General features: G+C 46.4%; 2 long non-coding RNA genes and 1 pseudogene across 3 annotated transcripts in view; 1 reads left to right on the forward strand and 2 right to left on the reverse strand.

The window, feature by feature from the left end:
• The window catches only part of LOC135056623 (uncharacterized), a 9,053-nt gene extending 1,691 nt beyond the window's left edge, over positions 1-7,362 (forward strand). Inside the window, exons 2-4 of the long non-coding RNA XR_010244035.1 lie at positions 2,564-2,636; positions 6,220-6,469; positions 6,898-7,362. This is a non-coding gene — a long non-coding RNA (uncharacterized LOC135056623). The remainder of the gene's footprint in view (positions 1-2,563; positions 2,637-6,219; positions 6,470-6,897) is intronic.
• Positions 7,363-17,730: 10,368 nt separating this feature from the next.
• Positions 17,731-241,180, reverse strand: LOC135058182 (uncharacterized). Of its 2 annotated transcripts, none has more exons than XR_010244660.1 (3): positions 240,844-241,180; positions 18,378-18,513; positions 17,731-17,897 (listed from the first exon to the last, which is right to left on the reverse strand). It is a non-coding gene; the product is annotated as an uncharacterized LOC135058182 (long non-coding RNA). The 2 variants fall into 2 exon arrangements; XR_010244659.1 differs by lacking the exon at positions 240,844-241,180 and adding an exon at positions 70,945-71,078.
• Positions 134,688-134,806, reverse strand: LOC134897754 (5S ribosomal RNA; annotated as a pseudogene).
• Positions 241,181-288,358: the final 47,178 nt, after the last annotated feature.

The following is a 288,358-nucleotide window of genomic DNA, read 5'->3' on the forward strand; positions in this document are numbered from 1 at the left end:
AGTACATGTAGTTTCCAACACAAGCTGATACAGCACATCTACAAATAATATCATTTTCTATATATTTTACGTAGTCATTTACTAGTTAAGTGCAAACAGTATTCACTTATACTGCTAACTTTATCAGGAATGCTTTTATATCAGTGTGCCTAGATGTTAGGTATATTTTGTTTCAAACTCATATAGAAATAATGCAAACTAAATAGTTGATTTCAGAACACACACATATATAATTTATATATGTTTATAATTTTATTTTTAGAATTTTATTTATATTGTTTAATGAATAAAAATACATTAATATTGAAACTGGAGGTGAGAGATCCTTGCTTTGTAGAGTTTATAGTCGAAAAAAAAAGTGGGAGATTTAAATTTAAACACAAGGCACAAGTGCTTGCTTTACACTGGATTTAGCTATACCTATAACGAGAAGATGATGTTTAGTAATTGCTAGTCATCCACAGAAAGAGGATGTTGAGGAACAGCTGCTTGGTGGATGATATAACTAAGACAGGTTATTTTATGCTAGCCACGTGTGGTGCAGCTCAGCCATTTTGCAAACCTGATCGGCATCCATGTTGATCACAGAGGAAGGTTTAATTTGTCATCCTAACAAACTAATCAGAACAGACCCTGTGTATTACAGACAGTGACATTGTGGACTTGCTGACACCAACACTGGCTGACAAAAAAATCAATATGCACAAATAAAATTTTACATTTTTTTTTTTTAGTATAGCTACTGACACAGTTAAGGCCGAGTACACATCAGAGCGATGTGTATTCCAGCCGAGCCGACGCTCGATGGACGAATATATGTATATCCCACATTCACCTGCATTATGTCGGCAGCGTGGTCAGGCCATCTGATGGGAAGTGCGCTTTTAGCTGGGACGACCCCTCAGATGACGCACATGCACACGTGATTGAGGGTACACACTAGACGATATGGACAATATATAGTTCTGATCCACATTAGAACGATATACTGTACCATTAGATAAATTGCTTAATAAGTACCCCACCTAAGTCAGTTCACATGAATCTAAAACAACCAGATTGGCCAACCAAATTGGAATCCAAAGCAATAATCATGTTGTCATATGTTAACATATTTAAAGTTATTTTTAAGAAAAGAAAGAGACCATTTTGTGTTCATAGCCTGACATAATATAATTTAAGCAGTTAATACATTGGGAAGTCAAAGTGATATAAAGATCAAAACAGTAAAAAAAAATTGCATTAACCATACCTCCCAACATGACCCTCTCCAGGAGGGACACAATGCTCTGCTCCTGGACTTTTCTCTTAATTTATGATTACCGGCACCTGTGTTGAACAGGTTAATGGCTAAGAAAGGTGTTTTAGTACAGGTGATGGTAATCATAAATTAAGAGGGAAGTCCAGGAGCAGAGCATTCTGTCCTTCCTGGAGAGGGTCATGTTGGGAGGTATGCATTAACTAGTAAAGACTGTTCATAGTTTGTATACTACTATACCCGTGCTTGTAAGGCTTTAAATTTCCATAAATAGACATGTGAGGGGATATGAATTTCTTTGGCATACAACCTTCCAATCCATGGAATGGAGTTGGAAAATGTTAATGAGCTCTTCCCGCCAATATATGGATCCTGTAGCGTAGACTTTTACATTTTGATCAATTACAGACATCAAATATATACAATTTAATCAATAGTTTTATCCTTAAAAGTAGTAACAACATATATCATGTCTAGCAATACGAACATTTCCTTTATAAAGTAAGAGACTAGAGGTAAATTTACTAAAGGGCCACTTTAAATCGATCTAAATTGATGTTGTAGTTCAGGGGCTAAATTGCACGTTTACTAACATTGAAATATCTATATTAAAAAATTGTACATCCTGAAACAGAACATAGATTTAGATTAAAATCAACCTTTAGTAAATTTAAAGCTGGCCATACACTATACAATTATCTGGCAGATCATCTTACAGATATAGCTGGCTTGAATGAAAATCTGGTAATGCATAAGAGCAAATGACAATCAACCAGTTGCTCCCAATCACTGAAAAACGGACAAAAGCTGTCATTCTTACAAATTGGTCTAATCCATGAATGCCTCAATTTTTCCATTTTCCAGTGTTTGGAAGCAAATGGCCAGTTGTCATTGCTCTCATCCAGTACCAGATTTTTATTCCAACCAGCCAGATCTGGCAGATGATCTACCAAATAATTGTATAGTGTATGCCCAGTTTAACCCTAAGCGATTTATCAAATCTTATAAAAAGAACAAGTGAAGGTGTTGCCCTTGGCAGCCAATCAGATTTTAGCTATCATCTATTTTGTACATTCTATAAAATTATAGCTAGATCATGACTGGTTTCAGTGAGCAATACCTCCAATTACCCTCTTTAGAAGGCTTACTAAATCTTCTTGCTTTTCATGTTATTTAATGTTAAGCAGAGTAGTCATATAAACCTATTGAAACAACACATTCTATTTAATGATATCTATAATACTGAATAGTTCCCAATTGTAACAATTTTCACAGTACATTCATAATTTCATTTTATTTAAAAAGGTGTGGTCTGTCAGAAAGTAGCATGGATGGATTGGAGTTGAGGCATAATTTGAATTTCCAATTGAAAGTACTGGTAGGTATGCTGTATGATTATTTAGTCAATATGAGAGTTTCACGTACTTTTGTAAGGAAAAATAAAAGTAACTTATAATGGTAACCTCTGAGTACACCAAGTTTCCAAAGTTTCCACCATTACTGTGAAGGTTTTAAAGATACCCATGTTTAAGTCCAGATGGTTAACTAAAATTGACTCTCAATCTAATTAAGTTACCTGTGCTCAAACATGGATATCCTTAAAACCTGGACTGTAATGGAGGAGATTGGGAAACTCTGCCATAGTGGAAATCAAAGCAAGATTTCAAGGCTCCAAATACCCTCTGCCTGACAAACTATAAATAATTATTTAAAAAAATGTTTTAAAAATGAATGGAAAAATATAAACTTTATTTTCTTTTTTCTTTTTACCTTATCATATAGGTCTAACTTTTACTTTAGCAATTATTCTTCTCTAAAAAAAAAAAAATTTAAGACATCAGTATTCAGTGGATCCCATGGTAAAGATTAGATATTTATACAATTATTCAGTATAACAATTATAGGTACCTTTTTGGATTTTTTCTTTTAACAAAGTGAGGAAGATTCATATTACATATATTTAAATGCAGTACCCCATATCCACCAACAAGAGATTCCATATGAGATGTATTTCTTATATTCTCACACGTAGTGTTTGTCTTTAATATAGCATCCTTGATGCGTTATACTACAATGTAAGAACTTTTTAATGCAGCCAGTTGTTTAATATCAGTAAAAACCCTTTAACGAATATTATTTAGATAAATTAATTGACCTAACAAAAAACTTCTAGATTTCAAAACACAAAAAACACTGTATTTGCAGTATAACTTAGTGTAAAATATTTACCTCATCAATGCTTCATATGCAGTGTGTAATTGCTTACCAGTGATATTACCTGATATTTTAATTAGAGTGACTTAAAAATAACATTTTGCTTTAGCAAAACATTTGATGTGATAATTATCAGTCGAATCAAAATTGTGTATAATTTATATAACTAATATTTATGGCTAATCATATTTTTAAATGTATAGTCGTAGTGGTGGTACATTTTTGTACAGCATTTACATTTTTACTAAATTGTGTAACTGTCTATACAACTTTTCACCCTCAGTCTGAATGGCATACCACTTCTCACGGGTGTAGTATGGTATGCCGGCGGCCGGGATCCCGGTGGACAGCATACCGGTGTCGGGATCCCGACCACTGGCACACCGACTGCTGGGCAAGCGCAAATGAGCTCCTTGCGGGCTCGCTGCACGCACCACGCTCTTCATTCTCCCTCTAGGGGGGTCGTGGACCCCCAAGAGGGAGAATAGTTGTCGGTATGCCGGGTGTCGGGATTCCGGCGCTGGTATACTGAGCACCGGGATCCCAACAGCCGGCATACTGAATACCTCCCCTTCTCACTGTACTGTAAGGCAGTAGCAGTTTGTGTTTCAGCTACATGACTGATAGTACTGTTCAGATTTAAAGGGGTACATTGACATTTCTATAATGGGTGCAATGTGTGCGGTGCACACGGGCCCCTGGGTCCAGGGGGGCTCACCCTGCACACCCTGCACCCATATATTATACTAACCCCTCCGGAGTACTGCAGCGGAGGCATTGGAATTTCTATAATGGGTGCAATGTGTGCAGTGCACATGGGCCCCTGGCTCCAGGGGGGCCCACACCGCACCCATATTTTAGTACTCACCTCTCCGGAGTCCAGCGTAGGGCGCTGCAAACAAATCCCTTCTAAAATGGCCGCAGTGCATGCGCAGTTTGAATTTTGTCTTCAGAACATGGTGGGCGCCATGTTTCCGGAGACCTGCGCATGCGCAGTAGGCTCCGGTACAGTGTTGGAGCCTTTGCCGCAGTGGAGAGAAGGGGACCCACCCATAGTCTGCACACAGGCCCCCTCCTCGCTTAAGAAGCCCCTGAGCGGAGGCCCTGCAGTACGGGCACAAATCACTCGGAAATGGCAGCGGCGGCTACTCTCCAAGTGATTTGCGCATGCGCACTGGAGATGTCTCTGGGAAAACGTCGCGGGCATCATATTTCCAAAGACCTGCGCATGCGCAGAGTCTACTTGCTTCCGAAGAAGAGGGGGCCCGCAACGGAGACTGCACGCAGGTCCCCTCCTCTTTTAAAACGCCTCTGAAAGGGGTATATTTACTAAGTGCAGGTTTTTAGAAGTGGAGATGTTGCCCATAGCAACCAATCAGATTGTAGTTTATTGTCTAGAAGGTGCTAGATAAATAAGTAAAATCTGATTGGTTGCCATTAGCAACATCTCTACTTCTAAAAACCCGCATTTTAAATTGTCTGAGTCAGGCTATATACAGTAAGTGAATGGAGCAAACCATCTCCCCAAGTGAGACAAACCTGCTGTACAAGGCTCTTTTGGAAACACAGTGGTTCCCAATCATTAAAACATATAAAAAAAATGTGAAATTTTTTAAACACTTATTACTGAATGCATCCCTAAAAAAAAAAGCCTCCGAAAATTATTAAATAAAAATGAATTTAAAAAGAAATAAATTATTTATATATAGTGTCAATTTAAGAATAGAGACTAGTACTACATTGTCACTACTTCTGCAATTATATCTATTGTAAATTCCCAATATAGTAACAGACTTGTATATACTATCGTGGGAGTCAATACTGTGCACTGTTGGTTCCTTTGCATCGTAAATATTACCACCTTCATATCCACCCTTTATGGCTAGACAGTTTATTCTTACATGTTGGCAATGTGCTAGTTTCCAGAACTGTTTCGTGTGCACCAGTACATGTTTTACATTATTATTTTTTTAAAGAACAGATAAGGCTATCTTTTGGCAGTCTATCAGAATATGCACTCATTTTATGGACCTTTTATGGGCAAATAATAAAAAAAGGTACATTTTCCATGATTTTTCCCTTGTTTCTTTCACACAATAGATCAGGCATTCCCAACCTCGGTCCTCAAGGCAAACTAACAGTCCAGGTTTTAGTGATATCTATGCTTGAGCATAGGTGACTTAGGGGGACATGTACTAAGCAGTGATAAAAGTGAAGAAATGAGCCAGTGGAGAAGTTGCCCATGGCAACCAATCAGCTGCTCTGTATACTTTTATAGTATGCAAATTATAAATGTTATGTCAATGCTGATTGGTTGCCATGGGCAACTTCTCCACTGGCTCACTTCTCCACTTTTCTCACTGCTTAGTACATCTCCCTCTTAATTAGTACCTCAGTTATTTTGATGAAACCAACTGTGCTGAAGCCTGGATATCACCAAAACCTTGACTGTTAGTGTGCCTTGAGTTTGGGAATGCCTGCAATAGATGCTACCAAAATATTTACACTAACAATCAATCAGACTATGCTCTCAAATAAGGCAATCCTAAATAGATGTTAGTCTTCCAAGGTTTGATATTATAGTAACATAGTAACTGAGGTTGAAAAGAGGCAAAATGCCCATCGTGTTCAACCTGTATTCTGTATTAAGTTGATTTTACTGTACCTGCTGAAGAATGTTTTTATGACTAGTTAACAACTATAGTCATGTTACACCCAGATTAACAACGTCAATATATTAAATGCAGGGCCGGCGCCACCACTAGGCAGCTTTAGGCAGCTGCCTATGGGCGGCAGCGCTGGAAGGGCGGCACTGAGTGCAACTAAAAAATCCTCCTCACTCCCCCCTCCCTCCCGTCCCGATGACCGTGTAAGACCTGCTTTCTCCAACGGGTCCTGAAACCGCGCAAAGAGGCCACGGAGCTGCTGCAGCCAGAGGAGGAGGCCGGGGGCGGACCTTAATCGGGGACCAGGAGCGGATTTACGTTCATTGTGCAGGTTAGTTCTGTTGGGGGCACAGGTATAGCTGCGGTAGTGGCATGCAGCTAGGAAAGTCCCTCTTTTACGCACTTTACACATCTCCCGTATGTCTTAAAGTTACAGCCACTGTTGCATGAAGGGAAATGCTCCAAGTGCTGCCGCAGCACAGCCACTGAGAGCCAGGCTCAGGCACTGCAGGCAGTCTGGGGACAGGGGTAGGCTGTTGGAGCTGCTTATCGTGCTATGTTTACATACAGATGCTCGGTTGGATTGCCTGTTAAAGCTCTTTGAATAAAGGGGTGGGCGGGGCGAGTGCCGGATTATAGACAGGACAGACAGCCAGGGCACCCCACAAACTGACCCCTCCCCAACACTGCTGCAGACATTACCCTAACTGCCGGCTCCAGTAATCAGCACTGTTGGTGATGTTCTGTTCATTCATTCAGTCCCTGTACAGAGTGGAGTGGGCGTGACTGACAATCGTAGCCCCGCCCCCTCACGGACATAATGCCGTAAATTTGCGGGTGTATGTTGAAGGAGGCCTAATGCCATGAAGTGTCCATTCACCAAAAAGACCTGATGCTGGAACAGGTAGTACCCCCGCCCTTGCTCCAATTCTCTCACTCTTCTTGGCACTCTGTCTCTCTCTCTGACACCTTTAGCTCTCTGTCTCCTCTCCCTCTTTCTGTCCCTGACACCCTTTCTCTCTCTGACACCTTTTCGCTCTCTCTGACACCCTCTGTCTTTCTCGCTAACCCCCATCCCTAGCACTAACTCTCTGTCCCCCCTCTCTCCCTAGCACCTGCTTTCTGTCTCTCTGACTTTCTTTCTCTCTCTCCCCTCTCTCTCCAGTATGACACAAGTAAAACAGAATAGCTTGTTTGTACCGAATGTAGCGGACCCAGTCCCAGCTGAGTACTATATCTTATCTGTCCTGCTTGCAATTCACATGCAAGTATTATTTGTACAAAAACTGAATTTGTACAATTAGTCTATTTGGATTTATATTACACATTGTTATGTATTAAACCTACATATTTCATTAAACTTTATATGGTTACTGATAAACACTTGAGTGTGTGTGTGTGTGTGTGTGTGTGTGTGTGTGTGTGTGTGTGTGTGTGTTTGTGTGTGTTTATGTATGTATGTATATATACACATATATATATAGTACATATATATATATACATACACTCTCCTGGGAATGCGGCACTCCTTGCGACTTCAAAAAAACACTTCAAACTGGCATGCTGAAGCGGTTTTTAAAGTCGCCAGCAGTGCCGCATTCCCAGGAGAGTATGCGTTTATGTCTATGGAAGCACCCGGCGCGGTAGTGCTTTATTATTGGGAGAATATATATATTTATGATATCTTCTACATTTCAAAACTTTATTACTGCGTTTTCAATCACAACAAAGCAGCATGTGATGCTTGAATAGATGCCTTGCGCACGTTATCCAAACATTGCAGAGAGAGGAGTTTGGGGGTTGCCCAGCTGCTCAGGGAGCACTGGGCATGCCCCAAAATGACAAAAACAGGGGAACATGTCCTGAGGCCATGCCCTCCCACCTGAAGCCATACTCCCTTTTCGGAGGTGCTCTGGAGTCCTGGTATCGATTACTGAATAGTTTGGAGGTATGATATCAGTTTGTTAGGTGCAACCTTTTCCTGTTACCTTTGCTCAGGCGAATAGTACTGTACATATTTATTGGATAGCAGCAGTGGGGGGCTCTTTGATCTCTGGCAACTGTTTTGTTATTGCTTAACTAATTTTTTTGGGGATTTGAGTGAATATTCTAATCTTTCAGGTTTTTTTTTCTACAAAACAATAATTTTAATAATTTAGGCCAAATGGTTCTTATGTGCCATCAAATTCTATGTTTCTGGTTTTTGCAGATGTGTACGCCACACTACCATATAGTGCTATGGATTGTTTGAGGAAGGGGGGGCCCAAATCGGTGTCATGCTTGGGGCCCCATTAGGTCTAAATCCGCCTCTGCCGGGGACGGAGATATTTCACCAACCATTGGCGGATCCATTGCTTGAGCTGATTCCCACACCCCCATCCATGCGTGTCCCCGCCTCGGAGCTCAGCCCGGCAGAGAGAGCGGTGAGTAGCAGCGCAGGGACCTGCAGGCAGCGGGTTACACGCTGGTAGCACTGCACCATCGCTTCCTGGCAGAGTCCGGCGTCTGCTCTCCCTGCCCCTGTGCAGCCAGAAGTGAGCAAAATACTCCCACACAGTGACCGCCGTGTGGGACTGCCCCAATGTCAACACAGGATCACCCTACTCTGTGTTTTATATTTTTATATATATATATATATATATATATATATATATAATGTGTGTGTATATACACACACACACACACACACACACACACACACACACATATACATAAATGCCATATAGTCTGTGCGTCTCCATTATGAACAGGGGGCTTGGGGAACCAGTGTAGCATTGTAGGATGGGTCCAAATTACTATTTTGGGGGGAGAGGTTAGGCTGCAGGGGTGGGTGGGTTAGAGTTTGTCTGCAGGGGTGGGAGGGTTAGGCTGTGAATAGGGGGGGGGGGGGTTAGGCACCCCTGGGGAGGGTTAGGATTAGGCTGCGGCGGAGGAAGGGTTAGGGTTAGGCTGCGGTAAGGGGGGGTTAGGGTTAGGTACCACTGCGGAGGGTTAGGATTAGGTGAGGGGGGGTGGAAGATTAGGGATCAGGGTTAGTTTACATAATTAGCAAGTGTTGGGATTTTAATCTCCGGGATGCCACTGTCAGTATTTTGACAGCCAGCATCCCGAGCGGGGGGGGGGGGGGGGGGGGGGCTGGTGGTGGGGGGGGCTGCTGACTATTTGCCTAGGGTGCAGAGAAACCTTGCACCGGCCCTGATTAAATGTTGTAACCTTGGATATCCTTTTCAATCAGAAATTCATCCAATCCTTTTTCATATGCATTTAGAGTCCGCCATTACCACTTTCTCTGGCAAGGAATTCCAAATCCTAGTTGCCCTAACAGTAAAGAACTCTTTCCTCCGTTGTGTACAGAATTTTTGTTCCTCCAGCCTCAACAAGTGCCCACGTGTCCTAAACAGAATTCTTTTAATAAATAATTCCTCTGATAACTCTTTGTAGTGCCCCTTTACATATTTGAAGACATTAATAATGTCTCCTCTTAGACGCCTCTTTTCCAGTGTGTACATATTCAACCTAGTAAGCCGTTCCTCGTAATCCAGTCCCTGTAGCTCTTTAATCAATTTAGTAGCTCGCCTTTGAACCCTTTCGAGTTCCCCGATATCCTTTTTATACAGTGGTGCCCAAAACTGAACACAATATTCCAGGTGTTTTTAGTCCCGAAAATGCATAACCTTGCATTTTTCTATATTGAACCTCATTCCCCATTTAGACGTCCAGATTTCAAGTTTAGATAAGTCATTCTGCAGAGACTCCACATCTATTTCTGAATTAATTATCCTACACAGTTTAGTATCATCTGCAAAGATTGAAACTGTGCTTTCCAGGCCTATTCTTAGGTCATTGATAATTGATTATTATAGTGTCTAGAAATAAACGTTCCTGCACATGGCTTAATTTTTTTTCTCTTGCTAGGCTGCAATAGTACATGGGCACAGCATGCCCATATGCATTATTTATAAGTTTGAAAGAAAAGGGGATGGACCAGGGCTGGGATGAGAAATTTGGAGACCTGGGGTGAATTTCAGAATATTCATGAGTAGAGGGATCGCTGTGCCGGATGCATACCAAAGAACCTCCAGTGATATAATAATAATACAGTAGTAGTACAATACTAGTATCCTGCCTGTTAGACGACTCCTTAGACACACATGCCCATCTGCAGTCATTTATGCACGCCGCGTGTGCTTTTACCGGTCACGCACAGGTTGCTTAGTGAGTGTGCCTATTGTGACGTTCAGTAACATTACCACTAGTGTATGCCTGTTCTTATATGTCTAGTTGTTGTTATCTGAGTGTTTTTATTGTTTCTTGTGTGCTGACTTTTGATTTTTGGACTTTCACTGAATTTCTACAGCCTTGACCTTTGCTTTGTTTGAACTTGCCTCATCATTCTCATTATGTAATTCACTGCTGTTTTGTTTCCTGCACTCAGTTTTATATGTGACTCAGTATTCATTGCGTTTCCATTATTCTCAACTAGTTACCAGCCCGTCAAATTGACAGAGCTGATGGGAGCCGGGGCTCCGTTATGCTGAGGCGTGTAGGTGTAGGAGGTGTGTGTGCGCGCGCGCCCGAACAAAGCAACACTTGGGGGTATATTCAATTGACGTCGAAAGCTGCCGTCTGTCGAAAAGACGTCAGTTTTCGACTTTTTTTTAGGTCGGAAGGGGTTCCAACCTATTCAATATTTTCGACAAGTTGAGGTATTCGACTTGTCGAAAAGCACATGGATCGGCGGAATAGCTGCCGATCCCCGAACTTGTGTTGAAAACGGGACCAAAACCGACAGGTTTTGGCCCCCTTTTCAACCATCTCAGTCCGACATAAAAAAATGTCGGACTGAGATGTGGGACCCAGAGGAGGAGATGGGGGAGAGCCACAGGGAGACGGGGGACAGCGGCGGGCATATAGGGGAGATCAGCGCTACAGCGCAGCGCTGCAGCAGGATGTCACACAGCCACGCCGCTCACGGCAGCTTCCACCTGGCTCCAGCAAGTGAGGGCACGCTTGCTGGAGCCGGGTGGACACTGCCGTGAGGTCGGGCGGCTGAGTGACATCCTTCTGCAGCGTTACTGTAGCGCTGATCTCCTCTGTCTGCCGGCGGCTGTCCCCGCGGCTCTCCCCACCCTCTCCTCCTCTGGGTCCCTCATCTCAATTCTACTTGAGAAAGTCGAATTGAGATGAGATTTGAATAGGGGTTATCAGGTCCATTCCGACAAATACACGTCGGAATGGATCCAACGCTAATTGAATATACCCCTTGAATTGCTCCGTCGGGCGCCATCAAGGTGAGGAGCAGCAGTAGCCTTTTATTATATAGGATAGTCACCTGGTTGTTAGGGTTCCTACACCCCTAGTATGCTTTTTGTTTACACTGTAAACTCCAATGGGGCAGGGCCTGATATGAATGGCATATTCTCAGTGTAGCGCTACATAAATTGGTGGTGCTACAGTACTGTGTAAAAGTTTTAGGCAGGTGTGGAAAAAATGCTGCAAAATATGAATGCTTTTGAAAATAGAAATGTTGATAGTTTATGTTCATCAGTTAACAAAATGCAAAGTAAATGAACAGAAGAGAAATCTAAAACAAATCAATATTTGGTGTGACCACCCTTTGCCTTCAAAACAGCATCAATTCTTCTAGGTACACTTGCACGCAGTTTTTGAAGGGACTTGTCATGGAGGTTGTTCCAAACATCTTGGAGAACTAACCACCTATCTTCTGTGGATGTAGGCTCACTCAAATCCTTCTTTCTATATTTATGTAATCCCAGACAGTCTTGATCATGTTGAGATCAGGGCTCTGTGGGGGCCATATCATCACTTCCAGGACTCCTGGTTCTTCTTTACGCAAAAATAGTTCTTAATGACATATGCTGTATGTTTAGGGGAGAAGTTCTACTGCAGAATAAATTCGTAGCCAATCAGAAGCCTCCCTGATGGTATTGCATGATGGATAAGTACCTGCCTGCATTTCTCAGCATTGAAGCACAAAGAAACGGGCAACTTTGAGGACCATGGATGCAGTTGTTGGCCAAGGAAACATCTCATGCTTACTTCCTTTCGGTGATCTGGACTGATGAGTCAAAATTCTAAATATTTGGCTATAACACAAGGCAGTTTGTTCGCCGAAGGGCTGGGGAATGGTTCAATAATGAGTGTCTGCAGGCAACAGTGAAGCATTGGGGAGGTTCCTTGAAAGCTTGCATTTCAGCAGATGGAGTTGGGGATTTGGCCAGGATTAATGGTGTCCTCAATGCTGTGAAATACAGGCAGGTACTTATCCATCATGCAATACCATCAGGAAGGTGTCTGATTGGCTCCAAATTTATTCTGCAGTAGGACAACGGCTCCAAACAAACTGCCAATGCCATTAAGAACATTCTGCAGCATAAAGAAGAACAAGGAGTCCTGGACATGATGATATGGCCCCCACAGAGCCCTAATCTCAACATCATCAAGTCTGTCTGGGATTACATGAAGAGACAGAAGGATTTGAGCAAAAGCCTACATCCACAGAAGATCTGCGGTTAGTTCACCAAGATGTTTGGAACAACCTCTATGCTGAGTTCCTTCAAAAACTGTGTGCAAGTGTACCTAGCAGAATTGATGATGTTTTGAAGGCAAAGGGTGGTCACACCAAATATTGATTTGATTTAAATGTATCTTCTGTTAATTTACTTTATATTTTGTTAATTGATAAACATAAACTATTAACACTTCTATTTTCAAAAAGCATTCATATTTTGCAGCATTTTTTTCCACACCTGCCTAAAACTTTTGCACAGTACTGTATATAAATAGACAACAACATAATACTAGTACTACTACTAATAATAATAATAATAATAATAATGCTTTTACAGAGGCCCGCATGTCAGTTACACACGAGGCTAATATACTGAATGTTAACACATGCTTTACCCATCAAAAGGAAAAAAAAAGTAATGTAAGAGAAGAGAAAAAAAGCTACATTGACCACTCACGTAGAAATATCTTCCGAAGTACAGTACACATTTACTAACATAACATTTTAAGTGCAAATCAGTGTCTGTTGTTTCCTTTATACCTACATTAAGTACGTAGGCAAATGCCACAAATACAATTACTTGATCATTATATCTGCCATTGTCGGCATAGTACTCTAAAACTGACCATACATGGCAGCCAATAAGAGGAAAGCATCCCTAATTATATATGAAAATACATTCTTCAGATGATGATCGTAATTAGAGCAGTAATTGTTTCCAAAATGACCTTACTGGCTGACAGATTTGCAGTGTTATGGTTACTTTTCTTTTCCTAGTTCAGTACTGCATTATTCTTTGCAGTGGACAGAGCTGGAATTTAGAAGTGGCTGTATGTTAAATGTACCTGAACGGCCAGGATCTACAAAGATTCTGAAGTTTTAGTGGTTTTAATTTTAATAATAATAATAATTTTATATTTAAATCATAGTAATTGGACAGTGCATGGGAGAAAGTACAGGCAGCACTCACGGTTCTTTTATATTTGCAGATGGAAGACCATGTGATACGAAATAAATTTAAAGAGTATTAACAGACTACAGAAAGAGACTACAAATTACAGAAAGCATTTGGGAATTAAAAAAAAAAAAACTAAAAAAAAAACTAAGGGTATTTACGAAATGCTTGGGTAAACAGGTAAAGCTTCATACTGTTTCTAGAGCAAGGTGACTCAGACTTGTGAGGCAGCAAGTGTCCACCACCTCCCCCAGGTCTCAAACATACAAGGGACACACACATACGTAGAACAGACTTTATGCAGAAATCTGTCTTCTTTCATTAATGTACCTAACTGAAGCATATCAGAATGGCAGTTTAACCAGAATACAAATTCCAAATGGAATAACTTCCACCTTACAGTCTGCCTTTATTACGGAGTCACACAAGTGGTGGCCATTTTCCTGGAGACCAATATGTAGTGAGACCTGTGTTAATATCTCAGCCACTATGGCTTCAGTATTGGAGACAAATCTGATTCAGACAAAGTAAGGGACAAACTAACCACTTCTTTGAATACAACTTTTGAATCGTTGAGACTTTAACAAAAAAAAAAATCTTTTTTTTTTTTTTAATTGTATTTTAGTGGGGAAATTTAATTTGTTTATGCATGCAAATAATCAGAGAAACTGGCTGTTGAGGTGAACTCTTTCCAGGACAATAACTATTATGTAAGCTGAGTGTCACTTCACTACTGATCACTTGAGAGCCTTCATTCGCCGGTGCAATTAGCAAGACGTGATATAATCTGTATGTAAGTAACTGGTTAATAACATGGATACACCAAATGACTAACCTACTAAACCCACACTAATACATGTTCATCTTCCATACTGCCACCACTGGTATCATGCTTTATCATTTGTTATAATACTATCAAGCTAAAATTTACAATACTGACAGATGACAAAAATAATTTACATCAGTCGTCAAAATGCACTAATCATTTGTATTTGCTTCTTCAGAAAAGTCACAGAGAGATGGTTTATAGTAAAAGTCACAGAGAGAGATGGTTTATCTCAGGTCTGGCCAACCTGTGCCTTTCCTTCTGTTATGAAACTACAAGTCCCAGCATGTCCTGCCACAGTTTTGCTATTAACCTGCGGCCGTCCAGCTGCTGTGGAACTACAAATCCCAGCATGCACTTCCTCAGTTTTAGCATGCCTTAATAGCAAATCTATGGCAGGGCATGCTGGGATGTGTAGTTTCACAACAGCTGAAAAGCCACAGGTTGGTCAGGCCTGGTTTATATTAAAAACGTATTAGTTTACAGATGTGTCCACTTGCATTTGGGGGGGTCATTCTGACCTGATCGCTCGCTGCCGTTCATCGCAGCGCATCGATCAGGTCAGAAGTGCACATGCGCCGGCGTCGCAGTGCGCCGGCGCATGCGAGACAGCCGACGGCTGTCATTGCATAGCGATCGCCTCTGCCTGATTGACAGGCAGAGGTGGTCGCTGCGCGGAAGGCGGGTGGCACGCCGTTTTGTGGGCGCGGTCCGGCCAATGCAGGCGTGGCCGTACCGTACGGGAGGCAGGCCGCAGTGGCTGTGTGACGTCACACGCCGTCGCTGCGACCCGGACAGCGACGAGTAATTCCCGGCCAGCCATAGGAACTGCGCTGGCCGGGAGTTACTCTTCAAGTACAAAAGCATTGCCGCTGTTCGATGCTTTTGCACTTGTGCGGGGGGGGGGGGGGGGGGGCAGCACTGACATGCGGGGTGGACTAGCCCTGTGCTGGGCGTACCCCCGCATGTCAGTGTAAGTGATTGTAGCTGTGCTAAATTTAGCACAGCTACGATCAGGTCGGAGTGACCCCCTTAGACACCCTGCACATTAAACTGCCCTTAAGCAGCTAATGCCTCAGCTGCTAGAATTTATACAGATATGACTACGGGCTGCGTCTCAAATCCACCGCTTGCGTATAAAGGTACACCACCAAAGGACATCAGTCGCACATTGAATATTAGAGCAGCGCAATGGTTACTCAGAATGTCTGTCATTACATAGTCACCGGTGCCAGGAACGCCTACCGTGGCAGTACGGATGGTGTAATGGTTAGCTTTACTTTCTCACAGCACTTAGGTCATGGGTTCGATTCCCACCATGGCCCAACTGTGTGGAGTTTGTGTATTCTCTCTGTGCTTGCATGGGCTTCCTCCGAGTACTCTAGTTTCCTCCCACAATCCAAAAATATATATACTGGTAGGTTAGTTGGTTCCAACAAAATGAACCCTAGCGTGAATGTGTGTGCGTGTACATCAGGGACGTGCGGTGAGGTAAATGGCTAGTAATAGAGACAAATTTACACACAATATATGAGCCCAAGGGTTCATGTGGGCATTATACATAGGTGCAGCAGTATAAACTGCTAAATTGCTGGAAATTTGGTGAGTTTTGATCAGAGAAGTGCGGACAAGGTAGACAAAGACCATAACTGCTATTTCAAATCTGTTTTCAGCAATAAACGTTTCAGCAAATTCTGATGTTGTTTGACATGTTACACGACCCCCGTTCCATTTGAATAAACTGACTTACATTCAAGATGGTCGATTTCAAGATGGGGCCTATGTTCGGTAACCCTAAAAGATAGCCCACCTCACCCATACCTTACTGTGGTATTAAGTTTTCCCATTTCCTCCACAGTTTTTGAAACAAAAAGGTGTACTGCGACTTTTGAATCACCATGTCCTTTTCAGATACTAGTCAATACTCTCGTTTAAACATTAGTATGATGGTAAGGGCTCTGCCTCACCCCACTGCATGCCACTGGTGTACATATGGTAGGGAATATAGACTGTAAGCTCCACTGGGTCAGGGACTGATGTGAATGGTGAAATATTCTCTGTAAAGCACAATATAAATAACTGGTAATAAAATAATAATAAATAACTTCTCTCTGCGTCTAAATTAGGTCCTTTACCACTGTCACTAAACCATCAGAACGCAAGATCAGTGCAACTCAGATGCACGTGAAGACTAAAAACATTGTTTGCTTGCGTCCGCCTTCGGCACTGCATCCACCTCTTATAGTCAAAGCTACGAAGCTTAAGCAAAATGAGTTCCATATAAATGCACTATTACATTTTAGTATCTGGCCCGGAAATGTAATACACTGTTCCTCCGACAGTGCTGTTAATAATAAGTTCTGCTCTCCTAAAAGAATAAATTGAGCTTTGTATGTCTGCGCATTTTGGGGGTAATTCCAAGTTGATCGCAGCAGGAAATTTTTTAGCAGTTGGGCAAAACCATGTGCACTGCAGGGGAGGCAGATATAACATGTGCAGAGAGAGTTAGATTTGGGTGTGGTGTTTCAATCTGCAATCTAAATTGCAGTGTAAAAATAAAGCAGCCAGTATTTACCCTGCACAGAAACAAAGTAACCCACCCAAATCTAACTCTCTCTGCAAATGTTATTTCTGCCCCCCCTGCAGTGCACATGGTTTTGCCCAACTGCTAAAAAATGTCCTGCTGCGATCAACTTGGAATTACCCCCTTAGTGCTGTATTACCCGTACTCAGAAATAACATTTGCAGAGAGAGTTAGATTTGGGTGGGTTATTTTGTTTCTGTGCAGGGTAAATACTGGCTGCTTTATTTTTACACTGCAATTTAGATTGCAGATTGAACTCACCACACCCAAATCTAACTCTCTCTGCACATGTTATATCTGCCCCCCCTGCAGTACACATGGTTTTGCCCAACTGCTAACAAAGTTCCTGCTGCGATCAACTCAGAATTACCCCCTTTGTCCAGATTACAATGAATTCTTTACAAGACTGATGTTGGAGTCTTTCCTATGTAATTTTTATGGATGGAAATTGTGGGTGTAAATTCCCCTTTCTTATACATTTAAATTCCTCACATATATAGAACATACACATTCTAGAAATATATGTTTACGTTAATCAAAGAAGATGAACTTAGAAATTACAAAAATGAATTGGTAAATGAATTGCTAACAAAAATAATACTTTTACTATATGATAACTAATAAATAAGTATAAACAAATGACATGGTATAATAAATATGTAATATACGAGTTGTGACTATTGAATAACAAGACCAATGGTATAATTTATGTTTAATTCTATAAACTCTGTTTTGATTCTGTTCCCCTTCTATGTACTCCTTTTCTGCATCCACACACTGCTGCATTCTTATTTTCCATTGGTCAAAGCCGTGTTGTAGCTCAATATCTTGTCAGAATGGGTTCCCTTGAGTATAGATCTGACTGTAAGGAAAAGAAAGAAGTCACATGGTGCTAGCTCTGGTGAGTTTGGAGGCTGTTGTAGCATTGCAATCTGTTTCTCAGCCAAAAACTGCATCACATAGAGGGCCTAATTCTGAGTTGATCGCAGCAGGAACTTTGTTAGCAGTTGGGCAAAGCCATGTGCACTGCAGGGGGAGCAGATAGTTAGATTTGGGTGGGGTGAGTTCAATCTGCAATCTAAATGGCAGTGTAAAAATAAAGCAGCCAGTATTTACCTGCACAGAAACAAAATAACCCACCCAAATCTAACTCTCTCTGCAAATGTTATATCTGCCCCCCCCCCCCCCCCCCCACCCCCCCCCCACCCCCCCCCCCCCCCCCCCCCCCCCCCCCCCCCCCCCCCCCCTGCAGTGCACATGGTTTTCGCCCAACTGCTAAAAAATTTCCTGCTGCAATTAACTCAGAATTACCCCCAGAGAGCTGTGTCGGCTGGTGTATTACCCTGATGAAGGATGAAACAGTTCTTCCAAAACTCTGGCTCTTTCTTCTGATTCTTTCCGCAACGTTGCTGGAACATTTTGTAGTAATGTTGATTCACTGTTGCACCTTCTGGTACCCAGTCTTCCAAAATAATACCCTTAATATAAAAGAAAACAACATGAATTTGGATTTGCTTTGACGCGCTCTTTTCATGCTTGGTGATGATATGGTATTTTCCAATGCATGGATTGGCGTTTTTTATCTCAAGATCATACTGGAAGATCTATGTTTCATCACAGGTAATAACTTTATATAAAAAATGTGCATCTGCCTGAATTTGTTACAAAATGTCTGTACAAATTTGCTTTTTCTTTTTCTTCTGCTCGACAGTGAGAAGTCTTGGAACCATCTTACCACAAACGTTTGTCATGTTAAGATCTTGTTGCAAAGCTTACTTAACAGTTTCTCTGACAATGTTTACCATTCTACACTGATTCGAACAGCTTTCTAAATTTTTCACACATTTTCATTTGTTTTCATCTTTGACATCCTTAAGCCTATCACTAAGGGGTAAATTTACTAAAGCTTCTAAAACATAGAATTGGGGATGTTGCCCATAGCAACCAATCAGACAATGTCTATCATTTATTTTCTAAAAGGCAATAGAGAAATGATAGACTGCATCTGATTGGTTGCTATGGGCAACATCACCAATTCTCAGTTTTAGAAGCTTACACCTATATCTTTTGTGCTACTCAAACACACATGTAAGTGACGGACAATCTGTCCCGTAAGCCTCAGCATATGGAAAGATTTGGTGGCCGTTTTGTTTAAATAAACTGAAAAGTTTAAGTTGCTCTTAACGTTAATTTGTTGCTCTACTTTTTAAATAAGCCTTTTTAAGATGCCCTGGAAAAACACAACTTCTTCAAACGCTGTGTGACAGCAAACTATCTATGCGAGAGGTGTGGAACTTGCAAAACCATTTTGGGATAGTCCATGGTCAATGTTCGCCGACTCCCTTTTAACTCGCGCAGTATGGTTTATTTTTTACAAGCACAGTCTCGTTATTTAATAGCTACACCTCGTATAATATTAAAACACAGAAGCTATCTCTTTGCTATAAATCTCCATTCCATTTTTTAACAGTATATCATAAAAATAGTAGTTTTTATGGTATACTGAAGTGATGGCCATCAATGGCTTTACCATAGTTATGGATTTCGGGATTAGGAAACCCCTTTGTTTTTTCAATGCCGGGCAGCGTTGAGCGTCCTCAGGAGGTTCAGATGCTGCCCGGTTCCCCCTGCTCCTGGCTGTGCGCAGCGACGGACGGTGTCTGTGCAGCGTGACCTCTGACTTCACATCACACTGGCGCCGGCACCGACACGCAACGCTGCAGCAGCAGGTGGACCCACACCCCTTGCCCGGTCAGATGAGGGTGTGTTATGTGGACTGGGCTGGGCGGAGGATTGCGGGACAGTGGCGGCGGACATTGCAAGGGAACCAATACTGGGTATCCCGGGAATTTCGGTATTGATCATTTTTCAACCCCGATTACTGGGATTGAAAAATGGCCCGAGATTGGCCTCCCTACGCGCAGGCACAGACCATGGCCATCAAGGCAGCGCCACGGATGTTCCCTTGACATTGAGGGCAAAAAAATTAAAATTGTCACCGCCTACTGATCAATGATGGTTGCAAACCATCGATGGTCTAAGGCGCTAATTCAGACCTGATCGTAGCAGCAAAGTTGTTAGCAGATGGGCAAAACCATGTGCACTGCGGGGGGTAGATATAACATTTACAGAGAGAGTTAGATTTGGGTGGGTTATTTTGTTTCTGTGCAGTGTAAATACTGGCTGCTTTATTTTTACACTGCAATTTAGATTTCAGTTGGAACACACCACACCCAAATCTAACGCTCTCTGCACGTTATAGCTGCCCCCCCCCCCGCCCCTCCCCCCTGCAGTGCACATGGCTTTGCCCATCTGCTAACAAATTTGCTGCTACAATCAGGTCTGAATTAGGCCCAATGTCTGTCCGTAGTATACTGTGCATGAACATTAAATACTTTTAAGCTATGTAGCGTAATTGACATTCCTAAACGGAGACCCATCTATTGATAGTCTTACAGGATTGCCATCATCAAAATTATCTTCCACAATTATACTGATTTCATTAACATAATGTAAAAAAATATACCTTTTTCTTTAGGGGGAAAAAAGCAAACAATTCTCTGAAACATTGGAAAATTGCTAGACTAATCAATGTTAGCTGAGGGAAGCAGGAACTGCGGTGCTTAGATTTTCTATTTCCAAGGTGGCTGCTTCCTTTGCAGCCACCCGTTATACACAGTGTGAGCAGCGCTGGCTTTACCAGGTGGCTGCTCCTCTCTGGAGCTGCCGGTTGGGAGGTGCCGCTGTTTGTCTGATCACTGCTGGCCACAGAGAGGAGCAGCCGCCAGGTATCAACAGATCACTGCTGGCCAAAGTGATCGGAACACACTGGGGGGAGGATCCAAGGCTGCTGAGGGGCTGAAAGATCTCTCTGAGATTGGAGACTGCTGGAAGACACCTGATGCGACCACGCCAGTCAAATAGTTAATCAATATTTTATATTACCAGATTATAGAGAAATCAATATCTAAAACTATCTCATTAAATTCATTAAAAATATACCATTCCGTTGGTAGTAGTATTTATTATATGTGAGTAAACAAACAATCAGGATATTTATAGCTATATAATAAAATTGACCCTTACTTACTCATCACATGCCACCTCATGATAAAAACACAGACACTCCAATGTAACAAGTTCACAACATGATTTACAACCTAAAATGTATAATGGTATTGAAGAAAGAAAAAAAGGCATACAGGGATGCACAGGTCACATAGAGAAAGAAAGGCTCCCCTTCCCTTTCAGAATCCATTTCAAGCTTCTCACACTTGCTTACAAAGCCCTCACCCACTCCTCTCCCATCTACATCTCTGATCTTATCTCGCTTTACACTCCCACCCGTCCTCTTCGCTCTGCTAATGCTCGCCGACTCTCCTGCCTACGGATTACTTCCTCCCACTCCTACCTCCAAGATTTTTCACGCGCTGCACCACTTCTCTGGAATTCCCTACCTCTCCCCCTCAGACTCTCCACCTCTCTACAAAACTTCAAACGGGCTCTCAAGACCCACTTCTACACCAAACCCAGCCAAATCTCATCCTAAACCTCTGTTCCACGCTGTCTATGTACCCCATCTGTCTCACCCCTGTCTGTCTACCCCTCCCCGTTAGAATGTAAGCTCTCACGAGCAGGGCCCTCTTCCCTCACGTGCTTACCCTTTTCTTACTTTAATAATCTTCAACTGCACCAAATCCAGCAGTCTTCTGCCACCTGATACTTATTCCAGTGTCATCTGCTGATGTAGCTATGTTTATTTACCCTGTACTTGTCCTATACTGTCGTCAACTGTAAGTTGCTGTTTTCTTGTTTGATTATTTGTTTATGTACTCTGTAATTGGGCGCTGCGGAACCCTTGTGGCGCCATATAAATAAAGGATAATAATAATAATAATAAAGGAACACTTTGCAGAGAAGAAAAAGTGAGGACATCCCAAAAAGGGGTGTGGGTCATTAGGTCGACAAGATTTAGGTTGACAGTCATTAGGTCGACCACTATTGGTCAACATGCATTAGGTCGACATGGTCAAAAAGTCGACATGGTCGTTAGGTCGACATGAACAAGGTCGACATGAGTTTTTTTACTTTTTTTGTGTCGTTTTCTTTGTAAAGTGACGGGGAACCCCAATTAGTGCACCTTGTCCCCTCGCAGCTTCGAGCAAGGTGAACAGGTTTCCGTTCCCAATCATAGTCCACGTGGATCGTAAAGTATGAAAAAGAATTTTTGTAAAAAAAAATAACACTCATGTCGACCTTTTTCCATGTCGACCCAATGACAATGTCGACCTTTTCGCCATGTCGACCAATAGTAGTCGACCTAATGACTGTCGACCTAAGTCTTGTCGACCTAATGATGTAAGCTCCCAAAAAGTACAATAGAGAAGATTTATTTATTACCAGTTATTTATATAGCACACACATATTCTGCAGCGCTTTACAGATAATATTTGGCCATTCACATCGGTCCCTGCCCCAGTGGAGCTTACAATCTATATTCCCTACCACATGTACACACACACACACATTCACACTAGGGTTCATTTTGTTGGGAGCCAATTAACCTACCAGTATATATATTTTTGGATTGTGGGAGGAAACCGGAGTACCCGAAGGAAACCCACGCAAGTACGGGGAGAATATACAAACTCCACACAGTTAGGGACATGGTGGGAATCAAACTCATGACCTAAGTGCTGTGAGGCAGTAATGCTAACCATTTCACCATCCGTGCTGCCACGGTGGGCGTTCCTGTCACCGATGGCTATGTAATGACAGATACTCTCAGTAACCACAGCACTGCTCTAATATTCAATGTGTGACCGATGTCCGATTGATGGTGTATCTTTGTACACAAGCCATGGATTTTAGCCACGGTCAGTAGGTGTATCTGTACAAAATATAAAAAATAATCCTTAGGACCTAACATGCATGGTGCGTGCCTAAAGGGACCCATACACTTATCCGGCAGCCTCCTGAGGGCAGGATCGCCCAAGATACATCGGATGCTGTCCTTTTGCATCCGATGTATCCTGGGCGATCCCAGCCATGCCCCCAGGTCGGACCAGATTGAATGTGCAGCACAATCAGTCTGGAGGATCCGATCCGATGCTCACGGGAACGCGCATCGGATCGGACCGGAGACACCTCAAAAATGCCAGATTTCACCCAATATATTGGGCTGAAATCGGGCATAATCGCTCTAGTGTATGGGGCCCTTAACATCGATCCTTAAGGTCCATACACACTTAACGATAAAATGAGCGACGTCGCTCATTTTCCCCCTCCTTGAGCGACGTCGCTCATTTTATCGTTAAGTGTGTATGCCGCCAGCGACGACCGATGCGCGGCCCCGTGGGTCGGCAACGATTGTCGCTGTCGGTAGGGCATGCATGAAGGATGTTGACTGTCGTCCACGACCTTCATGCAGGGCTGGCGGGGGCGTGACGTCACTGAGCGATATGAGCGGTCATATCGCTCAGTGCGTACAGGCGGCCGCCGACCGGCCGGCCCGGGAGGGGGAAACGTTAGACGATGTCGCTCACAGAGCGACATCGTCTAATGTGTATGGTCCTTTAGTAAAAGAAAAATCTTGCACACACTCTGAGCCCACAGCAACCTGCCCCCACTCCCCAATGTAAACAGATACAAAATATTTACACTAGAACTCTGTGAAGTTTAAAAACACAATCCAGGCACACGTGCACATCCATTGCCTCCAGGAGTTACACCACTGTCATTACATACACTGTTAGTTACATTTTAGAGCACAAAACATTTGTCTATGATTCTAGAAATCAGCCTTCATGACAAAGAGGGATTATTACACCTGTTTTACAGTGTTAAATCTTCAAGACATAACTTGTTTTAATACTTGACATACAGATCTAGTAAACCCATCCATGCAAGGACATTTTTCTTAAATGTAATGGGAGTAAGAAGAGAGTACTACATATGTATATCACATTAATCAAATTAATTAAAAGGGCATTCCAACCACAAACAGAGCTGGATTAAAAGTGAGTGGCATGGAGGCTCCACTCAGGGCCCTCCCCAGACTAGGTATTCCCATCAGTACTGGAACCCCAGGTTGTGCAGTCTTCTCATACTGCTACTTCTCTCCGCTCTCTTGCTTGCCTATATTTACATGAGCTAGAAGGAGGTTGCGGAGACTGATCATTGAGTGGGGTCGGGACCTGGGGAATGAAGAGATCATTTACAATCCATTTGAAAATAATATTACCTATGCTGATGGACTGAATGTATACACTATTATACTTGAATTGTTGAATTATGTTTTTCTTGGGGATTAATCATGGATGTCATCCTTGCTGTAAGTATGTCCCCATAAGAGCACTAGTATTCTTATCAATAAATTATTTTGGAAATGCATTCAAAGCTCATCGGGGACTATACAAATGTTTGTTCTTTAGTGATAACTAAAGTGCGCCCGTTGTTGCTATTCGGTTGTTTTGGGCACCCTTTAATTATCGCGCTTATCGCGCAAAGTAAGACAGGGTTTAGCTGCGTAAAATGGCAAAACCCATCTAATCTAATGGGCACGACGGGGAAAAGTCCTGTTTGGTCGCCCAAACATCTGACTCTTCACACATTGCAACTCACAGCCTCTGGAGATGCAAGCTGAAATGTGACTGATGCGGCTAATGGTCATCTGATTGGAGCAACATATGAATAGCTCCTTTAGACGCCCATGGGGGCTAACAATCTCTCCAACATTTGAATAGCCCCCTAGTAGTGTAACCTTTAAAAAGAAAAAGAAATAAAACAATGCTTGATCTTCTCTGTATCGATGTCCTCAAATATGGATAATGTCACCAGGTTTCTATGATAGCAAAAAAATAAAAATGAAAAATATAGTGTGGTTAGTAATTACTTAAAAATTACTATACATGTAAATGTATAAAAATATTTAAAAAAAAATACATACAAAATCCCAACAGTCACTGCTGATTATGCTGTTCCTGCTAGAAGATGTAAAATAAAAAAAAAGCAAAACCACCACCTGTGCAAAGATGTAATCAATAAATGTGTGAGTCAATTAATACCATAAACATCTGTTAAATGTATCTAATATTAAACATCATTACATTAACACATATATAGTAATTTAGCTCTAAATACTTATGCACGCATCTGTAATTAATAGTTAAATGTCAGTTAACTTACTATTCCAAGATACTATCAAGGGTTGACTTTTTTTTATTTACAAGAATATATTGTTAGTAATTATCCCCTTTTTGTAAATGTCACTCTGGGGCATATTTATTAAGCCTGGTGAAGTGATAAAGTGGAAAGTGATAACGCACCAGCCAGTCAGCTCCTAACTGTCATTTTTCAAACCCAGCCTGTAACATGAAAGTTAGGAGCTGATTGGCTGGTACTTTATCACCTTCCACTTTATCACTTCACCAGGCTTAATAAATCTGCCACTCTGTCTCTTAATTATAGACAACATGCCCCCCCCTCCCTCCTTCGTATTAGGGTTAGACAACATGTCCCCCCCTTGTTATGGTGACCAGAGGTATAATAAGATTAGTGCTATCATATTGAATATGATAACCGTGTTTATTAATGTGTTCTAGGAGTGTGGAATTTAATATTTATAGGTAAAACAACTTGAATCCTCTAGGAAAACTGGTCAGCTTTAGATGAAACGGGGCACATATATGTATTAAAGAGTGCAATAGCCATATTATTATTATTATTATTATTATTATTATTGTTGTTGTTGTAATCTATTGACTGCAAACATGAAATCGTAGAGCTTAGTTCTAACTGAGAACACAGGTTACTATGTTAATTACACAAAATAATGGGATGTATAATCTGTTTCAGGTTTATAATATCATAAAGGATTAAGGGGTACATTTACTAAGCAGTGATAAGAACGGAGAAGTGAGCCAGTGGAGAAATTTCCCCATCAACCAATCAGCAGCTCTGTATCATTTTACAGTATGCAAATTATAGATGTTACTTCGGTGCTGATTGGTTGCCATGGGCACTTCTCCATTGGCTCACTTCTCCGCTCTTATCACTGCTTAGTAAATGTACCCCTAAGCTTTATGGGAGAAACATTTAACCATTTTGCTGTGGATGATGTTGAGTACTTGGGGCCTGGGTAAACAACCCAAAAATTACTTTGTGTCAGCCAGGAGAGTGCTTCCAGAAATGCTACCTACAAAAATGCTGACATCACTGTTTGCGTTCCCAGCCATGGTACCACCCTGGCACATAGATTGATGGGGGCACCCTCATTTGAAAGAGTCCCCTTTTTCAAACTTGGTACAGCATGAAAGCTGGTGATCAGTGTGATGATCATACATTAACTGTACACTGGAAAGAAATAATGGAGTCTACCAGACATGAGACCCTACACTGTCAAAAAATAATGGAGTCTGGGGATAGGGAAAGACTTCCCCCACCTGGCTTCCATAAATTCGGGGGAACCCACATTTGAGAGAGGGGAGTCTGCTCTTTGAAATTATGCAGTCCCCAAGTAGCTATTGTTTGGTAATCACCTGTGATCACCAGACAGTATTACCCTACACCACAGGTTCTCAAACTCAGTCCTCAGGACCCCACATGGTTCATGTTTTGCATGTCACCTGTACCTTTTTAAAATGTGACAGTTGGTGATACACAGTGCACCTGCTGGGTGACATGGAAAACGTGAACCGTTTGGGGTCCTGAGGACTGAGTTTGAGAACCACTGCCCTACACTTCATAAAACATACATTGTCTGGACATGGGCAATAGGGCGCTATGGGGGTAATTCATATGTGATTGGAGTAGCGTTACATGCAGCAAAGTACTGATTATCAGTACTTTGCACGTGTACAGGACACATTCTGTGATTGACAATCTGATGCTGCTTGGGAATGGGGAGGTGTGTCGCCATCATTGCAGAGGAAGGAAGAGGCCAGGGTCTCCGTCAGAGGACAGAGATTTTCTGGCCTCTAGTTACAGTAACAACTGTGGAAGCAGGCTTGCTTAACGCCATGGGTCACGCAGCTGTCCGACGGGGTCGGAGATGATCTGAACTGCGTCTTAGGATGCAGATCGGTTCAAGCGTGACACCGCCTGCTGCATTACCATATTATTGCTATCGCTGCTGCTTCTATCTAAGCAGCAATAGCAACTCCAACCATATCTGAGTTAGCCCTTAAATTCCATATCATCTGCCTGCTAGCACCTTGTATGCATGGGGGCACTGACATTTGAAAGAGGGAATCATGTGGCTTTGACTCAGAGGGGTAAATAAATGTAATAGGGTCCAAATTGCCAGAGGTGCAGGACTTCAGGCATGAATACACTGTATAACCAGGTTGGTTTTGCCTTGTAAATGATTGCCACCAGTGGCGGCTCCAGAGGTGAGGCTGCAGTCCAACAACTGCCAGTGAGTCAGTTTGAGATGACAGTTGGTGGTAGTAGGTGTGGCTCCCCTATTTGAACGTTGGACTGCGCTGCAGCCTCACCTCTGGAGCCGCCAATGTTTGCCATATGGGCATTCTCACCCGAAGTCCTGCACCTCCAGCAACTTGGAGACTATTACATTTACCCCAGTATTACAGTCACATCTCAAACCAGAGGCGGAATGTAATAGTGTCCGAGTTTGCCGGAGGTGCAGAAGCCTGGCAAAACTCAGACTTTTTTTTAAAGTGGCAGTCATTTACAAGGCATGGTTTTGCCTTTATCATTGGAACTCAGGGCTTGATTCAGAGGTGGACGGATACTGTGAATTTATGCTTCTGCCATAGCCGATGGGAAGTCCACTGAGAGATGCGGCTCTAATCTGCTGTGGAGCACAAAAAGTCACACATCGGTCAGACATCAGCCACACCATCAGACTTCTGGTTCACCGGTGTCAGTGGAACTGCATATTTTGGCACAGTACCTGACACCAGCACACCCAGCAACTCATCTGCCCATGCCAGCCACACCTCTATCACTGCCCAGGAATTGCATGGATCTCCTTGCAATTCCGATCTCCGTCCACCGATGGTAACTGCATGCGCAGATGTAGAATGTGCTGGATGTTCTACATCTATCCACCTCTGAATCAGGCCCTCAGAGCAGTAGATGGGGCTCTCACCAGTACTCAGTTGATCCTCCAAGACCTTCCTGTGCAGATTCGGTCAGACAATTCTATGACTGTATCATATTGAAATCATCGGGGGAGAACATAGATGCTCAGGCTACGTGCAAAACAGCTCACATTATGAAATGGGCAGCAATTTTAATTCCCAGCATAGAGAGCTGGGAGATCACTGACTGAGCAGAAAGGATGTTAACTCAGGGCAGTGGTCTCTCCACCCTTTTCTGTTTCAGGTGCTGGTGGATAAGTGGGGACTGCCTGACGTCTACTGTTTCAGAGCCTGGGATCTTTCTGGGATTTCTCTCTTACCTACCTGTTTACCCCTCTGGCAATGCTGATGAGAGTCTTAAAACGTATGAAGAGAGAAAAAGCTCAGGTTATTCTAGAGGCACCAGATTGGCCTCCATTCAGATGGCAAGGATTTTTTTCTGATTCTGTAGTTCATACAATACTAAAAATTACAAAACCTTCTTTCACTAAAAACTATCACCCAATTTGGAAAATGTGCATATTTTGGTGAGAGTTAAACTGCTTCCCTGGAAAAGCACTTCACCATGAGGGCTTGTCTCATTTCCTCAGGAGGGCCTGTAGGGTGGTCTCCATCTTGCATGTTTATAGGTCCAAGTGACAGCTTTTGTAGATTCTTTCAAAGAAAGCTTTTGAATCTGAGATGTCCAGACTTTTTTTTTTTTTTTGCAAGGGATGCTCTATGTTCAGCCCCGTATATTTACCTGTGGTTCCGTGAGACCTTACTCTTGTACTAAACTTTTTACAAGAAAAGCCATTTGAACCACTGCAACTGGTTGAAATTAAGTTTTTACCCTAGAATACCATTTTCATGCTCGCTATTGCTTCAGTATTGTAACTCAGCACTCTATTTTGTAGTTCTCCTTTCTTGATTTTCCACTTTTCTACTAGGGTAGGGTGGTATTGCAAACATAGGGGGTCATACCGACCTGATCGCATGCTTTTTTGCAGTGCAGTGCTCAGGTCACTATTGCACATGCGTATGCACCGCAATGCGCAGGTGCGTTGTACGGGTACAAAGCGGATCGTTGCTGTGCAATGGATTTAACGCAGAACCCATTCGCACAGCCGATCACAAGAAGATTGACAGGAAGAAGGCATTTAGGGGTGTCAACTGACCGTTCTCTGGGAGTGTTTGGGAAAAAAAGCATTTGCAGGGCGGGTGTCTGACGTCAATTCCAGACAAGAACAGGCTGAAGTGATCGCAGCGGCTGAGTAAGTTCTGAGCTACTCAGAAACTGCACAAAACTTTTTTGTCCGCTCGGCTTCACATGCGATCTCACGCTTGCAAAGCAAAAATACACTCCCCTATAAGCGGTGACTATCTGTTCGCAGCGCTGCAAAAAATAGCTAGCGAGCGATCAACTCGGAATGACCCCCATAGTCATGCGTCTAACCAAGGGCCTAATTCAGATCTGATTGCAGCAGCAGATGTGCAGAGAGAGTTAGATTTGGGTGGGTTATATTGTTTCTGTGCAGGGTAAATACTGGCTGCTTTATTTTTACACTGCAATTTAGATTCCAGTTTGAACACACCCCACCCAAATCTATCTCTCTCTGCACATATTATCTCTGCCTCCCCTGCACTGCACATGGGGGCTAATTCAGTACTGATCGCTGCTGTGCGTTTTCGCCCTGCAGCGATCACGTCTGAACTGCGCCGGCGCCACAGTGTGCCGGCACATGCCAGACAGCCAGCGGCTGTCATAGCCCTGCGATCGCCTCTACCCGATTGACAGGCAGAGGCAGTGGCTGGGCTGAGGGGGCGGGCCGGTAGCGTTTGGCCGCCGTTTAGGGGGCGCGGTCGGGGCAACGCAGGTGTGCCTGGACCATTGGGGTGGTGGGCCGTGGCGGCTGTGTGATGTCACAAGCAGCCGCTGTGACCCGTGCAGCGACGAGTAGCTCCCTGCCAATGTGCGATACTTTTGTACTTGTGCAGCGGGGTAGGCCCTGACATGCGGACTAGCCTTGTGCTGGGCGTCCCCCTCGCATGTCAGGGAAGCTGGTCGTAGATACAATCAGGTGTGAATCACCCCCATCAGCGGCAAACGCAGGATTTACTGAGGGGGATTCCCGTATTTTATAAATATATAGTGGCACTCATTATACCGGGTGTCGGGAACCCGGCACTCAGCATACCATTGCCGGATTCCCTACAGCCGGTTACCGACAACTATTCTCCCTCTTGGGTTGTCCACGACACCCCTGGAGGAAGAATAAATAGCGTGGCGTGCATAGTGTGCCACCTTGCCTGCAAGAGGCTCTCTTGCGCTCCCCCCCCCCCCCCTCGATGGCATTCCGGCGGTCGGGATCCTGGCACCAGTATGCTGGGCGCTGGCATCCCAACCGCCGGTCAAACGTAGTACACCCATATATATATCTATAGACCTAATAGAGAATGGAACTTTAAACTACATTAATAGCTTCTCTTAATGCCGCCAAATATCTCTGCCTATCTGCATGTGTATATATATATATATATATATATATATAGACAAACACATATATATATATACACACACACACACATATATATATATATATATATATATTTTAACAGGAGTCTTGCATGGATGGGAACCCGGTCCATCCACACTTCCCATCCACCCCCAGGACCCTGTGTGTAGCTTATAGTTGGCAAAGTGCCTCTTCTGCCACATACCCTTTCCCTCAGCTTTTCGTGGCTCAGCAAAGCGGCATGTGTCATTGGCAAGGTTTCACCTTCAATTATTTTGGGCAGACATATCTTTGGGACATAACTTGGGCCCATACACCTGGGTCCCAAGTTCCTCTCCCAAGTACACGTCCGAGGCCCTTTTAACTGGCCTTGGAATCTATTTCCATTAAAGGTTGGTGGCACCGACTCCACTGTGCCACCTACCCTTTCCCTCCACTTTGGCATAGTGGCCGTTTTAATGGACAACTTCCTGTTGCCCACTAAACTTCCCCTTCTCTTCACCTTTCCACCCTTAGGGATGTTTCCCTTATGGGGCTCGGATTTACTGGCTACTGAGGAAGTCGCTTCATTCTTTTCTGGGTGTTTGTGACACCTGACATTAACCAACTCTGGACTGGGGAAGGTTTTTAAGTTCACTCTGGGACTAGTAGTCACCCGAGCCCTCACTGGTCTTGGCCTATATGGACAATTCTACCTTTTATGGTCAAGCTCTTGTCATCGGTAACACCTAGTCTCTGCCCTGACTTTAATTGTTCTGAGGTCATGGTCCAACTTTGCCCCCGCCCTTTCCATCAGAGTGAAGCATTGGTCCCGAGTCTCAGAAAGTCATTTCATTTGTTGAACTTTTAGTGCTTCCTTCAGTCTTTCCAGCTTTGGTAACATTTTCTTTATTAACGTGACTGCTTCGTCCTCCGATCTCCCATCTTTGACCCTAGTCACTGTCTCCTGCTGTTCTTTGACCGGCACATAACCCATTTTGAGGCTCTTGTCTCTTATTCGACTCCGTAGTTTAGGAATCTCCTTCACAATTTCTTTTAGCTGGCTATTACTTAGAGCCAGCTTTTGGAACTCTCCCCTCAAGTTTTCCAGCTCTCGTGTCTCATATAGAGAACTCTCCCTGGGCAGAGCAACCTCAGAAATGGGACTCTGCACCGATTCCTCTGAGACAGGTTCTTGCTCCTTACTTAGTGTGTCCTTTATGAACTGTCCCAGTTCAGCAATTGGATCTTGAGCCTCTCGTGGTGGATCATGCCAGGGTGCAACAACCCCAAGATTGAAATCTTGCACCTTAACGTCCACATACATGAGTGGAATTCCTTCAGAAGCAGGTTCCGGATGACTTCGGAAGTAGACTCCTGTACTGCCACTAGCTTAGCCATGACTAGCTCACGTGGGTGAGACACCTCCAAAGGTACGGTCTTTGTCTGTGATTTGTGATAGAAAGTCTCACATGTGCACTGGATGTCCAGAACTAGGGGCTTCTGAACCTGTGATGTCCCATCAGGGATTGACTTCTGAACATACATTGCGTCACCAGGAGACGGATCCTGGGTTTCCAAGACCTTAACAGAAGCAACCTTCGGCTCAGATAAGACTTCCTGTTCTAGGATGGGCTCTTGAGTAGTCATCAAATTGCCATCCTATCCAGGTAGATTCCTAGGGTTCATCATTCTGCCACAGATCCAGCAGATTAGAGGATTCTTGTCTTGGAGGTGGATGATCACTTGACGTCAAGTCAACCTCTCCCAGCTCCATTACTGCTTCCTCCTCACTCCCTGTCAACTGAGGAGCAGCCGGGAATCCCACATCCTCATCTCATGTCTCCATAAACATCTTCTGTGAGCCCCTGTGGCTGCCATGCTCCATCTTGAACAGGTTCCGCTGAACTCAGGGCTTTGTTCCACTCTTCACCCAAGCTACTACAACGTTCTTTTTCCGGAGAATGAGGTGGTCCTGCTTCGGAGGAACTTCTCACTGCCGTCCTAGGGGTTAACAACAAAACACTGCCATCTGATGTGGCTCTCTCTTGCTGCTTGAAAAATTCCCGTGGATTTTCTGTGCGCTACGCAATAATGGCTGCAGCTTCCTCCATGCTCTGGAATGACAATACCACCTTAATGGACATTAGTGCCTGTAAATGCTCTACCTCTGAGGAAGGGCCCTCATTTCCACTTTCCAGGCAGATGGCCTTACTAGTGGTATAGCAGGGAGCCTTCCGGGCCTTAGGCACTGGCAGCTCTGGCTCAACTTTTCTGTTCCTTCTGGCTGGAACAGGGAATCTAGTATAGCCAGGTTCCAATGCAGTATGATACCATTCTTCCGCAGCCTGCACCACCATTGGTGTCAATTCCCCCGAAGATGGCATCTCCATTTCGGCTGATAATGACTCTGATCCAACATTCGGCATAATGTCTTCAGCAATTGGTATAGCTATACCTGTCTCTGAACTGAAACCAGGCACAGCCAATGATTCTAGCTGAGAAACCTCCTCCTGAAGCTCCACCCAGTCTTGCAACAGAGCCTTATTGGCCAGCACCAGACTTCTATCTCATGTCTGGTCACAGAAGATTTTCTCTAATAGTCCATGGCTATGTACTACAAAGTTTTCAGATCTGGGTTTAGCCATTGCCAAGGTTTTCTGCAACGCTGATACCTGGCCTGAGAGCTTGGCAATCTCTTCTCTACTCCTTCCCAATTTGGTCAGAGAGTCAGACAAAAGAGATTCCTTCTCTTCCAGCTTTTGCATTAAGGTGTTCACCTGCTCTTGAAGAAAATCAAATTTATCCTTAAGCTCTTCTAGCTCCTAGCCCTTTAATTGGACATTCCTTTCAAGGTCACTTATCATGTGACACCAAAAAAAAGGTTCCATGCTAAAATCTTCCCCAAGATCTGGATTACTCCCCAATAAGCTTTCCACTTCACTCTCCAACTGTGGGGCTTTAATAGGGTCACATAAGTTCCTGACCTGAGGTGTTAGAGCTGTCACCCCTTTTGTTTTTTTAGCATGAATTCTCTTTTTGTTACCCATTTGAAGAGACACTTCAGAATATGTTGTATATCTGAAAATCTCTATTCACCCTGTGACCTTTGAAAACTGTAAGTGAAAGGGAAAATAAAAATTAATTTTTTTCTATTTTAGCACAGATTAAGCTTTTAACAAAGCACTGAAATGTAGCATGTTCATAGTGGTCCCAAATACCTTACATTGGTAGTGCAAATAAACAACTTCTCCCTTCAGGCTCTTAAAACTAGAACTCAGGAATTGCTGGGACACATAGTGCCACAAAATGTCTCTATTTAAATAGAACCACATTTATAAAAGGTTTCAACTTTGCTTGATTGGTCTTATTGAGCTAATTAACAGGGACACCAGACTCCCATTACCAGATTTTGCAGGCACAGATAAAAATAAGCTTGGAAAAGAAATTCAGTCATAAATTATCAGCTGCTTGCAACCCCTAGAGCAAATCAGCACAGCTACTTTCAATGAATGGTGCAAAGCATATAAGACAGAACAGGCCATGCACCCTGTTTAACCTCTTTGCTGCCAATGCAAACCTTTGCACCAAAATCAAACACATTTAGTTTAAACAAAACATATCATTATTTTTACCCCATGGGGTCTGGTACTGATGCCCACAAGTTCAGCTTGGTCTGGAGTTCGCTGGTATGTGTGCCGCTACCTTGCGGCTGTTGGGTCCTCTGCAACATGTAACACGACTAGCAGAAGGGTCCCTGTTCAGGCGCCATTTGTAACAGGAGTCTTGCTAGAATGCACTCTGCTACAAAAATTCCACCAACGACTGACTCCATGCTTGTGCAAAAACAACAAATACTTTTTTATTCAGGTAGCTTAAAACAGCTCAAAACAGCTGTCTCCGTCTCAGAAAAAAAAAAGAATTTGGCTGGTCAGTGGGAGTTTCTGGGTACTCAGAAACCCCACCTGCGTGCGCCACTGCCCGTGGTTTTGCCCATTAGCTCACAAAATTGCTGCTACGATCAGATCTGAATTAGGCCCCAAAAAGAGTTACTAAATTCCAAACTTGATGACTGTATTCCCTCCCGTACTGTCTTGACTGTAGCAGTTAGGAAAGAGATAACGTTATGTTTAGCTGAACAAAATACTGTTCTATGGCAACTTTCATTAAAACCTAAGGGGACTGCATGGCCAGAATAGGCAGAAAATGGATATCTTATGGATTAAACATAAACATTGCTTTGTCCAGCTAAAATGCTAGAGAACAGCATTGATTACCCCTGTCTGTCTGCCACTCCCCTGTAAAATGTAAGCTCTCACAAGCAGGGATGTCTCTCCTCATGTGCTTTTCCTTCTACCATCATCTTCTCCATACTGTCTACAATGGCACCTAACCCTTGGGTTCTGCTGCCCTGATGTTTATTTGAGTATTACGGTATGGACGGTGTAATGGTTAGCATTACTGCCTCACAACACTGAGGTCATGAGTTTGATTCCCACCATTGCCCTAACTGTGTGGAGTTTGTATATTTTCCCCGTACTTGTAAGGGTTTCCTCCCACAATTCAAAAATATACTGGTAGGCTCCAAACAAAAAAATTAACCCTAACATGAATGTGTGTGCATGTGGTAGGGAATATAGATTGTAAGCTCCATTGGGGCAGGGACTGATTTGAATGGCCAGATATTCTCTCTCTAAAGCGCCGTGGAATGTGTGCACGCTATATAAAGCACTGGTAGTAAATATTACGACCGTTCATACTGCAGTGTTTATAAGCCATGTTCTGTAAGTTACTTTTTTCTTGTTTTGTTCATACTGTTTCTGTACTTTATAGGGCGCTGCAATCCCCAGCACCATGTAAATAAAGGATAATAATAATTGTGTTTACTAAATTGATCTCATAATGTGTTAACACATTATATTTTCTGCCCAAATATAGGGGGAATTCAATTCCAGACAAAGGGTGTGGATTTGTTGTTTCCATGATGTATAAATGGCAGCAATGACACCCCTTATCGCACCCTTTGCCTGGCTGGCCGAATGCCCTATATTATGGGACAGAAAACACTTTAGTGCGAGGTCCTGCTGCATTAAAGTGCGGTGGCTGCTGCTGTACCAATTCATCAACAATTGAATTCTCCCCATAATGTAAATCAGGATTTAATATACTGCCATTCACTAGACATTCACAAGGAAACAGACAGTGATTGTGGAGGTAGTATCACGTGATTGGCGCTTATCCACTGAACCAATAAAAGAGGGAAAGATATAAGATGGTAAAATGCAGATTTAATGAAAAAAAATTAAGAATAGACAAGATATATTGTAGACAATAATATAGACAATAATAGAGATGGCACTCTTTCATTAGCATAAAATCTATGCATAGGCTGGAGAAAAGTCAAAATTCCTTTCAAGGATGATGTAGTGGAGCCGCAGGTGTAAATGTACAGAGTAACCAGGTTCTCCCTGCAGGGGGTATGGGTCGTTGGGTCGACTCAACTTATGTCGACAGTCATTAGGTCGACCACTGAAGGTCGACATGGGCATTAAGTCAACATGCACTAGGTCACCATGGCAATTAGGTCGACATGTAGTAGGTCGACAGGTGAAAAGGTCGACATGAGTTTTTGGACCGTTTTTGGTGTCGTTTTCTTCGTAAAGTGACGGGGAACCCCAATTAGTGCACCGTGTCCCCTCGCATGGCTCACTTCGCTCGCCATGCTTCGGGCAAGGAAATCCAAAAAATTTGAAAAACTCATGTCAAACTTTTGACCTGTCGACCTAGTACATGTCAGCATAATGATCATGTCGACCTAATGCATGTCGACCTAAGCTGTGTCGACCTACAACCGTATACCCTCCAAAGCTTGAACCGAAAAGTTTCCCTGGATAGTCTGCGGTATTCTTCTTTGTAGTAATCACAGGTGAAACATGCCACCGCGTTTCGAGACACAGCAGGTCTCTTCTTCAAGGCTCCACAATCACTGTCTGTTTCCGTGGTTCCACTAGGGGAACTTAAGTGTCACTAAAGGCTCAGGTCATATCCACAGAAGCGCCAATGTACTTCCTCATGCTTTGTATTGCATTCACAAGGAAACAGTCTGTATTGAAAAACAGTTTGTTACATTAATAATAGTAAAATACTACCTTTTTCAGAAAATTGAATTTCCAGAAAGTAGTATTTGTTTGTTTATTTATCCTCACACAGCAAAGACAATCTACCCAAAAAGTTATTTTGTTATTGTAAAGTTCAAAGAAAGTGATCTCAAAGCAAATTATATATTTTTTCTAATCCACAAACAAGGAATCTGTTATGTCTCGTGCTTCGGCATTAATCCATCTTTCTGAATCATATCAAGTTGGATTCTCAGAGCTGGATACAAATGTTGTCGTTGCTGCATCTTTGTACACATTTGGTAACTCCAATACCACAGGAAGCATCTTGGTCACTGTCAGGCCACTCTTATCTGCTGCATTGTATCAATATTGCAACTAACCATGGCATCATAGAACATAAAAACTACACTGCTGACCCCGAGCTTCGGCATACACTGGCTTCGGCACACCCAGAATACTGCCCCCATTTTCTTCAGTGCTCCCTGTCGCTGCCTCAAAATGCCTGCAGCTTATGACCAACATCGCAGCTGTATCGAGGCACATAAACACTGCGTCTCTCCCAATTCACATCAGCAAGAAACTGCAATTGACGCCAAGATTTCCACAGTCTGTTGCTTCCCTTTTCAATTTTCTCTTCCTCACTGGCATAGTATTTCAGAGGTAAGATAAACAAGGTGGCACTTCATGGGTGGTATACTTTTTACCAGCATTTAAAATCAAAACACAATATGCATACTACATGAGATGAACTAATCTGCATTTATGTATCACATAGTCCAGTGCAGTGTCTAGGTGGATCTGAACACAACTATAAACAATAGCTCCAAGCCACCCCTAACATGTTTCATCACTATGGCTTCATCAGATGTCTGGTTTACCACTGACAGTACTGGGTTTAAATCACAGATAGAAGTGCTTTGTGACACTCCTCCAATAAGACCTGTCCCTTGAGTCACCAGTCACAGCAGAAACAATCACTGTACAGAGGGGTTTATTTGCAATAGCTTTGGTACCCTGGGGTGGTGAGGGCGTAGTGGGTGCATTGAGTACATCTTGGAAGTACATGGTTCTTGGTCAGATTTTTCAACGGACATACTCTCTTGCTGTACCACACCTGGCAGAGAGGTAAGGACATACCCACAACAGACACACAGAGTTATAATTTGGGTGGTAAGGATTTTTTAATGGTCTCTTGGTTTTCTCATTGTAAGTAAAAGAATTGTGGTATTTATTCTACAACCAGGATGTCTGTAAAACCAGTACAGTGCAATAAAGATACTTTTAACATACTTAGGGGGTAATTCAGAGTTGATCGCAGCAGCAGAGTTTGGCAAACCCATGTGCACTGCAGGTGGGGCAGATATAACATTTGCAGAGAGAGTTAGATTTGGGTGGGTTATTTAGTTTCTGTGTAGGGTAAATACTGGCTGCTTTATTTTTACACTGCAATTTAGATTTCAATTTGAACACACCCCACCCAAATCTAACTCTCTCTGCACATGTTACATCTGCCCCCCCCCCCCCCCCCCCCTGCAGTGCCATGGTTTTGCCCAACTGCTAACAAATTTGCTGCTGCAATCAACTCTGAATTAGGCCCTATATGTACAGTATAAACCTTGCAATTATGGGGATAATTCAGGTCGTATCACAGATGCGACCACAATATCCCTATAACCAGCACCATTGGGAGGCCAACCTCTTCAGTTCTCCCACACATGGCACCAACATAACTGACACCTGGGGCCAAATAGTGGTTTCTCACGGGTACGCTCTTTCCTTACTGAAGCATCCTCCCAGACAATACTTTCCTACCACTCCGTCAACAGACCCTCGCAAAGTGCAGGCACTGACAGGAGTCATTCACTCCTTACTACAGTCAGGGGTCATTATCCCTGTTCCATGATCTCAACAGGGACAGAGATTCTATTCTACACTCTTTTTGGTTCAGAGTCCAAATAGGTCATACTGTATCATTCTAAATCTGAAGTTGCTGAACAAGTATCTTAATGTCCCCAAGTTTCGTATGAAGATTGTCCTGGCTATGCGACCTGGGAATTATATGGGCTCCCTGGACATTCAGGATGTGTACCTACATGTACCTATAGCACCCTGTCATCAGCAATATCTCCAATTTTCCATCCTACGTCATCATTTCCTATTCTAGGCACTACCCTTCGGACTTTCCACAGCTCCCAGGGTGTTCACCAAGATCATGGCAGTGATGGCGGCCCATCTCCGACAGCAGGGAACTCGAATACTACCTTACTTGGACAACTTCTTTTTTTTTACGTAGTCTCCAGAGGTGCCGGAACGTCACCTACGTTTGACCATGTAATTTCTCCAGAGCCATGGATTTCAAATCAACTGGGCCAAATCCTCGCTCATCCCATCTCAGAGGATGCTCAACCTCAGAGCACTACTGGTCGCCGCTGTTCAACTCATCTTCCTTCATTAGGACAAGATTGCAGCATTGCAGCTGCACATCCGCAGCCTACTTCACAGTTCACGGGTCTCCGTCCATTCAGCAACGCAGGGCTCCATGATCTCAGTCTTCGACATGGTGGAATTTCACTACAGGCCTCTACAGCACCTGATACTCGCCAAATGGAATGGTCTACCAATGCAGATCAAATCACAGACTATGATACTGCCACAGGCTATTTGGACGTCCCTCTCATAGTGGCTTCATATGTCCAACCTGGACAAGGGGCGGCCATTCTGGATTCCACAGTGGACAATCCTCACTACGGACGCCAGCCTCCGATGGTGAGGAGCGATCATGGGCAGTCACTCCTTTCAGGGTCGCTGGTCTCTGGCAGAAAGAGATCTCCCGATCAATGTCCTGGAACGTCGGGCAGTGTACAGGGCACTTCAAATGGCTCAGGACCTCCAACAGGATTCTCTGGAACAGATACAGTGAGACAACGCCACATCAGTGGCTTATATAAATCGTCAGGGAGGCACTCGCAGAACTTCACCTTCCAGCCATCTCCGCAATATTCATTCTGGGAGACCTCAACTGGAAAGCAGCCTCTCTCAGTCAACAGTATATTCACACTGGAGAGTGGTCTCTACACCCAGATGTCTTTCAGATTTTGTTACACAAATGGGGCCTTCCAGACGTGGATCTCATGGCCTCCAGACACAACCACAAGGTTCCAGTGTACGAGGTCAGGACACAAGATCCAGAAGCCAGCTTTGTGGTTGCGCTCACTGTCCCATGGACCTTTCATATGGCCTATATCTTCCCTCCAGTGTCTCTCCTTCCCAGAGTACTATGCAAGTTCAAGGAGGACGGTGGCATGATTAAAATGGTGGCGCCAGCATGGCCCAGACGCTGTTGGTTCACAGATCTACAAGATCTCTCCATAGCCAAGCCCTTCCCTCTGCCTCTTTGTCCAGACCTGTTCTCTCAGCGGCCCTGAAGAAGAAAAGATTTATGGTAAAACTTACCTTCATTAAGTCTTTTTCTTCGGAGTCCATGGGATCCAAAGGGTGCCCACCCTGACACACCTAGCTTCAATGGGTTGCCTTTATGGTCACCAGTTCCCTTCCCTTCTGTATGATAGTGTGATTTCCTGTGTGTACCATTCTTCCTTCTCTCCTCTCTTCAGCTCCTACTTTGGGCTTGTTAACTAAAATGTAAGTTCCTGAGCATGAGGGGGGATATGAGGGATGAAGAGCCCAGTGCACCTTGGGAGGCTCACAAGCTTTGCTGTTTGGTGCCAGTCCTGGTCTCCACCAGCCATACCCAAGGTTAACCCTGAGGATCCCATGGACCTCGATGAAAAAGAGTTAACGAAGGTAAGTTTTGCCATAACTCTTTCTTTTACAAACACTGTAGCTCAGAATCATTATGTGGCCTCTCCTTACCTCTGCCATGAGAACATCAGGCCCAGGCCTATCACCCCTCTGGCTGAGAATATCAGGACCGCCCCCAGGTCTACCCCTCAAGGTGATCTGGGAACTGTGGGGGGAGAGCACCAGTTCCAGGCTCAGCAGAGATATTTCCATTGGACTTTAGTGTGATCCCCACATTCTCATATCCACCCATACTGCTCCTATGAGACCAGGACATTTACAATTGTATCAAAATTGTTATCCCAATTTCCCCCCCTTCCGCTATTTGCAGATGTGTTCATGCCATGTGCTTTTTTTCTTCTCCCTAACAGCATAGTTCTACCCCACTGTGTGCTATTCCTGTAATGTGTATCTCCACTGATTCCACACCCTGCCAGCTGCAACCTACACAGTGCACCCCAGATGGTTGCCTCGCATAGTTCCACCGCAGGCAGGATGTACTTCACTTGGATCTTTCCATATCATACAACTACACAAGTGTCAGTTTTCCCATATATGTATTGGGCCCTTGTATGTCTCACGTCCCACAGTATAACCTTCGTAGTGCGCCTAACATGGCTGCCCCATATGGCACGCTTGTGGGTGGGATGAAAAATACATGGACCTGACAGTTTTGTTGGGACCCTACTATGAGCATTAGGACTCTGCAACAACCCCATTTCGTGCCATCTCTTCTAGGGGTAGACTATTTCACCCAGGGTAATCCTACACAGTGCCCCCAAGACGGCTCCTGTTAGAATGGAATACCCAACCCTGTGGAAGTTATTACCCAAATTACCTACACCAATCCTGCATTATGCTTACTGTGCGTTTGAGGTTTTCTTTTATGTCCGTGTGGCTTGTCTATTGCTTTATTACTTAAATCTTCTGTCTTACTGTAAGTGCATTGTTTTTTGATATCTGTAAAGCGCCAAGGGGTATATTTACTATGGCCCTCATTCCGAGTTGTTCGCTCGGTATTTTTCATCGCATCGCAATGAAAATCCGCTTAGTACGCATGCGCAATGTTCGCACTGCGACTGCGCCAAGTAACTTTGCTATGTAGAAAGTAATTTTACTCACAGCTTTTTCATCGCTCCGGCGATCGTAATGTGATTGACAGGAAATGGGTGTTACTGGGCGGAAACACGGCGTTTCAGGGGCGTGTGGCTGAAAACGCTACCGTTTCCGGAAAAAACGCAGGAGTGGCCGGAGAAACGGAGGAGTGTCTGGGCGAACGCTGGGTGTGTTTGTGACGTCAACCAGGAACGACAAGCACTGAACTGATCGCACAGGCAGAGTAAGTCTGAAGCTACTCTGAAACTGCTAAGTAGTTAGTAATCGCAATATTGCGAATACATCGGTCGCAATTTTAAGAAGCTAAGATTCACTCCCAGTAGGCGGCGGCTTAGCGTGTGTAACTCTGCTAAATTCGCCTTGCGACCGATCAACTCGGAATGAGGGCCTATAAGTCGATTTTGATCAATGTTTGGTTGATATCTGGTTGATTTTTTATTTATTTCTTTGATCGATTTTGTGTTTCAGGGTCTAAAACACACATTTACTAACAGATGATTTTTGACATAATTTTAAAAAAATATATATAAAAAATCATTGGTTCGTAAATGTGGAATTTAGACCATGAAATACAAAATCATTCAAACAGCGATCAAACATTGACCAAAACTCAACCCAGATTGACTTTTATTAAATTCCTAAATCCCACATTTACTAACAGATGATTTTTGACATTTTTTTTTAAAAGGATATGAAAAAGCATCTGTTAGTAAATGTGGGATTTAGACCCTGAAACACCATCTCAATTAAAAAACATCAAAACATCGACCAAAAATCGATCAAAATTGACCCAAAATGACTTTTAGTAAATATACCCCCTTGAGTCCTGTTGGAGAAAGAGTGCTATATAATAATTATTATTATTGGCCCTCATTCCGAGTTGTTCGCTCGCAAGCTGCTTTTAGCAGCTTTGCACACGCTAAGCCGCCGCCTACTGGGAGTGAATCTTAGCATATTAAAATTGCGAACGAAAGATTAGCAGAATTGCGAATAGACACTTCTTAGCAGTTTCTGAGTAGCTCCACACTTACTCGGCATCTGCGATCAGTTCAGTCAGTTTCGTTCCTTGTTTGACGTCACAAACACACCCAGCGTTCGCCCAGACACTCCTCCGTTTCTCCAGCCACTCCCGCGTTTTTCCCAGAAACGGTAGCGTTTTTTCGCACACACCCATAAAACGGCCAGTTTCCGCCCAGAAACACCCACTTCCTGTCAATCACATTACGATCACCAGAACGAAGAAAAAACCTCGTAATGCCGTGAGTAAAATTCCTAACTGCATAGCAAATTTACTTGGCGCAGTCGCACTGCGGACATTGCGCATGCGCATTAGCGACTATTCGCTACGTTGCGACAAAAAAATAACGAGCGAACAACTCGGAATGTTATTAAATTGCAAATGTATGTCAAGAAAGATAAATTAAAACAATCCTACATTTCTTATGTGGTCATGCGACCAGTCACTGCCTGCTAAGCAGCCACAAAGGAAGTCTTAGCAACATTATCACGTGCATAGTGAACAACTGTCAGCTACAATGGAAGTTGTCACGTGTGGGACATTTGCACTAAGGCTCTCTCTCATTATGAAGTATATTTACATTATTATGGTAGCATACATACAGAGTACATGACATTATAAGATGTGTATGGTAACTCTTTTTTTACATCGTTAGGTATGGCGGGTGGGACAGAAAGTAGACATACCTTCTCACATAGTGAGCAATTGTATACAATCGCTGTAAATGTACAATTGTGAAGTAAAAACTTTGTGTATAATATGTTACAAAAAACTAGAGATGTGTGGTGGACACTTTTCGGGTTTGTGTTTTGGTTTTGGATCTGGATCCCCGCTCGTGTTTTGGATCTGGATTGGTTTTGCCAAAACCACCCTTTTGGGTTTTGGATCTGGATGATTTTTGATAAAAAAAACATAAAACAGCTAAAATCACAGAATTTGGGGGTAATTTTGATCCTACTGTATTATTAACCTCAATAACATTAATTTCCACTCATTTCCAGTCTATTCTGAACGCCTCACAATATTGTTTTTATGCCAAAAGGTTGCAATGAGGACGCTGGATGACTAAGCTAAGCGACACAAGTGGGCGGCACAAACACCTGGCACATGTAGGAGTGGCACTGCAGTGGCAGACAGGATGGCAGTTTTAAAAACTAGGCCCCAAAGAGCACATAATGCAAAGGAAAAAAAGAGGTGCACCAAGGTCGCTGGATGACTAAGCTAAGTGACACAAGTGGGTGGCACAAACACCTGGCCCATCTAGGAGTGACACTGAAGTGTCAGAAAGGATGGCAGTTTAAAAAACTAGGCCCCAAAGAGCACATAATGCACAGAAAAAAAAAGAGGTGCAAGATGGAATTGTTTTGGGACCTCCCACCCACCTTTATGTTGTTTAAACAGGACATGCACAGTTTAATAAACCCATCATTTCAGCGACAGGTGGTCCCCCTGGAAAAAGCTCGCCAAGTTCTCAGAATCATAGCTAGCTATAAACATACCACCTCCATATCTGATGACTTTTCACATTATGAGAAGAGGCAAGAGGAAGAGGACAGTGTCAAGAAGGTGATTACAAATTAGAGAGGCACATGCAATCAGGAACAACACCCAACTTTCACCTCCGCTCCTATATTGGTGTGGAACAGAAAGGACTTCAAACAAGCAAATATTTAATTATTAAGTACCACATTACTGGACAAACTGAAAAACTAGGGGCCAAAGCCTCCAAAATTGTACCCCCTTCTCCATTTTCAGGGATTAAGATAATTTTGGATTTAATGCTGGGATGCAAATAAACTGGTGTATACCACAGGATCAAGATTCAATATTTTCCCCTCCATGGAGTCTGGAGACTTACTTTGTGAAATCTTGTGGGTTTCTTTTTTTACATTTTTTTTTATTGCATTTTAATTTACATGTTTTGTGGCAGATGTCTTATTTTTGTTTTTTCACAGCTCCCAGTTACAAGCAGGTGAGCATACCTGTGTGTCTTGTTTATTTTATTCATATTTTATTTTTAAATAAAGCAGTCCCTTAGATGTTTTAGCAGCCCCTCCTGAGCCCCCACAGCAGCCCCAGATGGGGCAAGTTGAGTTCGGGTGGGTTTGGTAAAGTACTAAGCACGACTGTGCAGTAAATATTTTTGTTATTGAGCCCCTGCCCTACTGGAGCTTACCACTCTACAGTCCAAACTCGTTTCATACTATAAGTAGGACTGTGGGAGGAAGCAATGCTAACCTCCGTGCCCACAGCATGACTCAGCCTGGCAAGCCAGAGATCTTCCTAGCTGTAAGCCACCATGAGACTCCATACTGGGCCTTATTCCTTAACTGTTTGTTCCTCACAGGAGCTCCTGGCCCATCTAGGGCTGCAGTGCAATGGAAAGCTGATGCAATGCAAGATCACTGAAACTCTGTTCTTCTAACACAGCAAGGTCTTGCGATAACCCTACGCAGTCCTTAGGAAAAGAAGATCCCTTTACAACAAATGCGCATCTTCTAAATAAATAATCCCAAAATGTGGAACATCAACAATAAATCAAAATTAAGGTTGACTAATTGGAGCCATTCATTTGAGTGAGTCCCTAACATAAAATAATTGAGAAGAACCTCTCTCTAATGCTCCGGCAGAAAACATCACGTTTACCTCTCTGGCAGTTGCGCTGGATTATGATTCAGTCTCTTCTGAGTCACACTGACTTTGGCCACAAATGTGGTCTCTCCACACTTTATTTAAAAACACTTTGGCAATTTCCATTTCCACCTTTGCGGCTAGTTTTCAAAAATCTGTTTGTGATGTTGAAGCTTGTTTCATATCTGCTCTAGGCTTTAATTTAAACCTAGGATCAAGTACATCAGAACCCCTGGGCTTATACAGCACAGGAAGAACCCCATGAAAATTACACAGCAAAGCAGACAGGCAACAGCACCCCTGGACTTAAATGGCATTGGGGCAGCACCCATGGACTGATAGGGCAGAGGGGCAGCACCCCATATAGGGCAGCACCTCTGGAATAATGTGGCAAAGAAAAGGCGTGCAAGATGGAATTGTCCTTGGAACATCCCACCCACCCTTATGTTGTATAAACAGGACATGCACACTTTAACAAACCATTCATTTCAAGGACAGGGTCTGCCACATGACTGTGGCTGAAATGATTGGTTTGTTTGGGCCCCCATCAAAAAAAGAAGCAATTAATCTCTCCTTGCACAAACTGGCTCTACAGTGGCAAGATGTCGTCCCTCCTTCAGTGTTTACATCCTCACAGAGAAATAATATACAAACAAACAAACAAACCACATCATTTAGGTGTAAGTAGACTGCTTACGCTATTTACCCAAAGTTTCTGAACTTGATATTGACATGATGACTGTGCTGCAGGCGATGTATAAGGGATGATGTTCCTAGGTGGTTAACGTCCTTTCCCCTACTTATTATGGATTGACAAAGGCAACAGATGGCTTGACACCTGTTGTCTGGATTTGTGGAGAAATAATTCCACACCAAAGAGGTGGCTTTTTTTGGTATTTAGCCCAGGCATGACAATGAGCTTTTTCATCCCAAAGACAACAGCTGTCTCCACTGGTGCCTTATTCAAACAAACCACATCACCATCAGAATCCTCATCGTCAACTTCCTTCGCAGTGCCAGCTACACCCATATCCTCCTCATCCTGGTGTATTTCTACAGCAGGGATGGGGAACCTTCGGCCCTGCAGCTGTTGTTGAATTACACATCCCAGCATGCCTTGCAACAGTTTTAGCATGGCCAAATAGCAAAACTGTAGCAAGGCATGCTGGTATGTGTAGTTCAACAAGAGCTGAAGGGCCGAAGGTTCCCCATCCCTGTTCTACAGTGACATCCTCAATCTCAATATCAGCATCTGGACTGGTGGTGCTCCTCCTAGCAATTGCAGGGGGCATGCAAATGGTGGTAGGATCCTCTTCTTACCATACAGTGTTGTGAAGGTTATGCCTAGACATCACAACCGCGGACAGTGCCAGCACCCCTGTAATTTTACAGCATACAAGACAGGGCCAGTGTACATGGATTTTCACTGCACCCTAGAATTATTACAGCATATAAAACAGAGACAGTGTACATTGCTTTTCACTGCACCCTAGAATTATTACAGCATGCAAGACAGGGCAAGTGTACATTGATTTTCACTGCACCCCTTTTTTATAGCATACAGGGCCAGTGTAATGTTATTTGAACAGCTACACCCCTATATTTTTTACAGCATACAGCAGTGTGTTTTTAATTTTTAACAACTGCACCCCTGATTTTTTATAGCATACATGGCCAGTGTAATGTTATTTGAACAGTAATACCCCTATATTTTACAGCATACAGCAGTGTGCTTTTAATTTTTAACAACTGCACCCCTGAATTTTTATAGCATACAGGGCCAGAAGCACCCCTATATTTTACAGCATACAGCAGTGTGCTTTTAATTTTTAACAACTGCACCCCTGAATTTTAAGAGCATACAGGGCCAGTGTAATGTTATTTAAACAGCAGCACCCCTATATTTTACAGCATACAGCAGTGTGCTTTTAATTTTAAACAACTGTACCCCTGAATTTTTATAGCATACAGGGCCAGTGTAATGTTATTTAAACAGCGGCACCCCTATATTTTACAACATACAGCAGTGTGCTTTTAATTTTTAACAACTGCACCCCTGAATTTTTACAACATACAGGGCCAGAAGCACCCCTATATTTTACAGCATACAGGAGAACAGTGCCCTTGCACCCTGTAGAACACAGTGACAGCCAGGACAGTAACACCCATGTACAGCTGCAGCATCTGGCCATTACAGCACATGAAACACCAGTGACAGCCAGGACAGCACTCCTAACACAGCACAGGTACACCACAGTGACTGCAGCAGCATCCCTACAGAGCACACACTAACCCCACCCGACACCACCACCCACAGAGAGATACAGAGGTCTGTCTCCCTCACTCTCCAATTCCGGAGTGAAAATGGCAGCGATGAGCGGCTGTTTATATGGGATCAAAAACTTGCACGAAACAGCGGGATGATGACGTTTTGCCTCGTTATGGTTTCCGTGTCTGGCAGGAAGTCCCGAGCCGGACTCGTATTCGGACTCGGGACGGGATGTTCGGAGGCGTTCGGTTCTTAGGGAACCAAACCCGCTCATCTCTACAAAAAACAAGAAAAAAATTATTTGTTTTAGCCAAACATAGGAATTTAATACCTACCGGTAAATCCTTTTCTCCTAGTCCGTAGAGGATGCTGGGGACTCCAAAAGGACCATGGGGTATAGACGGGATCCGCAGGACACATGGGCACACTATAAGACTTTGAATGGGTGTGAACTGGCTCCTCCCTCTATGCCCCTCCTCCAGACCTCAGTTATAGGAACTGTGCCCAGGGGAGACGGACATTTCGAGGAAAAGGATTTTTGTTAAACTAAGGGTGAGATACATACCAGCTCACACCACAATACACCGTACAACTGGATTAGCAGGAATACCAGATAACAGTATGAACAAAAAAACAGCAACAAGCTGAACATAAACGATACACAACCGTCGTGTAACCGAAAACAACAACCAACAATACAACTGCAAGTAACAGTACGCACTGGGATGGGCGCCCAGCATCCTCTATACCAAAGCTCCAGACCGGGCGGGAGAGTGCGGACGACTCTGCAGCACCGATTGAGCAAACATGAAGTCCTCCTCAGCCAGGGTATCAAACTTGTAGAACTTAGCAAAAGTGTTTGTACCCAACCACGTAGCTGCTCAGCAAAGTTGAAGTGCCGAGACCCCTCGGGCAGCCACCCAAGATCAGCCCACCTTCCTGGTAGAATGGGCCTTTACAGACTTCGGCAACGGCAACCCAGCCGAAGAATGAGCGTGCTGAATCGTATTACAAATCCAACGTGCAATAGTCTGCTTGGAAGCAGGATTTCCAATCTTGTTGGAAGCATACAGGACAAACAGAGCCTCCGTTTTCCTAACAAGAGCCGTTCTGGCGACATACATTTTTAAGCTCTTACGACATCAAGAGATTCTGGCACTGCCACAGCATCCGTAGCCACAGGTACCACAATAGGTTGATTTATGTGAAACGAAGAAACCACCTTCGGCAGAAATTGTTGACGAGTCCTCAGTTCCGCTCTATCCACATGAAAAATCAAATATGGGCTCTTGTGAGACAAAGCCGCCAATTCTGACACTCGTCTGGCAGACGCCAAGGCCAAAAGCATGACCACTTTCCAAGTGAGAAACTTTAACTCAACCTTTCGCAAAGGTTCAAACCAGTGAGACATAAGAAATTGTAACACCACTTCAAGATCCCACGGTACCACAAACGGAGGATGGATATGCAGCACTCCCTTCACGAAAGTCTGACCCTCAGGAAGGGCGGCAAATTCTTTTTGAAAGAAAATAGATAAAGCCGAAATCTGCACTTTGATGGAAGCCAATTTCAGGCCTGCATCCACGCCTGCCTGCAAAAAATGGAGGAAACGACCCAAGTGAAACTCCTGTTTTGGCTTCACACCACAACACATATTTTCTCCAAATACTGTGATAATGCTTCGCCGTGACCTCCTTTCTAGCCTTAAGGAGAGTGGGGATGACTTCCCCGGGAATACCTTTACGAGCTAGGATTTGGCGTTCAACCTCCACGCCGTCAAACGCAGCCGCGGTAAGTCCGGAAATACACATGGCCCCTGCAGTAACAGGTCCTCTCTGAGAGGAAGCGGCCAAGGATCTTCTATGAGCAATTCCTGAAGATCCGGATACCAGGCCCTCCGTGGCCAATCTGGAATGAGTATTGCCAGAACCCTTGTTCATCTTATGGTCCTCAACACTCTTGTAATGAGAGGAAGTGGAGGGAACACATACACCGACTGAAACACCCACAGAGTTACCAGGGCGTCCACTGCACTGGCTTGGGGGTCCCTTGATCTGGCACAATACCTCGGAAGCTTCTTGTTGAGGCGAGACGCCATCATGTCTATTTGAGGAATTCCCCAACACCTTGTCACTTCCGCAAACACATCTTGATGAAGGGCCCACTCTCCTGGATGGAGATCGTGTCTGCTGAGGAAGTCTGCTTCCCAGTTGTCCACGCTCGGAAGGAAAACTGCTGACAGAGCGCTCACGTGCTGTTCCGCCCAGCGGAGAACTCTTGTGGCCTCCGCCATTGCCGCTCTGCTCTTTGTTCCGCCCTGGCGGTTTACGTACGCCACCGCTGTTATGTTGTCCGACTGAATCAGGACAGGTAGACCTTGAAGAAGGTTTTTCGCTTGCAGAAGGCCATTGTAAATGGCTCTTAACTCCAGAACATTTATGTGGAGACAAGATTCCTATCTTGACCATTTTCCCTGGAAACTTCTTCCTTGTGTGACTGCACCCCAGCCTCGGAGACTTGCATCTGTGGTCAGCAGGACCCAATCCTGGATTCCGAACCTGCGCCCCTCTAGAAGGTGAGAACTTTGCAGCCACCACAGGAGAGAAATTCTGGTCCTGGAAGATAGACCTATTTTCCGGTGCATGTGCAGGTGAGACCCGGACCATTTGTACAGCAGGTCCCACTGAAACACCCGGGCATGAAACCTGTCAAACGGAATGGCTTCGTAAGCCACAACCATCTTCCCTAGCACTCGAGTGCATTGATGAATCAACACTCTTGCCGGTTTCAGAATCTCCTTGACCATGGTCTGGATTTCCAGAGCTTTTTCCGCCGAAAGAAACACTCTGTAGTTCCGTGTCTAGGATCATGCCCAAGAAGGGCAGCCGAGTTGTCGGGAACAACTGAGACTTTGGCAAATTTAGAATCCAACCATGATGTCGCAGAACCGGCAGGGAGAGTTCCACATTTCTTAGCAACTGCTCTTTTGATCTCGCCTTTATCAGGAGATCGTCCAAGTACGGGATAATTGTGACACCCTGCTTGCGTAGGAGTACCATAATTTCCGCCATCACTTTGGTGAAGACCCTCGGGGCCGTGGAAAGCCCAAACGGCAACGTCTGAAGTTGGTAATGACAATCCTGCACCGCAAATCTCAGGAAGGCCTGATGAGGAGGATATATCGGGACGTGTAAGTAGGCATCTTTTATGTCGACTGATGCCATAAAATCCCCCCCCCTTCTAGGCTGGAGATCACAGCACGAAGAGATTCCATTTTGAACTTGAAAGTTTTCAAGTACAGATTGAGGGATTTTAGGTTCAGGATCGGACTGACCGAGCCGACCGGCTTTGGCACGACAAAGAGGCTCGAATAGAACCCTTCGGGACAATGACCCTCTGTTGACACAGCTTTTGTATCGCAGCATTTACTACTTCTCTTTCTGGAATAGAAACTGGCAAGGCTGATTTGAAAAATCGGCGGGGGGGGGGGGGGGGGCATCTCCTGAAACTCCAGTTTGTACCCCTGGGACACTATGTCTAAGACCCAAGGATCTAGGCCCGATTGAAACCAGACCTGACTGAAGATTCGGAAACGGCCCCCCACCGGCACGGACTCCCGTAGGGGAGCCCCAGCATCATGCAGTGGACTTGGCAGAGGCGGGGGAGGACTTTTGGTCCTGGGCGCCAGACACAGCAGGCGACCTTTTTCCCCTTCCTCTACCTTTTGAAGCGAGGAAGGACGAGCCCCTTCCTTTTATGTATTTATTAGGCCGAAAGGACTGCATCTGATAATGGGGTGCCTTTTTCTGTTGTGTGGGAACATAAGGAAGAAAAGATGACTTACCCGCAGTAGCGGTAGACACCAGGTCAGCAAGGCCGTCACCAAACAAGACACTACCTTTAAAAGGGAGAGCTTCCATAGCTTTCTTGGAGTCGGCATCAGCATTCCATTAATGAATCCACAGCGCCCTCCTGGCCGAGACCGCCATGGCATTGGCCCTTGATCCCAAGAGGCCAATATCCCTCGCCGCATCCTTTAGGTAAGCTGCAGCATCCCTGATATAACCAAGAGTCAAAAGAATGTTATCCTTATCAAGGGTATCCATGTCAGATGCCAAATTATCAGCCCACTTAGCAATAGCACTACTCACCCACACCGACGCCACGGCAGGCCTGAGGAGTGCACACGTAGTGACGTAAATGTCCTTCAATGTCGTTTCCTGCTTGCGATCCGCAGGATCCTTGAGGGCAGCCGTGTCAGGAGACGGAAGCGCCACCTCTTTGGACAGTCGGGACAGAGCCTTGTGCACATTGGGAGACGACTCCCATTTCTCCCTGTCGTCAGAGGGGAAAGGATATGCCATAAAAATTCTCTTGGGAATCTGCCACCTTTTGTCAGGTGACTCCCAAGCCTTTTCACACAGAGCGTTCAGTTCATGAGAGGGGGGAAACGTCACCTCAGGCTTTTTTCCCTTATACAAACAAACCCTCGTATCTGGAACAGCAGGCACTTCAGAAATATGTAAAACATCTTTAATAGCCACAATCATGTACTGAATACTCAACCAATTTCGGATGTAAACTGGCCTCACTGAAGTCGACACTGGAATCAGAGTCTGTGTCGGTATCCGTATCTGCCATCTGGGTAAATGAAAGTTTTTGTGACCCAGACGGGGCCTGTACCTGAGACAAAGCGTCCTCCGTGGATTTTCTCCACGTTTGTGTCTGAGAATCAGATTTATCCAGTCTCTTAGACAATAACGCCACATTTGCATTCAATGTACTCAACATATTTACCCAATCAGCAGTTGGCTGTGCCGACAGAGTCACTCCCAAACCTTTCTCCGCACTCCCCGTAACTTCCTCCGGGGAGGAACACTCAGCCTCAGACATGCCGACACACGGTACCGACACACCCACACTCACACTGGCCAAATGGGACAGACCCACAGGGAAGCCTGTAGAGAGAACACAGAGGGAGTATGCCAGCTCGCACCCCAGCGCCCGTATACTACTAAATAAATAATATATGATGTCTGCGCTGTAAATATATAGCACCAATTGCCTGTTACATATACAGTGCCCGGGCACCCCTAATATGTATTTTTGCCAGTGGAAAAAGGCTCCAGTAACCTGCTGCCCAGGGCGCTCCCCCCCAGCGCCCTGCACCCTGTGAGTGCCGTTGGTGTGTGGGAGCATGGAGCGCAGCGCGATCGCTGCGCTGTACCTCCGTTACTGAAGTCTTCTGCCGTCACTGAAGTCTTCTGTTCTTCTAATACTCACCAGGCTTCTTTCTTCTGGCTTCTGTGAGGGGGGTGACGGCGCGGCACCGGGAACAAGCAGCTAGGCGCACCAAGTGATCGAACCCTCTGGAGCTAATGGTGACCAGTAGCCTAAGAAGCAGAGCCCTTAACTCAGAAGAAGTAGGTCTGACTTCTCTCCCCATCGGTCCCACGAAGCAGGGAGCCTGTAGCCAGCAGGTCTCCCTGAAAATAAAAAAGCCTAACGTAAAGTCTTTCCAGAGAAACTCAGTAGAGCTCCCCTAGTGTGTCTCCAGTCTCTCCTGGGCACATAATGTAACTGAGATCTGGAGGAGGGGCATAGAAGGAGGAGCCAGTACACAGCCAGTAAAAGTCTTATAGTGTGCCCATGTCACCTGCAGATCCCGTCTATACCCCATGGTCCTTTTGGAGTCCCCAGCATCCTCTAGGACGTAAGAGAAATAATGATGTTTTATTTTGTCACGGGTGGGACACAGTTCAAAATAATTCTCAGTGACACCCATTTTATGTTTGTAAAACAAACACTGCACTTCTATTGCTATATAATAATTTTTGTCATTTAACATGTTAATCTTATTACAAATATTACTGTTTTGAGAACATTTTTGTTTTTGTTTTTAGATTCCACATTTAACCCTGTTCAAACACATCTACCATAGCAGGAAACTCATTAAAAAAAACCTGTCTCTCACTTTAAGAACTAGTGCAAGTAACACTGCAAGACTCTGATCAACATTTACAAAATTAATATACTTTTTTTTGTTTTGAACAGTTTTCCATGTTCCCCAACAACCTTCAAAAACATTACTATCACTGAACAGTCAGCTTCACAGGAGCTGTCAGCTTCACAGGAGCTATGTGCAATATATCTGTAGTGAGGAGTATTTCTGTAAGATGCTTCTGGAACTGCCACTTAATACTAACCAGGACTTAAAGTGGTCCTGGAGAGGTGGTGGAACTCATTTACCCCCCCCACACACACACACACACACACACACACACACACACACACACACACACACACACACACACACACACACACACACACACACACACACACACATTAAGCGGAGCCAGGGCCAGTGCTAACATTTTCGGCACCCCTGCAAACTATAAATTACAGTGTGGTCAGCCAATTGTACTCCCAATTTAAATTACACCACACAGTAGCACAATCTTATTCACATTACACCGCATGATTCATATAACATACCCTCCAACTGCACCTTTTTGGCAGGTACAGTACCTTTTTTTTATGGTCTGTACCGATTTTTGACTCTTCAAATTTCCATTGAAAGTATAGGAAAAGTTGCATGGCCGCACCCCCTTTACCCGTGACCACGTCGCCTTTCGTAATTTGTACCCATTTTTATGTGTAAAATGTTGGAGGGTATGATATTACACCACATAGTAATGCACAATGGTACTCTTTATTCATGTTCCACCTCGCCTCGCCCTCCCTCCCACACACACACACTTTAACCCACTGGCGTTTCTATAATGGGTGCAGTCCAAAGGGCGCCCCCACCGCACACGCTGCACCCATTTTTAAAATACTCACCCCTCCCAAATCCAGCGCTGTTAAAACACTGTGAAAATGGCTCAGTGGCCATTTTCACGAAGTTCTGCACATGCGCAGTAGAGAAATCTCAGGGAAAATGGCCACCGCGCCATTTTCCCGGAGATCTGCGCATGCGCAGTAGAGTCTGAGCCCTCTAGGGCTCAGACTCTACAGCGCTCCGGGTAGAGAGGAGAGGGCCCAAACGGAGGACGCTGAACACGGGCCTCCTCCTCTCTTAAAGCGCCCCTGCTTTAACCCCTGATACTAACAAAGCCCAATGACAGGGAATAGGAGAAAACCAGGTGTGAAGAAACCAGCCACTGATCAGTGGTAAGGGAAGGCGTCCAGTGTCCCCCATAGACTCAGAGGAAAGGATTTTACTGGTAAGATCAAAAATCCTATTTCCTCTTTCTTCCATGGGAGACCCTGGAAACCATAGGATGTCCTATAGCTGTCCCTTTTAAGGGAGGGAATTGGACCCCTCACCGAAACAAGTATTGTATAATATACACACATATATGAACCCGATTGTTCATTTGGGAATTATACAGAGGTGCAGCAGTATATACTTTGATTTATATATATATATATATATATATATATATATATACTGCTCAAAAAAATAAAGGGCACACTTAAACAACACATCCTAGATCTGAATGAATGAAATATTCTTATTAAATACTTTGTTCTTTACATAGCTGAATGTGCTGACAACAAAATCACACAAAAATTATCAATGGAAATCAAATTTATTAACCCATGGAGGTCTGGATTTGGAGTCACACTCAAAATTAAAGTGGAAAAACACACTACAGGCTGATCCAACTTTGATGTAATGTCCTTAAAACAAGTCAGAATGAGGCTCAGTAGTGTGTGTGGCCTCCACGTGCCTGTATGACCTCCCTACAACGCCTGGGCATGCTTCTGATTGTCACAACTGAGGGCCTGAGCTGACGGGAGGCAGCCTCAGTTGTAGGGGCTGAGATGTACCGGAACCTGGGAGGTTGTATCAGACCCCTGGACATGTAAGTAACATGAATAATAACTGCCCGAAGGCGTGACCACGACAACTTGGATAAAAGTCAATGATGTTTATTATGACAACTCCGCAACACAGCAGCAGTAAAAGAAAACGTAAAAGTCAGCAAATAATAAATACAGTTCCTGGGTACTACAGGATGGCAGGAGCCACAGGGCACTGGTAGTGTGAGATAGTTCTTATGATCTTCTAGATGGAAAGTCCTTACCAGGCCCGACTGTAGCAATGGAGATAACCCAGGATTGTGCCAGCTGGTGTTCCAGGAAAAGCTGGGTTGCTGAAGGTAAAACAGCTGCTGTGGATACTGGCTGGAACCAGACTGTTGTTAGCACGGAGTGGATACTGGCTGGAACCAGTTAAATAATAAATGAACTTGGGAGCGATGAAATATGAACTGAAATGTAGAACTTGAGAGCGGAGAAATAATAATACCGGTGGAGAGTGGTAAAGTGTAGAAAGGACACCGGCCCTTTAAGGGAAGCTGTACTCTGCTGGAAGCTGAGCTGGAAGCAGGTAATGTTGTAGCTGGAAACAGATGAATCCACAATGGATTGGAGAGTCAGGCTACACCGCAGGTGGAATGCTGGTGCGGGTCTCTATGGTGGAAGTCTTGAGACAGGAGCTGGAACCTGGAAGACAATCACAGGAGAGAGACAAACAGGAACTAGGTTTGACAACCAAAGCACTGACGCCTTCCTTGCTCAGGCACAGTGTATTTATACCTGCAGCAAGGAAGGGATTGGCTAGGCAATTATGCAGATTATCAATACTGAGAACAGATTGGTGGAAATGATCAGCTGACAGAATCCAAGATGGCTGCGCCCATGCAGACACTTGGAGGAAAGTTTGGTTTGTAATCCATGTGGTAATGAAAACAGTAATGGCGGCGCCGGCCACCGGAGACAGGAGGCGCCAGGCTGACAGATGCACATCCAACCACGCGGACACAGCGGAGGCCGCGGCTGACGTAATCGCCACTCAGACACTCTGCATGCAGAAGTTCAGGGACGGCGGCGGAGGCCGCGGGAGACGCCATGCCAGGTGTAATATGGCGTTTACTGTGACAGCGTCCCAGAGTGACAGGAGAGGATACAGGAATGTACACATCAGGATAACAGATGGGATCCGGTCCTGGAGCGCTGAGCCAGCCTTAGGAGGCATCTGATGGGTAAGAAATGGCGTCCAGATACCCGGATCGTGACAGCACCCCCCCCTTTAGGAGTGGCCCCAGGACACTTCTTTGGCTTTTGAGGAAACTTGGAATGGAATCTCCGGACCAAGGCAGGAGCATGGACATCAGAAGCATTGGTCCATGAACGTTCCTCAGGACCATAACCCTTCCAGTCAATAAGATATTGTAGTTGACCGTAACGGTGACGTGAGTCCAGGATCTTGGCCACTTCATACTCAACGCCTCGTTGAGTTTGGACTTTTGGAGTTGGAGGAAGTGAGGAATGAAACCGATTCAAGATCAGCGGTTTCAACAGGGAAACATGGAATGTCCTGGGTATTTTTAAGAAGGGAGGCAACTGGAGTCTGTAAGCAACAGGATTGATGACTTGTTCAATCTTGAAAGGACCGATATAGCGAGGTGCAAACTTCATACTGGGAACTCTTAACCTCAAATTCTTCGTGGATAACCATACCCGATCACCCACCTTGAGAGCAGGAACTGCTCGACGCTTCTTATCCGCAAACTTCTTGTACCTGAACGATGCCTTGAGCAGAGCTGATCGTACGCTCTTCCAGATATTGGCAAACTGATGCAAGGTGATATCCACTGCGGGAACAGAAGTTGCTGGAAGCGGTTGGAACTCAGGAACTTTAGGGTGGAATCCAAAGTTAGTGAAGAATGGTGTTGAAGCAGATGAAGAATGATACTGGTTGTTATGACAGAACTCGGCCCAGGGAAGTAATTGAACCCAGTCATCTTGAGAGGAGGACACATAGATGCGGAGGAAGGCCTCCAAGTCCTGATTCACCCTCTCGGTTTGACCATTGGTCTGAGGATGGTAAGCCGTGGAAAACTTTAGCTTGACTTGGAGGACTTGACATAAACTTCGCCAGAATTTGGCTGTGAATTGAACTCCTCGATCTGAGATAATTTCTTCAGGAAGACCGTGGAGTCGGAAGATCTCTTGTATGAATACTTGAGCCAACTTGGAAGCTGACGGAAGACCGGTGAGAGGAATGAAGTGTGCCATCTTGGTGAACCGGTCAACTACCACCCAGATGGTATTGAACTTGTTGCACATGGGTAAGTCTGTAATGAAATCCATCGACAAGTGGGTCCATGGTCGACGGGGAACGGATAGTGGAACCAGTTGCCCCGCAGGCGACTGGCGGGATACTTTATGTTGGGCACACTTTGGGCAAGATGCAATAAACTCCAAGACGTCCTTTTTCAGAGTTGGCCACCAATAGGACCTACAGATAAACTCCAGGGTTTTTTGGATACCTGTATGTCCGGCAAAACGGGAAGCATGGGCCCAATGCATGAGCTTCTTCCTTAGCATCGGCTTCACAAAACTTTTCCCTGATGGGGGCGTAGAGTCCATCCCTACCGTGGAGAATGCCAACGGATTTATAATAGGATGCTTGTCTGAAGACTCTGACTCATTTTCTTGCTCCCATGAGCGGGAAAGGGCATCGGCCTTGCGATTCTGAGAGCCCGGACAGAACTGGAGTTTAAAGTCGAACCTGGAAAAGAAAAGTGCCCATCTGGCCTGACGAGGGTTGAGACATTGTGCGCCCTTCAGGTATAAAAGGTTCTTGTGGTCTGTAAGTATGGTGATTAAATGAGAAGCTCCCTCCAACAGATACCTCCACTCTTCTAGAGCGAGCTTGATGGCTAGCAACTCCTGGTCGCCAATGGCATAGTTGCGCTCAGCTGGGGAGAACTTCCGGGAGAAGAAACTGCAAGGATGTAAATGGCCATCTTTAGCCCTCTGAGATAACACCGCTCCTACTCCAACGGAGGAGGCATCCACCTCTAGGATGAAAGGAGAGTCGATGTCAGGCTGTTTCAGGACAGGCGCAGAGATGAACCTCTGTTTTAAAAGATGAAAAGCTTGCATGGCTTCTTCAGACCACTTGGACGGGTTAGCACCCTTCTTGGTGAAAGCAGTAATAGGCGCCACAATGGTGGAAAAGTCTCGTATAAACTTTCGGTAATAATTGGCGAACCCTAAGAACCTCTGGACCCCTTTGAGGGTTAAGGGTACCGGCCAATTCTGAATTGCTTGTAGTTTCTCAGGATCCATCTCTAGTCCGGAACCGGACACAATGTACCCTAGAAACGGAATGGACTTGACTTCAAAGACGCATTTTTTTAATTTGCAATAGAGATGATTGACACGGAGACGGGACAGAACCTCTTTAACCCAAAAACGATGTTCCTCTAAATCGTTGGCAAAAATGAGGATATCGTCTAGATAGACCACGACATGACGGTATAGAATGTCTCTGAAAATCTCATTGACAAAATGCTGGAAGACAGCTGGAGCATTGCTCAATCCGAAGGGCATGACGAGGTACTCATAATGTCCGTCACGGGTGTTAAAGGCGGTCTTCCACTCGTCACCCTCACGGATCCGGATGAGATTGTATGCACCTCGCAAGTCCAGCTTTGTAAAGATGGTAGCTCCGCTAACTCTGTCAAAGAGCTCAGTAATCAGGGGTAAAGGATAACGGTTCTTGATGGTAATGTCGTTCAAACCTCTGTAGTCGATGCACGGCCGCAGACCACCATCTTTCTTTTTTACAAAAAAGAAGCCTGCGCCGGCTGGGGAAGAAGAAGGTCGAATGAACCCCTTTGCTAGGTTCTCTTTAATGTATTCCTCCATAGAATGCGTCTCAGGCAGAGACAACGGATAAGTTCGGCCTCGAGGTGGAACCTTCCCTGGAACGAGATCAATCGGGCAGTCCCATTCTCTATGAGGAGGAAGGATATCAGCAGAAGCTTTACTGAACACATCCGTGAAATCTGGATATGGAGGAGGTGGAACATCAGACGACCTGGGGGAGGAAGAACAAACAGGCAATACTTTAAACAAACATGTCTCTGCACAGGAGGAACCCCATGCCAGGATTTGCGTAGTCGTCCAATCAATTGTAGGATTGTGAAGACGGAGCCATGGAAGGCCCAGGACCACAGGATGTGTGGCTCTTGGAATCACTAAAAGTGAAATAAGTTCGGAATGAAGAACTCCCACTCTCAGACGAACTGGTAGAGTCCTTAGAGCAATAACAGTATCAAAAATTTTACTGCCATCCACGGCAGTTAAGGAAAAGGAGGAAGGAAGTCTCTCGGTGGGTAGGGACCACCGTTTAACATAGGCTTCAGTAATAAAGTTCCCAGCTGCTCCGGAATCAAGGAGAGCAATGACGTTCCGATAACGTTGAGCAACTTGAAGCGAGACTGGGAGATTACAATCATGAGGAGATGGAGAGGAGATCATTACTCCTAGCCGGCCCTCTCCTGGGCGAGCTAGGGTTTGGAGTTTTCCCGGACGTTCGGGACAGGCATTGATGGTGTGAGACGGAGCTGCACAGTAAAGACAAAGACTCAGAGAGACGTCTTCGGCGCTCAGCAGGAGTTAAACGGGAACGGCCAATTTGCATGGGCTCATCTTTAGATGGTGACAGTTGACGAGGAGGAGGAGCAGAAGATTTTGGAGCAGATGATCTTCCACGCTCAGTTGCTCTCTCTCTGAAACGTAAATCAACTTTCGTGCAGAGTGAGATTAGCTCATCTAACTTAGAAGGTAAGTCTCTGGTAGCTAACTCATCTTTAATAAGCTCAGATAAGCCATGCCAGAATGCAGCATACAGGGCCTCGTCGTTCCATGCCAGTTCGGATGCCAGGATCTGGAACTGTATCAGATATTGTCCTACAGTACGTGACCCCTGGCGTAAACGGAGAATCTCGGATGAAGCTGAGGTTACCCGGCCTGGCTCGTCGAAGATGCGCCTGAATGTTGACACGAATGCAGTGTAAGAAGATAGCAGGGTGTCGGACCTCTCCCATAACGGTGATGCCCAGTCAAGGGCGGAGCCACTGAGAAGAGAGATGATATAGGCAATTTTTGTACGGTCACTGGGAAAATTGCCAGGTTGTAGCTCAAACTGAATCTCACACTGGTTGAGAAATCCCCTGCAGAATCTTGGAGATCCGTCAAATTTTGCTGGCGTTGGAAGATGAAGACGTGGAGCAGAAATGGGTAAGGTGGGTGGGGTTATAGCTGGAGTCACTGTGGTTGACGCACCAGATGCGCCTGATCCACGGAGAGTTGTCTGAATCCCATCCAGCCGAGTAGAGAGATCCTGGAGACAGCGGATGATGTGGCCCTGTGCAGCCTCCTGATGTTCTAGTCGGGCTGCCAGTTCTTGCATCGGCCTGACCGCTTGATCCTGGTCTCCGGCTGGATTCATTAGGTCAGTGCTTACTGTCACAACTGAGGGCCTGAGCTGACGGGAGGCAGCCTCAGTTGTAGGGGCTGAGATGTACCGGAACCTGGGAGGTTGTATCAGACCCCTGGACATGTAAGTAACATGAATAATAACTGCCCGAAGGCGTGACCACGACAACTTGGATAAAAGTCAATGATGTTTATTATGACAACTCCGCAACACAGCAGCAGTAAAAGAAAACGTAAAAGTCAGCAAATAATAAATACAGTTCCTGGGTACTACAGGATGGCAGGAGCCACAGGGCACTGGTAGTGTGAGATAGTTCTTACGATCTTCTAGATGGAAAGTCCTTACCAGGCCCGACTGTAGCAATGGAGATAACCCAGGATTGTGCCAGCTGGTGTTCCAGGAAAAGCTGGGTTGCTGAAGGTAAAACAGCTGCTGTGGATACTGGCTGGAACCAGACTGTTGTTAGCACGGAGTGGATACTGGCTGGAACCAGTTAAATAATAAATGAACTTGGGAGCGATGAAATATGAACTGAAATGTAGAACTTGAGAGCGGAGAAATAATAATACCGGTGGAGAGTGGTAAAGTGTAGAAAGGACACCGGCCCTTTAAGGGAAGCTGTACTCTGCTGGAAGCTGAGCTGGAAGCAGGTAATGTTGTAGCTGGAAACAGATGAATCCACAATGGATTGGAGAGTCAGGCTACACCGCAGGTGGAATGCTGGTGCGGGTCTCTATGGTGGAAGTCTTGAGACAGGAGCTGGAACCTGGAAGACAATCACAGGAGAGAGACAAACAGGAACTAGGTTTGACAACCAAAGCACTGACGCCTTCCTTGCTCAGGCACAGTGTATTTATACCTGCAGCAAGGAAGGGATTGGCTAGGCAATTATGCAGATTATCAATACTGAGAACAGATTGGTGGAAATGATCAGCTGACAGAATCCAAGATGGCTGCGCCCATGCAGACACTTGGAGGAAAGTTTGGTTTGTAATCCATGTGGTAATGAAAACAGTAATGGCGGCGCCGGCCACCGGAGACAGGAGGCGCCAGGCTGACAGATGCACATCCAACCACGCGGACACAGCGGAGGCCGCGGCTGACGTAATCGCCACTCAGACACTCTGCATGCAGAAGTTCAGGGACGGCGGCGGAGGCCGCGGGAGACGCCATGCCAGGTGTAATATGGCGTTTACTGTGACAGCGTCCCAGAGTGACAGGAGAGGATACAGGAATGTACACATCAGGATAACAGATGGGATCCGGTCCTGGAGCGCTGAGCCAGCCTTAGGAGGCATCTGATGGGTAAGAAATGGCGTCCAGATACCCGGATCGTGACACTGATGAGGTGGCGGATGGTCTCCTGAGGGATATCCTCCCAGACCTGGACTAAAGCATCCGCCAACTCCTGGACAGTCTGTGGTGCAACATGGCATTGGTGGATGGAGCGAGACATGATGTCCCAGATGTGCTCTGTTGGATTCAGGACTGGGGAACGGGCGGGCCAGTCCATAGCATCAATGCCTTCGTCTTGCAGGAACTGCTGACACACTCCAGCCACATGAGATCTAGCATTGTCTTGCATTATCAGGAACCCAGGGTTAACCGCACCAGCATATGGCCTCACAAGGGGTCTGAGGATCTCATCTCGATACCTAATGGCAGTCAGGCTACCTCTGGCGAGCACATGGAGGGCTGTGTGGCCCCCCAAAGAAATGCCACCCCACACCATTACTGACCCACTGCCAAACCGGTCATGCTGGAGGATGTTGCAGGCAGCAGAACGTTCTCCTTGGTGTCTCCAGACTCTGTCATGTCTGTCACATGTGCTCAGTGAGAACCTGCTTTCATCTGTGAAGAGCACAGGGCGCCAGTGGCGAATTTGCCAATCTTGGTGTTCTCTGGCAAATGCCAAATGTCCTGCACGGTGTTGGGCTGTAAGCACAACCCCCACCTGTGGACGTCGGGCCCTCATACCACCCTCATGGAGTCTGTTTCTGATTGTTTGAGTAGACACATGCACATTTGTGGCTTGCTGGAGGTCATTTTGCAGGGCTCTGGCAGTGCTCCTCCTGTTCCTCCTTGCACAAAGGCGAAGGTAGCGGTCCTGCTGCTGGGTTGTTGCCTCCTACGGCCTCCTCCACGTCTCCTGATGTACTGGCCTGTCTCCTGGTAGCGCCTCCATGCTCTGGACACTACGCTGACAGACACAGCAAACCTTCTTGCCACAGCTCGCATTGATGTGCCATCCTGGATAAGATGCACTACCTGAGCCACTTCTGTGGGTTGTAGACTCCGTGTTATGCTACCACTAGAGTGAAAGCACCGCCAGCTTTCAAAAGTGACCAAAACATCAGCCAGAAAGCATAGGAGCTGAGAAGTGGACTGTGGTCACCACCTGTAGAACAACTCCTTTATTGGGGGTGTCTTGCTAATTGCCTATAATTTCCACCTGTTGTCTATTCCATTTGCACAACAGCATGTGAAATTGATTGTCAATCAGTGTTGCTTCCTAAGTGGACAGTTTGATTTCACAGAAGTGTGATTGACTTGGAGTTACATTGTGTTGTTTAAGTGTTCCCTTTATTTTTTTGAGCAGTGTGTATATGTATATATATATATATATATTTCTCTAACGTCCTAGTGGATGCTGGGGACTCCGAAAGGACCATGGGGAATAGCGGCTCCGCAGGAGACTGGGCACAAAGTAAAAGCTTTAGGACTAGCTGGTGTGCACTGGCTCCTCCCCCCATGACCCCCCTCCAAGCCTCAGTTAGATTTTGTGCCCGAACGAGAAGGGTGCAATCTAGGTGGCTCTCCTGAGCTGCTTAGAGTAAAAGTTTAAATAGGTTTTTTATTTTCAGTGAGACCTGCTGGCAACAGGCTCACTGCATCGAGGGACTTAGGGGAGAGAAACGAACTCACCTGCGTGCAGAGTGGATTGGGTTTCTTAGGCTACTGGACATTAGCTCCAGAGGGACGATCACAGGCCCAGCCATGGATGGGTCCCGGAGCCGCGCCGCCGGCCCCCTTACAGATGCTGAAGCAAGAAGAGGTCCATAAATCGGCGGCAGAAGACTTTCCTGTCTTCATAAGGTAGCGCACAGCACTGCAGCTGTGCGCCATTGCTCTCAGCACACTTCACACTCCGGTCACTGAGGGTGCAGGACGCTGGGGGGGGGGCGTCCTGGGAAGCAATGAATTTACCTTAGTTGGCGAAAAATACATCACATATAGCTCCTGGGCTATATGGATGTATTTAACCCCTGCCAGTTTTCCAGAAAAAAGCGGGAGAAGAGCCCGCCGTGATAAGGGCGGGGCCTATCTCCTCAGCACACAGCGCCATTTTTCCCACACAGCTCCGCTGGTAGGAAGGCTCCCAGAATCTCCCCTGCATCCTGCAACTACAGAAACAGGGTAAAAAAGAGAGGGGGGCACTTATTTGGCAAAATAACAGATATAAGCAGCTATAAGGGATAGACACTTATTGTAAGGTTGTCCCTATACATATATAGCGCTCTGGTGTGTGCTGGCAAACTCTCCCTCTGTCTCCCCAAAGGGCTAAGTGGGTCCTGTCCTCTATCAGAGCATTCCCTGTGTGTGTGCTGGGTGTCGGTACGTGTGTGTCGACATGTATGAGGAGGAAAATGATGTGGAGGCGGAGCAATTGCCTATAATGGTGATGTCACCCCCTAGGGAGTCGACACCTGAATGGATGGCCGTAATTAAGGAATTACGTGACAGTGTCGGCACGTTACAGAAAACTGTTGACGACATGAGACAGCCGGCAGCTCAGTTAGTGCCTGTCCAGGCGTCTCAAACACCGTCAGGGGCTATTAAACGCCCGTTACCTCAGTGGGTCGACACGGACCCAGACACAGACACTGACTCCAGTGTCGACGGTGAAGAAACAAACGTATTTTCCAGTAGGGCCACACGTTACATGATCACGGCAATGAAGGAGGTTTTGCACATCTCTGATACTGCAAGTACCACAAAAAGGGGTATTATGTGGGGTGTGAAAAAACTACCCGTAGTTTTTCCTGAATCAGATGAATTGAATGAAGTGTGTGATGAAGCGTGGGTTACCCCCGACAGAAAACTGCTAATTTCTAAAAAATTATTGGCACTATATCCCTTCCCACCAGAGGTTAGGGCTCGTTGGGAAACACCCCCTAGGGTGGATAAGGCGCTCACACGCTTATCAAAACAAGTGGCGTTACCGTCTCCAGAAACGGCCGCCCTTAAGGAGCCAGCAGATAGGAGGCTGGAAAATATCCTTGAAAGTATATACACACATACTGGTGTTATACTGCGACCAGCAATCGCCTCAGCCTGGATGTGCAGTGCTGGGGTGGCTTGGTCGGATTCCCTGACTGAAAATATTGATACCCTGGACAGGGACAATATATTATTGACTATAGAGCATTTAAAGGATGCATTCCTATATATGCGAGATGCACAGAGAGACATTTGCACTCTGGCATCAAGAGTAAGTGCGATGTCCATTTCTGCCAGAAGAGGATTATGGACGCGACAGTGGTCAGGGGATGCGGATTCCAAACGGCATATGGAAGTATTGCCGTATAAAGGGGAGGAGTTATTTGGGGGCGGTCTATCGGACCTGGTGGCCACGGCAACGGCTGGGAAATCCACCTTTTTACCCCAAGTCACCTCGCAGCAGAAAAAGATACCGCCTTTTCAGGCTCAGTCCTTTCGTCCCCATAAGGGCAAGCGGGCAAAAGGCCACTCATATCTGCCCCGGGGCAGAGGAAGGGGAAAAAGACTACAACAGACAGCTTCTTCCCACGACCAGAAGCCCTCCCCCGCTTCTGCCAAGTCCTCAGCATGACGCTGGGGCCTTACAAGCGGACTCAGGCACGGTGGGGGCCCGTCTCAAGAATTTCAGCGCGCAGTGGGCTCACTCGCAAGTGGACCCCTGGATCCTGCAGGTAGTATCTCAGGGGTACAAATTGGAATTCGAGACGTCTCCCCCTCGCCGGTTCTTGAAGTCTGCTTTACCAACGTCTACCCCCGACAGGGAGGCGGTATTGGAAGCCATTCACAAGCTGTATTCCCAGCAAGTGATAATCAAGGTACCCCTCCTACAACAGGGAAAGGGGTATTACTCCACGCTGTTTGTGGTACCGAAGCCGGACGGCTCGGTGAGACCCATTTTAAATCTGAAAACCTTGAACACTTACATAAAAAGGTTCAAGTTCAAGATGGAGTCACTCAGAGCAGTGATAGCGAACCTGGAAGAAGGGGACTACATGGTGTCTCTGAACATCAAGGATGCTTACCTCCATGTCCCAATTTGCCCTTCTCACCAAGGGTACCTCAGGTTTGTGGTACAGAACTGTCACTATCAGTTTCAGATGCTGCCGTTTGGATTGTCCACGGCACCCCGGGTCTTTACCAAGGTAATGGCCGAAATGTTGATTCTTCTTCGAAGAAAAGGCGTCTTAATTATCCCTTACTTGGACGATCTCCTGATAAGGGCACGGTCCAGAGAACAGTTAGAGGTCGGAGTAGCACTATCGCAAATAGTACTACGACAGCACGGATGGATTCTAAATATTCCAAAATCGCAGCTGATTCCGACGACACGTCTGCTGTTCCTAGGGATGATTCTGGACACAGTACAGAAAAAGGTGTTTCTCCCGGAAGAGAAAGCCAGGGAGTTATCCGACCTAGTCAGGAAACTCCTAAGACCAGGCCAGGTGTCAGTGCATCAGTGCACAAGGGTCCTGGGAAAGATGGTGGCTTCTTACGAAGCGATTCCATTCGGCAGATTCCACGCAAGAACTTTTCAGTTGGATCTGCTAGACAAATGGTCCGGATCGCATCTTCAAATGCATCAGCGGATAACCCTGTCTCCAAGGACAAGGGTGTCTCTCCTGTGGTGGTTACAGAGTGCTCATCTCCTAGAGGGCCGCAGATTCGGCATTCAGGATTGGGTCCTGGTGACCACGGATGCCAGCCTGAGAGGCTGGGGAGCAGTCACACAGGGAAAAATTTCCAGGGCTTGTGGTCAAGCATGGAAACGTCACTTCACATAAATATCCTGGAACTAAGGGCCATTTACAATGCCCTAAGTCAGGCAAGGCCTCTGCTTCAGGGTCAGCCAGTATTGATCCAGTCGGACAACATCACGGCAGTCGCCCACGTAAACAGACAGGGCGGCACAAGAAGCAGGAGGGCAATGACGGAAGTGGCAAGGATTCTTCGCTGGGCGGAAAATCATGTGATAGCACTGTCAGCAGTGTTCATTCCGGGAGTGGACAACTGGGAAGCAGACTTCCTCAGCAGACACGATCTTCACCCGGGGGAGTGGGGACTTCACCCGGAAGTCTTCCACATGATTGTAAACCGTTGGGAAAAACCAAAGGTGGACATGATGGCGTCTCGCCTCAACAAAAAACTGGACAGATATTGTTCCAGGTCAAGGGACCCTCAGGCAATAGCTGTGGACGCTCTGGTAACACCGTGGGTGTACCGGTCAGTGTATGTGTTCCCTCCTCTTCCTCTCATACCAAAAGTACTGAGAATCATAAGAAGGAGAGGAGTAAAGACTATACTCGTGGCTCCGGATTGGCCAAGAAGGACTTGGTACCCGGAAATTCAAGAGATGCTCACGGAAGACCCGTGGCCTCTACCTCTAAGACAGGACCTGCTCCAGCAGGGACCATGTCTGTTCCAAGACTTACCGCGGCTGCGTTTGACGGCATGGCGGTTGAACGCCGGATCCTGAAGGAGAAAGGCATTCCGGATGAAGTCATCCCTACCCTGATCAAAGCCAGGAAGGATGTAACCGTACAACATTATCACCGTATTTGGCATAAATATGTTGCGTGGTGCGAGGCCAGGAAGGCCCCTACGGAGGAATTTCAACTGGGTCGATTCCTGCATTTCCTGCAAACAGGACTGTCTATGGGCCTCAAATTAGGGTCCATTAAGGTTCAAATCTCGGCCCTGTCGATATTCTTCCAAAAAGAACTAGCTTCTGTACCTGAAGTTCAGACGTTTGTCAAGGGAGTACTGCATATACAGCCTCCTTTTGTGCCTCCAGTGGCACCTTGGGATCTCAATGTAGTGTTGGGATTCCTAAAATCACATTGGTTTGAACCACTCACCACTGTGGACTTGAAGTATCTCACTTGGAAAGTGGTAATGCTGTTAGCCCTGGCTTCAGCCAGGCGTGTATCAGAATTGGCGGCTTTATCCTATAAAAGCCCTTACCTAATTTTTCATACGGACAGGGCAGAATTGAGGACTCGTCCTCAATTTCTCCCTAAGGTGGTTTCAGCATTTCACTTAAACCAACCTATCGTGGTGCCTGCGGCTACTAGGGACTTGGAGGATTCCAAGTTGCTGGACGTAGTCAGGGCCCTGAAAATATATGTTTCCAGGACGGCTGGAGTCAGAAAATCTGACTCGCTGTTTATCCTGTATGCACCCAACAAGCTGGGTGCTCCTGCTTCTAAGCAGACGATTGCTCGTTGGATTTGTAGTACAATTCAGCTTGCACATTCTGTGGCAGGCCTGCCACAGCCAAAATCTATAAAAGCCCATTCCACACGGAAAGTGGGCTCATCTTGGGCGGCTGCCCGAGGGGTCTCGGCTTTACAACTTTGCCGAGCAGCTACTTGGTCAGGGGCAAACACGTTTGCTAAATTCTACAAATTTGATACCCTGGCTGAGGAGGACCTGGAGTTCTCTCATTCGGTGCTGCAGAGTCATCCGCACTCTCCCGCCCGTTTGGGAGCTTTGGTATAATCCCCATGGTCCTTTCGGAGTCCCCAGCATCCACTAGGACGTTAGAGAAAATAAGAATTTACTTACCGATAATTCTATTTCTCATAGTCCGTAGTGGATGCTGGGCGCCCATCCCAAGTGCGGATTGTCTGCATTACTTGTACATAGTTATTGTTACAAAAATCGGGTTATTGTTGTTGTGAGCCATCTTTTCAGAGGCTCCTTCTGTTATCATGCTGTTAACTGGGTTCAGATCACAAGTTGTACGGTGTGATTGGTGTGGCTGGTAATGAGTCTTACCCGGGATTCAAAATCCTTCCTTATTGTGTACGCTCGTCCGGGCACAGTATCCTAACTGAGGCTTGGAGGGGGGTCATGGGGGGAGGAGCCAGTGCACACCAGCTAGTCCTAAAGCTTTTACTTTGTGCCCAGTCTCCTGCGGAGCCGCTATTCCCCATGGTCCTTTCGGAGTCCCCAGCATCCACTACGGACTATGAGAAATAGAATTATCGGTAAGTAAATTCTTATTATATATATATATATATATATATATATACACACACATAATATATAGATATGAACTACAAAAAAGTGAGGGCGCACTCAGTGCAAAATAGTATCAAACATGTATTTACTAAAATGTAACAAGCTCACATACGTCATAGTTTAAAAGCACAGCTAGTGGACGGTTCACCAGTGCCTCCGGATAGCAGCAGCAGCATGCTCCACACAGCTTTGGCGGCGGTGTTTGTTCCTCAGCGTCTCAGCTCACGGTCACGGTGTTCAACATCTAGTTGTCAATCACGTCCTCCAAGGCCACTCCCAACGCATTTCATCGCTGTTGGACTTCGTCAGGGGGTAGACCAACTACAATAATGAAACTACATAAACTACGCCTCCCAGCAGCCCTTGCTGCAGTGAGCATCCTGGCTGCATGGTGCCAAACCCCGGTGCCAATTACAGTAGCTGCTGCTGCTTGCTATGGTCATTCCTGGGCGTCAGTGCGGGTGAGGAGCTACCGGTGGGGGGCGGGGGGGGGGGGGGGGGGGCGGCAGCTGCTGCCATTAAAATTGAATCTACCTACTGGCCGCGGGTGGCACCGCTGGGCGGCGCCCCTCCTCAGCTGGTGCCCCTCCTCAGCTGGCGCCCCTGGCGAGTGCCGTCCTGGCCAATAGGTAGATAAGTCCCTGCTGCGGCGATCCAGTTATTTTCCTGCAGTCCTCAGTGAAGCATAGAGTCAGCCAGCAGATCCCTTCTGCACATGCACCGGCAGCTGAGGTCAGAGGAGAGTGCAGGGGTTGCTAAAATATCGAGGAATCAAGGAGGCGGAGCAAGTGCTGGGTGCTTGGCAGCTCAATGCTTCCCTGTTCTTTTCGCATTGAAGTTCAGATTATGATATCCTAAAATGAAGAATCTGAACACACTGGGCTTTCCGCTCTTTAATGAATTGCATACTAAAGGAACTTCTCAGCAGAAACCCGCTCCGTGAGTAGCATTAAGAAAAGAAAAGCCCTGTTTTCCACAAATCTGTGCTTTATGAATAGACCCCTATATGTACTAAGCCTTGGAGAGAGACATACTTGCCTACTTTTGAAAAGTAGTTTCAGGGAGATCTGCGTCGCATTCTGCCAAAGGGGTGTGTCTGTCTCCATTCATGGGTGTATTTATTGTCACTCAGGGGTGTGTCCTGCAGTGGCAGATGAAACCCAACGTACAAAGCGCAATACTGACTACACACCAACATCACAGCTACATTACACGGCAGAGCTACACACCGACATCACAGCTACATTACACAGCAGGGCTACATAGTGCATACTGACATCGCATAGTATAGTGAGGTGATACGTGTGCGTAGATCAATAGATATAGATAGGAAGGAGGAACAGCCAGCTAGCACTGCAGCAGGATATAATGATGACTGAGTGAAAACCTCTCCACGTCTCTGCCTCACCCCTCCCCCATAGCAGTTTTTAGCAGCCCCCCCTTCATGTCTCTGCCTCACCCCTCCCTCTATTGCAGTGCTATCAGCCCCCTCTCCATGTCTCTGCCTCACCCCTCCCCCCATAACAGTTTTATTGGACCCCCCCTTCTCCATGCCTCTGCCTCCCCCCATAGTAATGTTATCAATCCCACCTCTCCATGCCTCTGCCTCCCCCATAGTAATGTTATAAGTCCCCCCTTCTCCATGTCTCTGCCTCACCCTTTTGCAGTGTTATCATCCCCCATATATCTCTGCCCCCCACTCCCCCCCCGCAGTGTTATCAGCCCCCCTCTCCATGCCTCTGCCTCCCTCCGCATCCAGCTCTTACCTCTTGTGTCCCTCCCATGCTGTTAGTCAGTGAGTGGTGGTGCTGAGTGAGCAGGTCCTTCCACTGCTTCTCCCTCCGAGCTCTCTCTCTATCTGGCAGCCGCAGTTCAGCTCAGCAGCCTCAGCAGGAAGTGAAAGTATGCACACTTCCTGTCTAGGCAGAGCACGGAGGTTAGAGGAGATGGTCGCTCTCATCTGCTTCTGCATGGCTGCAGGTCCCGACCGTCGTGCAGCGCAGCTTGGATAGCCAGTGGGGCAGTGAGGAATCCGGGGTCTGGGTTAAGGTTTGCGAGGCAGCAGGAGACTCCAGCGTGAATCGGGAGTCTCCCGAGGGATGCGGGAGGGTAGGCAACTATGGAGAGAGATAAAGTGGAGAGAGATAAAGTACCAGCCAACGAGGCTCCTAACTGTCGTATTTCAAACACAGCCTGTAACATGATAGTGCCTTACTGACTGGTACTTTATCTCTCTCCAATTTTTCTCTCTCCAAGGCTTAGTCACAGGTTTTTTTCCTGTGAGCCAGAGAATGATTTACTGTATGGCTACTGTGGAACTTCCGCATAATGGTTGCTAAGGAAACTGAAGACTTTCTCCACATACCAGTGAACGAATCTAGGCCTACCCAGCACCACAGCAATAAGAGATCACTTGTAACAGTGATAACAGAAAAAAAAAATACATTTTCATCTGGCAAATAAGGTATGAAATATGATCCACCATGAAGGGGTTAATTACAGCTGAAATAGAATAGCTATCTAAAAGATGGTTTTTTTTCGGTTAGCGCTGAATTGCTTGTTAATTGTGTGATTTCACATGACAATCAATTATGTTGGTTTCTATGACAACATTAGGCCTAATTCAGACCTGATCGTAGCAGCAAATTTGTTAGCAGATGTGCAAAACCATGGCCCTCATTCCGAGTTGTTCGCTCGGTATTTTTCATCGCATCGCAGTGAAAATCCGCTTAGTACGCATGCGCAATGTTCGCACTGCGACTGCGCCAAGTAACTTTACTATGAAGAAAGTAATTTTACTCACGGCTTTTTCTTCGCTCCGGCGATCGTAATGTGATTGACAGGAAATGGGTGTTACTGGGCGGAAACACGGCGTTTCAGGGGCGTGTGGCTGAAAACGCTACCGTTTCCGGAAAAAACGCAGGAGTGGCCGGGGAAACGGTGGGAGTGCCTGGGCGAACGCTGGGTGTGTTTGTGACGTCAACCAGGAACGACAAGCACTGAAATGATCGCACAGGCAGAGTAAGTCTGGAGCTACTCTGAAACTGCTAAGTAGTTAGTAATCGCAATATTGCGAATACATCGGTCGCAATTTTAAGAAGCTAAGATTCACTCCCAGTAGGCGGCGGCTTAGCGTGAGCAACTCTGCTAAATTCGCCTTGCGACCGATCAACTCGGAATGAGGGCCCATGTGCACTGCAGGGGAGGGGGGGCAGATATAACATTTGCAGAGAGAGTTAGATTTGGGTGGGTTACATTGTTTCTGTGCAGGGTAAATACTGTCTGCTTTATTTTTACACTGCAATTTAGATTTCAGTTTGAACACACCACACCCAAATCTAACTCTCTCTGCACATGTTATATCTGCCTCCCCTGCAGTGCACATGGTTTTGCCCAACTGCTAAAAAATGTCCTGCTGCGATCAACTTGGAATTACCGCCATGGTTTTACCCAACTGCTCTATAGAGGGCATTATCCGTGAATGAAACAGAAGCTCAATCAAATATTTTTTATAAATACTATAATTTGTCTGTTAGATTTAAAAAAAAAAAAATACTTCAGTTTGCTCCTGTGTTCCTGCTATTGACATTCACCATCACCAGTACTGCAAGTTTTGTGTCCAAACGGCGCGTTGCATCTACAAAACAGCAATGAATAGTACAGCCTTTCCCCTTTGTATAACATTAATCATAGACAGAACTGAAACAGCCTTGAAGAGCTATCTGGAGTTCAAAAGCTGGGTATACATTTGAAAGATGTGACAGTCTAGTGATGGCCCTATACAATATAATGATATATTGTACACACTACATGATCTTCCGTATGATGAGACAATATATTGTGTTCAGGGAATGTTACCATACTGCATCATACATCGTCCCATCTGTCATGCAGCATATTTACACCCTACCCCTAAACTTAATCCACCACTCCTACATTCTAACCTAACCGACCCCCCCTCTTGCAGCCTAACCCTAACTGACCCCCCACACACAGCCTAACCTGCCCTGCCCCCGCAGCCTAACCCTAACCATCTGTGCCCCTCTCTCTCTCTCTCTCTATATATATATTAAGCAAATGAAGAAAATGAAAATGAACAGTTAAAAAAACAGTTGAACAAACATTGAACAGCATCAAGAAAGAAATCTGGACCATCATGTGGCCTCTCCTCACCTCTGCCATGAGAACACCAGGACCAATGCCTACTACTTCTCTGTCCAAGAACATCATGACTGCCCTCGGGACTACCCCTCAAGCTGAGCAGGGAACTGAGGGACGTGCGCATCAGGACCAGACTTTGCTGGGTCAGTTCCATTGGACATTAGTGTGCACCCCACATTTTCACACCCACCCGCACTGCTCTCATGAGACCAGGACATTTATCTTTTTCACAAAATAATGTTAGTACAGTTTTCCTGCATATGTGTCTTTCTCTTCTCTTTCTTCTTACATGGTACTTCCAACCCACTGTGTGCTATTCCCGTAATGTGTACCTCCATTGGTTGCACACCCTGCCAGTAGTTACCTATGCAGTGCGCCCCACATAGCTGCCTCGGATGGTTCCTCCGTCGGCGGGGTGTGCTTCATTTGGATCTTTCCATGCAGGGTATAGCATACTCCTACACACGTGTCAGTTCTCCCATACATGCATTTGGCCCTTGTATGGCTCATCTCCCACTGTGTAACATTCGTAGTGCGCCCAACATGGCTGCCTTATCTGGTGCGCTTGTGGATGGGATGAAAAATGCGTGGACCTGATGTTTTTATTGGAACCCTACTCTGAACTTAAGGACTCTGCAATCTCCCCATTTTGTGTTCTCTTCTAGGGGTGGACTATTCCACCCTGGGTAATCCTACGCAGTGCGCCTAAGATGGCTGCCGCACCTGGTGCCTTGTGAGGGTGGAATACACAACCCCTGGAGGTTATTACCCAAAATGCCTACACCAATCATGTATTATTCTTTCTGTGTCTTTGTCTGTGTGGTTTATCTTTTGATGTAATACTTAAATCTTCTGTATTATGTGCATTGTGTGAGTTCTAGTTGGCGCCTCGGTGCTGCTCTGCCAAGCAGCCTTAGTTTTTAGTCTTAAATGTATAATATGTCTACTGTACAGTTGCATATGTGCAGTATGAACTCATATGTGTAATGTTTGTAATGTATGCTACGTTTTTCCTCCTTCATTTTGCTGCTTGGCGATGCATTGTACCACAAAGAATTCCTAGTGTACGTGAGTACACCTGGCCAATAAAGCTGATTCTGATTCTGATTCTGAAAAGGGCGCCTTCTAGTGTCTAAAAAATATAATGTTGACTGAGTGTTGATAAAAAGGACACTACTTATCTGATACAGTCTTTCTTCGGTCACATGACCAATGTGAGTATATAAAAAAGATAAGACAAATATAACATAGCGCGTACAGTTTTCATACCATTATTCCCCATGATGAAGTCTAATTACTGACGAAACGCATTGGGACTGCTGTACGTGAACCTCTTTATGGACAGATAAGCCTTTTAAAATTAATATTTTGAACGTTTGCATTTTTACCATTTCTTGGAAATCTATGGGAGACAGGATGTATCCGACTCTCTATATGGATAGATAAGCTTGAATTTCCTTTTATTTTGTACGCTTGCATTTTTACCATTTGTTTTTATCTGTTGTATTAAAATTGTGTGAAAAACCTTTACTATCCCTGATTGTGGATTTTAAATTATAGGATATGCTTGTCCTTAGAATTTTTTTTATATACAACTAATTTTATGGTGTATAATGGTATGAAAACTGTACGCGCTATGTTATATTTGTCTTATCTTTTTTATATACTCACATTGGTCAGATAAGTAGTGTCTTTTTATCAACACTCGGTCCACATTATATTTTTTAGACACTAGAAGGCGCCCCTTTTCTTCACTTGCTTAATTTTCACGTCCTATATGTGATTCCAAGCACATATTATATTATATTGTTTAAGGTTGCCGCCACCCATTATATGGAGGAGTGTCATTTTAAAATGTAAGTATTTACTCACTTATTTGTATATTTATTTAATATACAAATCACTTATCACGTGCACTTAGTGTGCCCCTTTTATCTGTGCGCCCTCGTATCTATTGTTTTTCATATATATATATATATATATATATATATATATATATGTATATATATATAGCAAATTAATCGGCACTCACTTCATAAATAATATAGTCCTCCGGTAAATTCCATACACATGTATATCCCAGCAAGCGGCGGCACTCAGAGGCTGATGTCAACAGGTAAGCAGATAAAGTGCATAAAACGTGTTTACTCCATCACTTTGTCCCAACATTTCGGGGCCGTGACACCCCTTTTTCAAGGTAATACAAACAACATGTGAAAAGAACATACCTTTAAGTGATCGAAGACCCGCGAACGGGACGAGCTCCAGGTGACGGAGGTGAGAATCACTTCCGACCCGGTCCTCACATACAGTGCAGTGACGTAACTTGGCCCCGAGGTCATAGCATCGTCTTCCTGGTAACCGGGACTGACGCCGCGGTCATAGCAACCAGCGCCTCCCAGCAACAGGAAGCCGAAGGAGCCAGATCCCGGGGCTGTGCAAAAGAAAAATAGCTTGTATTGTAATAAAAGAACATGCTTTAAAATATATACGTTATGGTAAGAACTTACCGTTGATAACGTGATTTCTCTTATGTCCACAGGTATCCACAGGATAACATTGGGATATTGTCGAGGGACAGCGAAAATGGCACCAACACGGTCACGAGCTTTCTGGCCTCCCAGGATGCATTGGGGACTTCACCATATAGTCCCGCCCAGCGATTTTAGGCAGGAACCTCAGGTAGAGACCTGTTTAGGCGATAAGAACACACATGCACACCATTCCATACAAGAAGGATAAGGTTTTAGTGATTGTCTAGATCCTCAAATCAGATGCGTCTGGGTGGGATCCCTGTGGATACCTGTGGACATAAGAGAAATCACGTTATCAACGGTAAGTTCTTACCATAACGTATGTTTCTCTGGCTGGGTCCACAGGATTATCCACGGGATAACATTGGGATTCCCAAAGCCATTTTAGTGGTGGGGACGCTCCTGATTGCACAGGAGGACCTTTCGCCCGAAGTCTGCGTCATGAGAGGCAAAAGTATCCAAGGCATAATGTCTAATTAATGTGTTTATGGAAGACCATGTGGCTGCCCTACATATCTGTTCTGCTGAAGCACCCTGTTGTGCTGCCCAAGAAGGACCTACCTTACGTGTAGAGTGTGCAGAGACATTAGCCGGAATAGGGAGATCTGCATGAGAATAAGCTTCTGATATTACCATTCGGAGCCATCTCGCCAGCGTCTGTTTACTAGCAGGCCATCCTCTTCTATGGAATCCGTAGAGGATGAAGAGAGAATCTGTTTTTCTGATGGCACTAGTACGATCTATGTAGATTCTTAAAGCCCGGACCACGTCCAGCAACGCTTCTCCCGCAGATAGTCCCGATACCTGAAAAGCTGGGACTACAATCTCTTCATTCAGGTGAAACTTTGATACCACCTTTGGAAGATAACTAGATCTCGTTCTGAGAACTGCTCTGTCTGGAAAAAAACTTAGGAAAGGAGACTTACACGATAATGCTCCTAAATCTGACACTCTTCTGGCTGACGCCATTGCCAGTAAAAAAAAACACTTTAGCTGTTAACCACTTAAGATCTGCTCTCTTAAGTGGTTCAAACAGAGGACCCTAAGAACTAAATTCAAATCCCAGGGAGCTGCAGGAGTAACAAATGGAGGTTGAATATGTACTACTCCTTGAAAAAACGTACGTACATCCTGTAAATAAGCAATCTTTCGCTGAAACCATACAGTTAACGCTGATACTTGAACCCTCAAGGAAGCAACTTTCAAACCTTTATCCATTCCTGCTTGAAGGAAATCCAAAATCCTGGACATTTTAAAAGATCTCGGATTGACATTTTTTCCAGTACACCAATGAATATAGGCTTGCCATATTCTATGATACACACGGGCCGAAGAAGGCTTTCTTGATCTAAGCATAGTTTGGATTACTTGATTCGAAAATCCTTTAGCCTCTAAGATAGAGGTTTCAACAGCCACGCCGTCAAAGACAGGCGATCCAGATGCCTGTGACAACAAGGACCCTGCAATAGCAGATCTGGACGTTGAGGGAGCAGTATCGGCGCTTCCACGGATATTCTCAACAGGTCTGTGTACCAATGCCTTCTTGGCCAAGCTGGAGCTATTAGAATCATTGCTCCTTTTGCCTGTTTTATCTTTCTCACTACTCTGGGTAACAGAGATATTGGAGGGAACAGATACGCCAGCTGAAACCTCCATTCTACTGACAGTGCGTCTACAAGGACCGCTCCTGGGTCCCTTGTTCTCGATCCGTACCTTGGAACTTTGTTGTTTAGACGAGACGCCATAAGGTCTATCTCTGGTAGCCCCCTTCTGTTCACCAGTGTCTGAGACACTTCTGGGTGTAGTGCCCATTCGGTTTCCTGAATGGTGTGTCGACTGAGAAAATCCGCTTCCCAGTTTAGTACACCCGAGACAAATACTGCTGACAATGCTGGGAGATGGAGTTCCGCCCATTTTAGAATGGGAGTTACTTCCTCCATCAGTCTCTTGCTGTGATTACCTCCTTGATGATTGAGGTATGCTACTGCCGTCGCATTGTCTGAGCGAATCTGGACTGGTCTTCCCTGCAGACTGTCCTTTGCCTGAACTAGAGCCAAGTAAATGGCCCTTATTTCTAACAGATTTATTGGCAGGCGACTTTTCCTTGCGGTCCATTTTCCCTGGAACCATAGGCATCCGAGTACCGCCCCCCAGCCCTGCAGGATGGCATCTGTTGTCAGGACTTGCCACTCTTTTATCCAAAAGGGTCTCCCCTTGTTTAAATGGTCTGTCTGTAGCCACCACGCTAGAGACCTTTTTACACTTACTGGAAACTTTATCATCTGCTTTTTTATTGTCTGATGATTTTCGTTCCATTTGGTCAGAATAAGGTGCTGCAATGGTCTGGAATGGAATTGCGCATATTCCACCATGTCGAAGGTTGATACCATCAGACCCAACAGTCGCATTGCTGCATGGACTGACATTTTCTGGGCGTGCAACGCTTCCTGAGCCATGACCTGCACCTTGACTATCTTTTTCTCTGGTAGGAGAACTTTCTGTAGGTCTGAATCCAATATGGCCCCCAAAATGAACCATCCGCTGTGACGGATTCAGGGACGACTTTTCCCAATTTATGAGCCACCCGTGTCTCTGTAAACAAACTATCGTCTGTTGAAGATGGCTCAACAGTAAATCTTGCGACTGTGCTAAGATTAACAAGTCATCTAGGTATCGGAATATTCTTATCCCCTGTTTGCGCAGACAAGCTGCCATAACCACCATGATCTTGGTAAACACCCTGGGTGCTGTAGCTAGCCCGAAGGGCAGAGCTTGGAACTGAAAATGTTCCTGGCGGAAAGCAAACCCGAGGTAACACTGATGCGACAGTGCTATAGGCACATGTAGGTAAGCATCCCGTACATCCAGCGATACCATGTAATCTCCCGGTTCCATAGCCAACATTATGGAGCGTAACGTCTCCACGTGGAACTTTGGGATCCAAATGTATTTGTTCAACATTATCAGATTGAGAATTGGTCGATATGATCCATTTGGTTTCTGGATTAGAAATAGATTGGAGTAAAACCCCTGTCCCCTTTGTGATGAAGGTACTGGGACAATCACACCTGACTGCAGTAATTTTTGGACTGCTTCTTGCAGGGCATTTGCCTTCGACTCTATACGAGACGGGCTGGTGCAAAAAAATCTTTGAGGAGGCTGCCTCCTGAATGGGAACCCATACCCCTGAGATACTACCTTCTGCACCCAAGCATCTGCTGTTGACTGTTGCCATATGTGTGCAAAATGAAGGAGTCGGCCCCCAACCCTGGAATCCTCCAAGCGGAGGCCCGTCTCTTCAGGCTGATGGTTTCTGTTCAGGTTTGGAAGCTGGCTTTTTGCTAGCCCACTGCTTCCTACCCCTGGATTGAAACTGGGGTTGCTTAGGCTCCTCTTTAGCTTTCGATTTGCTTTGCCAACAAAATGAGCAAAATTTTAAACCCTTGGACTTAGGGTTATAAGTAGACGGAAATCTGACCTTTTTCGATTCAGCCTCTGATTCTAGGATATCCGATAAAGGTTTTCCAAATAATATATTACCGACAAAAGGCAATGCTTCCAATTCTTTCTTGGATTCCGCATCTGCCTTCCAGGTACGTAGCCAAGTTGCTATGCGAGCGACTACTGTCAAGGCTGAAGCTTTAGAAGCAACTGTACCTACATCAATTGCTGCTTCTTCCAAATACTGGGCAGATTGTCTTAAACGGCAAAAAACGATCCTCTTGCTCCCTAGTAGGAGAAGGGATGTCATTCTCTAGTTCCTCTATCCATTCGCCCATTGCCTTTGCTACCCAGGCCGAAGCCATAGCAGGTCTTACCACTGCTCCTACTAGAGAAAATATATTTTTCAAAAGGCTCTCTACCCTTCTGTCTGTGACATCATTTAGTGAGGTAGATGACAGTGGTAAAGCAGATTTATGCACGAGTCGCAGAACATGTGCATCTACTTTAGGAGGAACTTCTCTTTTCGAACAATCCACAGCTGGAAATGGATAATAAGAATCCCATCTTTTAGGAATCTTATACTTTTTACTGGGCGCTGCCCAAGACTCATCCATCATTTCCGTCAGCTCATCTGATGCTGGGAATTCAACTTTCACTGATTTTGTTCGTTTAAATACAGGTGCTTTCGCTTTTAACACTGTCTTGGCTGGCTCTATTGGTGGTTGAACCAACTCCTGTTTTTTACTTCGCTGAAAAGCGAAACAGTTTGCACACAAACCCTCATAAGTGACCAATTGATTCATATCAATTACCCCTGACTTACAAGATAAGCATGTTAGGGATGTAGGAGTGCTTGATAAATTCTCCTCATCACTTTTGCCGCTCACAGACATGGTAATAATCTGTTATTGACTACACAATTTGTGACTGAAAATCACCCTATAATGTCAGTATATAGAGGTGAGATCAATCTGACCACAGTGCACCTGATTTGAGGGTCAGAACAGGACTGACATTACACAGAAAAGTCAGCACACATACTAGCAGTTAGTCACATGTTAAAGCATTAGACACTGCCATATGAGAATACAACCTCCATAACAACTTATACATAAGTAGGAAAATTGTACTTCTGTTTTTTAACTGGTTCTTTTTTCCAACATAACATGCAGAAAACACAGTAATATACAGGTCTCATATGAAATAGGAACTAAAAATTAACTATTCATACTAAGAAGTAAAGAGAATTTTTAGTACTGTATACCCTGCCTCCGGAGAGCGGGATACAGGGAGACTCACCACACTTCCATATCCAAGCAAATACGCTCGCAAGACGCTGAGTGGATTCAGACGCTACTGATGTACACTACCGCACTTGATAACTGATAACGGACACAGTCGCTCAGTGGCGGACACGGACGCTGAGCGGCTTCCACGTGTATGCAGGCGCTAAGGCCTGCAACTCGGTCTGGGCGGGATTTATAGTGTACACAACCGCAGCGTCTAACCTGTGACCGAGTACCCTCGTGGTAGCGTCTGAGCCGGAAGTGAGGTCATTCAGTTCATAAAACGAGAGACGCGCGGAAACTGGCCATGAACTCGGAGGAGGGGGGGCCAGGAGAGCGTCTGAATCCCCCTGTTGACTTAAACTCCCAGGATCGCGGCCTCTACCTAGTCCTGGCACCTATGATCCCCGGAGCGTAGCGCTGTTGCACTCGAGATGTTCGGCGCATCAACACACTGTTTGTAGTCTCCACCAAATCAGTGTAGCTGTGTCCTGACCCCTCTAGTAAGAGGAAGTCCATAGACTCACCATCTCCCCATGCTCCGGCCACAGCCTGGTTACGTCTGCTGGACCTGCTAGAACATCCGACACAGACGCCCGTCGAGACAGCACTAACACCCGAAGGTAAGCGTTGTTGCGACCCGGTGGGGAGTTGTTGTAACGACTCTTTCTAGTATGCGTTTAAGACGCTGTTAAGAGAAGTCGCTCAAAAAAACAATATAGTAAGTCTATAAAAATAAAATAACAAAAAGCTTGAGGCTGCTATATCAGCAGCCCTGCGACCATGCGGCTTCCTGCCGCACCAAGCAAAAAACTGATTTGACTGAGTCAGTGGGCGGGACTATATGGTGAAGGCCCCAATGCATCCCGGGAGGCCAGAAAGCTCGTGACCGTGTTGGTGCCATTTTCGCTGTCGCTCGACAATATCCCAATGTAATCCTGTGGATAATCCTGTGGACCCAGCCAGAGAAATATACAATAAACACAATCACAGTGTGTAATGGGTAAGCATTGTTATCAGGCACTATAAAAACATATTTGCTTTGCATTGATCATATCTTTGCTGTCTAAAACTGGTTTTTATTGAGTGCCGCCATCCGTATGTGTATTGGGTCCCAGCAACTGAGACACCTAGGAGGGCACCAGACCTGAGGACACATGTTAAGGAGTACTGCCCGGACGTTGTTTATATATATATATATATATATATATATAGAGGTAGTGTCCACACTCATGTGTTGCATATAAACTTGCTGGGGTGACATCCAGATAGAAGAGAAAAAAATCCCATTCTAACACAAATCCAAGAAAAAGCATGAGCACTCACCAGTCTTCAAGTAAATAAAGGGGTTTTTTTTTATTCAGACCATCAGTGTAAAGATGAAATAAACGTTTCGGTCTATATGTAGACCTTTGTCAAGATCATCTTGACAAAGGTCTACATATAGACCGAAACGTTGATTTCATCTTTACACTGATGGTCTGAATAAAAAAAAAAACCTTTATTTACTTGAAGACTGGTGAGTGCTCCTGCTTTTTCTTGGATTTATATATATATATATATATATATATATATATGAAACTACACCCTATTTGTTGCGCTTGGAACTAGTAGGCTGCAACCTAATAGAGATCCCCTGCTAGTAGGTATCAAAGGATAAAGATCACATTAATCTAAAAGACATCTAAAAGACCTGAGAATATACAGAGGCCTTTCACTTACGAGCTCACACCTGCAAGGGTGAAGTGTATGACATCTAGCCTTTGGAATGTTAAACAGGTCCTAACGATATTATATACAAATTGTATTTTTATGCAATGGCTTTATGTAATGTTTTTACATTTGTATGTACATTGGAATACATTTAAAAAAAAATAAGATCTATATCGACATTTTCTATATTGAGGATAGTTCTAGAATATATCCTTATATTATGTATTGGCGCACCTAAAGTACCTATTGTGATAATATAATCTCAAAGTCATCCTGTGGTGGGCACCTCCAGTTCTCTTCCTATAGTGGTCTTTTTGTCAGTGTGGACTAGGTCCTTAGGAAAGGTAGATGCACCACCAGGGACGTGCAGTCAGGGGAGGCAGGGGAGGCAGTGCCTCCCCTGTCATAATGCTTCAAATAATACAAAGAAGATACTTATAACACATATTCTGTGTTATATATATCTTCTTTGCATTTTCCTAATAATTGTTGCCCTGAAACTGCAGCAAAATCGGAGTGGAGGCAGCGAAGAGGGCTGCCTCCCACTGACAATAGTAAACTGCTGAAGCGGGGGGGCGGGGCCAAGCCACGGGCAGCAAAAAAGCCCATTGAAAAAAATGAAGAAGAGAGGCAGCTGTACATGTGCCTCATTGGTATGACTGTGCCTTCTGCTCACACTAAAGCACGCCCCCTGCCAGTCATTGGACAGCAGATCCATCACTGCTTCTGAGGAAACGGTCAGTGAGTAAAGAAACGCCAGCATACTGTGACTATTGCAGAAGCCACCACAGCACACTGACTGCTGCAGCCGGGCAGTGAAGGATTCCCGGCATATTTATGTTCTCAGCTGATCTGCATGACCCCTATCTGGAGCCTCGAGGCTGCTAACGTAACATCCCGGGACACAGCAGAGCTGTGTACACATGGACACCAAAGGTTAGCAGACAGGGGCCATTAATCATCTGTCACTCTGCACTTTTACACTGGAGACAGCAATACAGGGTGAGTTATCCTCAGCACTGTAACATACCCTCCAACATTTTACACTGAAAAATCGGTACAAACCCGAAAAAGGGGCGTGACCGCGGGTAAAGGGGGCGTGGCCACGCCCCTTTTCCTATACTTTCAATGGAAGTTTGAAGAGCCAAAAATCGGTACAGACCATGAAAAAAAGGTACTGTACCTATTAAAAAGGTACAGTTGGAGGGTATGCTGTAACTCTTTGATTACACACACAGGGTAGTGTTTCTCCCTTCTTACTGCACTATGGGGGTTATTCAGAGATGGATGCAGATCTTGCTTCCCTCAGCAAAATCTGCGTCCATCTACTCAAATGCTAGGGGCAGCCCAGCACAGGGCAAGGCCACCTGGCATGTGTGTGTGCCTGACTCTTGATGTGTCCGAATTGATTTGAGGTTGACCCCTGCCAGAGCCATTTTTCTTTTTGGAGCAGCTATGTCAGCGCCATAACTACGTGTGTGCCTGGCACACAGCGCAGTCGCCCTGGGGGCGCAACGACCAGCGGCTTGTAATGAGTCAAATTGACTCATTACAAGCCGCCTCTGCTGTGTGCGCCGCGCTGGAGAAGCCGGGGAGCAGAGCAGCAGCGCCGGAGGCAGGGGAGGAGGAGGAGGGAGGGGGACTGGAGCTGCAGCAGCGCTATGTCATCGGTAGTGGCGCCGCTGCAGCAGTCCCCTCTCCTTACGCATTGGCTGCCCGATGCTGCTGTGAATGCTGGGATGTGCTTCCCTCATCCCAGCATTCACAGCGGCGTCTGCCAGCTAATGCAGAAGGAGAGGGGACTGCTGCAGCGGCGCTTCTACCACTTACATAGTGCTGCTGTGGCTCCAGTCCCCCTCCCTCCTCCTTCTCCCCTGCCCGGGATCTGCCAGCACGAAGAGCCTGACTGCCAGCGGGGAGAGATGGTAAATATCTATCTATTTATCTCTCTCTCTCTCTCTCTCTCTATCTATTCTATCTGCTGCAATGTGTAAAAAGGGGACGCTGTCTGCGTAATGTGTAAAAAGGGGACGCTGCCTGCCATCATGTGTAAAAAGGCACGCTGTCTGCCGCAATGTGTAAAAGGGGCTCTACCTGGTGTAATGGCGCTACTGTGCAGCGTAATTTGAATAATGGAGACTACTGTGCACCGTAGTAGGAATTGGTATATTGTGGCCACGCTCCTTCCTCGTGAAGCCACGCCCCATATATATTTTTTGCGCGCCTGTGGTGCGCACTGCCCCTATCTTGCATAGGAGGGGGGGCACCTTGCCATTTCTTGCACACAGTGCTAAAATGCCCCTAGTTATGGCACTGAGCTATGTATGACGTCACACAGCTGCTCCAAAAATGCTCCTCACAAGCCTCCATTTTGCCCGCCATGCTCTCGCAACGTCATGTTGCCTCCCTCCCCAATGGCCACTGCTGTCAATCTCCTTGAGGCCGCATCCTGCTATAAGGTGTAGGGTCACGTAAGCACACTGCTGCCAGTGTGCATGCGCAGACCCTCTGAATGCAGCCTCTGCATAGATGCGCGGCTGCGTTCGGGTCTGAATAGACCCCAATATATTGTGTCTTTAAATCTGTTTTTATCATCCATCAAAAAGGTCTGCATCGGACCTGATTGTTCAACTGTGTCATTGTGCAGTAACGTTTCAACCATTAGAAAGCACTGGGATTTATACTTGAACGAATTCCTGCTTATATTAACTGCTTTACAGTTATGTATATTTCGAACAAGAAATCTGTGGCAACGTGTGAGGCCTGCGTTATATTGTGGGTTTAGTCACACAAGCAAAACTCTAAAGATGGCACCCCCTCTTTCACCCCCATGTGTGCCTCCCCAGCCACTGACCTCACCGCACGTCACTGTGCACCACCAAAACAGCTTTTGGATCATGCTGCTATCTTTCACCTGAATTGAGCATGGGATACTCTGATAAGTACAGACGGAGCCACGCTAGTCTCCGCTGGGGCGTCTCTGTGCACCTCCGACGTGACTAGACGCTAGTCGTGGCTCCATCTTGTCAGGTCCGGGTGTTTTTGTGAATCCGTTAACCCGGGACCAACCACAGGTGTAGGTGCTGGGGTATGAAGAAAGCAGGGAGGACAAAGAAAGTTCAGTTTCATATATTTATTAAAAATAACAATTCAGTAAAGAGTTAAATGACAAGTTGTTAATCATCATATTATACTGAAGTATTGCAGGAATGGCAGAAATAATATGCAGAATGAATCTCAAAGACAAATAAAAGAAATGTTCATGGAACTGTATATGAAACAAGCTGATGAATAAATGTTGAATTGTCCAAATATAAACAAGCTTTGATGCTGAACGGCAGAATGTGTTTAACTGGGTAATGCAGACATGAAGAAATAACTGTAAGGATTTGCAATGAAGTTTTGAGAGTTAACTGAGAGGTTGTGAAGAATTATCCTTGTTATGGTAACATAGAAAATAAAAGTACTTAATTGGGTTACTTGCGGGTTCCGGAGATCACTGTGAAAACTGTAGCAGATGACAAGGTGATGAACGGGTTAAATGCAGAGTAGAACAAACGAACAGCTGAGGGTAGTGGAATCCTCCAAACTTTGTACGGTTGAAGACAGGCAGACAAGGTAACCTCATGCAGGACTCTGGGAATCCAACTATTTCCAGTAGGTGTGCAATTAACTGATAGTACAGCGGAGAGCCGGTGGATCTTTAGCAGTGAAGGCTGCAGACGAACCTCTGGGAACGGAGGCGATATCTGGACCACGGGAATCACACAGGAATGCACGGAGAGAGCTCAGAGCTAGAGCACAGCGTTGATACAACAAAGCACTGGCCCAGAGTAACATAATCCCATCCTACTTAAAGGCAGCACAAGTATGGGATTGGCTTACACCTGCCCACAGGTGTTTTCACAAGTGCTCTGTATTACCTATTTGGTCTCCAACATGGCCACCTCCTATACAGCAGACACACCGCAGTGCCTTAGGCCATTTGGTCCCCGCACTCACAGTTCCCAGACTCTGCATTACCTGTGCCACTGATCACGCCGCGTCCCCACACGGGCGCACACAGCACCGCGAGCAACCGCACTGGCAACGGATGAACCCCAGAACCCGCAAAGGTGAGAGACCGGTTCGTGACAGTACCCCCTCTTCTACAGGTGGTCTCCGAACACCTTTGAACCTTGTCAGGATTTTTGGAGAAGTATTTCTGTACCAGTCTTGGAGCATGAACATCTTCAGAGAAAACCCAGGATCTCTCCTCCGGACCGTAACCCTTCCAGTCGACCAAAAACTGTAAACGTCCATATCGGGAACGTGAGTCCACAATCTCTTTAACTTCAAATTCCTCATTCTGCAAAGAGTGAACTTTAGGAGATTTGGACTGGGTAGTACGGAACTTATTGAGAATCAAAGGCTTCAGTAAAGATGTATGAAAGGCGTTAGGAATTCTCAAAGACGGTGGCAACTTGACTTTGTATGACACAGGGTTGAGTACCTTTATAATGGGAAATGGACCAATAAACTTGGGAGCAAATTTCTTAGAAGGAACTTTGAACCTGAGATTGTGCGTAGAAATCCAAACTTGGTCTCCCACTTTGTAATTCGGTACAGCTTTACATTTTCTATCTGCAAAAGATTTATAACGAGCGGAAGTTTTGACCAAGGACTTACGTACACAACTCCAGATTCTAGATAGACGTTGAAGCTCTTGATCTGCCGCTGGAACCTCTAGGGCTGGCAATGGATGGAACTCTGGCACACGAGGATGAAAGCCGAAGTTAATATAAAAGGGCGTAGATTCTGAAGATGAATGGAAGAGATTATTATGAGCAAATTCTGCCAATGGAAGGTAGTCAACCCAGTCATCCTGTGAGGACGATATATATAGCCGGAGAAATGTTTCAAGGTCTTGGTTGACTCTCTCAGTTTGTCCATCTGTCTGAGGATGATATGCAGAAGAAAAATTCAACTTGACATTTAAAGATGAACAAAGCGACCTCCAAAACTTGGCCACAAACTGTGTTCCCCGATCAGAGATAATCTCTCGAGGAAGGCCATGCAACTTGAAGATTTCAGAGATGAACAATCTGGCTAGTAAAGGGGCAGATGGTAACCCAGTTAATGGAATGAAATGCGCCATTTTCGAAAATCGATCCACTATCACCCAAATAGTATTTCGCCCTTTTGATGGAGGTAGATCGGTCACGAAATCCATTGAGATATGAGTCCATGGTTGTTTGGGTATGGATAATGGATGTAATAAACCTGGTGGAGAACTTCTTGGACTCTTATGTTGGGCACATTTAGGACATGCTGCTATAAACTCTTGGACATCGGCTTTGAGACGTGGCCACCAATAAGACTGTTGAATAAATTTGAGAGTCTTTAGAACCCCAGGATGACCCATGAAGGAAGAGGAGTGAGCCCAGGTAAGCAGCCGTTTTCGAAGACTTGTGGCGACAAAGGTCTTGCCAGGCGGAGGAACTGGAGAGGTTCGAGTCATTTAAAAGGACGTAGGATTCACAATGGCTTGATTCATGGTAGCATCATTTAATTCAGAAGAAGCAAAGGACCGGGAAAGGGCATCTGCCTTTTTGTTCTGAGACCCTGGACGATAGGTGAGCTTGAAATCAAATCGTGTGAAGAAAAGCGCCCATCGAACTTGTCGTGGATTCAAACACTGAGCTGACTGCAGATACAGAAGATTCTTATGATCAGTATAAACTGTAATGCGATGTTGTGCTCCTTCTAGAAGGTATCTCCACTCCTCAAATGCCAACTTGATGGCAAGTAATTCTTGCTCACCGATTGCATAATTACGTTCTGATGGGAGGAACTTACGGGAGAAATATCCGCAGGGATGGACCTTTTTATCTTCAAAGACTTGTGATAACACAGCTCCTACTGCTTCTGTAGATGCATCCACCTCTAGTAGAAAGGGACGATTCAAATCAGGCTGTCGAAGAATGGGAGCTGACCCAAAGGCTTGCTTTAAATCAGAGAAGGCTTTGATTGCTTCAGAAGACCAGTTCGTAGGATTTACTCCCTTGCGAGTTAGGGCTGTGATGGGAGCAGCTAACGAAGAATAATTCTTAATGAATCTCCTATAGAAATTAGCAAAGCCAAGAAATCGCTGAATCCCCTTGAGAGTTGTAGGAGTGGACCAATCTCGGATAGCTTGTACCTTACCGGGATCCATACATAACTCTGATCCAGAAATGATGTAACCAAGGAACGGTATGGAATATACTTCAAAAGTGCACTTCTCTAGCTTACAATAAAGTTGATTTTTCCTCAGACGTGTCAGTACCTCTTTAACTTGGTGACGGTGAGCCTTTAGATCCTTAGAGAATATTAGGATATCATCCAAGTACACTACTAGACACTTGTAGAGAAGATCACGAAAAAGTTCATTCACATAGCTTTGAAAAACTGCAGGTGCATTACAAAGACCAAAAGGCATTACAAGGTATTCGTAAATGCCCATCCCGGGTATTAAAAGCAGTCTTCCACTCGTCCCCTGCCCGGATGCGGATTAAATTGTAGGCCCCTCGGAGATCCAATTTTGTAAACACAGTAGCTCCCTTTACCCGGTCAAATAATTCTGGAATTAAGGGTAATGGGTACTTGTTTTTCACAGTGATCTCATTGAGTCCACGGTAATCTATGCATGGTCGTAACCCACCGTCCTTCTTCTTAACGAAGAAGAATCCGGCTCCTGCAGGTGAAGAAGATGGTCTGATAAATCCTTTGGTTAGATTTTCCTGTATATAATCAGACATAGCTTGCGTCTCTGGGATGGATAGCGGATAAATTCGTCCCCTAGGAGGTGTTTTACCCGGAACCAGGACGATTGGGCAGTCCCATTCGCGATGAGGAGGTAGAGAGTCTGCTGCTTGTTTACTGAAAACATCCGCAAAAGATTGATACACCGGAGGTAGGTCGGGAAGGCTAATTGACCGGAGAGGTACAATTGAGGCTAAACAGTCCTTGGTACAAGATTTACCCCACGAAAGGACTTCCATGGTTTGCCAATTAAGTTGAGGATTATGCTTCTGCAGCCAAGGTAAACCAAGTATCACATCTTGAGAGGCTTTGGGAATCACGTAGAAGGAGACGTATTCGGAATGGAGCACACCAACTTTCATCTTGAGACATACGGTTCGATGAGTAATGATACCATCTGGAATTCGACTTCCATCCACTGCTGTAACAGCAACTGCTGCTTCCAGAGGCATGGTTTGAACTTTAGACCGTAAGACAAAGGCTGAGGAGATGAAGTTCTCGGCTGCCCCGGAATCTAGGTGAGCTGAAACTTTCACTGTAGAACTTGGAACTTCTAATTGAATAGACAAGGTCGGCTCTTTCCCAGAACGTGATTCTAAAGTAACTCCTAGCTTAACCTCTCTTGAATAAGCTAGGAGCGAGAGTTTCCCGGTCGGAGTTTGCAGAATTTAACTAAGTGTTCGGAGGACCCACAGTACATGCAGAGGTTACCCTGTCGACGACGAAGTCGTTCCTCCTCTGTGAGGCGAGAGCGCCCAATCTGCATAGGTTCTTCTGTCGTTACCAGAGACTGTGATGAAGAATCTTGTCGAGGCCTAGGATGATAACGTGGACTGGATCGCTCTGCCCTGGATTTCTCTAAACATCGCCCCCTGTAGCGTAGGTCAAGTTTGTTACAGAGAGAAATCAATTCATCCAGTTTAGTTGGCACATCCCGGATAGTTAAATCATCCTTGATTTTCTCTGAAAGTCCATTCCAAAACGCGGCGATCAGGGCCTCCTCATTCCAGTTTAACTCTGAAGGCAACGTGCGAAACTGAATAATATATTGACTGACAGGACGTAAACCTTGACGTAGACGGAGAATCTCCAAAGATGCTGAGGTGGTCCTGCCTGGTTCGTCAAAGATTCTCCGGAAGGATGATACGAACTCCTTGTAATTAGAGAGGATAGAATCACCTCTTTCCCATAATGGTGATGCCCACTCCAGAGCCTGACCGGAAAGGAGGGCAATAATATATGCAACCTTAGAACGAGCTGATGGGAAACTGGCGGACAACAGTTCGAACTGGATCTCGCATTGATTCAGGAATCCTCTGCAAAGTTTTGGAGTTCCGTCAAACTTACTCGGAGAAGGTAACTGCAAGCAGGACGTAGGCAGCGTCACAGGAGAAGCTGTAGTGGTAACTGGGACAACCGGAGTTGGAATCAGGACTTGAGACGTTTTAATAGCCGTATGAAGAGTCTCTAAACGGTCTACCATAGTTTGCATAAACTGTACTATTTGTGTCTGTATAGACTCCTGGTTTTCCAGACGGGAAAGGATATCTGACGTAGCACGGCCTTCTGCGAATTGGTCACTTGACGGATCCATGTGGCCAGTGCTTACTGTCAGGTCCGGGTGTTTTTGTGAATCCGTTAACCCGGGACCAACCACAGGTGTAGGTGCTGGGGTATGAAGAAAGCAGGGAGGACGAAGAAAGTTCCGTTTCATATATTTATTAAAAATAACAATTCAGTAAAGAGTTAAATGACAAGTTGTTAATCATCATATTATACTGAAGTATTGCAGGAATGGCAGAAATAATATGCAGAATGAATCTCAAGGACAAATAAAAGAAATGTTCATGGAACTGTATATGAAACAAGCTGATGAATAAATGTTGAATTGTCCAAATATAAACAAGCTTTGATGCTGAACGGCAGAATGTGTTGAACTGGGTAATGCAGACATGAAGAAATAACTGTAAGGATTTGCAATGAAGTTTTGAGAGTTAACTGAGAGGTTGTGAAGAATTATCCTTGTTATGGTAACATAGAAAATAAAAGTACTTAATTGGGTTACTTGCGGGTTCCGGAGATCACTGTGAAAACTGTAGCAGATGACAAGGTGATGAACGGGTTAAATGCAGAGTAGAACAAACGAACAGCTGAGGGTAGTGGAATCCTCCAAACTTTGTATGGTTGAAGACAGGCAGACAAGGTAACCTCATGCAGGACTCTGGGAATCCAACTATTTCCAGTAGGTGTGCAATTAACTGATAGTACAGCGGAGAGCCGGTGGATCTTTAGCAGTGAAGGCTGCAGACGAACCTCTGGGAACGGAGGCGATATCTGGACCACGGGAATCACACAGGAATGCACGGAGAGAGCTCAGAGCTAGAGCACAGCGTTGATACAACAAAGCACTGGCCCAGAGTAACATAATCCCAGCCTACTTAAAGGCAGCACAAGCACGGGATTGGCTTACACCTGCCCACAGGTGTTTTCACAAGTGCTCTGTATTACCTATTTGGTCTCCAACATGGCCACCTCCTATACAGCAGACACACCGCAGTGCCTTAGGCCATTTGGTCCCCGCACTCACAGTTCCCAGACTCTGCATTACCTGTGCCACTGATCACGCCGCGTCCCCACACGGGCGCACAGCACCGCGAGCAACCGCACTGGCAACGGATGAACCCCAGAACCCGCAAAGGTGAGAGACCGGTTCGTGACACATCTGTGACGGAGACGCGCCCCATTCACTTGAATGGAGAGCGTCTCCGTCTGCGTGCCCAGACAGAGACGCTCTGAATGGGAGCGTCTCTGTGCATTAATTTAACAGATTGTTGGAAAAGCTAAGGTCCAAAACCAGTGGCGCACGCATGGGGGTGTTTCTGAGTACCCAGGCTTGCTGCACTCGCCCCTCCCCGCCGGGATTCCGGCGTCAGCCGTACTACACCCGAATAAATATATATATATATATATATATATACAGATAGACAGAGATATTTGGCGGTGTTAAGAGAAGCTATTAATATAGTTTAAAGTTCCATTCTTTATTAGGTCCATATATATATATATATATATATATATATATATATATATATACAAACAAATATAAAACCACAGCACTCACCACTCATAGGGTGAGGTACATGTAGCCCATGGCCACCTACTTAAATATACAAACAGAAAGTTCAGCACTCACCCTAGCAAACTCACTTATCCTCACAATATCAATAAATAAATGATGGGGGTTTAGTTAGTGAATTGGCCAATGCATGGAAGCCTGCAAACCGCTCGACAAGGTACCCCACCTTCTTGCAGGTCCTACACTATCACAGAGTCTTAAAAATTAAAACCTGGCAACTGTATCACACATAACATAACTGCAAATATGCCCACTAGGTTTAATGTGCACCTGCCACATACCTTATGGCTTTTAAAGGTATGCTAGTCACATGACACTGACTGATAAATTACTAAGGAACAGCTGACACAGGTTTAGAACAATTGAGTTTACATAGGGGTAATATATATATATATATATATATATATATATATATATATATATATATATATATATATAGGTGTACTACGTCTGACCAATGGTCGGGATGCCGGCGCCCAGCATACCGGTGCCGGGATCCTGACCACCGGAATGCCAGCAGGGGGTCGAGCGCAATAGAGCCCCTTGCAGGCACGGTGGCGTACTACGCACTCCACGCTATTTATTCTCCCTCCAGGGGTGTCGTGGACAACCCAAGAGGGAGAATAGTTGTTGACATACTGGCTGTAGGGATCCAGGCGCCAGTATGCTGAGTGCCGGGTTCCCGACAGCCGGTATAACGAGTGCCACCCTATATATATATATATATATATATACACACATACATTAAACATCGAACAGACCGGCACCCTCCTTCCTCTAATGCATCTGCCATAGTGCACATCATAATCATAGCTACCAATTTCCAAAGGATAGCACCCAATGGACTTCACAAAAGGAGACTGAATGACACCAGCATAGTGTAGCAAGCTTTCGGGCTTAATTAGCCCTTCGTCAGGCAGAGTACAATTAGAGACATAAAAACAAACGTACCTTGTATATCCCCACCTCAAGTCTCAAGACGCCGGGCAGCCGCGGGTCCCGGCGGTAGCGCTCAGAGGACTTCTGGGTTCACGCTGCATGTTGACCTCCTTGCGTCACACCGTTGCCGTGGCGAAAAAATTGCACTTCTGCGCATGTGGCGCAATGTGCGCGCGCAAAGTACTATTACAATGAACGATGTAGTTTCACACAAGGTCTAGCGATGCTTTTTAGTCGCACTACTGCCCGCACATTGATTGACATGAAGTGGGCGTTTCTGGGTGTCAACTGACCGTTTCAGGGAGTGTTCGAAAAAATGCAGGCGTGGCTGGCCGAACGCAGGGCGTGTTTGTGACGTCAAAACAGGAACTGAACAGTCTGAAGTCATTGCAAGTGCTGAGTAGATATTGAGCTACTCTAAAACTACACAAAAAAATTTTGCCGCCGCTCTGCGATCTTTTCGTTTTCACTTCTGCTAAGCTAAAATACCCTTCCAGAGGGAGGCGGCATAGCGTTTGCACGGCTGCTAAAAACTGCTAGCGAGCGAACAACTCGGAATGACCACCCATAGTTAATACTAATAGTGCATGTAATAATATAGTTGTTAGAATTTAAGAACTTGCAAAATTCTTCCAGCTCTAATGTGGTTCTTGCTATATGAATAGTGCGTAACACTGGCAGAACACTAGACCCGCCCCAAGGAAATTACTAACAATCTGCTCCTCTCAATACCTCATGAATAGGCTGGCTAATCTTGTGTCCGTAACTGTTGCGGTTTCATGCAACTAACATTGGGGGTCATTTCGACCCGATTGTACCCTGCGCTTCTTCGCAGCCGTGCGATCGGGGCGGAACTGCACATGCGCGGCGGACGCATTTCGCAGGTGCGTCATTGCCGTCGCCGAAGAAAGTGGTCACAGCGGTGACCGCAAGAAGATTGACAGGAGGAAGGCAGAACCGGGCGTCAACTCACCGTTTTCTGGGCGTGGAGATCCAAACGCAGGCGTGTCGAGGCATTTGGAGGGCGGATGTCTGACGTCAATTCCGGGACCTGCAACGTTGGATTGATCGCACAGGGTAAGTAACTCTTACCCTGGTTTTGTTCTACACAAAACTTTTTTTGCATAGCAGGGCTGCACAAGCGATCGCACCCTTGCTATGCAAAAATACTCTCCTCCATAGGCGGCGTCTAGCTGATCGCACGGGCTGCAAAAAGTTGCAGCGTGCGATCAACTCGGAATGACCCCCATGATCCTTCAGAATAAAAATTATTATTATTCAATATAAAATGAACACCAAATAAAATAACATTTACTAATTCTTGTTCATATCCAACGTTACACAGAAATAATTTACTGGCTTAATTTTTTTTACTTTGAATAATAATAATAATAATAATAATAATAAATGCTATATCGAGAATTTACATCTCTTGTCACCAAAATATGTATATTTTGTCACATGGTGTTTTTTATAAATTCCAAAATATACGTTATGGTAAGAACTTACCGTTGATAACGGTATTTCTCCTAAGTCCATAGGATCCACAGGATAACAATGGAATATGATGAAGCGACAGCGGATTGGCACTAATCGATTCTAGCTTTCTGGCCTCCCAGGATGCAACGGGCCCGTCCATATATCCCCGCCTACTGGCTCAGGCAAATCAGTTGTATTTCAAAGCACAAGGCAGGAGCATCATGTAGAGCCCTAATCGGGCAAAAAGAACACACATGCACACCCTTCCGTACAAGAAGGAAGAGGTTAGTGAGTAGAAGGATCCTCAAATCAGGTGTATCAGGGTGGGATCCCTGTGGATCCTGTGGACTTAGGAGAAATACCGTTATCAATGGTAAGTTCTTACCATAACGTATATTTCTCCGGCAGGGTCCACAGGTTATCCACAGGATAACAATGGGATTTCCCAAAGCAATTTAGTGGTGGGGACGCTCCTGATTGGACAGGAGAACCCTTCGCCCGAATTCAGCGTCATGAGAGGAAAAGGTATCCAAGGCATAATGTCTAATGAATGTGTTAATGGAAGACTATGTGGCTGCCTTACATATCTGCTGTGCTGCCCATGAAGTACCTACCTTACGAGTAGAGTGAGCAGAGACATTAGCCGCAACAGGGAGATCAGCTTGAGAATATGCTTCTGAAATCCTCATTCGAAGCCATCTCGCCAGCGTCTGTTTACTAGCAGGCCATCCTCTCTTGTGAAATCCGTAGAGAATGAAGAGAGAATCTGTCTGTCTGATGGCACTGGTATGATCCATGTAGATCCTTAATTCATGGACTACGTCCAGCGATGCATCTCCCGCAGAAAGTCCCGGTATCTGAAAAGCCGTGACTACAATTTCTTTATTAAGGTGGAATTTAGACACCATCTTAGGAAGATACCCAGATCTAGTTCTGAGAACTGCTCTATCTGGATATAAAAATCAGAAATGGGGAACGATATGACAGCGCCCCTAAATCGGATACTCTTCTAGCTGATGCCATAGTCAGTAGACAGAGCACTTTAGCTGTCAACCATTTAAGATCCACTTTATTAAGTGGTTCAAATGGGTCAACTTGAAGGGCTTTCAGGACTAAACATAAGTCCCACGGCACTGTAGGCGGAACAAACGGAGGTTGAATGCACATCATTCCCTGGAAAAAAGTACGCACATCCTGTAAATTGGCAATTTTCTTTTGGAACGATACAGTCAATGCCAATACTTGCACTCTCAAGGAAGCCACCTTCAAACCCTTATCCATTCCTGCCTGAAGGAATGCTAAGACCCTGGAAACTCTATAAGATTTAGGGTCCACCTTCCTTTCACTGCACCAATGAATATAGGTTTGCCATATTCGTGATAAATACGGGCTGAGAAAGGTTTCCTTGCTCTGAGCATTGTTTGAATTACATGTTGTGAGAATCCTCTTGACTTCAGGATAGAGGTTTCAAGATCCACGCCGTCAAAGACAGTCAATCCAGATGTCTCATAACAAGGACCCTGCATCAGTAGATCTGGACGTTGAGGGGGCAGAAGTGGAGCATCCATTGACATTCTCTGCAGATCAGTGTACCAAAGCCTTCTGGGCCAAGCTGGAGCTATTAGTATCACGGTACCCCTTCCTTGCTAGAGTCTGGAAGACCTCCGGATGTAGAGCCCATTCGCTTGCTTGAATGGTGTGTCGACTGAGAAAGTCAGCTTCCCAGTTTAGGACTCCCGGAACAAAAACTGCGGACAAGGCAGGATGATGAAGTTCTGCCCACGTTAGTATGTGACTTACCTCCTTCATTGCTTTTTGGCTGCGAGTTCCTCCCTGATGGTTGAGGTACGCTACTGCCATCGCATTGTCCGAGCGGATCTAGACTGGTTTTTCTTGAAGAATGTCCTTTGCCTGAATGAGTGCCATGTATATGGCCCGAAGTTCCCACACATTTATTGGCAGGCAACTTTCTTCTTTGGTCCATTGCCCCTGGAAACACAATCTTCCGGACACTGTTCCCCAGCCCTGAATACTGGCATCTGTTGTCAGAATCTCCCAATCTGATATCCAAAAGGGTCTCCCCTTGTCCAGATGGGATGTCTGTAGCCACCAGGCTAATGACCTTCTTACTTTTACCGAAAGTACCATAGTCTGTTTCTTTATCGTCTGATGTAAGCCATTCCATTTGGCAAGAATCAGACACTGTAGAAGTCTTGAGTAGAATTGTGCATATTCCACCATGTCGAATGTTGACACCATCAAACCCATCACTTGCATTGCTGCGTGAATGGATACCGTTTGACTGTGTAGTAAGTCCTGAATCCTTGACTGTACCTTGGATATCTTGTTCCGAGGTAAAATTACTCTATGCCTACCTGAATCCAGTACAGCCCCCAAGTGAGTCATCCGTTGTGACGGAACTAGAGACGATTTTGCCCAATTTAAGAGCCACCCATGTCTCTGCAGACATGTTATTGTCTGTTGGAGATGACATAGGAGCAATTCCTGTGACTGTGCCAGGAATAAAAGATTGTGGAGGTATGGGAAAATTCTTATCCCCTGCTGGCGGAGATAAGATGCCATAAACACCATAATCTTGGTAAATTCTCTTGGGGCTGTGGCCCACCCAAAGGGTAGAGCCTGGAACTGAAAATGCTGTTGGAGGATAGCGAACCTGAGATAACACTGATGGGACAGTGCTATAGGAACATGTAGGTAAGCATCCTCTATATCCAGGGATACCATATAATCTCCTGGCTCCATGGCCAAGATTATGGAATGTAACGTCTCCATGTGAAACCGAGGTAACCAAATGTATTTGTTCAGCATTTTGAGATTGAGAATGGGCCGAAATGACCAATTTGGCTTCTGACCCAAAAATAGGTTGGAGTAAAAACTCTGTCCTCGTTGTGCAGGGAGAACTGGAATAACTACTCCTGACTGAAGCCATTTCTGTACTGCTTCTTGCAAAGCCCTGGCCTTCATCTCTACCCGAGACGGGTTGGTACATAAAAACCTTCGAGGAGGATGCTTCTTGATGGGAAAAGCATAACCTAGAGATACCACTTCCTGCACCCAGGCATATGTTGTAGACTGCTGTCAGATCTGTGCAAACTGAAGTCGGCCCCCTACCCTGGGGTCCCCCAGGTGGAGGCCTGCACCATCAGGCTGATCGAGAATATAAATAGAGGCGCTCATGAAAATCACACACCAAAATTTCACAGGTTCAATATCAACCAAGGAATCAAAATATGTGAATATAAAATATATATATTTATTAATGATAATATAAAAATACTATTTCATAATAGATAATTCACAAATAATATTCCTTATGACTTAGCATGATTTGTGATACAGAAATTTAAAAAACACATGAATTATCTAAGCTTTGATAATGTATTAAGTATCCTTGAAATATCACTGAACTATATGATTTGAAAATTCAAAGAGTATGTATCAGAATGTTGCAGTCTTTTTAGAAACACTGTTGCCACAGCTGCTAGATGTAAATCCTGAATATATCACAGTGGCTGCACGTATTGAGAATTGTCAGCATAGGTTAATACATGAAATACCTCTCCATAAGGGCTGGTGAACCCGAACGTCCCCGGGTAAGTCCAAGAATTTGCCCAGTTGGTAGAGAAGCTGGAGGGTACGTGTGGTATCTGAATACGTCAGCCGGCTGCAAGGTTTATTTAATTAACCTGCTGGTTCCACCTTGCGAGTGCTGTGCAGATAATCGTGGGCGGCAGGTGTATGGCTGCTGAATCGGATGGTATCTTAAGCCCAGCTGTATGAGGAAAACTTCCTTCCAGACTACCTGGACGTGCACCGTCCGCCGGTAGAGAACGGGGTGGAAGAAGCTGGAGACAATTGCCGTGACCGCACAGCGCCTGCGGCTGATCGTGAATCAGGCTGATGGCTTATCTTCTGATTTAGAAGCCGGCCCTCTGTAAGCACAATGTTTTTTAGTCTTACCAGACTTGTTGTATTGGGGCTTGCGATCACTTTTTCCCTTCGCTTTTCCTTGAGACCGAAAGGGCCGAAAACCCGGAACTTTAGGTTTGTAGTTGTATGTGGAAGGAAACTTGACCTTTTTGGAGTCTGCTTCTGACTCCAGAATATCTGTCAATTCTTTACCAAAAAGAATATTTCCAGAAAAAGATTCCAAAACCTTCTTGGATTCTGAATCAGCTTTCCACGTACGTAACCAAACTGCTCTGCGAGCAGCTATTGTTGAAGCTGATGCCTTAGAGGCAATAGTACCCATATCCAATTGCAGCCTATTTTATATGAGCTATATGGGATTTTTGCTCTCTAGAAGCTACTGCAAAATCCCCCTCCAATGTATCAGCCCAGGCAGCCACTGCCTTTGCCATCCAAGCTGAAGCCATGGCTGGCCTTATGACTTCCCCGGACAGGGAATATATGGTTTTTAGAAACCCATCCACTCTCCTATCCATGACATCATTTAATGATGTTGAAGGCAAAGGTAATATCGATTTTTGCACCAATCGAATCACATGCGTATCTACTTTAGGAGCCACCTCCCTTTTTAAAAAATCCCCAGCTGGAAGAGGATAATTGGAATCCCACTTCTTTGGAATTCTAAACTTCTTATTGGGTGTAGCCCAAGCCTCTTCCATGATTTCCGTCAGCTGATCTGACCCTGGAAACAGTCTTAACTGTTTTGGGATGTTTAAACACAGGTGCCTTGGTTTTTAATACAGGCTCTGCTGAATCTTCTAAGGATAGAATGGCTTTCACTGCTCTAATTAACTAAGCTATATCCACTGAGCTGTGACCTTCTTTCTCCTCTTTGTATGCCGAAGTAGAATTAATTGAGCTTTGATCTTCCGATGAATCCTCCTCTGCCTCATGTGTAGCCTGTGAAGGTGAAGATTTACTTACCATGGGTTTATCAGCTTGTTTCTTTTGAGAGGCTGCTGGTGGAAATTATATACCGTAGGTAAGGAGCTGCATGTAAGGGTTAATAGTGTAACCTATTCAAGGTACAGAAGCTGTAGGAATTATCCATTCTGCTATACTGGATAAGGTCTGTGCAAACATAACCCAAGGTGGATCTGCCTTGTATTTTGCTGAAAACTAAAACAATTTGCACACAAACCATCCTGAACCAGATCCTGAGGGGACAATGCAGTATTGCAAGACAAACATGATATGAGTGTTGGTGTTGCTGTGAGTGTACCTTCCTCACCTTTGCCGCTCTTAGACATGATAAATAATCAGCACTTTCCCAGTGAACTACACAATTTGTGACTGTAATCACTTTAAGCTTTCTAAAGTGACATACAATCTGACCCTACCCATGCACCAGCATCGAGGATCAGAAAAACATCTGACAGACATACAGTAAAGTCAGCAATCACACTAGCAGTCAGTCACGTTATACATTAGTATAATAAGCAATATGAGCACATCATCAACTACAAACACATTTTTAAGTATGTAGGAGAACATATTAATGATCATGTTTAAACAGATCTAACGTATTCAGACACATTGAGAAAGAAACAACAGTAACTGTATACAGACTCATATGCAATAAGCACTTATCTAACTATTCGTACTCAAAAGGTAGACAGAGATTTAGTGCTGTATAACCCGTACTCAGTAGAGTGGGATACAGGGAGACTCACCTCGCTTCCAGGATCGTTCAATACGTTAGCGAACACTGAGTGGATCCAGATGCTACAAGTGTACACTGCCACTCCATGAACCAATAGTGAACACAGACGCTCAGTGAACACAGATGCACCGGTCACACAGCGTCCTATGCTGCGACCGGGTCCCCTCATGGCAGCGTCTGGGACGGAAGCGAAGGAACAGTTCATGGCGGGAGACTCTGAGGAAACTGGTCATGAACCGGGGGGAGGGGCGACCAGGAGAGTGTCTGACTCCCCCTGCTGACATCAACCCTAGGGATCACGGCCTCATGCTATTCCTGGAGCCTATGATCCCTAAGGCCTAGCCCTGCTGCACCCGCGGTGGCAGCTGCGTCAGCTACTGTTTGGTAGTCTCCTCCCAAAACAGTGCGGCTGTGTCTGTATTCCATGTAGCTAAGCGGAACCGATGCCTTACCTTCTCCCCGTGCTCCGACCACAGCCAGGTAACGTTTGATGGACCTGCTAGTATATCCGACACAGACGCCCGCCGAAACAGCACTGTACTCGTGGGTAAGCGTTGCCTTCTGACCATGGTCCGGCACCTGCCGCACCAAACAAAAACTGATTTGCCTGAGCCAGTAGGCGGGGATATATGGATGGGCCAGTTGCATCCTGGGAGGCCGGAAAGCTTTGATCGATTGGTGCCAATATGCTGTCGCTTCATGATATCTCATTGTTATCCTGTGGATAACCTGTGGACCCTGCTGGAGAAAATTGGATTTTAATTACCTACCGGTAAATCCTTTCCTCGTAGTCCGTAGAGGATAATGGGTTCCACATTAGTACCACGGGGTATAGGCGGGTCCCTTGGGAGCCATGGGCACTTTAAGAGTTTAATAGTGTGGGCTGGATCCTCCCTCTATGCCCTTCCTACCAGACTTAGTATAGAAACTGTGCCAGAGGAAACGAACAACTTCAAGAGAAGGAATTTACACAGATAGTGGTGAGATTCACACCAGCTCACACATACAAAGCAAACGAAGCTAACCAGCATGAAAACTCAGCAACAGCTGAAGAACATTACTTAACTAAGTAACAACACAGTACTTAACCAAGAACAAAGCAGTACTGAACCAAGAAACCATTGCAGGTTAACAGCATCCTCTACGGACTGCGAGAAAAGGAATTACCGGTCGGTAATTAAAATCCTATTTTCTATTACGTCCTAGAGGATGTTGGGGTCCACATTAGTACCTTGGGGATGTACCAAAGCTCCCAGTACGGGAGGGAGAGCGCGGAGGCCCCTCCAGAACTGATTGACCAAACTTTAGGTCCTCAGAGGCCAAAGTATCAAACTTGTAGAACTTAGCAAATGTGTTCGATCCTGACCAAGTAGCTACTCGGCAAAGCTGTAAAGCCAAGACACCCCGGGAAGCCGCCCAGGAAGAACCCACCTTACGAGTAGAGTGGGCCTTTACAGATTTTGGACACTGCAAACCTGCCGTAGAATACGCATGCTGGATAGTAAACCTGATCCAGCGAGAAATCGTCTGCTTAGAAGCAGGACACCCAATCTTGTTGGGATCATAAAGGACAAACAGAGAGTCCGACTTTCTGTAACGAGAAGTTCTCTTCACATATACCTTCAAAGCCCTCACAACATCCAAGGACTTTGAGGCAATTGAGTAAGTAGCCACTGGCACCACAATAGGTTGGTTGATATGAAGAGCCGACACAACCTTCGGAAGAAATTGCTGACGCGTCCTGAGCTCAGCTCTATCTTCATGAAAAATCATGAAGGGGCTTTTGTAGGACAATGCCCCCAATTCTGACACATGTCTAGCAGATGCCAATGCTAACAGTTTGACCATCTTCCAAGTAAGAAACTAGACCTCAACCTCCTGTAAAGGTTCGAACCAATCCGATTGCAGGAACTGCAACACCACATTAAGATCCCAAGGTGCTGTAGGAGGCACAATGGTAGGCTGGATGCGCAGGACCCCATTCAAGAAAGTCTGAACCTCAGAGAGGGAAGCCAATTGTTTCTGGAAAAAAATCTACAAGGCCAAAATCTGGACCTTAATGGAGCCCAAACTCAGGCCCACATCCACACCTGCTTGCAGGAAGAGGAGAAACTGTCCAAGTTGAAACTCCACCGTAGGAAACTTCTTTGACTCACACCAAGACACGTACTTTTTCCAAATCCGATGGTAATGTTTAGACGTTACTCCTGTATCAGGGTAGGAATAACTGTGCTGGGAATGCCTTTCTGAGCTAAGATCTGGTGCTCAACCTCCATGCCGTCAAACGTAGCCGTGGTAAGTCTTGATAAGCAGAAGGTTCTCTCAAAGAGGAAGAGGCCTCGGATCTTCCAGCAGTAACTCCAGAAGATCCACGTACCAAGCCCTCCTCGGCCAGTCCGGAGCAATGAGGATCGCCTGAACTTTTGTTCTCTTTACGAGCTTTAGAATCCTTGGGATGAGTGGAAGTGGAGGGAACATGTACACTGACTTGAACACCCACGGAGTTACCAGGGTGTCCACCGCCACAGCCTGAGGGTCTCTTGACCTGGAACAGTACCTCCGAACTTCTTGTTGAGCCGTGAGGCCATCATGTCTATTTGAGGTACACCCCAAAGACTTGTCAACTCTGCGAATACCTCCTGATGAAGGCCCCACTCTACTGGATGGATATCGTGCCTGCTGAGGAAGACCGCTTCCCAGTTGTCCACACCCAGAATAAAGATTGCTGACAGCGTCACCGCGTGCTTTTCTGCCCAGAGAGGATTCTCGTCACCTCTGACATCGCAGCTCTGCTCTTCGTTCCGCCCTGTCGGTTTATGTAGGCCACCGTCGTTACATTGTCCGACTGCACTTGAATGGCCTGATCTTGCAGAAGGTGTGCTGCTTGTAGAAGACCATTGTACACGGCTCTTAGTTCCAGGACGTTTATCGGAAGAACGGATTGGAAGGTTTCCCCTTGGGTGACTGCGCCCCAACCTCTGAGACTTGCATCCGTGGTTAGAAGGATCCAGTTCTGAACCCCGAACCTGCGGCCCTCTAGAAGGTGAGGCAGTTGTAGCCACCATAGGAGTGAGATCCTGGCTGTCGGCGACAGGCGTATTCTCTGGTGCATGTGTAGGTGAGATCCTGACCACTTGTCCAGGTGATCCAGTTGGAATGGTCGTGCATGAAATCATCCATACTGTAGAGCCTCGTAGGAGGCAACCATCTTCCCCAGAAGGCAAATGCACTGATGAACCGATACCCGAGCAGGCTTCAAGACATCCCTGACCATTGATTGGATCACCAACGCTTTCTCCACCGGTAGAAACACCCTCTGCACCTGTGTGTCGAGGATCATCCCTAGGAAAGACAATCTCCTTGTTGGCTCCAAATGTGACTTTGGTAGATTCAGGATCCATCCATGATCCCGGAGTGCAATGGTCTGCAACAACTTCTCCCTGGATGACGCTTTTATCAGCAAATCGTCCAGATATGGAATTATATTTACTCCCTGCCTGCGGAGAACCGTCATCTCTGCCATCACATTGGTGAAAACCCTCGGTGCCGTGGAGAGGCCGAATGGCAGTGCCTGGAACTGATAGTGACAGTCCAACAGTGCACATCTTAGATAAGCCTGGTGAGGCAGCCAGATTGGAATGTGAAGGTACGCATCCTTGATATCCAGGGATACCAGGAATTCCCCCTCCTCCAGACCTGAGATCACCGCTCTCAGAGACTCCATTTTGAACTTGAATTCCCTCAAATAAGGGTTTAGCGACTTCAGGTTCAAAATTGGTCTTACCGAACCATCCAGTTTCGGTACCACAAATAGGTTTGAATAGTAACCCTTGTTTTCCAGATGAGCTGGAACCGGAACAATGACATCTGCCCTTTCCAATTTTTGAATGGATTCCTGTAGGATAGCCCTGTCTGTCAGCAAAGCTGGTAAGCCTGATTTGAAGAATCTGTGAGGTGGGATCTCTTGAAACTCCAGCCTGTACCCCCGGGACACAATATCTTGTACCCAGGGATCCAGGCCGGAGGACACCCAGACGTGACTGAAATGTCGGAGTCTCGCTCCCACCTGCTCAATCTCTAGGCTGTGAGGTCCACCGTCATGCTGAGGATTTTGAGGAGACAGAGGCAGGCTTCTGCTTCTGGGAACCTGCAGGTGCATGTCTTTTGGATTTTGCTCGACCACCTCTGAAGAAAGTGGTAGGAGGCTTGGACTTTTTAGCTGTTGCGGACCGAAAGGACTGCATCGTGGACGTAGAAAAAGGTTTCTTCATTGACTGAGTGGCTGAGGGAAGAAAGGTTGACTTACCAGCGGTTGCCATGGAAATCCACGCATCCAATGCTTCCCAAAATAGAGCCTGACCTGTGAAGGGTAGGTTCTCCACACTTCTCCTGGATTCCGCGTCTGCCGACCATTGGTGCAGCCAGAGTCCCCTGCGTGCCGAGACAACCATGGAAGACGTCCTTGCATTCAGATGACCAAGATCCTTCATGGCCTCCACCAAGCAGAATCCTGTATGTTGCGTAAAAACAATTCAACGTCACTTCTGTCCTGAGAATCTAATTCCTCTAGCAATGTGCCTGACCACTTAACTATAGCTTTAGAAATCCATGCACAGGCAATAGTGGGCCTTAATGCCATGCCAGACGCAGTGTATATGGATTTGAGCGTAGTCTCAATCTAGCGGTCTGCTGGTTCTTTCAAAGCGGTAGACCCAGGGACAGGCAACACCACCTTTTTAGACAGTCTAGATACAGAAGCGTCCACTATAGGTGGGTTTTCCCACTTTTTCCTATCTTCCTCAAGGAAAGGAAAAGCAACAAGAACCCTTTTTGGGATCGGGAATTTTTTCTCTGGGTTTTCCCCGATTTCTCATATAATGGTGTATATTTACTAAGCTCCCGAGATGGAACGATTTGGTGTTTTTTCATCAAAGTGTCATCTCGGGAATTTACTAAACTCAAATCTCAGCAGTGATGAGGGCATTCATATTTTTTCGGAAGTCAAAGAAAAAAAATACGAATGAATACACCATCGGTCAAATACGCCTGTTATTTTATACAACTCGGTAATTTACTAAAAATTCGTATTCACAATCACTGCCGGCAATAGCCAAACACTGCCGGGAAAAAATACAAATCGTAAAAAAAAAAGCAGTTTTCAAATAGACCTGCTTTTTTTTTACCGTGTTCTGATAGGCATGCATGGATCCGTGAGATCCGTGCATGTTTATCAGTGGGAAGGGGTGGGAAAGAGTTAAAAAATCAGAAAAAAAATGCGTGGGATCCCCCCTCCTAAGCATAACCAGCCTCGGGCTCTTTGAGCCGGTCCTGGTTGTAAAAATACGGGGGGAAAATTGACACGGGTTCCCCCATATTTTAACAACCAGCACTGGGCTCTGCGCCTGGTCCTGGTGCAAAAAATTTGGGGGACAAAAGACATAGGGGTACCCCGTATTTTTAACACCAGCATCGGGCTCCACTAGTCAGCGAGATAATGCCACAGCCGGGGGACACTTTTATATTGGTCCTTGCAGCCCTGGCATTAAATCACCAACTAGTCAGCCCTGGCCGGGTTACCCTGGAGGAGTGGGGACCCCTTAAATCAAGGGGTCCCCCCCTCCAGCCACCCAAGGGCCAGGGGTGAAGCCCGAGGCTGTCCCCCCATCCAAGGGCGGTGGATGGGGGGCCGATAGCCTTTTGTGTAAAAAAAGAATATTGTTTTTTGTAGCAGAACTACAAGTCCCAGAAAGCCTCCCCTGCAAGCTGGTGCTTGGAGAACCCCAAGTACCAGCATGCGGGGGGAAAACAGGCCCGCTGGTACCTGTAGTTCTACTACAAAAAAAATACCCAAATAAAAACAGAACACACACACCTTGATAGTAAAATTTTATTACACATACATGCACACTTACATTCATACATACTTACCTATGTTGACACAAAGCAGTCGGTCCTCTTCTCCAGTAGATTCCCAGGGTACCTGTAAATAAAAATTATACTCACAAAAAATCCTGTGTAGATCAGTCCTCTTCTTTTAATTTGTAATCCAGGGACTTGGCAAAATAAAAAAACGGAATACCCGAACCACGCACTGAAAGGGGATCCATGTTTACACATGGATCCCATTTCCCCGTCTGGCGGGACCCCCCGTGACTGCTGTCAAAGAGGGTCCCTTCAGCCAATCAGGGAGCGCCACGTCATGGCACTCTCCTGATTGGCTGTGCATGCCTGAGCTGTCAGTCAGGCTGCACACTGTAGATACAATGTAGCGCATAGGCGCTCCATTGTATCCAATGGTGGGAACTTTGCGGTCTGCGGTAGACCGCGAGGTTAAGTGGGTCCAACCACAAGAGTGACCTTACTTAACCTCGCAGTCTACTGCAGACCGCAAAGTTCCCACCATTGGATGCAATGGAGCGCCTATGCGCCACATTGTATCTACAGTGAGCAGCCTGACTGACAGCTCAGGCATGCACAGCCAATCAGGAGAGTGCCATGACGTGGCGCTCCCTGATTGGCTGAAGGGACCCTCTTTGACAGCAGTCACGGGGGGTCCCGCCAGACGGGGAAAGGGGATCCATGTGTAAACATGGATCCCCTTTCAGTGCGTGGTCCGGGTAATCCGTTTTTTTATTTTGCCAAGTCCCTGGATTACAAATTTAAAGTAGAGGACCGATCAACACAGGATTTTTGTGAGTAGAATTTTTATTTACAGGTACCCCGGGATTCTACTGGAGAACAAGACCGACTGCTTTGTGTCAACATAGGTAAGTAAGTGTGAATGTAAGTGTGCATGTATGTGTAATAAAATTTTACTATCAAGGTGTGTGTGTTCTTTTTTTTCTTATTTGGGTATTTTTTTGTAGTAGAACTACAGGTACCAGCGGGCACGTTTGTTTCCCTGCATGCTGGTACTTGTGGTTCTCCAAGTACCAGCTTGTGGGGGAGGCTTGCTGGGACTTGTAGTTCTGCTACAAAAAAACTTCTTTTTTTTACACAAAAGGCTATCAGCCCTCATCCGCCGCCCTTGGATGGGGGGGACAGCCTCGGGCTTCACCCCTGGCCCTTGGGTGGCTGGAGGGGGGTCCCGACTCCTCCAGGGTACCCCGGCCAGGGGTGACTAGTTGGTGCTTTAATGCCAGGGCCGCAGGGACCAATATAAAAGTGTCCCCCGGCTGTGGCATTATCTCGCTGACTAGTGGAGCCCAGTGCTGGTGTTAAAAATACGGGGGACCCCCACATCTTTTGTCCCCCGTATTTTTTGGACCAGGCACAGAGCCCGCTGCTGGTTGTTAAAATATGGGGGAACCCCTGTCAATTTTTCCCCCGTATTTTTACAACCAGGTCCGGCTCAAAGAGCCCGAGGCTGGTTATGCTTAGGAGGGGGGACCTCACACATTTTTTTGGGGGGAGATTTTTAACACTTTCCACACTTCTTTTAAGGTACACAATGAAGCCCTGCATGGATCACACTGATCCGGCCGGGATTCATTGTGTTAAGTCCGGCAGTGTTTTACTAATCACTCCCGTAAAACACTGCCAGACATTACGAATGACATCGACATCGGAAAACACAACAATGCAGAATACGACAGCATAGTAAATGAGGCTTAAAAAAAACAAAAAGTTGCAAATTATCACTCCCGATGTCATTCGTGTTGAAACTTCAACCAAAATCCGAAAAATACGAATTTTAGTAAATATACCCCAATGAAGCTCTGCACGGATCACACTGATCCGGCCGGGATTCATTGTGTAAAGTCCGGCAGTGTTTTACTAATCACTCCAGTAAAACACTGCCAGACATTACGAATGACATCGACATCGGAAAACACGACAATGCAGAATACGACAGCATAGTAAATGAGGCGTAAAAAAAACAAAAAGTTGCAAATTATCACTCCCGATATCATTCGGGTTGAAACTTCAACCAAAATCCGAAAAATACGAATTTTTGTAAATATACCCCAATGTGTTTAATTCCTTAGACGCAGGGAAGGTCAGGGAGGCTTTCTTATTGTCAGTAAAATAAGCCTCCTCAACCTGCTCAGGTGGTTTGTCAGTTCCCCAATGGCCTCAATCATGAGCTGTACCTCTTTTGCAATGGAAGCCTCACCCCCCTCCCCCCCCCCCCCCGCATATCCCCCTCACCGTCTGCCATGTCAGAGTCGGTATCCGTGTCAACCTGCATAATCTGGGCAAGCGCACGTTTCTTTGGGAATATACAAGGGGAATTTGAGTAAGTGGGAACAGAACCAGGTAAAACCTCCACAGATTTTTTAAAACCTGTGCTTCAGTCTCATAATGCGCAATCCTAGTAGAAATTTGGGGTGGTCTTCAGGTTGCCGGCGGCCGGGCTCCTGGCGACCACCATACCAGCGCCGGAATCCCGACCGCCGGCATACCGACATCTTTTCTCCCTCTTGGGGGTCCACGACCCCCTTGGAGGAAGAATAGATAGTTTGGCACGCCACCGTGCCCACAGCGTGGTGAGCGCAGCGAGCCCGCAAGGGGCTCATTTGCGCTCGCCCAGCTGTCGGTATGCCGGCGGTTGGGATTCGGGCGCCGGTATGCTGGTCACTGGGAGCCCGACCGCCGGCATACCATATTACACCTGAAATTTGGGATATCATTCCCTTAATAGAAGCCACCCACTGGGGTTCGGATTTGGTAGGCTGAGACATAATATTACATTCCTGAGTACATGGAATGGATTCCTCTGGTGAAGATACATACTCTGCAGCACAAGATACAGAGTCCCTGGACATGGCAATGTGAGATTTACATACACACACACACAGGAAAATGTGTTTCCCCCAAGTACCTTCAGAGAGACACAGAGATAATGGAGCCAGCACACACAGCGCCGCAGTAGACAGAAGTAATTGTCTGGCGCAGACTTTGTGCCCTTAATAGACTACACAGTTAGAATGCACTCTCCCCCCTTCTATAACCCCCTGGTACCACACAGGATGACTGGAGGTCTGTGGAGGGTCAGCGTTCACTGTCAGCGTTGCTGTGTGATTTCTGCATGGAGAAAATGGCGCTGGAGAGCTGCTGGATCCACTCTGAGGAGAAGCTCCACCCCCAAAAATGGCGCATCTTCCCGCACTTGAAATTCTTTATACTGGCCTGAGGTTAGTGTCTAGCAGAAGTTCAGAGACCCTGATAGAGGTAGCGACCAGTGTACGAGTATTGCGCTGGCCCCGGGCGCCCCTCACAGCGCCGCACCACAGTACTGCTGAGCCTTTCGGAGCGCAGCTTCAGTACTGTGCTCCCACCCTATAGCTGCCATTCACACCGGTTACCCACTTGTCGGGTTGCCGGTGACTAACTCACCACCGTGATCTTCTAGCTGTTAGTGGGTGGCGGCATGCTGCGGGAGTGAGCGGTCACCTCGGGGGTTAACGATCATCACCCTCAGGAGCCTAATATCCAGTCAGCGGAGATAGTAGGCATTAACCTCAAAGGGTTGGACACTACTCCCCCCCTAAGTCCCACGAAGCAGGGAAGCTGTTGCCAGCAGCCTCCTTGTGCCTAACTCTAAAAAATAATAAAACTAGAAAAACTCCTATGGAGCTCCCCTAGCTGTGACCGGCTCCACTGGGCACATTTTCTAAACTGAGTCTGGTAGGAGGGGCATAGAGGGAGGAACCAGCCCACACTATTAAACTCTTAAAGTGCCCATGGCTCCCAATAGACCCATCTATACCCCGTGGTACAAATGTGGACCCCGGCATCTTCTAGGACGTAAGAGAAAGACAGTATCCTTGGTATCCTTGATGTAAGATGTAATGACCAATGGCTGGAGATAATGATCAACAAAAAGCCAAAAGATTGGATGTCATACAATTTATTTCTGTAAAATCTAGAGATGAGCGGTTTGGATTCTGAGGAATCGGGTTTCCCGCCAGACTCGGATTCCCATTCGAGGCTGAACGCCATCTTCCTGGTGTCGGATTCTCGTGGGACTAGGATTCTATATACGCCGGCGTGGCCGTGACTTGGTGCCATGTCACAGGAACGCACGCTGCTGTTTGCTGCGTTATACTGTAGGGGCTGTACTGTATAGTGGGCCATGGCTGTGCTGGATAGTGACTGTGAATTGGGGGCACACTGCACGCCGATGCATGCTGCGCTATACTCTGCTATACTGGCTGTACTGTGTCCAGACTCACAAGTGGCTGTGCTGTATAGTGAGTGACTGCATAGGTGGCATGCTGCATGTTGCTGTGTGCTGTGCTATACTCTGTTATACTGGTTATGCTGTGTCCAGACTCACGAGCAGGGGCAGATTGGGATGGAAAATCAGCCGGGAAATTTATGAAAGCAGCTCTAATGGGGGCGGGGTCTGTTGAGTGTGCGGGATCACTCCTCATAGGGCCTGATTCTGAGTCGGATGCAGCAGCGGCCTTCCTTGAGTTTTTTGCTGTAGTTGCTAATGCTGCTACAATGCCATTCCCTGGTGTAGGGCTAGGAAGTGGGGTGGGAGGGGGTGGGGGGGGGGGGTAGGGTTAGGCTGCTGAAAAGGGCAGTTTAGGGGGGAGGGAAGGTTAGAATACTTACCCTAAAAGTATCGGGATCCCGGCTGTTTTGATGCCGGTGTCAGTCTTCTGACTGCCAGCATTCTAAGCACCAGGAACCCGTACCCAGGGGTTAAAGTGAGCCGGAGCGTGGCGGAACTGCGTTCCATCAGTTCCACTTCGAGACGGAATGCAGTTTCGCCTCCTCCAGCTCACCTTACCCGATGTGTGCCCAGTGCCGCAGGGAGATGTCGGGCGCCTGCTGAGGTTGTGTTACCAGCAGGCGCGCGGCTCTCTCTCTCCACAGCAGAAGCAGGCAGCAGCTCACCACCGAGCTCCAGCTTCCGGCTCCCAGCTCTGTCACTGTGCGCTATGGGAGAGACGTCATGACGTCTCTCCCATAGTGCCAAGGAGCGGATGCTGGAAGGACTGCAGCGGGAGCGGGGCTTGGTGAGTATTGTGTTTGTTGTTTTTTTCATATGTTTCTACTGGGGGCAAACTACAGGGGGGCAAACTACAAGGGGGCTAACTACTGGGGGGCATTACTACTGTGGGGCACTACTACTGGGGGGCAAACTACAAGGGGGCTAACTACTGGGGGGCATTACTACTGTGGGGCACTACTACTGGGGGGCAAACTACAAGGGGGCTAACCACTGGGGTGCATTACTACTGGGGGGCAAACTACAAGGGGACTAACTACTGGGGGCAAAATACAAAGGGGCAAACTACAAGGGGTCAAACTATGGGGGGGATTACTACTGGGGGGACATTACTACTGGGGGACATTACTACTGGGGGGGCTAAACTATACGGGGCATTACTACTGGGGTGCTAAACTACATGAAGGCTAAACTGCAGGGAGGCTAAACTACTGGGGGCATACCTGCAGGGGCTATAACTACAGGGGCTAAACTACAGGGGGCATTACCACTGGGGGCTAAACTACACGGGCTAAACTACAGGGAGGCTAAACTACTGGCGGCATAACTACAGGGGCTAAACTACTGGGGGCTAAACTAAAGGGGGGTAAACTACTGGAGTCATAACCACAGGGGTATTACCACTGGGGGCATAACTACTGGGGGGCTAAATGACTGGGGGCATTATCATTAAGGGCATTACAAATGGGGGCACTACTAATGAGGGCATTGTAAAGGGGGCACTTCATAAGGGGCACCACTCCTGGGAACATAAGGGGCACTACTACTATGGGCTCTATATAAGGGGCACTACTACTATGGGCTCTATATAAGGGGCACTCCCAGTACAGTGGACATTACATAAGGGGCACTACATCTGTGGGCATTGTATGAGGGGTGCTAGTACTGTGGGCATTATGTCTATTAAGGGTGCTACTACTGTGGGCTTTGTGTATAAGGGACACTAATGTGTGTCATAACATGAATAAGGGACACTACTATGTGGTGTAATGTGAATAAGATTGTGCTACTGTGTGGCATAATTTTAATTGGGGATACTATTGTGTGACCATGCCTCTTTCTTTTTGAGACCATGCCCCTTTTTGGGGGCATGCGCCTACGGCGCACGCAATACTTTTATTGCATGGGCACCGGGGGTAGGGGGGGTGAGTTCCGCCACCTCTCTAGGGGGGTCATTCCGAGTTGTTCGCTCGTTATTTTTTTCTCGCAACGGAGCGATTAGTCGCTAATGCGCATGCGCAATGTCCGCAGTGCGACTGCGCCAAGTAAATTTGCTGTGCAGTTAGGTATTTTACTCACGGCATTACGAGATTTTTTCTTCGTTCTGGTGATCGTAATGTGATTGACAGGAAGTGGGTGTTTCTGGGCGGAAATTGGCCGTTTTATGGGAGTGTGTGAAAAAACGCTACCGTTTCTGGGAAAAACGCGGGAGTGGCTAGAGAAACGGAGGAGTGTCTGGGCGAACGCTGGGTGTGTTTGTGACGTCAAACCAGGAACGACAAGCACTGAACTGATCGCACTGGCAGAGTAAGTCTCGAGCTACTCAGAAACTGCACAGAGAAGTCTTTTCGCAATATTGTGAATCTTTCGTTCGCAATTTTACTATGCTAAGATTCACTCCCAGTAGGCGGCGGCTTAGCGTGTGCAAAGCTGCTAAAAGCAGCTTGCGAGCGAACAACTCGGAATGACCCCCTAGGACCACTGCCCGTACCCAACCCGTATAAAATACTGTGTGCTGCAAGCTATACAAATTCTCAAGCAATACAATAAAGGATTAAAACAATATAATAATCTGCATAGTTTTATCACTCAGGATAAAGCTTAAACATATTAACTGTTATAATGACAAACAATTAACTCATTGTCACTAACCTGATTTGGGAGTGTTGTGGACTCGGGGCTTCTTCCGATGACCGGGAAGAGGAACCGCTACTGGGTTGCAGTAGAGATGGCCGGATGTAGGTCTTCCTCATGCAGGATTAAGACGGCAGGCAGGAAGCACGGAAGAATTCTCGCAGGTTTCCTGAAAGACAAGACTTGTAGAGATACTGAATGCTGAGGTACCGAGGTACTGAAGTGCTGGAGACACAGGTATTGAGGCACGGCGGTGCCGGAGGCACAGAAATGCTGAGTGCTGAGGCACTGTGGTGTTGGAGGCACTGTGGTGTTGGAGGCACTGAGGTGCTGGTAGTACAGGTACTGAGACACGAAGGTGCCGGGAGCACAGTGAGACTGAATGCTGAGGCTCTGGAGGCACTGAAGTGCTGAAGGCACGGAGGTGCTTGGAGGTGCTTGGAGGCACGGAGGTGCTTGAAGGCACGGAGGTGCTTGGAGGCACGGAGTGCTTGGAGGCACGGAGGTGCTTGGAGGCACAGAGGTACTTGAAGGCACGAAGGTGCTTGAAGGCACGGAGATGCTTGAAGGCACGGAGGTGCTTGGAGGCACGAAGGTCACAGGAACGTGGGAGCTCTGGAAATCACAGCTTCTGCGGGAGAAACGAAGATACTCAGGCACCGGATCTCTGCCCGGCGTCTGGTTTTGAATTCCCCGCCCTTGCCTGATTGGCGGAGCAGGCAGGTGACGTCAGTCCTGCTCCGCCTCCTTGAGCTCACGACGATGGCGGCGCCCTCGCTCCGGGAAGCCGCCGGAGGAACGCGCCGACCCGCCGCCGGGACCGGAGACCGCCAGGGGAAGAGAGGCGCCGGGCAGACCAGGTCACCCGCAGGGACAAGCGCGGCCGCCGCTGCCTGCGGTGAGTGACAGTACCCCCTCCTCCAGGAGTGGCCCCTGGACACTTTCCGGGTTTAGTTGGATGTCTGGAGTGGAAGATCCGAACCAGTCGAGGAGCCGTTACTTCAGTAGCCTTAATCCAACTTCTCTCCTCAGGGCCATAACCCTTCCAGTCCACCAAGTACTGTAATTTTTTATGAAGATAACGAGAGTCAAGAATAGCTTTGATTTCAAACTCCGTTCCAGCTTCTGTCACTATAGACGTTGGCCTAGGGGATGCTGAGTGGAACCGATTCAGAATGAGGGGACGGAGGAGAGAAACATGAAAGGCGTTAGGTATTCGAAGGTGGGAAGGCAAACCCAGCTTACAGACCACAGGATTTAAGACTTGTAGCACAGGGTAAGGACCGATGAACCTTGGAGCGAACTTCATGGTGGGCACCTTCAACCGGAGATTACGTGTGGACAGCCATACCCTGTCCCCAACTTTGTATTGAGGTGCGGCTCGCCGTTTCTAATCTGCGAAGAACTTGTACCGGACTGAAACCTTTTTAAGATTAGCATGAACCTTTCTCCAAATTTGTCCGAAGTGTCGTAGAGTGGACGTTACAGCTGGGACCTCTTCTATCGGAAGGCTTGGAAATTCTGGAACACGTGGATGGAACCCGTAGTTGACGAAGAATGGTGATTCCCCAGTGGAAGAATGAAACAAATGATTATGGGCAAACTCCGCCCAAGGCAACAACTCCACCCAGTTGTCCTGTGAAGGGGAGAGGTACAAACGAAGGAAAGTCTCTAGATCTTGATTGACTCGTTCCGTTTGACCATTTGCTTGGGGATGATAAGCGGACGAAAACTTAAGTTTAATTTGTAGAGTTGAACAGAGGGCCTTCCAAAACCTGGCGGTGAACTGTACCCCACGGTCAGAAACAATTTCTTGTGGCAACCCGTGCAATCGAAAATGTTCTTGGATGAACAGTAGAGCCAGTTTCGGAGCTGTCGGGAGACCAGTCAAAGGCACGAAGTGTGCCATCTTCGAAAAATGGTCAACGATTACCCAAACGGTGTTGCAACCCTTGGAACAGGGCAAGTCAGTGATGAAGTCCATGGAAATGTGAGTCCAGGGTCTCACAGGAATAGGCAAAGGACGAAGCAACCCAGCAGGAGACAGGCAAGGAGATTTATGTTGTGTACACTGTGGACAAGAATTAACGTAATCCTGTACATCCTTCCTCATGGTGTTCCACCAGTAAGACCTTTGCAGAAACTTGTACATCTTCTGGGCACCGGGATGACCGGAAAACTTGGAGTTATGGACCCACTGTAGTATTCTTGGCCGGAATCTAGCTGGTACGGACATTCTTCCAGGAGGAGGAGCTGGAGTAGTTAAAGCAGCAGAGACAGAAACTGGATTTAGAATTAAACCCCGCTCAGGAGATTCATCCTCATCTGTGGAAGCTTGTGAACGGGAAAGTGCATCTGCTTTAATATTGAGAGTCCCGGCCCGGTACTTGATAACAAACGAGAATCGAGAAAAGAAAAGTGCCCATCTCGCTTGGCGAGGATTCAAGCATTGTGCGGATTTGATGTACAGCAAATTTTTGTGATCCGTGTAGATGGTAAACACATGTTTAGCCCCTTCCAAAAGATATCTCCACTCTTCCAAGGCGGATTTAATTGCCAAGAGTTCCTGGTCTCCAATAGTGTAATTTCGTTCGGCCGGAGAGAATTTACGAGAATGGAAGCCACACGGATGTAATTTCTTATCAGAGGAGTACTGAGAGAGAACAGCCCCAACCCTGACTGAAGATGCATCAACCTCTAGGAAGAAAGGTTCATTGAAATTTGGTTGTTGGAGAACTGGAGCCGTCACGAAAGCTAATTTCAAGTGGGAAAAGGCCTCAAACTTGGATTAGAACCCTTTCTCGTCAGGGCAGTAATGGGCGCAACAATGGTGGAGAAACCCCTAATGAATTTCCTGTAGTAATTCGCAAAGCCCAGGAACCTTTGTATTGCTTTCAAAGAAAGAGGCTGAGTCCAGTCACGAATGGCAGACAACTTTTCCGGATTCATGCGAAGCTCCGTCCCCGAGATGATATAACCGAGGAACGGAATTGATGTTACTTCAAAGGTACATTTGGAAAGCTTAGCATAGAGATGATTCTCTCGTAAACGGTGGAGCACCTCTTTGACTTGAGTCCTGTGTTCGACAAGATTCTTGGAAAAGATCAGTATGTCGTCCAAATATACCACAACACTCTGATATAACATGTCACGAAAGATTTCGTTGACAAATCCCTGAAAAACAGCGGGAGCATTACTGAGACCGAACGGCATCACCAAGTATTCGTAATGCTCATCTCGGGTATTGAAGGCAGTCTTCCATTCATCCCCTTCTCGGATGCGTATAAGATTATAAGCTCCCCTCAAGTCGAGTTTGGAGAAAACGCGGGCACCATGAACCCTATCAAATAACTCTGTGATTAGTGGCAAGGGGTATTTATTCTTGATAGTAATATCGTTTAAGCCGCGGTAGTCGATGCATGGTCTCAACCCCCAGTCCTTTTTCTTCACGAAAAAGAAGCCCGCTCCAGCAGGGGAGGAAGAGGGGCGAATAAATCCCTTGAGCAGATTGGACTTAATATACTCCGACATAGCTTGAGTCTCGGGAAGTGACAGAGGATATGTGCGACCACGGGGTGGCGTCTTCCCTGGGACAAGGTCAATAGGGCAGTCCCAAGACCTATGAGGTGGTAACAGATCAGCTGCTTGTTCCGAAAATACGTCCTTGTACCCTTGATACGCCTCCGGAATGTGCTCTTCATCCGTCTTGGAGGAGACACGGAGCGGACAAACAGGAGTGAGACAATTAGCGTGACAAAAGGAACTCCAGGACAGAATTTGTGAAGACTTCCAGTCAATGTGGGGATTATGACTTTTTAGCCAAGGCATTCCAAGAACCAGATCATGGTGCATTTCTGGGATTACCAAGAGTTCCAGACCTTCCTGATGTAGAGCCCCGACCTGCAGCTTAACTGGCCCCGTGCGCCACATTATAAGACCCTTGGAAATTCTAGTCCCGTTGATAGCCGTCAGGGAAATTGGCCGCTCGATAGGCCGTAACTTTAAACCCAAGCTTTGGGCACAGAAGGAAGATACGAAGTTCCCCGCAGCCCCGGAATCCAACAGGGCTTCACAAGACTTGGAGACTGAATCGGAGACTAGAGTTACAGGAAGCAAACAGTCCGAAGTTGGAGAAGCTTTTGTCGTGACTCCCAGCTTGACTCCTCCGGAACAAGCTAGGCCTGCCCGTTTCCCGGACGGGATTTACAAAATTTAAGAAAATGATCTGCGGCTCCACAGTAAAGGCAGAGTTTACCCTCACGACGATGCTGTCGTTCTTCCGGAGACAGTCGGGATCTGTTAATTTGCATGGGCTCGTCCGAGCTAGGTAAGGCCACCGGTCTAGGAGTAGGATTCTGGAACCTGGAACGATCCGAACGGCTACGTTCTCTTCCACGCTCCTGCATCCGAAGATCCACCTTGACGCAAAGGGAAATCAAGTCTTCTAATGGATCCGGCAGATCTCTTGTAACCAGCTCATCTTTCAGCCGGTCGGAGAGACCGTTCCAGAAGGCAGCTCTCAGGGCATCATTATTCCAGCGTAGTTCAGAGGCAATGGTCTGGAAATGAACCACGTACTGACCCACGGAACGGGCGCCCTGTCGAACACGGAGCAAGTCGGAAGAAGCAGTGGTCATCCTGCCGGGTTCGTCGAAAATTCTTCGAAAGGACGTGATGAAGTTGGTATAGTTGGAAACCATGGGATCAGATCGTTCCCATAATGGAGACACCCAATCCAAAGCAGACCCTTCCAGCAGAGAAATAATATATGCTACCTTGGACCGGTCTGTAGGAAAGTTGTGTGCAAGTAGCTCGAAATGTACCTCGCGTTGGTTTAAGAAACCGCGACAATTTTTAGGATTCCCATTATAGCGGGACGGAGTAGGCAGCTGAAGGCGTGGGGTGATTCCGGCCGATGGTTGGACATTGCTGGCAACGGCAACTGGTGCGACTACTGGAACAGGTGCCGGAATGACAGAGGCTAGAGACGCCTGAATCTGATCCAGACGCCCGGACAACTGCTGGAGGTACTGCATCACCTGGCCTTGTGCCGCTTCCTGACTTTGTACTCGGGAAGCCAGGTTCTGGATGGCACTTGAGTCCGTGTTCCGATTCCCCGGGTCCATGGGGCCTGAGCATACTGTCACTCACCTGATTTGGGAGTGTTGTGGACTCGGGGCTTCTTCCGATGACCGGGAAGAGGAACCACTACTGGGTCGCAGTAGAGATGGCCGGATGTAGGTCTTCCTCATGCAGGATTAAGATGGCAGGCAGGAAGCACGGAAGAATTCTCGCAGGTTTCCTGAAAGACAAGACTTGTAGAGATACTGAATGCTGAGGTACCGAGGTACTGAAGTGCTGGAGACACAGGTATTGAGGCACGGCGGTGCCGGAGGCACAGAAATGCTGAGTGCTGAGGCACTGTGGTGTTGGAGGCACTGTGGTGTTGGAGGCACTGTGGTGTTGGAGGCACTGAGGTGCTGGTAGTACAGGTACTGAGACACGAAGGTGCCGGGAGCACAGTGAGACTGAATGCTGAGGCTCTGGAGGCACTGAAGTGCTGAAGGCACGGAGGTGCTTGGAGGTGCTTGGAGGCACGGAGGTGCTTGAAGGCACGGAGATGCTTGAAGGCACGGAGGTGCTTGGAGGCACGAAGGTCACAGGAACGTGGGAGCTCTGGAAATCACAGCTTCTGCGGGAGAAACGAAGATACTCAGGCACCGGATCTCTGCCCGGCGTCTGGTTTTGAATTCCCCGCCCTTGCCTGATTGGCAGAGCAGGCAGGTGACGTCAGTCCTGCTCCGCCTCCTTGAGCTCACTACGATGGCGGCGCCCTCGCTCCAGGAAGCCGCCGGAGGAACGCGCCGACCCGCCGCCGGGACCGGAGACCGCCGGGGGAAGAGAGGCGCCGGGCAGACCAGGTCACCCGCAGGGACAAGCGCGGCCGCCGCTGCCTGCGGTGAGTGACACTCATGAAAAAGCCTTAAATATACACTTACATTTTTGGAAAATAAATAGGCAATCTCATTTTAATTTCTAAAGTAATGACAATTACAATGTGCTATATAATAAAGTGCTGCCCGTGAGTAAGAGCAGGACCAGTAGGTGACCTGTGGAATAAAGGTATCTGATGCCCTCTCAATCATGCCCTAGTTAGTAAGGAGCATGACCCCCTTCATGAGCTTACTGCAAAACAGCTGCCATATATCTGATCCCAGAATAATATTACCACCCTGCATGATGAACATCAGCCTCTGCAATACATCAAAGCAACCCCTGACTGACCAGCTGTTCTGGGGACTGCAAGATCTCGCATGCAGCCCCCTGCCTACTGTACCTCTTCCTCTTGTGAAGAGCAGAGAGCTGGGACAGACAATCAGTGTGGTGAAAAAAGGACACACAGGAGCTGATCCGTGCAGCCCGCTCGGTGATGTCTGGCCCCTCACTGCCTAGGCTGCTGCTGGGTCATTAGTTTTGTGGGCACTGGGCGGCACACAGCACTTTCATCGCCGTGGCTCCGGCTTTATTGAGCTTCTGCGCATGCGCAGAAGGCCAGATCGTGGCAGCTGCAGTTATGGTGTAGGGGGGAGTACGTCCACGCAGTTGACATGGGGCCCGGCTGAGTGGAGAATGTTCCAGAATCCCGGCATTCCAATCTGCCCCTGCTCACAAGTGGCTGTGCTGTATATAGGGGCCATGCTGCACTCTGCTGCATGCTGTGCTATACTCTGCTATACTGCCTGTGCTGTGAACAGGCTCAAAAGTGGCTGTACTGTATAGTGACTGTGTTTAGGGGCATGCTGCTGTGTGCTGCGCTATACTCTGCTGTAAATTGTAATGTGGGGTTTGCTTTGTTCACAGGCATCTATAAGCCCTGTGATCCATGCAGTTCAAACCGAGCTGCAAATTAAAAAAAAAACAGAAAAAGTAAAAGAATATATATTTCTATTGCTTTTATACTGGTTGGTTGATACGCTTTACTCAAGTGCATTTTGTTCACTTGCATATATAAGCCCTTTGATCCACGCAGTTGGAACCGAGCTGAAGGTTTAAAAATATAAAAATAAAATATATATAATATATCTATTGTCTTTGTACTGGTTGGTTGGTGCACTTTACTCAAGTGCATTTTGTTCACTTGCTTCTATAAGCCTTGTGATCCACGCAGTTTGAACCGAGCTGCACCGAGCAGCAACATTTTACATGTATTGATGTCTCACAGCTGTCTACACTTCTAATTTCTATACTTCTCCAAGTCCACAACGACACCTTCCTCCTTGTCTGTTGATTTGAATATTACATTTTTACTATCCCATAGGCAAATGCAGGGGGGGGGGGCTACTGGTTGCCCAGAAACACCCTCCCACCCCTACTCTTGGCAAGTTGCTCAAATTAGGACAACAATAGCAATGGTATATAATACTATTACTAAAGCTACTGCCACATCATGCAGTTGAGGGACAGAGCAGAGCTGCTGCACATGCCCAGTGGTAGCAGCTTCTTTGACCAAGTTTGCTGTGTGTGTTGATCTGAGACCCCAATCAGTGCACTGGACTTTACCATGATGTGAAAGAATGTGTGCTTAGAAAATGCAGTACTGGTTTTATTATGTTTGAGTATTTATATTTCTCTAACGTCCTAGTGGATGCTGGGAACTCCGTAAGGACCATGGGGAATAGCGGGCTCCGAAGGAGGCTGGGCACTCTAGAAAGATCTTAGACTACCTGGTGTGCACTGGCTCCTCCCACTATGACCCTCCTCCAAGCCTCAGTTAGATTTCGTGCCCGGCCGAGGTTGGATGCACACTAGGGGCTCTCCTGAGCTCTTAGAAAGTTATAGTCTTAGAATTTGTTCTTTTCAGTGAGACCTGCTGGCAACAGGCTCACTGCAGCGAGGGACTAAGAGGAGAAGAAGCGAACTCGCCTGCTTGCAGCCGGATTGGGCTTCTTAGGCTACTGGACACCATTAGCTCCAGAGGGATCGACCGCAGGCCCAGCCTTGATGTTCGGTCCCGGAGCCGCGCCGCCGTCCCCCTTACAGAGCCAGAAGCAAGAAGATGGTCCGGAAAATCGGCGGCATGAAGACTCAGTCTTCACCAAGGTAGCGCACAGCACTGCAGCTGTGCGCCATTGCTCCTCTCACACACTTCATACTCCGGTCACTGAGGGTGCAGGGCGCTGGGGGGGGGCGCCCTGAGGCAGCAATAAAAACACCTTGGCTGGCAAAAATACCTCAATATATAGCCCCAGGGGCTATATATGAGGTAAATACCCCTGCCAGAAGTCCATAAAAAACGGGAGAATAGGCCGCGAAAAAGGGGCGGAGCCTATCTCCTCAGCACACTGGCGCCATTTTCCCTCACAGCTCCGTTGGAGGGAAGCTCCCTGGCTCTCCCCTGCAGTCTACAAGGGTTAAAAAAAGAGAGAGAGGGCACTAAATTTAGGCGCAGTATACATTATATATATATATAGATATAAAGCTATAGGGGACATAACTCAGTTAGTCCCTGCAGTATATAGCGCTCTGGTGTGTGCTGGCATACTCTCACTCTGTCCCCCCAAAGGGCTTTTGTGGGTCCTGTCCTCGTTTAGAGCATTCCCTGTGTGTCTGCGGTGTGTCGGTACGGCTGTGTCGACATGTTGAATGAGGAGGCTTATATGGTGACGGAACAGAGGCAGATATATGTGATGTCGCCCCCTGTGGGGCCGACACCAGAGTGGATAGAGAGGTAAAAGGTATTAACCGACAGTGTCAACTCCTTACATAAAAGGGTGGATGACGTAACAGCTGTGGGACAGCCGGCTTCGCAGCCCGCGCCTGCCCAGGCGTCTCAAAGGCCATCAGGGGCTCAAAAACGCCCGCTCTCTCAGATGGCAGACACAGATGTCGACACGGAGTCTGACTCCAGTGTCGACAAGGTGGAGACATATACACAATCCAATCCGTGACTTGATCCCGGCAATAAAAAATGTGTTATACATTTCTGACTTTAACCTCTATAAATGGGTTTTAGGTTTGGGGAGAAAAAACAGGCAGTGTTTTGTTCCCCCATCAGATGAATAAATGAAGTGTGTGAAAAGCGTGGGTTCCCCCGTTAAGAAACTGGTAATTTATAAAAAGTTACTGATGGCGTACCCTTTCCCGCCAGGAGGATAAGTTACGCTGGGAGATATCCCCTAGGGTGGATAAGGCGCTCACACGTTTGTCAAAAAAGGTGGCACTGCCGTCTTAGGATACGGCCACTTTAATAGGTACCTGTTGATAAAAAAAACAGGAGGCTATCCTGAAGTCTGTATTTACACACTCAGGTACTAGACTGAGACCTGCAGATAGTGCTGCTGCAGCGTGGTTGGTGACCCTGTCAAACAGGGATAATAGTTGGCAAACATAAAAACATATTAAAGACGTCGTCTTATATATGGGGGATGCACAGAGGGATATTTTGCCGGCTGGCATCCAAAATAAATGTAATGTCCATTCTGTCAGGAGGGTATTAGAGACCTGTCACTGGACAGGTGATGCTGACTTAAAAAGCGCATAGAGAGCCTTATAAGAGTGAGGAATTATTTGGGGATGGTCTCTGGGACCTCGTATCCACAGCAACTGCTGGGAAGAAATAATTTTACCTCAGGTTTCCTCACAGAAAAAGGTACAGTCCTTTCGGCTTCAGAAAAGCAAGCGGGTCAAATGGCGCTTCCTTTCTGTACAGAGACAAGGTAGAGGGAAAAAGCTGCACCAGTCAGCCTGTTCCCAGAATCAAGATTCTTCCCCCGCCTCCTGTGAGTACACACCATGACGCGGGTGCTCCACAGGTGTAGCCAGGTACGGTGGGGGGCCGCCTCAAAAATTTCAGCAATTAGTGGGCTCGCTCACAGGTGGATCCCTGTTTCTTCCAAGTAGTATTTCAGGGGTACAAGCTGGAATTAGAGATGTCTCCCCCCAGCCGTTTCCTAAAATATGCCTTGCTGACAACTCCCTCAAGCAGGGAGGCTGTGCTAGAGGCAATTAATAAGCGGTATTCCCAGCAGGTAATACTCAAGGTGCCCCTACTTCAACAAGGACGGGGTTACTATTCCACACGGGTTGGGGTACCGAAACCGCATGGTTCGGTGTGACCCATTTTATATTTAAAATCCTTGAACATAAAAATAAAAAAATAAAAATTCAAGTTCAAGATGGAATCGCTCAGGGCGGTTATTGCAAGCCTGGACGAGGGGGATTACATGGTATCCCGGGACATCAAGGATGCTTACCTGCATGTCCCCATTTACCATCCTCGCCAGGAGTACCTCAGATTTGTGGTACAGGATTACCATTACCAAGTCCAGACACTGCCGTTTGGACTGTACATGGCACCGAGGGTGTTTTATCAAGGTAATGGCCGAAATGATGATACTCCTTCAAAAAAAGGGAGTTGTAATTATCCCGTAATTGGACAATCTCGTTATAAGGGCGAGGTCCAAGGAGCAGTTGGTAGTCGGGGTAGCACTATTTTGGAAAGTGCTACAACAGCATAGGTGGATTCTAAACAGTCCAAAGTCACAGCTGGTTCCTATGACACGTCTACTGTTCCTGGGGATGGTTCTGGACATAAACCAGAAATAGTGTTTCTCCCGGAGGAGAAAGCCAAGGAGTTGTCATCTCTAGTCAGAGACCTCCTGAAACCAAAATAGGTAGCGGTGCATCATTGCACGCGAGTCCTGGGAAAAATGGTAGCTTCTTACGAAGCAATCCCATTAGGCAGGTTCCATACAAGAACTTTTCAGAGGGACCTGTTGGACAAGTGGTCCGGATCGCATCTTCCGATGCATAGGCTGATAACCCTGTCTCCAAGGACCAGGGTATCTCTACTGTGGTGGCTGCAGAGTGCCCATCTTCAAGAGGGCCGCAGGTTCGGCATACAGGACTAGGTCCTAGTGACCATGGATTCCAGCCTTTGAGGCTGGGGGGCAGTCGCATAGGGAAGAAACTTCCAGGGACTTTGGTCAAGTCAGGTTATTTCCCTACACATAAATATTCTGGATCTGAGGGCCATTTACAATGCCCTGAGGCCAGCAAGGCCTCTGCTTCAAAACCAGCCGGTACTGTTCCAATCAGACAACATCACGGCAGTCGCCCATGTAATCAACAGGGCGGCACAAAAAGCAGGATGGCGATGGCAGAAGCCACAAGGATTCTCCGATAGGCGGAAAATCATGTGTTAGCACTGTCAGCAGTGTTCATTCCCGGAGTGGACAACTGGGAAGCAGATCTTCTCAACAGACACGACCTCCACCCGGGAGAATGGGGACTTCCTCCAGAAGTCTTCCAATAGGATTGTACACCATTGGGAAAGGCCACAGGTGTACATGATGGCGTCCCGCCTTAACAAAAAGCTAAAAAAGATATTGCTCCAGGTCAAGGGACACTCAGGCGATAGCTATGGACGCTCTGGTAACACCGTGGGTGTACCAGTCGGTTTAGGTGTTCTCCCCTCTGCCTCTCATACCAAAGGTACTGAGAATAATAAGAAGGCGAGGAGTAAGAACGATACTCGTGGATGGCCAAGAAGAGCTTGGTAACCAGAACTTCAAGAATTTATATCAGAGGACCAATGGCCTCTGCCACTCAGTCAGGACCTGCGGCAGCAGGGGCCCTGTCTGTTCCAAGACTTACCGCGGCTGCGTTTGACGGCATGGCGGTTGAACGCCGGATCCTGAAGGAAAAGGGTATTCCGGAGGAAGTAATTCCTACGCTTACTAAAGCCAGGAAAGTGGTTACAGCAACTCATTATCAACGCATATGGCGAAAATATGTTGCATGGTGTGAGGCCGAAAGGGCCCCAACAGAGGAATTTCAACTAGGTCGATTTCTGCATTTCCTGCAAGCAGGAGTGACTATGGGCCTTAAATTGGGTTCCATTAAGGTACAGATCTCGGCTCTGTCGATTTTCTTTCAAAAAAGAACTAGCTTCAGTACCTGAAGTTCAGACATTTATAAAAGGAGTGCTGCATAGTCAGCCCCCGTTTGTGCCTCCTGTGGCACCTTGGGATCTCAACGTGGTGTTGAGTTTTCTTAAAATCACTTTGGTTTGAACCACTAAAAACCGTGGATCTGAAATATCTCACATGGAAGGTGGTTATGTTATTGGCCTTGGCTTCTGCCAGGCGAGTATCAGAATTGGCGGCTTTGTCTTGTAAAAGCCCTTATTTGATTTTCCATATGGATAGGGCAGAATTGAGGACTCGTCCCCAGTTTCTCCCTAAGGTGGTGTCAGCGTTTCACCTGAACCAGCCTATTGTGGTGCCTGCGGCTACTAAGGATTTGGAGGACTCCAAGTTGCTAGACGTTGTCAGGGCCCTGAAAATATATGTTTCCAGGACGGCTGGAGTCAGAAAATCTGACTCGCTGTTTATCCTATATGCACCCAACAAGCTGGGTGCTCCTGCTTCTAAGCAGACTATTGCTCGTTGGATTTGTAGTACAATTCAGCTTGCACATACTGTGGCAGGCCTGCCACAGCCAAAATCTGTCAATGCCCATTCCACAAGGAAGGTGGGCTCATCTTGGGCGGCTGCCCGAGGGGTCTCGGCTTTACAACTTTGCCGAGCAGCTACTTGGTCAGGGGCAAACACGTTTGCAAAATTCTACATATTTGATACCCTGGCTGATGAGGACCTGGAGTTCTCTCATTCGGTGCTGCAGAGTCATCCGCACTCTCCCGCCCGTTTGGGAGCTTTGGTATAATCCCCATGGTCCTTACGGAGTTCCCAGCATCCACTAGGACGTTAGAGAAAATAAGAATTTACTCACCGGTAATTCTATTTCTCGTAGTCCGTAGTGGATGCTGGGCGCCCATCCCAAGTGCGGTTTATCTGCATTACTTGTACATAGTTATTGTTAACTAAATCGGGTTATTGTTGAGCCATCTGTTGAGAGGCTCTATTGTTTCATACTGTTAACTGTGTTTCATATCACGAGTTGTACTGTGTGATTGGTGTGGCTGGTATGAGTCTTACCCGGGATTCAAAATCCTTCCTTATTGTGTACGCTCGTCCGGGCACAGTACCTAACTGAGGCTTGGAGGAGGGTCATAGTGGGAGGAGCCAGTGCACACCAGGTAGTCTAAGATCTTTCTAGAGTGCCCAGCCTCCTTCGGAGCCCGCTATTCCCCATGGTCCTTACGGAGTTCCCAGCATCCACTACGGACTACGAGAAATAGAATTACCGGTGAGTAAATTCTTATTATTATGGTGTGTTTAACCCCTTCCTGACCACTTATACTATTTATATTATTTAAATGTATGATACCGTCTATACCCTAGACCATGGGTCTTCAACCTGCGGCCCTCCAGCTGCTGTGGAACTACACATCCCAGAATGCCCTGCCTCAGTTTTAGCATACCTTAATAGCAAAACTGTGGCAGTGCATGCTGGGATGTGTAGTTTCACAGCAGCTGGAGGGCCACAGGATGAAGACCCAAGCCCTAGACCATAGGTTCTCAAACTCAGTCCTCAGGACCCCACACGGTGCATGTTTTGCAGGTCTCCTCACAGAATCACAAGTGAAATAATTAGCTCCACATGTGGACCTTTTAAAATGTGTCAGTGATTAATTAATACACCTGTGCATTTGCTGGGTTACCTGCAAAACATGCACTGTGTGGGGTCCTGAGGACCGAGTTTGAGAACCTATGCCCTAGACCAGTGGTTCTCAAACTCGGTCCTCAGGACCCCACACAGTGCATGTTTTGCAGGTAACCCAGCTAGTGCACATGTGTATTAATTACTCACTGACACATTTTAAAAGGTCTGCAGGTGGAGCTAATTATGTCACTTGTGATTCTGTGAGGAGACCTGCAAAACATGCACCGTGTGGGGTCCTGAGGACCGAGTTTGAGAACCTGTGCCCTAGACCATGGGTCTTCAACCTGCGGCTCTCCAGCTGCTGCAGAACTACACATCCCAGCATGCCCTGCCTCAGTTTTAGCATGCCTTAATAGCAAAACTGTGGCAGGGCATGCTGGGTAGTTCTGTAGTTCCACAGCAGCTGAAGGGCCGCAGGATGAAGACCCATGCCCTGGACCATCTATAGCAGGCATTCCCAATCACGGTCCTCAAGGCACACCAACAGTGCAGGTTTTAGTGATATCCAGGCTGCAGCACAGATGGTTAAATCAAAATAACTAAGCTACTAATTAAGTCACCTGTGCTGAAGCCTGGATATCACTAAAACCTGCACTGTTAGTGTGCCTTGAGGACCGTGGTTGGGATTGCCTGATCTATAGTGCTAAATAGTAATACTGTATCCGATACAGTATCCAGTGTATAAAAAGAGCAATGTTTACATTAATGTCCAGGGTCATTGCTGGGTTCTTCTACTGCTCCCCCAGACTCCTGCGCTTGCTCCAATGTGGCAGATTGTGGATTGCATTTGGAAACCCCCTCTAGAAATCCTGCATTTGCCACTGCGTATTCATTTTATAGCTTTACTCTCTTTATAGTTAAGAATATTCTTTAAAAATGTTTACTTTTCTTTGATGATTCTAATTTTTCAAGATCATCCAAAATTAACTCAAGGAGGCTTCCAAGACAGGGTTCATTAATATGGCAGGGGTAAAATTTAGATTTCTTCTGAAAAAGAGTTCTTATGTTTCCATTATCATTGTTATTATCAGCCTCTGTTATCTTCCTACATTCCTTAATTTTTTTAAAGAAATAATTGTTAATTTTCAAATATATTTGTGGCTATCTAATAAAATTTTAAAGGGATTAGTGTCTGCTGTGGGTTCGTTGGCTAATAGAGATACAGTATTTCCTCATTCTTTAGTTGCTCAGAACTTAGATTAAAAACCTCATAACTTCTTTCCTTTTATTTCTTTTTCTTTTAAAATATCTTTTTATTTGTAACATCAATTCGAGAAAAAAGCGCATAAACAAGAACAATCCATTATTGCTTTATATATTAATATATTGTAAAATATATATTTTTTCAATTATACATACATCAAAACACTTTATGTTAACATGATTATATTTTAAAATACCATTTACATTTCATTGCATTGAACAGACATATTCTACTGTGGTTATATACTTTATATATACAGGTTGAGTATCCCATATCCAAATATAGGCCTGGAAATCACAGTGTCAATCTGTGCAGATGATACTAAACTGTGTAACGTAATTAATTCAGAAAGCGATGTGGAGTCTCTACAGAATGACTTATTTAAACTTGAAACCTGGGCGTCTAAATGAGGAATGAGGTTCAATATAGAAAAATGCAAAGTTATGCACTTTGAAACAAAAAACACACATGCATTATCCACACTAAATGGGGAAAATATAGGGATAACTGTGATGGAAAAGATAGATAATAGGCTTAATAACAGTACACAATGTCAAAATGCAGCAAAAAAGGCAAGTAAAGTGCTTACGTGCATAAAACGGGGTATTGAGACAAGGGACGAGGATGTAATCCTGCCACTGTACAAATCATTGGTACGTCCACACCTTGAATATTGTTTTCAATTTTGGGCACCATATTATAAAAAAGATATTGGGGAACTAGAAAGAGTTCAAAAGCGAGCTACTAAATTGATTAAAGTGTTAGAGACACTGTAGTACGAGGAAAGGCTTACTAGGTGAAATATGTACACACTAGAAAAGAGGCGTCTAAGAGGGGACATTATTAATATCTTCAAATATGTAAAGGGTCATTACAAGGAGTTAGCAGGGGATTTATTTATTAAAAGAACCCTGTATAGGACACGTGGGCACTCGCTGAGGCTAGAGGAGAGAAAATTCTGTACACAACGTAGGAAAGGGTTCTTCATGGTAAGGGCAATAAAGATTTGGAACTCCCTGCCAGAGAAGATAATAATGGCAGACTTTGTAAATGCATTTAAAAACGGATTGGACAAATTTTTAACTGAAAAAATATATCCAGGGTTATAGCATTTAACATAGTGACATTAATATCTGGGACTGGTAAGAATCATAGTTGTCAATTGGTACTAAACCATTACTTCAGCAGGTGCATTATAATATGAACAGCTTAACACAGAATACAGGTTGAACCCTATGGGCATTTTGCCTCTTTTCAACCTCACTAACTATGTAACTATGTAACTATATTCCGAAATACAGAATTTTTGGAGTGAAACCTTTGATTTCTGATGGCTCAATGTACACAAACTTTGTTTAATACACAACGTTATTAAAAATATTGGCTAAAATGACATTCAGGCTGTGTATATAAGGTGTATATATAACATAAATGCATTCTGTGCTTAAACTTGGGTCCCATCGCCATAATATCTCATTATGGAATGCAATTATTCCAAAATACGGAAAAATCCGATATCCAAAATACTTCTGGTCCCAAGCATTTTGGATAAGGAATACTCAACCTGTATATAATTATTTAAGCATGGTCTTTTGGTGTGTGTGTGTGTGTGTGTGTGTGTGTGTGTGTGTGTGTGTGTGTGTGTGTGTGTGTGTGTGTAGGAGTCTTTCTTGATATCTGTCACTTATCCAATGGCAATGGATCATCCTGTAAAGCTAGTCTTGTCTCAAACCATTGTGTTAAATGGAAACACTTACGGATTTATACCTTAATATTAGGTGTTAATATGGAAATAAAACAATCCCAGATCTCAAACAGTTGTTCCACTTGTTTTTCCTTTTGTAGTGTCGCCTCCACCCGTTCAATACGAAAAACCTAAAATAATTTTGTCCTAAAAAAACTCACTGTTGGCGGGAGTCATATATCTACATTTGCATCACACTTTTTCATGAGGCAGATGATATAGCCAACAATTATTTTTTGGGGCCTTTTCGGATTCTATATCCTTCAGGCAATATTTCAAATATAGGGGCAGATGTATTAACCTGGAGAAGGCATAAGGAAGTGATAAACCAGTGATATGTGAAGTGATAAAGCCACCAGCCAATCAGCTCCAATATGTAAATTAACAGTTAGGATCTGATTGGCTGGTGGTGGCTTTATCACCTTGCACATATCACTGGTTTATCACTTCCTTATGCCTTCTCCAGGTTAATACATCTGCCCCATAGTCCAGTCTGGTGTTAGAGGAAAAGGGCTTACTAGAAGGTGAACTGTAAATTGCCATACTTCTAGCCAAAAACAATTTCTACTCAGACATTGCCATAGACAATGGAATAAATCAGCCTTTGGCCTCTTACATTTAGGGCATCTATTACCGTCCAACAATCCTATACAGAACCGTCTTTTCGGAGATATGACCTGTGATACAATTTATAAAACATTTCAGTGTATGTGGTTGCTGGAATGATTTGCACTGACATAGCCAAAGACTCCAGCAGTTTTTCGATTGTTAAATGAGGGATATGTTCTATCCATCTCATTATTCCTCTTGATGTTTTCAAATAGTCTAATGTAGAATGCAATAGATTATAATGTATAGAAATAGCTTTTCTGAATGGTATTGGCTGTCTCAACATCCGGTCTGTTGGATTGGACAGATCAGCCGCTGTTAACCTGCGAGCTATTGAGCTAACATAGTGCTGGGCCTGTAAAAATGCCATATCGTGTATTTTAAGAACATAGAGCTAGCTTGTCCATAAGAGAGTGGTTTACCCCTAGATCTATCCATTAAATGTCCTACATTCTGGATTCCTTCTGAATACCAGAGGGTAAAAGGATAGGCTGCCGCACCAATCTGAGACTCTGGGTTGTGCAGTAATGGTAGAAACTGCGATACATAAGGAGTCACAATGAATCTTTTGTGTAGGATAAGCTACAACTTCCTATTGGACATTAATATTGTGTTATTTCGCATTATTGGATCAAGTTCTGCATCATGCAAATGTAGAAATGCTATTAAATGAATACCCCTGATGAATCCCTGTTCTAAACTTGTGTCCATGTATACGTGAGTATTTTGAACCCAGTCTCTAGGATGTCTAAGGAGAGCTGCCTGATTGTACCATACCACTTTGGGGAAGTTAATACCTTGATTTTTCGCTGTTGAAGCTAACACATCCTTATCTTAGATTTCTTACTTTGCCAAAACAAGGTTCTAAAAAGTCTGTTCATTTCCATGGCATACCCATTGTTTAGAAGTAGAGGGAGATTTAGAATGGGGTAAAATTATCTAGGGAAGGATACCATTTTTATGAAATTAGCTCTGCTCATTAATGACAAACTGAGATGTTTCCATCCGTGCAGTTCAGTGCTAAGACGTCGAATAGCTGTTGAGATATTTATTGGATAAAGCCATGATATATCTTTGGGCAGTGTAATCCCTAAATGTGATATTGAATGTTTGTCCCATTTAAGCTCTATTGATCGAGTACATGTCGAGCATATACAATCTTTTATAAGAAATACGGCGGACGATTTTTCGAAATATACTCCAAAGTCCGAAACTGTGCAAAATTGTTACATTTTATACATAAGGGTCTTGTCTATTAGAGACATATAAAAGAATATCATCAGCACCTTTTCAGTAAGGTCACTTTTTTTTTAAATTTATTTATTTCTTTTTAATAAGATTTTTTTTCTTTTTTGTTGTTTTTTTCTTAATCCCTCCCCCTCTCTTTTTCCACTGTGATTTCTGCATTCTATCTCCCTCACCTTTACGAATAGCGTATTCTTCTTCTCTCCTGTTTTTCCTTTTTTTAAAAAGATATCCGGAAACTAACTGGACCTCAATGTGATATGCATAGCCCAAATCTGGTAGGAATAACATACGTTCTGTATAGTGCTTGTGCTATTTTAAAGTATTGATTTTCTACATGTTTTCTACATGCTTGTTTTGTAAGAAGGAGCCGGTCACATCTTTGGAAGCTCCTGAAGAGTTTTTTGCATCTATTTTCAAAGTTTGTTATTTTCAGGCAGGACTGGATGGTACCAGCCTGCCTGCTTCATGGGATTTAGGGGGTGAATGGCCCAACCCCACTAAGGGTTAATGGTCCCGTTCCCCGCTGACATGATGCTAGCTCCTGAGGGAACTATTCGCAAGCCCCACCACGGCGAGCGTACATTCCTGCAGCACGCCGCCACCTCTAACAGAGCCAGAAGAAAGAAGAGTGGTGAGTACTAAGCCGGCGTCCCGGTTAGCCGGTCGCCAGGCATTACTAAAGGGATGCGCAACTTCTCCGGAGAGCCTCCAGATTACCTCAGCGGTACCAGGGGGTCATAGCATAGGGGAGCTACATACTAGTGTACCTAATCCAGAGCCGGCTCTAGCCAATATGATGCCCTAGGCAAGATTTTGGCTGGTGCCCCCTAGCACAACGGCTGGTTCCGCCTCCGACCTTGCACCTCTTTCCCAGCACCATCACCCCTCACCCATAGCAGTCCTTATTTTGGTGTTTGTACCCCCTATATTTTAAATAGGAACAGATCGCACATTTGGCGCACAGACCAAAAAGGGGTGTGTTTTTGCTGGCAAGGGGTATGGCCACAAAATTGTAACCCTAATTCCAATTACGCCATACAGTACTGCAACTTTATTCACATTTGATCATGCGATAGTGTCCATAATTCATATTACATCCCATAGTATTATCAGTTTACCTTAAACATTACTCCTCACAGTAGAGCCCCTTATTCACATTACATCACACTGAATTGCTCCTTAATCACATTACACCACACCCTATTGCTCTTTATTCACATTAGACGACACAGTTGTGCCCTTTCTATACGCAACGCCACATAGTAGAGCACCTTATACACATAATGCCACAAATTAGTAATGCATTTATACACATAATTCCACACAGTAATGCCCCTTACACATATGAGACACATTATTAATGTCCTTATAAACATAATGCGCCATACACATTATGACAATCTTTATTAATGCCATTTTACACATAATGTCCCTTACACATATGTCGCACATTATTAATGCCCTTATACACATAATGACACACATAGTGCTCCCTACACATTTGCTGCACATTATTAGTATTCCTATACACATAATGACACACATACAGTAGTACCCTGTTACACATATGCCGCACATTATTAATGCCCTTATACACATAATGACACACATAGTGCCCCTTACACATATGTTGCACATTATTAATGCATTTTTACATGACACACATAATGCTCCTTACACATAGTCCGAACACTACTGCACAACCAACCCACTCACATGCACACAGCACTCACACTGCCACTAACACTGTGACCTCTGCCTCTGCTTGGATACAGATGTGTTCTCATAAATCTTGTCTCAATGCTAACGTTGGGCACCTTTTTTTTTAATAAAAATGCATCTTATTTGCATTGTTATATGGCTAGGATGCACAAGCAGCTCCTGCTGATTAAAATGATATGCAGCATGCCTATATACCGTGTGAGACTGTGGCTGTATCTCCATATGAACTGCTACACACAGAATATAGGCATGCCGCATATCATTTTAATCAGCAGAAGCTGCTGATGCCCCTAGGCATTTGCCTGGTTTGCCTATGCCTATGGCCGTCTCTGACCTAATCCCTAATCTAGGGACTTAGTCTGCAACCCGGCTAACCTTGGCTTTAGCTATAAGGGCGCGGTGTGCTGGTTCTGTCCTCTCTCTGTGTCTCTCGGGAAGGGCTCTTTGTGGGTTAATTGTTCATTTAACCTTTTCCTGTGTGTGTGCTGTCACTGCTGCAGTATGTCAAGCAAAGAGTGTGTTTCATGTAAGGCACAGTGTTCCTCTTCTTCAGAGTGTTCACTAGTGTGTACTCAGTGTAGTATCCCTTCTCAGGCTAGAGGGGTGGAGCCAGCATGGCTGGACTCCATTAGGGGGATGATATCCACCATCTCTACAAAACGATCTCGTAATGAGAGACGCAATACTTAAGACAGTCTTTGGCTGAGTTTATGCAAAACGAATCGGTACTCAGACCAGCGTCTCAGTCCTCTACTATTTGTCTACAAAAATGTACTTTGACCCATACCCTGCATTCTGACTCTGATAAAGAAGGGCTGCGAAGGAAAAGAGAGACTCTTTGTTGGGGCACGCTTGAAAACTAAAACTTAACTTTTAATTATAATCTGATTAAATTATGGTACACAAGATCAACACACATATATACATTTTTTATGACACTTTAGGAAAAGGCCGTAAAATTGTTATAGCCTTTCTCCACTTGTGTTCTTTATTAAAAGAGATAATTCTCACTCATAAGGTGATTAAGAGTAATCAATCTCCAATTAGTGTAACTATTAAAGATGACAGTGACACCTGAGGTGAAAAATATTAGAAATTGGATTTCAGTATAACAGGATAATAAGAAATCCTTAACATAGGGTACATAGGCATTAAATATAGTAAAATTAGACTACGATTATAGTCCTTCAACAATTGCCTATAGAAGTAAAGTATCCTGGTAAAGGTTAATCTGCTACCTTAGAATTTATGATAATAAAGTGCAATAGGTGAGAAGGCAAGTACTTTTTACAAATAAATAAATGATCAAAGAAGCTAATTGAATAAGAAGAGAGAAAAATAGGTGTGAAATCGGTAAAGGTCAAAGGTTGCTCCAATACCTCTGCTTTTCACATAAACACAGAGGTATTTATTACTGCACCTGATATTCCCTAGCAGTCTCCCATATAGGTACTAATCAGGCTGTTCACTGCTTAGCTTCCAAGATCAGGCGAGGTTGGGCGTAACCAGTAAGATATGGCAGTAATATCACATAGATTGTGAATGCAATGGTGTGTGGTTATTGGCATATACCATAAGAAGTACTTCTATTATTCATTATTGTGCACAGTCTCTCTGTTGCTTTTGCATTGCCGAGTGGTTGTATGACTGGCATCAAGATGAGAGAGTACTGGAAAAAATAGAATCTAGGAAACGTATAGGTTCAGGGCCCGTCTTCTGCTGTCCACTGTCATACATATATCTCATATATAGGGTTAAAACAGAGAGGGGGGGCATTTTATGTGGCGATATTATTATATATTAAGATGCTATAAGGGAAAACACTTATATAAGGTTGTCCCTGTATAATTATAGCGTTTTGGTGTGTGCTGGCAAACTCTCCCTCTGTCTCCCCAAAGGGCTAGTGGGGTCCTGTCCTCTATCAGAGCATTCCCTGTGTGTGTGCTGTGTGTCGGTACGTGTGTGTCGACATGTATGAGGACGATGTTGGTGAGGAGACGGAGCAATTGCCTGTAATGGTGATGTCACTCTCTAGGGAGTCGACACCGGAATGGATGGCTTATTTAGGGAATTACGTGATAATGTCAACACGCTGCAAGGTCGGTTGACGACATGAGACGGCCGGCAAACCAATTAGTACCTGTCCAGGCGTCTCAAACACCGTCAGGGGCTTTAAAACGCTCATTACCTCAGTCGGTCGACACAGACACGGACACTGACTCCAGTGTTGACGGTGAAGAAACAAACGTATTTTCCATTAGGGCCACACGTTACATGTTAAGGGCAATAAAGGAGGTGTTACATATTTCTGATACTACAAGTACCACAAAAAAGGGTATTATGTGGGGTGTGAAAAAACTACCTGTAGTTTTTCCTGAATCAGATAAATTAAAGGGAAACACCCCCTAGGGTGGATAAGGCGCTCACACGCTTATCAAAACAAGTGGCGTTACCGTCTCCAGATACGGCCGCCCTCAAGGAGCCAGCTGATAGGAGGCTGAAAAATATCCTAAAAAGTATATACACACATACTGGTGTTATACTGCGACCAGCGATCGCCTCAGCCTGGATGTGCAGCGCTGGGGTGGATTGGTCGGATTCCCTGACTGAAAATATTGATACCCTTGACAGGGACAGTATTTTATTGACTATAGAGCATTTAAAGGATGCATTTCTATATATGCGAGATGCACAGAGGGATATTTGCACTCTGGCATCAAGAGTAAGTGCGATGTCCATGTCTGCCAGAAGATGTTTATGGACACGACAGTGGTCAGGTGATGCAGATTCCAAACGGCACATGGAAGTATTGCCGTATAAAGGGGAGGAGTTATTTGGGGTCGGTCCATCGGACCTGGTGGCCACGGCAACAGCTGGAAAATCCACCTTTTTTACCCCAAGTCACATCTCAGCAGAAAAAGACACCGTCTTTTCAGCCTCAGTCCTTTCGTCCCCATAAGGGCAAGCGGGCAAAGGCCAGTCATATCTGCCCAGGGGTAGAGGAAAGGGAAGAAGACTGCAGCAGGCAGCCCCTTCCCAGGAACAGAAGCCCTCCACCGCTTCTGCCAAGTCCTCAGCATGACGCTGGGGCCGTACAAGCGGACTCAGGTGCGGTGGGGGGTCGTCTCAAGAGTTTCAGCACGCAGTGGGCTCACTCGCAAGTGGACCCCTGGATCCTACAAGTAGTATCCCAGGGGTACAGATTGGAAATTCGAGACGTCTCCCCCTCGCAGGTTCCTGAAGTCTGCTTTACCAACGTCTCCCTCCGACAGGGAGGCAGTATTGGAAACAATTCACAAGCTGTATTCCCAGCAGGTGATAATCAAAGTACCCCTCCTACAACAAGGAAAGGGGTATTATTCCACACTATTTGTGGTACTGAAGCCAGACGGCTCGGTGAGACCTATTCTAAATCTGAAATCTTTGAACACTTACATACAAAGGTTCAAATCAAGATGGAGTCACTCAGAGCAGTGATAGCGAACCAGGAAGAAGGGGACTATATGGTGTCCCTGGACATCAAGGATGCTTACCTCCATGTCCCAATTTGCCCTTCTCACCAAGGGTACCTCAGGTTCGTGGTACAGAACTGTCACTATCAGTTTCAGACGCTGCCGTTTGGATTGTCCACGGCACCCCGGGTCTTTACCAAGGTAATGGCCGAAATGATGATTCTTCTTCAAAGAAAAGGCGTCTTAATTATCCCTTACTTGGACGATCTCCTGATAAGGGCAAGGTCCAGAGAACAGTTGGAGGTCGGAGTAGCACTATCTCAAGTAGTTCTACGACAGCACGGGTGGATTCTAAATATTCCAAAATCGCAGCTGATTCCGACGACACGTCTGCTGTTCCTAGGGATGATTCTGGACACAGTCCAGAAAAAGGTGTTTCTCCCGGAGGAGAAAGCCAGGGAGTTATCCGAGCTAGTCAGAAACTTCCTAAAACCAGGCCAAGTGTCAGTGCATCAATGCACAAGAGTCCTGGGAAAAATGGTGGCTTCTTACGAAGCGATTCCATTCGGCAGATTTCATGCAAGAATTTTTCAGTGGGATCTGCTGGACGAATGGTCCGGATCGCATCTTCAGATGCATCAGCGGATAATCCTGTCTCCAAGGACAAGGGTGTCTCTTCTGTGGTGGCTGCAGAGTGCTCATCTACTAGAGGGCAGCAGATTCGGCATTCAGGACTGGGTCCTGGTGACCACGGATGCCAGCCTGAGAGGCTGGGGAGCAGTCACACAGGGAAGAAATTTCCAAGGAGTGTGGTCAAGTCTGGAGACTTCTCTCCACATAAATATACTGGAGCTAAGGGCAATTTACAATGCTCTGAGCCTAGGAAGACCTCTGCTTCAAAGTCAACCGGTGCTGATCCAGTCGGACAACATCACGGCAGTCGCCCACGTAAACAGACAGGGCGGCACAAGAAGCAGGAGGGAAATGGCAGCAAGGATTCTTCGCGGGGCGAAAAATCATGTGATAACACTGTCAGCGGTGTTCATTCCGGGAGTGGACAACTGGGAAGCAGACTTCCTCAGCAGGCACGACCTCCACCCGGGAGAGTGGGGACTTCATCTGGAAGTCTTCCACATGATTGTGAACCGTTGGAAAAGACCAAAGGTGGACATGATGGCGTCCCGTCTGAACAAAAAACTGGACAGGTATTGCGCCAGGTCAAGAGAACCTCAGGCAATAGCTGGGACGCTCTGGTAACACCGTGGGTGTACCAGTCGGTGTATGTGTTCCCTCCTCTGCCTCTCATACCCAAGATACTGAGAATTATAAGACGGAGAGGAGTAAGAACTATACTCGTGGCTCCGGATTGGCCAAGAAGGACGTGGTACCCGGAACTTCAAGAGATACTAAGAAGGGACTTGCTTCAGCAAGGATCATGTCTGTTCCAAGACTTACCGCGGCTGCGTTTGACGGCATGGCGGTTGAACGCCGGATCCTAAGGGAAAAAGGCATTCCGGAAGAGGTCATCCTTACCCTGGTCAGAGCCAGGAAGGAGGTGACCGCACAACATTATCACCGCATTTGGCGAAAATATGTTGCATGGTGTGAGGCCAAGAAGGCCCCCACGGAGGAATTTCAACTCGGTCGATTCCTGCATTTCCTACAAACAAGAGTGTCTATGGGCCTCAAATTGGGGTCCATTAAGGTTCAAATTTCGGCCCTGTCGATTTTTTTCCAGAAAGAATTGGCTTCAGTTCCTGAAGTCCAGAAGTTTGTCAAGGGAGTACTGCATATACAACCCCCTTTTGTGCCTCCAGTGGCACTGTGGGATCTCAACGTAGTTCTGGGATTCCTCAAATCACATTGGTTTAAACCGCTCAAATCTGTGGATTTGAAATATCTCACATGGAAAGTGACCATGCTGTTGGCCCTGGCCTCGGCCAGGTGAGTGTCAGAATTGGCGGCTTTGTCTCACAAAAGCCCATATCTGATTGTCCGTTCGGACAGGGCAGAGCTGCGGACTCGTCCCCAGTTTCTCCCTAAGGTGGTGTCAGCGTTTCAACTGAACCAGCTTATTGTGGTACCTGCGGCTACTAGGGACTTGGAGGACTCCAAGTTGCTAGATGTTGTCAGGGCCCTGAAAATATAGGTTTCCAGGACGGCTGGAGTCAGGAAAACTGACTTGCTATTATCCTGTATGCACCCAACAAACTGGGTGCTCTTGCTTCTAAGCAGACGATTGCTAGTTGGATGTGTAGTACAATTCAGCTTGCACATTCTGTGGCAGGCCTGCCACAGCCAAAATATGTAAATGCCCATTCCACAAGGAAGGTGGGCTCATCTTGGGCGGCTGCCCGAGGGGTCTCGGCTTTACAACTTTGCCGAGCTGCTACTTGGTCAGGGGCAAACACGTTTGCAAAATTCTACAAATTTGATACCCTGGCTGAGGAGGACCTGGAGTTCTCTCATTCGGTGCTGCAGAGTCATCCGCACTCTCCCGCCCGTTTGGGAGCTTTGGTATAATCCCCATGGTCCTTACGGAGTCCCCAGCATCCACTTAGGACGTCAGAGAAAATAAGAATTTACTTACCGATAATTCTATTTCTCGTAGTCCGTAGTGGATGCTGGGCGCCCATCCCAAGTGCGGATTGTCTGCAATACTTGTACATAGTTATTGTTACAAAAATCGGGTTATTATTGTTGTGAGCCATCTTTTCAGAGGCTCCGCTGTTATCATGCTGTTAACTGGGTTCAGATCACAGGTTGTACAGTGTGATTGGTGTGGCTGGTATGAGTCTTACCCGGGATTCAAAATCCTTCCTTATTGTGTACGCTCGTCCGGGCACAGTATCCTAACTGAGGCTTGGAGGAGGGTCATGGGGGGAGGAGCCAGTGCACACCACCTGATCCTAAAGCTTTTACTTTTGTGCCCTGTCTCCTGCGGAGCCGCTGTCCCCCATGGTCCTTACGGAGTCCCCAGCATCCACTACGGACTACGAGAAATAGAATTATCGGTAAGTAAATTCTTATTTTTTCTGATAAAGAAGGGTCAGAAATGGAGGTAGGTGAGGTGGACTTAGGGGTAGGGGAGGGTACTCTGTCGCAGGGTGTAGAGGCTCTCATTGATTCTATTGTCCTAAATATCCCTGATTAGGTGACAGAGGAGTGTTAGGAATCTTTCTTTAATATAAAAAAAATCCTCAGCCACTTTTCCTGTGTCAAAGGAACTAAATACCCTGTTTGAAGAACCGTGGGTTACTCCAGATAAGAAATTTCAAATTCCTAGGCGGTTATTATCATCTTTTCTTTTTCCTCCTGAGGATAGGAAAAAATGGGGAAATCCAACGATAGTGGATACATCAGTCTCCAGGCTCTCACATTAAAATAGTATTACCTGTTCCTGGTGTGGCCTTCCTAAAGTATACAGCTGATCGTAAGATTGAGACTACACTCAAATCTTTGTATACAGCTGCAGGGGTTGGCCCAGAGACCCACTATAGCATGTAGGTGTATTACTCGAGCCATTGCAAAATGGTCTGGTAATTTAATTGAGGGGTTAGACACCTTACCTCAAGAGGAAATTGTTTTACTCCTGCAACATATACAAGACTCTGCAAACTTTATGGTGGAAGCCATTAAAGAGATAGGTTTGCTTAATTCATGCACTACAGCTATGGCAGTGTCGGCACGCATGGGATTATGGCTACGTCAGTGGACTGCTGATGCGGATTCCAAGAAAGGTGTGGAAGGCCTGCCTTTCACAGGTGAGGCCTTAAAATTGACAAGTGGATCTCACGAGCTACTATGGGTAAGTCCACTTACCTATCTTCTTCAGCTCCGCCAGCTAGGAAGGCCTACTCAGGACCCAATTTACAGTCCTTTCGGACTTCCAAGTTTAGGGGCAAGGCCAGAGGTTCATCTACCGCCGCCAGGGGTGCTAGAGGTAAACCACGCAAACCAGCGACTGCTGGTTCACAGGAATAGAGCTCAGGCTCTGCCTCCTCAAAACTTTCCGCATGACGGTGGGCCGCAATGCCTGGGAGACAGGCAGGTGGGAGCCCAGCTAAAATTCTTCAGTCACATCTGGACAAGATCTTGCCAGGATCCCTGGGTCATAGACCTTATATCCCAGGGCTACAGACTGGATATCCAGGATCTCCCACCTCACAGATTCTTCAAATCAGGCTTACCAGTTTCACAGGAGGCAAGCATAACTTTACAGGATGCCATTCAGAAACTGTTACAGACCCAGGTCATTGTTCCAGTTCCACCTCATCTACAAAACAAGGGTTACTATGCCAACTTGTTTGTAGTACCAAAACCGGATGGTTCGGTAAGACCGATTCTGAACCTCAAGTCATTGAACCCATAATTACGAGTGTTCAAATTCAAGATGGAGTCTCTGAGAGCGGTGATCTCAGGTCTGGAAGAGGGGGAATTCCTAGTGTCTCTGGATATCAAGGATGCGTACCTTCACATTCCGATCTGGCCGCCTCCTCAGGCTTATCTACGGTTTGCACTGCAGGACTGTCACTACCAGTTCCAGCCCTGCCATTTGGTCTCTCTGCAAACAAGGAGTGAACATAATTCTGCACCTGGATGATTGTCACGATCTAGGTAATTCCTTATCAGTATTTACCTTCCAAATGCCTCCTAAGACTGTCCCAGTGTTCCAAGCCTGGATTCCATCTGCACTGTCTGTGTGCAGCACGCTGCATCTCATTGTCTCAAATCTCTTTACTGTGATTCTGGCAGCTTCATGGTTAAAGCTCACATTCAAGTTACAAACAATCTTTCCCTCCAAAAGCTACCATGGGCGCAGCCATGTTTTCCTAATCACATGTTACCTTTCAGCCTATCAGCTGCACTCTGGTCTCTGGTTAATCAGCCAGCCAATCCCTGCTTCCCAGCAGGTATAAATATCCTGTTCCTGGGGTGGAAAGACGTCAGTGCTTCAATTGTCTTCAGTGATTCCAGTGTGCAGTTCTCCCATGGACTTTCCCTGCAGTACAGCCTGACTCCCTGGTGATTACACTCTGCAGTGTAACCCGACACTTCAGTGATTAACCCTCTACAGTCTACCCTGATTCACCTGTGTCTGAACTCCGGCTTTCCAGCAGCCATTCTCCAGCGATCCCCAGCATCACTTCATGCTTCACCTGTGCTTCTAAGTACAATAGTGCATTTCTATCTGCGAACCCCAGCTTCACTCAAAGCTTACCAACAATCCCAAAGTAACCATCGGTGTTCCGTCATCGATTCCAAGTCACCATCGGTGTTCCGTCATTGATCCCAAGTATTTCTCTGAACTGTGTTTCCTATTACCAGTACCAAGTCATCAGTATTCCTCTGAACTGTGTTTAATAAAACCTTTGAACTTTCCCTTGTTGTCGTGGTCACGCCTTCGGGCATTTGTTCTAAAGGTTCCCTGCATGTCCAAGAACCCTGTACTGCCTCCCAGGTACACATATATACCTCAGCCCCTACAACTGAGGCTTCCCCCTGGTCAGCACCAGCCCTCAGTTGTGACAGCAAGCACTGACCTAATGGATCCGGCCGGAGACCAGGTCCAAGCGACCAGGCCGATGCAAGAACTTGCAGCCTGCCTTGAACGTCAGGAGACTGCACAGGGCCATGTGATCCGCTGTCTCCAGGACCTCTCCTCTCGGCTGGATGGAATACAAGTAACCCTCCGTGGTTCAGGGGCGTCCAGTGTGCCGACTGCAGTACCTTTGGTGGTATCCCCACCCACCATTCCCGTTTCTGCTCCTTGTCTCCATTTACCGACACCTGCCAAGTTTGATGGTTCCCCAAAAGCCTGTCGGGGTTTCCTAAATCAGTGTGAGATATATTTTGAGTTACAGCCTGGCAGTTTCCCAACTGACCGCACCAAGGTTGCTTACATCATCTCCCTCCTCAGTGGCTCCGCCCTCGATTGGGTATCACCTCTATGAGAGAAGTCTGATGCCCTGCTCTCTTCATATGCAGATTTCGTGGCAACCTTCAGGCACATCTTTGATGAACCAGGTCGTGTGACCTCTGCCTCCTCTGATATCCTCCGGCTACGTCAGGGGACACGAACAGTCGGTAAATATCTGGTACAGTACCAGATCCTAGCGTCCGAACTTTCCTGGAATGATGATGCTCTTTACTCAGCCCAAGGAGGGGCGTCTGTGTCTACAGCCCAAGGAGGGGCGTCTGTGTCTACAGCCCAAGGAGGGGCGTCTGTGTCTACAGCCCAAGGATGGGTATCCAATGTTCAAGCTCTAGTAGAGGCATATGAGTCTTCTCAAAAAGGAGTTTCTGATCTGTCAACCCCAGGAGGGGTGCTGGAGAAAACAACCCTGAGAGAGGTGTCTGATTCATCAACCCCAGGAGGGGTCACCAAAGTTTCAGTCCCAAGGGAAGTATCCAGAGCCAAGTTCCCAGATGGAAATTTTTGTGCTACAGATGCAGTTATGAACTCCTGTTTGCCGTCTTCAGAGAGCACCACCCTGTTGGCATCCAGCATGGACCAGGTCCAGGATGGTCTAACTGAACACTCGGATACCACTCATTCCGGTTCTAACCGGATTCTGACTCCTTCAGTTCCAGCTGATTCAACTGTCTTTAGACTCAATCCGGTTCCATCCGTCTGTCTGAAGATTCCTTCGGTTCCAGCCGATTCCGATATCTCTGGACCCAATCCGGTTCCATCCGTAGGTCCAAAGACTTCTTCAGTTCCAGCTGATTCAACCGTCAATCCGAAGACTCCTCCGGTCCCAGCCGGTTCAAGCTTTTCTGGACCCAATCCGGTCCCATCCGTCTGTCCGGATCAGCCTCCTTCGGTTCCAGCCGATTCCAATACCTTCGGATCTAATCCGGTCCTATCCGTCGGTCTAAAGTCTCCGCCGGTCTCAACCGGTTCAAGGTTGTCTGGACTTAATTTGGTCTCGTCCATAGATCTGGTACAGTCTCCTCTGGTCCCAGCCAGTTCAAGTTCATCAGGATTCAATCTAGATCCTTCCATTTGTTCAGGTAAAGAACTTATAAGAAGTGTCCTGGGGCCACTCCTAAAGGAGGAGGTGCTGTCACGATCTAGGTAATTCCTTATCAGTATTTACCTTCCAAATGCCTCCTGAGACTGTCCCAGTGTTCCAAGCCTGGATTCCATCTGCACTGTCTGTGTGCAGCACGCTGCATCTCATTGTCTCAAATCTCTTTACTGTGATTCTGGCAGCTTCATGGTTAAAGCTCACATTCAAGTTACAAACAATCTTTCCCCCCAAAAGCTACCATGGGCGCAGCCATGTTTTCCTAATCACATGTTACCTTTCAGCCTATCAGCTGCACTCTGGTCTCTGGTTAATCAGCCAGCCAATCCCTGCTTCCCAGCAGGTATAAATATCCTGTTCCTGGGGTGGAAAGACGTCAGTGCTTCAAATGTCTTCAGTGATTCCAGTGTGCAGTTCTCCCATGGACTTTCTCTGCAGTACAGCCTGACTCCCTGGTGATTACACTCTGCAGTGTAACCCGACACTCCAGTGATTAACCCTCTACAGTCTACCCTGATTCACCTGTGTCTGAACTCCGGCTTTCCAGCAGCCATTCTCCAGCGATCCCCAGCATCACTTCATGCTTCACCTGTGCTTCTAAGTACAATAGTGCATTTCTATCTGCGAACCCCAGCTTCACTCAAAGCTTACCAACAATCCCAAAGTAACCATCGGTGTTCCGTCATCGATTCCAAGTCACCATCGGTGTTCCGTCATCGACCCCAAGTATTTCTCTGAACTGTGTTTCCTATTACCAGTACCAAGTCACCAGTATTCCTCTGAACTGTGTTTAATAAAACCTTTGAACTTTCCCTTGTTGTCGTGGTCACGCCTTCGGGCATTTGTTCTAAAGGTTCCCTGCATGTCCAAGAACCCTGTACTGCCTCCCAGGTACACATATATACCTCAGCCCCTACAACTGAGGCTTCCCCCTGGTCAGCACCAGCCCTCAGTTGTGACAATGATCTTCTGATAAAGGCTGTGTCCAGGGAGCAGTTGTTGGAGAACATTGGTCTCACAAGCAGATTATTGCTGGATCATGGGTGGATTCTGAACCTACCAAAATCTCACCAAGAACCAACGCAGAAGCTTACTTTCCTGGGAATGATACTGGACACAGAGTCTCAGAAAGTGTTCCTTCCCTTGGAAAAGGCAATGGTAATCCAGTCGATGGTTCAGGCCATCTTGAAGCCGACCCGGATCTCAGTACATCCATGCATCCACCTTCTGGGGAAAATGGTGGCTTCATACAAAGCAATTAAGTAGGTTTCATGCGAGGACCTTCCAGCTGTATCTGTTGGACAAATGGTCCGGATCGCATCTTCACATGCACCAGAGGATTCGTCTGTCACCGAAAGCCAGGATCTCCCTCCTGTGGTGGCTACAGACTTCTCACCTAGTGGAGGGTCGAAGGTTCGGGATTCAGAATTGGATCCTTTTAACCACAGACGCAAGCCTCAGAGGTTGGGGTGCAGTCATCCAGGGGGTACAGATTCAGGGAAGATGGTCATGTCAGGAAGTCGTCCTTCCAATAAACATTCTGGAACTCAGGGCTATCTACAACGACCTTCTGCAGGTCCCATCTCTTCTTCAGAATCAGGCCATTCAAGTCCAGTCGGACAATGTGACGGGGGTAACGTACATAAACCAACACGGTGGAACGAAAAGCAGAGCTGCAATGTCAGGTGTCAATAATTCTCCTCTGGGCGGAAAAACACACCATAGCATTGTCGGCGATCTTCATTCTGGGAGTAGACAATTGGGAAGCAGATTTCCTCATCAGACACACCCTGCACCCGGGGGAATGGGGCCTCCACCCAGAAGTGTTCCAGTGGTTGACACGTCGGTGGGGGTATCCACAAATTGACCTGGTGGCCTCTCAACTCAACAAGAAGCTCAAGCGGTATTGTTCTAGGTCGAGGGACCCACAAGCTGTAGCGGTCGACGCCCTGACAACTCCGTGGGTCTACCAGCTGGTGTACTTGTTTCCTCCCATTCCTCTAATCCCAAGAATTCTCAAAAGAATAAAAATGGAAATAGTTCAAGCAATTCTCATTGCTCCGGGTTGGCCACAAAGGGCCTGGTATTCGGATCTTCTCGAGATGCTAATCGAAGATCCATGGCCTCTGCCTCTTTGAGAGGATCTTCTGCAACTCGGAGTCACACTCGGTGTACTCGGTGTACTAGTTCTCCTGGTTCCCGTGTTCCTGTCTCCAAGTGGATCCCCTGTTGTACCTTTCATCGTTCAAGTCTTCAGTCTTCATTCCTTCAGCCTGCCTCAGATTCCAGCCTGCTTCAGACTCCAGCCACAGCTCACTACTTCCATCTGCATGTCATCAGAATTGAAGACGTGTAAAGAGATAAGTCATACTCTGAAACTCTACACTCTCTCACGTCTCACAGGGTGAATTATCACATTTTTTAGTTTAAATTTAAACACCAGTAGGCGCTCTTTTGCACTTCATTTTTTTATATCTTTTACCCACTTCTGGGCAGGAGCTGCCACCCACTAACAGCTGGGGGGTGTTTTATTATTAGAGTTATATATTCAATATACGCCGTTGTTTATATCAGGATCGTCCTAGGCGCTATTCTTCATTTTCTTCATATATATATATATATATATATATATATATATATATATGTTAAACAAAATACAATCAACAATCAATGATGTAATGTAAAGTTGATTATATTAATAGAAAATATGAATATACTGTATAGTAAAAAAAAGTGTGAATCGCACAGATCTGTTAGTAATAGTATCATCACTATAATAAAACACGCAATAATAATACGTGGCTCTGCAGACCTACAGTATGATAACAAGCAAAAAACAATATTTTACCCTCGAGTACACTGTATATATTATTGTAAATATCAAGTAAATAGATGTTTTGAAATGAATAAGGCGTCTATTCATTTATTGTGCTTGACATTAACTACGCACTTTAAGCTAGCTTATCAACTAAAAATAACGACACGGACACAACTGCGTTGGATTAAATGGTCATTGAATTTATTAATTGGAATGACCTCACTCGTAGTGGGTGGCCAGGAAGACGCTACCACTAACCAGCTCTAGTCACGATCTTACAAAATGGCGGTGACTAAACGCCCCAACTGTCATGGGTGCGACTGAAACGCCCCATCTATATATATCAGCATAACCTGTGTTGAGAAGGTCTCACCACCCCTTCCTATAGCAGAGTTAGGACGCTCCCCAAGGAAGCGCCCCTCGCCCCCCCCCCCCACAAGGGCAGGACACACTCGCCGTCCTTCAAAAGGGGTAAGTGCCCCACAACACCACTTATGCTACAAGTGACCGCTGGCCAGTAGCGCCTTCCCGCCACTGCCAGTTTCAGAGAAACGCAGCCCGCCAATCCAATACGAAATGAAATCCAACTAAAAGAACAAAATACCTATCAAAACAAATCCTATCCCTACCTACAAAGATAACAAACTAATCCAGACAAGAAAACAACGCCCGCAGAAAAACTCCAATCCCAAGATGGGAGAGATGCACACCATCCTTCCTAAAATAAAAGGGGCTCTGGAGCACCAATAGCGGATGTCTAACAGCCAAACCACCAGCAGCCAACACAAACTTCGACACAGCAAAGTTAATCTTCTTCCTAACCCTGTCCAGCGCTGTGACGTTCCGTGATCCCCTCCAGACAAACCTAGGAATAATGTCAGACTAAACCAAGCGTACACCAGGCCAAAGCAAGCTAAGCTCCCCCAAATCCGCCTGAATCCGAAGGATAAGATCTATACCTTTTAGGTGACCTACATCGTTACCACCCAGGTGCAGCAGCAACCATTGGGGACGCCCCCAACGCTGCTCGTGCTGAAACAACAGCTCCAAAAGTCCAGACCATCTGAGACCTCTCACACCTAACCATCGCACTCTGCGACCACCTAACAACTCAGACGACCTATCAGCACGGGGATGACGCTCGGCCCAAAACACATAAGAATGGCCAACTACCCAAATCTGTTCGGTGGAATCAGTGGACGCTGTAAAAGAAAAAGTAACCTAGCTGTCAGGCCGTGCCCATAAAACGGGTAATTAGAACCGTTAGACCAAACCGAACAGTTAGTAACATAAAACCCAAGTGAAGGAGAAAACTTAAAAAACCTCCCGTGGACCTGGAGTGTCAGCCAATTGTAATTAGGCCCCCTCGGAGGAAAAATTTAAAAAATTCCTTCACACCTCCAATTCTGGAACGCTAATCATTCCAAAATTGGCAGGTAAACAACGTTTTTGGGTTACCGCAAGTAGCGCAACATTAAACCTTATCCAATCTAATATAAGACTTAAACGCCGCTGACTTCCAATGTCCCATTTTCTGAATGGCTGACGGTGGAAGTCCGCGTGCCGCAGCTCAAGTTGCCGCACCGATGCGAAAGGAATGCGTCCCATATTCCGCGCTATTAAGCCCCAGGGCGACCAAACAGCGCTTCAACACAGCGGCAAACTGAAACCGAGTGAGAGGCAATGCATCCCCGTGCAGTAGTACTTGAGCACCACATTTAGGCCGTAAAGGTAAATACATTTTTGCAAGCAGCACATGGCACAATTCGTCATCCTCCTGAGCCTTCAAAGTCACCCAGCGTCCTCGACCCAGCTGGTCGGTCTTGGAACGAGGCAACCTAAACATGACGACACCTTCCTTGAGCACCAGGTCCCTGAAAAGCATGCCTGTATCAGTGGACCGTTTATTAGCGGCCACGAGCTCGCCAACCCGAAAGGCCCCAAAAAACGCAAATGAAAAGGCTGCACGGAAAAGGGACGCCTCAAACGCAGAATCAGTCACCGCTGGCAGAATCGCCATGAGCTCGCGCAACATCTGTGTGTCAATAGGTCTGCGCGTATCCGGCTGGGATGGACTTAACCTCGCCCAACCCCTGAGCGCCTTGGATAAAGTAAAATACCTGGTGGGGTCCGTCCCCTGCTGCAACCGAGCATGGAACGAAATCCCTGCCAACGCCGCGCACATGGACGCCTTGGACCTACCACTCTGGTAACACTCCCAAACAAAGGCCAACAAAAGATCCTCCTCCGACTTACCCCCGGCCCCACACCTAACCTGATGCGCCTGCCATTCACGCCAAGCCGCAGCGTATGCCCGACGGGTTGAAGGGGCCAATGAGCCAGCTACGCCAGTTCTATAATCTGCCAGACAGAAGTTGGACAAGTCAATCCTAGGGCCTCCGCCCCGGGGGCCAACCTGCGAAACCTGGCAAAATCGAAACGTGACAGCGCATCCGCGATGTCGTTCTCGACCCCAGGCACGTGCTTCGCCGTGAAATTGATGTTAAAACGGAGACATTGTAACACCAAAAATCTCAACAGCCGCAAAGCCTGCGGCGATGATGCACGTTGATTGTTCACCGCATGCACCACCCCCAAATTGTCGCACCAAAAGACAATCGTCCGGTTCGCCAACTTAGGGGCCCACAACTCCACTGCCACAGCTATCGGAAACAGTTCCAATAAAAGTAGGTTAGCAGTAAAACCACGAGATACCCAAGACTGGGGCCAGGCCGAAACACACCACTCGCCCTGGAAAAAAGCACCAAAACCCGTAGAACCGGCAGCATCTGTAAACAGCTCCAGGGAAGAATTGGCGACGGGCCGGAGAGGCCACAACAATTCTGAATTAAAAGTTACCAAAAAGGTCGACCAAGTTCTAAGGTCATCCTTAATTTCCCGAAACAGACGAATGGTGTGGTGCGGCCCAGTCACTCCCGCCGTGGGCCTCTCAAGTTTGCGGCAAAACACCCTCCCCATAGGTATGACCCGGCAAGCAAAATTAAAGGAGCCTAAAAGGGACTGCACCTGACGAAGTCTAACTCTACGATTACTCAAGCATTCCTCGATCTGTCCCAAAAGCTTCGCCACCTTGTCGGCCGGTATGCGACAACAACCTGCGCTAGTGTCAACCTCGATGCCCAGGTAAGAAAGGCAACACGTGGGTCCCTCTGTCTTATCGTGGGCAACAGGCACTCCCAGAACCCTGAACAAGGCGGACGCCGAAAAAAGGAGCTCCTGGCAAATGTTGCTGCCTCCTGGGCCCACAAAAAGTAAGTCATCGAGATAGTGGGCGATGCCAACGTGCCCAGTTCCAGCAGAAATGCACCAATGCAGGAATGAGCTAAATTTCTCGAAGTAGGCGCAAGAGACAGAACAACCCATCGGCAAACATTTGTCAACATAAAAGAAACCGCCTAACCGAAAACCCATAAACTTGAAAGAGTCGGGGTGAAGGGGAAGAAGGCGAAAAGCGGATTCAATATCTAACTTGGCCAACAGGGCTGCGGGCCCAAAACCACGGATTAATTCCAGGGCCTTGTCAAACAACTGGTACCTGACTGTGCAAAACTCCTCAGGAATGGCGTCGTTAACGGAGCCCCCATGCGGGTAGGACAAGTGCTGGATCAAGCGGAATTTACCCGGCGCCTTCTTGGGAACCACCTCCAAGGGAGATACGCATAACCCAGGCAAAGGCTCACATGCAAAAGGGCTGCACATGCGACCTAATTGCACCTCCGCCTCTACCTTCTGCCTGACCACATGGGGAAACTCCGTCGCCGACCTCAAATTCCTGCGAGACACCACATGTACTGATTCCGAAATGGGCAAACGAAAACCGCAACTAAACCCGGCTAACAAAAACTCAGCATCCTCCGTCCTGGGGTAACGGTGCAACCATTTAGCCAACTCAGGTACAACTATGGGTGAGGGTGCCTTACTTCACACTGCCGCCTGCTGCGCCCTGGTCGGCCTGCTTAACCCCGCCCCCGGACTTACAATCCTTGGCGGGGTGATTGGCTCCACAGACGCGGCAGGAGTGACGAAAACGACAACTCGCACCCCTAGTGCATTTAGAGTCGTTAAACGCAAAACACTTGCCCTTTGCCGCCGTACCAGGAACATTCTTACCCCCCGAAAACTTCCTCTTGGTCTGACCCTCAACCACACTACTCGCTTGGTTGGAAACCTCCATCCAAACCTCGACATCCTTAAAGCCCAAAGGTAACGTCGGATTGCCATCCTGATTCTTACGGAATTTTTCATCGTAATCCCTCCAGACGGAACCTTTGTACTTTAAGAACATCTCATTAATTAAAAACATGTATTTCACCACATTAAGATGTTCGGCAGGGCGAGTTTTTAGGTAAACAGCAGAAAAGACTAAGAAACCTCTCAACCAATGATGAAAGCTCCGGAAAGCATTTTCACCAATGCCCCCCGCCTTCTTCGCCTTGTCGAAGTCCTTCCTCATGTCATCCGTGAGGGTGAAAAGGTCAACAAATTTCCCCTTAACTATTTTTTCCTTCATCCTCTTCCGTAAACCCCGAGTAACAGCCGTGTTGGCGCAGCGCACCATCTCCGAAAACAACGGCGACTCATCAGGAGCCACCGCCTTTTTCGGCACCTTATCCTTCCCTACCACCTTGGCGACCTCGCGCGCGACTAATTTCGCAAGCTTGCGCGGGCGCTTGGGGGAATCAGACCCCTCGCTGCTAGTAGAGGATTCAGATGAAGATACAACAGATGAATCAGCTGCAACGTCATGCTCACCAGAACCGGAAGGGCCAGGGACGTCAGCCATCTCAGTCGCCTGCGAGAGACCTGGAACTGAAGAACCGGCATCTGTTGGAGATGGGTCCGCATCACCGCGCCTCCCGGATTCGTCCTGCACCGGAGCGGCCTGAGGGGCTGCAGAGCAGTCTGTACTAACCTCGGGAACAGAAACAAGCGGAATTAAGTTACCCGGCCCCTCAGCCAAACCAACAGATGCAACGGGGAGGGGGCGCGGCGCTTCCCCGCCCGGGGCCACCGAATGCAACGGTGTACCTGACACAGGCGGTGCCTGGGCTGGGGGAAGGTACGGAGGCACCGCAACTGCTTGGCTAACGCTGGGAAAGCGGATACCTGGGGACCGAAAACCGCCCTGCCAAGGATACCCGTAAGGCCCTGGCAGCGCCGGGGGATAAGGCGGTTGACAGTATGGGAACTGGTGGAAGGCTGGCGCCGGAAGTGACGTGGATTGAAACCCTCCCGAAAAAGAAGAAACATTATGTGGGTGTCCGAAAGCTTGCCCCATCCCGGAGGACCAGATTGACTGGACCACCTGCGGAGTGGAAACTAGCGGAGGGAAACTTTGCGAAACTACCGGGGGAAATGGGAATTGCAAGTAAGGTAGGCCCGTACCGCTGGGGGAAGAGAATGCAGGCAAGCCAAGGGTGCTCGTAGCAAAGCCACCCCCCGCCACGGACCGAAAATCCGTAATGGAATGCTGGCCTGGCAAAGACACAGAGGCTGCCGCGGAGCCCTGTACAGAAAAGGCCCGCAGCACCTCCAAGTGTCCAGCAGATGGCTGCACCTCCCCACCCAGCATGCTACCAGCAGCTTGTTGAGGGCGATGAGATGTGCAGCCAGGCACTAAAATGGCCGCCAGGGGGGGAGCCTGACCTAGGAGGGTCTCACTGAAACCCTGCAAATCCTCACACTGCCCGCTGACCCCCCCGGCCACTGGGGCTCTGTGATGCCCACCAGCAGCCAGGGGTGTGTCAGGGGCCCCAAAAGCACCGGGCGCGGGACCCACGGGGGGCCCACTATGCCCCAGGGTAGCCGCGCCCGCAACCTCCCCAGTGTATGAGGCCAGCGCGGCTGGGGGTGCCGAATCCCCGACGCGAATGCCGCCCGCAGCAGCGCCGGTGCCAGCCGCCCCATAACCGCTGATCGCGGGAGAGAAGCGGCCGTCCGGCGCAGCAGCCCCAGTTACGCTAGCGGCCGGGGGTGACGAGTCCCCGGCTCGAGACAGCGAGCGTCCAGCGCTGACGGCCGCCGTGCCCGACCCGCTAGTAGCGGGACGCACGGAGCCGCCAGGCGCTGCATCGCGGGCAGAGACGGGAGGCGCTGACGGAACGGGCACCGTCGCGCCTCCCGCCCCGGAGCTGCGAGCCTGACGAGCAGGGACAGCAGCAGGGCGGCGGAGGCACACTGCACCCGATGTGGGAGCGGCGTCCGCCAGCCTTTGGGGACGGGGAGCTGCGCGCTTAGGCCTGGGCATAATAGCAGGGTGGGGAGGCACACAGGGGCAGTGTAATACAGGGGCAATATAGGCAGCAGTACAGAAAATAGGAATAAGGCTGGGGAATGATAGAATATAAGAAAAGGAGATAAGGGGAAAAAATAAAAATTTACTCACCGGTAATTCTATTTCTCGTTGTCCGTAGTGGATGCTGGGTACTCCGTAAGGACCATGGGGAATAGACGGGCTCCGCAGGAGACTGGGCACTCTTAAAAGAAAGATTAGGTACTACATCTGGTGTGCACTGGCTCCTCCCTCTATGCCCCTCCTCCAGACCTCAGTTAGGGAAACTGTGCCCGGAAGAGCTGACATTACTAGGAAAGGATTTGGAATCCAGGGTAAGACTCATACCAGCCACACCAATCACACTGTACAACTTGTGATAACTATACCCAGTTAACAGTATGAACAACAACTGAGCCTCATTTAACAGATGGCTCATAACAAAACCCTATAGTTAAGCAATAACTATATACATGTATTGCAGAAAGTCCGCACTTGGGACGGGCTCCCAGCATCCACTACGGACTACGAGAAATAGAATTACCGGTGAGTAAATTCTTATTTTCTCTGACGTCCTAGTGGATGCTGGGTACTCCGTAAGGACCATGGGGATTATACCAAAGCTCCCAAACGGGCGGGAGAGTGCGGATGACTCTGCAGCACCGAATGAGCAAACTCAAGGTCCTCCTCAGCCAGGGTATCAAACTTGTAGAATTTTGCAAAAGTGTTTGATCCCGACCAAGTAGCAGCTCGGCAAAGTTGTAAAGCCGAGACCCCTCGGGCAGCCGCCCAAGAAGAGCCCACCTTCCTCGTGGAATGGGCTTTTACAGATTTAGAATGCGGCAGTCCAGCCGCAGAATGTGCAAGTTGAATCGTGCTACAGATCCAGCGAGCAATAGTCTGCTTTGAAGCAGGAGCACCCAGCTTGTTGGGTGCATGCAGGATAAACAGCGAGTCAGTTTTCCTGACTCTAGCCGTCCTGGAAACATAGATTTTCAGGGCCCGGACTACGTCCAGCAACTTGGAATCCTCCAAGTCCCGAGTAGCCGCAGGCACCACAATAGGTTGGTTCAAATGAAACGCTGATACCACCTTAGGGAGAAATTGGGGACGAGTCCTCAATTCTGCCCTGTCCATATGGAAAATCAGATATGGGCTTTTACAGGACAAAGCCGCCAATTCTGACACACGCCTAGCTAAGGCCAAGGCCAACAGCATGACTACCTTCCACGTGAGATACTTCAACTCCACGGTCTGAAGTGGCTCAAACCAATGTGATTTTAGGAAATCCAACACAACGTTGAGATCCCAAGGTGCCACTGGAGGCACAAAAGGGGGCTGAATACGCAGCACTCCCTTAACAAACGTCTGAACTTCAGGCAGTGACGCCAGTTCTTTTTGAAAGAAAATAGACAGGGACGAACTCTGGACTTTAATGGATCCCAATTTTAGGCCCATAGTTACTCCTGACTGTAGGAAGTGCAGAAATCGACCCAGCTGAAATTCCTCTGTTGGGGCCTTCCTGGCCTCACACCAAGCAACATATTTTCGCCATATGCGGTGATAATGTTTTGCTGTCACATCTTTCCTAGCTTTAATCAGCGTAGGAATGACTTCATCCGGAATGCCCTTTTCCATTAGGATCTGGCGTTCAACCGCTATGCCGTCAAACGCAGCCGTGGTAAGTCTTGGAACAGACAGGGCCCCTGCTGTAGCAGGTCCTGTCGGAGCGGCAGAGGCCAAAGGTCCTCTGAGATAATTTCTTGTAGTTCCGGGTACCAAGTTCTTCTTGGCCAATCCGGAACGATGAGTATAGTTCTTACTCCTCTCTTTCTTATTATCCTCAGTACCTTTGGTATGAGAGGAAGAGGAGGGAACACATAAACCGACTGGTACACCCACGGTGTCACTAGAGCGTCCACAGCTATCGCCTGAGGGTCCCTTGACCTGGCGCAATATCTTTTTAGCTTTTTGTTGAGGCGGGACACCATCATGTCCACCTGTGGCCTTTCCCAATGATTTACAATCAGCTTGAAGGCTTCTGGATGAAGTCCCCACTCTCCCAGGTGGAGGTCGTGCCTGCTGAGGAAGTCTGCTTCCCAGTTGTCCACTCCCGAATGAACACTGCTGACAGTGCTAGCACGTGATTCTCCGCCCATCGAAGAATCCTTGTGGCTTCTGCCATCGCCATCCTGCTTCTTGTGCCGCCCTGTCGGTTTACATGGGCGACCGCCGTGATGTTGTCTGACTGAATCAGCACCGGCTGGTTTTGAAGCAGGGTTACTGCTTGACTCAGGGCATTGTAAATGGCCCTTAGTTCCAGAATATTTATGTGTAGGGAAGTCTCCTGACTCGACCACTGTCCTTGGAAGTTTCTTCCCTGAGTGACTGCCCCCCAACCTCGGAGGCTTGCATTCGTGGTCACCAGGACCCAGTCCTGAATGCCGAATCTGCGGCCCTCGAGAAGATGAGCACTCTGCAGCCACCACAGCAGAGACACCCTGGCCCTCGGGGACAGGGTGATCAACCGATGCATCTGAAGATGCGATCCGGACCACTTGTCTAACAGATCCCACTGAAAGATCCTTGTATGGAACCTGCCGAAGGGAATTGCTTCGTAAGAAGCTACCATCTTTCCCAGGACTCGCGTGCAGTGATGCACCGACACCTGTTTTGGTTTCAGGAGGTTCCTGATCAGAGATGACAATTCCTGGGCCTTCTCCTCCGGGAGAAACACCTTCTTCTGTTCTGTGTCCAGAATCATGCCGAAGAACAGCAGGTGCGTCGTAGGAATCAGCTGCGACTTTGGGATATTCAGAATCCAGCCGTGCTGTTGTAGCACTTCCCGAGATAGTGCTACTCCGACTAACAACTGCTCCTTGGACCTCGCCTTTATAAGGAGATCGTCCAAGTATGGGATAATTATAACTCCCTTCTTTCGAAGGAGTATCATCATTTCGGCCATTACCTTGGTAAATACCCTCGGTGCCGTGGACAGACCAAACGGCAACGTCTGGAATTGGTAATGACAGTCCTGTACCACAAACCTGAGGTACTCCTGGTGAGGGGGGTAAATGGGGACATGTAGGTAAGCATCCTTGATGTCCAGTGACACCATAAAATCCCCCTCTTCCAGGCTTGCAATAACCGCCCTGAGCGATTCCATTTTGAACTTGAACTTCCTTATATAAGTGTTCAAGGATTTCAAATTTAGAATGGGTCTCACCGAACCGTCTGGTTTCGGTACCACAAACATTGTGGAATAGTAACCCCGTCCCTGTTGAAGGAGGGGAACTTTGATTATCACCTGCTGAAGGTACAGCTTGTGAATTGCCGCCAGTACTACCTCCCTTTCCTTGGGAGCAGCTGGCAAAGCTGATTTGAGGTAATGGCGAGGGGGAGACGCCTCGAACTCCAGCTTGTATCCCTGAGATACCACTTGTAGAACCCAGAGATCCACCTGTGAGCGAACCCACTGGTCGCTGAAGTTCCGGAGACGCGCCCCCACCGCACCTGGCTCCACCTGTGGAGCCCCAGCGTCATGCGGTGGACTTAGTGGAAGCAGGGGAGGATTTTTGTTCCTGGGAACTGGCTGTCTGGTGCAGCTTTTTCCCTCTACCCCTGCCTCTGGCCAGAAAGGATGCGCCTCTGACCCGCTTGCCTTTCTGAGGCCGAAAGGACTGTACTTGATAATACGGTGCTTTCTTAGGCTGTGAGGGAACCTGAGGTAAAAAAGTCGACTTCCCAGCTGTTGCTGTGGATACGAGGTCCGAGAGACCGTCCCCAATCAATTCCTCACCCTTATAAGGCAAAACCTCCATGTGCCTTTTAGAATCAGCATCACCTGTCCACTGCCGAGTCCATAATACTCTCCTGGCAGAAATGGACATTGCATTAATTCTAGATGCCAGCCGGCAAATGTCCCTCTGTGCATCCCGCATATATAAGACGACGTCTTTAATATGCTCTATGGTTAGCAAAATTGTATCCCTGTCAAGGGAATCAATGTTATCTGACAGGGAATCAGACCAAGCAGCTGCAGCACTACACATCCATGCCGAAGCAATTGCAGGTCTCAGTATAGTACCTGAGTGTGTATATACAGACTTCAGGATAGCCTCCTGCTTTCTATCTGCAGGCTCCTTTAAGGCGGCCGTATCCTGAGACGGCAGTGCCACCTTTTTTGATAAGCGTGTGAGTGCCTTGTCCATCCTAGGGGATGTTTCCCAACGTAGCCTGTCCGTTGGCGGGAAAGGGTACGCCATCAGTAACCTCTTAGAAATCACTAATTTCTTATCTGGGGAACACCACGTTTCTTCACACAATTCATTTAACTCATCAGATGGGGGAAAAGTCACTGGCTGCTTTTTCTCCCCAAACATAATACTCTTTTTAGTGGTAACCGGGTTAATGTCAGAAATGTGCAACACATTTTTCATTGCCGTAATCATGCATCAGATGGCCCTTGTGGACTGTACATTTGTCTCATCCTCGTCTACACTGGAGTCAGACTCCGTGTCGACATCTGTGTCTGCCATCTGAGGTAGCGGGCGTTTTTGAGCCCCTGATGGCCTCTGAGATGCCTGGGCAGGCGCGGGCTGAGATGCCGGCTGTCCCAAAGCTGCGTCATCGAACCTTTTATGCAAGGAGTTGACACTGTCGGTTAATACCTTCCACATATCCATCCACTCTGGTGTCGGCCCCGCAGGGGGCGACATCACACTTATCGGCACCTGCTCCGCCTCCACGTAAGCGTCCTCCTCAAACATGTCGACACAGCCGTACCGACACACCGCACACACACACACACACACACACACACACACACACACACACACACACACACACAGGGAATGCTCTGACTGAGGACAGGACCCCACAAAGTCCTTTGGGGAGACAGAGAGGGAGTATGCCAGCACACACCAGAGCGCTATATAACAGAGGGATTTACACTAACAGAAAGTGAATTTTCCCCCAATAGCTGCTTATATCACCTTTTGCGCCTAAATTTATGTGCCCCCCCTCTCTTTTTTACCCTTCTCGTAGTGTATACTGCAGGGGAGAGCCTGGGGAGCGTCTTTCCAGCGGAGCTGTGAAGAGAAAATGGCGCTGGCTGTGCTGAGGAAGATAGCCCCGCCCCTTCAGCGGCGGGCTTCTCCCGCTTTTTTAATAATATTTATGGCGGGGGATTAGGCACATATACAGTTTATAACTGTATTATGTGCATTTTGCCAAAAAGGTATACATATTGCAGCCCAGGGCGCCCCTCCCCCTCCCCCCCCAGCGCCCTGCACCCACCAGTGACCGGAGCGTGTGGTGTGCTGTGGGAGCAATGGCGCACAGCTGCAGTGCTGTGCGCTACCTTATTGAAGACCGGAGTCTTCAGCCGCCGATTTTCTCCTGGTTCTTCCGTCTTCTGGCTCTGCAAGGGGGACGGTGGCGCGGCTCCGGGAACGTACGATCGAGGTCGGGCCCTCTGTTCGATCCCTCTGGAGCTAATGGTGTCCAATAGCCTTAGAAGCACAAGCTAGCTGCAAGCAGGTAGGTTTGCTTCTCTCCCCTCAGTCCCTCGTAGCAGTGAGTCTGTTGCCAGCAGATCTCACTGAAAATAAAAAACCTAACAAATACTTTCTTTTCTAGTAAGCTCAGGAGAGCCCACTAGGTGCATCCAGCTCTGGCCGGGCACAGATTCTAACTGAGGTCTGGAGGAGGGGCATAAAGGGAGGAGCCAGTGCACACCAGATGTAGTACCTAATCTTTCTTTTAAGAGTGCCCAGTCTCCTGCGGAGCCCGTCTATTCCCCATGGTCCTTACGGAGTACCCAGCATCCACTAGGACGTCAGAGAAATAGAGAATAAGGCAGAAAACTGAAAGAAAGAAAGAGACAGGCAGACTATAATACAGCCTTCACTTATCCTTCCAGCTGACAAGAGGAAGTAACTCTGGAAGTTTCTACCCTTAATGCACTAAACACCTCCCCTACACTCACCGATAGGCTGGCCCTAACCAATTACCACTCACTCAAAACTCTGATCTGCCTAGCAACAATTGACCTCTTCAACCAATCACAAAATTGCAAGACTCTTATATAGATATCGTGCCCAGCCAGGCACTCTCCTTATCTTATCACTCTGCAAAGGAATATACAGTATAGTACATATTTTCAAGGGTTTGATACATCTCCCTTTAGGTCTGAATCTAGGTGGTAATTACGCAAATGTTCTACTTCATTCTTCCCCAAAAGTGGTCATTGGCACATAACTGCTCTGTTGCTTCATTGTGAGGTGCTAAGAATTAACTGGAAAGTAAATTTATTGAGGTTAATAATACTACAGGAACAAAAACAAGTCCAAATTACATGATTTTAGCTGTTTTTACCATTCTTAAAAAAATAAAATAAATGCAGATCGAAAACCAAAACACGTGAGGGAGGTTTTGGCAAAACAAAACATGAAGTTAATACAGATCCAAACCAAAACATGGAGGTTGGCTCACATCTCTAGTCAGCACCACATAGAAATGCAGTGGGTAGTGGCCGTGGTTCTGTCAGCGTTGGCGGCAAGCAATGTTCCTCTACGCCCTCTAGGGGTGCACTGACCGTTGGCCAGCACTTCCTGGTGAGTTTGTCGTGACCTAAAGGTTCATCTCAAGGATGGGCTAGTGCAGAGGCGTCACTAGGGTTGGTGTCACCCGGTGTGGTTACTCATGGTGTCACCCCCCCCCCCCCCATGGACCTCCTCCTGCTTTACACCGCACGGAATACTTAGTAGAGATGTGCGCCTGCCCATTTTTCAGGTTCTGGTTGTCCCTATAGTATTAATAACCTCAATAACCTTTATTTCCACTAATTTCCATCTATTTTGAACACCTCACAATATTATTTTAATCCAGTTTACGCCAAAAGGTTGCACCGAGGTCTCTGGATGACTAAGCAAAGCGACAGAAGTGGGTGGCACAAACACGTACATAGCTACATACATAGCTACAGGGGGCACAACTACTGGGGGCACAGCGACAGGGCACAACTACTGGGGCAAATCTACTGGGGGCACAACTACTGGGGCAAATCTACTGGGGGCATAGCTACAGGGGGCAAATCAACTGGGGTGCACAACTACTTGAGGCAAATCTGGGGGCACAGCTACTGGGGGCATAACTGTGGCCACGCCCCCCTATGAAGCCATGCCTCTATTTTTGTCGTTCGCCGCTGGCGCGCACTGTTTTGCCACGGGGGGGGGGGCAGTAGAATTTTCGCACTGGGCGCCACAAGGTGTAGAACCGTCCCTGTCCACCTTATAGCACCCCTAGCACCCTCATGTCCACCTCATAGCACCCCAGGTCCCCTCATGTCCACCTCATAGCGGTCCCCTCATGTCCACCTCGCAGTCCAGGCCCCTCCCCCCATAGCCAGAAAACGAACTTACTCGCTTTACTGCTGACTCGGATGTTGACAGCAGCTTGCTTCCCTGCATGGATGTCACAGACTCAATGGTGGCTGACTGATAGAGCTCTCTGCAAGCAACCTGCAGGGCCGCAGCCAGCCGTTCTGACGGATACTCAGAGAGGGCGGATGCGTCTGGTGGACCACGGCCCCCCCCTCACCCGTACACACACTTACACCCTGCCACCGCTGCTGGCTGCATACTGACCTGCCCGATCGGAGCTTCGATTGCGGTCGCCAGAGCTGCCATTCCGAATGCCGGCTCTGTCTATGAAGCCCGGACCAGGCAGCTGCGGTGTAGTGCTGGCGGGTGTGCGGGCCTCTGTGCTGCATTGCCGCTTGGTGCCAGGGAGGAGGAGGTATGGTCGCAGCCGCGGTGCGCGGACCTGCTCATGTCAGTAGATCGGCTGATGGTGCGGGTGTGAGTGCGCGGCTCGTTTTGGTGTCACCCCATTGAAAGGTGACACCAGGGTGCGGGCCGCACCCCCCGCACCTCCCTTATGACGCCACTGGGCTAGTGCTAGTCCATTTAAGGGGGAAGTGGTACCACTCAGCTCAATTGCGCAATGGGATGGGATTTATGGTCCTAACCCAGTTTAATTAAATTAGGCAGTGAAAGGAAAAAATTACTGCTTGAAATAAGTACAGTGTCTCGTAAAGCCATCTTACAAGTGTGGATACATCCTGAACCACCATCTTTATCTTTATTTAAGACCAATCTTTTTTACCTTTTCCGAATGGAGTGGGTGGGACTGGTACTGGAGAGAGATAAGAAAGTGTAACAATTTTACGGAGTATGGAAAAGCAACATCGCAACTTTAATGTTATTAAATCACAAATTCACAGCTCTCTATCCAGTACTGTGTGGTATATGTCCCGAATGATGGAGGGTGATACTCCTATTGTCTTGTAATTCTCTTCTTGTTGACTTGGTTTGGGGTGGAGGCGAGCACAGATGATTTTCTTTTCTTTTTAGTTTCAATTAATAACTATTGTTATTTCGAGCCGACAGTGTCACATATCATGCCTCATGATCTTTGTGAACTTTCATGTACTGTAACAAACTTTATATTATATATATAAACTGTTTTGTTTCTACAGGTCATACTGTAACACAAGACTCTTGAGATGTTGTAATAACTTCTGTTTTATTGTTCAAACATAAGCTGATACACATGTCTTTTCTTTGTACAATGATAATTTTATGCGCATTGCTTCAATAAAAAATAGGATTTTAATTACCTACCTGTAAATCCTTTTCTCGTAGTCCGTAGGGGATACTGGGAATCCATTTAGTACCATGGGGAAGTACCAAAGCTCCCAAACCGGGTGGGAGAGTGCTGAGGTTCCTGCAGAACTGACTGACCAAACTGAAGGTCCTCAGAGGTCAAGGTATCGAACTTGTAAAACTTAGCAAACATGTTCGAACCCGACCAAGTAGCTGTCCGGCAGAGCTGTAATGCCAAGACATCCCGGGCAGCCGCCCAAGAGGAAACCCACTGACTTAGTAGAGTGGGCCTGTACAGATTTTGGAATTGGCAAGCCTGCCATGGAATAAGCATGCTGCATAGTGAGCCTGATCCAGCGAGCAATTGACTGCTTTGAAGCAGGACACCCAACCTTGTTGGCATCTTATAGAATGAACAGTGAGTCCGATTTCCTGTGATGAGCAGTTCGCTTTACATATAACTTCAAAGCCCTTACAATATCCAAGGACTTTGAAGTAGCAGAGGTGTCAGTAACCATCAGGACCACAATTGGCTGGTTGATGTGAAACGCCGACACCACCTTAGGAAGGAATTGCTGACGAGTCCTGAGTTCAGCTCTGTCGTCATGGAAAATCAAGTAAGGGCTCTTGTGAGACAATGCCCCAAGCTCCGACATGCGCCTTGCAGAAGCCAAGGCCAACAACGTGAAGGTCTTCCACGTAAGATCCTTTACATCTACCTCCTGTAACAGTTCAAACCAGTCCGACTGGAGTAATGTCAGAACCAAATTGAGATACCAAGTTGCCGTGGGAGGCAAAAAGGGAGGTTGGATGTGAAGAACACCTTTCAAGAACATCTGGACCTCAGGGAGAGAAGCCAATTGTTTCTGAAACAAAACAGACAAGGCCGAAATCTGAACTTTTATGGAGCCTAAGCGTAGGCCCACATCAACTCCTGACTGCAGAAAAAGCACAAAACATCCCGGATTAAATTCCACCGTGGAATAATGTCTGCTCTCACACCAAGAGACATATTTATTCCAGATACGTAATGTTTTGACATTACCCCCTTCCTGGCTTGGATCGTAGTCGGGATAACCTTGGCAGGGATACCTCTCCTGGCTAGAATCAGCCGTTCAACTTCCATGCCTTCAAACGTACCCGTGGTAAGTCTTGATTAATGAACGGACCCTGTTGCAGAAGATCCTCTTGAAGAGGCAGAGGCCATGGATCTTCGATTAGCATCTCGAGAAGATCCGAATACCAGGCCCTTTGTGGCCAACCCGGAGCAATGAGAATTGCTTGAACTATTTCCCTTTTTATTCTTTTGAGAATTCTTGGGATTAGAGGAATGGGAGGAAACAAGTACACCAGCTGGTAGACCCACGGAGTTGTCAGGGCGTCGACCGCCACAGCTCACTACTTCCATCTGCATGTCATCAGAATTGAAGACGTGTAAAGAGATAAGTCATACTCTGAAACTCTACACTCTCTCACGTCTCACAGGGTGAATTATCATATTTTTTAGTTTAAATTTAAACACCAGTAGGCGTCTTTTGCACTTTATTTTTATATATATATATATATATATATATATATATATATATATACATATACACATACCACTCCACGATCTGCCGGCATTCAGTGTAAAAAGCCCCATATGCTCAGGTGCCCATCCAAAGAGATAAAGGGGGTCATTCCGAGTTGATCGCTGGCAGATTTCGGTCGCTGCGCAGCGATCAGGCAAAAAAATCGGCACTTCTGCGCACACGTAAGCGGCGCAATGCGCACGCGCGTCGTACTATTACAACGAACGATGTAGTTTCACACAAGGTCTAGCGAAGCTTTTCAGTCGCACTGCTGGCCGCAGAGTGATTGACAGGAAGAGGGCGCTTCTGGGTGTCAACTGACCATATTCAGGGAGTGTTCGGAAGAACGCAGGCGTGCCAGGAAACACACAGGCGTGGCTTGGCGAATGCAGGGCGTGTTCGTGACGTCAAAACAGGAACTGAATGGTCTGAACTCATCGCAAGCGTTGAGTAAGTCTGAAGCTACTCTGAAACTGACGTCAAACCAGGGAACTAAACAGACCGAGCTGATCGCAATCTAGGAGTGGGTCTGGAGCTACTCAGAAACTGCAAGAAAATATTTAGTAGCAATTCTGCTACTCTTTCGTTCGCTATTCTGCTAAGCTAAGATACACTCCCAGAGGGCGGCGGCCTAGCGTTTGCAATGCTGCTAAAAGCAGCTAGCGAGCGAACAACTCGGAATGAGGGCCATTAAGCGATGATCTATGTGAATAAATGAACTGTTTCTACAAGTTTTCATAAAGGTTTTTTTCTGGTGAGTGGAACCTGTACTAATATATATATATATATATATATATACATACATACACACACACATATACATATACACAGGAAATGCAGGAAATGGGAAAACAGAATACTCCAGTAAGGTGTGGCTGAGGTGGACTATCTTTTAGGGTATGTACCAAACATGGGCGCCATCTTGAAATCACCCATCTTGAATCTATGTCAGTTTTTTTCAAATGGAAAGGGGGTTGTGTAACATGTCAAACAACATCAGGATTTGCTGACAAGTTTATTGCTGCAAACAGATTTGAAATAGCAGTTATGGTTCAAAAGTTACAACACTTTTTTGTTGCAGGTAACTGAAGATGGCTTTGACAAAAGAGGAGAGGACTGAGGTCATTTTGATGTCTGAAGAACGAAGTTTCCATGTCATAGCTGCAGATTTTAACAACTGGCACCCAGAAAGACCTCCAATTTCACCTAACACTGTCAGGTGCCTAATTTCCAAATTCCGAGAAACTGGAACTGTGGCTGACAAGTCACAGAGTGGTCGTCCAAAAAGTTCTACTGACAAGACAACCTCAACAATGTTTTTGGTATCCTTTGTGAAGAGCCCACAATGCAGCACAACACACACACATTAAATGACTGTCCTTTATGGAGAACAGTTCAGCCTGTCATTCCAACAAAAAAAGTGTTGTCACTTTTGAACCATAACTGCTATTTCTAATCTGTTTGCAGCAATAAACTTTTTAGCAAATTCAAATGTTGTTTGGCATGTTACATGACCCCTTTCCATTTGAAAAAACTGAATTAGATTCAAGAAGGACGATTTCAAGATGGTGCCCATGTTCGGTACATACCCTAAAAGATAGCCCACCTCACGCATACCTTACTGGAGTATTCAGTTTTCCCATTTCCTGCACAGTTTTTGAAACAAAAGGGTGTACTGCAACTTTTGAATCACCCTGTAAATATATTTTATTTTTTATTTATTTATTATATAAATACAGTATATATAATTTGGTGTTTAGCCTGAAAGGTTTGTGGAAAACCAAATTGGAGGGTGGTATAAACATTTCAAACACACTCCTTTATGATTTTGCAGCTATATGTCGGTACATTAAACACAGGATCTATAGGTCAGTTATTCTTTGGAGGAGCAATTCTTAGGTAACTTTGTTTTCTTCATTTAAATAAACAAGATTTTTCTACAGATTTGCTAGACAATCCCCTATTGATGTTGACATGGTATTTGGTTAGTCAGAAATGGAAGCTTAATGCCTCATATTGGTTTCTACCTCTGCTGGCTAGTGCTAATTTTTAGCAGAGGTTAGCTACTTTTTTATTTGCACAATGGGCTTCTTGCAGTTTGACAAGTATGAAAAACCAACTAATGCATTATTAATATATCCTCTGATGCTTTCTCAGGCTCACTAGAAATTTGAATTTCTCTTGTGACTTGCAGTGTAATATCCATTTTTTTCACCTTTGAATTGGAGCAGTTAGATAATGCCTTCTTGGAAAGCTCTAGGAAAGCTATTATACTTTAGTATGGAATAGGAACAATCTAATACAATTGTGACGCTTATACCTCAGGTATCACAAGATGGTGGGACCACTTTCTGGCTCTCACTAAAACAAGCATTTTACAAGCCTATCAAAATTCCATTCATATTACAGGTTGAGTATCCCTTATCCAAAATGCTTGGGACCAGAGGTATTTTGGATATGGGATTTTTCTGTATTTTGGAATAATTGCATACCATAATGAGATATCATGGTGATGGGACCTAAATATAAAGCACAGAATGTATTTATGTTTCATATACACTTTATACACACAGCCTGAAGGTCATTTTAGCCAATATTTTTTATAATTTTGTGCATTAAACAAAGTGTGTGTACATTCACACAATTCATTTATGTTTCATATACACCTTATACACACAGCCTGAAGGTCATTTAATACAATATTTTTAATAACTGTGTATTAAACAAAGTTTGTGTACATTGAGCCATCAAAAACAAAGGTTTCACTATCTCACTCTCACTCAAAAAAGTCTGTATTTCGGAATATTCCGTATTTCGGAATATTTGGATATGGGATACTCAACCTGTGTTGTGGCCTCCAATTACAGAGAAAATCTCCTATAGAATAGCCCAGATCTGTCACTCTGTGACTGTGTGGATAACGCTGGGCGTGGCTAGAAGCTCTCATTGGGTTACCACCAGGTCTATCACACCTAGTCCACAGCTGATTGGGCGAGAAACACCCTCCCACACAGGTTACATCCAAGAGCAGGGGCTGATGGAGCTGCAGCTCCAGGTCCACACCCCAAAATAGGCCCACACCCCAAAATAGGCCCACTGCATCTGCAGCAACATACCCTCCAACAATTTACACATAAAAATCGCTACAAATTCAAAAAGGGGGCGTGGCCATGGGTAAAGTGGCCTGGTCATGCCCCTTTTCCTGTACTTTCAATGGAAGTTTGGAGAGACAAAAATCAGTACAGACCATTAAAAAAAAGGTACCATAACCTGCCAAAAAGGTACAGTCGGAGGGTATGCCACTGCATCTGCAGCAAGTCTCTGCGCTGTAGATAGGGGAAAAAAAATCCTTTTACTGCAGCGTCCTATGTTCTGCTGCCAGTCCGCCTGCCCCCTCCGGCATCAACAATCCCCACTCCCTAGCTGCGGCGCAGGTGGAACAAAAGCTGCTGCGGCCACCAACATAGATATGTATGAAAGCGGCGCAGCAGTAGGCTTTCAAAGCCCTCCCTGCGCCACATACTCTCTGAGCCCCAGAGCCTCCTCTGTGTGTAATGTCAATATGCCGGGTCTCCGCAACACAGCACTTGGGCTGCCGGCCTGGAAGCCCCGAGATGGCTAATATAACGAATAGAGTGGGTGATATCGCGGAGGGTAATGTCTGGACACTGAATCAATGTAAAAGGTGACAGTGCTGTGCAGTGCAGTGGGGGGTGTCACTGACACTGCACAGCACGCTCACCTTTTACATTGTTTCAGCCAGTCAGTCAGTTCTGCCAGCCAGTCACTATTGGTAGCGCCGGTGTCCGAATTAGAGATGAGCGCCTGAAATTTTTCGGGTTTTGTGTTTTGGTTTTGGGTTCGGTTCCGCGGCCGTGTTTTGGGTTCGAACGCGTTTTGGCAAAACCTCACCGAATTTTTTTTGTCGGATTCGGGTGTGTTTTGGATTCGGGTGTTTTTTTCAAAAAACACTAAAAAACAGCTTAAATCATAGAATTTGGGGGTCATTTTGATCCCAAAGTATTATTAACCTCAAAAACCATAATTTACACTCATTTTCAGTCTATTCTGAATACCTCACACCTCACAATATTATTTTTAGTCCTAAAATTTGCACCGAGGTCGCTGTGTGAGTAAGATAAGCGACCCTAGTGGCCGACACAAACACCGGGCCCATCTAGGAGTGGCACTGCAGTGTCACGCAGGATGTCCCTTCCAAAAAACCCTCCCCAAACAGCACATGACGCAAAGAAAAAAAGAGGCGCAATGAGGTAGCTGTGTGAGTAAGATTAGCGACCCTAGTGGCCGACACAAACACCGGGCCCATCTAGGAGTGGCACTGCAGTGTCACGCAGGATGGCCCTTCCAAAAAACCCTCCCCAAACAGCACATGACGCAAAGAAAAAAAGAGGCGCAATGAGGTAGCTGTGTGAGTAAGATTAGCGACCCTAGTGGCCGACACAAACACCGGGCCCATCTAGGAGTGGCACTGCAGTGTCACGCAGGATGTCCCTTCCAAAAAACCCTCCCCAAACAGCACATGACGCAAAGAAAAAAAGAGGCGCAATGAGGTAGCTGTGTGAGTAAGATTAGCGACCCTAGTGGCCGACACAAACACCGGGCCCATCTAGGAGTGGCACTGCAGTGTCACGCAGGATGTCCCTTCCAAAAAACCCTCCCCAAACAGCACATGACGCAAAGAAAAAAAGAGGCGCAATGAGGTAGCTGACTGTGTGAGTAAGATTAGCGACCCTAGTGGCCGACACAAACACCGGGCCCATTTAGGAGTGGCACTGCAGTGTCACGCAGGATGTCCCTTCCAAAAAACCCTCCCCAATCAGCACATGATGCAAAGAAAAAGAAAAGAAAAAAGAGGTGCAAGATGGAATTGTCCTTGGGCCCTCCCACCCACCCTTATGTTGTATAAACAAAACAGGACATGCACACTTTAACCAACCCATCATTTCAGTGACAGGGTCTGCCACACGACTGTGACTGATATGACGGGTTGGTTTGGACCCCCCCCAAAAAAGAAGCAATTAATCTCTCCTTGCACAAACTGGCTCTACAGAGGCAAGATGTCCACCTCATCATCACCCTCCGATATATCACCGTGTACATCCCCCTCCTCACAGATTATCAATTCGTCCCCACTGGAATCCACCATCTCAGCTCCCTGTGTACTTTGTGGAGGCAATTGCTGCTGGTCAATGTCTCCGCGGAGGAATTGATTATAATTCATTTTAATGAACATCATCTTCTCCACATTTTCTGGATGTAACCTCGTACGCCGATTGCTGACAAGGTGAGCGGCGGCACTAAACACTCTTTCGGAGTACACACTTGTGGGAGGGCAACTTAGGTAGAATAAAGCCAGTTTGTGCAAGGGCCTCCAAATTGCCTCTTTTTCCTGCCAGTATAAGTACGGACTGTGTGACGTGCCTACTTGGATGCGGTCACTCATATAATCCTCCACCATTCTATCAATGTTGAGAGAATCATATGCAGTGACAGTAGACGACATGTCCGTAATCGTTGTCAGGTCCTTCAGTCCGGACCAGATGTCAGCATCAGCAGTCGCTCCAGACTGCCCTGCATCACCGCCAGCGGGTGGGCTCGGAATTCTGAGCCTTTTCCTCGCACCCCCAGTTGCGGGAGAATGTGAAGGAGGAGATGTTGACAGGTCGCGTTCCGCTTGACTTGACAATTTTGTCACCAGCAGGTCTTTCAACCCCAGCAGACTTGTGTCTGCCGGAAAGAGAGATCCAAGGTAGGCTTTAAATCTAGGATCGAGCACGGTGGCCAAAATGTAGTGCTCTGATTTCAACAGATTGACCACCCGTGAATCCTTGTTAAGCGAATTAAGGGCTCCATCCACAAGTCCCACATGCCTAGCGGAATCGCTCCGTGTTAGCTCCTCCTTCAATGTCTCCAGCTTCTTCTGCAAAAGCCTGATGAGGGGAATGACCTGACTCAGGCTGGCAGTGTCTGAACTGACTTCACGTGTGGCAAGTTCAAAGGGCATCAGAACCTTGCACAACGTTGAAATCATTCTCCACTGCGCTTGAGACAGGTGCATTCCACCTACTATATCGTGCTCAATTGTATAGGCTTGAATGGCCTTTTGCTGCTCCTCCAACCTCTGAAGCATATAGAGGGTTGAATTCCACCTCGTTACCACATCTTGCTTCAGATGATGGCAGGGCAGGTTCAGTAGTTTTTGGTGGTGCTCCAGTCTTCTGTACGTGGTGCCTGTACGCCGAAAGTGGCCCGCAATTCTTCTGGCCACCGACAGCATCTCTTGCACGCCCCTGTCGTTTTTTAAAAAATTCTGCACCACCAAATTCAAGGTATGTGCAAAACATGGGACGTGCTGGAATTTGCCCATATTTAATGCACACACAATATTGCTGGCGTTGTCCGATGCCACAAATCCACAGGAGAGTCCAATTGGGGTAAGCCATTCCGCGATGATCTTCCTCAGTTGCCGTAAGAGGTTTTCAGCTGTGTGCGTATTCTGGAAAGCGGTGATACAAAGCGTAGCCTGCCTAGGAAAGAGTTGGCGTTTGCGAGATGCTGCTACTGGTGCCGCCGCTGCTGTTCTTGCGGCGGGAGTCCATACATCTACCCAGTGGGCTGTCACAGTCATATAGTCCTGACCCTGCCCTGCTCCACTTGTCCACATGTCCGTGGTTAAGTGGACATTGGGTACAACTGCATTTTTTAGGACACTGGTGAGTCTTTTTCTGACGTCCGTGTACATTCTCGGTATCGCCTGCCTAGAGAAGTGGAACCTAGATGGTATTTGGTAACGGGGGCACACTGCCTCAATAAATTGTCTAGTTCCCTGTGAACTAACGGCGGATACCGGACGCACGTCTAACACCAACATAGTTGTCAAGGCCTCAGTTATCCGCTTTGCAGCAGGATGACTGCTGTGATATTTCATCTTCCTCGCAAAGGACTGTTGAACAGTCAATTGCTTACTGGAAGTAGTACAAGTGGGCTTACGACTTCCCCTCTGGGATGACCATCGACTCCCAGCAGCAACAACAGCAGCGCCAGCAGCAGTAGGCGTTACACGCAAGGATGCATCGGAGGAATCCCAGGCAGGAGAGGAATCGTCAGAATTGCCAGTGACATGGCCTGCAGGACTATTGGCATTCCTGGGGAAGGAGGAAATTGACACTGAGGGAGTTGGTGGGGTGGTTTGCGTGAGCTTGGTTACAAGAGGAAGGGATTTACTGGTCAGTGGACTGCTTCCGCTGTCACCCAAAGTTTTTGAACTTGTCACTGACTTATTATGAATGCGCTGCAGGTGACGTATAAGGGAGGATGTTCCAAGGTGGTTAACGTCCTTACCCCTACTTATTACAGCTTGACAAAGGGAACACACGGCTTGACACCTGTTGTCCGCATTTCTGGTGAAATACCTCCACACCGAAGAGCTGATTTTTTTTGGTATTTTCACCTGGCATGTCAACGGCCATATTCCTCCCACGGACAACAGGTGTCTCCCCGGGTGCCTGACTTAAACAAACCACCTCACCATCAGAATCCTCCTGGTCAATTTCCTCCCCAGCGCCAGCAACACCCATATCCTCCTCATCCTGGTGTACTTCAACACTGACATCTTCAATCTGACTATCAGGAACTGGACTGTGGGTGCTCCTTCCAGCACTTGCAGGGGGCGTGCAAATGGTGGAAGGCGCATGCTCTTCACGTCCAGTGTTGGGAAGGTCAGGCATCGCAACCGACACAATTGGACTCTCCTTGTGGATTTGGGATTTCGAAGAATGCACAGTTCTTTGCTGTGCTGCTTTTGCCAGCTTGAGTCTTTTCATTTTTCTAGCGAGAGGCTGAGTGCTTCCATCCTCATGTGAAGCTGAACCACTAGCCATGAACATAGGCCAGGGCCTCAGCCGTTCCTTGCCACTCCGTGTCGTAAATGGCATATTGGCAAGTTTACGCTTCTCCTCCGACAATTTTATTTTAGGTTTTGGAGTCCTTTTTTTTCTGATATTTGGTGTTTTGGATTTGACATGCTCTGTACTATGACATTGGGCATCGGCCTTGGCAGACGACGTTGCTGGCATTTCATCGTCTCGGCCATGACTAGTAGCAGCAGCTTCAGCACGAGGTGGAAGTGGATCTTGATCTTTCCCTAATTTTGGAACCTCAACATTTTTGTTCTCCATATTTTAATAGGCACAACTAAAAGGCACCTCAGGTAAACAATGGAGATGGATACTAGTATACAATTATGGACTGCCTGCCGAGTGCAGACACAGAGGTAGCCACAGCCGTGAACTACCGTACTGTACTGTGTCTGCTGCTAATATAGACTGGTTGATAAAGAGATGTCTATGTAACTATGTATGTATAAAGAAGAAAGAAAAAAAAACCACGGTTAGGTGGTATACAATTATGGACGGACTGCCTGCCGAGTGCAGACACAGAGGTAGCCACAGCCGTGAACTACCGTACTGTACTGTGTCTGCTGCTAATAATATAGACTGGTTGATAAAGAGATGTCGTAGTAGTATGTATGTATAAAGAAGAAAGAAAAAAAAACCACGGTTAGGTGGTATACAATTATGGACGGACTGCCTGCCGAGTGCAGACACAGAGGTAGCCACAGCCGTGAACTACCGTACTGTACTGTGTCTGCTGCTAATATAGACTGGTTGATAAAGAGATGTCTATGTAACTATGTATGTATAAAGAAGAAAGAAAAAAAAACCACGGTTAGGTGGTATACAATTATGGACGGACTGCCTGCCGAGTGCAGACACAGAGGTAGCCACAGCCGCGAACTACCGTACTGTACTGTGTCTGCTGCTAATATAGACTGGTTGATAAAGAGATGTCTATGTAACTATGTATGTATAAAGAAGAAAGAAAAAAAAACCACGGTTAGGTGGTATACAATTATGGACGGACTGCCTGCCGAGTGCAGACACAGAGGTAGCCACAGCCGTGAACTACCGTACTGTACTGTGTCTGCTGCTAATATAGACTGGTTGATAAAGAGATGTCTATGTAACTATGTATGTATAAAGAAGAAAGAAAAAAAAAACACGGTTAGGTGGTATACAATTATGGACGGACTGCCTGCCGAGTGCAGACACAGAGGTAGCCACAGCCGTGAACTACCGTACTGTACTGTGTCTGCTGCTAATATAGACTGGTTGATAAAGAGATGTCTATGTAACTATGTATGTATAAAGAAGAAAGAAAAAAAAACCACGGTTAGGTGGTATACAATTATGGACGGACTGCCTGCCGAGTGCAGACACAGAGGTAGCCACAGCCGTGAACTACCGTACTGTACTGTGTCTGCTGCTAATATAGACTGGTTGATAAAGAGATGTCTATGTAACTATGTATGTATAAAGAAGAAAGAAAAAAAAACCACGGTTAGGTGGTATACAATTATGGACGGACTGCCTGCCGAGTGCAGACACAGAGGTAGCCACAGCCGTGAACTACCGTACTGTACTGTGTCTGCTGCTAATATAGACTGGTTGATAAAGAGATGTCTATGTAACTATGTATGTATAAAGAAGAAAGAAAAAAAAACCACGGTTAGGTGGTATACAATTACGGACGGACTGCCTGCCGAGTGCAGACACAGAGGTAGCCACAGCCGTGAACTACCGTACTGTACTGTGTCTGCTGCTAATATAGACTGGTTGATAAAGAGATGTCGTAGTAGTATGTATGTATAAAGAAGAAAAAAAAACCACGGTTAGGTGGTATACAATTATGGACGGACTGCCTGCCGAGTGCAGACACAGAGGTAGCCACAGCCGTGAACTACCGTACTGTGTCTGCTGCGACTGGATGATAAATGATATAAAAAATATATATATATCACTACTGCAGCCGGACAGGTATATATTATATATTATATAATGACGGACCTGCTGGACACTGTCTGTCAGCAGAATGAGTTTTATTTTTATAGAATAAAAAAAAAAAAAACACACAAGTGAAGTCACACGACGAGTGTTTAACTTTTTCAGGCAATCACAATATAAGTATACTACTAACTATACTGGTGGTCAGTGTGGTCAGGTCACTGGTCAGTCACACTGGCAGTGGCACTCCTGCAGCAAAAGTGTGCACTGTTTAATTTTAATATAATATTATGTACTCCTGGCTCCTGCTATAACCTATAACTGGCACTGCAGTGCTCCCCAGTCTCCCCCACAATTATAAGCTGTGTGAGCTGAGCAGTCAGACAGATATATAATATATATAGATGATGCAGCACACTGGGCTGAGCCTGAGCAGTGCACACAGATATGGTATGTGACTGAGTCACTGTGTGTATCGCTTTTTTCAGGCAGAGAACGGATATATTAAATAAACTGCACTGTCTGGTGGTCACTCACTATATAATATTATGTACTCCTGGCTCCTGCTATAACCTATAACTGGCACTGCAGTGCTCCCCAGTCTCCCCCACAATTATAAGCTGTGTGAGCTGAGCAGTCAGACAGATATATAATATATATAGATGATGCAGCACACTGGGCTGAGCCTGAGCAGTGCACACAGATATGGTATGTGACTGAGTCACTGTGTGTATCGCTTTTTTCAGGCAGAGAACGGATATATTAAATAAACTGCACTGTCTGGTGGTCACTCACTAGTAAACTCTCTGCACTCTCTACACTTCTACAGTACTCCTCCTAGTCCTAAGCTCCAGTAAATCTCTCTCTCTCTTATAATCTAAATGGAGAGGACGCCAGCCACGTCCTCTCACTATCAATCTCAATGCACGTGTGAAAATGGCGGCGACGCGCGGCTCCTTATATAGAATCCGAGTCTCGCGAGAATCTGACAGCGTCATGATGACGTTCGGGCGCGCTCGGGTTAACCGAGCAAGGCGGGAGGATCCGAGTCTGCTCGGACCCGTGAAAAAAACCATGAAGTTCGGGCGGGTTCGGATTCAGAGAAACCGAACCCGCTCATCTCTAGTCCGAATGCGCCGCATTACAGTAGACACACTAAATAAACTACAGCTCCCAGCAGCCCTTAGCGCCGGAGCATTCCGGCGCTAAGGGCTGCTGAGAACTGTAGTTTATTGGGTGCATCTTCTTCCCTGTAATGCAGCGCGTTGGGACACCTGCACTAACAATAGTGACTGGCTGCTTGGCTGCTGTGCGAGTCTCCGGGAGAGCCACTGCAAAAGGGAGGACAACAGTTTAGCTGCTTCCAGGAGGAGAAGCAGGAGAAGCATTACCCGCCCCTCCCTTACTCGCAGTACCTCCGGGACCCATCCGCGGCACCCCCCCCCCCCCCCCCCTCCACCACCTGCGGTGGCTCTGGACCCCCTCCCCCGCAGAACTCCCACCAGTCCCCCACCCGCAGCACCATCGCACCCCCCTCCTGCGGCACCCCCGCAACCACTCCTTCCCCACCCATGGTGGCTCCGGACCACCTCCCTCACCCGCGGCACCCACGCACCCGCCCCTCCCTCACCAGTGGCACCACTGCACCAGCTCCTCCCCCACCCATGGAACCCCCGCAACCACCCCTCCCCCACCCACGGCACCCCGGATCTCCCAAATCCGCGTCTCCCCTGCACCCGCCACTCCCTCAACCATAGCACCTACTAGGTGATTCATCAGGCCCTGCATGCGCTGTTCACACCGTTGCAAGGGGCTACGACCCCTTAACCATTGCACGCCCTTTGTCCGTGCAATATTTAATCACTCACATAATTATGATTGGTTGGAAATACTCCATATAACAGAAGTATTGCACGCCACAAGGGCGTGCAAAGGTTAAGGGGGCGTAACCCCTTACGACGGTGTGAAGAGCACCCTTAGGGCGCGATGAATCACCTATCCATCCATACCTGTGGTGCATTTCAGTTTTGCACAGTTTGCTGACCACCAGTATATAATATATAGCAGTACGGTACAGTAGGCCACTGCTCTACCTACCTCTGTGTCGTCAAGTATACTATCCATCCATACCTGTGGTGCATTTCAGTTTAGCACAGTTTGCTGACCACCAGTATATACTATATAGCAGTACGGTACAGTAGGCCACTGCTCTACCTACCTCTGTGTCGTCAAGTATACTATCCATCCATACCTGTGGTGCATTTCAGTTTTGCACAGTTTGCGGACCACCAGTATATACTATATAGCAGTACGGTACAGTAGGCCACTGCTCTACCTACCTCTGTGTCGTCAAGTATACTATCCATCCATACCTGTGGTGCATTTCAGTTTTGCACAGTTTGCTGACCACCAGTATATACTATATAGCAGTACGGTACAGTAGGCCACTGCTCTACCTACCTCTGTGTCGTCAAGTATACTATCCATCCATACCTGTGGTGCATTTCAGTTTTGCACAGTTTGATGTCCACCAGTATATAATATATAGCAGTACGGTACAGTAGGCCACTGCTCTACCTACCTCTGCGTCGTCAAGTATACTATCCATCCATACCTGTGGTGCATTTCAGTTTTGCACAGTTTGCGGACCACCAGTATATACTATATAGCAGTACGGTACAGTAGGCCACTGCTCTACCTACCTCTGTGTCGTCAAGTATACTATCCATCCATACCTGTGGTGCATTTCAGTTGTGCGCAGTATATATAGTAGTAGGCCATTGCTATTGATATATTACTGGCATATAATTCCACACATTAAAGAATGGAGAACAAAAATGTGGAGGGTAAAATAGGGAAAGATCAAGATCTACTTCCACCTCGTGCTGAAGCTGCTGCCACTAGTCATGGCCGAGACGATGAAATGCCATCAACGTCGTCTGCCAAGGCCGATTCCCAATGTCATAGTAGAGAGCATGTAAAATCCCAAAAAATAAAGCTCAGTAAAATGACCCAAAAATCGAAATCAAAATCGTCTGAGGAGAAGCGTAAACTTGCCAATGTGCCATTTACGACACGGAGTGGCAAGGAACGGCTGAGGCCCTGGCCTATGTTCAAGGCTAGTGGTTCAGCTTCACCTGAGGATGGAAGCACTCATCCTCCTGCTAGAAAACTTAAAAGAGTTAAGATGGCAAAAGCACAGCAAAGAACTGTGCGTTCTTCTAAATCACAAATCCCCAAGGAGAGTCCAATTGTGTCGGTTGCGATGCCTGACCTTCCCAACACTGGACGGGAAGAGGTTGCGCCTTCCACAATTTGCACGCCCCCTGCAAGTGCTGGAAGGAGCACCCGCAGTCCAGTTCCTGATAGTCAAATTGAAGATGTCACTGTTGAAGTACACCAAGATGAGGATATGGGTGTTGCTGGCGCTGGGGAGGAAATTGACAAGGAGGATTCTGATGGTGAGGTGGTTTGTTTAAGTCAGGCACCCGGGGAGACACCTGTTGTCCGTGGGACGCATATGGCCATTGACATGCCAGGTCAAAATACAAAAAAAATCACCTCTTCGGTGTGGAATTATTTCAACAGAAATGCGGACAACTGGTGTCAAGCCGTGTGTTGCCTTTGTCAAGCTGTAATAAGTAGGGGTAAGGACGTTAACCACCTAGGAACATCCTCCCTTATACGTCACCTGGACAGCATGCATCAGAAGTCAGTGACAAGTTCAAAAACTTTGGATGACAGCGGAAGCAGTCCACTGACCACTAAATCCCTTCCTCTTGTAACCAAACTCCAGCAAACCACACCACCAACTCCCTCAGTGTCAATTTCCTCCTTACACAGGAAAGCCAATAGTCCTGCAGGCCATGTCACTGTCAAGTCTGACGAGTCCTCTCCTGCCTGGGATTCCTCCGATGCATCCTTGAGTGTAACGCCTACTGCTGCTGGCGCTGCTGTTGTTGCTGCTGGGAGTCGATCGTTATCCCAGAGTGGAAGTCGGAAGACCACTTGTACTACTTCCAGTAAGCAATTGACTGTCCAACAGTCCTTTGCGAGGAAGATGAAATATCACAGCAGTCATCCTGCTGCAAAGCAGATAACTCAGGCCTTGGCAGCCTGGGCAGTGAGAAACGTGTTTCCGGTATCCACCGTTAATTCACAGGCAACTAGAGACTTGATTGAGGTACTGTGTCCCTGGTACCAAATACCATCTAGGTTCCATTTCTCTAGGCAGGCGATACCGAAAATGTACACAGACGTCAGAAAAAGAGTCATCAGTGTCCTAAAAAATGCAGTTGTACCCAATGTCCACTTAACCACGGACATGTGGACAAGTGGAGCAGGGCAGACTCAGGACTATATGACTGTGACAGCCCACTGGGTAGATGTATTGCCTCCCGCAGCAAGAACAGCAGCGGCGGCACCAGTAGCAGCATCTCGCAAACGCCAAGTCGTTCCTAGGCAGGCTACGCTTTGTATCACCGCTTTCCATAAGAGGCACACAGCTGACAACCTCTTACGGAAACTGAGGAACATCATCGCAGAATGGCTTACCCCAATTGGACTCTTCTGGGGATTTGTGACATCGGACAACGCCACCAATATTGTGCGTGCATTACATCTGGGCAAATTCCAGCACGTCCCATGTTTTGCACATACATTGAATTTGGTGGTGCAGAATTATTTAAAAAACGACAGGGGCGTGCAAGAGATGCTGTCGGTTGCCCGAAGAATTGCGGGCCACTTTCGGCATTCAGCCACCGCGTGCCGAAGACTGGAGCACCAGCAAACAGTCCTGAACCTGCCCTGCCATCATCTGAAGCAAGAGGTGGTAACGAGGTGGAATTCAACCCTCTATATGCTTCAGAGGATGGAGGAGCAGCAAAAGGCCATTCAAGCCTATACAGCTACCTACGATATAGGCAAAGTAGGGGGAATGCACCTGACTCAAGCGCAGTGGAGAATGATTTCAACGTTGTGCAAGGTTCTGCAACCCTTTGAACTTGCCACACGTGAAGTCAGTTCAGACACTGCCAGCCTGAGTCAGGTCATTCCCCTCATCAGGCTTTTGCAGAAGAAGCTGGAGACATTGAAGGAGGAGCTAAAACAGAGCGATTCCGCTAGGCATGTGGGACTTGTAGATGGAGCCCTTAATTCGCTTAACCAGGATTCACGGGTGGTCAATCTGTTGAAATCAGAGCACTACATTTTGGCCACCGTGCTCGATCCTAGATTTAAAACCTACGTTGTATCTCTCTTTCCGGCAGACACAAGTCTGCAGAGGTTCAAAGACCTGCTGGTGAGAAAATTGTCAAGTCAAGCGGAACGTGACCCGTCAACAGCTCCTCCTTCACATTCTCCCGCAACTGGCGGTGCGAGGAAAAGGCTAAGAATTCCGAGCCCACCCGCTGGCAGTGATGCAGGGCAGTCTGGAGCGAGTGATGACATCTGGTCTGGACTGAAGGACCTGCCAACGATTACTGACATGTCGTCTACTGTCACTGCATATGATTCTGTCACCATTGAAAGGATGGTGGAGGATTATATGAGTGACCGCATCCAAGTAGGCACGTCAGACAGTCCGTACGTATACTGGCAGGAAAAAGAGGCAATTTGGAGGCCCTTGCACAAACTGGCTTTATTTTACCTAAGTTGCCCCCCCTCCAGTGTGTACTCCGAAAGAGTGTTTAGTGCAGCCGCTCACCTTGTCAGCAATCGGCGTACGAGGTTACTTCCAGAAAATGTGGAGAAGATGATGTTCATCAAAATGAATTATAATCAATTCCTCCGTGGAGACATTCACCAGCAATTGCCTCCAGAAAGTACACAGGGACCTGAGATGGTGGATTCCAGTGGGGACGAATTAATAATCTGTGACGAGGGGGATGTACACAGTGAAAGGGGTGAGGAATCGGACGATGAGGAGGAGGTGGACATCTTGCCTCTGTAGAGCCAGTTTGTGCAAGGAGAGATTGATTGCTTCTTTTTTGGTGGGGGCCCAAACCAACCAGTCATTTCAGTCACAGTTGTGTGGCAGACCCTGTCGCTGAAATGATGGGTTTGTTAAAGTGTGCATGTCCTGTTTATACAACATAAGGGTGGGTGGGAGGGCCCAAGGACAATTCCATCTTGCACCTCTTTTTTCTTTAATTTTTCTTTGCATCATGTGCTGTTTGGGGACTATTTTTTTGAAGTGCCATCCTGCCTGACACTGCAGTGCCAGTCCTAGATGGGCCAGGTGTTTGTGTCGGCCACTTGGGTCGCTTAACTTAGTCACACAGCTACCTCATTGCGCCTCTTTTTTTCTTTGCATCATGTGCTGTTTGGGGACTATTTTTTTGAAGTGCCATCCTGCCTGACACTGCAGTGCCACTCCTAAATGGGCCAGGTGTTTGTGTCGGCCACTTGGGTCGCTTAGCTTAGTCACACAGCTACCTCATTGCGCCTCTTTTTTTCTTTGCATCATGTGCTGTTTGGGGACTATTTTTTTGAAGTGCCATCCTGCCTGACACTGCAGTGCCACTCTTAGATGGGCCAGGTGTTTGTGTCGGCCACTTGGGTCGCTTAGCTTAGTCACACAGCTACCTCATTGCGCCTCTTTTTTTCTTTGCATCATGTGCTGTTTGGGGACTATTTTTTTGAAGTGCCATCCTGTTTGACACTGCAGTGCCACTCCTAGATGGGCCAGGTGTTTGTGTCGGCCACTTGGGTCGCTTAGCTTAGTCATCCAGCGACCTCGGTGCAAATTTTAGGACTAAAAATAATATTGTGAGGTGTGAGGTGTTCAGAATAGACTGAAAATGAGTGGAAATTATGGTTATTGAGGTTAATAATACTATGGGATCAAAATGACTCCCAAATTCTATGATTTAAGCTGTTTTTGAGGGTTTTTTGTAAAAAAAAACACCCGAATCCGACAAAAAATTTTCAGGGAGGTTTTGCCAAAACGCGTCCGAATCCAAAACACGGCCTCGGAACCGAATCCAAAACCAAAACACAAAACCCGAAAAATTTCCGGTGCACATCACTACCCGCGATCATGCGATAACACATTGGATAGGGCATTAGTGCCCGATCCCATGTGTTATTGTGGCTCCGGCAGCCACTTATCACAGAGTTAAGCCAGGGTTATAAAAAAGCATGGTGTCGGCGATATCGAGTCACAGAGGGGGGAAGACACAATGCTCTGTTCCTGGACTTCCTTGCAGTGGCAGTTGCAGAGCAGTCCATTATTCAAACAGGGGAGCCACATCAACTGCCACCCCTAAAAACTGTCAAACATCGCTGGGTGTGGCTCCCCTATTTGAATAATGGACTGCTCTAAAACTGCCACTGGTAAGTTAGTGCAGCCTCATGGTTCAGGAGATTTTGTGATGACTCAGTGGTATTTGCCTTTTACATATATAGATTTCAGGTATAAGTACTTAACCAACCTATTTCCAGTCAGGAGAGGATAGTGTCTCAACCTGTCTCTTGAACTAAACATTGCCGAACCTCTCAGAGAGCAATAGGAGTAAAGGAGAGATAGATATTTTGACACTTAAATGCATTAAAGGAAAGCTTGGTAGTCAGCAACTGCTTATCTGCTGTGTAAGGGGTACTAACAGCTCTCTCAGTGACCTTAAGCGTTGTGTGAAAATCTTTACTGTTTTACCTCAAAGGAGGAGCCCTAAGGAGAGTGAGAAGCTAAGCAAGGAGACCTAGGGCTCTTTGGAATAGAGTCAGCCTATCCTTGCAAACCTTACATATTTAACATACAGCGGCCGGAGATTGACCTGTCATCTCAGCATTTACAGCAATGAGCAGTGCAGTATCAGAGGTGGGACAGGGCAGAGAAGGAGGCGGATTATTCTCCTCAGCGCCAGCCTTTTGACAGCATCAATCCGGGGAAGGCCCATCCGGAGGTACGGCCTGACAAAGATTGGCAGCGACGGACTGAGCATGTCCTGTTGTATGTCTAATTAGTTTACCAGGAAGATCTTCAAAATTAAAGTTATACGCACGGAAATACTTGAAATTCCGTAGCAAAGCATGGGTATTCAGCTAGTAGATATATTTTAATTTTTCTGTTTTTTAACTTGTAGCTCAACTTAAAAGTGTGTGGATCACAGGGCTTATTATTAATGCACATGAACATACAGCAGCGTTCCCCTAGACCGGTGGTTCCCAAACTTTTTTCAATCACGGCGCCCTAGAGTATCAGAATTTTTTTACAGCACCCCTGGGCCAAAAGTGTCTTATTGACAATTTTCGAAAAAAATATTTAATTAAGTAAATTATGTTTATATGTCATCCTTCGGTTCAATTGTGTTCTGACGGAAAACAAGATTTGCTTCTGTTTGTCCACATATTTTCTGATTGGCATCCACAAACACTGGTTTTCCCTGAATTGGTCCTTGGCCACCAACCTGAGACACCCCTGCAAGTGTCCCGAGGCACCCCAAGGTGCCACGGCACACAGTTTGAGAACCACTGCCCTAGACACAGTCACTATACAGAGTCTGGACATAGGGGGTCATTCCGAGTTGATCGCTAGCTGCCGTGTTCACAGCCCAGCAATCAGGCTAAAAATCGGCATTTCTGCGCATGCATCGTAATGCGCTGGCGCGTCGTACAGGTACAATGTGCATCGTGGGTTTGCACATATTTATAATATAATGAGCATGCATGAAACAAATGTATATTGTTTAATCACTAACAGACACCTTTTAGTAGTGCATTTGTTTGTTTAACCTGTTGAAGCTTGATATTGATTAGGTTGTGTGCAACACTTACACTTCCATGGTTCTTCCCTCTTTCACACAATCTAGTTTTAAGGCACCAAATGCCTGTAATTTATCTAAGTGACGACTATTATATTCCTATTTATATAGATACACTGTTTCATTTAGATTGTTTGTACGGAAATTATTTTATAAATATGGTACATCGGTGGTCATTCAGAGTTGTTTGCTCGCTGCTATTTTTAGCAGAATTGTTAATAGGCTAAAATCCGGCAGTTCTGCGCATGTGTATGCACAGCAGGGCGCATGCGCTAAGCAATTTTACACAAAACTATGCTATTTTACTCACGGGCGAACAAAGCTTTTCAATCGCTCTGTTGATCGGAGAATGATTGACAGGAAGTGGGTGTTTCTGGGTGGTAACTGAGCGTTTTCCGGGAGTGTGCTAAAAAAACCCAGGCGTGCCAGCAGAAAACGCAGGAGTGGCTGGAGAAACGGGGGAGTGGCTGGCCGGACGCTGGGCGTGTTTGTGACGTCAAACCAGGAACTAAACGGACTGAGGTGATCGCAATCTAGGAGTAGGTCTGGAGCTACTCAGAAACTGCAAGGAAATACTTAATAGCAGAATTGCTAATCTTTCATTAGCAATTCTGCTATGCTAAGATACACTCCCAGGGGGCGGCGGCTTTGTGTTTGCATTTCTGCTAAAAGTAGCTAGCGAGCGAACAACTCGGAATGACCACCCTCATTCTATTTACATGAACATTGCTTGGTGCCGCGGGAAGGGGGGTTTGGATCTCCAGGAATCGATGATACATGAGGTGGCAACCCTAGCTGCTGCACTTCCCACCACTACCCCCTGCCGCCGCACATAATATAAAAATATAAGAAGGCTGCAATTCCCCCCCCCCCCCCCCTCGCAGCTGCACACACCGCAAAACTCACTGACAAGTTCTTCAGTGAGTCTGTCTTCTCCGATCCTCCGTTCAGCAGGCCGCGGCGCACACCTCACAGACTGCTCTCCGCTGGGCTCCTCTAGTCTCTCTCCCACTCCGTGCTGGTCAGTCACATGTGCCACTATGCAGGAGAGGAGGAGGAGGGCTACATTGTGACTGACGGCGGAGACAGAGTGTTTGTGGATGGGAGCTGGTGCTGGTCCCAGCGGCAGCTGTCCTATCAGTGTGCGCTGACAGCCTGCTGGGGCCGGCTCAGCCTCAGATGTATTTTGCAATGCTGCTCCAGATCACCATCCGCGGCCGGGCCCCTGAGACTCGTGGGGCCCTAAGGGCATGCCTGGGTTGCCTACCGGTAAATCCGCCCCGATGGGTATAAATAGTATATTGATTTGTGGTGCTGATCACACTAGAGTGTAGGAGTTAGCACTTCTTCTGCATGCGAGCACAAGTCACTTTTTCACATAAATAGTATTACACTATTTGATCTTTGTTTGCCTATGGTTCACAATACCCACTGAATATCTGGGAGTGAAGAAGGATAAGCAAAGGAGGGGAGCCATAGAAATTTCTATAAGCTTAAATCACTTATTCAGAAAAATGAAGCTGAGCACTCAGCGCTCAACTCTATAAAATATGCCACAACCTTAAATGTTATAAAGTTCAGAATGTGGCAGGGTTCCCACATTGTCAGAAATAATGAACACCGTCTGGTAGATGGTAATAGGTGTGTCTTTTCTTTGCCTTATGAAATTACACTTACCTTTTGGGGAACGCGGCATGTGGTTTAAAAGTATCTATAATGGTCTCAGTTCTCAGTCACCATAATGACCCGGCTTGCAGCCCCAGCCAATACCTCGAACGTGCATGCTAATGGAGCAGATAGGTATGAAATTCCCATCAGTGAGTTTATTTTCCCAAACCGCAACATCAAATGGAATAGAATGACAATAAAACAATGATTAAAGAGTGGATGGTGTGGTTCGTACCCGTCCTCGGATGTTGTAGAGTACAGTGTACTTTATACAGTACACTGTATTTTATACTTTATACAGTGTAAGCATACTATATGCAGTCATTTAATTTGTACTAATCAGAACTTGGCTTTGGACATTTGCAAGACAGAAAATCACACACAGAAATTATTTGTTTCTTTTTTTCTAGCAATAATGATTATGACTTACTAAGATGTTGACAGTAGGTTATATTTTCTAACACTCAGTCTACTGAGACTGTGACAGGGATTGGACATTGTTGGTATAATATTTTGGGGCCACTTGGGATGGATGTATTGTGGCAGTGTTGGTACAATCTGTTTGGGCAGAACCAGATTTTACGGTGGGGGCAGGTTGCCCTGGACCCAGGCACGGTTCACCATGTGCCCTCCTGTCTCCGCACAGGACCAACAAAAGCAGGTAAGTGTGGCAGGAAGGTGTCATGCTTCACAGGCAGCCTACCCAACAGCCCACCTCCGCTATCACTGCTGTTGGGAGTATAAGAACCATATCTCCCATTAGCCCTTGCCACCGAGACTAAGAGAAGAGTTGCACTTGTGCGGCTCTTGCTAGAAGAGCTAGAGTAGGCAAGCCACCAGGTGGTGTAAGAAGACAAGGAGCACCCATGCTGCTAAATCTAAGGGACACTACTCTCTACTTATTCTACTGGATCTCTCTGCTGCTTTGACACTGTGGACCATCCTCTCCTACTGCAAATCCTTCACTCCATTGGTCTGCGTGACACTGCCCTTTCTTGGCTGTCCTCCTACCTTTCTGACCGTTCATTCTCTGTCTCCTCTCATGACTCTACCTCCTCCTCACTTCCACTAACTGTAGGGGTACCCCAAGGTTCTGTCCTTGGTCCTCTTCTCTTCTCTCTCTATACGTCCTAACTAGGTAAGCTCATTAGTTCTTTTGGTTTCCAATATCATCTCTATGCTGATGACACTCAAATCTATCTTTCCTCTCCAGACCTCTCCCCTGCTCTCCTCAATCGTATCTCCAACTGTGTCTCTGCTACCTCTTCCTGGATGTCCCAGCGCTTTCTTAAACTTAACATGTCTAAGACCGAGCTGATCATCTTCCCTCCCTCCCGCATAACCTCACCTCCTACAATCTCATTATCTATTGATGGCACTACTATCTCCTCTAGCCCCCAAATGCGCCATCTTGGAGTAATCCTTGACTCCTCCCTCTCCTTCAAACCACACATTCAGCACCTCTCACAAACCTGCCGTTTTCATCTAAAAAATATTTCCAGGATCAGACCCTTTCTGACCCAGGATGCTACTAAGACTCTTATCCACTCACTGGTCATCTCCAGACTTGACTACTGTAATCTCCTCCTAACTGCCATTCCTGACAAATACCTCTCTCCACTCCAATCTATCCTCAATGCTGCTGCCCGGCTCTTCTTCCTCACCAAACGCACTACGTCCACCTCTCCTCTCTTACTAGACCTTCACTGGCTCCCCTTCCCTTTCAGAATCCATTTCAAGCTTCTCACACTTGCTTACAAAGCCCTCACCCACTCCTCTCCCATCTACATCTCTGACCTTATCTCCCTTTACACTCCCACCCGTCCTCTTCACTCTGCTAATGCACGCCGACTCTCCTACCTACGGATTATTCCTCCCACTCCTACCTCCAAGATTTTTCACGTGCTGCACCACTTCTCTGGAATTCCCTACCTCTCCCCCTCAGACTCTCCACCTCTCTACAAAACTTCAAACGGGCTCTCAAGACCCACTTCTTCACCAAACCCAGCCAAATCTCATCCTAAACCTCTGTTCCACGCTCTCTATGTACCCCATCTGTCTCACCCCTGTCTGTCTACCCCTCCCCTTTAGAATGTAAGCTCTCACGAGCAGGGCTCTCTTCCCTCATGTGCTTATCCTTTTCTTACTTTAATAATCTTCAACTGCACCAAATCCAGCAGTCTTCTGCCACCTGATACTTATTCCAGTGTCATCTGCTGATGTAGCTATGTTTATTTACCCTGTACTTGTCCTATATTGTCGTCAACTGTAAGTTGCTGTTTTCCTGCTTGATTATTTGTTTATGTACTCTGTAATTGGGCGCTGCGGATCCCTTGTGGCGCCATATAAATAAAGGATAATAATAATAATAATAATAATAATAATAATAAAGTAACAAAGGGGCAGATGTATTAAACCTGGAGTAGTGATAAAGAAGTGATAAGTGGTTCTTTCTGAACCCATATCAATCTCCAATGGCACACGTCAGGGTTGCCCGCTGTCACCCTTAATTTTTGTTCTATGCATGGAGGCCCTGGCTCGGGCAATTAGATCCAACCCTAGTATCACGGGCCTGCGAGTGAGCAAAATTGAGCATCGTCTGGCCCTCTTTGCAGACGACCTATTGGCGGTCATAACAAATCCTTTGATTTCCCTACCCAACCTTATGAAAGAATTCATACGATTCGGAGACATGTCGAATTTTAAAATTAATTATTCAAAATCCATGGCAATGAATGTCACGCTCTCACCTGCTGCGGTATCCTCCTTATCGCAATCATTCCAATTCACATGGCAAAAATCCCATATTACATATTTAGGAATTCAAATCCCATCGACACTCACTACTATAGCTAGTATTAACCACACTCCTTTATTGCGCAAATTGCGACAGGAGATGAAGCACTGGCTCACGCAGAGATTCTCATGGCTAGGCCGTATAAATATAGTAAAGATGAACATTCTCCCCAGGTTGCTATACCTTTTCCAAACCATCCCTCTGAAACTTCCCCCACAATTCTTAGCCGAAGCACACAAGGCAATAAGCCATTTCATTTGGGACGGCCGGAAGCCTAGGTTCAAGCATAGCCATTTATCTAGGCTGAAATCACAAGGCGGGCAACAATTACCTATGATTTCCACATATTGCCATGCCGCACTACTACATAGAATTATAGACTGGTCTCGCCCTGCTTCCCAGAGGAAACAGTGGGTCGACCTGGAATCTTCTTCCACTAATCTTAACCTACAGGCAGTGCCCTGGTCCCCTAGGTTTGGTCGCTCACCACATCTTACTGTGGGGCCCACATTGGCTCTATGGCGGACACTTCGTTATAAAATGGGACTCACATCTAAACAAACGTCCGTTATGCCTATATTCGACAATCCATTATTCCCCCCGGGCAGGTCCAATGAGATTGCTTCTAGATGGGGGGAGGCGGGTGTGACTAGGGTGATTCACTTGATTGCACATGGTAAACTCAAAACGTTCGCTGAAATACAGAAAACGGGCGATATACCCGCTAAAGACTATTGGTTCTACCTTCAGGTACACCATTTTGTTACATCACAGCGAGAGACGACAGACCTTTATAAGGCTCTCACTCCCTTTGAATCCATGTGCAGTCAGGAGATAGCCCCCTCACATGTGGTGTCAGGCATCTATAAGATTCTTCGACAGAGTTCTTTTCTCACGGTCCCCTCTTTCTGTGACGCCTGGGATAAAGATCTGAAACATCGGGGAATCAAGATTCAATGGGACACACATTGCAGGGTTATGGCACAGTGCTCCACTAGTTTGGACATTGTGGAAACACAATATAAATTACTGACTAGATGGTATAGATGCCCGTCTCTCTTACATAAAATTTACCCCTCAGTCTCTCCCCTATGTTGGAGATGCAGTAAGGATACTGGCACATTGATCCACATATGGTGGGACTGTCCGTTAATTATCCCATTTTGGAACACAATTATGGACCTATCAACAAAGATTTTGGGAAGCCAGGTCCCACTGGGTCTGGACTTCTGGCTACTATCACATTCAGATATACCCCCTTCTCGCTACAAGAAATCCCTTCTTAAGCATTTAAATAATGCGGCAAGAGCTATACTCCCGGTGCATTGGAAATCCACTAACCCACCGACAATATGGGAGTGGTTCCAGCGCATTGACTTCTATATGTACATGGAAGATGTTTATTCTGCTGCCTTAGACAAATATTCGGACTATGTGGCAACCTGGTTTCTTTGGATTGACTTTAAGACCACTAAGACCTATGCTGACTATGCACCCTGAATACACACTGAAAATGGAAGCCCATGGGGCCCTCATACTGCCCTCTAAATGTCTTTACGTCCGTGGCTTGTTGCCCCCCCCCCCCCATTTTTCTTCTCCTTCCTCCCTTCTTTCCCTTGTCTCCCCCCTCTTTTTGTCTGTTTTTGATGGTTTTTTGCGACCTCACACTTTGTCTAAATACTGTGTTACTATGCAATATTGCTCCGAGGATGCTCTTTATTCCAGATTCTGTAACTTTTTATGAACGTTGCACGGTTTAGGATAACGTATATGAATCTGTTAATTTCTCTTTTCGCAACCATTTATTGATGTTTTGTATATTTACAGCTGACAAGATATGAGACTGTTGTATACGCTCTATTTTTGATATGTGTGTTGACATATTTGGAAAAATGTTCTATATTACAAAATGAAAAATAAAGAATTTAAAAAAAAAAGAAGTGATAAGTGGAAGGTGATAATTAGAGATGTGTGGCGGGCACTTTTCGTGTTTTGGTTTTGGTTCTAATTCCACTTTCGTGTTTTGGTTTTGGCTTGGTTTTGCCAAAACCACCCTTTCGTGTTTTGGTTTTGGTTCTGGATCTGGATGATTTTTGAAAAAAACATTAAAACAGCTAAAATCACAGAATTTGGGGGTAATTTTGCCCCTACGGTATTATTAACCTCAATAACATTCCTTTCCACTCACTTCCAGTCTATTCTGAACACCTCACACCTCACAATATTGTTTTTAGGCCTAAAAGTTGCACCGAGGTGGCTGTATGACTAAGCTAAGCGACACAAGTGTGCGGCACAAACACCTGGCCCATCTAGGAGTGGCACTGCAGTTGCAGACAAGATGGCACTATTCAAAAACTAGTCCCCAAACAGCACATGATGCAAAGAAGAAAAAGAGGTGCAATTAGGTAGCTGGATGGTCAAGCTAAACGACACAAGTGTGCGGCACAAACACCTGGCCCATCTAGGAGTGGCACTGCAGTTACAGACAGCATGGCACAAAAAAAACTAGTCCCCAAACAGCACGATGCAAAGAAGAAAAAGAGGTGCAAGATGGAATTGTCCTTGGGCCCTCCCACCCACCCTTATGTTGTATAAACAGGACATGAACACTTTAACAAACCAATCATTTCAGCGACAGGGTCTGCCACACGACTGTGGCTTAAATGACTGGTTTGTTTGGGCCCCCACCAAAAATAAGATTTTACTCACCTGTAAATCTATTTCTCGTAGTCCGTAGTGCATGCTGGGAACTCCGAAAGGACCATGGGGAATAGCGGCTCCGCAGGAGACTGGGCACAACTAAAAGAAAGCTTTTAGACTACCTGGTGTGCACTGGCTCCTCCCACTATGACCCTCCTCCAAGCCTCAGTTAGGATACTGTGCCCGGAAGAGCTGACACAATAAGGAAGGATTTTGAATCCCGGGTAAGACTCATACCAGCCACACCAATCACACCGTATAACTCGTGATACCATATCCAGTTAACAGTATGAAACATAACTGAGCCTCTCAACAGATGGCTCATAACAATAACCCTTTAGTTAACAATAACTATGTACAAGTATTGCAGACAATCCGCACTTGGGATGGGCGCCCAGCATCCACTACGGACTACGAGAAATAGATTTACCGGTGAGTAAAATCTTATTTTCTCTAACGTCCTAGTGGATGCTGGGAACTCCGAAAGGACCATGGGGATTATACCAAAGCTCCCAAACGGGCGGGAGAGTGCGGATGACTCTGCAGCACCGAATGAGAGAACTCAAGGTCCTCCTCAGCCAGGGTATCAAATTTATAGAATTTAGCAAACGTGTTTGCCCCTGACCAAGTTGCAGCTCGGCAAAGTTGTAAAGCCGAGACCCCTCATGGAATGGGCTTTTACTGATTTAGGATGCGGCAATCCAGCCGCAGAATGCTCCAGCTGAATTGTGCTACAAATTCAGCGAGCAATAGTCTGCTTAGAAGCAGGAGCACCTATTTTGTTGGGTGCCTACAGGATAAAAAGCGAGTCAGTTTTCCTGACTCCAGCCGTCCTGGAAATATAAATTTTTAAGGCCCTGACTACGTCCAGTAACTTGGAATCTTCCAAGTCCCTAGTAGCCGCAGGCACTACAATAGGTTGGTTCAAGTGAAAAGCTGATACCACCTTAGGGAGAAACTGGGGACGAGTCCTCAATTCTGCCCTATCCATATGGAAAATCAGATAAGGGCTTTTACATGACAAAGCCGCCAATTCTAATACACGCCTGGCCGAAGCCAAGGCTAATAACATGACCACTTTCCACGTGAGATATTTCAAATCCACAGTTTTCAGTGGCTCAAACCAATGTGATTTTAAGAAACTCAACACCACGTTGAGATCCCAAGGTGCCACAGGAGGCAGAAAAGGGGGCTGAATATATAGCACTCCCTTTACAAATGTCTGAACTCCAGGCAGTGAAGCCAGTTCTTTCTGGAAGAAAATCGACAGAGCCGAAATCTGGACCTTAATGGAACTCAAGTTTAGGCCCATAGTCACTCCTGACTGTAGGAAGTGCAGAAAACGACCCAGCTGAAATTCCTCTGTTGGGGCCTTCCTGGCCTCACACCACGCAACATATTTTCGCCAAATACGGTGATAATGGTTTGCGGTTACTTCTTTCCTGGCTTTTGTCCGCGTAGGAATGACTTCCTCCGGAATGCCCTTTTCCTTTAGGATCCGGAATTCAACCGCCATGCCGTCAAACGCAGCCGCGGTAAGTCTTGGAACAGACAGGGCCCCTGCTGTAGCAGATCCTGTCTGAGCGGTAGAGGCCATGGGTCCTCTGATATCATTTCTTGAAGTTCTGGGTACCAAGCTCTTCTTGACCCATCCGGAACCACGAGTATCGTTCTTACTCCTCGTTTTCTTATTATTATTCTCAGTACCTTTGGTATGAGAGGCAGAGGAGGGAATACATAAACCGACTGGTACACCCACGGTGTCACTAGAGCGTCCACAGCTATTGCCTGAGGGTCCCTTGACCTGGCGCAATATCTAGTTTTTTGTTTAGGCGGGACGCCATCATGTCCACCTGTGGCCTTTCCCAACGGTTTACCAACAGTTGGAAGACTTCTGGATGAAGTCCCCACTCTCCCGGGTGGAGGTCGTGCCTGCTGAGGAAGTCTGCTTCCCAGTTGTCCACTCCCGGAATGAACACTGCTGACAGTGCTAAGACGTGATTTTCCGCCCATCGGAGAATCCTTGTGGCTTCTGCCATCGCCATCCTGCTTCTTGTGCCGCCCTGTCGATTTACATGGGCGACTGCCGTGATGTTGTCTGATTGGATCAGTACCGGCTGGTTTTGAGGCAGAGGCCTTGCCAGACTTAGGGCATTGTAAATGGCCCTCAGTTCCAGAATATTTATGTGTAGGGATGACTCCTGACTTGACCAAAGTCCTTGGAAATTTCTTCCCTGTGTGACTGCCCCCCAGCCTCGAAGGCTGGCATCCGTGGTTACCAGGACCCAGTCCTGTATGCCGAATCTGCGGCCCTCTTGAATATGAGCACTCTGCAGCCACCACAGTAGAGATACCCTGGTCCTTGGAGACAGGGTTATCAGCCGATGCATCTGAAGATGCGATCCCGACCACTTGTCCAAGAGGTCCCACTGAAAGGTTCTTGCATGGAACCTGCCGAATGGAATTTTGCTTCGTAAGAAGCTACCATTTTTCCCAGGACTCGTGTGCAGTGATGCACCGATACCTGTTTTGGTTTCAGGAGGTCTCTGACTAGAGATGACAGCTCCTTGGCTTTCTCCTGCGGGAGAAACACTTTTTTCTGTTCTGTGTCCAGAACCATCCCCAGGAACAGTTGGCGTGTGGTAGGAACCAGCTGTGACTTTGGAATGTATAGAATCCATCCGTGCTGTTGTAGCACTTCCCGAGATAGTGCTACTCCGACCAACAACTGCTCCTTGGACCTCGACTTTATAAGGAGATCGTCCAAGTACGGGATAATTAAAACTCCCTTTTTTCGAAGGAGTATCATCATTTCTGCCATTACCTTGGTAAAGACCCTCGGTGCCGTGGACAGTCCAAACGGCAGTGTTTGGAATTGGTAATGGCAAACCTGTACCCCAAATCTGAGGTACTCCTGGTGAGGACGGTAAATGGGGACATGTAGGTAAGCATCCTTGATGTCCAGGGATACCATGTAATCCCCCTCCTCCAGGCTTGCAATAACCGCGCTGAGCGATTCCATCTTGAACTTGAATTTTTTTATGTATTTGTTCAAGGATTTCAAATTTAAAATGGGTCTCACCGAACCGTCCGGTTTCGGTACCACAAACAGTGTGGAATAGTAACCCCGTCCTTGTTGAAGTAGGGGCACCTTGACTATCACCTGCTGGGAATACAGCTTGTGAATTGCCTCTAGCACAGCCTCCCTGCCTGAGGGAGTTGTCGGCAAGGCAGATTTGAGGAAACGGCGGGGGGGAAACGCCTCGAATTCCAGCTTGTACCCCTGAGATACTACTTGAAGGATCCAGGGATCCACCTGTGAGCGAGCCCACTGATCGCTGAAATTTTTGAGGCGGCCCCCCACCGTACCTGGCTACGCCTGTGGAGCCCCCGCGTCATGCGGTGGACTCAGAGGAAGCGGGGGAAGAATTTTGATTCTGGGAACTGGCTGACTGGTGCAGCTTTTTCCCTCTTCCCTCGTCTCTGTGCAGAAAGGAAGCGCCTTTGACCCGCTTGCTTTTCTGAAGCCGAAAGGACTGTACCTGATAATACAGTGCTTTCTTAGGCTGTGAGGAAACCTGAGGTAATTTTTTTTCTTCCCAGCTGTTGCTGTGGATACGAGGTCCCAGAGACCATCCCCAAACAATTCCTCACCCTTATAAGGCTCTATGTGCCTTTTAAAGTCAGCATCACCTGTCCAGTGTCGGGTCTCTAATACCCTCCTGACAGAATGGACACTGCATTAATTCTGGATGCCAGCCGGCAAAATATCCCTCTGTGCATCCCTCATATATAAGACGACGTCTTATGTTCGCCAAATAGTATCCCTGTTTGACAGGGTTACAGACCACGCTGCAGCAGCACTATCTGCAGGTCTCAGTCTAGTACCTGAGTGTGTAAATACAGACTTCAGGATAGCCTCCTGCTTTTTATCAGCAGGTACCTTCAAAGTGGCCGTATCCTAAGACGGCAGTGCCATCTTTTTTGACAAACGTGTGAGCGCCTTATCCACCCTAGGGGATATCTCCCAGCGTAACTTATCCTCTGGCGGGAAAGTGTACACCATCAGTAACTTTTTAGAAATTACCAGTTTCTTATCGGGGGAACCCACGCTTTTTCACACTTCATTCACTCATTTGATGGGGGAACAAAACACTGCCTGCTTTTTCTCCCCAAACATAAAACCCTTTTTTAGTGGTACTTGGGTTAATGTCAGAAATGTGTAACACATTTTTTATTGCCGGGATCATGTAACGGATGTTCCTAGTGGATTGTGTATATGTCTCAACCTCGTCGACACTGGAGTCAGACTCCGTGTCGACATCTGTGTCTGCCATCTGAGGGAGCGGGCGTTTTTGAGCCCCTGATGGCCTTTGAGACGCCCGGGCAGGCGCGGGCTGAGAAGCCGGCTGTCCCATAGCTGTTACGTCATCCAGCCTTTTATGTAAGGAGTTGACACTGTCGGTTTATACCTTCCACCTATCCATCCACTCTGGTGTCGGCCCCACAGGGGGCGACATCACATTTATCGGCATCTGCTCTGCCATCACATAAGCCTCCTCATCAAACGTGTCGACACAGCCGTACCGACACACCGCACACACACAGGGAATGCTCTGACTGAGGACAGGACCCCACACAGCCCTTTGGGGAGACAGAGAGAGAGTATGCCAGCACACACCAGAGCGCTATATAATTTAGGGATTAACACTATATTGAGTGAATTTTTCCCAATAGCTGCTTGTATATACAATATTGCGCCTAAATTTAGTGCCCCCCCTCTCTTTTTAACCCTTTGAGCCTGCAAACTACAGGGGAGAGCCTGGGGAGCTGTCTTTCAGCTGCACTGTGAAGAGAAAATGGCGCCAGTGTGCTGAGGGAGATAGCTCCACCCCTTTTTCGCTGACTTTTCTCCCGCTTTTTTATGGATTCTGGCAGGGGTATTTACACATATATAGCCTCTGGGGCTATATATTGTGATATATTTGCCAGCCAAGGTGTTTTTATTGCTGCTCAGGGCGCCCCCCCCCAGCGCCCTGCACCCTCAGTGACCGGAGTGTGAAGTGTGCATGAGGAGCAATGGCGCACAGCTGCAGTGCTGTGCGCTACCTTGGTGAAGACTGATGTCTTCTGCCGCCGATTTTTCGGACCTCTTCTTGCTTCTGGCTCTGTAAGGGGGACGGCGGCTCGGCTCCGGGAACGAACACCAATGCCAGTTCCATGCGGTCGATCCCTCTGGAGCTAATGGTGTCCAGTAGCCTAAGAAGCCCAAGCTAGCTGCAAGCAGGTAGGTTCGCTTCTTCTCCCCTTAGTCCCTCGATGCAGTGAGCCTGTTGCCAGCAGGTCTCACTGTAAAATAAAAAACCTAAAATAAACTTTCTTTCTAGGAGCTCAGGAGAGACCCTAGTGTGCATCCAGCTCGGCCGGGCACAGAAATCTAACTGAGGCTTGGAGGAGGGTCATAGTGGGAGGAGCCAGTGCACACCAGGTAGTCTAAAAGCTTTCTTTTAGTTGTGCCCAGTCTCCTGCGGAGCCGCTATTCCCCATGGTCCTTTCGGAGTTCCCAGCATCCACTAGGACGTTAGAGAAAAAGAAGGAATCAATTTCTCCTTGCACAAACTGGCTCTACAGAGGCAAGATGTCCACCTCATCCTCATCCTCCAATTCCTCACCTCTTTCACTGTGTACATCCTCCTCACAGAGTATTAATTCGTCCCCACTGGAATCCACCATCACAGGTCCCTGTGTACTTTCTGGTGGCAATTGCTGGTAAAGGTCTTCCCGAAGGAATTTATAATTAATTTTGATGAACATCATCTTCTCCACATTTAGTGGAAGTAACCTCCTACGCTGATCGCTGACAAGGTTACCGGCTGCACTAAACACTCTTTCGGAGTACACACTGGAGGGGAGCAACGTAAAAAAAAGCCAGTTTGTGCAAGGGCCTCCAACTTGCCTCTTTTTCCTGCCAGTATACATACAGACTGTCTGACATGCCTACTTGGATGCTGTCACTCATATAATCCTCCACCATTCTTTCAATGGTGACAGAATAAAATGCAGTGACAGTAGACATAGCAGTAATCGTTGGCAGGTCCTTCAGTCCAGACCAGATGTCAGCTTTCGCTCCTGACTGCCCTGCATCGCCGCCAGCGGGTGGGCTAGGAAATCTTATCCTTTTCCTTGCAACCCCAGTGGCGGGAGAAATTGAAGGAGGAGCTGTTAACGGGTCACGTTCTGCTTGAGTTGACAATTTACTAACCAGCAGGTCTTTGCACCTCTGCACACTTGTGTCTGCTGGTAAGAGAGATACAACGTAGGCTTTAAACCTAGGATCAAGCACGGTGGCCAAAATGTAGTGCTCTGATTTCAACAGATTGACCACCCTTGAATCCTGGCAAAGCGAATGAAGGGCTCCATCCACAAGTCCCACATACTTTGCGGAATCGCTCCATGTTAGCTCCTCCTTCAATTTATCCAGCTGCTTCTGCAAAAGCATGAGGAGGGGAATGACCTGACTCAAGCTGGCAGTGTCTGAACTGACTTCACGTGTGGCAAGTTCGAAGGGTTGGAGAACCTTGCAGAAGACGGAAATCATTCTCCACTGTGCTTGAGTCAGGTGCATTACCCTTCCTTTGCCTATATCATAGGTGGATGTATAGGCTTGAATGGCCTTTTGCTGCTCTTCCATCCTCTGAAGCATACAGAATGTTGAATTCCACCTCGTTACCACCTCCTGCTTCAGTTGATGGCGGGGCAGGTTCAGGAGTGCTTGCTGGCGCTCCAGTCTTCGGCACGCAGTGGCAGAATGCCGAAAGTGGCCCGCAATTTTTCGGGCCACCGACAGCATCTCCTGCACACCCCTGTCATTTTTCAAAGAATTCTGCACCGCCAAATTAAATTGCCCAGATGTAATGCACGCACAATATTGGTGGCGTTGTCCGATATCACAAATCCCCAGGAGAGTCCAATTGGGGTAAGCCATTCTGCGATGATGTTCCTCAGTTTCCGTAAGAGGTTGTCAGCTGTGTGCCTCTTCTGGAAAGTGGTGATGCATAGCGTAGTTTGCCTAGAAACAAGTTGGCGTTTGCGAGATGCTGCTACTGGTGCCGCTGCTGTTGTTGCTGCGGGAGTCCATACATCTACCCAGTGGGCTGTTACAGTCATATAGTCCTTAGTCTGCCCTATTCCATTTGTCCACCTGTCCATGGTTAAGTGGACACTGGATACAACTGCATTTTGTAGAACACTGGTGACTCTTTTTCTGACGTCTTTGTAGATTCTCGGTATCGCCTGCCCAGAGAAGTGGAACCTAGATGGGATTTGATAACGGGGAGATAGTACCTCAAACAATTCTCTAAGTCCCACTGAACTAATGGCGGATACCGGATGCACATCTAACACCAACATAGCTGTCAAGGCCTCAGTTATCGACTTTGCAAAAGGATGACTGCTGTCATATTTCATCTTCCTCACAAAGGACTGTTGGACAGTCAATTGCTTACTGGAAGTAGTACAAGTGGTCTTCCGACTTCCCCTCTGGGATGATGATCAACTCCCAGCAGCAACAACAGCAGCGGCAGCAACAGCAGGCGTACCACTCAAGGATCCTACGGAGGAATCCCGGTTAGGAGAGGACTCCTCAGTCTTGACAGTGACATGGCCTGCAGGACTACTGACGTTCCTGACTGAGGAGGAAGTTGACGTTGAGGGAGTTGGTGGTGTGGCTTGCAGGAGCTTGGGTACAGGAGGAAGAAGGGATTTAGGTGTCAGTGGACTGCTTACGCTCTTACGTAAAGTTTCACAACTTGACACTGACTTCTGATGAATGCGCAGCAGGTGGCGTATAAGGGAGGATGTTCCTAGGTGGTTAATATCCTTACCCCTACTTATTACAGATTGACAGAGGCAACAGATGGCTTGACACCTGTTGTCCGGATTTGTGGAGAAATAATTCCACACCGAAGAGGTAGCTTTTTTGGTAGTTTGCCCAGGCATCACAATGGGCTTATTCATCCCACAGACAACAGGTGTCTCCCCTGGTGCCTGATTTAAACAAACCACATCACCATCAGAATCCTCATCATCAACTTCCTCCTCAGCACCAGCAACACCCATTTCCTCATCCTGGTGTACTTCAACAGTGACATCTTCAATTTGAATATCAGGAACTGGACTGTGGGTGCTCCTTCCAGCACTTGCAGGGAGCGTGCAAATGGTGGAAGGAGCCAGCTCTTCCCATCCAGTGTTGGGAAGGTCAGGCATCGCAACCGCTGACACACTTGGACTCTCCTTGGAGATTTGTGATACCATCTCAGAACGCACAGTTCTTTTCTGTGCTCTTTCCAGCTTAACTCTTTTAATTTCTCTAGCGGGAGGATGAGGGCTTCCATTGTCATGTGAAGCTGAACCACTAGCCATGAACATAGGCCAGGGCCTCAGCCGTTCCTTGCCACTCCGTGTCGTAAATGGCATATTGGCAAGTTTACGTTTCTCCTCAGACGATATAAATTTCTTTTTTTGGTTATTTTTACTGAACTTTGGCTTTTTGGATTTTACATGCACTCTACTATCACAATGGGCATCGGCATTAGCAGACGACGTTGATGGCATTTCATTGTCTATGTCATGGCTAGTGGCAGCAGCTTCAGCACTAGGAGGAAGTGGTTCTTCTTGATCTTTCCCTATTTTATCCTCAAAATTTCTGTCCTCCATTATTTTTCTGGAGTTATATAAGACAATGGGGGTCATTCCGAGTTGGTCGCTCGGTAAAAATCTTCGCATCGCAGCGATTTTCCGCTTAATGCGCATGCGCAATGTCCGCACTGCGACTGCGCCAAGTAAATTTGCTATGCAGTTAGGATTTTTACTCACGGCTTTTTCATCGTTCTGGCGATCGTAATGTGATTGACAGGAAATGGGTGTTACTGGGCGGAAACAGGCCGTTTTATGGGCGTGTGGGAAAAAACGCTACCGTTTCCGGAAAAAACGCAGGAGTGGCCAGAGAAACGGGGGAGTGTCTGGGCGAACGCTGGGTGTGTTTGTGACGTCAAACCAGGAACGACAAGCACTGAAATGATCGCAGATGCCGAGTAAGTCTGAAGCTACTCAGAAACTGCTACGAGGTGTGTAATCGCAATATTGCGAATACATCGTTCGCAATTTTAAGATGCTAAGATTCACTCCCAGTAGGCGGCGGCTTAGCATGAGCAAATCTGCTAAAATCCGCTTGCGAGCGAACAACTCGGAATGACCCCCAATATGCGGCACAGGAAAGACTGGAATGACTGCTGAGACAGGACCAGAGGCGGAACTTGCGCCAGTGCAAGCGGTGCAGTGCACTGGGGCCCAGCGCTGTGAAGGGGCCCATAGCCGGCAGCAGTATAATGAGTCAGACTGACTCATTACACGCTGCCACCGCTGAGCTGCTGCTGCGGGTCCTAACTGAGGAAGCCTGTTTGCGGTCCCCGACACCAGTGATGTGAGAAGGGTGATCACATCACCCTTCATCTCGGCTGCAGCTCTCAGCTTCCTGGACTGGAGTCACTGCATACTGGACAGGGGGGGAGAGGGAGGGAGGGGGAGGGAGAGGGGAGTCACGGCAGCAGTGTGTGTATACAGAAGTGTGAGGACTGAGGAGTCTCGTCAGTCAGTACACTCAGCCCCTGCACAGTGAGGAGCCTTGCCGGAGCCAGAGCTAGCCTAGGAGGTGGAAAGTGTGCAACTTGTGGAAAATGAAAACATATGTAAAGTAAAGAGTTTGTGTTTTGCTGGCAATGTGTGTGTTTAGCTATGGGTGTGTGTGTGTGTGTTTCAGTGTATACTCTATATGTATTTTCCTATGTCTGTTTTGCTGTGTGCGTGTGTGTTTCTGTATATACTGTATATGTATTTTGCTATGTCTGTGTAGCTGTGTGTGTGTGTGTGTGTTTAGCTATGTGTGTGTGTCTGTATATACTGTATGTGTATTTTGCTATGTCTGTTTAGCTGTGTGTGTGTGTGTGTGTGTGTGTGTGTGTGTGTGTGTGTGTGTGTGTTTAGCTATGGGTTTGTGTGTTTCTGTGTATATACTGTATATGTATTTTGCTATGTGTGTTTAGCTGTATTTATGTGTTGTGTGTGTGTGTGTGTGTGTGTGTGTGTGTGTGTGTGTTTTCTGTGGATGTGTCTGTGTATATGTGTCTTGCTTTGCGTATGTTTTACTATGCGTGTGTGTGTGTGTGTGTGTGTGTGTGTATATCCATATCTATAGATGAAGCCACACTCATCCAACCCGCGATGAGTTCGCATCACGGCATGGATGGCGCGACTAGTGTGCCCATGTCTATGAAGCGCGTGTGTGTGTACGCATGCAAGCCATAGACATCTATGGAGTGAACGGAGGCAGCGACTAGCCACAGCACGGCGTTCATTGCAGCTTGCTGTGATGCGTACGCCAGTTCCAACACATCGCAGCAACGATAAGGCTGTCTTCATCTGTATCTGTCTCACATTCCTGGTTGTAAATGTTGACGTGTGCGTCGCTCTACTGTGTGGCGTACCATGTATAAGGCTCTCTACTGTGTGGCGCACCATGTATAAGGCTCTCTACTGTGTGGCGTACCGTGTGTAAGCCTCTCTACTGTGTGGCGTAACGTGTATAAGCCTCTCTACTGTGTGGCGTACCGTGTATAAGCCTCTCTACTGTGTGGCGTAACGTGTATAAGCCTCTCTACTGTGTGGCGCAACGTGTATAAGCCTCTCTACTGTGTGGTGTAACGTGTATAAGCCTCTCTACTGTGTGACGTACCGTGTATAAGCCTCTCTACTGTGTGGCACAACGTGTATAAGCCTCTACTGTGTGGCGTACCGTGTATAAGCTTCTCTACTGTGTGGCGCAACGTGTATAAGCCTCTCTACTGTGTGGCGTAACGTGTATAAGCCTCTACTGTGTGGCGCAACGTGTATAAGCCTCTCTACTGTGTGGCGTAACGTGTATAAGCCTCTCTACTGTGTGGCACAACGTGTATAAGCCTCTCTACTGTGTGGCGTACCGTGTGTAAGCCTCTCTACTGTGTGGCGTAACGTGTATAAGCCTCTCTACTGTGTGGCGTACCGTGTATAAGCCTCTCTACTGTGTGGCGTAACGTGTATAAGCCTCTCTACTGTGTGGCGCAACGTGTATAAGCCTCTCTACTGTGTGGTGTAACGTGTATAAGCCTCTCTACTGTGTGACGTACCGTGTATAAGCCTCTCTACTGTGTGGCACAACGTGTATAAGCCTCTACTGTGTGGCGTACCGTGTATAAGCTTCTCTACTGTGTGGCGCAACGTGTATAAGCCTCTCTACTGTGTGGCGTAACGTGTATAAGCCTCTACTGTGTGGCGCAACGTGTATAAGCCTCTCTACTGTGTGGCGTAACGTGTATAAGCCTCTCTACTGTGTGGCACAACGTGTATAAGCCTCTCTACTGTGTGGCGTACCGTGTATAAGCTTCTCTACTGTGTGGCGCAACGTGTATAAGCCTCTCTACTGTGTGGCGTACCGTGTATAAGCTTCTCTACTGTGTGGCGCAACGTGTATAAGCCTCTCTACTGTGTGGCGTAACGTGTATAAGTCTCTCTACTGTGTGGCGTAACGTGTATAAGCCTCTCTACTGTGTGGCACAACGTGTATAAGCCTCTCTACTGTGTGGCGTACCGTGTATAAGCTTCTCTACTGTGTGGTGCAACGTGTATAAGCCTCTCTACTGTGTGGCGTAACGTGTATAAGCCTCTCTACTGTGTGGCGTACCGTGTATAAGCCTCTCTACTGTGTGGCGCAACGTGTATAAGCCTCTCTACTGTGTGGCGTACCGTGTATAAGCCTCTCTACTGTGTGGCGCAACGTGTATAAGCCTCTCTACTGTGTGGCGTAACGTGTATAAGCCTCTCTACTGTGTGGCGTACCGTGTATAAGCCTCTCTACTGTGTGGCGCAACGTGTATAAGCCTCTCTACTGTGTGGCGTACCGTGTATAAGCCTCTCTACTGTGTGGCGCAACGTGTATAAGCCTCTCTACTGTGTGGCGTACCGTGTATAAGCCTCTCTACTGTGTGGCGTAACGTGTATAAGCCTCTCTACTGTGTGGCGTAATGTGTATAAGCCTCTCTACTGTGTGGCGTAACGTGTATAAGCTTCTCTATTATGTGGGGTATTCAATTTCGGCTAGCCGAAAAAACTGTATAATTCGACCATGGGTATTTAATTGCGGGCGTTTTCGCCCATTTTTGAATCCCTTTTCGCCCATGACGTTTCACTTTTTTTGTCGAATTGGCATGGGAGAAAACAGACCCAAAAAACGGGCGAAAATGCCTGCAAATTCGTCAAAACACATGGCTCACCAGGAAATTCACAGATCCACGTGGTTTTCGTTAGTGCTGGATTTTTTAACCAGTTGAAAAATCCTGCACATGCATTGAATAGGGGGAATGTCATTCGCCCTAAAAATGACCAATAATTGACGATTTTTAGACTGGATGAAAAATCCGGCAATAATTGAATACACCCCTATGTGTTGTAACATGTATAAGCTTCTCTACTGTGTGACGTACCGTGTATAAGCTTCTCTACTGTGTGGCGCAACGTGTATAAGGCGCTCTACTGTGTGGCGCAACGTGTATAAGGCGCTCTACTGTGTGGCGCAACGTGTATAAGGCTCTCTTCTGTGTGGTGTACTGTGTATAAGCTTCTCTACTGTGTGGCGTACTGTGTATAAGGCTCTCTTCTGTGTGGTGTACCGTGTATAAGGCTCTCTACTGTGTGGTGTACTCTGTATAAGGCTCTCTACTGTGAATTGGGAGTACTACTGTGTGGCGACACCCCTTGTTAGTGAGATAAAACACCGTATTTTGGGCGACGCCATTTCCCTGTTTTTAATATGGGAGGGGGCCCAATGCATATTGTTGCACCTGGGCCCACCATTCTCTAGTTCCGCCACTGGACAGGACACTACCAATTGTCTGATGCAGCACAACACAACAACACTGTAAGGGACTTGTGGTTGTTATTATTATTATTATACGGCAGCAGTGGACATATAGCAGCAGCGTATATCGTCACTAGAATGACTGATGAGACAGGACACTAACACTGGTCTGATGCAGCCCAACACAACAATACTGTAAGAGACTTGTGGTTGTTGTTATTATTATTATACGGCAGCAGTGTACATATAGCAGCAGCGTATATCGTCACTAGAATGACTGATGAGACAGGACACTAACACTGGTCTGATGCAGCACAACACATCAACACTTTATACAGCTACACTGGATATATGGCAGCAGAGGACACCAATACTGTGACTGGCTGGACTGATGCAGCACAATACACTGACTACAATGGACTGGACAGCACAACACAGCACAAGACTCGCCACCCCACTTTCCTGCCCCCACACAGACACTGAACCATAAGGACACGTCCTCTCAATACACTCTCCGAGACTGGAGTGAAAATGGCCGCGACGCGCGGCTCCTTATATGGAATCCAAATCCTGTGAGAATCCGACAGCGGGATGATGACGTATTGCCGCGTTCGGGTTTCCGAGTCAGGCGGGAAAACCCGAGCCGGGCTCGGAACCGAACTCAGAAGGCAAAATCCGGTAGGGTTCGGTTCTCTGAGAACTGAACCCGCTCATCTCTAGTGATAATGCACCAGCCTATCAGCTCCTAAATCCTAACTGTCATTGTGTAAACCCAGCCTGTAAATTGATAGTTAAGAGCTGATTGGCTGGTGCGTTGTCACCTTCCACTTATCACTTCTTTATCACTCCTCCAGGCTTAATACGTCTAAAAGTGGAACAATCAATGATTTTGGTGTTTGATACTCATTTTCATCCTTGACTTATTGAGGTGTACTATAAGTTGCCGACTGCTGAATTGTGTTTCAGAAGTTTAATTATCATGCCAGAATTCTAGAATGTATGTGGAGCTATCTGTATATTAACACATTTGGTTCCAGACTATTTGGAGCAGTGGCGTAACTCCCAGAGACAACGGAGACATTTGCCGCTGGGCTCCAGCTGTCAGAGGGGCCCTAAGAAAGAAAGACCGAGGAGGCTTCTGAACTAGAAAAGATCTCTCTCCACTTATAGTGACTTGCTGCAGTCACTGCTGACTGCTGTCCAAGCTCAGAAACCTCCTTTGGAGACCCATTCAGCTGAATAGTCTGAATGTGTCTGAGAATGTGTCTTGGAGAGAGATAAAATTGTGATAAAGATAAAGTACCAATAGATCCACTCCTGTCATTTTTCAAACACAGCCTGTAAAATGTAAGGCCGCAGCTGATTGCCTGGTACTTTATCTCTCACAATTTTATCTCTCTCTGAGCTTTGATACCCCCCCCCCCAGGCTCTACTTATTAGCATTTGCAGCCAGTATCAGAAAATAAAGATTCCTTATAGCCACAATTAGCTTCATTAAGGAATCCTTATTCTCCCAGATGTACTATTGGCAAGTCACTGGAACGTCATCACATGTGCAAGCTGGAACCACTGGGGGTACACCACCTTCTATTTCGCCTCTGGGAGCCTGGCATGTACAAACGCCCCATTTGAGCGCAATAACTGAGTATGATTTAACAGGGGCACAAACTCTTGTGAGACACACAAGAAAATCCCTTCAGTGATAATATTGTTGTCAGTTCTATATAGAGGGCTAAAAAAAATGTCACCTTATTTGCCATGGATTAAGTAATTGTGACGTTTGATTGTAATTTAATATTTCTCATTTATCTTTTTATATTTTTTTTTATCTATTACACTTTGTACACCTATAGTGTACCTTTTCAGAGGATTATAACAAAAGGTAAATTTTATATTTCTAGACACATTTACATCAAATCGTGCCCAGGAGTTTCCTTGTTCTCATGCCTTTATGCAGATCAAATCTTGTAGTTCTGTTTCTACAAATATGCTGGGAGCACTACCAGTCTTGTGCAGTCAAATTATTATAGTAATTGACCAGCCTACATATTGGTTTGTAACGATATCCTATACAATTATTTGCATTCACTAGTGCGGATTCAGCATGAATCGCAACGTTGCTGAAATCAATGTCGAGCAATTTCAGCACTTGTGCGCATGCAAGGTCTTAAAATGTGTTCTCTTTAGAATGCAGTCTAAGACCTGGCGGCAGAGGCGTAGCGTGGAGACATGACATCCGGAGCAGGGTCATGTCATGGCACACCCACCCACCACCACAGACATACACACACACACACACATACGTACGTACGTACGTACGTACGTACATACGTACATATATATATATATATATATATATATATACTGTATATATATATACATTCGTACATACATACATAGATTCACACACATTTAGGCACAGACATACAGAAACTCACAAATACAGTACACACACACACACACACACACACACACACATATATATCTATATATACACACACACAAACACACAAATATACACACACAGATATACACAGACATACACATATACACACAGACAGACATAAATAAACACACACACACACACATATACTCACACATACTGTATACAAATATATATATACACACAAACATACACATACATGTATACACATTAGCACACAGACATATACACACACATTTACACACAAACACAGACATATACACATAAACACACAGTATACACACAGTAATTCTCACCAAGAGGCCAGTAGCAGAGCAGCTCCTCGTTCTAGCCTGGAGGGGCAGAGCTTCTATGTGATTGACAGGCTGGACCTCCGTGGGTAGAAGGAAAGGATTGAAGAAAGGCATGTTCCAGATCACTGAATGCAGATCCCTGACAGCCAGGAAAGTTCTTCTGACAAGCCTTCAAACCTCCCCTCTTCCCTAACAACACACCACACTGCACTGCACTCTCTGCACTGTGCAATCAGTGATACATACCTCCCAACTTTTCATTTGTTGAAGGAGGGACACATGCGCTGCGAAAAAGGGGTGTGGCCTACGAAAAGGGGGGGTGTCCTAAGAAAAGGGGTCGTGCCTTCGCGGGAGGACCCGCAATCGCGAGCCAAGCCCCCGTTTTCGTCACTGAGGGGGCATGCCCAGCGCTCTGTGAGCCGCTGGCATGCCCCCTCTCCCTCTGACTCCAGTGAATAGACGCTGTGCGCATGCGCACAGCGTCTATTCACCGCTGCTCTGCTAAGCAGGGCAGCGAGTTACAGAGCCTCTCAACTGCCCCCCCCCCCCTTCACCCACCACCACCACCGCGGGACACTGCGGCCCGCTGGTGGGACAACGGGATAGTCCCCAAAAAATGGGACTGTCCCGCGAACATCGGGACAGTTGGGAGGTATGGTGATATGCAACATGCAGGCAGTGTGGTGGCCTCCCCTTCCCTCTCTTCTAATCATTTCCTCCTACCCCTGCCCGAGATCCCGACTCTCAGCTGTGCAGTGAGCCGACGCCTTCAGTACCCAGCGGCGCCAGGAGCTCGAGCACCACTTATTCCACCCTCCCTACGCCACTGCCTGGCGGGGGACGGGTATGGGGTGTCGATGCTACATTTTGAGGGCGTCGATGCTCCATTCAAGGTGCACGAGCCGGACAATGCAGGCATGTCCTGACCGCTGCTAGGGTGGGTCGCTGCAGCTGCGTGAAGTTACACGCAGCCGCTGCGACCCAAATGATGGCAGCTCTCCGACTGCTGTGTAGGCAGGAGCCTACTACCCTTATCATGTGAGCGCTTTGCTTTTTAGCGAAGCACTTGCATGTTAGCTGTTAGAGAAGTGAAGTGAGAAGTGATTTGTAGTTTTGTGATTTATCGCGAAACTACAACTCATGCTGAATCGGGCCCTCAATCTTTTGTTTCTATTTCAGTTACCTAGCCTGTGCCTGGGAATAGTATGGAAAGCTGATGGACAGCCAACCAGTTTACAGATATTCCCAAATCTGACAACTTCTTTTATAATAGCTGGGGTATAAAAACCTATTTTTCCCTTGTGACCACCTCCTTCCACTTTAGACTTAACCAGGACAGCACAGTTGGTGTAGTGGTTGTATTACTGCTTCACAGCCTGAAGGTTATGAGGTTAATTCACAACCAGGGCACTGTCTGTGTAGAGTTTGCTTGTTCTCCTCATGTTTGCATAGGTTCCTCACACACTCAAAACACTTACTGGTAGGTTAATTGGTTTCTGACACAAGAATAAGCCTAATGTGCATGTGTGTCCATGTGATAGGGAATGTAGATTACATGTTCTACTGGGGAAGGGTCTGATGTGAATGACTATATGCTTTCTGCAAACCGCTGCAGTATATGTGTGCGCTCTATAAATGGGTGTAGTACGGTATGCCGGCGCTCGGGCTCCCGGCGACCAGCATACCGGCGCCGGGAGCGCGACCGCCGGCATACCGACAGCATGGCGAGCGCAAAGGAGCCCCTTGCGGGCTCGCTACGCGCGCCACACTATTTTATTCTCCCTCCAGGGGGGTCGTGAACCCCCACGAGGGAGAATAGTTGTCGGTATGCTGGGTGTCGGGATTCCGGCGCCGGTATACTGTGCGCCGGTATCCCGACATTCGGCATACAGAAGACCACCCCTATAAATAACTTATTAAATAAATATTTAATCAGTGTATGTGTAGTCCCCTGGTACCCCTGGTATGTAATGTCCAGGGGACCGCACGAGATATATGTTAATAGACTCATCAAAAATTGTGACCCCCCTAGCGGGATCTTTAATATCGAGATGCTGCGGTCGGTCATGTGACCGCCGGCATCACGACCGCCAGAATACAGAAGAAGAGTGTTGCCACATGAGCAAAAGGCGTGTACCAAAGGGCTGTTACATATGTTATCTAGTTCTACTGACTTAATTAGCTGTAGAGAGTTCAAGATAAGATTTCCTCTGTAGTAAATATATGGGGGAGATTCAAATGTTTGAAAAAGTCAGTTGGGAGTCTGTTTTTTCCTATCTAATAGACAGGAAAAAACAGACACCCTACCGACTTTTCAAACATTTGAATCTCCCCCTGTGTGTCTACATGTCAACAGTGTATATGTTTCCCCTCTAGTATAATCAGCTCCTCTGCATATTCAACAGTACATTTAACTCAAATACAGTATAGACAGTCTGTGATTCCTTTGTCTCATACAGCTTTCATCACCTTCAGTTTTTTGCCTTTTTGTTCCTTGCTTCTTTCCTTTCGCTAATGGCTCTAACGCAGGTTTGTCACCCTTTTACAGACTGCAATATTTTCTTCTGTTTGCTATTTAGTGCATTTTATTGTGTGCTAAGGTGGCTGTAAACTAGCTTTATATGCTTTTGTTTTATCATCCTGTAATGCACTCTGTCTAACATCTTTATATAGATCTATATGTTCTTAGCACTTGTGTCATCTGCCACTTCTTTACTGAAATCATATTATCTATTTCTTCTTTTGCTTTTACTATCATACAGTATGTTACAATGCTGTTTCATTTCGTAATACTGTACATTGTTTTAGTTTATTTCTTTAGAATTAATAATTCCTAATCTCAGAGATTTGCAGAAGCATTGTTTTCATTTCAGCAAAGTTAGGGACCAATTTACCAAGCTGATCAGTCCCTTACATCATGCAGAAACAGCATTTTCCACATGATTGAAGTATCGCTGCAATTTATTAAAGGCCAAACACATTAGCGCCCTGATTCAGAGGTTTACACAGACATGGCTGCTTGTATGTAGATGCCACTACAAAGTCCTTCCCTGCTGTACATCAGTGTGCATCCGTAGACGCTGTTAGACTGTCTGCTGCATCTTTACATACCACCATCGGTCACACCATCAAAGTTTACACCAGCCTTTGGCAGGTGCACACTTACTGTCTGAGTATGGCCCCCAAAGTGAACGACTGAGCGTCTGAGTATTCAAACATTTTAGTGGCATGCTCGCGACACTCCATAACACTCCGTACAAAGGGCGGTACTCCACGGACTTTATATGTACTAAGTAGACAAGTACACGCAACTTATTCCTTCAGTATATGCAGCAGGTACTGGTTTTCTTAATACACGTAAAGTCCGCAGATAATCTCAAATAAATGGAATCCAGGAAATCCTAACAGAGTACAGTATAATAGATACAATTTATTACTATACAAAATACAAATGTACAGTAAACAATCAAATGTGGCTTATTTGAACAGATTATCAGGAGACTCCAAGGGCAATATTAAATTGTTTTAATAAAGGACATTAATTTTCCATAAAGGAGAGGTTTAACCGCATAAAGCAGCTAAACCTGACCAAAGTGCTGGGCTCTATCGCGGAAAGTGCTTTTTGGGCGCCCAAACGGGTCACTTTTGGCACATTTCAAAATGCAGACACAAGCAGCCATCACGCCAGAACGGAGCTATAATTGAATAGCTCCATTTGGGTGCCATCTAGTGGCAACCTGCGGACAAACAATTGAATTCCTCCCCATGTGCCTCTCAATTGCTATACATTGCATCAGGTTATCAACCCAATGCATTTTGTCTTTGACAATGAGATGTTGTCAGTCAAGCCAGGGATACACCTACAAGATGTAGGGACAATTTGCCGATTCATAATGACAAATCATCTTCATTGTGCAGCATGTACTCATGATTGTGCGCAAATGCGGGTTGTTAGCGACATCTTCCAGTCGGCCCTGCTGCAGGGCAGACAGAAGATGTTGCTACTTGCTAGCGACCCAGTGCAGTGTAAATGAAGGGCAGAACGATATGTTGCTCTGTCCTTTATATGTGTATGGCCAATCTCCGCTAGTCCGGGCTGAAGGGAATTTGGCCCGACCATCGGGACAATTGGCCATAGCTCTAGGTGTGTAGCCGGCTTAAGACTTCATCAGGCGTAATGAGCAGGCGTTTTAAAGATGCCATGCCAAATAATAATCTGTGACTATTAAAAAATAGTAAACGTAATAATAATCACAGACTACTGCTGGCAACCCTGCAAGGGGCAATAGATAGATAGATAGATAGATAGATAGATAGATAGATAGATAGATAGATAGATAGATAGATAGATAGATAGATAATGATGAAAGTTAGATAAGGAGATGAAAGCTAACAAAAGGAAGTCATTTAAACATATGCATGATAGAAGAGCAGCTGTGCCTAGTGGTGGCACTTGCTAGCAGGCGGCACACCTGGCTGATAAGCGCCAGATGGTTCTTTTTTTTCCGTCATTACAACATTTTATATATTATTTAGCAAATGATGGGGTAAGACAATAGGCAGCAAACTGTGATCCAGGAGTTGGTAGCAGGGTGAGGTTGGGGCTGCTTTGTTGTTCTCGAGGCATCCGGACTGGCACCCGAAATGAAGGGTGCAATGACGTGATTAAGGTGTGGGGGAGCAGTGGTGGTCAATAATGTGCCCAGGGCGGCCTGACCCCTAAATTCGGCCCTGCAGCTGTGGTGTGTTTCTATGTTCATATGACTTCCCAACTTTCCATTCTCTACATAATCTCAAAGTTAGCTACTATCCATTAAAATCAGCAGGTGTTTATTTACGTTTCTCTGGGTACGGCTCAACGGTATTTGTTTTCATATGTGTTTTTATAAAAAAAATTAAGTCTTGATAATGACTAATAAAATATCTGAAGCCAGTGACCACCCAGCTGTAATTTTCAATTACACTATGTTACAAGAAGGGTTTTTTAGCATTTTTTTTCACTAATCATGGAGTGCTCCCAATACTAATACCCATAAATGAGAATTATGTGGACTGTCATGTGTGATACTGCTGGAGAGCTGAGGGACTGATATTGATGAGTACAATGTAAAATCATCTACTTGCTGTCCAGTATAGTTTCTTGCCCACAGTGTACAGCATAGTCTCATCCTAACAGTGTATATTACTGTCCTATAACACAATATAGCCCCATATCTTTATTATTCAGGGCAGTTCCTCTTTGTTTTAGTGTGTGTAAAATGTTTATGTAATTAGGCAGAATAATTATACAGTATACAGTTCTTGTGGAATGTAGTTCCTTCTAAAAACCAGCAGGTGCCACTGTCGATGTTACAATCCTAGAAAGAAGCATTTGTTTAACTTCTTCCAACATGGAAATTTTAAAATATAGTACTATATGGGCTATTTGAAAGTATTCCGCTGCATCCGACAAATAACTAGACATATTACTTTATTACATTTCTGTGAAGCATCAACAAATATTGGTAGGACACATATACAAAGCTCTACACTATGGGGGTCATTCAGAGTTGATCGCTAGCTGCCGTTATTCGCAGCGCAGCGATCAGGCTAAAAATCTGCATTTCTGCGCATGCGTATGCACCGCAATGCGCACGCGCGACGTACGGGTACAAAGACCTTTGTGGTTTTGCACAGGTTCTAGCGAAGCTTTAAGTCGCACGGCACAACACAAGAAGTTTGACAGGAAGCGGGGGAGTTTCTGGGTGTCAACTGACCGTTTTCAGGGAGTGTTTGGAAAAACACAGGTGTGCCGGGGAAAACACAGGCGTGGCTGGGCGGGTGTGTGACGTCAAAAGCCGTCCCTCCAACGTTAGAATCAACGCACACGAAGAGTAAGTACAGGGCTGGTCTTGTTTTGCACAAATTGTTTTGCAGGCGCTCTGCTGCACAGGCGTTCGCACTTCTGCAAAGTGAAAATACACTCCCTGGTGGGCGGCGACAATGCGTTTGCACGGCTGCTAAAAACTGCTAGCGAGCGATCAACTCGGAATGACCCTCTATATCCGTGCAGTTATATATTTATTCTATATATTTAATATAAGCTATTTTCTGTGAGAGCAACTACTCTGTAATGACAACACCAATTTTGATGGTTCAGGTGTGTGATGTAGATGTGCAATAAATTCGCAGAATTTTGATAAGTAGCCAGGTTGTTGAGGACTAAAGCCCCATACACACTAAACGAGTCCCAGCTGCAGACGATGGGGTATATTTACTAAGCTCCCGATTTTGTCCGAGATGGTGTTTTTTCTTCAAAGTGTCATCTCGGGAATTTACTAAACTCAAATCACGGCAGTGATGAGGGCATTCGTATTTTTTTTGAAGTCCTAGGAAAAAAATATGAATGAATACACCATCGGTCAAATACGCCTGGAATTTGGTAGAAATCGGTCATATACTAAAAAGTGCAATTCACAAACACTGCCGACAATAGCCAAACACTGCCGTGAAAAAATACAAATCGTTAAAAAGTGCTAAAATAAAACAGACCTGCTTTTTTTTTACCGTGTTCGGATAGGCATGCACGGATCCATGAGATCCGTGCATGTTTTTCAGTGGGAAGGGGTGGGAAAGTGTTAATTGTTTTTTAAAAAAATGTGTGGGGTTCCCCCTCCTAAGCAAAACCAGCCTCGGGCTCTTTGAGCCGGTCCTGGTTGAAAAAATATGGGGGAAAAAGTGACCGGGGTTTCCCCATATTTAATCAACCAGCACCGGGCTCTGCGCCTGGTCCTGGTTCCAAAAATACGGGGGACAAAAAGAGTAGGGGTCCCCCGTATTTCTGAAACCAGCACCGGGCTCCACTAGCCAGATACATAATGCCACAGCCGGGGGACACTTTTATATTGGTCCCTGCGGCCCTGGCATTACATACCCAACTAGTCACCCCTGGCCGGGGTACCCTGGAGGAGTGGGGACCCCTTCAATCAGGGGGGCCCCCCCTCCAGCCACCCAAGGGCCAGGGGTGAAGCCCGAGGCTGTCCCCCCATCCAAGGGCTGCGGATGGGGGGCTGATAGCCTTTTTGTCAAAATTTGAATATTGTTTTTAGTAGCAGTACTACAAGTCCCAGCAAGCCTCCCCCGCAAGCTGGTACTTGGAGAACCACAAGTACCAGCATGCGGAGGAAAACCGGGCCCGCTGGTACCTGTAGTACTACTACTAAAAAAATACCCCAATAAAAACAGAAGACACACACCTTGAAAGTAAAACTTTAATTCATACATCCACACCTCCAAACATACATACTTACCTATGTTCACACGAGGGTCGGTCCTCTTCTCCATGTAGAATCCATGGTGTACCTGTTGGAAAAATTATACTCACATAATCCAGTGTAGATGGGTCCTCTTCTGTGCTATTTGTAATCCACGTACTTTGCAAAATAAAAAAAACGGATACACGACCACGCACTGAAAGGGGCCCCATGTTTTCACATGGGACCCCTTTCCCCGACTGCCAGGAACCCCCCCTGACTTCTGTCTAAGAGGGTTCCTTCAGCCAATCAGGGAGCGCCACGTTGTGGCACCCTCCTGATTGGCTGTGTGCTCCTGTAGTGTATGTCAGGCAGCACACGGCAGTGATACAATGTAGCGCCTATGCGCTCCATTGTAACCAATGGTGGGAACTTTGTGGTCAGCGGTGAGGTTACTTTCGGTCAACCGCTGACCACAAAGTTCCCACCATTGGTTACAATGGAGCGCATAGGCGCTACATTGTATCACTGCCGTGTGCTGCCTGACATACACTACAGGAGCACACAGCCAATGTCAGGCAGCACACGGCAGTGATACAATGTAGCGCCTATGCGCTCCATTGAAACCAATGGTGGGAACTTTGTGGTCAGCGGTTGACCGAAAGTAACCTCACCGCTGACCACAAAGTTCCCACCATTGGTTACAATGGAGCGCATAGGCGCTACATTGTATCACTGCCGTGTGCTGCCTGACATACACTACAGGAGCACACAGCCAATCAGGAGGGTGCCATAACGTGGCGCTCCCTGATTGGCTGAAGGAACCCTCTTAGACAGAAGTCAGGGGGGGTTCCTGGCAGTCGGGAAAGGGGTCCCATGTGAAAACATGGGGCCCCTTTCAGTGCGTGGTCGTGTATCCGTTTTTTTATTTTGCAAAGTACGTGAATTACAAATAGCACAGAAGAGGACCCATCCACACTGGATTATGTGAGTATAATTTTTCCAACAGGTACCCCATGGATTCTACATGAAGAAGAGGACCGACCCTCGTGTGAACATAGGTAAGTATGTATGTTTGGAGGTGTGAATGTATGAATTAAAGTTTTACTTTCAAGGTGTGTGTCTTCTGTTTTTATTGGGGTATTTTTTTAGTAGTAGTACTACAGGTACCAGCGGGCCCGGTTTTCCTCCGCATGCTGGTACTTGTGGTTCTCCAAGTACCAGCTTGCGGGGGAGGCTTGCTGGGACATGTAGTACTGCTACTAAAAACAATATTCAAATTTTGACAAAAAGGCTATCAGCCCCCCATCCGCAGCCCTTGGATGGGGGGACAGCCTCGGGCTTCACCCCTGGCCCTTGGGTGGCTGGAGGGGGGGACCCCTTGATTGAAGGGGTCCCCACTCCTCCAGGGTACCCCGGCCAGGGGTGACTAGTTGGGTATGTAATGCCAGGGCCGCAGGGACCAATATAAAAGTGTCCCCTGGCTGTGGCATTATGTATCTGGCTAGTGGAGCCCGGTGCTGGTTTCAGAAATACGGGGGACCCCTACGCTTTTTGTCCCCCGTATTTTTGGAACCAGGACCAGGCGCAGAGCCCGGTGCTGGTTGATTAAATATGGGGGAACCCCGGTCACTTTTTTCCCCATATTTTTTCAACCAGGACCGGCTCAAAGAGCCCGAGGCTGGTTTTGCTTAGGAGGGGGGACCCCACACATTTTCTTTTTAGATTTTTAACAATGTTTAATTTTTTATGAAAGGTGCACAATGAAGCCCAGCACGGATCTCACAGATCCGGCCGAGATGCACTGTGTTAAAGTCGGCAGTGTTTTACAATTCACTCCCGTAAAACACTGCCAAAAAATACGAATGACATCGACATCGGTAAATACGAAAATGCAGAATACGACAGCTTAGTAAATTAGTCGTAATAAATTCAAAAAGTTGCAGTTTTACACTTTCGATGTCATTCGTGATTGAACTTTAACCTCATTCGGGAAAATACGATTTTTAGTAAATATACCCCGATATTGGATGCCAGTGCCGATGCCAGTGGGGAAAGAAGCGGCGGCGGGAGGGTGGCAAGGGGGGAATGAAGCCCATGTTGCAGGCATGACTGTCGTTAACGAGGACCTCCCTCATCTGTATATGTTCAGATGAGGGAGGGGTTCATTAACGATGCGTGGGTGCGCGCATTGTTAACGACATTGAATGTACACACTACACGAGAGTGTAAAAGATCTCGCTCAGATTGGCCCTTCTGAGCGAGATCTTTTACTTTCTCGTCTAGTGTATATGGGCCTTAACTGATTTTTTCCCATAGAAACCCTTTGGGTTGTAAATTGCAGCGAAGCCATGGGCAAAAATGTTCTGCCCTAAATTCAGTTGATATAATGAACTCTTTCTAACACTTTCAGGATACAGTAAACTTTAGATGAACTAATTGTAGAACACACAATATATGTTGAGTAGTATTAAGTAATTGTATTTCACTGAAGCATCACTAAATATTGGTAGGACACATTTTTTTAATGAATACAAAGATCTACACAAAATACGTGTTGTTATATACTTAAATATAGGTAGTATTTACTTTAAATATTTAATTACAGCATCTACCCTATTCTGCTGCTCTGTAACCATTGTAGTGATAACAAATTGTATCATGAAATACAGTTTATAATTAACTGTCCTCAAAGATGGAAATGTTTCTGCAGATTGAGATTGTTTATTGTTTATGAATACAGTTTACATATTACACCATTAAGTAGCGCAACTGAAATATATGGATACTATTTATTCATTTCTTATGTGATATTTTGTGATTGTGTTTAAGATTTAATATATATTTTACAAATATCCATAGAATGTAAGTTTGCGAGCAGGGCCCTCCTACCTTTATGACTGTTTGTTTTTACCCAGTAAGAAACTGTTCATAAGTAAATAAATAAATATATTCATTGTATCTATTACTGTTTTCAACTTTGCTATTCTGCAAACTAGATATAAAAAAGTTTAATGCTTTGTCTTGATTTTAGTACAGTACACTTTGGGTTCTGCATTTTTAAATCAATTAGGAAAAAAGAAAAAAAGAAGGAATTGTGCTACACTGCTCAGAAACCTTTTATGTGCAACACTGATATGAAGTCAGTGTCGGACTGGGGTATGAAGGGCCCACAGGGGGAATGCAGTGATAGTGGCCCATGTTTAGGGGTGTGACCAGCCTACAAAGGGGGTGTGGCCAGCCTCCACAGAGGCTTGAAATGCACAATAGTCTTGTGCAGTGTAACGCAACATATCTACCATGTATAATACAAGTGCACAGTCTGGAACCTGATCCATGCTTACCTACTTTGCTGCCTCCTCCTCCGGGAGGAGACAGCGTTGTAGGTGTATGGGGGCGTGGCCGGCAGCAGGACGGGCGGTACGGAGGCGTGGCCGGCAGCAGGATGGGCGGTCCGGGGCGTTTCATCAGGGTCGCGTCATTGTGACTCCACCCCCCGCTGTGCTGTGCCGAGAAACGAGGCGCTGTATAGCAGAGGGCGGAGCTACGATGATGCGATTCAGCGCAAATCGCGTCATCGGATCCCCTCGGGCCGCCCACTTGTTCTCTGCTGCGGGCGACCGAGGGGGAAAGCGGGAGGCTTACACACCTTTCCGGGGGGCCGGGAGGGTCACCCGATTTTCGGGAGCCTCCCGGCCATTCCGGGAGGGTAGGCAAGTATGACCTGATCCCTAGAGGAAGGAGTGGGCCCTCAGGCAGTGGGACCCACCGGTGGTTTCCCCTGTACCCCTGTGGGCCAGGCCGACCCTGTATGAAGTAATAGTTAATATTGTCTGAGCAAACCAAGTATGGTATATTGACTGATTCTTTCTGAGTCCCATTGTAATGCAGCTGTTCGCGGAAGCTGGTTGTCGTTTGCTACTGTGTGTGCTCAAAAATCACATAAAGCTTGTATGGCGCATGTGTTCCAAGGTGCGAATGTACCGGTAGAAAGGCACAGTCTCAGAAATGTAGTGGAAATATATTGGGCATTGACACAGTAACGATGAACGACTGGCAGCGGCAGTAACGATGCAGGCGCCTTGTATCTCTATGCACATGATCATAGCTGAAGGCAGATACATGCCCCGAATAGGGCTGTGACATGCCTGAATTTTTGTCGCCACTCTCCGTTGTCTCCCCCATATATGGTCCCTTCCTGTCAATAACTGTTGAGTTTAAGTTCTCACTGCGAGTGGCATCACAGAGGCACCTTGGCATGTGTGCGCATTGCTTTAATTGATCAGTTGCGTGAACATTAGCATTACATAGAAACATGAATTAGGCCCTCAGGCGCTTAATCGCTCACTTCAGAGGCCATATTCTGACAGAAAATCTGTACCTAACATGGGACTGTTTTGATGTTGCATCTGATGGTTGCGACCAAATATATACACGTGGGATAGATGTGACTGCAACCGCTCAAAGTGGGCGTCTCAGCCCTAACGCATTCAGACACACGGTTGTACACCAGAGGAAGAGCTTATACTAGCATTAGTGTAAGGTTGCATGCGTACATGCCTATGGCATACTTGCCTACCTGACCCTCTCCATGAGGGAGAAAATGCTCTGTTCCTGGACTTTCCTGGTAATGTATAATTGCCATCACCTGTGGTGAGCTAGTTAATTGATAAGAAAGGTGTTTCACCACAGGTGATGGCAATCATACATTACCAGGAAAGTCCAGGAACAGAGCATTGTCTCCCTCATGGAGAGGGTCAGGTAGGCAAGTATGGCCTATGGCAACAGACATGGCTCAAAATTAGGCTCACAGGCAAGTATTTTATAGGAGATAGTGACATATTGTTAACAGTTGTTTTAAATATACTGTGTTTGTAGATTACATTGATATTAGATTCATAAATACATGTACTGGAGTATACTGACACATTACATTGAGTGAATAGAATATACAGTGCTAATTGTGCAGATAAAACAGATATTGAGCCAGAATATTTATTTAGCAACAATATATATCGCATACATATTACCAGGGCCAGAATGGCCGTCTTGAACTTCTGACAAATGCCAAAAGGGCCATTGGCCGGACGGGCCTGTCTGACCAAACAGAGAGCAGGGTTAGCCAGGAAGCGCAGTCTCCAGGCTCTCTGCTTAGCTGCCCGCCCACCCTCTGTCCCTCCGCCCAATATACAGGTCGTACTGCGAGGCCAGACCACCCTGACTCATGGCATGCCCCTGTGAGCCATGGCCAGGCCCCCTTTGTTGTGTGCGCATGGCACATTTGAGGGCTACTTCATGGCCGCAGTCCACTCCTGCATATTACGTAGTGCATTACGGGGAATATTTAGCCTTTCACATCAGTCCCTTAACCAGTGGAGCTTAGAATCTATGGGCCTAATTCAGACCTGATCGCTCCTTCGCAAAAATCAGATATCTGCTGCCCATAGAGAGTGAAAACCCGCCCAATGCAAGTGTGTGAATGCATGAGTACGCTGTGTGAAAACTTTGCTAGTCAGCGGACATCTGCAAATCCATTCGCAACTCACCATCGAATGATTTTTCCAGTCTGTGCAGTGTGTGCGTAGCCCAGGACTTACTTCTACAGTGCGATACAAACAGGCTGATCAGGGCCGGAGCTGCCATCACACACCCTCACAGAAAATGCTTGGGCACGTCTGCGTTTTTCCTGACACTCCCAGAAAACGGCCAGTTACCACCCCCAAACGCTCGCTTCTTGTCAATCAGCCTGCGTTCGCCTAGCGATAAAAAAAAACACAGGATATTTTTTTTGCTGTTTGGCGTCATGCCTGCACATTACGATCCATATGCATGCGCAGTCAATTGATAATCGTCCGCTGCGCGAATTCGGACAACAGCAATCAGGTCTGAATTAGGTCCTATATTCCTTAAACATGGACACACATAGACACTTCATTTACATATTAGAAATCATTTACCCTACCAGTATGTTTCTGCATTGTGGGAGGAATCACAAGTAAACACAGGGAGAACAAACAAACTCAACACAGTTAGGCCTTGAAGGGAAACAAATCCAGGACATCAGTGCCGTGAGGCAGCAAACTAATCATTGTGCTATACTGTAGATTTTGTACTATGATAAAATGTGAAGGAATAGCAAGGAATGATCCCTAATTGTGGCTGAGAAATCCTAATAACATGGATGTTATTTAATCATTATTACCTTAAGGTTTTGGTTTAGTACATGCTTACATTTCAAGCAACATAGAATTTGATGCCAGATAAGAACCACTGGGCTCATCTAGTCTGCCCTTTAAAGTAGTCTCGGGAGGAGAGATAACCAAGTATTTTTAAAAGGTTCAGTGAGACAATGGTGATCTCTATTGTTTGTTGCAGATAAGAGGTATAGACAGACAGAAGTAGGGGACAAGGTAGAGGAGAGAGCAGCAGGGGGTAAGTAAGGGATTGATAGAAGTAGGTAGTGAGGTACAGACTTCTGCTGGCCATACACCAGAGCAATAGCGTTTCAACCAGTCAACTGGCTGGTTGGAATGATAATCTGGCAGTGTGTGGGTGCAAACGATAATCAGCCGAGTGCTCCCACACACTAAACAATGGCAAAAAAATGGTCTACCCAACTAGTTGGGAATATCAAACATGTCTGATTTTCCCAACTAATCGCTCAGGTGTAGGGGGAATCTTCCCCCCAACTGAACGATAAGTAGGCGGACACTGGTCAGCAGTGATCACTGCACCCCTGCTATCTTGGCACCCACGCAACACACATCCAATCATGGCACCTCCGCACCCCACCTGTGATCGCGGCGACCCCGCACCCCACCCCCGTCTTCAGCTCTGGCTGCAGGTCACACCCCCCCCCCGTCATCAGCTCCTGCTGCGGGTTCCCCCCTACCTAGTCATCAGCTCCGGCCCCGTTTCCTCCACAGATCATGCAACATCATCCTCCCTGAGCTGTCACTCGCAATCCCCCCGCCACCGCTGGCACCTGCGATTACCTTGCACCAAACCGCCAGCCAGCTCTTAAAAAACTACTACAGTGTTATCGTACAAGACATTTTGTTTAATTTTATGGATTATATTTTGTTTTTTTTTGTTTTTTAATAGTCTTTACTGCAGTCATATGCAGGGGCGGATTGGAAACCAGCCCAGGAAATTTCTGGTAGCAGCCTTAATGCGGGTGGACTCTGTTGAGGGGCGGGGTCTGGGGGAGGGGCAGGATGCGCTCTTCTCAGACGCAAGACTGTGCATTTTTCCCCAGCGACCACACATTCCAGCATATCTGTTCACCTTAACGACTTCCTGTCACAATGCCATCTGTAAACAAATACAACTGTAGTTCAGTAAAACGGATGTGCTGCTGTCAGTGAGGCAGATACAGCAAAACGTATCTGCCTCACTGACAGCAGCACATCCCAGCCTCACTGACCGCAGCACATCCCTGCCTCACTGACAGCAGCACATCCCTGCCTCACTGACAGCAGCACATCCCTGCCTCACTGACAGCAGCACATCCCTGCCTCACTGACAGCAGCACATCCCTGCCTCACTGACAGCAGCATGTACATGCCTCACTGACAGCAGCACATCCCTGCCTCACTGACAGCAGCACGTACCTGCCTCACTGACAGCAGCACGTACCTGCCTCACTAACAGCAGCACGTCCCAGCCTTACTGACAGCAGCACATCCCTGCCTCACTGACAGCAGCACATACCCGCCTCACTGATAGCGGCACATCCCCGCCTCACTGACAGCAGCACATCCCTGCCTCAGTGACAATTTAGGGACATTGCCTGGCTCTCCTTTCAGGGGAAGCTCTATGTTAGGGGGAACGTAATGTTTAGATGTTCCGAGGATCGCAGTTGTCCACAGGAGGAATGTCTGGGAGAAGAAGACACCATGGACCACTTCTTTCTGCAGTGTCCCTTTAACATAGGAGTTTATAAGGAGATTTCAAGAACCTTACGTATTCCTTGCCTATCGGGGCTGAGTTACACGGAAAGGGTCTATGGGACATTCAAAAGGTACAAGGCTTTTGAGTTGAGCACTATTTTTCTAGTTAGTCTAGCAATTAGGTATCACGTATGGAATGCACAGTGTCAAGTATTTTTGAGGGGCAAAGTCCTTCCCTGTAGGGAGGTGGTAGCTTTAATTCTGCACGAGGTGAGTAGGATGATGGAGCTGGAGAGGTCTCGCTTGTGGCGCCAGTTAAAGCCCCCTTAGTGGGTGTTGGATGACTTCCCTCTTTCCAGTCTATTGGCTGATACTGTTTTTGCACTTCCACATTTTTTTAGGTTTTGTAAAACTATATTTTTGAGGGAATGGTTTGCATGTATTGGATGGGCTATAAACATGCTCCATTCTTTCTTTGTTTAGTGTTGGTAGTCTTGGTTTGAGAGGAGAGTGTGTGGTGATGTATGGGTGGATGAAAGGGGGCTGAAAGGGTATGAATGGGAATGAATGTATGATGGTGGAGGGAGAATGACTGGGTGGAAGTTTGGAATTACGTATGTGCTCCTGGAGATGGAAAGGGACAGAAGAAAGGAGGTTTAGAATAAAGATTGCCTAAAAATTTAGAATCAAGAGGAGGATTAAGAAGGGAAGGGTTTGGGTGGAAAGGGAGGGACTAAAGTGGTTGTTTTTTGTTATTTTCTTGTTTAAATATAATTTTTTGATTACGTGGTATATGAAAAAGTTTTGGTTTGGTTTATTTCCTGTTCAGAACTACATATGGAATATACTGTTACCTTATTATTTGTTTGAAATTGTAAAAATGTAAATATGTGGTTGCAATTTTAAATAAAAAAACATTTCTCGCCTCACTGACAACAGCGCATCACTGCCTCACTGACAGCGGCACATCCCTGCCTCACTGACAGCAGCACATCCCCGCCTCACTGACAGCAGCGCATCCCTGCCTCACTGACAGCAGCGCATCCTGCCTGACAGCAGCACATCTCCGCCTCACTGACAGCAGCACATCCCCACCTCACTGACAGCAGCACATCACCACCTCACCAACAGCAGCACATCACTGCCTCACTGACAGCAGCACATCCCTGCCTCACTGACAGGGGCACATCCCCGCCTCACTGACAGCGGCACATCCTGGCCTCAATGAAAGACATACACATTCCCCAAAATAAATCTCATTTACACAGCTTTGCAGTAAGAGCATAAAAGGAAATAAGTAACATAAAAATAAAATACAATGAAGCAATTTAAATAAAAATGTATGTGTGCAGTGGGCATGTGTGGAGTATGTATGTGTGCAGTGGGCAGGAGTGCAGCATGTATGTGTGCAGTGGGCAGGAGTGCAGTGGGCATGTGTGCATTATGTATGTGTGCAGTGGGCAGGAGTGCAGTGGGCAAGTGTGCAGTATGTATGTGTGCAGCATGTGTACAGTGGGCATTTACGCAACTTGTATGTGTGAAATATATGTATATAGAGCTTCAGCATGTTCTTCAGACTTGCCTACCTTCCCCCATTCAGCAGGAGGCTCCCGGTTTTGACCTCAACCTCCCGCTGCCCCGCAAATCTGCCCGGTTCACCCGTTTTTTTTTAAACTATTTTTGTGAGAATATGCGGACTGCGCATGCGCCAGTTGGGAAGTACTGTGGGCGGGGCCTGGATGTTGCTTAATTGCTGGCCACCGCTGTGTTATCGGTGCGCAGCTGGCAGGGAGGCTGTGTGCGCGGCGGCAGCAGAGTCCCCAGCAGTGGAGGCAGCGGAGATCCCAGCAGCGGCAGTAGCGAAGACCCCAGCAGCGGCGGCAGCGGAGACTCTATCAGTGGCAGCTGCAGAGACCTCATCACCAGTGGCGGCTGCAGCACAGAATGTAAGATAACCAAAAAAGCCAGCCTGCGTCTTGGATGAGGTCCATGTGGCTGGGGTGGGGAGAGCAGGGCAGGGCTGAAGAAAATTAACAAAGTGGGTAATCATGTTATTGCTGCTTGCAAGCCCAAGCTGACTATCACTCATCCTAGGGGGAGCGCTGACAATATTATAGGTTACAGGGATAGTGTCAGACTTACAGGGATAGTGTCAGCATTGTAGTATAGGGTCAGCATTATAGTATAGGGTCAGCATTATAGGGTCAGAGTTATAGTACAGGGTCAGTGTTATAAGTATAGGATTAACGTTATAGTATAGGGTCAGGGTTATAGGGCCAGGGTCAGCGTTATAGGGTCAGAGTTATAGGAACTGGGTCAGAGTTACAGGGGGACGGTCAGTGTTATAGTATAGGGTCAGTGTTACAGGGATAGGGTCAGCGTTATAGGGCCAGAGTCAGCGTTATGTGCGACAAAATGCTTTGCCCCCACCCCGTCATCCCATCCAAGTCCACCCCCTCACCCCTGGAGAGGATCTGGTGAGAGGGACCTGCTCAGGGCCAGGGAAATGGATACCTAGCAACAGTGCCGTAATTAGACATTTTAGCGCTGTGTGCAAGAAACGGCATTTGAGCCCCCCCCCCCCCCCCCCCACTCCATGTAAAACAGGGGCGATGAGCACCGTAGGCGCGCGTAAAAATAATAATAGGGGTGTGGCTTTGTGAGGAAGGGGTGTGGCTACAAAATAATACCAATTCATATAACGGTGCACAGTAGTCTCCATTATTCAAATTACCTCGCACGGTAGCACCACTACACCAGGTAGAGCCCCTTTTACACCTTACGGCGGACAGATTCCCTTTTTTACACATTACGGCAGACAGCGTCCTATTTTTACACATTCCGGCAGACAGCATCCCATTTTTACACATTACGGCAGACCGTGTGCCCTTTATTATACATCACAGCAGACAGTGTCCCCCTTTTTACACCTTACAGCAGACAGCGGCTCCCTTTTTACACATTACGGCATACAGCGTCCCCTTTTTTATACATTACAGCAGACAGCGTCCCCCTTTTTACACATTACGGCAGACAGCATCCCCTTTTTTACACATTACGGCAGACAGCGTCCCCTTTTTTACACATTACGGCAAACAGCGTCCCCTTTTTTACACATTACGGCAGACAGCGTCCCCGGTGCGTAATCGGTGCGTTCCTCGGCGGCGGCGGCAGCACACAGTGGCAGCCAGGCGGTATGTAAAGAGTAAGTTTGACTCATTACATGCCGCTCTGGCTTTGGACCCCTGGACAGTGGCGGGCCCCAGTGCAAGGCACTGCCTGCACTGGTGGTAGTTCCGCCTCTGGCTCTCCTGCTTTGGAGAGGCAGGTCCAGTTCCAATTGATGGTACGGATGGGCATCCCCATCGGAGGCTATCGGCTGGCGTGCCGTTCCTGGTCCTACTACTTTGTGCACTCCCCGGCTTCACTGCACTAGGGATGACTACAGGAGTAGCTGATTCGGCAATATGTAATTGGCTGGGCACTCGTCTCCGTTGCACAGATTCTCCAGTGGCTCTGGTGTGCAGGATTTTACAGACCGCCTCCCAGTACTTATATCCACATAGGGACTGCAGGAGTAGCTAGTTCAGCAATATGTTAAGGCGGCCGCGCCTTTGGCTGGGCGCTCGTCTCCGTCGCACAGCGTCTATTCACTGGAGATAGGAGAGGGGTATGCCAGCAGCTCACAGAGCGCTGGGCATGCCCCCTCAGTGACGAAAATGGGGTGTGGATCACTTTCACGGGCCCTCCCATGAAGTTACGCCCCTTTTAATAGGCCACATCCCTTTTATGGGCGTGCGCTTTGCGCGCGCAGATGTCACCCTTTCAGAGGGACAAAAGTTGGGAGATATGCCATATAGTCACTGGAGTGAGCGCCTAACAATGAAGGACACGCCCCATTGTGGCTATAGACACACCCATAGGTGGAGTTAGACACACCCTTTGGGTCGAGCATGACACGCTGCATTCTGCTTACACCTACAATCTCCCTGAAACTAGTTTTCAATAGTAGGCAAGTAAGTATGTTCTTACAGTGAGGGGTTAGTACTCCACCAGAGAGCGTCACAGGGAAGATATACAGCTGCACATTAGTTGGCCCTGTCCATAGACATTCTGCAGCCAGAATACAGGGTTGGTTATCAGCCCAGTGTCACAGCCTCAAAAAAATAAGATTTTACTTACCGATAAATCTATTTCTCGGAGTCCGTAGTGGATGCTGGGGTTCCTGAAAGGACCATGGGGAATAGCGGCTCCGCAGGAGACAGGGCACAAAAAGTAAAGCTTTTTCAGATCAGGTGGTGTGCACTGGCTCCTCCCCCTATGACCCTCCTCCAGACTCCAGTTAGGTACTGTGCCCGGACGAGCGTACACAATAAGGGAGGATTTTGAATCCCGGGTAAGACTCATACCAGCCACACCAATCACACCGTACAACTTGTGATCTAAACCCAGTTAACAGTATGATAACAGCGGAGCCTCTGAAAGATGGCTTCCTTCAACAATAACCCGAATTAGTTAACAATAACTATGTACAATTTATGCAGATAATCCGCACTTGGGATGGGCGCCCAGCATCCACTACGGACTCCGAGAAATAGATTTATCGGTAAGTAAAATCTTATTTTCTCTATCGTCCTAGTGGATGCTGGGGTTCCTGAAAGGACCATGGGGATTATACCAAAGCTCCCAAACGGGCGGGAGAGTGCGGATGACTCTGCAGCACCGAATGAGAGAACTCCAGGTCCTCCTTAGCCAGAGTATCAAATTTGTAAAATTTTACAAACGTGTTCTCCCCTGACCACGTAGCTGCTCGGCAAAGTTGTAATGCCGAGACCCCTCGGGCAGCCGCCCAAGATGAGCCCACCTTCCTTGTGGAGTGGGCCTTTACAGATTTAGGCTGTGGCAGGCCTGCCACAGAATGTGCAAGTTGGATTGTGCTACAGATCCAACGAGCAATCGTCTGCTTAGACGCAGGAGCACCCATCTTGTTGGGTGCATACAATATAAACAACGAGTCAGATTTTCTGACTCCAGCTGTCCTTGCAATATATATTTTTAATGCTCTGACAACGTCCAGTAACTTGGAGTCCTCCAAGTCACTTGTAGCCGCAGGCACTACAATAGGCTGGTTCAGATGAAATGCTGACACCACCTTAGGGAGAAAATGCGGACGAGTCCGCAGTTCTGCCCTGTCCGAATGGAAAATCAGATATGGGCTTTTGTAAGATAAAGCTGCCAATTCTGATACTCTCCTGGCAGAAGCCAGGGCTAGAAGCATGGTCACTTTCCAAGTGAGATATTTCAAATCCACCTTATTTAGTGGTTCAAACCAATGAGATTTTAGAAAGTCCAAAACCACATTGAGATCCCACGGTGCCACTGGAGGCACCACAGGAGGCTGTATATGCAGCACTCCCTTAACAAAGGTCTGGACTTCAGGGACTGAAGCCAATTCTTTTTGAAAGAAAATCGACAGGGCCGAAATTTGAACCTTAATAGATCCCAATTTGAGACCCATAGACAATCCTGATTGCAGGAAATGTAGGAATCGACCCAGTTGAAATTCCTCCGTCGGAGCACTCCGATCTTCGCACCACGCAACATATTTTCGCCAAATTCGGTGATAATGTTGCACGGTTACTTCCTTCCTTGCTTTAATCAAAGTAGGAATGACTTCTTCCGGCATGCCTTTTTCCTTTAGGATCCGGCGTTCAACCGCCATGCCGTCAAACGCAGCCGCGGTAAGTCTTGAAACAGACAGGGACCCTGCTGAAGCAAGTCCCTCCTTAGAGGTAGAGGCCACGGATCTTCCGTGATCATCTCTTGAAGTTCCGGGTACCAAGTCCTTCTTGGCCAATCCGGAACCACTAGTATCGTTCTTACGCCTCTTTGCCGTATAATTCTCAATACTTTTGGTATGAGAGGCAGAGGAGGAAACACATACACCGACTGGTACACCCAAGGCGTTACCAGCGCGTCCACAGCTATTGCCTGCGGATCTCTTGACCTGGCGCAATACCTGTCCAGTTTTTTGTTGAGGCGAGACGCCATCATGTCCACCATTGGTCTTTCCCAACGGGTTACCAGCATGTGGAAGACTTCTGGATGAAGTCCCCACTCTCCCGGGTGAAGATCGTGTCTGCTGAGGAAGTCTGCTTCCCAGTTGTCCACTCCCGGGATAAACACTGCTGACAGTGCTATCACATGATTCTCTGCCCAGCGAAGAATCCTTGCAGCTTCTGCCATTGCACTCCTGCTTCTTGTGCCGCCCTGTCTGTTCACATGGGCGACTGCCGTGATGTTGTCCGACTGGATCAACACCGGTTTTCCCTGAAGCAGAGGTTCTGCCTGGCTTAGAGCATTGTATATTGCTCTTAGTTCCAGAATGTTTATGTGAAGAGACGTTTCCAGGCTCGTCCATACTCCCTGGAAGTTTCTTCCTTGTGTGACTGCTCCCCAGCCTCTCAGGCTGGCGTCCGTGGTCACCAGGATCCAATCCTGTATGCCGAATCTGCGGCCCTCCAATAGATGAGGACTCTGCAACCACCACAGAAGAGACACCCTTGTCCTTGGAGACAGGGTTATCCGTAGGTGCATCTGAAGATGCGACCCTGACCATTTGTCCAACAGATCCCTTTGGAAAATTCTTGCGTGGAATCTGCCGAATGGAATTGCTTCGTAAGAAGCCACCATTTTTCCCAGGACTCTTGTGCATTGATGTACAGACACCTTTCCTGGTTTTAGGAGGTTCCTGACAAGGTCGGATAACTCCTTGGCTTTTTCCTCCGGGAGAAAAACCCTTTTTCTGAACCGTGTCCAGAATCATCCCTAGGAACAGCAGACGAGTTGTCGGCATTAACTGGGATTTTGGAATATTCAGAATCCACCCGTGCTGTTTTAGCACTTCTTGAGACAGTGCTAATCCCATCTCTAGCTGTTCTCTGGACCTCGCCCTTATTAGGAGATCGTCCAAGTATGGGATAATTAATATGCCTTTTCTTCGAAGAAGAATCATCATCTCGGCCATTACCTTTGTAAAGATCCGAGGTGCCGTGGACAATCCGAACGGCAGCGTCTGAAACTGATAGTGACAGTTTTGTACAACGAACCTGAGGTACCCCTGGTGTGAGGGGTAAATTGGAACGTGGAGATACGCATCCTTGATGTCCAAGGATACCATAAAGTCCCCCTCTTCCAGGTTCGCTATCACTGCTCTGAGTGACTCCATCTTGAACTTGAACTTCTTTATGTACAGGTTCAAGGACTTCAGATTTAGAATAGGCCTTACCGAGCCATCCGGCTTCGGTACCACAAAAAGAGTGGAATAATACCCCTTCCCTTGTTGTAGAAGAGGTACCTTGACTATCACCTGCTGAGAGTACAGCTTGTGAATGGCTTCCAAAACCGTCTCCCTTTCGGAGGGGGACGTTGGTAAAGCAGACTTCAGGAAACGGCGAGGTGGATCTGTCTCTACTTCCAACCTGTACCCTTGAGATATTATCTGCAGGATCCAGGGATCTACCTGCGAGTGAGCCCACTGCGCGCTGTAATTTTTGAGACGACCGCCCACCGTCCCCGAGTCCGCTTGAGAAGCCCCAGCGTCATGCTGAGGCTTTTGTAGAAGCCGGGGAGGGCTTCTGTTCCTGGGAAGGAGCTGCGTGTTGCTGTCTCTTCCCTCGACCTCTGCCTCGTGGCAGATATGAATAGCCCTTTGCTCTCTTATTTTTAAAGGAACGAAAGGGCTGCGGTTGAAAAGTCGGTGCCTTTTTCTGTTGGGGAGTGACTTGAGGTAGAAAGGTGGATTTCCCGGCTGTAGCCGTGGCCACCAAATCTGATAGACCGACTCCAAATAACTCCTCCCCTTTATACGGCAAAACTTCCATATGCCGTTTTGAATCCGCATCGCCTGTCCACTGTCGCGTCCATAAAGCTCTTCTGGCCGAAATGGACATAGCACTTACCCGTGATGCCAGTGTGCAGATATCCCTCTGTGCATCACGCATATAAAGAAATGCATCCTTTATTTGTTCTAACGACAGTAAAATATTGTCCCTGTCCAGGGTATCAATATTTTCAATCAGGGACTCTGACCAAACTACCCCAGCACTGCCCATCCAGGCAGTCGCTACAGCTGGTCGTAGTATAACACCTGCATGTGTGTATATACTTTTTTGGATATTTTCCATCCTCCTATCTGATGGATCTTTAAGTGCGGCCGTCTCAGGAGAGGGTAACGCCACTTGTTTAGATAAGCGTGTTAGCGCCTTGTCCACCCTAGGAGGTGTTTCCCAGCGCTCCCTAACCTCTGGCGGGAAAGGGTATAATGCCAATAATTTCTTTGAAATTATCAGCTTTTTATCAGGGGCAACCCACGCTTCATTACACACGTCATTTAATTCTTCTGATTCAGGAAAAACTATAGGTAGTTTTTTCACACCCCACATAATACCCTGTTTAGTGGTACCTGTAGTATCAGCTAAATGTAACGCCTCCTTCATTGCCAAAATCATATAACGTGTGGCCCTACTGGAAAATACGGTTGAATCGTCACCGTCACCACTGGAGTCAGTGCCTGCGTCTGGGTCTGTGTCGACCGACTGAGGCAAAGGGCGTTTCACAGCCCCTGACGGTGTTTGAGTCGCCTGGACAGGCACTAATTGATTGTCCGGCCGCCTCATGTCGTCAAACGACTGCTTTAGCGTGTTGACACTATCCCGTAGTTCCATAAATAAAGGCATCCATTCTGGTGTCGACTCCCTAGGGGGTGACATCCTCATATTTGGCAATTTGCTCCGCCTCCACACCAATATCGTCCTCATACATGTCGACACACACGTACCGACACACAGCAGACACACAGGGAATGCTCCTAACGAAGACAGGACCCACTAGCCCTTTGGGGAGACAGAGGGAGAGTTTGCCAGCACACACCAAAAGCGCTATATATATATCAGGGATAGCCTTATAATAAGTGCTCCCTTATAGCTGCTTTGTTATATCAAAATATCGCCATAAATTTGCCCCCCCCTCTCTGTTTTACCCTGTTTCTGTAGTGCAGTGCAGGGGAGAGACTTGGGAGCCGTCCTGACCAGCGGAGCTGTGAGAGGAAATGGCGCCGTGTGCTGAGGAGATAGGCCCCGCCCCTTTTCTGGCGGGCTCGTCTCCCGCTATTTAGAAAAATCAGGCAGGGGTTAAATATCTCCATATAGCCTCTAGGGGCTATATGTGAGGTATTTTTAGCCTTTATAGGTTTTCATTTGCCTCCCAGGGCGCCCCCCTCCCAGCGCCCTGCACCCTCAGTGACTGCCGTGTGAAGTGTGCTGAGAGGAAATGGCGCACAGCTGCAGTGCTGTGCGCTACCTTTAGAAGACTGCAGGAGTCTTCAGCCGCCGATTCTGGACCTCTTCTGACTTCAGCATCTGCAAGGGGGCCGGCGGCGCGGCTCCGGTGACCATCCAGGCTGTACCTGTGATCGTCCCTCTGGAGCTTGATGTCCAGTAGCCAAGAAGCCAATCCATCCTGCACGCAGGTGAGTTGACTCCTTCTCCCCTCAGTCCCTCGTTGCAGTGATCCTGTTGCCAGCAGGAATCACTGTAAAATAAAAAACCTAAGCTAAACTTTTCTAAGCAGCTCTTTAGGAGAGCCACCTAGATTGCACCCTTCTCGGCCGGGCACAAAAATCTAACTGGAGTCTGGAGGAGGGTCATAGGGGGAGGAGCCAGTGCACACCACCTGATCTGAAAAAGCTTTACTTTTTGTGCCCTGTCTCCTGCGGAGCCGCTATTCCCCATGGTCCTTTCAGGAACCCCAGCATCCACTAGGACGATAGAGAAAACAGAGATGTATTATGGGGTCAGAGCACAGTACTACTGAGCGAACACAGTCACACCAAAGTTCCTGTCAGCCAAGTACCAGCATGAGTCAGGTATTTACAGCCTCCTAACACATTATTATATTGTCACAGCCTCAGCACAGTGCTGTCACTGCTGCAACTCACCAGTGTCAGTGTGCGTGGTCAGCTCCGCTCCAGTCTCATGCTGAGCTGACGCCTCCACAGGGCTCCGAGCCGTGTCAGCATTTATTTGAATAGTCCAATCCACCTAATGATGGGCATAACAGCTGACCTATCTTTGCTCCTGCAGCAGTGTGCCTGCCTGTTCTTGTAGAGGAGACACTGACAGAGCTGGAGGCGGACCTAAGGGGTGAGCCGTCACTGAAGCAGTCAGTTAATGCTGCATGATCGCTGCTGCCGGTGGCGGAGGGGGGGGTGGGGGCGGTGAGAGTGACGAGCAGCCAACTGAGTGGACAACGGGACCAGCTGACCAGGATCTGTCCCGGCAGGGCCAATCCACCCCTGGTCATATGTATTGTATATGTTATATACATACCAGTGAGGTGTTGTGAGGTGAGGAAGTATATGAAAAATACAAAGAATATGTTAGAAATATCTTCTTTGTATTATTCTATAAATCTTTTTTAAAGTCAAATCTCTGGAGTAAAAAGTCTATTGCACGCCTATCTTTTCCGCACATCTCTGATCAAAACTCACCAAATTTCCAGCAGTATATACTGCTGCACCTGTTTATAATGACCACATGCACCCTTAGGCTCATATAGTGTGTGTAAATCTGGCTCTGGTACTAGCCAGTGCCTCCTCAGCCATTTACCTCACCACCGCATGTCACTGATATATACAGTAACCGCCATGGGTGCAAAGGATGCACTGCTATGGGCACAGAATGGCCCTAAGCCCGCAGATGCCCCTGCACCCAGTCACACTGAACTTCATTCAAAGAAGGGCCCCCATCACACCCCGCCAGGGGCCACAAGACCTCAACACCTACCCCCACCCCCATCCCGTTGCTGGAAATCTGAGTACACCCTGACTGACCAGTAGCCCTGCTGGTGGAAGCAGAGCTCGGCCTCCCATTCGAAGGCACAGTTCCCCATGGAGTCCTCCTCCAATGACTCAGCCGTGCCTCCGGCCTCACACCCGACGGGTCCATGGGGCTGCGCTGCGTAGCGCGTGCTGAGCTCCATGTTTGGCCTGGACCCCCCAACCACCATTCTCTGCTTTGACCTGTACCTGGGTCCTGCATACAATGTATAAAGAATACAATAAACTTAGGATATGCGTGTCGAGTGTAGTCCCACTAAGGGAGAAGGATTTATAAACAGTTGTTCTATTTAAAGATGCTCCATAATATTCTATTGTTCAACCTGTTGGGACTGATGGTGTTTAGTTCATAAATCCACCGGGCTTCGGTTTTTAGTAATCTTTCCACCCTGTCTCTGCCTCGAAGGGACTTCGGAACGTGATCGATTTATGGCCTGATGTTTAAAGTCAGATACTGTATGGCCTTGCTACAGATTGTTCGGATACTTTTCCCAAAAGGGCTGCTTTAATTGCTTAACTGTGGAGGGCCATCGTCTCCCTCAAGGACCAGACGGTCTTCCCGATGTATTGAAGTCCATAGGGGTGAATGATACGGTACATGATAAATGTAGAGGTGTAAGAACATGTTTGCTTTTGTATGAATGGTCCCTGTGGGGATGTTTGGAAGTGGCGCCTGTAACCATATTGTTACAGGTTGTACAATGTAAACACTTGTAACAGCTTGGACCTCTGACCAAAAGGCCTTTGTACCAAAGGCCAATAATTACACGGGGGCCGATAGATTTTCAGACACTTATGAGAAATAACTGTTCAGCGGCCGATTATCGAATGACTGTGCATGTATATGCACTGCAATGCGCACGCGCAATCCCAAACAGTGACAGGATGGTGTGAAAATTCAATCGCTAGGCATAATCAATGTGATTGACAGAAAGTGGATGTTTGGGGGGTGGTAACTGGCCGTTTTCTGGGAGTGTCAGGAAAAACGCAGGCTTTCCCAAGCGTTTTCAGGGCAGTTGTGTGATGTCAGCTCCAGCCCCGAACAGCCTGTTTCGTTCGCACTGTAGAAGTAAGTCCTGGGCTATGCACAGCCTGCACAGACTGTAATTCACACACTTGCACAAAGCGGGTTTTCACTCTCTCAGGGCGGCAACTATCTGATCGCAGACCTCTGCAAAAACAGCAGAGGAACGATCAGGTCTAAATTAGGCCCATTGACTCCTTTTGCCTTTAAGCTGCTAGATACATGTAGAAGGGAGAGGCTACTGTAATTATTAATTACTTATTAGGTGCGGACAGCAGGTCTGTCTTTTCTCTTTCTTCTATTACTGTTTTAGTATACAACAGGTTACCATAGCAGCCGGACATGGCCAATGACACAACTTCACTGGGAGGCGACCGGAAGTGATGGCTGCAGACTCCGTGTGTGGGCCCCCTCCTTTCCTGTAGCCGTCACCGCCACTGCTTGCCGCTGACCACCGCTGTCAGTGCTGAGACTCTGGCACAGTGCCAGAGTCTACAGCGCATGCGCAGGACTCCGAAAAATGGCCGCCGCGCCATCTTTCCCGAGTCCTGCGCATGCGCTGTAGACTTGACCACCTTCCTTGGAAGGTCTCCCCATGAGTGATGGCGCCCAGCCCCGGAGACTTGCATCCATGGTTAGAAGGATAAGTATACAGATGTGGATAAATCCACAGGGAACCAGCGCTCAAACCCTATTTGTAGTGGTGAATGATACGGTTATAAAGTGAAACTAAAATCAATAATGAAAAAGCAGGTAATATACTTAAGGTTGTTTATTCTAAGATGCTGAGATACTTTCTTTCCCAACAGGTATAAATTCGGTTTAAAAGTCAATCAGTGATTGGGGCACGCTCCTGGTTTGAGCTTAAATTCTGAAGTGCAAGGTTCAATTGAAAGAACAAATGCTGTAATCTTTGTAAAGTCGAAAAAAAGAAAAAGAAAAATGCCACAAAAAAATATTAATGATAATATGTACTAAAGTCCAAACGGTTTACAAGTCTATACAGACAGCGGCGTCCCGCTAATCTGTGCTCTGAAGTGAAGGATTCTCTTGTGAAGTGATGAACAGTTGACAGCGGTAGTGTATGCTTTGGTTAGAGTGGAGAATAAGGACCCTGGACTGGCGCTATTCCTCCTGCAGCACGTCCCACAGTAGAGCGCCCGAATCAGGCCCGCTCTGTGGGGCCGCTGACCTGGGGTGTGCGCCTGTCACAGAGGCGAAGTGGACCCGGCCGGAGCTCTCCGAGCGGCTGGCCGCGCCTCTCCTCCTCCTACAGGGACTTACCTTCTCCCTTCCCCTCCGCCTTCCACTCTCCGCTGTCTCGGGCTTCTTCCGTCGCCTGGCAACCGGTTGCTTCCGGAACTCCGGATCACGTGACCGGATGGTTTGCGGAAAGGATTAGCAGTACTGTCCTTCTTTGTAGTGAATATTCGTCCTCAGTCCAATGTAGTATAGATACCAGCCAAAATCTTGCCTAGGGCATCATATTGGTTAGGGCCGGCTCTGATCAACTGCACCCCTTTTGCAAGAGACGCCGCCCCCCGCAGCACATCCCCATCACCGTCTGCCGTATCAGAATCGGTATCCGTGTCATCTTGCATAATCTGGGCAAGAGCACGTTTTTGGGAGCATACAGTAGGGGGCCCTGAGGTAACAGAACTGGACCAAACTGCCATAGAGTTCTGTAAAACCTGAGTTGCAGATTCATTTTGTGCAACTCTAGTAGTAATCTGAGAAATCATACTTTTAATAGAGGCTAACCACTCAGGCTCCGTTGCTGGGACCTGCGCTAATACAGTGCAATCCTGATTACATGGAATGGGATCATCCTGATAGGACATATCCTCTGCAACATATGACACAGAGTCCCTGGACGTAGCTTAATGGAGACCACAAACACTCCACACACACACAGGGAAGGGGCAGATAGAGTTTCCCCCCTAAGAATGGCAACAGAGACACAGAGATTGGAGCCAACCCACAGCGCTTCAGGATATAGGGAAACCCTTATCCAGCGCTTACTGTGCACCTTAATAGGTTGCCCAGAACAGATATACACCCTCCCCCCCCCCCCTTGACGTCATCGTGTACCGCACAGCACAGTCCTCTCCATGAAGGGAAACTAGGTTCCCTTCAAAGCGGGGGACCAGCGGCGGGCACAGCGGGGAGCACAGTGGCGGATCTTGCCATGGTGCGGCGCCATCCGGATGGCGCTGGCGCCCTCCGGAAGGCGGCGCCCCGGGCAAAAGTACTGCTTGCCCGTGGCAAGATCCGCTACTGATTTTACTGGCCTGAGGTATTGTGCTGGCAGCGATCCTGGGACCCTGACAGGCTTGGTGGTCGGTGTATGGTGTAGGCGCTGACTCAGGGCGCCCCTCACAGCGCCACACCATGTACTGCTGAGCCCCGAAGCGCAGTTAGTACTGCACTCCATACCCTGTTGCCGCCATCTTCACACCGGATCCCCGCTTGCCAGGGGGGGGCGGTGACTAACTCACCACAGATCTTCTGGCTCTGTAAGGGGGTGGTGGCATGCTGCTGGGGTGAGCGATCCCCTGTGGCGGGGAATGTTCGATCCCCTCAGGAGCTCAGTGTTCCCCTCAGGAGCTCAGTGTTTCTCCTCAGCGGAGATAGTGGCTCAGACCCCGCGGGGCGGACACTATTCCCCCCCTTAGTCCCTCGAAGCAGGGAGGCTGTTGCCAGCAGCCTCCCTGTGCCTAAACTCTATTAAAAACAATAAAACTAAAAGAACTCCTATGGAGCTCCCCTAGCTGTGACCGGCTTCTCCGGGCACATTTTCTAAACTGAGTCTGGTAGGAGGGGCATAGAGGGAGGAGCCAGCCCACACTCTCAAACTCTTAAAGTGCCAGTGGCTCCTAATGGACCCGTCTATACCCCATGGTACTAATGTGGACCCCAGCATCCTCTAGGACGTAAGAGAAAACCCCTAGCGAGCGATCAGGTCTGAATTAGGCCCATAGTCAGTAGCAGGCTCCCATAGGCTGTAGCAGGGCCGGATTGGCCATCTGGCACTTCTGGCACATGCCAGAAGGGCTGATGGGCAGTGGGCCGATTCGGTCCCTCAGGGAGCTAGGAAGGCCGCGCGCAGCGCAGCCTCCGGCTCTGGTTCAGCTGCCCCCACTGGTCTCCATGGAAATGGGGGGGTGCTGCGAGTCCACGCCCCCATGACTCGCGGCAAGCCCCCGTACTTCGTGGAGGCGCACCCCCATGACGTGCACACATGCCCCCGTGGTGAGCACGCGCGCGCTCACAAATGCCCAGGCTGTTTTTGAGCCCCAGTCCGTTGCTGGGCTGTAGCCTGATTCTATGAGCCCCTGGACTCCACACTCCATTCAACTGAAGTATACAGATGATAGAAAAGACAAGAGAGAAGAAAGAAGAGAGAGCGAAAAAAAGCAGGTAAGTGCATAACCGTTATTTCCGGCACCTCTTCATTCTCTACTTTCTCATTCTTATAACTAGTCCCAGAAACAGGAGGAAATCAGTGAAATAATTTCAGAAATGAACAAAATAATTATCTGCACAGAAACTAATCCAGAAGCACTGGCTTCTGCTTTCTTACAACAACAAAAAACACTGCTTCAATTATAAGTATGTGATAGCAATTGGGCAACACCATGGCCCTCATTCCGAGTTGTTCGCTCGCAAGCGGATTTTAGCAGATTTGCTCATGCTAAGCCGCCGCCTACTGGGAATGAATCTTAGCATCTTAAAATTGCGAACGATGTATTCGCAATATTGCGATTACACACCTCGTAGCAGTTTCTGAGTAGCTTCAGACTTACTCGGCATCTGCGATCATTTCACTGCTTGTCGTTCCTGGTTTGACGTCACAAACACACCCAGCGTTCGGCCAAACACTCCGCCGTTTCTCCAGCCACTCCTGCGTTTTTTCCGGAAACGGTAGCGTTTTTTCCCACACGCCCATAAAACGGCCTGTTTCCGCCCAGTAACACCCATTTCCTGTCAATCACATTACGATCGCCAGAACGATGAAAAAGCTGTGAGTAAAAATCCTAACTGCATAGCAAATTTACTTGGCGCAGTCGCAGTGCGGACATTGCGCATGCGCATTAAGCGGAAAATCGCTGTGATGCGAAGATTTTTACCGAGCGAACAACTCGGAATGAGGGCCCATGTGCAGTGCAGGTGGGGCAGATGTAACATGTGCAGAGAGAGAGAGATTTGGGTGGGTTATTTTGTTTCTGTGCAGGGTAAATACTAGCTGCTTTATTATTACACTGCAATTTAGATTTCAGTTTGAATACACCCCACCCAAATCTAACTCTCTCTGCACATGTTACATCTGTCCCCCCTGTAGTGCACATGGTTTTGCCCAACTGCTAACATATTTGCTGCTGCGATCAACTCAGAATTAGGCCCTGGGTGCAGAAGCAATGGGGCTGCTGCACTTTTATCTAAGAATAAAGTTTTGTTGTTTTTTAACGCTAGCTTATTGCAACATCATCTAGGGCAGTGATTTTCTACCTTTTTAAACTCGCGGCATTCTAAACAAGATTTCAAAATGCCGAGGCACACCATCAGAAATATATAATAACAATAACAAATATCAACATATATTAAATGCACCGACCCCCGAAGTAATAAAACAAATACGGTACACTGGCCTTCTTACAGTAATAAAACACATTTTCCCCCACAGCATTTAAACACACTATCCCCACAGTAATTACACATTGTGCCCCCATATTAATAAAACAAATGCACTGGCCGCCACATTAATGACACATATTGGCCCCCATACTAATGACACATATTGGCCCCCACAGCAATTACAAATATTGTCCCCTAATGTAATAAAATAAATATAAATACTGACCCCTACAGCAGCTGTGAAAGGAGCTTTTCCAACGCCAGCAGCGCGAGTGTCTGCCATGGAGCAGGGAGCAGCCGCGGGGAGCAGGGAGCAACACAGGGCAGACAGAAGGGAAGGAAACGTGGCGTGCATGACCTATGAAGTCACGCTGCGTTTCCACAGGTCATGATCCGGGCTGCGTCAGGGCAACTCAGGAGAGCCCAGCGCTGCCCGAGCATGACATATTAAAGTGATGTGACGATGGGCATCTCTGGCGGCACATTTGAGAACTGCCCGTGCCGCGCCACAGTGGTTGAAAAACGCTGATCTAAGGCATTACCAGAACAGGGTATACTAACTTGATTACTAATAATAGACTCTCCCAAAGGAATAAAAAAAATTGATTGAAACAGCTATTGAGCCTACCTTTGTGATGTCTCTTCACAATAAATGTAATACTTCTATTCAGCTGGACTATGCGTGCTTATTCTATCCTATCTGAGAAATTCAGATAGGTGAGCGACTATTATATTATTATTACTACCAGGTATTTATATAGAGCACACATATTCCGCAGAGCTTTACAGAGAATATTTGGCCATTCACATCAGTCCCTACTGCCATATATATCTCTTATATAAATAAGCTTACCATATACTATTCCTTTAAACCGGGACACTCATGAATTACACAGGTTCGGTGGCTGGCTGCCTTCAAGCCTGCACTTCAACTGGTTTTAGTCAGCCACAGAACCTGTGTAATTCAAGAGTGTCCTAGATTAAAGGGATAGTATGGTAGGCCCAGTGGTTCCCAAACTTTTTTGAATCACGGCGCCCTAGAGTTTCAGAATTTTTTTCACGGCACCCCTAGGCCAAAAGTTTATTGTTGAGAAATGTAGAAAAAAAAATATATAAAATTAAGTAAATTCTGTTTATATGTCATATATGTTTTGCCTATTACATTGACCATAAATTATTTGAATTGGTCCTAGACCACCAATGCAAGGAACACCTGCACGTGTTCCGAGGCACCCCTGGGTGCCTAGGCACACTGTTTAAGAACCACTGGGTAAGATTATTTAAGAAATATTTTTAAGAAATATTATATCATATCTCTTTACTCCGGGCAACCTATTATTTACATCCTGTGGCTGGCTAAATTCAAGCCTGCATTTCACCTGATTTTAATCAGTCACATAAGCTGTGTAAATCATAGGTGTCTTGAATTAAAGGGATATTATGGCAAGCGTATACGCAGTCACACAGGGTTGGGGTCAGCATCCCGACGCCGTAGAATGCCGGTGGGGAGGGCGAGCGAAACAAAGCCCCTTGCAGGCACGCTGCGCTCGCCACAGGTTCTATTCTAACTCTATGGATGTCGTGGACAACCACGAGTGGGAATAGCCCCTTTTGCCGACTGTCGGTATTATCAGTGTTCGGGATGCAGGGGGAGGTATTGTGACCGCCGGTCACATGACTACATCCCCCCCCACACACACACACACTAAAGCAATTGTAAATAAAATGCTTATTGGTGTGCAATAAGGAACACTACATGAATCATTTTGTTTTCTTTGTTAGAGCATGTGTAGTTCAGAAAACCTTGGTGCCAATTACTCTATATGGAGTAATGTGTTGCATTCTTCAAATAAAGAATTATTTATACTCTTAATTTTAAACATGTGTGATTATACTGTAACCTGAGAACAGTAATTACCAGGATCTTTCCAATTTAAATCTCCCATTATTTTCTTTTTTTGTCTGAGTGCAGTGGGTGGGGTGATCCTAGAAGCCAGGAAGAAGCAACTGTGAGTGTCATGTAAAAATGGCCAATGGAATGCAGAGGAATAGGAAAGGCTAAAAATAGCCACCGCTGGTGAAATGGGAATGCAAACATCACAAAGCAAATGGTCTCAGCAGAGAGAGAGGAAATAAAGAGGACACAACCATAGGAAGTCTCACAGACTGTTTGTTGGCTAATAGGAAACCTTGGTGTACAAGGTAGAGCCAGGAAATTCTCAGCACTGCCTACAGTTCCCACTGCTTTATATTCCTTTCCTAATAATGAGACATGAGCAGTAATATGAATAGTAAAATATAATAGAATGAATATTATAGGAGCAATGTGTTCTGTTAATAAGTTTATTAAATCCATTACAGGTTGAGTATCCCTTATCCAAAATGCTTGGGACCAGAAGTATTTTGGATATCGGATTTTTTCGTACTTTGGAATAATTGCATACCATAATGAGATATGATGGCGATGGGACCCAAGTCTGAGCACAGAATGCATTTATGTTTCATATACACCTTATACACACAGCCTGAATGTCATTTTAGCCAATATTTTTTAGAACTTTCTGCATTAAACAACGTTTGTGTACATTCACACAATTCATTTGTTTCATATACACCTTATACACACAGCCTGAAGACCATTTTAGCCAACATTTTTAATAACGTTGTGTACATTGAGCTACCAGAAAACAAAGTCTAATAGGCCCTACACCGTGGCCGATAATACTGAAAGATATGAACGATCTCGTTCATTAATGAACGAGATACCGTTTATATCTTTCAATGTGGAGGCACCGGCGATGAACGATGCGCGGCCCCGCGCTCGTTCATCGTTGGTGCCCTGTCGCTTGTGAATGCAGGCCAATATGGACGATCGCCCGTCACCCATATCCGCCGTCGGGCAGCTCGGCGGCAGATTGCATACTGTGTAGGGCCCTAAGTCTCACTCAAAATAATTCCGTATTTCAGAATATTTGGATATGGGATACTCAACCTGTATTCATTTTGTCTACCTTTATTTTTGTTTCAGCAAGTTTCCCATATTTCAATTTATTTCTAGGCAGTATTTGGTTTAAATCCTAAAATCATCACCATTATTTTTCGAATAAAAATGTAAATTAAACATAATATGAGTATATTTTTACTATTATACATTACTTTTTATAGATAGGTTTTTATTGAATAAGTTGTATAATAATAATGAATAACAATTACCAATGAACAAAAATGAAGCTAGCAGTTAAATGCACAACATGTAGCATAAATGAGCATAATGTCAGATTGAACAAAGAAAATGTTTTGCTATGCACTATACTTAACATGCGGGTTAAACGATTTAATTAATAAAAGCAGCTAGAGTAGTGTGAGTTATATATATATATATATACACATAAACATATATATATATATATACATACCTCCCAACATGACCTCCTCCAGGAGGGACAGAATGCTCTGCTCCTGGACTTCCCTCTTAAGGGGGGTACTCACGGGAGAGATGTGTGCTGAGCGATCTTAACACAGACCACTCAGCACACATCTCTCACCCCGCTCAGCACAGCGCGATGTGCTGAGCGAGGGGGAAAGCCGACGGGGGGGCGCTCACTTCACACAACGGTGAAGTGAGCGACCCGCTAGATTGAGCCTGCATGCAGCTCAATCTAGCATCGGCGATAGCGATGTGCGGGGCCGCGCATCGCTATCGCTGGAGGGCATACACACGGCAGATCCGTGCTTAAAATCTAAGCAATCTAGCAAGATTGCTTAGATTTTAAGCACGGATCTCTCCGTGTGTACCCCCCTTAAATGTATCCTTGCCATCACCTGTGCTAAAACACCTTTCTTATCCATTTATTTGTTCAACACAGGTGCAGACAATCATAAATTAAGAAAAAGTCCAGAAGCAGAGCATTGTGTCCCTCCTGGAGAGGGTCATGTTGGGAGGTATGATATATACCATACTTGCCTCCCTGACCCTCTCCATGAGGGAGAAAATACTCTGTTCCTGGACTTTCCTGGTAATGTATGATTGCCATCACCTGTGGTGAGCTACTTAATTGATAAGAAAGGTGTTTCACCACAGGTGATGGCAATCATACATTACCAGGAAAGTCCAGGAACAGAATATTTTCTCCCTCATGGAGAGGGTCAAGTAGGCAAGTATGGTATATAACGATATTCTGTATGCAACATATACAATATATATTGTTACACTAAATGTATTTTTGTATCATTCACTATTTTGTATCCATGCAGACGTACAAACTCTATCTTATCAAGCAGAACAGAATTCACATGTGGAATAAGATTGACACCTGTGCAAATAGTTTGTTTGAGTCTGTGAAGGTCATAAACAAAATGTAAAACTACCAAGGTGTAGCTACAATTAGCTGTGGAGCTGCTGTGCACCCCTATTTGCACTACTGCACCTAAATTTCCTTATGCGCACATCGGGTCTGCAGAGTTGGCTCCATTTTCAGAGGAGTATTGCAATTTAGAGCCGGCTGTATTGTGCCCACGGGCCACTGAGTCAAGAGGGTTCCACACCACATGCTTTGTACCCATTACATTTACTTACCTTATGGTCAGCGCCAAATGTAGTGAAGAATTCACCAGGAAAATTACACAGGCAGCATTTTCCAGGAGATATGTGCATGCACAGCAGGCTTTCAGCGCATTTGCCAGTGCAAGGGAGAAGGCCTGCATGTAGAGTGAACAAGGGTATCCTCTTCTGATGAAACGCCCTGACTGGTCTATAGGAGGCGCTCTGTGCCCTGCTTGCTGGTTTCTTAGTAGATTCACTAAAGCATTTTGGTTTTGTGGAAGAACAGTACATTAACTTGATTTCATTCTGCAGAGCGAGGTTATTGAGATGGAGTGGGCATATTGTCACTGAAAACCCATTTTCACTCCACAAAATGAGTTGATTTTTGCAATTATCTCACAGAGGGTGAATATTTTTATTTATTCATTCATATTACATAGTTGTTGTGTCATTCATTTATCTAATCATAGTGCTACTAACTTTGATTAACTTGTGTATTAAAGATTAACTGGCAAATGAATGATTAACTCACCGTTGACATTTGAACATCTAGTAAAACATTCTGGGTTTCTGGCAGAGTTTAAAGGAAAACCCGACACCTCACAATGAAATTGGTTGCAGGTGACAAAAGAAACAACAGATTGAGATAAGAAAATACTAGGTAATTGGATTATTTTCTCCTACCATTCTCTATGCACATAAATAAAGAAATCTACACAGGTGGGATGACAACATGTCTGTAATGTTAGCGGTTTAGATGTTTTCTATAGTCATGAAAATGAAGTTTATGGAAGTTGCAAATTTCCTTTTTCCATTAATATAAAATAATTTATGTGACTGAACTTAGTTCATGGGGCTGTAAAGTGGGGTACACACGGAGAGATCCGTGCTTAAATTCTAAGCAATCTGACTACACGGATCTACGTCGCTATCGGCGGTGCTAGATTGAGCGCCTGATATAGTGTGCATGAACAATCATTTTGGTGTTTTGTCAATAGACCGGAGAAAACATGGTCACAAACACGCTCCTTTGATGTTTGGATCGATCGTCCAAGACAGAAAATCTCAGCCTCAATCTTCCGATATATCGTGTAGTGTGTGTTCATTATCAATAATCTGATCATAGTTCCCATATTTCCCATGTTTTTCTGTGTTTACATCATCCTCCTTGTGGGCGGACCTTCAGGTGGTGCTGCAGAAAATCAGTTACTTTTTTTTAAGCAAAAATCTCTCTGTGTCTAGCTCAGATATTTCAGCCTTCGATTTGCCGAAAAATCACCCCAATTTGTCGTGACGACCAAAAAAACGAATAGTGTGTACTTAGCTTTACAATAATATTTCCAGATAGTCAAAACGTTGACATACATATCTAAATAAACAGTGAAAATGACATCTAATTAATTGAAATATTTGGGCGGTATCCTCTTAGCCGTGATAACGTGATCTGAGATTGCAGCAAAATTTATCGCACCTATCTCCTAAAAAATCAGCTTATCGCAGCCTGCACGCTCCCGTTTATTGCACCTATCCTATTCCAAAATGGCGATAACGGAATTTGCACGTTAATTCTTGCCGGCAAAAGCAGAGAGCAGAAAATTGAGAAATCTGCCTGTACCCCCCAAAAAGCCAACCTAATATAGGAAAATATTATAGAATTCTATTAGTGGCCATAAAAAATATTTGGTGTAATTAAATTAGGTCAAATGGCTGTATTATGCATTTTCTTAAAAATGTGAAAAATGATAGAAAGCTATTTTTTTCCTGCAAAATAAGTGCTCTTATTGATTTTGGGGTACATAAAAATGGGTATTAGTATATATTTGGGTCCTTTTAGGGGAAATGGACCAATTACTCCCACCCGCAAGCCTAAAAACAATTGTCCCACAAATAAAGCACCCCAATATACTTGTTCCATACCTTGTACCCCAAATTCCATCACTTTGCATTTTTTGCCCCCAAAAAGGACATGTCATTATTGGGCAATTAAAATAATAAAAAACTTCCAAGTGCCTCAATAGTAATTCAGGGGGGTGTCCCAGGAGTTCTGAACCAAGGGCCTAATTCAGACCTGATCACAAAAGCAAAATCTTTCTCTAGTGGGCAAAACCATGTGCACTGCAGGTCGGGCAGATATAACATATACAGAGAGAGTTAGATTTGGGTGGGGTATACTGTTTCTGTGCAGGGTACATACTGGCTGCTTTCTTTGTACACTGCAATTTAGATTTCAGTTTGAACACACCCCGCCCATATTTAACTCTTTGCACATGTTATATCTGCCCCACCTGCACTGCCCATTAGAGAAAAAGTTGGCTGTTGCGATCAGGTCTGAATTAGGCCCCAAATCCTGACATTTTTACCTTAAAATAAGGATTTTGAACTACTTATCACATGTTCATACATGGTGAAGAGAATTCCACGATAAACCATATGAAGACTTATCACCGATAACTTTTTACTGTTAATAGGATAACGTGTTATGGCATTTGCGATAATTTAGATGATGGCTGCCAGTTTACTCCTTTTCGGCATGACCCGGGTCATACCTTTCAGCAGGCTCGGACTGGCCCACAGGGGTACAGGGGAAACCACCGGTAGGCCCCACTGCCTGGGGGGCCCTCCTCCTCTAGGGATCAGGTTCTAGACTGTGCACTTGAATTATATATTATCCATGTTACCTTATATTGCACAGGATTATGGTGTATTCTCTGCAGTACATTGCTGTCATTAATCTGGCACATTATCATGCATGCACTTGCATTAAATAGTACTATATAAATTATCAAGGAGTCCAGACCAGGTACTCTATAATGGTTAGCCAAACCTCTGTGGTGGCTGGCCACACCCCCTTTGGAGGATGGCCACACCTCTAATCATGGGCCCCTACCACTGCATACCCCCCGGTGGGCCCTTCATGCTCCAGTCTGACACTGCCTTTCAGACATAAGCTGGGACATTGGCACAGAATTCAAGTCCTGGAAGTAACCCTGGTCGATTGCAGGGTCGCTGACCTGGGACTGTCAACCCGGGTTTTTGCTTATGTCTGAAAGGGGTATTACATTCACCCTTACTAAGATGGGAGTCCTATTTAAGATAGGATGTTGCCCATAGCAACCAGATTCCGGGTATTATCTTCTAGGAGGTGCTAGATAAATAAGAAGTAGAATCTGATTGGTTGCTATGGGCAACATCCCATCTTAAATAGAACTCCTATCTTAAGGGGGGTACTCATGGAGCGATATTCTAAGCAATGCGACTAGATTGCTTAGAATTTAAGCATTATCGCTTTGTGTGTTCCCCCTACAGCGATAGCGATGCGCAGCCCCGCGCATCGCTATCGCTGGTGCTAGATTGGCCTGGTGCCAGGCCAATTTAGCGGGTCGCTCACTTCACCCGCTGGGTGAAATGAGCGCCCCCCCCCCCCCGTCTTCCCCCGCACGCTCAGCACACATCGCGCTGTGTTGAGCGGGGGGAGAGATGTGTGCTGAGCGGTTCGCTCAGCACCCATCTCTCCCGCATCGGCCCGTCTATATGGGCCTTTAGTAAATTTACCCCTTACAGTCTATATTTTAGCTTAGAATGTATTAGCACATTGAATTCTACACTCAATTTGCAAACAATAGGCTGTCGTTTTGCTTTATCATTGGAGCCTAAAAAAACAACAGAGCCCATCCTTGTAGATAATTATCAATCAATTCAGCCTCAGGGCATATCTGAAGAGTGAGTATTGTGTTTCACGGTATGGGTATGTGCCCCAGGGAAAAGTCCTGCACTGCTTTCAGCACCCCTTCCTACGTATAGTAGTGTCTCGCAATGTATGTTTGAGGATTTCTTCAGCTAAGTAGTTGCATTGTATCGTTCTACTTCGTATGTACAGAAAAGACTGACCGTAAAAATGTAGTCACCTAATATTACAGTGTTTCTCAATATATTTGCAATAAGGAAGTTAATAATTAGATATTAAATGTTGGCCCTCATTCCGAGTTGATCGCTAGCTGCCGTTGTTCGCTGCGTAGCGATCATTTTAAAAACCGGCAAAAACTATGCATGCGTATGGGCCGCAATGCGCACGCGCGGCATACGGGTACAAAGAGCATCGTTGTTTAGCACTGCTTCTGGCAACGATTCTATTCGCACAGCCGATCGCAAGGAGATTGACAGGAAGTGGGAGTTTATGGGTGTCAACTGACCGTTTTCTGGGAGTGTTTGGAAAAATGCAGGCGTGTCCAGGCGTTTGCAGGGCGGGTATCTGACATCAATTCCGGGACCTTCGTCGCAGCAATCATCGCACAGAATAAGTAACTGCAGGGCTGGTCTTGTTTTGCCCAAAATGTTTTTGTACCGCTCGGCTGCACAGGCGTTCGCACTCTTGCAAAGCGAAAATACACTACCCCGTGGGCGGGGACTATGCGTTTGCATGGCTGCTAAAAGTAGCTAGCGAGCGATCAACTCGGAATGAGGGCCCTTATGTTTACCTACTACAATTTACAGTGTGGGATGTGAGTTGAACAAATATTCTTAAGAATGTGGTCAATCAACTCTCTAGGAATTAGTGACATCATTAAGGCTCATACAACTGTGATGTCACTGTTTTCTGCAGCCTCCTTTCCCTACGTCCCTCACTTTCATACTCTTTCATATTCTAATATGACAATCTGCCAAAGTAAGTTGTAAATATGTGCATGATAGCGCAAGCTTATCCTGCCTCCAGTCCACTGTTCTAGCATCAGCATACGTCATCATCATTATTAGTATTGATATTGGTAGCTTGAGACCAAGTCAGATGCAGAATGCATTGGACAATGCAAGTAACTGGAGACTGGAACAGATGCCACCGCAGCCAGGAGCCAGGATACTGATATCAAGGAGAAGAGTGTTGTTCTGGCTTTGAGCCTAGTGCTGGGCAGATAATAAATAAGGTGCTCCTACTGGCAATTGGCTAAGCCAATTATGTAGCTGTAGCAGTCTCTAATCCAAGATGTCGGCGATCGTGCTCTACAACCAGTGGAACTGCCAAGAGGGAAATGCCATTCCAACATGCAGATCTGCCAGCACAGCTCTCAGGGGTGCCAGACGTGACCAGGAGGGGCACAGATGGCAGCATTGTGATACCGTCGGAGCCAGTAATGCGTGACAGAGTGGTGACATTATAGTCACTTCTGGCGCATCCTGTGCCGTTTCTGATGGTAAGTATTGCTAATCCTAACACCTGACCCTAACCCTCTACCTATTGCCTAATAGTAACCACTGCCCCCATAGTCTAACCTTAACCATGCCCCTAGTGCCTAACCCTAACCACCCCTCCTGTAAAATAACCCTAACCCTCCTCATAGTGCCTAACCCATCCCTAACTTCCACTCCTGCAGCATGACCCTAACACTCCCACTAGTGTCTAGCCTAAAATTATATTCTGCAGCCTAACTTTAACCCTCCTTCAAGTACCCTAATCTCCCCTCCCCTCCCTTAGCCTAACCCTCTCCCTACTGCCTAACCCTATCCCTCCCCTTCTGCAGCCTAACCCTCTTCTTAGTACCTAACCCTCCCTTCTGCAGCCTAACCCCTAATCTCCCCTTCCACAGTCTAAACCTAACCCTGCCCATAGTACATAACCCTATCCCACCCATCCCCGCAGCCTAACCCTCCTCCTAGTGCCTAACCCTCCACCCCGCAGCCTAACCCCTAGCCTCCCCTCCCACAGCCTAAACCTAACCCTCTCCCTAATGCCTAAACCTATCCCTTCCCTCCCACAGCCTAATGCTCCCCCAGTGCCTAACCCTAACCCTCCCTCCCATAGTCTAACCCCTAACCTCCCACAGCCTAAACCTAAGCCTCTACTTAATGCCTAACTTTATCTCACCCCTCCCACAGCTTAACCCTAACCCTTCCCCTAGTGCCTAACACTGGGGGTCATTCTGAGTTGTTCGCTAGCTGCTTTCAGTCGCTGTGCTGCGATCAGGCAAAAAAAGGCACTAATGCGCATGCGTATGCGGCGCAATGTGCACACGCGGCGTACTATTACAACGAAAGACGTAGTTTCACACAAGGTCTAGCAAAGCTTTTTTGTCGCACTGCCGGCCGCAGAGTGATTGACACGAAGAGGGCGTTTTTGGGTGTTAACTCACCATTTTCAGGGAGTGTTCGTAAAAACGCAGGCGTGCCAGGAAAAACGCAGGTGTGGCTGGGCGAACGCAGGGCGTGTTTGTGACGTCAAAAGAGGAACTGAATAGTCTGAAGTGATTGCAAGTGCTGAGTAGGTCTGGAGCTACTCTGAAGCTGCACAATTTTTTTTTGTAGCCGCTCTGTGATCCTTTTGTTTGCACTTCTGCTAAGCTAAAATACACTCCCAGTGGGAGGCGGCATAGCGTTTGCACGGCTGCTACAAACTGCTAGCGAGCGATCAACTCGGAATGACCACCACTATTCCTTCCCTCTCACAGCCTGACCCTAACCTTCCCTTCCCTAGTCTAACCCTAAACTTCTGCTGCTGGGCCATGCATACAGCTGCCGTTTCACATGTCAACATTTTATATATATGTCGATGCGAACAAATGCTGACATGTTCAACAGTGATGTTTTAGCTGTCGACATTGTGAGGTCAACATGAGAGTCAGCATTGTATACGTTGACATTATGACTACATCCTCTTTTTCCTATGCAGTCATCATGCTAACTAAGCCAATACGAATGTAACAGCAATAGACAGGAAATATATGTGAAAGGTTGTACAAACAAAACTCACAAGAGTAAACATTTATTTTCTGTTAAAATATATAATATGTAACTAACTAGACATACAACTAAAGGTTGTCTGAACAGAAATTATATTATTACAAATCGAGAACCACAAAAAAAACAACTAAAGGAGATATTACCACACAATTTAATTAGACTATTACACAAATACACAATTTTATGGCAGGATGTATTAGCAAATAGCTTCCCGTCTGCAGTTACAGCAAACAGTTCTTTTCTGCAGATTAATCCATTATCAAGCTCAGCCAGCCCTTGCAGTCTCTAGCAGCATTTCTGCCCCCTGTGCCAGCCCCCGGAACATGGATGGTCATAATGCGATGCTCACACACCCCTCCTAACAGCCCTGGGTGATGGTGCTGACACTTTACCTTCTACACACATGGGACACTGTGTCAACCATAAAACATGGGGCCTAATTCAGACCTGATTGCAGCAGCAACATTTTTCTCTAATGGGCAAAACCATGGGCCTAAATCAGAGTTGATCGCAGCAGCAAATTTGTTAGCAGTTGGGCAAAACCATGTGCACTGCAGGGGGAAGGGGGGGGGGCATATATAACATGTGCAGAGAGAGATAGATTTGGGTGGGGTGTGTTCAATCTGAAATCTAAATTGCAGTGTAAAAATAAAGCAGCCAGTATTTACCCTGCACAGAAACAAAATAATCGAGCACTATATCGTTCAGTGGCCACATACAGGAGTATTGTGTCCCTGATGATATCTTTGGATCAGCCTGCATTGCAGGCAGATCAGGAGACGTGACGAACGATGCACGGGAGAGTGCATTAGTGAGTACACGCTGGCCAATGTCAATGGTATGTCGGTCCGATCCACCAGATCGGACGACATATCACTTAGTAAGCTGGGTACACACTAGAGCATGTGCACACACCATGATAATCGTCCCAATTTCGCTTGAACCTCAGAACAAATGATATAGGGCTTTACTTAGCTTCAGTTGCAATTTTGCAAAATCATTAATCGGGCGATTATCTGCAGACTGTGCATGTGCTGCAAACGCATCGCACGTGCGCAAAGATTGAAATGTGATCAAAGCCTAAGGGGGGTATGCAATTAGTGCCATTTTTTTCGACAAGTCTAAAAAACTGCACTTTTAGCTGTTTTTAGAGTGAATTTGGATTCGCACTATTCAATTTCAGTGCCGCTTTTTCGACTTGTCAAAAATGCCAGCACTGGCGAAAAACACGTTGATCGGTGATATCCCTGCCAATCCACGTATTTTTTTCAAATTGACAAGGGATTTTCGCTGGTTTTTGAGGCCTGTTTTCGTCCCATGCTGATTTGCCCCCCAAAAAAGGTGAAACGGCATGGCGAAAATGTATTCAATAATGGGCGAAAATGCCTGCAATTGACTAGGGTGGGTCGAATTAGTTCAATTTTTTTCAGGTAGCCGAGAAAAACGGCACTAATTGTGATGCCCTCACAATTAGATTGACAAGAAATGACCGTTTGTGGGTCTTAACATGGCGTTTCTGGGGAGTGGTTGTAAAAACGCAGACGGATCATGCCATTTTCTGGGTGTGTATGTGACGTCAGTTGCAATCACTTGCGATTGAAAACATGGTGCTGGTGTGATTGCATTCTCATTCTAAGTAGCCCTTGGTCATTCGCAACTGCGGATTCTACTCAGTTTCTGCATATGCTTCGCCATTCTGCTGATGCATATGCAGATTTGTGATCACATCGGTGGGCATTTTTACCATTTAGAGCGGCTCTTCACATGCGATTTTCAGCAGTAGCAGTTTTGAGACAATTGCAATTTCTGTCTCAATAGTGATCCAACCTGAATTAGGCCCATAGTGGGTAATTCCAAGTTGATCGCAGCAGGAATTTTGTTAGCAGTCGGGCAAAACCATGTGCACTGCAGCGGAGGCAGATATAACATGTGCAGAGAGAGTTAGATTTGGGTGTGGTGTGTTCAATCTGCAATCTAAATTGCAGTGTAAAAGTAAAGCAGCCAGTATTTACCCTGCACAGAAACAAAATAACCCACCCAAATCTTACTCTCTCTACACATGTTATATCTGCCTCCCCTGCAGAGCACATGGTTTGGCCCAACTGCTAACAAAATTCCTGCTGCGATCAACTTGGAATTACCCCCATAGTGCATACACACTGTGCAATCTGCCAAATGACCATTGGTCATTAACGAAATAACAAGTATGTAGGTAGGGCGTGCGCACTAGACGGTTTGCTCAAAATTGTTAACGATATCGTCAGATCTGTCTGTAGTGACAATATGAGGAACAACACACAGGAGTGCACGATGTGGATGAATTGTTATTATGAATTAGCTAAAAATGACAAATCACCCAAAATATTATTTAGTGTGTACTTAGTTTAAGGGCAGAGCTGGTCCTAGGCATAGGCAAACTAAGCAAATGCCTAGGGGCACAAGCAGCTTCTTCTGATTAAAATGATATGCAGCATGCATATATTCTATGTGTGACTGCGACTATATCTGCAAGCGAAATGCATTACTAATGTGCGGCATATGTATAAGGGACATTATGTGTATATGGGCATTAATAATGTGTTTCATATGTGTAAGGGGTATTACTGTGTGGTATTATGTGTATTATGTGTATAAAGTCAATACTAATGTGTGGCATTATGTGTACAAGGTGTACTACTTTGTGGTGTAACATATAGAAAGAGCACTATGCATGGTCTAATGTGAATAAAGAGCAATATGGTGTGGTGTAATGTAATAAGGGGCATTACTGATAGCAGTAACATGGTACTACTGTGTCATGTAACGTGAATAAGACACACTATTGCATGATATAATGTGAATAAAGTTGTAGTACTGTGTGGCGATATTTCTACTGGGGGTATTATTGTGTGGTCATGCCCCTTCCCAGCAACAACACGCTCCATCTTGGGCTGCGCACCTAATGTGCACACTGTTCCTATTTAAAGGAGCACCAAAATGAGCACTGCTATGGGTGAGGGGTAATGGTGCTGGGAAAGGGGTACAGGGTCAGAGGCGGAACTAGTGTCTGTGCTAGGGGGCACCAGCCAAAATATTGCCTAGGGTATCATGTTGGTTAGGGCCAGCTCTGTTTAAGGGTATTAGTGCTTCAGCACTAAGGGGGTAATTCAGATCTGATCGCAGCAGCAAATTTGTTAGCAATTGGGCAAAACCATGTGCACTGCAGGTGTGGCAAATATAACATTTGCAAAGAGAGTTAGATTTGGGTGGGTTATTTTGTTTCTGTGCAGGGTAAATACTGCCTGCTTTATTTTTACACTGCAATTTAGATTTCATTTTCAGCACACCCCACCCAAATCTAATCTCTCTGCACGTTACATCTGTCGTCGTCCCCTGCAGTGCACATGGTCTTGACCAACTGCTAACAAATTTGCTGCTGCGATCAGATCTGAATTAGGCCCTAAATGCCTACTAGACAGATAGATAGATAGATAGATAGATAGATAGATAGATAGATAGATAGATAGATAGATAGATAGATAGTGTGGGTGTGTGGAGGAGGGGGGGGGGGGGGGCAATACACTGTACACCCTGTAAGGCCCTACACACTGGGCGATAATACTCAAAGATATGAACGATCTCTTTCATTAGTGAACGAGATTCCATTCATATCTTTGAGTGTGGAGGCACCAGCGATGAACGATGCGCGACCCCGCCTCGTTCATCGCTGGTGCCCTGTCGCCTGTGCATGCAGGCCAATATGGACGATCTTGTCCATATTTGCCTGTACTTCTATGGAGCCGGGTGACGGGGGGAGTGAAGAAACTTCACTCCCCCCGTCACTGCTCCCCCGCCGCTGTGTCGCCCGTATTCGTCGTAGGGCAGCTCAACGGCGGATAGCTCAATGTGTAGGGCCCTTAAGTTTAAGGTGGCATGAGGAGATCTAAGAAGAAAAGGGAGAAAGACATTAAATAATATGGATCAAGGGAGATGGTGAGAGATCCATAGAAGATATTATAGCTGAATTTGGGTAATACCTGCAGAGAGGTGATACTGATAGCCGAATTATCTTATTTGTGCTTTGAGAAACATTTTAATTCCTCATTGCATGCTGCATAATACAAATTAAATGTTGCAGTACTGCATACTTGCCTACCTGACCCTCTCCATGATGGAGAAAATGCTCTGTTCCTGGACATTCCTGGTAATGTATGATTGCCATCTCCTGTGGTGAAACACCTTTCTTATCAATTAACTAGCTCACCACAGGTGATAGCAATCATACATTACAAGGAAAGTCCAGGAACAGAGCCTTTTCTCCCTCATGGAAGGGGGTCAGGTAGGCAAGTATGCAGTAGTGCAGTTTCTTCAATGTCTATGGCTGTCACAAAGTACAAATGACACAGGGAGTGTTTAATTGTCCAACAAGAAAAAGGCTCATTACGAGCTTTCAGCTGACATTCTTTTGAAGCTATAAAATTAGCAATGATCACTTAGGTAGGGAGTTTGAAAAGCGTGACAGGCAGCTCCATGTTTCCCAGAGTTTTAAAAAAGTCATAAAAAAATCTTCCCAGGTTTTTGACTGTTTATTAGATTAATCAAGAGGCATATGTGTTATAATGTGGTCTAAACGTCACATATGAAGAGAATAATCACATAATGGATATGAGCACTAGCAGTAATCCTGAGAAAATGTGCTATTGTGTGAGAATTTAGTAACTTGATGCCAACTATTAACAAGGTAAAGGAAATAGAGCAGGTGTTTAGTGGAGAGGCAGGTAGAGGGGAGGGGTGGAAGGAATAGAAGGGTTAAATGTTTAGGATGGGTGAGTGGGGGGGTGTCCCGGAATAGGATGTGAACAAGCTTTGAATATTATATACAAATGGATGTTTTAAAACAATGATAGTTAAGTACGATAGGTAAAACCTTCAGTTTGTCATTGCTTTGTCAGGGCATTTCGTTTTTGTACACTTGTTCACTTCTGCATCTGTCATCCACCTATGAATCAGCACCACAGTTATTAAGTGGAGGATTAAAATATGAGGTTGTTGTGACAGGTGAAATAGCACAAAAGTAAAGCATGCTGTTGCTGTTTGAGCTATGTGGTCAATCATACCCCTTTTACTCTGCCCAAATGATCTGGGTTATTGCCTGGTTGGACTGACCTGGCAATTTAATCTGGGTAGCGAGCAGGCTTGGACCCGTGTAATGGGGAAGTGTAAATGGATAACCCTGGTCATCCGACCCAGGTCCTGTTTACAGCATGGCAAGATTCAGATTCCTGGGGTATGGAGATTATCAGGTATATTCAATTCATGTCGGATCCTTTCCGACGGAAAGCATCCAACATGTGAGTATTCAATGGCGCTCCAAACCCAACAAGTTTGGCCCGTTCCCGACAATGCCAATCCAACTTTTTTTAAAGTCAGATTGACATTGTCAAAACGGGGCTAAAACTTGTCGAGTTTGGCCGCGCTTCCGACAAAACACGTGGATCAGCGGCATAAGCCGCCGATCCGCGTGCTTTCCGTCAGGTTTCCAACAACTTAGATTTCCCAACTTGTCGGAAAAAAGGGGGCAGCATTGAATAGGTCAGAATCCCTTCTGACCTAGAACAGTCAGAAACTGACATCTTTCCGACAAGACAGCAGTTTCCGACTTCAATTGAATACCCCCTATATCATCTCCAGGTGCTGGCAGGAGAGTTCCACTGCACAGGGGTGCTATGTGAATGGCTCCAACCCGGGAATAACCTGAGTTGGTGCCACAGTGTGAAAAGGGTCTGTGTGTTCCAAATCCCAGGTCAGCCCGGGACTTTGGTGTAAAAGGGGTATCAGAAGAAGAGGAATCACTATACACTTATACCTCTTTCAGGCATAAGACATGGGAAATGCACAGGTACAACCCATGTCTATCAAGGTTGGATATGTTCACACTAGAAGCAACCCAGGTAGCACCTGGGAAAACCTGGTACAGAGCAGGGTCATCAACCCAGGACTTCAACTTGGGTTGTCTCTGTTCACAAAACTTGGGTATTTACTGTAGGTCTGGAATGGTTATTATAATGATTGTAACCATTATGTATTGAATAAGGAGGCAGATAACATTGATAACGTTATGGGTAGGCTTAACGAATACTGTTTTCAGACAGACACATCTCAAATTCACAGCTTTTTCCCAGCATTTCAATGCCGGGTCGCTTACCTGGCCCCAATCTGACTCCCCTTTCACACAGACAATCAAATTACCACGTGAAGCAGTTCTACCCAGTAATTTGCAGATCAAAACAGGTATTGCTTCTGTATGAAAGGGTCAACCCGGGTTCAAATTCACGGGTCTCCAACCCTGGTTGACTCTTTCACACAGAAAAAGAACCCATGTTTATCAGCAAATTACCGGGTAGAAGTTCCTAATCTGGTAATTTGCTTCCCTATGTGAAAGGGGGGTCAGACTGGGTCCGGCTAAGTGACCCGGCATTGAAATGTAATTTGATGTTCTGTGTTAAATGGATAATACTATCCTTTTAAACCTGGATACTCATGAATTACACAGGTTCTGTGACTGGCTGATTTCAAACCTACATTTCACTTTTTGTTAATCAGCTAGAGAACCTGTGTAATTCATGAGTGCCCTGGTTTAAAGGGATAGTATGGTAAGTCTACTTATGGGGGAATGCTATTAGGATAGAAAAATTATTTATTAATTATATTATGGGAAAATATGTATTGTATTATATTATGATATGGGCACAATTTATATGGATATAAAATAATAGATGTTGCCACTATCATAAAAATATTTTTAAACACCAATTAAAAATCAATGAATATTGGGGGTCATTCCGAGTTGTTCGCTCGTTGCCGATTTTCGCTATACTGCGATTAGTCGCTTACTGCGCATGCGCAAGGTTCGCAGAGCGCATGCGCTTAGTTATTTTACACAAAAGTTAGGTATTTTACTCACGGCGTAACAAAGTTTTTTCATCGTTCTGCTGATCGGTGAGTGATTGACAGGAAGTGGGTGTTTCTGGGCGGAAACTGACCGTTTTCTGGGAGTGTGTGGAAAAACGCAGGCGTTTCAAGGAAAAACGCGGGAGTGGCTGGAGAAACGGGGGAGTGTCTGGCGGAACGCTGGGTGTGTTTGTGACGTCAAACCAGGAACGAAACTGACTGGACTGATCGAAATGTAGGAGTAAGTCTGGAGCTACTCAGAAACTGCTAAGAATTTTCTATTCGCAATTCTGCTAATCTTTCGTTCGCAATTCTGCTATGCTAAGATACACTCCCAGAGGGCGTTGGCTTAGCGTGTGCAATGCTGCTAAAAGCAGCTAGCGAGCGAACAACTCGGAATGAGGGCCTATGAATCCTCAATAGTAAATTCAGTGGTTAGGTGCTGGTGATTTGTGAGTTTTTAAACCCCAGCAAAACTGCCACTTAATAATACCCTTTTCAGACAGAAACATCTGAAATTCCCGGCTTTTTCACGGCATTTAATTGCCCGGTCGCATAGCTGGATCAAGCCTGACCCCCATTTCACATAGGAAAGCAAATTACCAGGTGTAGTAGTTCTAGTTGGTAATTTGCAGATCAACACGGGTATTTCTTCTACGTGAAAAGGTCAACCCGGATCGAAATTCCCGGGTCTCCAAACCAGGTTGGTCGAAGTCCCGGGAATTTCAACCTGGGTTGACCCTTTCACACAGAAAAAGGACCCATGCTTATCGGCAAATTACTGGGTAGAACTTCTTAACTCGGTAATTTGACTTAATGGGGGGAATTCAAATGTTTGAAAAGTCGGTTGGGTGTCTGTTTTTTCCTGTCTATTAGATAGGAACAAACAGACACCCAACTAACTTTTCAAACTATTGAATACCCCCCTTTGTGTGAAAAGGGTATAAATTTACCTCTAGAAGACAAAAGATGAGGAGTACTGGAAGCAAGGCCGAACATGAGGAAGAGATAGAAACCTGGATGTTAATGACTATAATTTCTCTCAGACCCTATACAGATGTGGGTGATAGTCAGTCTCACAAATATAAAATGTTCAAGATAAATGGCAGCAACAGAATCTAGAGAGAACAAAATGTATCCCTTACTCACTCGCTTGGTAACATTTATAACCATTTATTAAACAATGTAACGGGTGAAAACCAAACCAGTCACCCGCAGACACATTGGCGTTTTTTCATCAAGGAGAAACTCACAATACTCAGGGAAGGCATTAAAGTGTGTGACTGTTATTACGCATAACGGTAAAGGACGGGCTCCTATGTCTAACAATTGCTGGAGGCATAGTGGACAGTCATTCCATCTATTCAGGAACATACCTCTTCTCCATCAAGGTATAATCAGTGTTTCCTGCTGACTACCAACTGTGTTTAATTCTGAGATCTTATTTCTGCTATTGAGGAACATTCCATCTATTCAGGAACAAACCTTTTTTCCATCAAGGTAAAATCTGATGTATTATAAATTTACTATCTGTACATAAACTACTGAAGCTTTTAGTTTTTTCCTCTGAAGGAGAGGGCTGCAATTATATCCCATTATTTGCTTGACAAGTTTGCTGCTTATTTTAATGCAGTTGTCACCAGTTACATTGTTTAATAAAATGTTATACATTTTACCAAGCGAGTAGGTAGATACATATTGTTCTTTCTAGATTCTATTGTTATTTATCAAGAACATGAGGAAGGAAGGCTCTGCCCGTGAGAGCTTACATACTATGGGGCATATCCAGTGGCGTAACTTTGTCCCAGTTGCCCAGAGGCAAGAAAAATATTGGTGCCCCCCCCCCTATAAATAAATAAATATATATAAATATATATATATATATATATATATTTATTTATTTATTTGCTCCTACATAACAAGCCTGCAGATTGTAACTATATGAAGCTACTACAAAACTGTTGCAAGTAGGCAGATCTATGTAGGGGTCCAGCCAGACGCTACATAGATCAGCTCAGTCACTCACAATGCTGATTATTTCTCTGACAATTAATTTGCAAGTGTCATATCCAGGATTAGAACCCACAACCTATTACACTGGAAGCATGCACCTTACTGATGGAGATATCTGCTCTTGCATAGGAAGTATGAGAATTCTAACTATATGAAGTTACTTGTAATTGTCAAAGAAATAACTTCATATAGTTAGAATTCTCATGTTTCCTTTATAGGAGCAAATAACTCCATCAGTAAGGTGTCTGCTTCCAGTGTATCTATAATAAAGAGGGTGTGATTTGTAAGGTGCAGTGACTAGTGGGGAAGTCAACTACGGAAGAGGTACCGGCTGCTGTCAATTAACTTAATTGATTAATGTTGCTGAACACATAGAACAGGAGGAGAGGTGCCCCCCTTCAAAGCAGGAGCCCGGCGGCAGCTGACTCCGTTGCATCCCAGAGTTCTGCCTCTGGGCATATCCAATTAGATGCGGGTTTTACAGCACAGAGAAAGCTCTGGATTTAACACACAGAGCTAATACATTTTTCTGCCTTTTCCCCACCAGGTAAACTTGAGGGTAATGCATGCTAACCCATAGATTCCACGTAAAGTGCTGGAATCTATGGGTTTTCCTGTTCTTTAAAAAAACATTGGGTGCATTTACAGCAGATGCGGGGGTGCTGGACCTGATTGAATAGGTCTGATCTGACAATTAGCCACCAGGTAGACCCACGGCTAATTGGATATGCCTCTATGAATAAACATTTGGCGGGGGGACTGATGAGAAGAGAAGGTCATGGGGGGAGAGAAGAGTGGAGAAGGTAGGCTTTGCTGAAAAGGTGAGTTCTAAGTGAACTTTTGAAGCTAGCGAGATTCACAGAAAGTCAGCTTCTTAGACTTTGAGAATGTGCATTTTGTGTTTTACAATATTGCCTGCACGGGGCCTAAGGCCCACACAGGTAGATACGTTAAAATCAATTTGGTAAGCAGGCCACTTGGTTTGACCCAGACACTCTGTGTTAAGGTCTATAACTTAATACACTTAAGGCCTAATTTTGAGTCACACACAAAGAAGTGCACGCAACAGCGTCAATTGGCAGACGCCCAACTGTGACTATACAAATGTCACTACAAACTCCTTACCTTGTTCATGTACGTTCTTCTGACTGTCCAAGCTTTGATACACCCACTTTCAGCGTCCATGCACACTTTAATATCATTGGCGCATCATGGCAGGTGCAGTTTCTCTATCTGAGTACGGCCTCCTATGCCTGAACCAGGGGTGTTTTAAGAGAGGAGGGGACCCACATGGATTCTCTACCACAGAGCCTACTGCGCATGTGCAGATCTCCGAGAACATGGCGCCTATGTCTTGTTCCTGGGGACACCTCCAGTGCACATGCGCAAATCACTCATAAATGGCCGTGGCGGCCATTTTCCTAGTGATTTGTGCTCACACTGCCGAGCTGCTGCCGCGGGACTCTGGAGGGGTAAGTACAGGGCTGGTGCTACAGTATTCGGCGCCCTCCTGCAAAATATAAATTTGCGCACACTCCCATACTTTACAAGGGTACAGCGTGCGTTGTAAAAAAGGGTGTGGGCTCTAAAGGAAGGGGCGGGGCCACACAGTACACACAAATAACACCACATAGCAGTACAATCTCATTCACATTACATTGCACATACTAGTGCTACTTATCCACATAATGCCCCAGTAGTAGTGCTGCTTATCCATATAATGCCCTAGTAGTAGTGCCACTTATCCACATAATGCCCCCAATAGTAGTGCCACTTATATACACAAGGGCCCTCATTCCGAGTCGTTCGCTCGGTAATTTTCTTCGCATCGCAGCGTTTTTCTGCTTAGTACGCATGCGCAATGTTCGCACTGCGACTGCGCCAAGTAATTTTGCTATGAAGATAGTTTTTTTACTCACGGCTTTTTCTTCGCTCCGGCGAACGTAATGTGATTGACAGGAAATGGGTGTTACTGGGCGGAAACACGGCGTTTTATGGGCGTGTGGATGAAAACGCTACTGTTTCCGGAAAAAACGCAGGAGTGGCTGGAGAAACGGAGGAGTGTCTGGGCGAACGCTGGGTGTGTTTGTGACGTCAAACCAGGAACGACAAGCACTGAACTGATCGCAGATGCTGAGTAAGTCTGAAGCTACTCTGAAACTGCTAAGTAGTTTGTAATCGCAATATTGCGAATACATCGTTCGCAATTTTAAGAAGCTAAGATTCACTCCCAGTAGGCGGCGGCTTAGCGTGTGTAACTCTGCTAAAATCGCCTTGCGAGCGAACAACTCGGAATGAGGGCCAATGTCCCCAGTAGTAGTGCCGCTTATACACATAATGCCCCCAGTGTAAGTGCCGCTTATACACATAATGTCCCCAGTAGTAGTGCCACTTAATCACATAATGCCCCCCAATAGGAGTGCCGCTTATACACATAATTCCTTTAGTAGTAGTGCTGCTTATACACATAATGCCCTCAGTAGTGGTGCCACTTATACATAATGCCCCAGTAGTGGCACCACTTATACATAATGCTCCCTGCAGCGGCTGCTGGCTTTGGGCTCCTTGTGAGATCTCACGATATTTGTGAGAGCTCACTCATGCCTAGTGATCAGGCTGGGGGAGCGAGTGTGATGGTGTATGCGCACTATTGGTGCAGCCGCTGAAGAAAGCTGATATTGGAGGATACATATCACCGGAGAGGTGAGCTAACGCACTCCAATATCAGCAGCAAGCATGTTAATACATGCTGGCGAAGTACTGTATGTACACGCTTCACCACGATCATGCGATGAAGCGGGTCTGAATAGTTAAAGAATGATGTATGCTTTATGATACATCTACCCGAAGTGCCACTTACTGTATACACATTCTGCCCACACACACACACATATACACATAGACAGAGCCGTTGCTAGACATTTTGGTGCCCTGTGCCAGAAAGAGAATTGGTGCCCCCTCCCCCGTATCCAAAAGAGGGAGAGTGTGCGCCGAAGGAAGGGGCGTGGCCACAGAATAGTATCAATTCACATTACATTTGCAGAAGTGTTCATTATTCAAATCATAACATACAGTAGTGCCGCATATACACATTACACTACAGAAGAGTCCCTTACACACCTTACACCAGGTACAGACCCTTACACATGTCAGGTACAGACCCTCACACACATTATGCCAGGTAGAGTCCCTTACACACATTACACCAGGTACAGCCCCTTACACACATTACGCCAGATAGATCCCCTTACACACGTTATGCCGAGTACAGCCCCTTACACACATTACGCCAGATAGATCCCCTTACACACGGTATGCCAAGCACAGCCCCTTACACACATTACGCCAGATAGATCCCCTTACACACGTTATGCCGAGTACAGCCCCTTACACACATTACGCCAGGGGAAAAATGGGATTAAAACCTGTTAAAATTAAAATAGAATAACATAGAATAACATGCAGCAGCCCATAGTCATTTGTATCCCAAAACTACACCTCAGCATCCTGTGCTGCCAGCTGCATCTGGTACTGTCCTCATCCCTGCGCTGTACCGGTGACTGGGCACGCCGATGTCCCTTTAGTGTTAACCAGTGGCGGAACTAGCGAGCGGTGGGCCCAGGTGCAACAAAATGCTTTGCCCCCCCCCCCCCACATCCCATCCAAGTCCACCCCCTCACCCCTGGAGAGGATCTGGTGAGGGGGACCTGCTCAGGGCCAGAGAAATGGATACCTAGCAACAGTGCCGTAACTAGACATTTTAGCACTGTGTGCAAGAAACGGCATCGGAGCCCCACCCCTGCATGCAAAACAGGGGCAGTGCGCGCCATGGGCGCGCGCAAAAATACATAGTGGTGTGGCTTCGTGGGGAAGGGGTGTGGCCACAAAATAATACCAATTCATAAAACGGTGCACAGTAGTCTCCATTGTTCAAATTACGCCGCACAGTAGCACCACTACACCAGGTAGAGACCCTTTTACACCTTACGGCGGACAGATTCCTCTTTTTACACATAACGGCAGACAGCATCCCCTTTTTACACATTACGGCAGACAGCGTCCCCCTTTTTACACATTACGGCAGACAGCGTCCCCCTTTTTACACATTACGGCAGACAGCGTCCCCCTTTTTACACATTACGGCAGACAGCGTGCACTTTTTACACATAACGGCAGACAGCGTCCCCTTTTTACACATAACGGCAGACAGCGTGCCCTTGTTACACATAGCGGCAGACAGCGTACACTTTTTACACATAACGGCAGACAGCGTGCCCTTGTTAAACATAGCGGCAGACAGCGTACACTTTTTACACATAACGCCAGACAGCGTCCCCCTTTTTACACATTACGGCAGACAGCGTGCACTTTTTACACATAACGGCAGACAGCGTCCCCTTTTTACACATTACGGCAGACAGCGTGCCCTTGTTACACATTACGGCAGGCAGCGTCCCCTTTTTACACATTACGGCAGACAGCGTGCCCTTGTTACACATTACGGCAGACAGCGTCCCCCTTTTTACACATAGCGGCAGGCAGATTCCCCATTTTTACACATTGCGGCAGGCAGATTCCCCCTTTTTACACATTGCAGCAGGCAGTCCCCCGTTTTTACACATTGCGGCAGGCAGATTCCCCATTTTTACACATTGCGGCAGGCAGATTCCCCCTTTTTACAGATTGCGGCAGGCAGTCCCCCATTTTTACACATTGCGGCAGGCAGATTCCCCCTTTTTACACATTGCGGCAGGCAGTCCCCCATTTTTACACATCGCGGCAGGCAGTCCCAACAAAGAAAGAAAGAGACAGAAAGAAAGAAAGAGACAGAAAGAAAGAAGAATTATACTTACCCTCTCCGCTGGCTCAGGCTCCTCGGTGCAGCATCAGACGATTCCCGGGCTGGAGAGAAGGAGGAGGAGGGAGGTGGAGGAGGGAGCCGCAGCAGCGCTGTGTTATTGGTGGAGGCGCTGCTGCTGCTGCCCCTCTGCTTCACTATAGGCTGTTCTCGGAAGACAGCCTATAGTGAAGCAGAGGGGCAGCAGCGCCTCCACCAGTAGTAAAGCGCTGCTGCGGCTCCCTCCTTCACCTCCCTCCTCCTCCTTCCCCCGTACCGCTGCTACTCTCCTCTCTCCGGGCGGCTCTGCGCTGCGGGCAGCGGTTGCCCGCAGCGCACAGCGGCATGTAATGAGTCAGTTTGACTCATTACATGCTTTGGGCCCCTGGACAGAGGCGGGCCCCAGTGCAACGCACTGGTTGCACTGGCGGTAGTTCCGCCTCTGGTGTTAACTCCTTTTAGTCCCCATTGTCCCTATGAGTGATCCCTCCTTTTAGTCCTCATTGTTCCATTAGTTGTCCCTCTTTTTAGTCTCCATTCAGGGAATCCCTCTTATAGTCCCCCCTACCAGCAATGCCCTGGGGAACTCACTCTGCCTCCCCATGATCTCGGCGATGTGCTCAGAGCTGGGGACAGGAACCATCTTGTTGGTGTTGACACTCTTCCTGCACACTGTGAGTGAGCCTGGGTACACGAGCAGTCGTCCCATCAGCCTCCATGTGACCCAGTGTGGCCAGGCTTGCACGGATCTCCTGCTGCTTAGGGGCCCAAGAGGCAGTGGTAACCCTCCGGCTCTGCATGACATTCGCAGCTTGCGCACGGTCCATGGACCGTGCGCAAGGGATGTCAGACACCCCCTCACACCACCTTCTCCAGCCTCAGCACCCTGTACAGGCAGTGCTGTGCATCCTGATAAAAGGAGGTGCCTAACTGCCCTATGCTGCTGTACGCTGTGCCTCCCACAACAACAGTCCCTTAATGCCTGCCCGTCTCCTCACACGGAGGACAAGTCGCCCAGCCCCTGAGCGGAGTTAGATGGGTCCCGTTGCTGCTGATCCCAAAGCAAGCTGAGAGTGTCATGCAGGGCCGGGGGGGTTACCACGGTCTCTTGTGCCCCTGAGCTGCAGGAGATCCGTGCAAACCTATGGATGTGAACTCTCTGCCCACACACACTCTGTGCAGCGCTAGTTACGGACCCACACACAGATACACAGATACATACATAAATTCAAACACACACATACATATACACACACACACACACACACACACACTTTCTCACACTCTTTTTACATCCACTTACCACAATCTTGCTGGTCAGATCTTCAACAGTCTGCTAGCCTGGTCCGGTGTAGCCCCGCCCCTGGTCCGTGTAGCTCCACCCCCTTTTAGTCAGAACGAACACTGACACTCCTCTCACTGTCACAGGGAAGAGGGGAGAAGGATTCATGCTGCTGGCGCTGCTGCGGCTGCCTGTCAGTGTGACAAGTGCAGCAGCTGTCACAGGGGAGAGGGGAGAAGGATTCATGCTGCCGGCGCTGCTGCGGCTGCCTGTCAGTGTGACAGGCGCAGCAGCCAGCCGCAGCAGCAGGGGGGACAGGACGGCGCTTCAGCAGGGATGCAGAGCAGTGAAGGCGCTTTTCCTGCCCGCCGCCTACCTGCTCTGCATCCCTTTGCTAAGTGGGTAGCGCCTGGCCTGGCTAAGTATACTCTATGGGTGTAGTGTGTGCGGTGTGGGCCCCTCCGGACCTAGGGGCCCGTGTGCACAGCACACACTGCACCCGTTATAGAAATGACTATGGCCACGAACATTGGCATTGCATGCAGACGGCATGCAACTCAGAATCAGAGCCATAGAACCCAATTCAGGTTGGATCATAAAATTTGAGAATCGCAATCCTGCTGTTTATCGAATGGCTGCACATGCACAGCGTTCGCATGGCGCCTGCACACCCACAATTAGCGATTATTTCTGTGAATACATAGTGCTTTAATGCAATCACATTTTGATTGACAGGAAGCCAGCGTTTAGGGGAGGAAACATGGCTATGCGATCACATCGCGCATTGTGATTGGTTTGCAATTTCTGCAATGGGCGTTTTTTGTCTTATTTCTGGATGGCAACTATTTGTTCGCAGCAACTGCTTTTTAGCAAGATTAGCGTTCCAACCTGAAAAGGGTCCTTAATACACTCTTACAAAATATATTTAGCGCTCTGCTGAATTCCATACACTAAAAAAATGATGAATCATAATGATTGTATGAATCACTTGTTTCACAGGCACAGGGTGAGTAATGGGCTTGTTGCAAAAATAACAGAAACTGTTTTTCTGGATGACACATTAAGAGATTAAGGGCCAATTCAGTGGTGCAGGAAGATGAGGAATTTTAAAGAATAAGATAAACCTGTTGTTGACTTTTTTATATATGACCTTATCTAAACAGTTCTTTAGCTGCATTCGTCTGGACACGTTATTACAATGAATTGTTCTTTCTTTTTAGTTTCGGTACAGAGTCAATGATGCTACAAAAAAATCTATTTGTTCTACTGCTTTTCTTGATATCTTGGGTTAATTGATTAGTTATCTGTGAAACTTGTCTCCCAGTACTGAAACTCACAGATTTATCTTCAAACAATGCTTTGATACTGGCCTATTGTTAAGTAATGATTTTATAAGGGCTTCAAACATTTATATAAGGGACAGCCCTTATTTTCTCACATGGGAGACTAATACCGCTTTTATACTAACATCGCAGGTCGCAGCCGGGAGCCTGACACGGGTTCTACCCAGCTGCGACCCGCATCAGCCCCCTTTCCCACTGAAGTCTCCAACTCGGCATATTGACGGGTTGGTAACGTAGCAGTGACACTCCCGTTTTCACTGCACAGTTTGCCGGATTGAACCCTTGTTCACTCGACCCGGATTATTCCAACTCGACCCTTTTACACCAAACAGCAACACGGGTTATGCACGTTCATGTGCAATAACCCGTGTTACTAGCTGGCGGTGTAAAAGGGGTATAATTCCCCTTTCCCACTCACTCAAAAATCCTGGGCTATTGCACATGAGCGCGAATGTACCTGGGATTTTTCTCAGTGGAAATGGCTCTATCCAGGTACAGTCACCCAGAAATCCTTCATGAGTACCTAGCAGGGTTTTACACGGGAAGTTCCTGGGTGAGCTGCAGTGGAAACAGGTTTTGCAACCTGGGACCCATTTCTAGCAGGGGGAGAGCCAATTCCCTCACAAGGAGAAGTCATCTCCAAGCATGGGCACTGCACCTGTATGCAGTGTGAACAGCGCCGATCAGGGAATAACCCAGATTGGCACCGTGGTGGAAAAGGGGTATGTCTCTGCTATGACCTGGTTTGCAGGGCCGTAACTACGTGTGTGCCAAGTGGGCTTGGCACACAGCGCAGTTGCCCTGAGGGCGCACGACCAGCGGCATGTAATGAGTCAAATTGACTCATTACATGCCTCTGAAGTCTGCGCCGTGCGCCGCCGCCGCGCTGTTGAGGAGAACTACAGCGCCGGGCAGGTGAGAAGGAGGAGGAGGGAGGGGGACTGGAGCCGCAGCAGCGCTATTTCATTGGTAGTAAACGCCGCTGCAGCATCCCCCTCTCTTTCCGTATTGGCTGCCCGGCGCTGCTGTGGATGCTGGGATGCGGTTCCTCCATCTGGTGTCGTGTCTTTCCTTCCCTGCTAAGGTTTAAAGTGTAATAGCATCACACTGCATTGCTGCATAAGGTTTAAAGTGTAATAGCATCACACTGCATTGCTGCATAAGGTTTAAAGTGTAATAGCATCACACTGCATTGCTGCATAAGGTTTAAAGTGTATTAGTAACGCATCACATTGCTGTATAAGGTTTAAAGTGTGTTCATTGGGTGTGTACGCGCTGTGTGTACTTTGTACCATCAGCCCGGCGTTTGTACGCTAAGTCCGTACACAGCACGGGACTTTGTACGCTAATAGCTAATAGCTTACAAAGTACGTCAAGTGTGTACTAAGTACAGCGACCGCAGCGGCTCCATGGTAAAGTGTATTTAAGGTGTGTTTAAGGTTTAGCTTTCATTCCTGCATATAAAACGGCATTATCAATTGGGGGCTCTCACGGGATATCACGTTCTTAATGATGCACTGTACCTTACAAACGCGGCTGTAATTGACCGGCTCCAATGGACGCATTGAGAAGCTGATGAAAATTACATCCACGTTAATTGTTGTGGTATCAGTAAGCCGCTGATATGAAATTCAAGGGACAATGCGTTTCTCATAATATTTAAGATGCTAAAATGTATTTTTATTGTTGCAAAACAAGGTTCAAATAAGTCATATTGTGTTTAATTCAGATTGGATTGTTTATCTGTTAAGTAGGGTTAAAAGTACATTTAAAAGTTGCTGCATAGCCTTGATATAGTTTTTTTTTACTCAGGCCTAAAATAACTTCTGGTGCTTGTATGATGTGTGATTTCTTTGTGACAAAGGAAGCCGCATGGTCTGTCCTCCATTTTTTGACTAACCACATGGCCTGTCCACCATTTTGTGTAACCCTCATGGATGTGGAAGGGGGAGGAGCAGCGGCCATTTTAGGAAGGTCATTTTTCTAAATGGCTGATCTTCAGTCTGCTCAGAATAATCAGCTTTCCTTGGTCACATGAAACACGATTTATGAGTTACCAATGCATTTATTTAACCCATGCCATAGTCAATTACAAATAGTTTCAATGGGGCCTAGTGAAAGTTAATAGTGAGATGAATACTTGATGTAAGAATTACACACAGATATAAACAAAGTTTTTTTTTCTCTTTTACCTCTAGGATTTAGTTAACTCTGTGTTATGCACACCAGTGCCAGCAGGAATGTACTGGTGTCTGAACAGAGAGGGATGCAAAACAAATGAACTCACAGACAGACTGGGGAATATGACATTACATACATAGAAGGTGATAGGGTAACAAAATAACCACAAAGTGAACCGAGAAGCCCAAAGGCTAAGAAACTGGGTGTCTCCCTAGTATTAGGAATGCTCAGATGTAAAGAAGCGAGATGTTGTGATTTAATACGTAGAGAACCCGAAATGCTGTTGCTAAGGGCAACAGCAAAACCCTAAAGGGTTACCAACGGGTGTGGCAGTAAACTCCTTGGTCAGAGATGGAATAATAGACACAAGGAGAGTCTCCACAATCCTAGTCCTCACTTGCAGTGCACTGGTTCAGCTTACTGCCACTAAACTGACACCTGAACACCTTGCACAGTGAGAAAGGATTTTGGCAGGCAAGTCTGAGAATACAGCCGCAAACTTGCTAGGTTCACAGAGTAGCAAAAGAACCCCAGCAGGTTAAACGACTGACTCCAGTCTTACTGCTAGGTCTGGATTGGCAGAGTGTAATACCAAATCCCAAGGCCTATTTGCAGTAAGCAACAAACAAATACAAAGTTTACACAGTACTAGCTAGCTTTCAGGAACTGACTAACCAACAAAGATTCAGCAGCATCTGCCTAACCTGAGGAGAGGGTTTATATAGCAGGTGCTGTCCACGCCCCACTCAGACCTCACAGACTGTGAGCACAAAAACCAGCACCGGATCCCCTGCCGTGCACAGAGCCTGTAACCACTGCACAGCAAAAGACCCGAACCGGAGTATCAGCTACGCTCAGGTTACTCCGCTAGCACTTGTCTCCCGGTTGCCATGATGACGTGGCAGCACAGAGCAGGAGACCCTAACAGTACCCCCCCTCTGACGAGGGGTCAAAGAACCCCTACCACCGGGTTTATCGGGGAACTGCGAGAAGAAAGAGCGTAACAGTCTGGGGGCATGAAGATCACAACTGCGCACCTACGACCGCTCCTCCGGACCATACCCCTTCCAGTGCACCAAAAATGACAGCCGACCCCGAACCATCTTGGAGTCAAGAATCCTTTCAACAACAAACTCCCTCTGGCCACGTATCAGAAGAGGGGAAGGTCTTCCACTGGAAGAAGGATTACTAATTGCCCGTTTTAAAAGGGAACAATGAAATGTTTTATTGATACCCAAAGAACGGGGTAGATCTAACTGAAATGCCACCGGATTGATAACCCTAGTGATCTTATAAGGACCGATGAACTGGGGGCCTAACTTATGAGATGGCTGTCTCAACTTCAAATTCTTGGTAGACAACCAGACGAAGTCTCCTAATTTGAAGCTGCAGGGTCTTTTCCGCTTATCAAAAACCCTTTTGGTCACTAATGACACAGACACAAGGGCTTTCTTCACTTTCCTCCAAATACCTCTAAGGACCGAAACCACAGAGGAACCACCAGGCGTGGAGTCCTGGGGGTCAAAAGAATTGGCCTTAGGATGATGCCCATACACACAAAGGAAGGGAGAGATCCCTGTAGCAGAGTGAGCCGCGTTGTTATAGGCAAACTCCGCCATGGACAGATGAGCAACCCAGTCAGTCTGACACTTGGAGACATAACACCTGAGGAACTGCTCCAAGGACTGGTTCACCCTTTCAGTCTGCCCATTAGACTGCGGATGGTAGCCTGACGACAAGCTGACAGAAATCTGGAGATCGGAACAAAATGCCCTCCAGAATTTGGCCACAAACTGGGATCCGCGGTCAGAGACCACATCAAGTGGCAACCCGTGGAGGCGCACAACATGCAGCATAAATAATTAAGACAGGCGTCTGGCCGATGGCAGCCCAACCAATGGAACGAAGTGCGCCATCTTCGAAAACCTGTCAACGACAACCCAGATGGCTGTCATCCCCGAGGATTTGGGCAAGTCCACCACAAAATCCATTGAAATGTGGGTCCATGGCTTAGATGGAATAGAGAGTGGATGTAATGGGCCAACAGATAGCAACTCCCGAGTTCTGGCAATACCCGGGTGACCTGCCGACTTCTTGGCATGGAATTCCAGGAACACTCGCTGTCTTAACCTAGGAGGCACAAACAAAAGACCTACCGGAAGGTCTGGAGGAGCCTGCTCCTGTGCTCTAAGGACTAATGACAAGAGGTCCTGGGTAATGCCCACTTTAATACATGATGGGGACACAATGGGCAATGGCTCCTCGGTGGTCTCCTGGATTGGAGCAAAACTCCGCGAGAGCGCATCAGCCTTGATGTTTTTTGACCCAGGGCGATATGTTATCAAAAAATTAAAGCGAGCAAAAAACAAAGCCCATCGTGCCTGCCTGGCATTGAGGCGCTTCACTGACTCTAAATATGCCAAATTCTTATGGTCGGTGAGAATTGAGACCACAAACTTAGCCCCCTCAAGCCAGTGTCTCCACTCCTCGAGTGCATCCTTAATAGCCAACAATTCCCGGTTACCCACGTCATAATTCATCTCGGCAGGCGAAAATTTACGGGAAAAGTAAGCACAGGGATGAAGGCGATTATCAGACACCCCCATCTGAGAGAGCACTGCCCCAATACCCATCTCAGAGGCATCCACCTCCACCACAAAAGGACGCTCTGGATCTGGGTGTCGCAGCACCTTGGCCGAGACAAATGCCCTTTTGAGACGGGCAAAAGCCGCTTTGGCCTCACAAGACCAGTGAGCAACATCCGCCCCTTTCTTAGTGAGTGCCACCAAGGACGCCACTATGGACGAAAATCCAGCGATAAATCGTCTATAAAAATTTGCAAAGCCCAGAAAACGCTGAAGCGCCTTCAAACTAGTGGGCTGCACCCAATCCAGGACTGCCTGTACCTTGGAACCCTCCATTTGGAAACCTTCTGGGGAGATAATATATCCTAGAAATGCGATTTGCTGAACTTCAAATTCGCACTTCTCCAGCTTCGCCCCAAGCCGGTGGTCTCTGAGTTTCTGGAGGACTAAGCGTACATGCTTCCGATGTTCCTCCAGGGAATGGGAGAAGATTAGGATGTCATCTAAGTATACAACTAAGAATCTATCCAAATAATCCCTGAGCACATCGTTCATGAAGTCCTGGAAGACTGCCGGGGCATTACAGAGCCCAAAAGGCATCACCAAATATTCATAATGCCCTGAGTGGGTATTAGAGGCAGTCTTCCATTCATCCCCCTCTCTTATTCGGATTAGATTGTACGCACCGCGTAGGTCAATCTTAGAAAAAATGGTGGCAGTACGAAGCTGGTCAAACAAGACCGAAATGAGAGGCAGTGGGTATGAGTTTTTAATCGTGATACGGTTCAATTCCCTGAAGTCGATGCAGGGTCGCAATGAACAGTCCTTTTTACCCACAAAGAAGAACCCCGACCCAACTGGAGACTGTGAAGGTCTGATAAATCCCTTAGCCAAGTTCTCCTGAATGTACTCTGCCATAGCCTGAGTCTCAGGACGTGACAGGGAGTACAACCTGCTCTTGGGAAGCTTAGCATTCGGCAACAAATCAATGGCACAGTCATAGGGGCGATGGGGAGGTAGTACCTCTGCAACTCTTTTGGAGAACACGTCCGCAAAATCTGCATAACATCCTGGCAATCCTGGCAAACTTAGCTGCGAAAGCCTGACTGGAAGGCTCAAGCAACTCCTGAAACAATCAGTACCCCAACTAAGAATCTCCCCAGAGACCCAGTCAAATTGAGGATTGTGGGCCCTTAACCAGGGTAACCCCAACACCAATGGGGCAAAAGTACAGACAGTCACATAAAAGGACAATTTTTCAGAGTGTGTGGCTCCAATAAACAAAGAAATCTGGCTAGTGCAAGAGGTAATTTTACCCTGGGATAATGGTTCCCCGTTTAACCCACAAATCTCAATTTCCGATGCCAAGGGTACTAAGGGAACAGAGTGTTTCAGGGCGAATTGGCGGTCCATAAAAACCCCGTCGGCCCCACTGTCCACAAAGGCCTCAGTCTTGACAGTTTGACCACGGATCTTCAAGGTCACCGGAATGATAAAAGTCTTCTTGGGAAATTCTGACTTCTGGCCTGACAGGATATTTCCCATCACCCTCAGGCCCTGAAGTTTTCCGGCTTTTCTGGGCATGATACTACCACATGACCTTTATTCCCACAGTACAAACATAACCCCTGCTGTCTCCTCCGCGTCTTATTACGCGAGGAGAGGCGGGTAGCCCCAATCTGCATAGGCTCCTCGGAAAATTCCTCAGAGTCTGAGGTTCCCTTGGGAAAGAAGGAAACCTCGGTCTCCCATTCAAGCCTGCGCTCTCTCAGCCATCTATCCACCCGAATGGATAACTGCATGAGCTGATCCAAGCTGTCAGGCAAGGGATATTGTACCAGTTGGTCTTTTAACTGGTTAGAAAGACCTCTTCGGTACTGGTGTCTCAGGGCTGGGTCATTCCACTCGGTATCATGGGCCAACCTCCGAAACTCCGTACAATAAACCTCAACTGGCCTTCGCCCTTGCTTAAGGATCGAAATCTGAGCCTCGGCTGAGGCCGTTTTGTCAGGGTCATCATACAACATGCCCAGTGCCGTAAAAAAAGCATCAACACTTTTAAGCGACGGACAGTCAGGCTGCAACCCATATGCCCAGACCTGTGGGTCTCCTTGTAGCAAGGAAATCACTATGCCCACCCGCTGAATCTCCGACCCAGAAGACTGAGGCCTAAGCTGGAAATATAGCTTGCAGCTCTCCTTGAAACAAAAGAACTGCGAGCGATCTCCAGAAAAACGATCCGGGAGATTTACTTTCGGCTCCTTAACCCCTGAAGGCACTGCTGCTGCGGGAGCTCCGCCAGCGGCCTGCGAGGTGTGCATTTTAATGGACAAATCATTAAATTGTCGAGTCAGGACCTGCACCTGATCGACCACCTGTTGCAAAGTATTTTGAGGGGTATGCTCCATATTCCCACAAAATTTCAACAGGAGTATTAGGCTGCTGAATATGTTATGCACACCAGTGCCAGCAGGAATGTACTGGTGTCTGAACGGAGAGGGATGCAAAACAAATGAACTCACAGACAGACTGGGGAATATGACATTACATACATAGAAGGTGATAGGGTAACAAAATAACCACAAAGTGAACAGAGAAGCCCAAAGGCTAAGAAACTGGGTGTCTCCCTAGTATTAGGAATGCTCAGATGTAAAGAAGCGAGATGTTGTGATTTAATACGTAGAGAACCCGAAATGCTGTTGCTAAGGGCAACAGCAAAACCCTAAAGGGTTACCAACGGGTGTGGCAGTAAACTCCTTGGTCAGAGATGGAATAATAGACACAAGGAGAGTCTCCACAATCCTAGTCCTCACTTGCAGTGCACTGGTTCAGCTTACTGCCACTAATGAGACACCTGAACACCTTGCACAGTGAGAAAGGATTTTGGCAGGCAAGTCTGAGAATACAGCCGCAAACTTGCTAGGTTCACAGAGTAGCAAAAGAACCCCAGCAGGTTAAACGACTGACTCCAGTCTTACTGCTAGGTCTGGATTGGCAGAGTGTAATACCAAATCCCAAGGCCTATTTGCAGTAAGCAACAAACAAATACAAAGTTTACACAGTACTAGCTAGCTTTCAGGAACTGACTAACCAACAAAGATTCAGCAGCATCTGCCTAACCTGAGAAGAGGGTTTATATAGCAGGTGCTGTCCACGCAGCACTCAGACCTCACAGACTGTGAGCACAAAAACCAGCACCGGATCCCCTGCCGTGCACAGAGCCTGTAACCACTGCACAGCAAAAGACCCGAACCGGAGTATCAGCTATGCTCAGGTTACTCCGCTAGCACTTGTCTCCCGGTTGCCATGACGACGTGGCAGCACAGAGCAGGAGACCCTAACACTCTGCTTGCTATAAGATAGCCATTGAAATGCAAATTAACCTGTGTAACTGCTTTTTCCTAGCAGTGAAAAACCACCTTTACAGGCAGCCAAAAGCACATAGCATTGATATGCAAATTAGAAGCACTGAATGGGTAAATGAGTTCCATAGGAGACCAGTGAATGGTACATATATATAATATTATAATTATGTGTGTGTGTTTATATCAATGTATGTTCTGCAAGATGGCTATCCAATCTGAATCATATCATTTAAATTATTGATCATTGCTAGATTCATTTAGACCTGTGTGAAACCGGAGATATTTGTTGCTATATAGTTAAAACTAAAATAAATGTTTAAGGAAGTAAATGTAAAAGACACAAAACGCAGGTCTGGCCCAGTCGTAATAGGGTTTATACAGAAAGAATGTGTGTTGTGTTAAGTGAGCAATTATAGTTGGTATTGCTCACATTTATAGAAGTTGTGGGATTTGTTTAATTGCGGACGTACGGTTTTGTACACGTGTCTCGGACACAGTACAGAACTGCACACATGGCGTAAGCGACACGCACGGTAGCGTGTTTACGTAAATTGCGTAAGAAGTACGGTCGCTAAGTACAAATTACACAATAGTTCGTTTAGTTTAAAGGCGGGACAGTAGCCACGCTACAACAGCACCAAACTACCTGGTTTCTAAAGAAATTTAATATAAAAAAACAAAATTTAGTATAAATGATTTTTTTTTTATTGCCTATGGGGGTAAAGCTGCCAACTTGAATGAATCCAAATTTTCTGTACATAAAAATAAAGTGTATTTGAGTGAGCGAATGCAGGAGTGAGTGGATACTGAACCCAAGAACTGAAGTGGTCTGAAGTGGTAACACTGGGTTAGTAGAGGCCCGGTGGCGTAGGGTTCGCTACCCTGCATTATTAGGAACTGAAGTGGTCTGAAGTGGTCTGAAGTGGTATCCCATACAACTGAAGTGGTCTAAAGTGGTCTGGAGTGGTCTAGGAAAAGTGGTCTACAGCAATTGTAGGGCATATAGATAACTAGTATCTATAGGCTGTGCTATTGCATCGCATGTCGTGTGTTCTGCACAGCACAACGTGATACCATTGTGTCATATGCGCTGTGGAAGAGCATACGCAGACGTGATTGAATAGACAAAAAGGGGTTTTTCTTTGACAACGTCTGGAAATCTCCCTGGTGGGCTTCACTGAAAAGGGTGAAGGATAGTTATCTAATTTCTCTGTTTTTCACCCTACAAACAATTCCAGTTGAAAGATACCAAAAAGGAATTTTTTGCTGCCTCTCTCAGGAAAATATTCCAAACAGAACTTCCACCGAAAGAAATTACGGTTTAAGGTCTGATAGGAGCCCTAAGTTGGGTACATTGCGATCCGCTACCAACAGTGTATCGTTGTACTGGCCAGCGTGCGCGAGAGCGAGTGGAAGGCGCTCAGGGATACTTCCACCGTCTACTTATATTGAGTATTTTGGTGTTTGTGGGAAAGACCCACAAATATGGGAGCCAGTTGCTCAAGTAAGAGACGTTTAGACAGGGTTCAGGCAGAATTGTGGCCAAAAGGCTCAGCAAGATTTATCATGTGTGAAAAATATGGTTCACACACAGAAGTTTTATGCAGTGAGTGGGTACGTATGACTAACAAGGATAGGGTAAAATTCCCTAGGGTTGGCGGCTTTGAACCAGAGGCACTGCAGAATGTAGGCAGTAAAATATGTCTTCTTAAATCCAGAAAACAAAGGATTAGACATACAGATTGTTTAAATTTATGGCAACAGGAGGGGGATATACAAAGAGAATTAGCTCGCGCAGCAGGTTCCAAACCTAGCGGGAAAATAATGGCGACCGCACCACCACTACCGTATATTGCGGGGGAGAAGATGGCTACAGTCAATGGTATAGCCGTAAAATATAGTAGTATGTAAAAACAATGTATTAACCCTAATTATTTTTTGCAAGATTTATCCTGTTTTTGAAATTTTTTCAAGGTTATAGGTCACAAGAGGATGATGGACTTGCTGGCAGATCAGTTCCTGTATTTATTTACAGAGAGAGTGAGACATAACATGCATTGGAGGGAATGGTAATTGTATCGCTGGCCTGTAACTGTAATCGTATGTAACTGTATGTTTTAACTGCTTACTGTATGAGTTGTAACTATAGGTATACTGTACTTTGTAATATATATATTGAATCTATATCTTTTTTTTTTTAATAACAAATATATCTAGCCAATTCGCAGCTCTCCTCCAAGCAGTCACCTTGCTGCAGGAAACTCAGGTGGGGCCTGTCCAACCAGGTAGAGCAGTAACAATATTCCCCAATGAAAGAACTGGTGAGGTCACAGCTACCGGTAAGTGTGAGACAGTTCATTGCACAGAGACAACAACACCTCACAGTAAACAGATTAGGAACGGAATGGTAGGATTACACCCTGTCTTGGAAATAGTAACCCCCAATGGGGGAACCGATAGTCAGGGAATAATCCTCACCAGGAATACTGCAATGCATTGCCCGTGGCCCAGAGATGAGCTGCGATCAATCATTTCAGAATTCCCCGACCCTCGGAAGCATTTAGCCAGATGTAAGAAATTTATCAGAGATCTGGGTAATGCGTATGAACCGACAAACAAACACTGGCGGATATTTTTGAAAGCGTGCCTACCTCCTAATATTGACACCCAAAAATGTATCACTGATTGTAGATTAGAGTTGGATAGTCTTATGACTGACAATACACAATCAGGAGAATTTAGAGCAAATTAACATGCAACTAGAGTTGTATTTCCCCACAACTGTTAAGTGGAGAAAAATTTTCTCCATAAAACAGAGGGAAAATGAAATGACATCTGACTACTTCCATCAGGACCTGCAAATAATAGATAGATACATGGGGGTATCAGATACAGGGAACGATGCGAATTACAGGGAGGTAGCTGTTTCTGTATTAATGGACGGACTCAATCAGACAGTAAGGGACAGGGTACAAACATTTTTTGCCTGATTGGAGAGGGGCCACAGTAGCTTGTCGTAGAGAGTGCGCGATTGAACACCATAAGAATATTGCTAGGCGTAGAGAACTGCAGGAGGAGAGGCTGGGGATTGAAAGTATACAGGCTCCTACACCAGAGTCTCATCAACCTAAACCCCAAAAACCCTGGTGGTAAGAAAAGACAGAGAAATTGTAACATTTGTAAAAAAATAAAGGACATTTTGCTAGAGATTGCAAGAGTAGTAGAGCACATAGCCAATATAGACCCCTAGTCAGAGAAAACAAGCCACGTTATTAAACACATAGACGGGATCAAGGGACATATAGTAAGGAGTCACGAGCCATATAGAAAACACAGATTCGGTTAATGGGAAGAATGGAATAAATGCAACTTTACCCTTTTGACAGAACTTACTGGGGTTAGGAGGAGGTCTCTAAACTTCTGCTTCTTTCTCTAGCAGAAGTGACCTCTAATTAACTTAACAGAAGTTTTGTTAGAGATGGTATACATATAGCGTGCTCCTGCCCCGGAAGTACGAATTATGTTGGATACCCACGAAGACTAAGGTTGCATTTCGCTGTTCTAGATACATGTCTATCACAGGTAGAGGAAATTATCTCAAAGATACCGGGTTCCCTATGAATTTAGAATGGACAGGACACTGGATTGATGGCTGGGATAGTCCCAGTAGAGATATAACACACATAGATTTTTTTTGGGGGGGGGAGCAGACCGAGTAGAGAATCATTCCCCTTAGTGCCCAATCCAGATGTCAAACTTTGTAAAATCTTCTTTGCCTCTACCAACTTATCTGTTACTAAACTCTATGTGATTTGTCTTCAAAGCTTCCTCTCTTACGTTCACCGACAGGGTTACAGTTCAGATGCCACAGGCCTACTCGGTCTTTCAGAGTTCTGCCCAAATCCAGTATATCTCACCAGCATAGGGACACCAGTATCAGTGTGCCTGGTCATGCACAAAGGGTGGAGAATGGGAATACGGGTGAAGGGAGACTGTATATAGACACCGATATGCATGATGGCGTGACAGCCTGATGGTGAACGCAAATCTGAAAATTTTTCTTTTTATTATTTCCTTTCTCTTTTCACTTTCCACAGATGGTTTACTTCACACAACTGATAATACACAACAGTTAAACACATTGAAATGCAAGATTTATGTTCCCTACAGAAAGGCCGCTGACCCGGAGAGAACTCGTGACAAAGAGCAGAGTGTAGAGAACCTCGTATCACTGGAGTGTCTGTTCCGGGAAGGTTGAGAGGTAGGACATTCTTTTTTTCCACCTCCCCCTGCATTTTCCTGTCTTTTCCCCTTCTTATTTTCCTCCTTTCCCTAAACGAAATGGATCAATCACAAGAGACTGCGTTTAGGGTTCTATTAGTAATTCTGGTTTTGATCAAGGACAGTTTGTTTTGGTGAGGGTCCCAGAGAAGTCGAGCAGGGATTTGGAATGGGTTCTGATGGCAAGTATGAATTTGTAGGATCTCAGCGCATCACTTTAGTAAAGGCTGGCATCAGTAAGCGCTCTGGTAGTCAGGGAGCTCGGAGGCACTGTGAGGGGTTATTGTCTGATGAATATTGTATTTGTAGGAATTGTGAGAATATAGTTGAGGATGGGTGCATCCAGAGATGTCAGTCCAACCTTAATATCGACATGGACCGTCATCCGTTGAGTGATTACCACTCACTAGTGGGTAAGGTCTTAAACCAGACAGAATGCTGGGTGTGCTCACAGGTACCTTAAGGTCAGAGCAAGTCAGGATTAGTACCGTACCCTTTAGCAATAGATGAGGTACTCGAATTACGGGGTGGGAGACAGGTGGACAAGAAATTCAATATTTCTAAGCCCCCTAGTTTGAAGCTCCACCAGTATCATGTAGACAGGTCCTTATTGTGTTTTAATATTTCCAATTACCGAAAACAGGGAAATTGGGAAGTGACGTGGAATAACCAGACAATGACCTTTTCACACAGAGCTGATAGGATACCCATAGACTCTGAACTTGTACGCCAAATAGCCAACAGTGGGAGGTATTTTCGGTATAGGTATACTCGTGGAAGAAAGACCATGTGGGTTGGAATAGTATCGCCAGGGTATTGTGCCCATATCATCCAGCCCGATACTTGTACTGAGCAGATGGGAGAACTAGGGATTGGTTTCTTCACTTGGAAAGTTTGTAATATGGTGATGTCATATTTTGTCCCCTATGTTCTCCCAGATGATGCCTATTTCATATGTGGGAGGAAGGCGTACAAGTGGCTTGCCCCGAGCTCAGAGGGATTGTGTTATATTGGGAGAGTACTGCCAGAGGTCATGACCATAACCCATGATAAGATGAAAGACGTTCACCGCAGTGCTCAGGCTCCTTATACTCATACTCACTATGAACACATCATCAAGAGACACCTCATAGATAGGACAGAGCACGCAGCCTCTGATTTGATCCACAAATCCACCGGGATTCAATTCCTTCTCGCATTAGACATCACCTGTACTGCCAGAGGAATTATAAACTATAGGTATATCCATGCGCTAGCGAACTTGATAGATAATATCACTGAGATGTATGACGACACCTTCAGGTATACGGGAAGGGAGTTACAAGCTTACAAGCAGGAACTGATTCCACGCAATTGGTTCTCAGGTTTAGGAAAGTGGGCTCAAAATGTCATCATGAGTGTAGGGAAGTTTCTCCTTTGTATCCTGGGAGGCATCATAATTATTGGTTTGATATTTAGGTGTGTTCCAATTCTGACGCGGCGCAAGCACGGCACAAAATTGATGAGTCTAAGGAGCAAGGGTACTGTTACAGCAGCAGATTTAGTTTACGACCCATCCATAGAGACTGTGATATGATAAGGATTGCAAATGAATTTCATGGCCTGTTTTTTTGGGGGGCTTCTCTTCCAGGGGCGCGGTGGAGGAGCTGGTGCTGCAGAGGTATCAGGGGTAGCGGGTGTTTCAGGGGTAGGAACTTGGGGCTGGGATTCCTCCATATCCTGGATGATGCTGAGGTCTGGGGTGGCGGGAATCTCCACACTTTCACTCTGTAAAAGATAAAAAAAATACACTGTTGAAAAACGTTTTAATTTTTATTTCTATTATTTTATAGCTCCCTGCAAGTACATCAGAATGGCAAGCCATGGCAGAGGAGTTTGCCACCACCTGGAATTTCCCCAACTGTGGGGGAGCAATAGATGGCAAGCACGTCCGCATCAACCCTCCTGCAAACAGCGGATCCCTTTATTATAATTATAAAGCGTATTTCAGCATCGTTCTGATGGCATTGGTAAATGCCAACTATGAATTCATCTTCATTGACGTTGGCAAAAACGGACGTGCATCAGACAGTGGGTCGTTGAAGAATACCACCTTCTACGAGCAGCTGACCACAAAGACCCTGAACTTGCCATCTAGGGAGCAAACCCAGCACGGCCTCAATTTTGTTTTCATGGCTGATGAGGCATTCGCACTCTACGAGAACATTATGAAGCCATACCCCAAAAGGCACCTGACAACGAGAAGCGCATCTACAATTATAGGCTATCCCGGGCACAACGAATTGTAGAGAACACTTTTGGCATCCTGTCTAGCCGCTTCCGCATATTCCTAACGGCTATCAATTTGCAGGTGGAGAAGACAGATTGGGTGGTGACTAATTGCTGTGTACTGAATAACTATTTGTGCAGCAAAACCACCCAGCATAGGACACTGCCCAGAGAAGCGTCAGGAGACCCAGACCCATAACACCCAGCCAAGACTTCACCATTTCCCTCTGTGGAACCACCTCAACTCCATTTTAGGGCGAGTCTACGGGCAAAACATGTCAGGGACGAGTACCTGGCCTATTTTAACGGGTAGGTGCAGTCGATTGGCAAGAGGCCCACATTTAATTAGTGTACTGTGTTGGACTGATGGTGGAACTTGTCAAAACTTAAAAACGTATTCCAAAAAATATACTTACAGATGCAGACAGAGATAGGTCACCGTCTTCAGGCTCTGGTGTGGCAGTCCGAGGGAGGGAGGTGTAACCTGTCCGGGTAGCCTCCTGGTCCAGGACAAACTCCAGCATGGGGTAGTACCAGAGCAAGGTTTTGTAAATCTGGGAAGAACCTGCTCCAGACCTTTTAGATTGTTCCATTTTTTTGTGTTCTTTGAGGAACACCATACGCAGGTTCTGGATCTTTTTCTTGACCCATTCTTTGTTAGCACCAGACACAACGGGCCTACAGTACTCCACTAGCTCCTCCAAGGCCACATTCCGTCCACTTTATCAGAATAGTCCTTGGCTTTGATCTTCCATAAACACTCCAATCCACGGTACATTTCTAGTAGGCCGTTGATGAAGTTAATGTCTGAATCTAGAGACATATCTATAATGAAAATAAAAGTGGTATACAAACTATTATATTTCTCTTACGTCCTAGAGGATGCTGGGGACTCCGTAAGGACCATGGGGATAGACGGGCTCCGCAGGAGACATGGGCACTAAGAAAGACTTTAGGTATGGGTGTGCACTGGCTCCTCCCTCTATGCCCCTCCTCCAGACCTCAGTTGATTACTGTGCCCAGAGGAGACTGGGTGCATTACAGGGAGCTCTCCTGAGTTTCCTGTAAAGAAAGTATTTTGGTTAGGTTTTTTATTTTCAGGGAGCCTGCTGGCAACAGACTCCCTGCATCGAGGGATTGAGGGGAGAGAAACAGACCTACTTTAATGTTAGGCTCTGTTTCTTAGGCTACTGGACACCATTAGCTCCAGAGGGAATGGAACGCAGGTCTCACCCTCGCCGTTCGTCCCAGAGCCGTGACGCCATCCTCCTCGCAGAGCCGGAAGATAGAAGCCGGGTGAGTATGTGAAGAAAGAAGACTTCAGAGGTGGCAGAAGACTTAAGATCTTCATAGAGGTAACGCTGTACGCCATTGCTCCCACACAGCACACACACACACACACACACACACACACACACACACACACACACACACACACACACACACACCAGTCACTGTAAGGGTGCAGGGCGCAGGGGGTGTGCAAATCTGGCAATAAGCATATATACAGGCTGGGCACTGTATATAAAAGAGATCCCCCGCCAGTTTTTGAATTTTTCAGCGGGACCGAAGCCTGCCGCTGAGGGGGCGGAGCTTGTTCCTCAGCACTCAACAGCGCCATTTTCTCCACAGCACACCGCTGAGAGGAAGCTCCCCGGACTCTCCCCTGCTTACCACGGTGAAAGAGGGTTTTAAAAAAGGGGGGGCACATAATTTGGCGCAAATAGATAATTACAGCGCTACCTGGGTAAACATATAGTGTGTTTTTTTCCTGGGTCATTAGCGCTGGGTGTGTGCTGGCATACTCTCTCTCTCTGTCTCTCCAAAGGGCCTTGTGGGGGAACTGTCTTCAGATAAGAGGTTTCCCTGAGTGTGTGGTGTGTCGGTACGCGTGTGTCGGCATGTCTGAGGTAGAAGGCTTTCCTAGCGAGGAGGTGGAGCAAATGAATGTGGTGTCTCCGTCGGCAACACCGACACCTGACTGGGTGGATATGTGGAATGTTTTAAGTGCTAATGTGAATTTATTGCACAAAAGGTTGGTCAAAGCTGAGTCCAGGAATTATGCAGAAAGTTAGGCCATGCCTGCCCCTATGTCACAGGGACCCTCGGGGTCTCAAAAGCGCCCACTATCCCAAATAGAAGACACTAATACCGACACGGATTCTGACTACGATGATGCAAAGTTACCGCCAAAATTGGCTAAAAGTATAAGGAAAAGAAACTTGAGGTAACCTTTACCCCTTCTCATGAGCTGAACGAGTAATTTGAAAAGGCGTGGGAATCTCCAGACAAGAAACTGCAGATTCCCAAAAGGATTCTTATGGTGTATCCTTTCCCGGCTAAGGACAGGATACGGTGGGAATCCTCCCCAAGGGTGGACAAAGCGTTGACACGCTTATCCGAAAAGGTAGCACTGCCATCCCAAGATACGGCTAACCTCAGGGATCCTGCTGATCGCAAGCAGGAGGTTACCTTAAAGTCCATTTACACACACTCTGGTACCTTACTCAGACCGGCGATAGCGTCGGCTTGGGTTTGTAGCGCTGTAGCAGCGTGAACAGATACCTTATCGGCGGAATTGGATACCCTGGATAAGGATACCATTTTATTGATCCTGGGTCATATTAAAGATGCCGTCTTATATATGAGCGATGCTCAAAGAAACATTGGCCTACTGGGTTCTAGAGTCAACGCTATGTCGATTTCCGCTAGACGAGTCCTATGGACCCGGCAATGGACAGGTGATGCCGACTCAAAGAGGCATATGGAGGTTTTACCTTACAAGGGTGAGGAATTGTTTGGGGAAGGTCTCTCGGACCTGGTGTCCACAGCTACGGCAGGTAAATCAAATTTTTTTGCCTTATATTCCCTCACAGCCTAAGAAAGCGCCACATTATCAAATGCAGTCCTTTCGGTCAAATAAAAACAAGAGAGTACGAGGATCAACCTTTCTTGCCAGAGGTAAGGGCAGAGGGAAAAAGCTGCCAACCACAGCTAGTTCCCAGGAGCAGAAGTCCTCCCCGGCCTCTACAAAATCCACCGCATGACGCTGGCTCTCCGCTGAGGGAGTCCGCCCCAGTGGGGGCACGTCTTCTACTTTTCAGCCACATATGGGTTCACTCACAGGTGGATCCCTGGGCAATAGAAATTGTTTTCCAGGGTTACAAGCTGGAATTCAAAGAGGTGCCTCCTCGCTGGTTTTTCAAATCGGCCCTACCAGCTTCTCCCCCAGAAAGGGAGATAGTTTTAAATGCAATTCACAAATTGTGTCTTCAACAGGTGGTGGTCAAGGTTCCCCTGCTTCAACATGGGAGGGAGTATTACTCAACCCTATTTGTAGTCCCGAAACCGGATGGTTCGGTCAGACCCATTTTAAATTTAAAAACCTTGAACCTATGCTTGAAAAGGTTCAAGTTCAAGATGGAATCGCTCAGAGCGGTCATCGCCAGCCTAGAAGGGGGGGATTTTATGGTATCCCTGGACATAAAGGATGCATACCTTCATGTTCCCATATATCCACCTCATCAGGCGTACCTGAGATTTGCGGTACAGGATTGTCATTACCAATTTCAGACGTTGCCGTTTGGGCTTTCCACGGCCCCGAGGATTTTCACCAAGGTAATGGCGGAAATGATGGTGCTCCTGCGTAAGCAGGGTGTCACAATTATCCCGTACTTGGACGATCTCCTCATAAAAGCGAGATCGCGAGAGCAGTTGTTGAACAGCGTGTCACTTTCACTGAAGGTGTTACAACAACACGGCTGGATTCTCAATATCCCGAAGTCACAGTTAGTTCCTACGACTCGTTTGACCTTCTTAGGCATGATTCTGGATACGGACCAGAGAAGGGTTTATCTTCCGATAGAAAAGGCCCAGGAACTCATGACTCTGGTCAGGGACCTATTGAAGCCACAACAGGTGTCAGTGCATCACTGCACTCGAGTCCTGGGAAAGATGGTGGCATCTTACTAGGCCATTCCCTTTGGCAGGTTCCATGCGAGGACCTTCCAATGGGACCTACTGGACAAGTGGTCCGGGTCACATCTACAGATTCATCAGTTGATCACCCTGTCCCCCAGGGCAAGGGTGTCTCTCCTGTGGGGGCTACAGAGTTCTCACCTTCTAGAGGGTCGCAGGTTCGCCATTCAGGACTGGATTCTGGTAACAACGGACGCGAGCCTCCGAGGTTGGGGAGCAGTCACACAGGGAAGAAACTTCCAAGGTCTTTGGTCAAGCCAGGAGACTTGTCTTCACATCAACGTCCTGGAGCTGAGGGCCATATACAACGCCCTTCATCAAGCGGAGAATTTGCTTCGCGACCTACCGGTTCTGATTCAGTCAGACAACATCACCGCAGTGGCTCATGTAAACCGCCAAGGCGGCACAAGGAGCAGAGTGGCAATGGCGGAAGCCACCAGGATTTTTCATTGGGCGGAAAATCATGTAAGCGCACTGTCAGCAGTGTTCATTCCAGGAGTGGACAACTGGGAAGCAGACTTCCTCAGCAGACACGATCTACATCCAGGAGAGTGGGGACTTCATCAGGAAGTCTTCGCACAGATTGCAAGTCAGTGGGGACTGCCCCAGATAGACATGATGGCGTCCCGTCTCAACAAAAAACTACAGAGGTATTGCGCCAGGTCAAGAGACCCTCAGGCGGTGGCAGTGGACGCCCTCGTGACACCGTGGGTGTTCCAGTCGGTCTATGTGTTTCCTCCTCTTCCTCTCATACCCAAGGTGTTGAGAATAATAAGAAAAAGAGGAGTACAGACAATTCTCATTGTTCCAGATTGGCCACGAAGGACCTGGTATCCGGACCTGCAGGAAATGCTCACAGAAGGTCCGTGGCCTCTTCCTCTAAGACAGGACCTGTTACAACAGGGGCCCTGTCTGTTCCAAGACTTACCGCGGCTGCGTTTGACGGCATGGCGGTTGAATGCCGGATCCTAGCGGAAAAGGGCATTCCGGATGAGGTCATTCCTACTCTGATAAAGGCTAGGACGGACGTGACAGCTAAACATTATCACCGTATATGGCGGAAGTATGTTTCTTGGTGTGAGGCCAGGAATGCTCCTACGGAAGAATTCCATCTGGGCCGTTTTCTTCACTTCCTACAGACTGGAGTGAATTTGGGCCTAAAATTAGGCTCCATTAAGGTTCAGATTTCGGCCCTATCCATTTTCTTTCAGAAGGCATTGGCTTCTCTCCCAGAAGTACAGACTTTTGTGAAGGGAGTGCTGCATATTCAGCCTCCTTTTGTACCTCCAGTGGCACCTTGGGACCTGAGCGTGGTGTTGAGTTTCCTTAAGTCCCACTGGTTTGAACCACTTAAAACGGTGGAGTTAAAATATCTCACTTGGAAAGTGGTCATGTTGTTAGCCTTGGCTTCGGCTAGGCGAGTGTCGGAGTTGTCGGCTTTGTCTCATAAAAGCCCCTATTTAGTTTTCCATATGGATAGAGCGGAATTGCGGACCCGTCCTCAATTCTTGCCAAAGGTGGTTTCGTCTTTTCATATGAACCAACCTATTGTGGTGCCTGTGGCTACGCGAGACTTGAAGGATTCCGAGTCCCTTGATGTGGTCAGGGCTTTGAAAATTTACGTGGCCAGAATGGCTAGGGTCAGGAAAACAGAAGCACTGTTTATCCTGTATGCAGCCGACAAGGTTGGCGCTCCTGCTTCCAAGCAGACTATTGCTCGCTGGATCTGTAACACGATTCAGCAGGCTCATTCTACGGCTGGATTGCCGTTACCAAAATCAATAAAGGCCCATTCCACCAGGAAAGTGGGCTCTTCTTGGGCGGCTCGGCATTACAGCTGTGCCGAGCTGCTACTTGGTCGGGTTCAAACACTTTTACAAAATTCTACAAGTTTGATACCCTGGCTGAGGAGGACCTCATGTTTGCTCAATCGGTGCTGCAGAGTCATCTGCACTCTCCCGCCCGTTTGGTAGCTTTGGTATAATCCCCATGGTCCTCACGGAGTCCCCAGCATCCTCTAGGACGTAAGAGAAAATAAGATTTTAAACCTACCGGTAAATCTTTTTCTCCTAGTCCGTAGAGGATGCTGGGCGCCCGTCCCAAGTGCGGACTACTTCTGCAAGACTTGTATATAGTTTTTGCTTACATAAGGGTTATGTTACAGTTTTCCTCAGTCTCGGACTGATGCTGTGTTGTTTCATACTGTTCTCTGGTTCGTATATATCCCAAGTTATACAGTGTGGATGGTGTGGGCTGGTATGAATCTTGCCCTTAGATTAACTAAAATCCTTTCCTCGTACTGTCCGTCTCCTCTGGGCACAGTTTCTCTAACTGAGGTCTGGAGGAGGGGCATAGAGGGAGGAGCCAGTGCACACCCATACCTAAAGTTCTTTCTTAGTGCCCATGTCTCCTGTGGAGCCCGTCTATCCCCATGGTCCTTACGGAGTCCACAGCATCCTCTACGGACTAGGAGAAAAAGATTTACCGGTAGGTTTAAAATCTTATTTTTGTGTTTTACAAATGGTTTTACTTAAGGTATATGGTTAAACCTGAACCAGAATATTCTTCAAATGAAGAAGCACGACAGCACAATTAAGATGGACAGGACACAGCCGTTTTTGGATAACAGTATTAAATGTCGTTTTCAATGTTATTTTTTTTTAAGTATGGAATTTCACCATATTGTATCAATTCAGAATGGGGCTCTGTATGTTTTAATATCTGTTTTTGTAAATATAACTGTTTAGGAATAAATGGTTATGTGATTGATGCGGCAAACTATAATACAGAATGCCGCTCGTCACTATCCTAATTCTAAGTATATCCCAGTAGTATAGATGGCTGTCTTATTTGGCTTAATAAGGAACATCTAATGTGGAATGAATAAGCCAGTGTTAAACTAATGTCTGAATCTATGCTACAACGGAATAGAATGCAATCACATACACTAATTGGGAGAACATGATTCTAAGCACAGCCGACCGTATACGGACTGCTGACAGGAGAACAGGTAATTTATTAAAGGAAAAAGTTTGTGTATAGAATCAGACAGATATGGATTAGTGAAGAATTGCTTAATGTAGTAGATTATTTGCATTCTGTGTTAATGCTATTTATGTTGTTTTTAATAATATATTATTGGTATTGCCGCTAATTAGTTACCACTCTCATTGTAGATAGGGGATTGGGTGACTTATGATGATGGGAGGGACCACAGCACAGTTAAAAACCCAGTTTGCAGAGCAGTCGGCACAAGCTTGACGAAGGAGCAGGTAGCTCTGAAACGCGTTGCTTTGTGCCGTGCTGCTGTGGATCATTTGTGCCGCCTGTGTCCTGGACGCTTCATTGGAAACCAAACGGCGAGGAGTGTGAGGTAACTAACCGCTGCAGAGGGTTACCAAGATCCTCCTCTTCAATAGGAATCCAACTGATATCCAGGCACTGAAAAACTCACTTGCGTGCACTTTTTTCATTTTATTATCCATTTTTATGGGACTTGTTTTTGGAGTATGTTGTTGTTTTTTAAGCAATAAAAAAGGTTTTTAACAAAATCCTTTTGGTGTGGACACTCGTACCTTTGAGGAAAAGTGAAAGAAACCTTTATGGGCATGCGTGACAGAAATTTAATGTAAGTTGATTTTAAATTAAGACTTGTTCCAGTTGTGTGAAAAACAAAGAAACTGTTATGTGAACGCGGGACTGAACTAATATGTAAGTTCATGCCCAATAGCCCTATTGTGTCTATTGATTAAGTGATCTAGTATATCCGGAAGCGCAAGAAGCTGGTATCCCCCCAAGTTTTACATATCTGTTTGAGAGCGGGTGCTCTCTCTTTTTACCGGCCGCCTGCTTGCATCTGGATTGGGCGCAAAAGGAGAAGATTCTATTTCTTGTTTTTGCTATATGGTTAAATGTTTTTTTGGTTAAATGGTGTTTAAATTTGTATAATATATGTTTTTTTAAATATTTTTTTTAAAATACTTTCCTCATTACACAAACATCAATGGTACAGCATTGGGGTACAGTGGCGGTGAAAACACATGGCCATTTGGGGGTTAAAATGACTTTGGGGACAAGGTGCAGCATTGGGGTACAGTGGCGGTGAAAACACATGGCTTTAGGGGGTAAAAATCACTTTGGGCACACACAAATAAATAAAATGTGAACAATAATTTATAATACATTGGTGGACAGTGTGATAGGTGGACAGTGATTGGTGGTCAGTGTAGAAAAACATACTTGGGACAATAAAATATCCGATTTGATTGGATTTATCTGATGAGCTCTCCTGCTGCATTGCTGCTGCTGCTGCTGCTGATGCCGCTGATGGGAGTGTCCTGAGAATGCCAGTCAAACTTCTTACGCTATATCGCAGACACAAAAAAACACACCTTTTTCCATACGATTCCAGGCAATTACGATATATCACGAGTGCAGCACTAGCGACCTAGGGGATTCGATCTGACACTCACGGGAACGCGCAACGGATCGGAAACACCTCCAAAATGCCCAATTTCACCCGAAATATCGGCCCGAATACCCTAAATTGGCTGAAATCGGGCATTATCGTTCTAGTGTATGGTGCCCTTTAGATTATTGGGGTAATTCAGACCTGAGCGCTGGCCAGCGATTTTTGCAGCCCTGCGATCAGATAGTCACAACCCACCGGGGGAGTGTATTTTAGCTGTGCAAGTGTGCGAATGCATGTGTAGCAGATCTGGACAAACAGATTTTACTCAGGACTTACTCAGGCGCTGCGATCACTACAGTCTGTCCAGGACCGGAATTGACGTCAGACACCCTCCCTTCCAATGCTTGGACACGCCTGCGTTTTTCCAGATACTCCCTGAAAATGGTCCGTTGCCCCCCCCAACCCACAAACGCCCTCTTCCTGTCAATCTTCTTGTGATAGCCCGTGCGATCGCTTTTTTCGCACCATCCCATCGCTATGCATCGATCCCCGTTCCTGCGGTCCGTCGCGCCTGCGAATTGTGGTGCATACGCATGCACAGTTCGGACCTGATCGCAGGCTGTGAGAAAACGCAGCCTAGCAATCAGGTCTGAATTACCCCTAATGTCTTAAATGTTGAATTTTTAACACTGTGAACGTGATTTATGTCAAAATGGAGAAGTGGGAAGCACAAAAAATAAAATGTCAAATTTTCCTCTTGTCCACGATTCTGCACACAAGCTGTACATGTTGTTTTATGTAATTGTGTAATCACACATCCGGCAGACTAGCCCTCTGCAAGAGCAAAGTGGAAAGATAAAGGGAAATTCTCTCAGTAATGTATGTTTTTCCCCATACAGGACCAGCTCATGGGACCATCATAAATAAACTAGTAGGTGAATGACTGACTATGTCCTAGCGCCAGCTACCATTCAGGTTGGCAGGTTGTAGACAGGTGTCCTGTCATGATGGGGGCCGAGTACCATATCACCAGGCAGCAGTTCAGCCGTACAAGCTGTGCATTAATAGATATGAATAATAGTAATGTTATGGTGATTATGTGATAAAGTGATCTGTTTCTAGCTGGCATTGCAATGCCGTTACAAGGGATCTGTCACTGCAGAGATGCAATGGGTGCATGTACTTCTACAGTATACTAATTATCACTGTATTGTGTATTATTTATTACTGTACTCTATATTGTTACATGTATATTTTACTGTGTTGTATTATTTATTGCCTCTACTCTATGTTATTTAGCACTGTATTATATGTTATATCTGTATTGTAAATGATTCATTATATA

The sequence above is a fragment of the Pseudophryne corroboree genome, chromosome 3 (genome assembly GCF_028390025.1).
Source record: "Pseudophryne corroboree isolate aPseCor3 chromosome 3, aPseCor3.hap2, whole genome shotgun sequence".
Classification (NCBI taxonomy): Eukaryota; Metazoa; Chordata; class Amphibia; order Anura; family Myobatrachidae; genus Pseudophryne; species Pseudophryne corroboree.